The sequence below is a fragment of the Triturus cristatus genome, chromosome 4_1 (assembly GCF_964204655.1).
Source record: "Triturus cristatus chromosome 4_1, aTriCri1.1, whole genome shotgun sequence".
NCBI classification, from domain to species: Eukaryota; Metazoa; Chordata; class Amphibia; order Caudata; family Salamandridae; genus Triturus; species Triturus cristatus.
The window spans coordinates 89,947,749-90,236,106 of NC_140585.1; the positions used below are offsets into that span (position 1 = coordinate 89,947,749).

General features: G+C 45.8%; 1 protein-coding gene across 3 annotated transcripts; it reads right to left on the reverse strand.

The window, feature by feature from the left end:
• Window positions 1-56,254: 56,254 nt before the first annotated feature.
• LOC146839628 (membrane-spanning 4-domains subfamily A member 15-like) lies at window positions 56,255-167,888 on the reverse strand. Of its 3 annotated transcripts, none has more exons than XM_085651713.1 (7): window positions 167,677-167,887; window positions 148,066-148,243; window positions 108,595-108,714; window positions 104,136-104,192; window positions 91,867-92,028; window positions 82,377-82,505; window positions 56,255-56,702 (listed from the first exon to the last, which is right to left on the reverse strand). In XM_085651713.1, exons 2-7 carry the CDS (start codon window positions 148,225-148,227, stop codon window positions 56,550-56,552), a joined length of 783 nt encoding a protein of 260 aa, XP_085507839.1. In that variant the 5' UTR covers window positions 148,228-148,243; window positions 167,677-167,887; the 3' UTR covers window positions 56,255-56,549. The 3 variants fall into 3 exon arrangements, with proteins under 3 accessions (XP_085507839.1, XP_085507841.1, XP_085507842.1); XM_085651715.1 differs by having other exon boundaries at window positions 167,785-167,873; XM_085651716.1 differs by lacking the exon at window positions 104,136-104,192 and having other exon boundaries at window positions 167,677-167,888.
• Between the last annotated feature and the right edge of the window lie 120,470 nt (window positions 167,889-288,358).

Below are 288,358 nucleotides of genomic sequence, written 5' to 3' on the forward strand. Positions count from 1 at the left end.
GATCACAATGGAAGTGTGCCAGTTCCTGTCACCCACAACTGAAATGTGCGAGTTTCTGCCTGCGTGTCCTGTTGCTTCCCTATACTTCGAATGGCCTGCCTTGATGCTTTGCTGCCTTCCTTTATCCTTCCGAAAACCAGTACCGGGACAAGAAATGTTAACTGGGTCACTGAGCTCTGCTCTGCATCCAAGAGTTCAGAACCACTGAAGGGGAGCTGAAAGCGAAGAAAGGGATATAGAACCGGAGAATGGGGGCAAGATCCGGTCGGTATCTCGCATGCTTCTACAGGTCAGGGGGCTAATTGTGAGGCTAAGAGCTGAGCTGAAGTGGATGGGGGTCTGATTTTATTCATTTTACCTGTGGAAGCAAGTGGTTAGTGCTGCCATTTACTGGAGGTCAGTTGGACTTTCATTTTAATTGGATAAAATGTTTCTCCGAGCACCATTTCAGCCATCAGTTACCGTTGCATTTTGGAAGAACTTTGCCAATTTTGCCACTGTTCTTGTTTGTGCACCTCTCCTATTTTTGGCGGAAGAATCACCGTGGTGAGGTAATTTCTGTTGTTTTTATTTATTTTTTTTAACGTAAAAACCGTCACCTACCTGCAGCGTTCGTTGGTGCTAGCGCGAGCTGTGTCTTCGCCTAGCGCATTGGCCTGCTGTTTCTGCTCTGCTCTGCACAGATGTGCCTGCAGCCACCCGGCACAGCGTGAAGTACGTGTCGCCATCTTGTGCTTGATAGTATCACCGTAGTTCACTGCGTATTCTCCCGTCGAGTTATTCTTTGCCAACCACGCTTTTCTTCGTGTCAATTTCAATAAAGTTATTGAGAAAGGTGTCACTCCGTCCTGTCATCGGGCACCTCAGCATAATCTTCACACTTCTTGGTGATTTGTGCTAACACCGTGTGACTCTTTGGGTTACGAGGTCCTTCGAGGTCTGTTGGTATTTCAGAGAGTCGGACTTTCTTGTGCTAATATTGCTCCGTACAATGTCTTCATGCACATTTTCTTCCTGATTGTTTTCACCTAGACTTGCAAAAGTACATAGTAATGTGGGGATAACATCAGACATTTTAAATTGCTGCAGCTTTCAGTTACAATTTCAACAGTGCAACCCAGTTAGGAATGTGAAATATGTAAAAGTTATATTTATAGCGGTTTTCCATTCTATGTCGTGAGAGCCACCTATGTTATTTATACTGTGCTTAGAGCACCATCTACTGGGCATGTTATTCATCAACAAAGTTCTTCTATTTCTAGCATGCATTTCTCCGTTTAGGGAATTAATTTGAACACAGGTTTCAGGATGGGAATTTTTATTAATGTATCTCCTGTCACTATGGAAATTCTAGTTTAACGTGTGCATAATGAAATTCATGCCTTTTTCAATGTATCCTATTGACGCAGTTAAAGTACCTGTCTTTCATTTTCTTACTTTCTTTTGATTATGCACTTCTTGTTTATTCTCAATAGCGGGATTTTTCGCTGTGTCTGAAACAGATTCTCTTTAGTATCTCCACCTGTGCATATTTACTGTGCTTGGTTTAGTTAAACGTTTATGTGGTAATAGCCTCCTGGCTATGTGGCTTTCCACCGGTACGTGGATGTGTCACCTAGGAATTTTCATTAATTTAGATATGCATTGTAATAGCCTACTGGATATGTGACCTCCCTTATGCGTGGATACGTCACCTTATTTAGGTTATGCATAGTAATAGCCTACTGGCAATGTGACATTCATTTGTGTGGGTACATCACCTACATTTTAAAACCCCTTGTTCTTTGGATCTACTGTTTTGACAGAGTGCGTTTTCACATATCACATGGTACCTGTGCGTGATTACTCACATACTTACTGTCACGTTGGATTTATTTTAAAATTCAACCAGGGGAATTTTCTCCCCGCTTTTTCTCCTCTCTAGTTTTCTTCATTCAAGAATTGAATGTTGGAGCGTACCCAACCTTTTTCTTGCGGGTGTGAGTGAGAGACTCTTGCGTTATGTCTCTTTTTCTTGTCTTTGTCTTGTGCTAATTTTTCATTGGTTGACGTTCTCTGTTTATCACTTCCCTACTAGTCTGGCCAACTGGTGTGTCCTGATGGTGACTTAGATGTCAAGTTCCTGTTTTCTTCTGTTGTTTGTTTTAGTTTTCCTGGGCATACGGTGGGAGATCTATTTTTCTCACATTCTCTTCTTTTTGTATTCGTTGTTCTATTTCGTTTCTTTCACTTTCTTATTTCAAGATTTATTGTCTTACCTTTTGCTTTTCTTACGTCCATTATTTTTTTGATTGTAAAGGGGGAAGAGATTTGGTGTGTCCTTAATTAATTCAATGATTTCCTTTTTTGATTGATTGCATATTTATATTTTTGCTATTACTATGCTTACCTTTGTTTTATCCTTTCTGCTGTTCATAAAAGGGGGAAGGTCTGTAGTATACTGATCTTTAATACAATACACCTTCCATGCCTCTCTGCCTTGCTGCTCAGCCAGTGTGGGTTTTCTGTGGAATGTTATGTGTGGTGAGGTAACGGAATGCTGGAATGCCTGTGAGTGGAGAGTGTCAGTTGGGAGTATTGGCTGAGCAGCAAGGAGGCTGGTCCTGGTGGGGCTCTGTAGAGAAGACCTACTCTACATCTAGTTCTGTACTACTCCATGTTGTGATTACTGATCTACAATACCTACAATAAATCTACATGGAAATCCAACTGGTCTCGGTTCAATTCACTTATAACATTTGGCGACGATCTGGAAAGAAACTACGTATACCTTTTCATGGATTACAAATTTCAAATTAAGAAGAAACTACAAGGTAACTACAAGAACCTAATACTGGAACTTTAAACTACGAATTTTAAAGAACCGTGGCACCCAGAGCCCCACCAGTGACCTCCCACCAGTGGCCCAAAACGGATGTGCCAGTTTCTACCTGCTGTTTCTACTTGCTGATCTGCTACCTGCCTGCACACGACTGAAGTGTGCCAATTCCTGCCTGCACACAATTGAAGTGTGCCAGTTCCTGCTTGATCACAACGGAAGTGTGCCAGTTCCTGTCACCCACAACTGAAATGTGCGAGTTTCTGCCTACGTGTCCTGTTGCTTCCCTATACTGCGAATGGCCTGCCTTGATGCTTTGCTGCCTTCCTTTAACCCTCCGAAAACCAGTACCGGGACAAGAAATGTCAACTGGGTCACTGAGCTCTGACCTGCATCCAAGAGTTCAGAACCACTGAAGGGGAGCTGAAAGCGAAGAAAGGGATATAGAACCGGAGAATGGGGGCAAGATCCGGTCGGTATCTCGCATGCTTCTACAGGTCAGGGGGCTAATTGTGAGGCTAAGAGCTGAGCTGAAGTGGATGGGGGTCTGATTTTATTCATTTTACCTGTGGAAGCAAGTGGTTAGTGCTGCCATCTACTGGAGGTCTGTTGGACTTTCATTTTAATTGGGTAAAATGTTTCTCCGAGCACCATTTCAGCCATCAGTTACCGTTGCATTTTGGAAGAACTTTGCCAATTTTGCCACTATTCTTGTTTGTGCACCTCTCCTATTTTTGGCAGAAGAATCACCGTGGTGAGGTAATTTCTGTTGTTTTTATTTATTTTTTTAAACGTAAAAACCGTCACCTTCCTGCAGCGTTCGTCGGTGCTAGCGCGAGCTGTGTCTTCGCCTCGCGCATTGGCCTGCTGTTTCTGCTCTGCTCTGCACAGATGTGCCTGCAGCCACCCGGCACAGCGTGAAGTACGTGTCGCCATCTTGTGCTTGATAGTATCACCGTAGTTCACTGCGTATTCTCCGGTCGAGTTATTCTTTGCCAACCACACTTTTCTTCGTGTCAATTTCAATAAAGTTATTGAGAAAGGCGTCACTCCGTCCTGTCATCGGGCACCTCAGCATAATCTTCACACTTCTTGGTGATTTGTGCTAACACCGTGTGACTCTTTGGGTTACGAGGTCCTTCGAGGTCTGTTGGTATTTCAGTGAGTCGGACTTTCTTGAGCTAATATTGCTCCGTACAATGTCTTCATGCACATTTTCTTCCTGATTGTTTTCACCTAGACTTGCAAAAGTACATAGTAATGTGGGGATAACATCAGACATTTTAAATTGCTGCAGCTTTCAGTTACAATTTCAACAGTGCAACCCAGTTAGGAATGTGAAATATGTAAAAGTTATATTTATAGCGGTTTTCCATTCTATGTCGTGAGAGCCACCTATGTTATTTATACTGTGCTTAGAGCACCATCTACTGGGCATGTTATTCATCAACAAAGTTCTTCTATTTCTAGCATGCATTTCTCCGTTTAGGGAATTAATTTGAACACAGGTTTCAGGATGGGAATTTTTATTAATGTATCTCCTGTCACTATGGAAATTCTAGTTTAACGTGTGCATAATGAAATTCATGCCTTTTTCAATGTATCCTATTGACGCAGTTAAAGTACCTGTCTTTCATTTTCTTACTTTCTTTTGATAATGCACTTCTTGTTTATTCTCAATAGCGGGATTTTTCGCTGTGTCTGAAACAGATTCTCTTTAGTATCTCCACCTGTGCATATTTACTGTGCTTGGTTTAGTTAAACGTTTATGTGGTAATAGCCTCCTGGCTATGTGGCTTTCCACCGGTACGTGGATGTGTCACCTAGGAATTTTCATTAATTTAGATATGCATTGTAATAGCCTACTGGATATGTGACCTCCCTTATGCGTGGATACGTCACCTTATTTAGGTTATGCATAGTAATAGCCTACTGGCAATGTGACATTCATTTGTGTGGGTACATCACCTACATTTTAAAACCCCTTGTTCTTTGGATCTACTGTTTTGACAGAGTGCGTTTTCACATATCACATGGTACCTGTGCGTGATTACTCACATACTTACTGTCACGTTGGATTTATTTTAAAATTCAACCAGGGGAATTTTCTCCCCGCTTTTTCTCCTCTCTAGTTTTCTTCATTCAAGAATTGAATGTTGGAGCGTACCCAACCTTTTTCTTGCGGGTGTGAGTGAGAGACTCTTGCGTTATGTCTCTTTTTCTTGTCTTTGTCTTGTGCTAATTTTTCATTGGTTGACGTTCTCTGTTTATCACTTCCCTACTAGTCTGGCCAACTGGTGTGTCCTGCTGGTGACTTATAGATGTCAAGTTCCTGTTTTCTTCTGTTGTTTGTTTTAGTTTTCCTGGGCATACGGTGGGAGATCTATTTTTCTCACATTCTCTTCTTTTTGTATTCGTTGTTCTATTTCGTTTCTTTCACTTTCTTATTTCAAGATTTATTGTCTTACCTTTTGCTTTTCTTACGTCCATTCTTTTTTTGATTGTAAAGGGGGAAGAGATTTGGTGTGTCCTTAATTAATTCAATGATTTCCTTTTTTGATTGATTGCATATTTATATTTTTGCTATTACTATGCTTACCTTTGTTTTATCCTTTCTGCTGTTCATAAAAGGGGGAAGGTCGGTAGTATACTGATCTTTAATACAATACACCTTCCATGCCTCTCTGCCTTGCTGCTCAGCCAGTGTGGGTTTTCTGTGGAATGTTATGTGTGGTGAGGTAACGGAATGCTGGAATGCCTGTGAGTGGAGAGTGTCAGTTGGGAGTATTGGCTGAGCAGCAAGGAGGCTGGTCCTGGTGGGGCTCTGTAGAGAAGACCTACTCTACATCTAGTTCTGTACTACTCCATGTTGTGATTACTGATCTACAATACCTACAATAAATCTACATGGAAATCCAACTGGTCTCGGTTCAATTCACTTATAACATTTGGCGACGATCTGGAAAGAAACTACGTATACCTTTTCATGGATTACAAATTTCAAATTAAGAAAAAAATACAAGGTAACTACAAGAACCTAATACTGGAACTTTAAACTACGAATTTTAAAGAACCGTGGCACCCAGAGCCCCACCAGTGACCTCCCACCAGTGGCCCACAACGGATGTGCCAGTTTCTACCTGCTGTTTCTACTTGCTGATCTGCTACCTGCCTGCACACAACTGAAGTGTGCCAATTCCTGCCTGCACACAATTGAAGTGTGCCAGTTCCTGCTTGATCACAACGGAAGTGTGCCAGTTCCTGTCACCCACAACTGAAATGTGCGAGTTTCTGCCTACGTGTCCTGTTGCTTCCCTATACTGCGAATGGCCTGCCTTGATGCTTTGCTGCCTTCCTTTAACCCTCCGAAAACCAGTACCGGGACAAGAAATGTCAACTGGGTCACTGAGCTCTGACCTGCATCCAAGAGTTCAGAACCACTGAAGGGGAGCTGAAAGCGAAGAAAGGGATATAGAACCGTAGAATGGGGGCAAGATCCGGTCGGTATCTCGCATGCTTCTACAGGTCAGGGGGCTAATTGTGAGGCTAAGAGCTGAGCTGAAGTGGATGGGGGTCTGATTTTATTCATTTTACCTGTGGAAGCAAGTGGTTAGTGCTGCCATCTACTGGAGGTCAGTTGGACTTTCATTTTAATTGGGTAAAATGTTTCTCCGAGCACCATTTCAGCCATCAGTTACCGTTGCATTTTGGAAGAACTTTGCCAATTTTGCCACTGTTCTTGTTTGTGCACCTCTCCTATTTTTGGCAGAAGAATCACCGTGGTGAGGTAATTTCTGTTGTTTTTATTTATTTTTTTAAACGTAAAAACCGTCACCTACCTGCAGCATTCGTCGGTGCTAGCGCGAGCTGTGTCTTCGCCTCGCGCATTGGCCTGCTGTTTCTGCTCTGCTCTGCACAGATGTGCCTGCAGCCACCCGGCACAGCGTGAAGTACGTGTCGCCATCTTGTGCTTGATAGTATCACCGTAGTTCACTGCGTATTCTCCGGTCGAGTTATTCTTTGCCAACCACACTTTTCTTCGTGTCAATTTCAATAAAGTTATTGAGAAAGGCGTCACTCCGTCCTGTCATCGGGCACCTCAGCATAATCTTCACACTTCTTGGTGATTTGTGCTAACACCGTGTGACTCTTTGGGTTACGAGGTCCTTCGAGGTCTGTTGGTATTTCAGTGAGTCGGACTTTCTTGAGCTAATATTGCTCCGTACAATGTCTTCATGCACATTTTCTTCCTGATTGTTTTCACCTAGACTTGCAACAGTACATAGTAATGTGGGGATAACATCAGACATTTTAAATTGCTGCAGCTTTCAGTTACAATTTCAACAGTGCAACCCAGTTAGGATTGTGAAATATGTAAAAGTTATATTTATAGCGGTTTTCCATTCTATGTCGTGAGAGCCACCTATGTTATTTATACTGTGCTTAGAGCACCATCTACTGGGCATGTTATTCATCAACAAAGTTCTTCTATTTCTAGCATGCATTTCTTCGTTTAGGGAATTAATTTGAACACAGGTTTCAGGATGGGAATTTTTATTAATGTATCTCCTGTCACTATGGAAATTCTAGTTTAACGTGTGCATAATGAAATTCATGCCTTTTTCAATGTATTCTATTGACGCACTTAAAGTACCTGTCTTTCATTTTCTTACTTTCTTTTAATTATGCACTTCTTGTTTATTCTCAATAGCGGGATTTTTCGCTGTGTCTGAAACAGATTCTCTTTAGTATCTCCACCTGTGCATATTTACTGTGCTTGGTTTAGTTAAACGTTTATGTGGTAATAGCCTCCTGGCTATGTGGCTTTCCACCGGTACATGGATTTGTCACCTAGGAATTTTCATTAATTTAGATATGCATTGTAATAGCCTACTGGCTATGTGACCTCCCTTATGCGTGGATACGTCACCCTATTTAGGTTATGCATAGTAATAGCCTACTGGCAATGTGACATTCATTTGTGTGGGTACATCACCTACATTTTAAAACCCCTTGTTCTTTGTATCTATTGTTTTGACAGAGTGCATTTTCACTTATCACATGGTACCTGTGCGTAATTTCTCACATACTTACTGTCACGTTGGATTTATTTTAAAATTCAACAGGGTGGAATTTTCTCCCCTCTTTTTCTCATCTCTAGTTTTCTTCAATCAAGAATTGTATGTTGGAGAGTACCCAACCTTTTTCTTGCGGGTGTGAGTGAGAGAGTCTTGCTTTATGTCTCTTTGTCTTGTGCAAATTTTTCATTGGTTGACGTTCTCTGTTTATCACTTCCCTACTAGTCTGGCCAACTTGTGTGTCCTGCTGGTGACTTAGATGTCAAGTTCCTGTTTTCTTCTGTTGTTTGTTTTAGATTTCCTGAGCATACGGTGGGAGATCTATTTTTCTCACATTCTCTTCTTTTTGTATTTGTTGCTCTATTTCGTTTCTTTCACTTTCTTATTTCAAGATTTATTGTTTTACCTTTTGCTTTTCTTACGTACCTTCTTCTTTTGATTGTAAAGGGGGAGGAGATTTGGTGTGTCGTTAATTAGTTCAATGATTTCCTTTTTGGATTGATTGCATATTTTAATTTTTGCTATTACTATGCTTACCTTTGTTTTATCCTTTTTGCTCTTCATTAAAGGGGGAAGGTCTGTAGTATACTGATCTTTAGTACAATACACCTTTCATGCCGCTCAGCCAGTGTGGATGTTCTGTGGAATGTTGGATGTGTGGTGAGGTAACGGAATGCTAGAATGCCTGTGAGTGGAGTAGAGTGTCAGTTGGGGGAATGGGCTGAGCAGCAAGGAGGCTGCTCCTGGTGGGGCTCTGTAGAGAAGACCTACTCTACATCTAATTCTGTACTACTCCACGTTGTGATTCCTGATCTACAATATCTACAATAAATCTACATGGAAATCCAACTGGTCTCGGTTCAATTCACTTATTACATTTGGCGACGATCTGGAAAGAATCTACGTATACTTTTTCATGGATTACAAATTTCAAATTAAGAAGAAACTACAAGGTAACTACAAGAACCTAATACTGGAACTTTAAACTACGAATTTTAAAGAAACTTGGCACCCAGAGCCCCACCAGTGACCTCCCACCGGTCGCCCATAATGGTAATGTGCCAGTTTCTACCTGCTGTATCTACTTGCTGACCTGCTACCTGCCTGCACACATCTGAAGTGTGCCAATTTCTGCCTGCACACAATTGAAGTGTGCCAGTTCCTGCTTGATCACAACAGAAGTGTGCCAGTTCCTGTCACTCCCAACTGAAATGTGAGAGTTTCTGCCTGCGTGTCCTGCAGCTTCCCTATACTGCGAATGGCCTGCCTTGATGCTTTGCTGCCTTCCTTTATCCTTCAGAAAACCAGTACCGGGACAAGAAATGTCAACTGGGTCACTGAACTCTGATCTGCATCCACGAGTTCAGAACCACTGAAGGGGAGCTGAAAGCGAAGAAAGGGATACAGAACCGGAGAATGGGGGCGAGATCCGGTCGGTGTGTCGCATTCTTCTACAAGTCAGGGGGCTAATTGTGAGGCTAAGAGCTGAGCTGAAGTGGATGGGTGTCTGATTTTATTGATTTTACCTGCGGAAGCAAGTGGTTACGTGCTGCCATCTACTGGAGCTCAGTTGGACTTTCATTTTAATTTGGGAAAATGTTTCCCCGAGCACCATTTAAGCCGTCAGTTACCGTTGCATTTTGGAAGAACTTTGCCGATTTTGCCACTGTTCTTGTTTGTGCACCTCTCCTATTTTTGGCAGAAGAATCACCGTGGTGAGGTAATTTCTGTTGTTTTAATTTGTTTTTTTAAATGTAAAAACCGTCATCTACCTTCAGCGTTCGTTGGTGCCAGCGCGAGCTGTGTCTTCGCCTCGCGCATTGTCCTGCTGTTTCTGCTCTGCTCTGCATAGACGTGCCTGCAGCCACCCGGCACAGCGTAAAGTACGTGCCGCCATCTTGTGCTTGATAGTATCACCGTAGTTCACTGTGTATTCTCTGGTCGAGTTATTCTTTGCCAACCATGCTTTTCTTCGTGTCAATTTCAATAAAGTTATTAAGAAAGGAGTCACTCCGTCCTGTCATCGGCACCTCAGCAAAATCTTCACACTTCTTGGTGATTTGTGCTGACACCGTGTGAGTCTTTGGGTTACGCTGTCCTTCGAGGTCTTTTGGTATTTCAGTGAGTCGGACTTTCTTGAGCTAATATTGCTACGTACAATGTCTTCATGCACATTTTCTTCCTGACTGTTTTCACCTAGACTTGCAACAGTACACAGTAATGTGGGGATAACATCAGACATTTTAAATTGCTGCAGCTTTCAGTTACAATTTCAACAGAGCAACCCAGTTAGGAATGTGAAATATGTAAAAGTTATATTTATAGTGGTTTGTCATTCTATGTCGTGAGAGACACCTATGTTATTTATACTGTGCTTAGAGCACCATCTACTGGGCATGTTATTCATCAACAAAGTTGTTCTATTTCTAGCATGCATTTCTCAGTTTAGGGAATTAATTTGAATACAGGTTTCAGGATGGGAATGTTTATTAATTTATCTCCTGTCACTGTGGAAATTCTAGTTTAACGTGTGCATAATTAAATTCATGCCTTTTTCAATGTATCCTATTGGCTCAGTTAAAGTACCTGTCTTTCATTTTCTTACTTACCTTTTTGATTATGCACTACTTGTTTATTCTCAATAGTGGGAATTTTCGCTGTTTCTGAAACAGATTCTCTTTAGTATCTCTACCTGTGCATATTTACTTTGCTTGGTTTAGTTAAACGTTTATGTGGTAATAGCCTTCAGGCTATGTGACTATTCACCGGTACGTGGATTTGTCACCTAGGAATTTTCATTAATTTAGATATGCATTGTAATAGCCTACTGACTATGTGACCTCCACTTAGGCGCGGATACGTCACCTTATTTAAGTTATGCATAGTAATAGCCTACTGGCAATGTGACATTCATTTGTGTGGGTACGTCACCTACATTTCAAAACCCCCTGTTCTTTGGATCTACTGTTTTGACAGAGTGCGTTTTCACATATCACATGGTACCTGTGCGTGATTACTCACATACTTACTGTCACGTTGGATTTATTTTAAAATTCAACCAGGGGAATTTTCTCCCCGCTTTTTCTCCTCTCTAGTTTTCTTCATTCAAGAATTGAATGTTGGAGCGTACCCAACCTTTTTCTTGCGGGTGTGAGCGAGAGACTCTTGCGTTATGTCTCTTTTTCTTGTCTTTGTCTTGTGCTAATTTTTCATTGGTTGACGTTCTCTGTTTATCACTTCCCTACTAGTCTGGCCAACTGGTGTGTCCTGCTGGTGACTTAGATGTCAAGTTCCTGTTTTCTTCTGTTGTTTGTTTTAGTTTTCCCGGGCATACGGTGGGAGATCTATTTTTCTCACAGTCTCTTCTTTTTCTATTCGTTGTTCTATTTCGTTTCTTTCACTTTCTTATTTCAAGATTTATTGTTTTACCTTTTGCTTTTCTTACGTCCATTCTTTTGTTGATTGTAAAGGGGGAAGAGATTTGGTGTGTCCTTAATTAATTCAATGATTTCCTTTTTGGATTGATTGCATATTTATATTTTTGCTATTACTATGCTTACCTTTGTTTTATCCTTTCTGCTGTTCATTAAAGGGGGAAGGTCTGTAGTATACTGATCTTTAATACAATACACCTTCCATGCCTCTCTGCCTTGCTGCTCAGCCAGTGTGGATTTTCTGTGGAATGTTGGATGTGTGGTGAGGTAACAGAATGCTGGAATGCCTGTGAGTGGAGAGTGTCAGTTGGGAGTATTGGCTGAGCAGCAAGGAGGCTGGTCCTGGCGGGGCTCTGTAGAGAAGACCTACTCTACATCTAATTCTGTACTACTCCATGTTGTGATTCCTGATCTACAATACCTACAATAAATCTACATGGAAATCCAACTGGTCTCGGTTCAATTCACTTATAACATTTGGCGACGATCTGGAAAGAATCTACGTATACCTTTTCATGGATTACAAATTTCAAATTAAGAAGAAACTACAAGGTAACTACAAGAACCTAATACTTGTACTTTAAACTACGAAGTTTAAAGAACCGTGGCACCCAGAGCCCCACCAGTGACCTCCCACCAGTGGCCCACAATGGTAATGTGGCAGTTTCTACCTGCTGTTTCTACTTGCTGACCTGCTACCTGCCTGCACACAACTGAAGTGTGCCAATTCCTGCCTGCACACAATTGAAGTGTGCCAGTTCCTGCTTGATCACAATGGAAGTGTGCCAGTTCCTGTCACCCACAACTGAAATGTGCGAGTTTCTGCCTGCGTGTCCTGTTGCTTCCCTATACTTCGAATGGCCTGCCTTGATGCTTTGCTGCCTTCCTTTATCCTTCCGAAAACCAGTACCGGGACAAGAAATGTCAACTGGGTCACTGAGCTCTGCTCTGCATCCAAGAGTTCAGAACCACTGAAGGGGAGCTGAAAGCGAAGAAAGGGATATAGAACCGGAGAATGGGGGCAAGATCTGGTCGGTATGTCGCATGCTTCTACAGGTCAGGGGGCTAATTGTGAGGCTAAGAGCTGAGCTGAAGTGGATGGGGGTCTGATTTTATTCATTTTACCTGTGGAAGCAAGTGGTTAGTGCTGCCATCTACTGGAGGTCAGTTGGACTTTCATTTTAATTGGATAAAATGTTTCTCCGAGCACCATTTCAGCCATCAGTTACCGTTGCATTTTGGAAGAACTTTGCCAATTTTGCCACTGTTCTTGTTTGTGCACCTCTCCTATTCTTGGCGGAAGAATCACCGTGGTGAGGTAATTTCTGTTGTTTTTATTTATTTTTTTTAACGTAAAAACCGTCACCTACCTGCAGCGTTCGTTGGTGCTAGCGCGAGCTGTGTCTTCGCCTAGCGCATTGGCCTGCTGTTTCTGCTCTGCTCTGCACAGATGTGCCTGCAGCCACCCGGCACAGCGTGAAGTACGTGTCGCCATCTTGTGCTTGATAGTATCACCGTAGTTCACTGTGTATTCTCCGGTCGAGTTATTCTTTGCCAACCACGCTTTTCTTAGTGTCAATTTCAATATAGTTATTGAGAAAGGAGTCACTCCGTCCTGTCATCGGCACCTCAGCAAAATCTTCACACTTCTTGGTGATTTGTGCTGACACCGTGTGACTCTTTGGGTTACGATGTCCTTCGAGGTCTTTTGGTATTTTAGTGAGTCGGACTTTCTTGAGCTAATATTGCTCCGTACAATGTCTTCATGCACATTTTCTTCCTGACTGTTTTCACCTAGACTTGCAACAGTACACAGTAATGTGGGGATAACATCAGACATTTTAAATTGCTGCAGCTTTCAGTTACAATTTCAACAGAGCAACCCAGTTAGGAATGTGAAATATGTAAAAGTTATATTTATAGTGGTTTGTCATTCTATGTCGAGAGAGCCACCTATGTTATTTATACTGTGCTTAGAGCACCATCTACTGGGCATGTTATTCATCAACAAAGTTCTTCTATTTCTAGCATGCATTTCTCAGTTTAGGGAATAATTTGAATACAGGTTTCAGGATGGGAATGTTTATTAATTTATCTCCTGTCACTGTGGAAATTCTAGTTTAACGTGTGCATAATGAAATTCATGTCTTTTTCAATGTATCCTATTGGCGCAGTTAAAGTACCTGTCTTTCATTTTCTTACTTTATTTTTGATTATGCACTTCTTGTTTATTCTCAATAGTGGGAATTTTCGTTGTTTCTGAAACAGATTCTCTTTAGTATCTCTACCTGTGCATATTTACTGTGCTGGGTTTAGTTAAACGTTTATGTGGTAATAGCCTTCTGTCTATGTGGCTTTTCACCGGTACGTGGATTTGTCACCTAGGAATTTTCATTAATTTAGATATGCATTGTAATAGCCTACTGGCTATGTGACCTCCACTTAGGCGTGGATACATCACCTTATTTAAGTTATGCATAGTAATAGCGTACTGGCAATGTGACATTCATTTGTGTGGGTACGTCACCTACATTTTTAAACCCCCTGTTCTTTGGATCTACTGTTTTGACAGAGTGCATTTTCACTTATCACATGGTACCTGTGCGTAATTTCTCACATACTTACTGTCACGTTGGATTTATTTTAAAAATCAACAGGGTGGAATTTTCTGCCCGCTTTTTCTCCTCTCTAGTTTTCTTCATTCAAGAATTGTATGTGGGAGCGTACCCAACCTTTTTCTTGCGAGTGTGAGTGAGAGAGTCTTGTGTTATGTCTCTTTTTCTTGTCTTTGTCTTGTGCTAATTTTTCATTGGTTGACGTTCTCTGTTTATCACTTCCCTACTAGTCTGGCCAACTGGTGTGTCCTGCTGGTGACTTAGATGTCAAGTTCCTGTTTTCTTCTGTTGTTTGTTTTAGATTTCCTGAGCATACGGTGGGAGATCTATTTTTCTCACATTCTCTTCTTTTTGTATTTGTTGCTCTATTTCGTTTCTTTCACTTTCTTATTTCAAGATTTATTGTTTTACCTTTTGCTTTTCTTACGTACCTTCTTCTTTTGATTGTAAAGGGGGAAGAGATTTGGTGTGTCGTTAATTAATTCAATGATTTCCTTTTTGGATTGATTGCATATTTTAATTTTTGCTATTACTATGCTTACCTTTGTTTTATCCTTTTTGCTGTTCATTAAAGGGGGAAGGTCTGTAGTATACTGATCTTTAGTACAATACACCTTTCATGCCTCTCAGCCTTGCTGCTCAGCCAGTGTGGATGTTCTGTGGAATGTTGGATGTGTGGTGAGGTAACGGAATGCTGGAATGCCTGTGAGTGGAGAGTGTCAGTTGGGAGTATGGGCTGAGCAGCAAGGAGGCTGCTCCTGGTGGGGCTCTGTAGAGAAGACCTACTCTACATCTAATTCTGCACTACTCCATGTTGTGATTCCTGATCTACAATACCTACAATAAATCTACATGGAAATCCAACTGGTCTCGGTTCAATTCACTTATTACATTTGGCGACGATCTGGAAAGAATCTACGTATACCTTTTCATGGATCACAAATTTCAAATTAAGAAGAAACTACAAGGTAACTACAAGAACCTAATACTGGAACTTTAAACTACGAATTTTAAAGAAACTTGGCACCCAGAGCCCCACCACTGACCTCCCACCAGTGGCCCACAATGGTAATGTGCCAGTTTCTACCTGCTGTTTCTACTTGCTTACCTGCTACCTGCCTGCACACAACTGAAGTGTGCCAATTCCTGCCTGCACACAATTGAAGTGTGCCAGTTCCTGCTTGATCACAACGGAAGTGTGCCAGTTCCTGTCACCCACAACTGAAATGTGCGAGTTTCTGCCTGCGTGTCCTGTTGCTTCCCTATACTGCGAATGGCCTGCCTTGATGCTTTGCTGCCTTCCTTTATCCTTCCGAAAACCAGTACCGGGACAAGAAATGTCAACTGGGTCACTGAGCTCTGATCTGCATCCAAGAGTTCAGAACCACTGAAGGGGAGCTGAAAGCGAAGAAAGGGATACAGAACCGGAGAATGGGGGCGAGATCCGGTCGGTGTGTCGCATGCTTCTACAGGTCAGGGGGCTAATTGTGAGGCTAAGAGCTGAGCTGAAGTGGATGGGTGTCTGATTTTATTGATTTTACCTGCGGAAGCAAGTGGTTACGTGCTGCCATCTACTGGAGGTCTGTTGGACTTTCATTTTAATTTGGGAAAATGTTTCCCGGAGCACCATTTCAGCCGTCAGTTACCATTGCATTTTGGAAGAACTTTGCTGATTTTGCCACTGTTCTTGTTTGTGCACCTCTCCTATTTTGGGCGGAAGAATCACCGTGGTGAGGTAATTTCTGTTGTTTTAATTTGTTTTTTTAAACGTAAAAACCGTCATCTACCTGCAGCGTTCGTTGGTGCCAGCGCGAGCTTTGTCTTCATCTCGCGCATTGTCCTGCTGTTTCTGCTCTGCTCTGCATAAACGTGCCTGCAGCCACCCGGCACAGCGTAAAGTACGTGCCGCCATCTTGTGCTTGCTAGTATCACAGTAGTTCACTGTGTATTCTCTTGTCGAGTTATTCTTTGCCAACCATGCTTTTCTTCGTGTCAATTTCAATAAAGTTATTGAGAAAGGAGTCACTCCGTCCTGTCATCGGCACCTCAGCAAAATCTTCACACTTCTTGGTGATTTGTGCTGACACCGTGTGAGTCCTTGGGTTACGCTGTCCTTCGAGGTCTTTTGGTATTTCAGTGAGTCGGACTTTCTTGAGCTAATATTGCTATGTACAATGTCTTCATGCACATTTTCTTCCTGACTGTTTTCACCTAGACTTGCAACAGTACACAGTAATGTGGGGATAACATCAGACATTTTAAATTGCTGCAGCTTTCAGTTACAATTTCAACAGAGCAACCCAGTTAGGAATGTGAAATATGTAAAAGTTATATTTATAGTGGTTTGTCATTCTATGTCGTGAGAGACACCTATGTTATTTATACTGTGCTTAGAGCACCATCTACTGGGCATGTTATTCATCAACAAAGTTGTTCTATTTCTAGCATGCATTTCTCAGTTTAGGGAATTAATTTGAATACAGGTTTCAGGATGGGAATGTTTATTAATTTATCTCCTGTCACTGTGGAAATTCTAGTTTAACGTGTGCATAATTAAATTCATGCCTTTTTCAATGTATCCTATTGGCTCAGTTAAAGTACCTGTCTTTCATTTTCTTACTTACCTTTTTGATTATGCACTACTTGTTTATTCTCAATAGTGGGAATTTTCGCTGTTTCTGAAACAGATTCTCTTTAGTATCTCTACCTGTGCATATTTACTTTGCTTGGTTTAGTTAAACGTTTATGTGGTAATAGCCTTCAGGCTATGTGACTATTCACCGGTACGTGGATTTGTCACCTAGGAATTTTCATTAATTTAGATATGCATTGTAATAGCCTACTGACTATGTGACCTCCACTTAGGCGCGGATACGTCACCTTATTTAAGTTATGCATAGTAATTGCCTACTGGCAATGTGACATTCATTTGTGTGGGTACGTCACCTACATTTCAAAACCCCCTGTTCTTTGGATCTACTGTTTTGACAGAGTGCGTTTTCACATATCACATGGTACCTGTGCGTGATTACTCACATACTTACTGTCACGTTGGATTTATTTTAAAATTCAACCAGGGGAATTTTCTCCCCGCTTTTTCTCCTCTCTAGTTTTCTTCATTCACGAATTGAATGTTGGAGCGTACCCAACCTTTTTCTTGCGGGTGTGAGCGAGAGACTCTTGCGTTATGTTTTTTTTTCTTGTCTTTGTCTTGTGCTAATTTTTCATTGGTTGACGTTCTCTGTTTATCACTTCCCTACTAGTCTGGCCAACTGGTGTGTCCTGCTGGTGACTTAGATGTCAAGTTCCTGTTTTCTTCTGTTGTTTGTTTTAGTTTTCCCGGGCATACGGTGGGAGATCTATTTTTCTCACATTCTCTTCTTTTTCTATTCGTTGTTCTATTTCGTTTCTTTCACTTTCTTATTTCAAGATTTATTGTTTTACCTTTTGCTTTTCTTACGTCCATTCTTTTTTTGATTGTAAAGGGGGAAGAGATTTGGTGTGTCCTTAATTAATTCAATGATTTCCTTTTTGGATTGATTGCATATTTATATTTTTGCTATTACTATGCTTACCTTTGTTTTATCCTTTCTGCTGTTCATTAAAGGGGGAAGGTCTGTAGTATACTGATCTTTAATACAATACACCTTCCATGCCTCTCTGCCTTGCTGCTCAGCCAGTGTGGATTTTCTGTGGAATGTTGGATGTGTGGTGAGGTAACAGAATGCTGGAATGCCTGTGAGTGGAGAGTGTCAGTTGGGAGTATTGGCTGAGCAGCAAGGAGGCTGGTCCTGGCGGGGCTCTGTAGAGAAGACCTACTCTACATCTAATTCTGTACTACTCCATGTTGTGATTCCTGATCTACAATACCTACAATAAATCTACATGGAAATCCAACTGGTCTCGGTTCAATTCACTTATAACATTTGGCGACGATCTGGAAAGAATCTACGTATACCTTTTCATGGATTACAAATTTCAAATTAAGAAGAAACTACAAGGTAACTACAAGAACCTAATACTTGTACTTTAAACTACGAAGTTTAAAGAACCGTGGCACCCAGAGCCCCACCAGTGACCTCCCACCAGTGGCCCACAATGGTAATGTGGCAGTTTCTACCTGCTGTTTCTACTTGCTGACCTGCTACCTGCCTGCACACAACTGAAGTGTGCCAATTCCTGCCTGCACACAATTGAAGTGTGCCAGTTCCTGCTTGATCACAATGGAAGTGTGCCAGTTCCTGTCACCCACAACTGAAATGTGCGAGTTTCTGCCTGCGTGTCCTGTTGCTTCCCTATACTTCGAATGGCCTGCCTTGATGCTTTGCTGCCTTCCTTTATCCTTCCGAAAACCAGTACCGGGACAAGAAATGTCAACTGGGTCACTGAGCTCTGCTCTGCATCCAAGAGTTCAGAACCACTGAAGGGGAGCTGAAAGCGAAGAAAGGGATATAGAACCGGAGAATGGGGGCAAGATCCGGTCGGTATGTCGCATGCTTCTACAGGTCAGGGGGCTAATTGTGAGGCTAAGAGCTGAGCTGAAGTGGATGGGGGTCTGATTTTATTCATTTTACCTGTGGAAGCAAGTGGTTAGTGCTGCCATCTACTGGAGGTCAGTTGGACTTTCATTTTAATTGGATAAAATGTTTCTCCGAGCACCATTTCAGCCATCAGTTACCGTTGCATTTTGGAAGAACTTTGCCAATTTTGCCACTGTTCTTGTTTGTGCACCTCTCCTATTCTTGGCGGAAGAATCACCGTGGTGAGGTAATTTCTGTTGTTTTTATTTATTTTTTTTAACGTAAAAACCGTCACCTACCTGCAGCGTTCGTTGGTGCTAGCGCGAGCTGTGTCTTCGCCTAGCGCATTGGCCTGCTGTTTCTGCTCTGCTCTGCACAGATGTGCCTGCAGCCACCCGGCACAGCGTGAAGTACGTGTCGCCATCTTGTGCTTGATAGTATCACCGTAGTTCACTGTGTATTCTCCGGTCGAGTTATTCTTTGCCAACCACGCTTTTCTTAGTGTCAATTTCAATATAGTTATTGAGAAAGGAGTCACTCCGTCCTGTCATCGGCACCTCAGCAAAATCTTCACACTTCTTGGTGATTTGTGCTGACACCGTGTGACTCTTTGGGTTACGCTGTCCTTCGAGGTCTTTTGGTATTTTAGTGAGTCGGACTTTCTTGAGCTAATATTGCTCCGTACAATGTCTTCATGCACATTTTCTTCCTGACTGTTTTCACCTAGACTTGCAACAGTACACAGTAATGTGGGGATAACATCAGACATTTTAAATTGCTGCAGCTTTCAGTTACAATTTCAACAGAGCAACCCAGTTAGGAATGTGAAATATGTAAAAGTTATATTTATAGTGGTTTGTCATTCTATGTCGAGAGAGCCACCTATGTTATTTATACTGTGCTTAGAGCACCATCTACTGGGCATGTTATTCATCAACAAAGTTCTTCTATTTCTAGCATGCATTTCTCAGTTTAGGGAATTAATTTGAATACAGGTTTCAGGATGGGAATGTTTATTAATTTATCTCCTGTTACTGTGGAAATTCTAGTTTAACGTGTGCATAATGAAATTCATGCCTTTTTCAATGTATCCTATTGGCGCAGTTAAAGTACCTGTCTTTCATTTTCTTACTTTATTTTTGATTATGCACTTCTTGTTTATTCTCAATAGTGGGAATTTTCGTTGTTTCTGAAACAGATTCTCTTTAGTATCTCTACCTGTGCATATTTACTGTGCTGGGTTTAGTTAAACGTTTATGTGGTAATAGCCTTCTGTCTATGTGGCTTTTCACCGGTACGTGGATTTGTCACCTAGGAATTTTCATTAATTTAGATATGCATTGTAATAGCCTACTGGCTATGTGACCTCCACTTAGGCGTGGATACATCACCTTATTTAAGTTATGCATAGTAATAGCGTACTGGCAATGTGACATTCATTTGTGTGGGTACGTCACCTACATTTTTAAACCCCCTGTTCTTTGGATCTACTGTTTTGACAGAGTGCATTTTCACTTATCACATGGTACCTGTGCGTAATTTCTCACATACTTACTGTCACGTTGGATTTATTTTAAAATTCAACAGGGTGGAATTTTCTGCCCGCTTTTTCTCCTCTCTAGTTTTCTTCATTCAAGAATTGTATGTGGGAGCGTACCCAACCTTTTTCTTGCGAGTGTGAGTGAGAGAGTCTTGTGTTATGTCTCTTTTTCTTGTCTTTGTCTTGTGCTAATTTTTCATTGGTTGACGTTCTCTGTTTATCACTTCCCTACTAGTCTGGCCAACTGGTGTGTCCTGCTGGTGACTTAGATGTCAAGTTCCTGTTTTCTTCTGTTGTTTGTTTTAGATTTCCTGAGCATACGGTGGGAGATCTATTTTTCTCACATTCTCTTCTTTTTGTATTTGTTGCTCTATTTCGTTTCTTTCACTTTCTTATTTCAAGATTTATTGTTTTACCTTTTGCTTTTCTTACGTACCTTCTTCTTTTGATTGTAAAGGGGGAAGAGATTTGGTGTGTCGTTAATTAATTCAATGATTTCCTTTTTGGATTGATTGCATATTTTAATTTTTGCTATTACTATGCTTACCTTTGTTTTATCCTTTTTGCTGTTCATTAAAGGGGAAGGTCTGTAGTATACTGATCTTTAGTACAATACACCTTTCATGCCGCTCAGCCAGTGTGGATGTTCTGTGGAATGTTGGATGTGTGGTGAGGTAACGGAATGCTAGAATGCCTGTGAGTGGAGTAGAGTGTCAGTTGGGGGAATGGGCTGAGCAGCAAGGAGGCTGCTCCTGGTGGGGCTCTGTAGAGAAGACCTACTCTACATCTAATTCTGCACTACTCCATGTTGTGATTCCTGATCTACAATACCTACAATAAATCTACATGGAAATCCAACTGGTCTCGGTTCAATTCACTTATTACATTTGGCGACGATCTGGAAAGAATCTACGTATACCTTTTCATGGATCACAAATTTCAAATTAAGAAGAAACTACAAGGTAACTACAAGAACCTAATACTGGAACTTTAAACTACGAATTTTAAAGAAACTTGGCACCCAGAGCCCCACCACTGACCTCCCACCAGTGGCCCACAATGGTAATGTGCCAGTTTCTACCTGCTGTTTCTACTTGCTTACCTGCTACCTGCCTGCACACAACTGAAGTGTGCCAATTCCTGCCTGCACACAATTGAAGTGTGCCAGTTCCTGCTTGATCACAACGGAAGTGTGCCAGTTCCTGTCACCCACAACTGAAATGTGCGAGTTTCTGCCTGCGTGTCCTGTTGCTTCCCTATACTGCGAATGGCCTGCCTTGATGCTTTGCTGCCTTCCTTTATCCTTCCGAAAACCAGTACCGGGACAAGAAATGTCAACTGGGGCACTGAGCTCTGATCTGCATCCAAGAGTTCAGAACCACTGAAGGGGAGCTGAAAGCGAAGAAAGGGATACAGAACCGGAGAATGGGGGCGAGATCCGGTCGGTGTGTCGCATGCTTCTACAGGTCAGGGGGCTAATTGTGAGGCTAAGAGCTGAGCTGAAGTGGATGGGTGTCTGATTTTATTGATTTTACCTGCGGAAGCAAGTGGTTACGTGCTGCCATCTACTGGAGGTCTGTTGGACTTTCATTTTAATTTGGGAAAATGTTTCCCGGAGCACCATTTCAGCCGTCAGTTACCATTGCATTTTGGAAGAACTTTGCTGATTTTGCCACTGTTCTTGTTTGTGCACCTCTCCTATTTTGGGCGGAAGAATCACCGTGGTGAGGTAATTTCTGTTGTTTTAATTTGTTTTTTTAAACGTAAAAACCGTCATCTACCTGCAGCGTTCGTTGGTGCCAGCGCGAGCTTTGTCTTCATCTCGCGCATTGTCCTGCTGTTTCTGCTCTGCTCTGCATAGACGTGCCTGCAGCCACCCGGCACAGCGTAAAGTACGTGCCGCCATCTTGTGCTTGCTAGTATCACAGTAGTTCACTGTGTATTCTCCGGTCGAGTTATTCTTTGCCAACCACGCTTTTCTTTGTGTCAATTTCAATAAAGTTATTGAGAAAGGCGTCACTCCATCCTGTCATGGGCACCTCAGCAAAATCTTCACACTTCTTGGTGATTTGTGCTGACACCGTGTGACTCTTTGGGTTACGCTGTCCTTCAAGGTCTTTTGGTATTTCAGTGAGTCGGACTTTCTTGAGCTAATATTGCTCCGTACAATGTCTTCATGCACATTTTCTTCCTGACTGTTTTCACCTAGACTTGCAACAGTACACAGTAATGTGGGGATAACATCAGACATTTTAAATTGCTGCAGCTTTCAGTTACAATTTCAACAGAGTAACCCAGTTAGGAATGTGAAATATGTAAAAGTTATATTTATAGTGGTTTGTCATTCTATGTCGTGAGAGACACCTAGGTTATTTATACTGTGCTTAGAGCACCATCTACTGGGCATGTTATTCATCAACAAAGTTCTTCTATTTCTAGCATGCATTTCTCAGTTTAGGGAATTAATTTGAATACAGGTTTCAGGATGGGAATGTTTATTAATTTATCTCCTGTCACTGTGGAAATTCTAGTTTAACGTGTGCATAATGAAATTCATGCCTTTTTCAATGTATCCTATTGGCGCAGTTAAAGTACCTGTCTTTCATTTTCTTACTTTCTTTTTGATTATGCACTACTTGTTTATTCTCAATAGTGGGAATTTTGGTTGTTTCTGAAACAGATTCTCTTTAGTATCTCTACCTGTGCATATTTACTGTGCTTGGTTTAGTTAAACGTTTATGTGGTAATAGCCTCCTGGCTATGTGGCTTTCCACCGGTACGTGGATTTGTCACCTAGGAATTTTCATTAATTTAGATATGCATTGTAATAGCCTACTGGCTATGTGACCTCCACTTAGGCGCGGATACGTCACCTTATTTAAGATATGCATAGTAATAGCCTACTGGCAATGTGACATTCATTTGTGTGGGTACGTCACCTACATTTTAAAACCCCCTGTTCTTTGGATCTACCGTTTTGACAGAGTGCGTTTTCACATATCACATGGTACCTGTGCGTGATTACTCACATACTTACTGTCACGTTGGATTTATTTTAAAATTCAACCAGGGGAATTTTCTCCCCGCTTTTTCTCCTCTCTAGTTTTCTTCATTCAAGAATTGAATGTTAGAGCGTACCCAACCTTTTTCTTGCGGGTGTGAGTGAGAGACTCTTGCGTTATGTCTCTTTTTCTTGTCTTTGTCTTGTGCTAATTTTTCATTGGATGACGTTCACTGTTTATCACTTCCCTCATAGTCTGGCCAACTGGTGTGTCCTGCTGGTGACTTAGATGTCAAGTTCCTGTTTTCTTCTGTTGTTTGTTTTAGATTTCCTGAGCATACGGTGGGAGATCTATTTTTCTCACATTCTCTTCTTTTTGTATTCGTTGTTCTATTTCGTTTCTTTCATTTTCTTATTTCAAGATTTATTGTTTTACCTTTTGCTTTTCTTACGTACCTTCTTCTTTTGATTGTAAAGGGGGAAGAGATTTGGTGTGTCGTTAATTAATTCATTGATTTCCTTTTTGGATTGATTGCATATTTTAATTTTTGCTATAACTATGCTTACCTTTGTTTTATCCTTTTTGCTGTTCATTAAAGGGGGAAGGTCTGTAGTATACTGATCTTTAGTACAATACACCTTTCATGCCGCTCAGCCTTGCTGCTCAGCCAGTGTGGATGTTCTGTGGAATTTTGGATGTGTGGTGAGGTAACGGAATGCTGGAATGCCTGTGAGTGGAGAGTGTCAGTTGGGAGTATGGGCTGAGCAGGCTGGTCCTGGTGGGGCTCTGTAGAGAAGACCTACTCTACATCTTATTCTGTACTACTCCATGTTGTGATTCCTGATCTACAATACCTACAATAAATCTACATGGAAATCCAACTGGTCTCGGTTCTATTCACTTCTTACAAGGGCGTGCCATGCACCGACTGCTCAAGGATGGCAGGTTGAGTTGGTCTCAGAATTAAGTGCCGTAACCATACCATCACACCTGATGTCAGCAGCGAGCCCGATATTCGCTGATCATTTTTGGCAGTGATATATCCGATGGCACACATTTTGGAGGTGGTCCCTAAGGGGTAGGTTGTACACACTAAAAAGGAACACACCCCTAATTGTGGTAGCGGGACAGTAATACGTTTCTTGCTTGTTGAGAATGGACCATGGGTTGGAGGGATCAGTGGGCCTTTCAGCCTATGCTTCTAAACGATGACCTGGCTCAGGTAAATACAAACCAAAGCTTGAGCAAACATATTTAGTTTACTGGAAGAGCCCTCTTTTGGTACGTTAATGTGACTTTAAAATACACAAAACAAAAATGCGGTTGAGGAAGCACCCAAAGAATGTAGACCAGTGTCTGGGATTTGTGAGGGAAGTGTGACAGCATATGGAGAAAAAGCAAGCAATGTTTATATTGGGGCTCCTGCTCCCAGATTAACAAAAGATGGTGACACAGATAGTGATCAAAGACCTTCCTGCCAGACTGCCAACAGGATTGCTTGAGGGGATGTTTCGCACAAGAAAACAAATCACAGCATCTGCCTGCTGTTTCCCACTTTTGCCATCCAGAAGGACCATCAAGCATTACATCATTCCATTTTAAAACCAGTGTTGCTCTAGTGTACAGCATTTAATAAAACATATACCAGCTGAGACAGCGAGAGAGCGCTTCTTCCTTACTGAGCTTACAAACTGAACGACTTGTAATATGAATAATAGACACTGTGCGTTATGATGGTGCGGTTCGACCCAGGGCGAGGGAGAAGATACAGCAAGCATTGTAAAAAATAAGATAAAAACATAACACTTGGGGAGAGCAGTTGATTATGCAAATTAACTGCACAAAATTCCATCTATTGTGAGTAATAAGGTGTAATGACGTGTGAAAATGAAGTTAATCCCCCTACGTTTATCGTGGTGCAATTACATCCCGGTACTGATGAACATCCACCGCAGGCAGTCTGGGAAGTCCGTAGCTTACAAACAAAATAATAATTCCATTATGGTGGGGGTTATACATTCGGTAGAGTCCATAGCTGTCGTGCCTGCAACACTAAATAGAAATTAGACCACTGTTTCTTTAAAAAAGAATGTTACATTTGAGTCAACAGTGACAACAATAAAGAGCGGATTCACACCTTAAGTTATTTAAACAATGTTAGATATTGTGCGCGTATCACAGTGAATGTACACCCCAGCAGTAATTACAATTCAGCGCAACTAGACTGGAAAGTCCTTCGCTGCGCACAGAACAAAAAAAGAACCAGAAAAATATAATAATTATATTATGGTCGGGATATGCAGTCGGTGCAACAATGCGGTCAGGGAACGACTTGGGTATCGCGCCAGCAACACCAGCTATTATAAAATGCTGTCGGAGAAGTCTGTACATATCATGCCTGCAACACCAGCTATCAAGAAATATGGTTGGGGAAGTCCCTAGATATCATGCTGCAACAGCAGCCACTGAAAAACACATTGACAAGATGGTGCTTGCAAATTGTAAATGAAACTTACTGAGGAACATCACAGAAACAGGGGCAGTCCTTAGAGGGGTTACAACTAGAGAAAAGGCGGGACTAAGGAGGGACTACCAAACAAATTAAACAATGGAAAAAAGGTATTTCCAAAAGACAGTGAAAGGAGCAAATTGAAAACAAGGACTGAAAATAGGTGGAGCTTCAAGTCCATACAGCAGTGGTTCCCAAACTTTTTCGACCTGCAGGTCCCTTGACCCATTGGCCATTGCCCGTGGCTCCCCACTGTTACTTTTTTTTGGGAGGGTGGGGTAAATGCAAGCCCTCGGGAGTACTTGCATTTTTCTCACTGAAAATAAGTCGGATGAAGCTGATGACTGCATTATAACCCTATACGCAGGGTGTTTCATGTTACTAAGGCAGTGCCTCTAATAAAATATTCCTAGTTGCACTTCTTTGCCCGTGCCTTTTTTAGAATACCCTCTCAAACTTTTTTATCCCTCTTATAGTGCTAGATAGCTCTCCTATGAATGTAGGCCCCATTGCCAAAGTGTTTCTGTGCTTGAAGAATATTTGCATGCACTTCCATTCCTACCCTTGTCATATGCGCCAACACACCTGTCAGTAGGGTGACTCGTGATTTTTAAACGTCCCTATTTTTTGCTTCCAAATGTTGACATTATGCCGTATATGGTGTTTTACTTCCCTGTGCTCAATCAGAGAACAGAGCGATACCAAAGGGGATGATGAACGGAGCGTTTGAGCAACTCAAACACTCACCCTAAGTCAACTGATCTGGGTATAATCCATCATCATGCTTTAGCTTACTCCACCATCCACCACCCAAGTTCAGACATGGCCATATGCAAATCAGTCTGACCCTATGCCTCATGGAAACAGTCCAGCCCGAACTGCCAAGCCATGTCTTCCCTGGACCGGAAACAAGCATTCTGGGACCGGTTTGGCAGTTCGGGCTGGACTGTTCCCATGAGGCACAGGGTCACACTGATATACATATGGCCATGTCTGAACTGGGGTGGTGGAGTGAGCTAAAGAATGATGATGGATTAAACCCAGATCAGTTGACTGGGGGTGAGTGTTTGATTTGCTCAAACGCTCCGTCCATCATCCCCTTTGGTATCACAATGAGAGAACAGGCCTGTCTGAAATGTGAGTGCACTGAAAGAAATGTGTACTGGAGGTACCTATGATTCAAGTACAAATGTCAATACTTAATAATACTTAGTGTGTTTAATAGAAAGAACTACTATACTTTCCTAATAACTTGCATTGGTGCAAAATGCGTTTGAAGAAAAACAAAACAATAAACGAGTCTAACAAAATAAATCAGGCATCTTCCAGTTACTTTTGGAGTGTTGGAATGTGGGGATGCAGTGAAATATGGAGGTAATCTCCCTCGACATGCCATCAATTAAGCACTAGGTTTACAGCTTTAGGCATGTCACTTACAAATCATCGACATTATGCATTTAAGTCTAATTCGTTTAACTTAAGCCAACAGACCCTTCAACATCAAGGGCCATATGTAGGTACCTCAATACCGGTCGGTAACGGCCGAAAATCGGTAAATATCCCGTTACCGACCGGTATTGAGGCACTTGAGATGTAGGTGGCTGATTTCTGGATTCGGTATTTACCGAATCGGAATTTTAAGAAATCGGTAAAATACCGATTCGGTAAATTACCGAATCCAGAAATGCTATGTAGGGGGCACTCAAGTGAGTGCATTATTGGTGTCTGGATTCGTTATTTACCACCAACTACAAGTTGATGGTAAATGACAAATACCTTACAAAAAGCATTTTTGTGCTATTTGTAAAGTGCCATGTGGCAGACATACATGCCCTTAGGGCATGTATGTGCGCCACATGTGCACACATGCACGAATCAGGGGTGCAACAGGGTGTCAATGTGACACCCTGCCACCCATGATAATGCCTCCCCTATTACCGATTCGGTATTTACCGAATCGGTAATAGTAACTGGCTTCCCATTCATTCCTATGGGCCTGGAGGCCCATAGGAATGAATGGGAAGGGATGCATTATTACCGATTCGGTAAATACCGATTCATAAATACCGATATTTACTGAATCAGTAACAATTACCGATTATTTACCTACATACTATTTACTGAATCATAAATACCGAATCGGTAAAATTCGGTATTTATGAATCGGTAAATAGTATGTTACCTACATATGGCCCTTAATGCATTAAAGTGCTTGGTGCATGGGTCCCCTGGCTAGGTTTGACGGCTCCCCAGGGAGCCACGGCACACAGTTTAAGATACACTGCCATACAGCATGCCTTAGGACTCTGAACACTTTAACACTGCTAACGTGCATGTGCTCTCCACTCTAAACATGATGATATTGGCTCATGCCCAATTGTCATATTCATTTCAATTTACTTATAAGTCCCTAGTAAAGTGAACTGCCTGTGCCCAGTGTCTGTAAAGTAAATACTACTCGTGACCCTGAGGCACTGATTGTACCACCCACTTAAGTAGTCCTATACATATATCCCAGGCCTGCCATTGCAGAGCCTGTGTGTGAAGTTTAAACTGCCATTTCAAACGGGCATAATAAACCTTTTGGCATTCCCAACCTTTTTTTTTTATACATATAAGTAACCCCTACGAAAGCTCAGAGGTAGGGTGCAGGGTGCAATGTATTTAAAACTTAGGACATCTTCTTCTACGTTTTACATGTCATGGTAGTGAAAAACTAAAATTCATTTTTCACTACAGCAAGGCCTATATCTTCCATAGGATAACATTAGGATTCCTGTATTACATTTTATAAGTCTAATTTCCAAATGGGAAGCTATAATTGGTTCAAGTTTGGTGTCTCTGCAATCATATTTAAAAATCCTAACTTATGGTGAAGTCTGATTTTACATAACAATTCTGAAAGTGCCACTTTTAGAAAAGGACATTTTCTTGAATTAGCCATTTGGTGCCTGCATACTGTCTCTGGTCACATGACTGGGTGTAGTTGGTAGTTGGGCTGTGTGTATTTCTCCTAGACAGCCACAAACAATGGGAGCGTAGGTGTGACTGAGTGGGCTATCACTGTCAGGATGGGAGGGAGGAGCTGGGCTCAGCCTCACTTACACCTGAATAAGCTGTGTCCTGTCCCCACACAAAGGGCTGCATACCCCCTGTTGTTAGTTTTGGGCCAGGGCAGGGTATCTGCACACTTCAAACGCATGCCTCTAGAAGAATCTCCCTACTTTAAAGGCCAAACTGTTTATAAAAGAAGGACCTCAGACACCACCACTTCAGTACACATCTGGAGCTGAGGACACTCTGCAAGGAAGGAGGACTGCTGTGCTGCTGAAGGACTGCCACTCTACTGGACAGCACTCTGCTGGACTACTGCTTTGCTGTGCTGATCTGCTGTCTGCTGCTCTCTTGCCTGGGTGAGAAGCACTGGACCTGTATCTCTTGACCCCAGAACCGAGAGTGGCTCCAAGGGCAAGTTGGCTGGCCTCCTGATCTGAAGCTTCAGGGAGATGTCTGTTAGATCAGGGGTTCAAATCGATAGCATATTTTAAAAAGTTGGCAAATATTTATGTTAAGTATTTTGTGCATTATGTTTTCAAAGTGTATAGTGTCCGAATATTTGGGCATTCATTGACATTCCTTTGGAACTCCTACATAAATTAGCCATGTTGTAACATGTTTGCACAAGCGTATGGTAGTCTTACATACTGCACCTCTTTTTCTAGCCGTATCTATACATGCTGTATGCATTAACTAGTTAAGGCACGTTTAGGGATTAAAAGTTCTCTTTTTTTGGACTTCTTTCCTTGATTGAAAATACTTTTTTAGGTCTGAACAAGAGACAGCTTTATTTGTCTGGCCAGACTCATGTAATCACAAAAAATCAAAAATAAGAATATAAACATATATACAGGGGTCAGTGTTGCCAGATTTTGTGGCCCGACCCAAGACAAAAGCTGTCTAAGTTCAAGCCCAAATTCAGGCCAACGCAGACTAGTATCGGCCCAAAAATCAGTCCAAAGTTGCAACCCACAAAGTATGCAAAAACAGCCTTCAGGAAACAATCTGAGCATAATTCTAATTTCCGTTAAATATCCATATAAAGGGAGGAATTTCACTGGGCACCCATGTACTTCTGCAATCATGTCCAAATTCTATTAATAATTCCTGATTTTGAAGATTGGTCACACCTATGACCTTCTAATTGGCACTTCTGTCACCATAAATCTAAATCTGGCACTTATGAATGAACTTTACAAGAGCAGACTATAGCCCATTTTAATTAAGCCCAACCCCGGAAATGTTAAAACTCTTTAAGTAATATTGGTCCTAAAACAGTATATTTAATGGCTCTCGCAGGATAAACACCACACAACGATATACATGTAAAAAAAAAAACACACTGGGGCTAAAGCAATTCCACCACAACTTGGCAAGCTAGAAGGGTCATAGTACAACAAGAGGCCTACTCCTTCTAGTTAAATGTAAGACGGGCATAAAGGAGATAGTCACATAGTCTGGTGAGCCCCCTTCCTTTTACTCCAAACACCATTACCACCTACTCTTGCACTAAATGTTATACAGGACCTATGCTGTTGCCTTTGTGTGGCAGCACCGACTAGACTAAAGCTCCCAGTGTTGGAAGGAAGCAGGTGGGTTTGTTTGTGGACCAAATGAACGCAAGGGTTTTGGTGCAGAATGGAAAAAGACCCCTTTCCCAAAATCTTTAGTGATAGCCTCCTCCAACATCTCAACTCTAAAGCTCCTTTAATTCTGCTAACACGGGTATCACTTCACTTGTCTCATCCCATTCCATTCCCCTTTATCTTTTGGACTGTCCCACCCACCTTTCTACCGCTGGCCTGTGCAATCTCATTCGGCTCTGCAGCTCCTTTACACCTATCACCCACCCTGGGCGTAAGAATGGTAGATCCTAAACCTACTTTGAAATGGGTCCCTAAGGGGGCTCAATTACATATACCTAAGTTTTAAGGCAAACACATGAGTCCCTGTTTATATTTTACCTACTGTTTCATTCCATCCTTAATCTCCTAGAAGTATTTGCTTGTTTTAGGTGTGAACCTGTAGGTTTATTTTCATGCGATATATGACTCTTGTATAGTGCACATTGTGAACTGAGTCGCCTGCAGGTGTCTAGGTGAGTTCAGATTGCAGGTGTTTATGATGGGATACGACTGAGTCATGCGGCAGAAAGCAGTATGTGCCTGCAAAATGTAAATTGCACCCATGCAGGAGGATGGGTTACAGCAAGTTTCATATGCCCACCTTTCTGGGCATAGTGAGGCTAAGGGGCCTGTTTTCCTCTCCAGTCTTTCTGAAATCCTCAATCTGCATATCTCATGCCATTGTTGTCCTTTTCAGGACCAGCTTTTCACTCGGTCCTTCATGTATACCCTTCCATTAGTGCGGGGTATTATAGGGACCCAACCAACCTCCTACTGGAAATACAGGTCACACAGATGACAACATGTTAATGACACAAATGAAGAGTCTGTTTTGCAAAGTCACACTATTCCCAACATGTTGACCATGTTTGTTAATGCCCACGGGGCTGGAGGAAGAACGGGAGGAGAATTACTGGTGTAGAATAGCAAGCGAAGGACCTAGGCCATTTATGTGTGTGTGGGTGAGTGTGAATGACATCGATAAACAAAAGGGCCTCTGTGCTTCTTCTAAGTGTAAAGGCTTGATCTGTGCAGTGAATATGATGGGATGAGATTTTTTTTTTTTGTGCAGTTTTATATAGCATGAACTTGACCTGAAGGTATCAGGTATCGGAGCGCTTTACATAGCACCAGTTACGTTACATGAGGACAAACATTCATTCTTTCTGAGGCACGGGGAGATTCAGTGATTTTGCCCAGAATCACAGGATGTTCAGCGTCATTGCCGAGATTCGAACCCAGTTCCCCAGGTCCGAGGTCGAGCGCCCGAGCCCTTAGGCCAACTCCTCTCCCCAGGTTTGGTTTACCAGGAACCTCATGCCAATGGGTGAATAACAAGTCCCAACAATTCACACTGACAGCAATGGGGTTCGTTTCTGCCCTTCATACAGCACCCAGGGCGTCAGTTTTCATCACATAGCGTGTGGTCAGAAGGCATACAATGTGAGGTGTACTGGGGACCGCAATGCAAGTGAAAATACAGATGAGAATTATGAATGGCTGCTAAATCTGCCCCATGTCATGTGTCCTCACATCAGTTGTGACTTTTTAATCATTATAAATGGAACTCTGGGAGCATTAGTTACACAGACACAAAGGTGTGCAAGTCAATGTCCAGCAGCCATGGTTGTATACAATCGTGAGAGGTATGAAAGTAAATCGCAAGCAAGTTAACCGTGCCCAAGATTTGTAAGTAAAACAAATCAAGTAAAAGATGTGCCACCTAGGTGGTATACAAATGAGTTATTTGCCAACCATGGGCATGCAAAGGAAATGAATGAACGTGAGGGTTATACAGCTAAGCAGAACGACAAATAAATATATGCAAAGAACAGATATTATTGAAATGAGAAGGATAGTGCTAGTGATAGGTAAAGAAGTGCATGCAGCAAAAGGTATGAATGTGGGATGTCACATTTAAAGATATATAATAGGCATGAAATTGAGATGCACATGCGAAATGTACGTTGTAGTGGATGTTGCGATGTAAAAAATGCGTTGTAAGTGCATGCGATGTAAAAGTATGCGTTGTAACGTCATACATCCTACTCAAACTGGATTTCCATCTGAAGGATACATTTCAGCACAAACGACAGCCTACCGTTGAAAAAGATATAGAGCTTCGTAGGATGGGCCGTCACCAGTCGTCTACAAGGATTTAATACTGCTGGATATCCACTTGTTTGTAAAATAGCAAAAATGCATGTTTTTTCTGCAGTTGTAATGCTAGAGCAGAATTTTCAGTTTGAAAATTAACTGGGTTTTGAAGCTCTGGCATGTCTATGTGTTATATTAATTTATTAATTATTAATTATTAATTATTTGTCTTGTGTAAGTGTTATACTAATCAATCCGTTTGTTTTAACAAGAGAGAATTACACGTGGGAACGCACAAGTGTGCTGTTTAATAATAACGTGCGTGTTTACATGTTTAAAGTTGCTATGTGCTGTTTATTTTTGAGCACAAAACGCTTTTCGAATTAATGCTTTTTTATGTTGCAAGAGCTAGATAATTACATACACATAAGGGTATTAGTGGGGTTAACACTGTTTAATCACTATGCTGTGGTAACGTTGTTTTTGTCTCTTTTAATTAAGATGGTCTATTGTGGCCTATTGTGGCCTAAATAAAGATGGCCGACATGTAGAGCCTGGCCTCGAGTAGAAAACTGTGACGAGAGAGAGCCTTGCTGAATATGGTCCTGAAGTCAGCTGACCACAGTCCTTGCTTGCCTGGTTAAAACTTTCCGTGAGGACAGCAGCAGTTTTGGGCGATCTCCAAATGAAATGAAATGTCCTTGGTAGCTTTGGGAAACAAAGGAGCTTTAAAGAAAGACTCTGAACTATGATCTCATTGCCGAGGAAATGCGGAAACTACAAGATACAGTTGTGTTTCTTGGTTCCTGTTCCGTTTTGTTTATTTTGTGATTTTTCCTGAGCGGAGATTTTCAAATGTAGCGATGCTACATCCTTTCCTTCTCGCTCTGCTCAGCGGTTCAACGGACGTAATGAACTTTTATGTATCTTTCCTTTGTTTAATTTACTATAAGAATTGTTAGCCTAGAGAGGATTTTTGCCACTTGCCATTTGCCTTTGCCGCGTTCCGAATCTGCGTTACTGAGAGGACTTCGTCTTGTGAGACTTTACCGAGAGACTTGTCCTGACCCGTTCTGACATTTAGCTAGAATAGGTAACTATGAGAAAAATGATTTATTCTGTTTGATTTTCTTTGACTAATTTTAGATAAAGCAATATAATTTTGAATATGATGTTGGTTATTATTTCTTGTCAATTATTGAGTTCTATATTTTGATTATTATTGTACAGATTGTTTAGATTATGTTTAAGGGCAGTCACAATAACCAGGTCTTATCGACCTCGATATAGATGCAGGGTGTTTAGGAGTTTTCTTTCCACAGGTTTATTGCTGGTAGAGTATTTGAGCGTATGTTAGTGAAATGGGCCCTAGTGTATGATGAATGTATGTGCGTGTAACTGTGAGATTACTCTATCCGTGGAAGTAGGGATATTATATACACCCTGATCTCTATCAATTTCCTGGTAGCAGAGTAGGATGGTTATTGATGATTGTCTTGATCTGATTAGATTACATATTGATTATTGATTATTGATGTTGGTATATGTACTAATACTATATGTTGGAATCGTTATGTTGAGTTATATGTAGTGCTTCTGGAACTTGGAAGCTGGTAGCAGTTCCGTAGTAGGGCAGAGGGAAGTATATGCTGTTCTCGGGAAAGACGGAATTGTAAGGAAAACGTGTGACAATTGAAGTTGCGCGTCACATTGTCTGGGTTCGGAATCAGTGACATTATTGTATGTTACTATTAGAATATATTTCTGGTATATAAGGAGTGTGTATGGTAGTGAAGGTTATCTGTGAAACTCTGGTCTTAAGTCCCAGGGATCCGTAAGGTTCACCGTTAAAGCTTATTGCGGGTGGAGTAATAGGTATTCTCTGAGCTTGTTTGAGGAACTGGGCAGAGGTAAGCTGCTTAGTTGATGTATGTTATAATTCTGTAGTAGGACAGATTGTTCGCTGTTCTCGGGAAGCAGGATTTCTGTGTGTATGTACTATATATTCTTGTATGAATGTGCGTGAATGCATATACATTTAATTGATTGTAAGACTCTTTGGATAAGTCCTGGAGGAAACAGTTAAGAGGTGTATGAAAGTTTGTTGATTCTTGTGAAATAGATTTTCTTTTACTATTCTGTGGTTAGCGAAGCAGACAATGGAGATGTTTATATGTTGTAACTAATAGATTTTGTAGAAATTTTGACACGAAGTCTACTGAGAAGATTTTGTAAAGGAGGGGTAGACGAGTGACAGGAGACAGGAGACAAGCGACTGCAGCGACTGCTGACGTCAGAAAGACCGTGCTCTGATTGGATAGTGGATCAGAATAGTGTTCGCGCTGGGATTGGTGCGTTGGTGTGAGCCGCGCAAGGATTGGAAGAGCTAATCTAGTGACGTAGACGCTCCAGGATTGGTGCGTTAATGTGAGTCGCGCTGTTATTGGTTGAAAATTCGTATTGTATATTTATAATACGGAAAAGAGTAGAGAGCTTTGGTAAACGCTAAAGTGTATTACCAAGAAGAGAAAAAGAAGAAAACATTCTTTGGAAAAATTAAAAAGTGGTTTAACAAGGATAAAGATGTTAAGACGAGAGAGGGTGAATTGTTACCTCCAACGAAAACACCTGCATCCTTCATGGCTGCGAAATATGGGTATCATACCTGTATATGGTTGGAGAATTGGGTTAGGTATACTAAAGAAGATGGTGTTCTAGCATTTCCAGAACATGGTTCATTTAATCTGGCCGTGTTGAGAAATTTACGGGAAAAGATGTTATGTCTAGACCCGAAACCAAGACCTACACAGTTTGAGGCTTTAGTGGAATGGGAAGAGGAAGTACATGAGCGAGAAAAACAGAGATCTGGAGGACAGTACAGGTACATGTTTGGGAGGAGACATGATCGTGAGACTCATCATGATCGAATGAAAAGATGGCGAGATGCTAGTATGTCAGAGGGATTATATCCGATGAGAACAGTTGAAGGGGGAGCAGAAAGGGTTCCTGAGTCAGAAATGAGAAGATATGGAGTTAATGAGTATGAGGATGAGGTCTTGAATGACATGATTTACAAAAGACCACCTCCATATAGACCAGAACCAGATGAGAGTACACCAGTTGTTTCTCCGATAAGAGATACAGTTTGTATCATTGAGACAGAAAATGTGACACCTGAATCAAGAAGTGGTAACTCTTTCAGGGAGAGAGGGAATCGAAATGGTGACGAAAATGCAAGACAACTAGCCAGAACTACAACAGAGCTGACTGAGAAGATTAGGGAGTTAACGAAGAATCTGGAAGCTGTTACGGTGCCTGTAACAATAGGTCCGGTTATGCCTGTGTTTGACAAGCAGAGGACGGGTGAGAATGGATTGGTGATTCCATATGTTGGGAATAATTTGATAAGTTCAGTTGGTCCTTCAGGAGATTCAGGAAAAAGAGCAGAAAGTAGAGACTTGAGACAATCCAGACATGACACATGTAGTGAAATACTGGATGCTAGTGAAGCTAGTTGTTCAGGGATGCCAGTTTTAGAACCGCAAAAGAGAGTGGTTCCAGTGAGAAAAACTACTGAAATAACAGCTGAAGATTTGAATGATTGGATGAAAGTTCTTCAGAAAAAGGATAAAGATTCACAAGCAATTGATGTGGCTAGGTTACGTGTAGAATTAGAGGAGCTTGTTACAGGGACAGTTCCAACAGAAATTCTGAAGAGTCATCATGATGGTGAGCTAATGTTCATGTGCAAGAATATTACCTGGAGAGCGAGAAATACACATGATAGGTTAAGAGCAATAGCAAATGAGCAGGGAGTTGACATTGATAAAGTGAAAGCTTTGCAAAAAACCTACAGGATGGATTTTACAGAAAAAGATATTGAAAATTTGAATGCTACTGGTAGAACAGGACAGATTAAGGAAATGGTCGCATTATTGCGAAGATGGGGAGATGTAGAAAAGTGGAAGGATAGGTGGTATAAGAAAAGAGAGGAATCCGAGGATAGAACAACTTATTCAGCATTTCCAGTGAGAGAAAAAGAGAAACCAGTGGATAATTATCCTATGAGAGAAATACCTGGAGGAGGATATGTACATGTTCCATGGACCAGACAGGATATTTTATCATTTACGAATGATTTCCCTAGATTGAGAGAAAAGCCCGTCGAGTGGTATAGGCAGGTAGATAGGTTTGTGAAATTGTCAAAAGTGCTGTGGATTGACCTGAATAGTCTGTTTGATATAATTGTTCCAGCAGACTTGTGGACTGAGTGTAAAATAGTTGTGAGTTGGCCTACTGAGGAATATCCAAGAGATCCAAGAACAGGGGCACCAGATCCAGAGGTAATGAGAAAGTATGACCAGGTGATGGTATACCTGAAGAGTAAAGTACCTGCAAAAGAGACAGACTGGGTAAAAATAGATAGAACACAACAAGAAGCAAAAGAATCAGTTCATGCTTTTTACGAGAGGCTGATACTGGCATTTAAACAATTCAGTGGAGATGAACACCTGGGTGACAAAGATTTGAGTCATTTTGTATACAGATTTGTATATGGCCTGAGACCTGAAATTGGTGAGAGAATTCGTGAGCACACAGTGGATTGGCAGAGTAAGAAAATAGATGAGATTCTGAGACATGCGAAATACTTCAGTGATGAAATTGAAGCAAAACAAAGAAAGCTGAAAGAGAAAGCAATGTGGGCACAAGTGAAAGTTGCGGAAAGACAGGAAGCACAGTTGATGGAACAGGCAAATAATCCAGGAAATAATGCAGGGAATAGACCTAGATATGCAGGGAAAGGAAAGGGGAATCTTGAGGAAGCAAAGAAGAAGTTTCCTTGTCACAACTGTGGCCAATTGGGGCATTGGAGATCAGAATGTACCAATCCACCATTAGCAAGTAATGAGAATAAACCCTTAAATCAACAGGTGCAGAGTGAAGGAAATAATCAACAGCAACAACAGCAGAAAGTTGTGAGACAGCAGAGTCAAGAGCCAAAACCGCCCTTGCCGCAGAATAGAGGGTCACAAAAGTATAATCAGGATTCAGGATTCTACAATGATGAACAGGTAAACAAACCAAGGCGTTCTAATCAGGTACAACAGTACTTGTTAAAGAGTGAAGGGAGTGAATCTGAGGGTGATTATTGACGGTGCCGAAGAGAGGAGGAAGAGTGCATACTTGGTGCAACTCTAGAAATAGACCAGGCAGGACCATTTGTAGATGGGAAAATAAATGAAGAGAGTGTTACTTTTTTGGTAGACACAGGTGCGACGAGATCAACTGTCAGGTCAACAGATGTTAGAAATCTTCCTCTCTCGGATGAAGCAATCCAAGTCGTTGGTGTAGCCAATACACAAATAAGGACACGTCTTACTGAACTAGTAAGAGTACAGATAGGGAAATTTTCAGACATGCACAGATTTATTGTCTGTGACACGAGTCCAGTGAATCTGTTAGGTAGGGACTTGTTGTGCAAGATGAACTGCACAATTTTCTGTACACCGGATGGAATAGCTTTTGAAACACCAGATGAGGATGTTTTGTACCGAGTGACTCTAGAGAATAGAGAAAGTGAGTTAATTGGTGCATTTGCTGTGTTTGATCCAGAGGATTTGCCTCAAGGGCTGAGGGACACAGTGAAAAGGACAGTTTGGGATTTTACTGGAGAGGATGTGGGATTGATGAATAATGTAGATCCAGTGAAAATTGCAGTGAAAGAGGGAATTACATATCCTAACATTCCTCAGTACAAAATGACACCAGAAATAATTGAAGGGATAACTCCTATAATTGAGAAAATGATTCAGCAGGGAGTCCTGAGAGAACTACTGAGTAGTCCGTGTAATTCACCGATAATGGGGCTAAAGAAGCCTAATGGGAAATTTAGGATCGTACAGGATTTGAGAAAAGTTAATCAAATTGTGGTGGCATGTTGTCCTATCGTGCCAAATCCATCAGTGATTTTGTATCAGATTCCACATGATGCTGAGTGGTATACAGTGATTGATTTGTGTCATGCATTCTTTTCAATTCCATTGCATCATGATAGCCAGCCGATTTTTGCATTTAGGTTTGGCCAGCGTATTTTAGCATGGTGTCGTATCCCACAGGGGTATACAGAGAGTCCTTCGATATTCAATCAGTTATTGAAAAAATCGTTGGAGAGTTTGATCATGCCCGAAAACTCAGTACTAGTACAATATATTGATGACCTACTTGTGGCATCAAAGACGCGTGAAGCTTGTGAAGTAGATACCATAGCTTTACTGAATCATCTGGCAGATGGAGGGTTAAAGGTATCTCCAGCCAAATTGCAATTTTGCAAGAAAGAGGTGCATTATCTTGGACACAATATTGAAAAAGGTCTGAGAAAAGTGACTGATGACAGGATCAGAATAATCAGAGAAATGAAACCCCCAAAGACTCAGAGGGAAGTGAGAATGTTCCTGGGTATGGTGGGTTATTGTCGTCAGTGGATAATTAATTTTTCGCTGATAGCAAAGCCACTGATTAAACTGACAAAAAGTGAGATGACAGACCCATTAGAACTAGATGGAGAACAAATGGCAGCATTTGAAGAGCTGAAAAATAGAATGTGTGAGGCTCCAGCTTTGGGTATGCCTGACTATGAGAAGGAGTTTGAATTGTACTGCAGTGAGAGAAATGGATGTGCACTTTCAGTGTTAATTCAGAAGCATGGATTACTGAGAAGGCCTATTGCGTACTTCTCATCGACACTTGACCCTGTAGCTGTGGGTTTACCAGGTTGTCTGAAATCTGTGGCTGCAACATGCAGGAGTCTGGAACAAAGTGAGGGAATCATAATGGGATATCCTGTAAGGGTATTCGTACCTCACAATGTGGCGATTCTTTTGACAAGAAGCAGAACTCAGTACATGTCACATAGTCGGCTGACTAAATATGAGAAAGTGATTCTGTGAGCATCGAATGTGACTCTTGAGAGATGTGTAAATGTGAATCCAGCGACACTCTTGCCGGATATTGGAAATGTGGGTGTGAAAACAGAAGATGATCATGATTGTTTGGATGTGCTTGATTACTGTACAAAACCGAGACCAGACATAAGGGATCTTCCCTTACATGAGAGTGATCATGTGTTGTTTGTGGATGGATCATGCCTGAGAAATGATGATGGTGTGCTGTGTGCAGCATATGCGGTGTGTAAAGTTTCAGAGGTTATGGAAGCATCACCATTGAAAGGAGTGAAATCTGCGCAAGTTGCTGAATTGGTGGCATTGACAAAAGCTTGCGAAATTGGGAAAGATTTGAGGACAACTGTGATGACTGATAGTCAGTATGGATTTGGAGTTGTGCATGATTTTGGCCAACTTTGGCTACAAAGAGGTTTCTTGACATCGAGTGGAACTCCAATAAAGAATGCTGAAGTGATTGGTAAATTACTTGAGGCGATACAGCTGCCTAAGGAGTTAGCAGTTGTAAAGTGTGCTGCCCATGGACAAGGAGAAGATTTTGTAACGGTTGGAAACCGTTATGCCAATGACATTGCTCAATACTGTGCGAAATACAACCAGTCTATTAATCGGGAACGAGAGGGTGAAATGTCTTTTTGCTCTGTGATGTTTACTAATGTCTTAGAGACATGGGATGAAGTGAAGCAGTTGCAAGATGAGGCAGGAGAGGAAGAGAAAAAGGATTGGATTAAGGCAGGATGTGCTCCAAGAGAAACAGACCATGTTTGGGTCTATAGAGATGGCAGACCAGTAATGCCGAACTCCATTTTGTCGTCAATGGCAAGAATGTATCATGGCCAGGGACATTTGGGGAGGGATGCGATGATCAGGTCGTTCAAGCAAACCTGGTACAATGCAAAGTTCAGGACAATTGCAGAGAGCATCTGTCAAAGGTGTTTGATTTGTCAGCAATTTAACACTGGGAAAAAGACAGTGGTGAGTCTGGGAACAATAGGCAGAGAAGGAGGTCCTTTTACAAGAATGCAGATTGATTTCATTGAAATGCCCCAAGTGAACAGACTCAGGTATGTTCTAGTGGTAGTCTGTTTGTTTTCAAGATGGGTGGACGCCTATCCGACTAGGAGAAATTATGGAATAACAGTGGCAAAGTTACTGTTAAGAGAGTTGATTCCTAGGTACGGGTTTCCAGTAACGATTGAGTCTGATAGAGGTGGACACTTCTATAATGAACTCATGAGTTTGATTTTTGAAGCATTAAGCATACAGCAGAAGCTACATTGTGCATACAGACCAGAGGCTTCTGGTGTGGTTGAGCAGATTAATGGCACAATCAAGAATAGAATTGGTAAAATGTGTTTAGCCACTGGCATGAAATGGCCAGATGTTTTGCCTCTAGTGCTGATGACTATTAGATCTACTCCAGATAGAACTACTGGTTTGAGTCCGCACGAAATAATCATGGGACGTGCAATGCGCCATGCATTTGTACCTGTCAATAAGTTGATGACAATAACTGATGACATGATTTTGGATTACTGTAAAGGCCTGGCTGACGCAGTTCATTCTGTGTTTCACCAGGTTGGAGAAGAAGCTACCACACTTGAGAAGAAGCAAGCCCATGATCTGAGTCCAGGAGACTGGGTGAGGATTAAGGTGCACAGAAGAAGAAATTGCTTGGTTCCAAGGTGGGGAAGGCCGAGACAAGTCATTCTGACTACAACAACTGCAGTAAAGTGTGCTGGAGTGAAAAACTGGGTACATGCAAGTCATACTCTGAGAGTTCCAAACCCAAAAGAGGGGACTGGTAAAGAGTACTTTGAAGAGTCAGATTCCAGTGATGATGAAGATACAGAACCAGTGAGAAAAGAAGCAGAAAAGGCTTCAAGAGAACCATTGAGAGACTCAGAAAGGAGATCAGATTCTGTAAGAGAGCCTGAAGTTTCAAAAAGCAGTGAAGGAAAAAGAAAAGAAAAGAGAAATTCTACAGAGACTACTCCTGAATCAGAAGAGGAGGAGATTGAAGAACCACTTGAGATTATACCTGAAGAAGCAGGGTCAGAAGAAGATAGAGAGGGACAGATTGCGGAAGACCCCCGAGGAGGTGTAGGGAACATTCTTGACAAGCTAGGTGAAGGGACAAGTAGACAGCAAGAAGATTGCGTGTTGGAGACCCGAGGAGGGACAGAAGTAGGGAAGTCTCAAACAGTGGTGAAAGAAACTGTGGAGAAAAAGAAAACTGCTAGAAAACGAAAACAGAAGGCACTTGAAGCAGAATTGGATGAGAGTGAGAATGAACAAAGAGAGGGTCGAGTTCTGAGAAAGAGAACTTGGATTGGAGAAAGAAATAATAAAGAAATAAGGCCGAAAAAGGTGATAAAAGGAGATCGTTGGCCTAACAACAGAGTTAAGAGGCTGAGATACAGAGTAATAAGAGCGAATACATCGAAAGCTGAACAAGTAAATGAAATATCGAGTCAAAATTCGATAAAAGGAGAAGAATCAAAAGAACCAGAAAAGATTAAAAGAATAAGAAAACCTGACCAGAAGTATAGGTCGCCGGAATGGATGTACATGACATTGTCTGAAGGTGAAGAGACAGAAAGTCAAGGAAATCCAGAGGAGACCGTACGAGAAGTGGTTGAGGAAGATACTGGTGAAATCCTGAAAGTACTCTTGACTGACATTGGAGAAGAGTCAAATACTGAGGATTTTGATGTTGGAGATCTAATACAATTTGATGTTGAAGAAATTGAAGTGAAGAATGACAAGTATCCAAATTGAATAAAAGAAGGATTCACTTGGATTAAGTGAACAGAAGGAATCATTTGGAAGAACTGAAGAGAAAAGTCTGAAAAGAATTGTTGAAGAATTTTAAAGTTTCATATTTCAGTAGTGGAGTAGTAGAGGCTAAGTCAAAAGACAAGGTCAAAGTAGTAAAATGGCTAACATAGAGGATAATCAAAGTAGATGTGCCTTCTTAAAAAGGTGGTGTAGAATGTGCTGCTGCTGTACTGGATTATTAATGCTTCTATGGGGTGTTTTAGTTTTATTAGTTACTTTTAAAGTTACATTTGAGATGCATACAGAGAATATGACAGATATAGAGAAAAATTCGCAAAAAGTAGTTCCGACTAGAATTAGTAATACTTACATACATAAAGATAGGTCAATTAATAATTTTTCTAGTAATGTTTTTTCAAAATTGTTATACGAATATGTGAAAACAATGGAAGTTAGGGATTGCTACGTTTGTATGCAATTACCTGCATCCGTTTCAGAGGGTGTTACTTATCATCATTTGCCAGCTACATATGGTATTTCATGTAGTATATTAAGTAGTGTTTTCTATTTGTTAGGGAGAATAGATTATAAGATGTCTAACAGAGATAGTATTTTTGGGCATTTGCCAATGAATAAAGAGCTGAATCCAGCTAAAGAAGCTAACACTTTTGGTGAAATTTTTATTGAAGAAAATGGATTAACATTAGATTACATTTTTAAGAATAATTTAACTTGCAGTCTGAAAGAAGAGGAGAAAGCTTTTCTGGATATGGTGGAGGAAAGGAGATTGAACATGCATGAGAAAGCAGGGAAATATAAAGTGAGTGAGACAATTTGGGACATTGAGATGGGAAAAGAATTGAGAAATGGGGCTAGTCCAACTTTAGCTCTAGATGCACCACAGAAGGGTAAGCTGTGCATTACAAGGAGGAAATCCCAATATGATACATATTTTGTTGGGACTAGTGAGTGCCATGATACATACTTCATTGCAACAGGTTGGGGTTTCAGAGGTGGAGAAGATACAATTTTTCCAGGAGTATACTATGTTTGTGGGAACAAGGCTTATTACAAGTTGCCTGACCATTGGTATGGCACGTGTTATGTGGGCCTGGTCTTTCCGAAGATTTTTCATATAGATAAAATAAGAGATGTAGAACATATTAATTTACTAATGCGTTTCAAGAGAGAAACTTGGTCTGAAATAGTGGGTGATATTTTTGGGGTTTTGATTCCAGCAGTGGGAATTTCTTTGAATGCTTATGGAATTCGGAAACTGTCAACAGTGGTTGATCGCTTATCGACAAATACCGCTGGAGGATTTCTTTTGGTGAATACGGAATTAAGTGCCGTACGTGCCATGTCTATGCAAAATCGACTTGCCCTTGATATTCTATTGGCCAAGGAGGGTGGAGTTTGTGGAATGCTGAAAGTTCAACATTGTTGCACTTACATTCCAGACGAAAGCAAAGACCTGAAGGTCTATATCAAAAATATTACTGATTTACATGAAGAATTAGTACCACTTGAAGCTGAGAGTTTATGGACTAAAATAGCTAATAAGATGATAGCTGTTAAGGATTTTATTGCAAAAATAGGTAGTACTATTATAGGTAGAATATTGTTTCCTTTAACTTGTATAATTGTTGCTTTATTGATACTGAGATTAGTGTGTGTGTGTTGTAAAAACAGGGGAGGGAAAAAGAAATTAAATAAAGAGAAGAAAAACAAAAGGTTGAAAAGAGAACCGCAAGAAATTGAATTAGAAGAATTGAGGGAGAGTGTTTACTTAGAAACAAAGAGGGATGATGAAAGAGTGACTGGTGTGTAGTGTTGTGTAAGGAGAAAAAAGACATTTCCGATTTCTCCTAAAATGGGACTAAATTTTTATTATTTTTTTTTTTTGGGTTATTTGGTGATAAAATCACCAAAGGGGGGATTGCTAGAGCAGAATTTTCAGTTTGAAAATTAACTGGGTTTTGAAGCTCTGGCATGTCTATGTGTTATATTAATTTATTAATTATTAATTATTTGTCTTGTGTAAGTGTTATACTAATCAATCCGTTTGTTTTAACAAGAGAGAATTACACGTGGGAACGCACAAGTGTGCTGTTTAATAATAAAGTGCGTGTTTACATGTTTAAAGTTGCTATGTGCTGTTTATTTTTGAGCACAAAACGCTTTTCGAATTAATGCTTTTTTATGTTGCAAGAGCTAGATAATTACATACACATAAGGGTATTAGTGGGGTTAACACTGTTTAATCACTATGCTGTGGTAACGTTGTTTTTGTCTCTTTTAATTAAGATGGTCTATTGTGGCCTATTGTGGCCTAAATAAAGATGGCCGACATGTAGAGCCTGGCCTCGAGTAGAAAACTGTGACGAGAGAGAGCCTTGCTGAATATGGTCCTGAAGTCAGCTGACCACAGTCCTTGCTTGCCTGGTTAAAACTTTCCGTGAGGACAGCAGCAGTTTTGGGCGATCTCCAAATGAAATGAAACGTCCTTGGTAGCTTTGGGAAACAAAGGAGCTTTAAAGAAAGACTCTGAACTATGATCTCATTGCCGAGGAAATGCGGAAACTACAAGATACAGTTGTGTTTCTTGGTTCCTGTTCCGTTTTGTTTATTTTGTGATTTTTCCTGAGCGGAGATTTTCAAATGTAGCTATGCTACATCCTTTCCTTCTCGCTCTGCTCAGCGGTTCAACGGATGTAATGAACTTTTATGTATCTTTCCTTTGTTTAATTTACTATAAGAATTGTTAGCCTAGAGAGGATTTTTGCCACTTGCCATTTGCCTTTGCCGCGTTCGGAATCTGCGTTGGTGAGGATCGTTACTGAGAGGACTTCGTCTTGAGAGACTTTACCGAGAGACTTGTCCTGACCCGTTCTGACATTTAGCTAGAATAGGTAACTATGAGAAAAATGATTTATTCTGTTTGATTTTCTTTGACTAATTTTAGATAAAGCAATATAATTTTGAATATGGTGTTGGTTATTATTTCTTGTCAATTATTGAGTTCTATATTTTGATTATTATTGTACAGATTGTTTAGATTATGTTTAAGGGCAGTCACAATAACCAGGTCTTATCGACCTCGATATAGATGCAGGGTGTTTAGGAGTTTTCTTTCCACAGGTTTATTGCTGGTAGAGTATTTGAGCGTATGCTAGTGAAATGGGCCCTAGTGTATGATGAATGTATGTGCGTGTAACTGTGAGATTACTCTATCCGTGGAAGTAGGGATATTATATACACCCTGATCTCTATCAGTAACACTGCCTTCCTTTTCAGCACTCTGTTCAAAACAAGCATGTTATATGCAGGTATGCAAGGGGGAGGTGGAGTTGCAAAGGGGGCTTTAAAGATTCATTAAAAAGACAAACGCAGGAGCTGCAGCAGCAATAGGGAGTTAGGGGAACAACATATGAGCTGGGTGGGATGTGGACTGTCTCTGCCTAAAACCAAACACTGGCGTTGCAAATGACAATGTCTTTTACCCAAGTGTTATGGAGTGGAGTGCATGTATGTGGTGTGAAGTGTTATCATGTGGATTGGATTGGAATCGTTAGTTGTGGAATTGTGTGGTGTGGAATGGTGTGGTGTGAAGTGGATTTGTGTACTGGAATTATGAGGCATGGTGTGCAGCAGAATTATGTGGATATTAATTCTGTGGTGTTGAGTGTAAATATGTGGATTGGTATTTTGTGCTGTGGAGTGGTATATGGTGGATGTGGTGTACTGATGAATTTTGTGATTTTTTTAAAAACATTTTTTTTAATTTTACAGAGTTTTATATAGCGCGAACTTGACCCGAAATATCGGGTATCAGAGCGCTTTACATAGCACCAGTTGCCTTACATGAGGACACATTCATTTTTTTTATATAGATTTCTGTGATGTGGTTTGTGTGTATGTGGTGTGTTGTGTAATTGTGCTGTTGAGTTGAATTATGAGGTTTGTTGTCGAATTATATGATGTGGAATGGAAATGTGTGGAGTAGAATTGTGTGGCGTGGAACTGTGTGGTGTTGAGTGAAATTATGCTGATTGGAATTATGTGGTATGGTATAGAATGTATTTATGTGGATTGTTGGTATGTGGCATAGATTGGTTTTGTGTGTTTACGAGGGCTGTAATTATCTGGTATTGAGTATAGTGTAATCATGTGGAGTTGAACCATTGTGCATTGAGTGGTATTATGTGGAGTGTTATTATGTTGTGTGATGTTGCATTGTGTGTCGGAGAACTGTTTGTTGTTGTATGTCACACTAAACATCCAGGTATGCAACAAGGTACGCAAGCTACTGGAGCAATTCTGTTTATTTTGCATCTTCTTCAGGTAATTCTGATAGGATTCACAGTAATGAAGATAACCGGTTTTGCCCAAGATTACACAATGTAGTCAAGTGAGAGAGTGAAGATTAAAACCTAAGTCTACTGGTTTCCACAGTCAACAATTTATGCTTCACATCAATTCTAAGAAATCCCATGTAGTTATGTCTGATGGTGTGTGCCTTTGTGTGCACCTACATTGTTATGTAGTGGCGGCCGTTTTGGCATTTTTTCTAAAAACGTTTTTTATATTTCCAAGATGGCTTATTGGTACTTATGAACAGGAGAAACATTGCACCACGCTGCATAAATGTGCTTGTGAGGGAAGTCCCTGAAAAGCTTGTGGGGCTGGGGCAGAGTGTGTAGCGAGCAATCTGCAGCTGTAAGAACTTTTAAGTCACCACAGAGGATCCAGAGATAAAGCAAAACAAGCATTTGCAATGCAACAGGTCTCGCATTAGTGAAAGTTTGAGCTATAGACTTTGTTAATAATAATGTAACTGCAATAGCTTAAACTTTCAGTAATTCAAGAGCTATTGCATTGCAAGTGTTTTTTTCTATTTATTTTTTAAGCAATTGTGGAACCCACACTTATTGCTTAAAAAAGACTTTAGGGCGTGTTAAGAGAACCCTGGCAAAGAAGAGCAAATCAAACCGGAAAACAGTGCTGTGCAAAACAGATGTTAGGATACCAATCATCCTAAACGTGGGGCTGGCTATTGGCTATTATTACACTTAACGCCACTGTAGACATCGTACAATTACGTCTGCAACTTACTGCCACGCCCCCCCGCCGCCAACCTACAAATAGACGCTGATTACAAGCGCCTGACCACTAAGCACTGAGCTCCTGAGGCGGAAGCCGGGAGCGAGACTCTGATTTGAAAACTTTTATCATTGACTGTCACTTGTATATCTTGTTAAAAATTACTCACTTCGCTCCTTGCCCAGTTCTGCTCGCGCAGCGGATCCAGCGCTGCCGCGGCATCTTACCCAAAACTTGTTTTGCCGCCATTCCCGCGAGCCCGGAGGCCACGCCCCTTTCAGAGGCCCCGCCCCCCCGCCGCCAACCTACAAATAGACGCTGATTACAAGCGCCTGACCACTCAGCACTGAGCTCCTGAGGCGGAAGCCGGGAGCGAGACTCTGATTTTAAAACTTTTATCATTGACTGTCACTTGTATATCTTGTTAAAAATTACTCACTTCGCTCCTTGCCCAGTTCTGCTCGCGCAGCGGATCCAGCGCTGCCGCGGCATCTTACCCAAAACTTGTTTTGCCGCCATTCCCGCGAGCCCGTAGGCCACGCCCCTTTCAGAGGCCACGCCCCCCCGCCGCCAACCTACAAATAGACGCTGATTACAAGCGCCTGACCACTAAGCACTGAGCTCCAGAGGCGGAAGCCGGGAGCGAGACTCTGATTTTAAAACTTTTATCATTGACTGTCACTTGTATATCTTGTTAAAAATGACTCACTTCGCTCCTTGCCCAGTTCTGCTCGCGCAGCGGATCCAGCGCTGCCGCGGCATCTTACCCAAAACTTGTTTTGCCGCCATTCCCGCGAGCCCGGAGGCCACGCCCCTTTCAGAGGCCACGCCCCCCCGCCGCCAACCAACAAATAGACGCTGATTACAAGCGCCTGACCACTAAGCACGGAGCTCCTGAGGCGGAAGCCGGGAGCGAGACTCTGATTTTAAAACTTTTATCATTGACTGTCACTTGTATATCTTGTTAAAAATTACTCACTTCGCTCCTTGCCCAGTTCTGCTCGCGCAGCGGATCCAGCGCTGCCGCGGCATCTTACCCAAAACTTGTTTTGCCGCCATTCCCGCGAGCCCCGAGGCCACGCCCCTTTCAGAGGCCACGCCCCCCGCCACCAACCTACAAATAGACACTGATTACAAGCGCCTAACCACTAAGCACTGAGCTCCTGAGGCGGAAGCCGGGAGCGAGACTCTGATTTTAAAACTTTTATCATTGACTGTCACTTGTATATCTTGTTAAAAATTACTCACTTCGCTCCTTGCCCAGTTCTGCTCGCGCAGCGGATCCAGCGCTGCTGCGGCATCTTACCCAAAACTTGTTTTGCCGCCATTCCCGCGAGCCCCGAGGCCACGCCCCTTTCAGAGGCCACGCCCCCCGCCGCCAACCTACAAATAGACACTGATTACAAGCGCCTAACCACTAAGCACTGAGCTCCTGAGGCGGAAGCCGGGAGCGAGACTCTGATTTTAAAACTTTTATCATTGACTGTCACTTGTATATCTTGTTAAAAATTACTCACTTCGCTCCTTGCCCAGTTTTGCTCGCGCAGCGGATCCAGCGCTGCCGCGGCATCTTACCCAAAACTTGTTTTGCCGCCATTCCCGTGAGCCTGGAGGCCACGCCCCTTTCAGAGGCCACGCCCCCCCGCCGCCAACCTACAAATAGACGCTGATTACAAGCGCCTGACCACTAAGCACTGAGCTCCTGAGGCGGAAGCCGGGAGCGAGACTCTGATTTTAAAACTTTTATCATTGACTGTCACTTGTATATCTTGTTAAAAATTACTCACTTCGCTCCTTGCCCAGTTCTGCTCGCGCAGCGGATCCAGCGCTGCCGCGGCATCTTACCCAAAACTTGTTTTGCCGCCATTCCCGCGAGCCCCGAGGCCACGCCCCTTTCAGAGGCCACGCCCCCCGCCGCCAACCTACAAATAGACACTGATTACAAGCGCCTAACCACTAAGCACTGAGCTCCTGAGGCGGAAGCCGGGAGCGAGACTCTGATTTTAAAACTTTTATCATTGACTGTCACTTGTATATCTTGTTAAAAATTACTCACTTCGCTCCTTGCCCAGTTTTGCTCGCGCAGCGGATCCAGCGCTGCCGCGGCATCTTACCCAAAACTTGTTTTGCCGCCATTCCCGTGAGCCTGGAGGCCACGCCCCTTTCAGAGGCCACGCCCACCTGCCGCCAACCTACAAATAGACGCTGATTACAAGCGCCTGACCACTAAGCACTGAGCTCCTGAGGCGGAAGCCGGGAGCGAGACTCTGATTTTAAAACTTTTATCATTGACTGTCACTTGTATATCTTGTTAAAAATTACTCACTTCGCTCCTTGCCCAGTTCTGCTCGCGCAGCGGATCCAGCGCTGCCGCGGCATCTTACCCAAAACTTGTTTTGCCGCCATTCCCGCGAGCCCGGAGGCCACGCCCCTTTCAGAGGCCACGTCCCCCCGCCGCCGCCTATCCATAAATCATGTGCATCTTCCGGACGCGCAGCGGACGAGCGCAGTGGGCGCGCCGTCTGCGTGCCAAAGGTAAGCCCGTCTGCGCCCGTCCGCGGCCGACCGGGCCCAGGGGCCATCCATCACGCCCAGATTGTTCAATACTCTTCTACTCAGCTCCACACCCTCCAAGGCCCGTGGCCTTTGGAGGACTCCGTGATGTCGCACATCGACAGACTGGAACTGACGGCCTTGCGCCCCCCCCCCTTTTCAGCGCCCACTACTTTGTCCGTCTATTATCTTAACACCAGGTCAGCAGTTAAGCATTGTCACAAACTCTTCATCTTGTTGGACTCGCACAAACCGGATCTCGTATTCCTTACAGAGACCTGGTTTTGTGACAACTCCCTTCCTTCTCTGTTAGCTGCCCTCCCCGCTGCTTACTATGCTCTGCGCGCCGACCGACCCTCCGGCAAATCGGGAGGCGGCGTCGCCCAGATCGCCCGCAAAGAATTCTCTTTTCAGCCGTTATCCTTTCCTTTCATCGGATCATCAGACTTTTTAGTCGTCCGCTCACCCTCCTTTAGAGTCCCACTTACCTGCCTGCTCATGTACCGACCCCCCCAACCTTCTCCATCCTTTCTCCCCGGCTTCCAAGATCTAGTGGCCACCCTAGCGGTCAACAACGCCTCTATCTTGATACTAGGAGATTTTAACTATTGGCCGTCCGACCCCGCCGAATGCTCGATTTCGAAAGACTTTTCAGACACCCTCCGCTCCCTCAACTTTGACTCTCACGTTCACTCCCCCACCCACATTCAGGGCCACATCCTGGATCAAATCTGGTCCCTAAATTTCCCTCTAGCCTCCCTGCTCATCTCCCCCTGCACCTGGTCTGATCACTTCTTGTTGTCCTTCTCCCTACACCTTAGCCTAGTCTCCAAGCCCTCTCTCCCCAAAAACACCTGGGCGCGCTCATGGAGCAAGGTGGACGTGCCCGCTCTCTCCGCCACTCTCCTTGCATCTAGTCTGGACCTACACGGCCTGTCATCCTCCGCACAGGCCGACTCCATCAACTCCTGGCTCCTGTCAGGCTGCGACTCTGTCGCTCCCCTCAGGCGGGTGTCCTCCAGACGTGCGAACGACGCCAACCGCTGGTTCAACGAGGAACTCAAGGCACTAAAACTCACAGTGCGCCATGCCGAGCGGGCCTGGCGACGTGACTACTGCCCTAACCTCAAAACCCAGTATACCATCCTCCTGTCTCAATATAAAAAAAACTATTTTGGCTATGAAGACGGCCTATTTCTCCTCTAAAATCATGGCTGCTGAAAACCAGCCCAGAGAAATTTTCTCTATTGTTCACGACCTTGCTTACTCCGACAGAGCCACCCTCAAACCCAACCCCTCCCAGGACCTATGTGATTCTCTTAACTCTTACTTTCTGGACAAAATCTCTAACATCAAAGCTAATATCCCTTCTCCCCCCCCTTCCTTCGTCAACCCCCAGTGTCCATTAGTCGCGGCATGCCTTGATTCTTTCCCTCTCTTGACTGAGGAAGCCTTTCTCTCCCTTCTCCCTTTGATTAAATCAGGCTCTCCTCTTGACCCCTGCCCTGCCCACATCCTGAGGCACATTTACTCGGTCTGTGCGCAGCCTCCTCTTGAATTTCTCAATAGCTCACTGTCCCAGGGCACTGTCATTCAACCTCTAAAATCGGCCATCATTGTCCCTATCCTCAAAAAACCAGGCGCCGACCCCTCCGCTCTCGCTAACTATCGCCCCATCTCATTGCTGCCCTTCCTAGGGAAGGTGTTGGAGCGCCATGTCACCAGAGCTCTCAGTACCTTTGTGGAGGAAAATGGAGTGCTAGCCCCCCGTCAGGCCGGGTTTCGCCCCGCACACTCCACGGAGTCCGTAGAGCTATCGGTCCTTGACAACCTCAGAGCAAGCATGGACACTAACCACCCCCAGGCCCTGGTACTCCTCGACCTCTCCGCCGCTTTTGACACGGTTGATCACTCCATCTTACTCTCTCGTGTCGGAGCGGCGGGGGTCGGTGGCTCAGCTTTGGTCTGGCTGTCCTTCTTCCTGATGGACCGCACCCAGGCTGTCCGCTTGGGCGATTACTCGGCGGACTTCCGGAAGGTGCAATGTGGGGTCCCCCAGGGTTCTTCCCTCTCTCCTCTTTTATTTAATTTGTACATTGCCCCTCTCATCTTTGCTCTTCAGCAAATGGAGGTCTCCGTCTACAATTACGCAGACAACCTCCAGCTTATTTTTACTTTGTCCCCCTCCCCTGAGTCCATGGCGAATTTCCAGTCTATTATGATCTTTATCCGGGACTGGATGAATTACAACCACCTGAAGTTAAACCCAGACAAAACTGAGTTGGTTCTGACAGGTGGTTGCACCAGTCCCTGGACCCCGCTCTTCTGGCCCCCCTCCCTAGGTCCCCCCCCTCCTCCCTCTTCTTCCGTGAAAACTCTAGGGATCAAACCGAACGATCAACTCACTCTGCACTCCCAGGTCAGCTCCGTGGTTTCCTCCTCCTTTCTTTCACTCCGCACCATCCGCAAAGTCTCCTGTTTCTTTTCTTTTTCCGCCCTGAAACTCATTGTCCTGGCAATGGTAATCTCCCGCCTAGACTATGGCAACGCTCTATACTGCGGCATGCCCGCCTACAGCATGCGCCGATTACAACTGGTCCAAAACCAGGCTGCCCGCCTGGTTCACAATCTGGCCAAATTCCACCATGTCACTCCGCTCTTGAAGTTCTTGCACTGGCTCCCTATTCGAGAACGAGTTCAGTTCAAGATAGGATGTATCACCTTTCAAGCTCGGGCTGGCGTAACCCCTGCGTTCATCTCCTCGGAAATCAAAGCCTACGCCCCCGTCAGGGAATTACGCTCATCCTCTCAACAATTGCTGACAGTTTCCCACTTTAGGCGTAAAAAGTGGGGGGGGGGCACGAAATTTTCCGCACTTGCCCCTGCCTTCTGGAACTCTCTCCCCGCCCACCTTAGATCTTCCACTCAATACCCGCACTTCCACAAGGCGCTCAAAACCTTGCTTTTCTCACAGGCCTTCCCATCATAATCGTCCTACTCTTCCCCTCCTCCCCGACCCTCTTGCCCTCTTGGGCTCAGTACTTCATAGCGCCATGAAACCGCCAGGTGTACGTGCGCTCTACAAATATTTTAAACTCAAACTCAAACTCACTCTTTCACTTTTCTAACCTTTTGCCTGTTGTTTTGGGACATCAACTGACACATTTATGTATATTACTTTTAGTTTTTTGCAATGCACTAAAGGTCTTTTTCAAGTCCCTCAAAGTGGTAGTTCATTGATGCCGCGTTCGCTGGTAGCAGTGAGAATGTTAAAAGTGTTTAGCAGTTTACCTCTGAATTTTGCGATTGTGTTCCCTTTTTTAGCACAATCACAATATTAACCAGCACACTTTTTTCTAATGATTAGAAGCACACTTAAGCATTAGTCACCTTTGTTTAATGCCTAGGGTTTGCACTGCTGTTCTCATTATTCCCACGTGAACAACTCAGGACCCTCTTAGATGCACATTTCATAGTGCGGTGGTTTCAGTGTGAGTGTCATGATTTATTAATTGCATCGCTTGCAAGAGGGTGATGCTGTTAGTCAGAATAAATGAAATAATATATGTATAACTCCATGAGCTGATGTAAAAGAGTGAACAGTCTGAAAAAAAAGAGAGGGAGAAACAGATAGAGTGAGAGAGTGATTGATTAATTACAATATAAAGGAGGATAAGAGAAAGTATTTACTTACTCGCCTTTGTTTTTGCCCAAATCCGCGTGTGCCAAACAAACTCTTGCCTCTGAGCCTCCCACTGCCTTGCTGTCTCACATAAATCAAAGCGCAGAAGCTATGCGCTTAAGAAGGACCTTGATTGCGGCAGCTTTGGAGGTGTCGGTACTTAAAACACTGTGACCGAATCCAGTGACAGCGGAATCACTGGCCTACGCACACCCAGGTGAGTGACTGACCTGTCGCATGGCAAGACTGGCAGCCGCAGACCTGAGGACATTAGAGGGTGTCTGCTGGGCAGGCCCCTGGTGAGGGTAGATGGTCCTGTTGTGCACGTACTCCGTCTGAGTATGAGGGCGAGGGAAAACCATGCCCTGATCTGATCGTTGGTTGACAGTACACACAGTGTGAGGGTTGGCTCACTTGAGTTCAGTTCTGTCCGGTCACCTGAGGCTGCTGATAACGACAAAGTGCTGCTGGACGGCCTGGGCCATCCTCGCTGTCTGTGGCGTGTGTGGCCCAGAGTTGTCAGCCGGATGATCGAAGGAGGGCTCTGCATGGGAGACCCCCAGCCCAATGCCCATGTCTGTAGCAGTATGCTGTTGGAGGAGCTCCAACAACTTCTTTATACAGCGGGGAAGCCGAGGAATAAATGTAGTCCATATCGTCCAAACTTACTGCTTAATATAGAAACACAAATTCCAGCCAAAATGTATGCTAAACAACCGATGGGAGTCACGGGGGAGCTAATCTGTGGGGATTTATGCCATACAGAGCTACACGATTGAATCTCAGGCGGCTACATAATTTTCTGGATATGGCCTAATGAGTGACTCAACCAACGGCAATTCTTTTGTTAGATGCTGAAAAGACGTCCTCTGTCAAAAGGTTGTTTGTGGTACTGGAGAGAATAGGATTAGACCCAAAAACAAAGCAGGGATTTCGTTGCTGAACAAGTGGCACTGAAAGCGATCGCTATTTAAAAAAACAAAAAACACACCCGCTGGTGGTGCACACGCGCGCGCCACAGCGAGCCATATGATTTCAATTATCGCGCCTGTGTCTGGGCACAATAATTGAAACCACATGGGCTTTGGTGCACGTAACAGACACCAACAGGCCATGGGCGGAGCAATGCGCCCGCCTTCGGCCTATTGCGTGCTCTGTTTAAAAAAAACATGCACTCAAAGCCCAATAGCGGAACCCAAAAAGAAAAGCACACGCACGAGCGTGTGTGATTCCAGGGTCCGTTTTCAAACCCCGGACAAAAAGGCTCTCGCCTGCGCGAGCAGTGCTGCGCGCTACAACGCAGGGCGCGACCCCTAAAAAGGGCAGGGGATCAGCAGCGCCGCCACTGCCCCTCAAGCACTACAGTGTGTCTTGAATATGTAGCCTCAAGTCATTCGGTACAAATACCCCAACTCCTTCTATCATGCAAGCTCATGAGATAATAGTGCAGTTACAAACAGGCAGGTGTAACAACAGGAATACGACTACCTCCTCACTGCTCAACATGAGCTCTAACTTACTAACTACATCATAAACAACAGTAGCAACCAGGGCCGGCTTTAGTGCGGGTGGCGCCCGGTGCGACAATCTTTATTGGCGCCCCCCAATTACCTCCTCCTCTGATTTTCTCACTACCACCTGGCTAGTGCCCCTCACCTCTCCATAGCCCCTCTCCCACATACATTTCATTTATTTTAAAGCAATGGTAAAGCCTAGCTTAACTAATCCACTCGACTATCCACATAAAATACAGATCTGGTCTTTGCAGCAGGCATAACGCTCCGTGCTATTTAATGTCAAAACTGCTACTAGACAAAACTTTGCTCTCTCCCTCTAGCAAGAACATTAATCTAAGAGTTATCTTGAATTTTGTTTTTTGCTGCTTCCTGAAAGCTGAACGCACACAGAAGCTTTTAAACGTAAGTAATGCTAAACACAGCGGCCCCCTCCAGGTCAGCGCCCAGTGCTGCCGCACCAGTCGCACTGCCCTAAAGCCGGCCCTGGTAGCAACTGTACACGCTGACACTCCAAACATACCTTTGTATATGTATGCATGAGTGAAGTAGCATAGCTCTCAATCAAAAACACCTCTGCGGATAAGGTACGCTCAACAGAAAAATAAACAATAAACCTCAAGCAATATAAAGTGTTTGATCTGGACATGTTTACAGAATGTTTAATGCAACTTATTTTCAGTCATTGGTAAATATTTTTCCAGGTAACTATATTAATTTTGTGATTGCCTCCCCACAGTTGACTTCATAAACATGAAGATTAAGGGGACATATATCCTCCAGGGCAAACCCTGTTCCTTGAATTGGAAAAGGTTTAGGTTGGACAAAGAGCAGATGGAGTAGTCCTGAAGCAAGCCCTGGGATAGGTGACCTTCATATGTCTCACTTCGGCTAACTCTACCAAGGCCACAATGCCAATCTAAGACTTTCTTTCAAGGCTCGGCATTTTCAGCCCCCGTTTCTAATTCATCTGTGTCCTATGACTAATGTCTGCACTGAAACTCTAACACCACCCCTTTAAGACTCTGTAATCAAAGGATCAAAAGAGGGTCAGGTACTTCCAGGGGCTTTGGTTTGTGCACTCCTCCTAGGCTTCCTTGGTACCCAGGCAGGTGGATGTGCACCCTTTTGTAAGCCCTACAACTCTCCATAGAGTGTAAGCACAGGTGAAATGAACATCAATAAATGCTCAGGTTTAATCAGAATCCACATGTTAAAACACAGATTAGATAAAGCAGACAGCTGCAATCCAAACCACAGAGAGATGCTGGTAAGAAACACTGAAAAGTTAAAGAGTCAACAAGTGGATAACAACCCCTAATAGTAGATTAATGCAAATATATAAGACAAACGTCACAAAAATAATATACAAATAGAAAAATAAATTTTATTATTTAGATAATAAAAAAATGATTTAACGTTTGCTTAAATGAAGAAGATATTAATTGGAGAGTTATTTCTCCCACGATTAGTCAACCCCTCTCTAAATCCCTGGATAATCTTCAAACCTTAACCTTTACTGCTGTTTAAATCCCACACTTCAACTGAAGGTATTGCTTAAAAATTATTTTTAAATGATTGTCTATGAAAAATAGAAACCATAATTAATAAATGAGTGAATATGTGTGATCGTTTTGTCACAGGTATGTAAGTCAGCACATCTCAGTTGTTCTTTGGTGGCAAGCCAGTTGCGCCATAGGAGGGCCACTTCCCGTCTTCAGAGAGGTTGGCATAGTAATCTGGCGGTGGTCCAGTAGCGTGCCCGGAGGGGGCGTCTGAACCTTGAGCATAAGCGTTGTATTCCATCCGCTGAGGCTGCAAAAAGGGACTGTGTTACTTAAGGCACATGTGATCACTGCCTATAACATCAGTATCAATATCATTAACACCGCACTACTTAGAGAGCTTTGAGGATATGTTTTGATGCCACCTCTTACCATTACTGCACCAACAGCAACACTAACAGCTAAGGTGAAATCAACTATGTCCACCCCCTCTTCTTAGATTTGATGAAGTGGTACTTATGCCATTACTGCCAAACTACTACAAAATAACACACAAAAGGGACCGGGAGTTTGCAGAATTGTTGGTGTGTGATTGGTTTCGTGAGGGACGGAGGGATGCAATTGTAAGACTTTAGGAATTAAGTTCAGCTTTCTCACAGGCTAATGGATGATTGATTTCATAGGTGAACTACTTTTTGTTGACAGAAACTATGTGACGTTTGCACAGATTGCAGGCTGTTACAACAGGTCTGCAATCTACGGAATGGATGCAGTTCTTGGCCAAGTAATCAAATACTGTTGGCCAACTTAGAAAAACAAATAAAGAATGTATGTAGGAGATGAACATTGTTTAAAAGTAGGAATACAACACAACATTCACAGAAAAGGTATTAAAGCAGGAATATAAAAATGTCAACATGCTTCAAGTTTGACCCAAGTATGCAGGTCACCCATCACCATTTTTTTATGCTTTACTTTCATTACAAAATCCTGTGCATTCTGGGAATTGTACTCTTTCTTTGCTTCAACAGAACCAATGCACCAGATAATGATTTGTAAATACAAGACACCTTGCCTAGATGCAGTTTTGTTGTACATAGAGTGATCTGGTAAACCCATATATCACATGTTGTTAAGTAGATGTAAAGGTATTGGGGAACAAGTTACTTACCTTTGGTAAAGCAAATGTTGTGGTAGAGATTCATTCTAACCGCAGATTCCTCACCTTGAGATTTTCCCAGGTGTCTGACTGGATCTGGAAAGTTTAAAGCAATGACTGCCAGGGACAGTTACAAAACTGCTTAAAACCTGTCGTTTTAGGGTCCATTTCTGCACACGTTAATAGAAACTTGAGAAATTGATTATGCTACTTACCAGTATGCATCTGTTCTTGGCATGTAGGGCTGCTGACATTCATATCTGTGCATAGATCGCCGCCTAGTGTTGGGTCTAGATGATTGCACATTGTTGTCCTGGAAGAGTCTTCGAAGTATCACAAGATAGGTGGCTCCTCCCCTGGACTACAGTGTGCATGGGCATCCTCTCCATCCTTAGATTGTTTTTCGCCATTGTGGCAGTGATGGAGTAGATACAGGAAATGATGACCATGCTATACAGAAATTCTGAGTGCTGCAGCCGCGACAGGCGCCGGGGAGGAGGGTGGGCGATATGAATGTCAGCAGCCCTACATGCCAAGAACAGATGCATACTGGTAAGTAGCATAATCAGTTCGAGGCATGTGGGCTGCTGAATTCATATCTGTGCATAGAATATATAGCAGTACCTCCCTTAGCGGCAGCCACCCGTGCCAGCTGCAGCAGTTTGGAAAAGAGTTTTGAGAACAGCCTGTCCTACAGCTGCCTGCTGTCTTGAGTGTACATCTACGCAGTAGTGTTTGGTAAATGTATGTATAGTGGACCATGTGGCTGCTCTACAAATTTCGTGTAAAGGGATGTTTCCTAGGAAAGCAATGGATGCCCCTAACTTTCGTGTTGAGTGGGCTCGTGGGGGAACCGTTAATGTGCGTTTAGCTTTGTGATAGCAAATCTGAATGCATTTAACGATCCATCTGGCTATTCCTGCTTTGGAAATGGCGTTGCCCTTGTGTTGTGGAGAGAAGGCAACGAAGAGTTGTTTAGTTTTTCTAAAATCCTTTGTCCTGTCAATATAGTACATGAGAGCCCGCTTTACATCTAGTGTATGGAGCATTCTTTCTGCGACATTTTGCGGATTTTGAAAGAAAACGGGCAGTTCGATAGTTTGGTTAATGTGGAACTGTGATATGACTTTGGGCATGAACTTGGGGTTGGTGCGTAGTACAACTCTGTTTGCGTGGACCTGAATGAATGGCTCTTGAATGGTTAGTGCCTGGAGTTCACTAACTCTCCTTAAGGAAGTGATGGCCACTAGGAAAGCCACTTTCCAGGTGAGGAATTGAATCTCACATGAATGGAGAGGTTCAAAGGGCGGACCCATCAGTCTGGTGAGGACCAAGTTGAGGTTCCACACTGGTGCTGGTGGGTGTCTTGGGGGAATCACTCGTTTGAGTCCCTCTAAGAACGCTTTAACGGCAGGTACTTTGAATAAGGAGAGGTGCTGCCTGTTTTGGAGGTAGGCTGCTATCGCGGTTAAATGGATGCGTATTGAGTTGTATGCCAGATTACAGCGGTATAGGTGTAAGAGGTAGCATATGATGTTTTGAATAGACGCGTCCAGTGGGTTAATGTCATTGTTGTTGCAGTAAATGACAAACCTTTTCCATTTGGCCGCATAGCAGGCTCTAGTAGTGGGTCTCCTGGCTTCTTTGATGATAGTCATACAGTCAGGTGGTAAGTTTAGGTAGCCAAACTCTAAGACCTCAGGAGCCAGATCGCCAGGTTCAGCTGTTGGGGATCTGGGTGCTGAATTTCGCCAAGGTTCTGAGTTAAAAGCGCTGGTTTTATCCGCAGTCTTTGATGAGGCACCACGGAGAGTTCCAGAAAGGTGGTGTACCACGGCTGGCGTGCCCACGTTGGAGCAACTAGGATAAGGGTCAGTGAGTGTTGCCTCAGTTTGCGCGCCACCAGCGGTATTAATGGTGCTGGGGGAAAAGCGTACGCAAATTTGCCAGACCAGTTCATCCATATCGCATTGCCCTGCGACTGTGGGTGTGGGAACCTGGCGGCAAAGCTTTGGCATTTTGTGTTTTCTTTTGTGGCGAATAGGTCTATCTCTGGATGACCCCACTGCTGGAAGTATGGTTGGATAACTGATGGGTGTAGCTCCCACTCGTGCATCTGGTGGCTGTGTCTGCTGAGCAGATCCGCCATCTGGTTGTCCTTGCCCGGGAGGTGTTCCGCCATGAGGAACATGTTCCTCTGAATGGCCCACTTCCACATGCTCTGAGCCAGATGAGACAACTGTGGAGAGTGTGTTCCTCCCTGCTTTTGTATGTAGTACATGGCAGTCATGTTGTCCGTCCGGATCAACACAACTTTGTTGCACAAGTGTACTTTGAATGCCTTCATGGCTAGGAAGATTGCCATCAGTTCCAGAAGGTTGATGTGCATCTTCTTTTGTTGTGTCGTCCATAGTCCCTGCACTGTGTAATTGAGCACATGCGCTCCCCATCCCTGGAGAGACGCGTCCGCTGTCAGTATGATTTGTGGAACAGGCTCTTGGAACGGTCGGCCCTTGCAAAGGTTTTGTGTATTCCACCAATGCAGAGAGTTGTATGCCCGACCGCTCACCAACACTAGGTCTTTTAGTTGCCCGTGAGCCTGATTCCATTGACGTGCCAAGCACTCCTGAAGCGGGCGCATATGTAGTCTCGCGTGCGGGACTATGAAAATGCAGGAGGCCATCATGCCTATCACCTGCATGAACACTCGCGCAGGAAGGGAGTGTTGAGGTTTGAATTTTGAGATCAGCAGGTGCATGCTGTTGATTCTCACTAAAGTAGGCTGAGCTGTGGCAGCCAGAGTGTTGATTGTGGCGCCTAAGTATTGTTGCACGTGGGCAGGTTGGAGATGTGATTTTGAGTAATTTAGTGAGAATCCCAGATAGTGAAGAAGGTGAATGGTGTGGGACATGTGGGCGGCACATTGTTGTGCTGACTTGGCCTGAACTAGCCAGTCGTCCAGATAAGGGAAGACGTGAATGTTTTGTCTTCGCAGATGCGCGGCCACTGTCGCCAGGCACCTGGTAAAGACCCTGGGTGCTGTTGTTACTCCGAAGGGGAGAACTTTGAACTGATAGTGATTCCCTTGAATAATGAACCTGAGGTATTTCCTGTGTGAAGGGTGTATGGGTATGTGGAAGTATGCATCCTTCAGGTCTAGCGTGGCTAGGAAATCCCCTTGACTGAGTAGTGGGAGAACCTGCTGGAGGGTGAGCATATGGAAATGCTCTGACAGAATATATAGGTTTAGGGGTCGTAGGTCTAGAATAGGTCTGAGCGACCCGTCCTTTTTTGGGACTAAGAAGTACAGAGAGTACACCCCTGTTCCCTGCTGGTCAATGGGCACCACTTCTATTGCCCCTTTTGCGAGCATAGCTAGCACTTCTTGCTGGAATAAAGGCAAGTGCTCGGCTGACATAGGACGGTGCTTTGGTGGTATGTTGGGTGGAGTGGAAGTTAGTTCTAGACAGTACCCGTGCTGGATGATGTCCCTGACCCACCTGTCTGTGGTGATGTTCTTCCACGCGGACAGGAACAGCTGGAGTCGTCCCCCGACAGGTGTTATGTGGTCGGGGGGTAAGGAGAGGGCGTCACTGTTTGTTTTTTGGAGAGGACCTGGTGTTGCCATAGCCACGTCCCCTGCCTTTGGTGCTGGATCCACGATATCCACCCCTGTTGTTTTTGTCATAAGTGCTTTGTGTGCCACTTATAGCATACTGCTGTTGTGACCCCTGACCCCTTGTTGCTCCCCTATTTCCGGTGCGACGAAAGGAGCCACTACGAAATTGCTGCGTCTGCAGAGCCCCCATTGATTTCGCAGTGTCTTTCTTTATTTTTTCTAGGGTAGTGTCAACGTCTGAGCCAAATAAGTATTCTGTGTTAACTGGTAAGTTCAGGATATTGTTTTGGATCTCGGGTTTGAAGCCTGAGATTCGCAACCAGGCATGGCGTCGTAGCATGACACTCGTGTTTATTGCCCTAGCTGGTGTGTCAGCTGCGTCAAGTGCGCATTTTATGGATGCATTAGTGAGGAGTTGTCCTTCTCTGATGAGTAGCTCCGCTGACTCTTTATACTCATCTGGTAGATGTTGGAGCAGTGACTCCAGCGTGTCGTAATGTGACCTGTCATAACGTGCCAGGAGTGCCTGTGTATTGGCAATGCGCAGGATGTTCGCTGCTTGCGCTGCAATGCGTTTGCCCGATGTTTCTAGTACTTTTGACTCCTTGTCTGGGGGAGGAGCATCACCAGTCGTTTGTGAGTGGGCTCTCTTGCGAGCATTGGCAACCACCATGGAGTCTAATGGCAACTGACCCCTAATGTATTTAGGGTCACCGGGTGCAGGCTTGTACTTTTTTTAAATCCTGGGATTTAACACCCGTGCTCTTGTGGTGTCCTTGAAAATGTCTTTGGCAGGTTTGAGAACCCCTTTCAACATGGGCAGAGTTTTGACAGTTCTTTCTGAAGATGCGAAAGTGTCAAGCAAGAAGTCTTCCTCAATGGCATCAGAATGGAGTTCCACCCCATGATGAGCAGCAGCCCGTTCGATGAGGGCATTAAAGGCAGCTGTGTCCCCTGTGGGAGACGTTTTTACGTTATAGAGCTGCGCATCTTGGGTATGTGGCGCGACACCTTGGTCTGTGGGGTCATCCCATGCCTGATCCGGGTCTTGTAGGTGCTCATCAGGATCTACGTCCCCAGGGTAGATGGTATCCTCCCCGCCATAGTCCTGTATTGCGTCCGATTCGGAAGGGGTAGGAGAAAAGGACTGCGGATCTGGATGGAAGGGTTGGAAGTGTTCCTGGAGCACTGGTTCCGGCCCCGCTGGCAGTTTGCGTTTAAGAGGAATTTTGTAGGGCTCCTCTTCCCTAACTGGCGTTATTTTGCGCTTGTGGAGCATTAACCTGCCAGTGTCGGCGTCGATAAATTGTGGCCCGAAGAGTCTTGCTCTGTAAGGCCAGAGGTGGTGGACTGTGTGTGGAGGACACGTGTCCGAATTTCGAATAGTTTCGGTGCCGAGGCCGGTGGCAACCCAAACGTAATGTTGGTTGGCTCCGAGTGCGCTTTACAGGGTTTGGGCGTGTCGGGACCCGAAATAGAGTGGAGGGTTGCCCGGTCACGGATGCGTTGCAAAGATGCGGAGACCTGCTGCACAGTGAACGCAGTTGGTGGTTTGACGGGCACCGTAGTAGTAGTAGGTGTCGAGGCCAGCCCCGACTTTTTTGCAGGAAGGGGGTCACCGGTCTGAAGGGAGGTATCGACCCTTGACGTAGTCGAGGACTTAGTCGGCGCCGTTGCGCTAGATGTTGACGTAGCTGGGGTGGCCATTTTAACTGCGGAGGTTATGGCCTTCGATGTCGGCGCCGAAGGTCTCGGTGCCTTGCGGTGCCCGAGGGCTTGCCTTTTCGGGGTGGCAACCGCATCCGCTGCGGTGAGCTCGGTGAGGAAATATTAATTTTATGATCAGTTATGTCCCCTATCTTAGACCCCAACGGCTCCATGTATATGCTACAAGTACATGTATGTTCCCTCCAGTTCCAGTTATGAAGACGCAAATACATGTGCGTCCACCGTCAACATGTCCTCTTTCAGATCCGCCATGAATGGGTCGGATATTCCGTTCCTAAGTATGAAAGGCCACCGACTTTATGTGGTTCACTTTCCCCATTTTACAGTTCAGGCGAGTAGGCCCTGATTTCGGCCACCAAGCTTTTCCTGCCTTCTACCTCTGACAGCTCCAGTCTGAGCTCACATCTGTATCCATGAACTTTGTCCTACTCCTTGCGCGGCTAACGGTGCCTGACTCGGCCTGTTGCCTGCCAAAAACTGTATTTCACCTTCAAGATTATCTGCTCCGCTCCTCATCCAATGCATTCCTGTCTAGTAGTTTAGGTAAACATTCTTCCAGCTACCGAGCAAAGGGCCCGGCCTCACTGTCCTCATGCAAGTAATTCATAGCCCCTGTTACCATGGAAGATTCCTGCTCCCTCGCATCTCATGTAGACATTTAGACGTTTGTACACGCACTAACAGTCAGTATAGAATAGATTTCGTTCGAGAGACCTTTCCTTTTGGATAACACAGTTCTTTAAACATAAGATATTAGATATTAGATATGATTTGGGACTTAGGTTGACTTGACCCCCCAGACTTCTGTCTCCACATGTAGAGCTAAATGTCAAGTCCCCATCACCCTCTAGTTGCACGTCAATCACATGTCATGCGGCTGCGCGCGCATCTTTGCCAAGTATTTCTGCTGACATTGCAGGATTCTCTTATGGATCCACCCACTTGTGACATCATGTATAATGACGTTCCTAGTTTACGCCTATATGTACGCCTTTTTCCATTACGTATGTATATTTTTATCTGTCTTATCAGCTGTTACGCCTCCTGCATCCGTCTTACTGTAATACATTTCATATATATATGATTACCTGTCAATAATGTATTGCCTTCCCTTCCTGAACCTTCGTGGTGATGGAATTTGATGCCTATGGTTCGAACCATAATTCCTTTATAGAGGAATAAAGCCTTTCAGAACCTCTCATACCACGGATTCTGCCTCTTATTTTACTGAGTTATTCTTACTAGATTTTACCGCATCAAAAATAGTACAGGTAATTAAATATTTACCACATAAAATGGCGCCCGAACAGGGACACTTTCTCATCTCACGCGCCGGAGGTGCGTTGCAGGCCCGGTCTCCTGCCACAGCTGGACGGATAACAACGCGTACCCGCAGGATTTCCTGTATCTCCCTCCGGCCAAGCGGGGGTGACTGAGGCTGCGATCAACACCCAGACGAGGCGGTGAGAAGTGCGAAGTATCCCGACCAGAGCCTAGCTGAGAGAGCAAGATCCGAGGTATACAGAGGCCCACCAGGTTCCGAAGTTCCGCGTCGAGTCGAGTCCAGTCCGGTCCAGTCCAGTTCAGTTCCGAGGCCTTCCGTTCCGTGCTACCCGGTGAGTACCGTTGCCAGGGAGGCATTTAGACGTGCACATAGTTTGTGCCGGTCAAGACGGGTTTGGGTACACAAATCCGGTCTGCACTGTTTCAGCAGTGTATCTGTACTGTTTAGCAGTATATCTAGTATGTCTTGTATATAATTCAGTATCATCCAGTGTTAGTATTATGCCAGTAACTAGTTTCCTATTAGTTATCATTGTTCGTTAAATGTTAAATGTTAAATGTTTTAATACGTTCTACATATTGTGGTGTGAATGATTGTTCATTATTGTGTTTATTGTATTAAGTGTGTTCAAGATTAAGTAACCAGGTCTAAAAATGCCGCTCTTTTCAAAATTAAGACAGATCAAAACTAGAAAAGGGGTACTCGAAGAAGCTGTTCCCATTCCACCTAGGGACACTCCAGGGTACTTTATGTATCATAAGCATGGCCTAGATGCCGTATTATTTCTTGATTTATGGGTGGACTACACCAAGGATTTACCAGAAAGTCAGAGGTGGCCCGCAGCTGGGACCTGGGATTCAGATTGCATCATGAGAGTAGAAGAAGAATTATGGAAAAAGAAAGCCAGACAGTCACAGAAAGATGCCATTGAATTATGGCGTAAAGAATCATATAGACGTACAGAAAAGGCGCTCAGACAGGAAGAGAAAAGTAGGGAAAATTCAAATAAAGCCCGAGAAAATATATTAATTGAGGAAGGTACCCGAGTAAAAGCAGAACAAATAGACAGACAAAGAAACACCCTTATGAATGGTATGTATCCTCTTCTGGCCGAAGGGTTACCTAAGGCTACCCCGGAAATACCAAAAGACTTGCCACCTCCATTGCTCCCGATAAAAGCACATCCCAAAACAGCAAAAGATGTTTTCCTTTCTTCCTATCTAGACGATGTAGCTCCCGAATATGTTAATACCACACCACACACACCGCTTGCCGATGGTGTTCAACGCCAAGATCATCCGTCTGTATCCCCGCAACAACAAACTCCTACACACATTCCAACAGGCCCATCTGTTTCTACCGCCTTTCCCGCATCTATAGTTTCTATCTTACATCCAACAAATCCTTTCGTGCCCAGTACCTCAGACGGTGCTACAGGAGGTACGACAGACATTTTTGCCACGCCGCCGCGAGGAAATAAATTATCTCTTAGAGATTTAGCACTCCAACGTACACCCCAACTAGCAACTTCCGACATGTTTAAAGACCATCTTGTGGATTGTAGATATGATCCAGTGCCAGGTAAACAGGACAGACTGCTACTGTCATCACTACGTATACGACGAGCTACAATGTATTTAACGACGATACCAGGAATGGTTGAGCATCTAGACAATATATATCACTTTGTCCAATCAGGGCGAGGCCCTGAAAGTATTAACGAAGCCATGGAATACCAGAAAGTGGATGTACAGAGGCAACTGTTACGCTTCTTCATAAACTGCGTGATCAGGAACCAAGACAGGCCTGAGGTAGATCATGATACCATGCAAAAACTTGCCAAATGGGGCCAGAATATATTAGAGGGGAGACATGATAAACAGACGTGTATAGTAGCTATGTGCCGAAAGATCCGCAAAGAAGTAGAACGAATACATAAAGAAAGATTAGAAGCAGACAGAACTGAATCAGAGGGAGAGGAGGAGCAAGAATCAGAAATGGCCGCAGGACAATTAGAAACGATGGCTTATGTAGGTAGAGGAAGATCTCATAATAATACCAGATGCTTTAATGATCCAATACGTCCGATACGCCCAGAATGTAACAGAAATTTCCAAACCCCTATGTTAAATATAAGGTCTCCTGAACACTTATTCCAAGCCGCTGATAAATTACTCCGAGACCGAAGGGGGTATCATATGCTTGATTCTATGGATGAACAAGAATTAGCCAGGTCAGCAGTACTATGGGCTGACAGTCCCGGAAAATACAGTGATGATGCACTAGCACACACGTTTTTGAACCTTACCCCAGACGAACAGCGTTTAGCTGGTATATACATGATTCAACAACTCCTTATATTATATAAAAGCCAACACTCCGATCCTGGTCCCCTACCTGACATATTGACAGAATTACTCACGAATAGATGGAGAGGTTCAGGTACTGATTTAATTAAAGAAATTCTAGAACTTCGAAACCAGTATATTGTTTTCGTATGCCCAGAACATGTCTCGGTTCCCATCAAAGAAAGAACAACGTATTACATGGACAGACAGAATCCCTTACGCGAAGTACACCCTATTAAAATTGATGATGATAATTTCAAACGCGTGTTTGTGTACACGCCCATAACTAAAATTGAATTATTAGAAATGAAGAAAGTAGTACCTAGCCATGACAAAGACCCAGCGGGTTTCCACCGTGAGATAAAAGACATGTTACTCATGGGAGAGTATACCTACCCTGACATTATGAAAATATTAAAAGTATTAATGCCTGCTGGTATTTACGAAAAACTCAAAGAAAAGGATTGGGAGGTGGGAGACCAAAAGATAGATTGGACAGCATTAGAAACCGAAGAAAAGGCCCGAGCTCCAGGTTCAGGGCTTGGGGAAAAGACTACAGCACTACCAGGATTACTAGTGCAGGTACTGCCACGTTTATTAACTACGAAAAAGGAAGACTGGGGTGCAATCTCAGCCTGTAAACAAAAGCAAGATGAAGACACTAGTGATTTCTATTCCCGATTTGAAAAATGTTTTGGTATAAATAGTGGCATAAAAGCAAGTAGCGAGTCATATCCACATCTGTTTGTGACAAAATTAGTTGAAAATTCCCTGCCCCAAGTTAAGAATAGAGTATTGAAATTCGAGAGTACCTGGCAAGGTAACACCCCGTCACAGATGTTACAAATGTTACAATATCACCACAATAGAATTAGAGAGGAACAAGAACATGAACACAGACGTATGAAAGACACGAAAATGAAAATGCTTGTGGCTCAGTCAGTTCCAGCTGATGGTCATAAAAAGGGTGATTCCGCAGGTCCTGTGAAAGGGACATGCAACTATTGTAAACAGTCAGGTCATTATATACACGATTGTGCAGTTCTGAAACATAATATTGCCACGGGTAAAACCCAGGAGAGACCACGTCCACCTAGACAGGATCAGAACCAAACACAAATCCCTCAGCATGCACAATCTAGGCCAGCTCCACAACAGGCAGCTCCACAACAGACCGTAGCCACATCACAGCAGCAGCCTATTGCTGCCGCACAAGCAACAACGCAACAGATGTATCAGTATGCACAAGCAGATTATCCCGATTATCAGCGATACACATGAAATAGCCTAGAGAGGGAAGTTGGCTTACCCCTTATCGAGGTTCCTGTAGACCAAGAGGGACCTTATGTACATAGTGAACTATTAAGGGAAGACAGAAAGTTTTTACTTGATACAGGGGCCAGCAGAACAACTATACGACGCAGTGAAGTTCCAGGGGCACCCCTCTCAGGCTCACAGAATATTTCCCTTGGATTCTCAGGAAAGCCTATCATTAATGAAGTATCGCAACCCCTTCCACTTACGGTTGGTCCATTGACACGAACTACAGATTTATTGCTTACCAAATCATGTCCAGAAAACCTGTTAGGTATAAAAACTTTGAAAGCTCTAGGAGCTATAATATGTTGTTCTCCGGAAGGAGTACGATTATTTTTACGTGACTTCAAAGGTCACTACGTGTCCAGAGACATGGATCACCGGCTGCAGAATTTACCTACACATTTATGGGCACAAGGCCCCACTGATGTTGGTTGCATGAACATTACACCATATCGAGTCACACTAAAAACAGGAGTGGTACTACCACGAATGCGACAATACAAGTTACCACCAGATGCTGTAGTGGCTTTACTGCAAATCATTGACGAGCTCATTGCACAAGGAGTGGTTGTGGAAACCGACTCAAATGTATGTAATTCCCCGATAATTCCGATTCTTAAAAGAACGGATCCAAAAGCTCCGCCAGTATATCGATTAGTTATTGATCTGCGCGAATTAAATAAATGCATTGTACCACAATACCCCGTGGTCCCAGATATCTCTTCATTACTAACAGCTATTGATTCAGGAGCAACGTTCTTTACTGTAATTGACCTCAAGAATGCCTTCTTTAGCGTCCCAATCGATCCGGAAAGTCAATACTTGTTCGGATTCAGTTTAAATGGACGAAGTTTTAAATTCACACGCGCACCTCAAGGATTCACAGAAAGCCCCAGCATCTATAGTCAAGCACTAAAACGAGAACTTGACAGTATCCACATGCCAGTTAACACTGCCCTGCTTCAATATGTCGATGATCTGCTGATCACCGCTCGAAGCGAACCTGAATGTGAAAAAGCATCACTGACGGTTTTACGATTTCTAGCCGACAAGGGGCACAAGGTGTCCCCTTCTAAGCTGCAATTCTGTGTCCAGCAAGTTGTTTACCTTGGGCACTTGCTGTCCAAGGAGGGAAGACAGCTTACACCCGACCGCATCCAGTTAATTGCTAACATGCCACCACTCAAGACACAAAAGGAGGTGCGGGCTTTTATAGGCCTCACTTCATACTGTAGGCAGTGGATCCCTCAAAACGCATTTCTAGCAAAACCACTCATTCAGTTGACAACACAGGAGGCAGCCACATCGACTGTCCTCCCTTGGACTCAAGAACATACACATGCCTTTGAAAGCTTAAAGAAAGCTTTATGTCAAGCACCTGTTTTAGCAACACCAAGTTATAGTAAACATTTTACACTCTTTGTTACAGAACGCGAAGGTACTGCCTTGTCGGTACTCACTCAGGAACAAGCAGGATCACACAAGCCTTGTGCTTATTTTTCTAGTACATTAGATCCCGTAGCTCAGGCTCTTCCTGCGTGCCTGAAATCAGTGGCAGCAACAGCTTTAGCAATCAGACAAAGCGACGCCATAGTATTAGGACACCAATTGACAGTACAAGTACCACATGCAGTGGAGGTTCTTCTGAACCGAACGCAAACACAACACTTGACTATAGCAAGACTTACTGGTTACGAATTGACATTGTTCCAGCCACACATAGAAATCAGACGTTGTAATACATTAAATCCTGCTACACTTTTGCCAGTAAACGGAACAGACCCATTAGCACATGATTGTATTGAAGTCATTACTATCACGACGAAACCCAGACAAGACTTGACAGATATCCCATTGTCCGATCCAGACCTGACGTTGTATGTAGATGGTTCATGCATGAGAACAAATACAGGAGAGATAGTGGCCGCGTATGCAGTCACAACAGACACTGAAGTCATCGAAACAAATTGTATTAACACTTTGTCAGCTCAAGCAGCAGAGCTCATCGCTCTGACACAAGCCTGTATTCAAGCCACAAATAAGAAAGTCAACATATACACAGATTCACGTTATGCATTCGGAGTCGTCCATGACTTCGGCGTGCTGTGGCGAGAGAGAGGTTATTTAACTTCTCACGGTGCCCACATCCAACACGGACCCCTCATTCAAGCTTTATTAGATGCAATTCATCTACCTAATGCAATATCGATTATGAAATGCAAAGCCCATACGAAAGTTACCGATATCATTTCTCAGGGTAACGACCTAGCTGACAGAACAGCTAGACAGACTGCTCAAACTCACACAACTGACACGACAAAGACAATAGTTCCGACACCAACACATTGCATGACAGTTAAGGATCCCGCCCTTGATGTAATTGACATACAGACACATGCTACACCAGAAGAAATAAAGAAATGGACTGAATTAGGAGGGACCCAAACGGATCAAGGATGGATGACTAAGGGAAAATCTATATGGTTTCTTCCCGACTCCATGGTTCAAGTCATCATTAACACAATACATAGTCCAGCGCACCTAGGAGAGAAAGCTATGCTAGACAGCATCCAAAACATCTGGTTTAACAAACATTTGCGAGCAGCAGCTAAACAAAAAGTTCGTACCTGTATGATATGTAGTCAGTTCAACCCAGGTAAAAGCATTCCCGTAGAACAGGGTGGATTTCAACCTCCTGATCACCCTTTTGAAGTCCTCCAGATGGATTATATCCAGATGGAACGATGTCGAGGATTCAAATATGTTCTTGTAGTTGTTTGTGCTCTTTCCCGTTGGACAGAAGCCTACCCGGTTTCAGATTACACTGCCCCGACTACTGCCAAACAGTTAGTTCGAGAATTCTTCCCACGGTACGGTTTACCACGTGTTGTATACTCAGATAACGGCCAGCCATTCTCATCCGAACTAATGAAACACGTTTCACTTTTGTTAGGTTACCAATGGAAATTCCACTGTGTCCGACATCCCGAGGCAGCAGGTCTCGTGGAACGCCATAATCAAACTCTGAAAATTAGATTGTCCAAAATATGTAGAGAAAAAGGCGTTGATTGGATAGTAGCCTTACCAGTTGCACTCTTTTACATGAGAATGGTAGCACATTCTCGAACAGGGCTATCCCCGTATGAGGTGATCTTCGGTAGACCACCAAATATGTGGGGGACGCCTATACCTCGTAAAATAACTGATGTTGACTGTAATATGCTGACAGGTTACCTGGCTTCCTTGATGTCTGCACTACAATCTTGTCGTTCACAGGTAGCTGCAGCTTTTCCCGATAACACTGAGGTGAAGCCCCATGACGTGGTTCCAGGTGACCTGGTTCTTGTGAGGAATTTCGACCGGAAGACCCAGCTGGAGCCTAGGTGGCAGTCGCCCAAGCTCGTCTTGCTAACTACAAGGACAGCCGTGAAGATTGAGGGACGTAAAGGGTGGTTGCACTCGAGCCACATCAAAAAATTTTATGGACTACCGTCGGATGTGAATACTCAGCCCTGCATTCCCTCACAGACAGACTCAAAGCTCCCCTTGGTTGAACAGACGAAGAACGAACTCTATAAACTGAAACTAAGGTCTAGCAAGTCAGACAATTTGATTGTTTAAGTCCTCTCCAAGGTGAATCGGTTGAATTTGTCTCTGACATGTATCCTCTAGACCGAAATAGAGAGAGAAATAGACAGATACAGCTTAAAAAACATGCGTACTGTAAATCACTTCGTAGTCACTGCATAGTGACATTATTAGTTTTGTTTTCTCTAAGTCTTCTGATCATCATCATCAGTGTATTGCTACATATGTATTACCCTATTTCTAAGCGTGCTTACAATGTTACTGCTGAACATTCTTTTAGCGAATTACCCCCGCATGAGTTGTCTTATAGATTTGCGCTGCGCAATAACACTTTCATTAGTATGTTACATCATTCCCATCAGACCAGCAATGCTACAAATTGTTGGATATGTGGCCGACTCCCTCCCTATCAGAACTATAAGGGAGTTCTGCCTCTCTTTCCGTATCCGTTCACACACAATGGCTCCTGTGGAGCATGGTTTAGTTTGATTAATTCCTTAGATTCAAATTCAGTAGTTTATCAAGACAATTGGGTATGGGGAAACCTGAACCTAGTTTTGCTTAAAGTCTGCTACCCTAACAAGGAGGGACTTCCCAAAAGAACAGGAACTGATCTAGAAAATGAAGTATATGGATTAGGTAACTTTACACTTAACCTCATGATTCTGAATGTTGAATCCGAAGCTACATCAATCTTGCCCGCTATGTCAGTATTTCCAGTTAAAGGTGAATTATGTGTAAGAAAGAATGGTTCAATACACATGGGCCATAGTAAATGTACCACTGTAATAGAATTCAATGATCAAGGCAAGTCTACATTTAGAGCTTCTCGTCATTCCTACTTCATATGTGGCCAGACTGCATATATACGTTTACCTCTAGATTGGGATGGTACCTGTTACATCGCATTCCTTCTGCCACCTGTTTTCCTAGCCCCCCCTGATTATCACAGAAATACCCATTTAGTACACAATAGACAACAGAGAGATCTCCCGATTGTCGATTACACTGAAACGGCATGGGAACAATATACAGATTTCAATAAAGGTTTCTTTCCCTATATAGGTACAGTCACTAATAGTAAGCTGATACGTAGATTAACTAGAACCCTTGAAGCAGTAGTAAATGAAACTACTTCCGCCTTAGGCAACTTAACAGAGGAGCAGTCTGCGATGCGGATTGTTGTTCTTCAAAATCGTCTTGTCCTTGACGTCATCCTGGCCGATAGGGGCGGAGCTTGTAGGGTCATCGGATCAAGTTGCTGTGTTTTCATACCAGAAAACTCGCCGTACGTATATAAAGCCATAACTCGCCTTCATAAGATTATAAGCCAGATACACCAGAGTCCAGGCACCTGGGCTTGGTCCGGTTGGTTCTGGAGCGTGTTGTCAGCCTGGGGATGGAGGATCCTATCCTTCCTAGGTATTGGCTTTCTCATACTATTCAGTTGCTGCTTATGTCTACAATGTGGGCCAGCGATTTGTGGTCTGTGTGCCACATCGTGTATTCCACATCAAAGTTTTCGCTCAAGATCCCGGAAGAAGAAAGACGAACAAATGATGCTATATGAACAGATCGATGGATTGATGAAGATCGATATCTCCTGAGGGTCCGTAGGGGACAAGGAGGGAATGAGGAAATATGAATTTTATGATCAGTTATGTCCCCTATCTTAGACCCCAACGGCTCCATGTATATGCTACAAGTACATGTATGTTCCCTCCAGTTCCAGTTATGAAGACGCAAATACATGTGCGTCCACCGTCAACATGTCCTCTTTCAGATCCGCCATGAATGGGTCGGATATTCCGTTCCTAAGTATGAAAGGCCACCAACTTTATGTGGTTCACTTTCCCCATTTTACAGTTCAGGCGAGTAGGCCCTGATTTCGGCCACCAAGCTTTTCCTGCCTTCTACCTCTGACAGCTCCAGTCTGAGCTCACATCTGTATCCATGAACTTTGTCCTACTCCTTGCGCGGCTAACGGTGCCTGACTCGGCCTGTTGCCTGCCAAAAACTGTATTTCACCTTCAAGATTATCTGCTCCGCTCCTCATCCAATGCATTCCTGTCTAGTAGTTTAGGTAAACATTCTTCCAGCTACCGAGCAAAGGGCCCGGCCTCACTGTCCTCATGCAAGTAATTCATAGCCCCTGTTACCATGGAAGATTCCTGCTCCCTCGCATCTCATGTAGACATTTAGACGTTTGTACACGCACTAACAGTCAGTATAGAATAGATTTCGTTCGAGAGACCTTTCCTTTTGGATAACACAGTTCTTTAAACATAAGATATTAGATATTAGATATGATTTGGGACTTAGGTTGACTTGACCCCCCAGACTTCTGTCTCCACATGTAGAGCTAAATGTCAAGTCCCCATCACCCTCTAGTTGCACGTCAATCACATGTCATGCGGCTGCGCGCGCATCTTTGCCAAGTATTTCTGCTGACATTGCAGGATTCTCTTATGGATCCACCCACTTGTGACATCATGTATAATGACGTTCCTAGTTTACGCCTATATGTACGCCTTTTTCCATTACGTATGTATATTTTTATCTGTCTTATCAGCTGTTACGCCTCCTGCATCCGTCTTACTGTAATACATTTCATATATGTATGATTACCTGTCAATAATGTATTGCCTTCCCTTCCTGAACCTTCGTGGTGATGGAATTTGATGCCTATGGTTCGAACCATAATTCCTTTATAGAGGAATAAAGCCTTTCAGAACCTCTCATACCACGGATTCTGCCTCTTATTTTACTGAGTTATTCTTACTAGATTTTACCGCATCAAAAATAGTACAGGTAATTAAATATTTACCACCAAGTCTCTTTGTACGCGGTCGGAGCCGACAACTTTTTTCGGCGTCGGAGTAGTGGATGGTTTTGACGCCTTTGATCCCACCACCACCAGTTTCACTTTCGTTTTCGAAGGGACTGGAGCGATGGATGGTTTTGGGTTTAAGAACCCGGTCGTCTTCGGTAATATTGGCTCTTGCAAAGTGTTCGAGGCCGGGCCGGAAGGCGGGGCCGATGAACCATGTGTTTGATCTCGGGTAAGGCCCGAAGGCGATCCCTCGACCGGAGCCTGATGACGACGTACTGTTTCGGCCTCCGTTTCGACGGATTGGCCTAGCTCCTCAGGAGAGCTGTCTTCTTCGGCCCCGTAGGCCTCGTCGAAGTCTCCTACCTCATCGACGGTTTCTTCACGGTGAAAGATCACTTCATCGTCGTCGTCCGATCGGGAATCATGTTCTGAAGCGGGGCTAGAGACTACTTCTTCCACGCTCTCGGCATCCTCGTCCTCGGAGCTGAATATGTTGGCGGGAGCAGGCGCTGCTTGCTGCGCCTCCAGCCTCGCCTGCCCGTCGATTCCTCAGAGTCTTCTTAGAGCGGAATCGGGCACAGGCCATGCATTTCGATTCGTCGTGATCCGGCGAGAGACATTTATTGCAGACTGGGTGGACGTCGATATGAGGGTACTTTGCGTGGCATAACGGACACCTCTTGAATGGAGTCCTCGATTCCATCGTCGATCGAACTTCGATGCTCGGACCAAACCGATACGAAAGTTGGAAGAAGGTGCGGAACGCTAAAGTTAGTAGTCGAAACTGAACGGTAACTGTACCGACGAAAACTAAAGGCCTTTTGGCCTAAAACTGAATATTCCTAAGTTGAGCTAAGATAGCACATCCGAACCCAATGGCGGAAAAAAACAATCTAAGGATGGAGAGGATGCCCATGCGCACTGTAGTCCAGGGGAGGAGCCACCTATCTCGTGATACTTCGAAGACTCTTCCAGGACAACAATGTGCAATCATCCGTACCCAACACTAGGCGGCGATCTATGCACAGATATGAATTCAGCAGCCCACATGCCTCGAACATTAGGGAACAAAAATGTTTTGTCAAAAGACAACACTGCTAACTCTGGATCTGTGCCAGAAGGCGCCGAAAGAAAGGAGGTGACGTCCGCTTGCAACGGTGGTGCACATATAGGAGCCCAATGAAGGACGAAGCCAACACAGAGCCGCATAACGCCCCCTACTGATGCACAAGGGGATTGTTTGATACTTTCTGGACCCAGTTTGGCATCTGGGGAAATTCACAAGGTGAGGAATGTGTGGTTAAAAGTCTCTATGAGGACTTCACTGCTACATAGTATAAATATACTATAGATGTCAAGAATGGAATGAGCATAAAGCTGTTATTGACTAGGATGGACATTGTGACTGAAGTCTTCATTCAACCAGTAGAAATGATTTCTCTGAGAGACCAATGATTCAATAGGCACTGACATCTCTTTGGGACGAGTAGCCAGTTGGCTCTTGTCTTTTGAGTACATTTTACAAATTCCTCACCGGAGGACTGAAAATTCTTGTCTTTTGAATACATTTTACAAATTCCTCACCGGAGGACTGAAAATTCCAGATGAGACTGCATTTTACTTTAGGAAGAGATGGCAGTATTACACACACATTTTAAATTGTTTTTCTATTGAAGGTGGGCAAATTGTCCTTTTTCCCATTAGGTTGCTCCTATTCTAATCTTTCACTGAGTCCTGATGAAGACCCGCTGCTGAGGCTTTAACTGGCCCCTTTCACTGGGTCAAAACGTCGACATTTTACAAAGCCTGAAAAGGATTATTCATCCATACAAGGGGCAATTATGATTGAGACTATTACCCTTGTCCAATAAGATCACATTTATGATGTGTAATAAATGTAATGGACAGGCTTCCCTGCCATAGCTATGTTATACGTATGAGGTCTATTTCCTCTTCTCATTCTCTTACCGAAATAGCAGACACGGGCACTCTTCTTTCTCTGATCTTTCTATCTGGAGTGACCATATGTAAATAATGTAAATTACACGGTGAAGTTGCACATTTAAAAAACTCATCCATTTACTTCTTTGAGTGTGATAAGTATTGATATTGCTGTATATTCTATTAAAAGTAAAACGTTACACCCTTAATTAGTTTAATCTTGTCTTTCCTGTTGGTCTCTCAGATTGGACCACAGTTGTTGTGTATCACACTTTACCCAGGTCCTTCTGGTTACAGTTAGGTTACCAAACTGATATGCGATGGTCATACAAAAGACAGGAATACCAGGAAAATTGACGCTCAACACCCTAATCATTGCTACATATGAGGTTGAGTTGGTGCAACCCCTAAGGAGGGTCACAGAGTTTCCAACAAACTGCGGAAAATATCAACAACTCCAATATATTTAGGCCTGCAAAACCTTGCTTCCAAACTATTCACTAGTGTGCGTTTCTTAAAAGACTCAGAAAATGATATGAGTGTCACTGGCATTAGATAATACATTTTGACTTTACTAAAATTATATGTATAATACACTTACTTAAAGGCCCTTTTAGTCGCCTCTCTTCATCCATTGGTATGTCGTTGTGTCACTCACATTTTTCTTCCGCCCACTACAGCATACAGTATGGGTCACCACTTAAGCCACGGGCTAACGTCACCTTGAGTGCAAGGTATTTCCCTTCAGTGCCAGTGTTTTTACTTTATAACTAATTAGGGTTGTCTTTGTGTATAGAGCCTGATGTGACAGAAGGACACTTTTGATGTGAGCACAGTGCACATTTCAGCTTTATGAGATCCCATCTCCTGCTAATGCTGTTGTAAATTCCTTTAGGAGTGGCCTTGTTTATCTGACTGCTGCTATTTCACATCAGCTCACATGAACTCTGAATACAACCTAATCAGTGTTCTCTATCAGTCTTGGCAACCTTAACTTGCTTTCTTTCTTTCTTACCTTCCTGCTTGCTTTCTTTTGTTTTTGCTGGTATTCTTTCTTTCTTTACTCTCTCCCTTCATTCTTTCTTGTCTTGCTTTCCTTCTTTTTTTTCCTTCCTTTTTTACTTCCGTATTTCCTTAGTTCTTGGTTTCTTTCCCTGGTCTGTTCTTCCTTTCATTCTTGCCTTCTTTCCTTGACATTGTTGCTTTCTTTCTCTTTTTTCTTTACTGCCTTCTTTCCGTCATCTTGACTTCTTTCTTTCCTTCATTCTTGTTTTCTTTCTATCTTTGGTTTTTCTTCTTCTTTCCTTCCTGTCTTCTTTCTTTCTTGATGTCTTTCGTTCTTTTCCTCTTACTTTCTTTCTATCTTCCCTTTTTTCTTTCTTGCTTTCTTTCTTCAAGGCAAAGGGCTGACAGCCAATGCCAGCCCAACTGGCTTAATTAGGTCAAAACCTGAAAAGTTATTCCTGTCAGCGGACCTACATTCCCACTTCTGCAATATAGTTCTCAAACTGAAAATCCTGTAAACACAGATGCTCTCAATGCAAGGTCTTTGAATGTTACAGATCATCTCCCCCAGCCTGGCTTACAGTGCTCTGAAGTTTTGACAACGTGCAGTTGAGTGGCCAAACTTTTCTTGGTACGTGTTGAGCCCCTCCCTTGAAATCAATGAAAGTCTTGAATTTTATATCCTCCCACATTACTTTCATGGTAAGAGTTTTTCCTTCTAGGTCATGGAATTAGGGACGTTCCTCGGTCACAAGCCCTATTAATGTCCCCTGCCATGCATTGTCATTTTTAACTTGGGGCCTACTGTTCACCCTAAAGTCTATGTGGACTTTCACCCTAAAAAGTAAAATCTCTTTCCACCCTTTTTTCATGGCCCTCACCAGGTGTAGAGTTCAGGTCACAGGCATTGGATTTGGTTTGGAGTTTATTGGATACATTTTTTACCTATCTTTAAATTTAAAATGTCCTCCTTTCCAGCTGCTATAACTTAACCTTTTGAAAACCTGTAAAACACTTATCAATCCCATGGTGAGAGGATCAGAAAACTCAAAGACAGACTACAAAGACTTCAAACTTAGGCTGGCAGAATATGCTTGAGCCTTCGGAGGCCAGCCCTGAATGCACTACACTCGTTTCCAGTGGAGCACATCATCAGATTCAAGACGCCCTTTATTGCTCTTCTTGACCTACTGCAACACAGGTCTTCGATAGCCACAACAATTGGCTCACCATTCTATCCCTGCCAGGAACATTTGTTCAACTGGATTCGCCAACGCCTCTTCAAATAGTCAATCACTGGGATTGCCAGGGTATCACAAAACAGTGAAAGGATACACCAGGGACCCTTGCCTGGAGAATAGACTTAAACTGCCTTCGAGTCGGGAAACTCCTCAAAACTGAGCTGCTGGAACGGAAATGTACTCTGCATGGATAAAGACATGTACCCCTGCCATAAGTGTCCAACTGTCCTGCTGTCCGGATCCATGATGCTGACATTTTGCCATAAGCAAACACGGATTATGTCAGTGTGACATGACATAGGCCTATCTCACAGATTATGGTCTTGTTGAACCAGGAGTGGCGCCCATGGGATACCATCATAGTAGTGGACGGCTACCACCTTCACCAAGAGTTAAGTAGCACAAGCACAGTGGTGGCAGCAAATCGCGTAGTGAGAAATAGTAGTGAACAGGACCTTTTGACCTTGTGTCCCTAGAGCGAGGCCTATAGGTTCACTTATCTTTATAAAAGGTTCAGCTACTGTGTGCTTAACTCACCCTTGGCCTACATCAGGTAGATGTGGAGTGCTGTGCAGCGCAGGAGTAGTGACTTTGTGCTGGATGTATGTGTGCCTAGGAAGGGTGCAGTACAGGGATAGAGCAGTATTGTGCAGTACAGGTGAGGTTAGAGCACGTGCTGAGTGTACGTATGCCTGCGATGAATACATGACATGAAAGATGTAGTGCTGTTAAGTGTGGGTGCAATGAAAGCATGGGCTGTGTATATGTGTGCTTGCGTGAAGTACAATACATGAGTGAAGTTTTGTGCAGAGTGCACATGGTGAATGTGTGTGCTGGTACAGTGTGCTTATACATATTATACCCTGGTACAATACAAAAAGGCTACAGTATTGAGCAGTGCAGTTAGACTGAATGTGTGTGCTGAATGTGTATGTGTTTGTAGAGGCACAATGCATGGAGGTAACAGTATTGGAATGCAAGTGTGCTGTGCATGTACACTGAGTGCAAGTGTGACTCCATCGGTACATTACATGGAGGACCCTGGGTTCCATTTCGGAAAGCCCAGGCCTTCGGGGTGAAAACATGAGGAGTAAAGGAATCCCCACAGACAAATTTGTGCATTGCTGTCTTCCTTTGAGCTGAGTGGGACACACACTGGAGAAAGGGAGGAAGTGACTCTCCCATTACACTTAAAAAGGTTGCTCTTTGATTCAGTGATAGATCACAATGAAAGGGCCAGCAGCATTTCAGGAAAGGTGAATGGGCGTAAAAGAGTAGGGCTGGGAGACTGGTATTAACCCTTTGGTGCACATTTCACAGTGGCTGAAATCCAGGTGTGAACTCTGGTAACTCACGTGAATTGTTTTGTGGGCCAATCAGCTTCGGAATCTTGTCTGGTATGACAGACAGGGGTAAGAAGAACACTACAGAATGTGTCATTTGCCAAGCAGCCAGACGGGCTGTGAGAGAAGGGGAAGCTCTGCATGGCTTCTGCCTATGACCAGGACTGGGAGCAAAGGCCTGCTAGTGTTCCTGCAAGGTGAGAGGACATCATCCAGAAGAACCAAGACCACCTGGCCTGGAGCACCGGTTCCTGCCTGCTTGCCAAGACCAGTGTGCCCTGTGAGGAAGAGGAGAACTTTGGAGGGAGCAAGGCTCAGTGGGAAGCCCTACAGCGAGAACTCCCTGTGCGAGATGTGAGGTTTCGGCTGTGCACTGATCAAGTTGTAGCCTTTGAGCAGGAGTATTGGCTCGGCGACCCCGTACGTCAGGTGAGCACCATCGTGGACTGAACTGCAAGATAGCGCTGTGCGGGGCTTGCCAAATCCATACCACGGCACTGCGGTACCCCAATATGCCAGGAGGGGCCTCCGGTAAAGTTGCTAGTGTGAGAGCGTGGGACTTTAAATCACTGTGGTGGAGGCGTTTGCACAAGAGGAGTCTGCACCTTTGCTGTAAAGTACCACAGCAACCCCGTAAGCCAGGAGGGGCTACTGGTACCAATTATGTTTTGGCATGCAACCCGGGGAAAAGACTGAGAATGTGCTCTGCAGACCGAGCCCACACAGAGAGAGAACTGGCCCTGATGGACCCCCGAAGACTGCAGAGGACACTGTGGACGACGTCGCAACCTTGCTAGGTTCCAGTCCAGAGCTGAAAAAAGGAACCCCACCCTCTTACCTTAGCTGGGGTAGATTGACATACTGCATGCTGGTAACTACTCAGAGAACTGGGGAACTCTGGCAGCAGCGCTCAGGAGAGAGAGTCTGTGCCGCTGGGTGCTGGAGCATTGGGCCATGAGCAGCCCGACTTCTCCAAGCAGAATCAGAACTCATGGGTGCTCACTCTGAGGACGCCCTCTAGAAAGCTGAACCCTCTGCAGCAGCACCATACACACTTTTGTCTAATTCCTGAAGAGTCAAAGGGGAACTCTCAAGTTTGGCCTTTCAGTGAACATTCCCCAGATGCGACCACCAGTGAAAGGGGAATAACAACAAACAAGTTGGAAGGAGGGACAGGGATTTGCCTGACAACTACAGGAGCCCCGACCTCAAGGGGATTGTGTTGTTGCTTCTGAATGACGTTATTCCCTTTGCATGTGTAGAGTTAGAAAAAATACTTATTTTCCTTATAATAGCAAGTATTTCACTTGACATTGATTTATTGTTAGTACTGTTTGCATTCTGAGTTATGAGTCGTGTTCACATACCGGTATCTACGGTTCCCCTTCCAGGGTACCTTTGACTGCTTGTCCACAGCTACCATTGAGAGTCAAGTGCAGATGGAGTACTTGGTACAGATGCTCAGGATCTATAGTAGGTCGGGCCATCAGGAGAAAATGCATCAACCATCACAGTTAGGCTCTGCAGCTCCTGTGTGCGTTGTGGCCCTCTGAAAAGGGTTCTGACATGAACTATTCAAACATTCCTTCAAATAAAGGATTTAATTTGAAGGAGGAATCGATGTTGAATAGGGGGTTTGTCCGCACTCGGCTGGACTCACTGTAGTAGTTTATTTCTCTTTTGGCTCTCTGTATATTTTAGTATTCAAAGTTACTATAAAAAGACACTTTTCACTTTACAAACACTTTTCCATTAATGCAGGAGCACTAGTGATATGGATGGGAAGGTGGAAACGGATCCAAGTACAGAAAGGATGAAGCTGCAAAGTCACAGGCACGTCTCTAAATACGCATATGAAAGACAGTCATGACTGCTGTTTTTTTTCTTTTAATTCGAGCAACTTTGTTTTGGTGCAGGAGGAAAGTGAGTGTAAAAAGGGATACATTCGCCATTGATCGAGAGTACATGTGGAGGAAACACCACTTGAAGAGGTAATAGGGAAAGGAAGTCCCAGCTCTAGGTTTACACTGAACAGGATGCGAGGGTGGTCTGGCAGCGACCTCTCCTACCTCAATGATTGCTGGGGTTGAACTGCAGATCTGGCTAGCTAGTCTGGTGTCCCCTTCCTCCATCATCACCTCACTTGCGTCCCTCCCAAAGATTTGCGCTCTGTCACAGAGGATGCCTCCTCCCCGATAGAATAACCGCTCTCCAGTCTGTCTCCTGAGTATAAGAGTAGCTGTGCTTCACTGCTAGAACCTCCAGACAAGTATCTAGGTTTACACTGAACAACCCACACGTGATGTGGATGCCTAGGTGTACATGATGATGTACAAGAGAACCCCAACCCTTGGGCTTATTACCCCCAAGACAAGGTGCCAATGACTCCAACCCAACCCTAGGGTCAACATTCAAAAACGCATACATGGTAACATTCAAGGAAACCCAAAACTAGGGTTCATGCTCAACCATCTCAATGTGGCAGGATAAAGAGAAAAATAACACCAGCTAACATACGTCAGAATGTGACGTTCATATCACACAGTGGGATGTCAGACCCTAGCAGATTATTACCTGAACGTCATGCGAGGATGTCTGATCCCCACACAGCCACATGCCAGTGAAGACTGAGGTGGCAATCGAGATGCAAAACTCCAACAGCGCAAGCGTAAGAAGAAAGGACAGACTCCCATTCTCTAAAATCTGAAGGAGAAGATCAGAAACAGAAAAAGTAAACAAAATTTCACAGCCACAGAGACCCGCCAAGACCTTCTTGGCCATCTCCTACCTTTTTACTCTGGATACCTCAGGTGCTCTATGAAGTACAGATTAACCACCACTTTCTCTATTCTATTGCTTCCCCTGACACTACTGATATTTAACATAATCTAATGCATTTCCTAGTATGAATTCTGGTATTAGCACATTCCATGGATTCCTCTTTTGATGAACATAGACTGCCAATGATACACCTCCTCTTCCCACGGTTGTGGTATACGACAAAAGTAGACAATCAACTCAGCAGTGTTTGTGGTTATTTAATTTAGGACTCGTTTGGTTGCCTATGGCAAATTACTGCTCCACAATTCTGCACAAAAATAAATCTTTGTCACGCTGCACAAAATGGAATTTCAACAAATGTAAACAAAAGTAAACTACAACAATGTTGTTGTGTTTTTTACAGAAACTACGGGAAGCATTATTTCTTTTGGTATGCCTGTCTTCTATACACCATACATTTTCCAGGCTTCTAGGTAAGATCAACTTACCGTATGTCGGCAGAACATACATTTGCCTAATCTCAGCATGCGAGTTTCTAACACTGGAACATCATGAATTGGTAGGACAGAAGCACCCAGACAACACAAAAACTGGGGGGGGGGCGGGGAGGGGGAGTACACAAGGGTGACCACAACATGGCGAGGGTGAGAAGAACAGATGGGAGACAACTGGAAAACATATCCTATGGAGTGCTTAACCCAAAAGGAAAAAATCGAGGGCTTGAAAAGCTGGCAGTGGAAGCATAGCCAATCAAAACTGATCATAAAGAGGGTGTGCTCCATGGGAGGGACAAACACAAGATTGACAAACTAAGACACAAACAGGAAGCAGACGTGGGTCCCGTGCTCTCCATGCCACTGGAGTCAAGCTATCCTGGCTGATGAGGTGTGAAACCCCGAAACCGGTCCTAGGATGCTTGTTTCCAGTCCAGGGAGGACCTGGCCTGGCAGTTTGGGCTGGACTGTTCCCAATGGGTGCAGGGTCAAGACTGATTTGCATATGGCTGGGTTCAAACTTAAATGGCATGGAAAGGAAATAAACTATGGATTTAGGCCCAGATCTCTGTACTGGGGTGAATGTATGACATTGTTCTGGATTCTGTCCATAAATTGTTCTTTTTGCACAAACAGGAAGCAGGCAAAGCAAGAGAGGGATCTGGGGGAGATTCAGCAGCCCGGAACAGGAGAATGGAGGAGTTGAGCATCCAGGAGTGGGAGAGTGGGGAGGTTTAGAAACCGGGAGCTTTCAGCAAACGGGAGCAGGAGAGTAGGGGGTTTACAGCAATTGGGAATGGGAGGGTGGGAGTTTCAGCAACCCGGAGTGGGAGAAGCACCAACCAGAGCAGGTGGGTAGGGGGATGAGCAGCAGCAGGGAGTGGGAGGGTGAGGTGGGCAACACACTGAAGTGGGAAGGCTGAGGCTTAACAAGCGAGAGGGTGGGAGGCATCATGAGGGAGGGGCGCAACAACCGGGAGCTGCTGGGAGGGTGGGTGGATGCAGCAACCAGGAGGGTGGGTGAGGACAGCATCCGTGAGCAGGAGGGTGGGGGTTTAGCATCCAGGGCAGGAGGGAGGTAAAGGTAAAAGCAGCACTTGAGGGAGAAGCACATAAGAAATAAATCAATGCAGGGGGAGAAGTACTCAACGGAAAGCACAACACAGAGGGGAGCGAAGGATAAGCACACCAGCAAGAGAGCAACATGGAGCAAAAAAGGGAGAAGAGAAGTTCATAAGGGAGACTGTTAAAAACCACATCTAGTCTCATTGAGGGCTTAATCAAAAAGAAAAATAAGCATAACTAAAAAGAAAAGTAAGCAGTGGAAGTACACAAGCATTCTCTAGGGAAGTAAAGAGGCTATAGGCAGGTTCAAACTTCCCATAAGGCAACCAGGCACTGCCGAACGAGCTGGCCTGACAGGTCAGTGTGGGGGCCGCTTTTTTGGAGGCTGCTTGAGGACCTCTTTTATGCTCAGCTGGGACAGTTTTTACTGTTGGTTTCCCTGATAATAAAACAAACTTTACCTTCAGTCTTCTATACCTTTCAAAACATTTACATAGAGAGTCTTTACAACTTCAAACCGGTCCCAATTTTCAATCATGTGCCACAGTTTTAGCTAATATTTTACTAATGGGGACCACTTTTATTTTGTTGCCTGGGCCTACTTTCTGTCCCAGTCCGACCTGCACTATGGGACAAACACAGGAGGGGAAGGCAATGAACAGAGAGCAAACGAATGAGAGTGACAACAAAGCCAGCAAGTGGTAAGCAATGGGCATGCTCTAAGCATACTGTAAACTGACAATAGATCTTTCGCAACATAACTCAATAATCCTGCAACAAAATTTATGACAGTTCAGGGTAGCAAAAAGTGGAAACAAAAGACGTTCCTCCTAATCTGGCCTTTTCCTAAACAAGGTGATATCGAGTGATTTAGTAAAGTTGAGGGTTAGGTGAGGGTGGATATTTTTAGATGCAGAATAGCTGAGATATGGCAGTGGTTTTGACAGTGGAGACAGAAGAAGGAGCTTCCGGTCACTAGTGGATACTATTCTCAGGGCTCTACACAATTTGGCAAGGTGAAAGTGTGTTTGAAAACTTCTTAATGATTTACACTTGCTCCTTTGATGAAGTCTGAGCCACACCTACCCAGAGCTCAGCTAAGGTTTTTTAAACGAATCAGACTGGACCCAGTATAGGTAGTGAGTTTAGTACTCAGTGAAGTTTCACAACCATACTATATGATAAACCGCTTTCCTCATATGAACCAAGATGGGCACCAGACAATGGACAAGGGGTTACAGGAGGCTTTAAGGGTGAAGGATAAAGCTCAGAATGATTGGGCCAATAGTTTGATACACTGAGGCCTTAAGTGGTTAACACTATGCAGGATTTGTCCACTGAAGAAAGAGAAGAACTTGCTCTGCAACAGCGTCCAGTGGGCTAAAGAATGTCTGCAGAAAATTGGAAACCCTTAGTGGGTTGCTTTCCATTAATATTGAGTCTAAGATACACACAAACCGGCTTGGTTAATATTATGGAATGCCTAATCACAGTGGATTTGAAAATAAGAGAAGTGAAAAGCACTTATCTTTGGTTAATTTTGCATGCATTTTTTAGTGCATCTCTACAACGGCTGTGGCTTTGCAATATAAGTGCATTAGTATAGAGAAAACATTTGACTATGGAAAGAACACAGCATTGAGAGCCAGGGACAGACCCTATACATTTGGAGGTAAACACACTTGCTGTGCTTGAGAACAAGGTAGACTGTCAATAAATGCAGAAAAAGGGTTTATAATCAGCACCCTTTACCTAGAGGTCCTGATGCCATGTATCTGCCCTGGTGATTGATATGCTGACAGCTTGTAGTAGGACTAAATGACAAGACAAGAGTGAATCCGCAGAACTTGACTTACGAAGTGGTAGAAATGCTGTCTCCAACTCTCCCTTTCCACAAATTGATAGATCCACTTTCTTAATGTACCTTCTGCAGACCAACCCACCAAGGGATGAGCTCAGGAAACATCCAAGGTGAGTCAGTACTTTCACTCTGTGATGGTCATCACATGGATTCATCTGGCTACATCACCAAAGGGACCCCAAGCTCTCACCATTCATGTCGCCCCTGTGAAGTCCCTTTGTGAAAGGTTGTATGACAACTATCATATCCAGGAGGCTGCACCCATTTGCCACAGGCGAATTTCCTCCACACCAAACTAAAGCTGTCCCTTCAAGCTACAGTGGTCTGGAATACGCAGTTTTTCAGCTGTGTACTTGACATGGCATCCAGCGTGCTAACCTGTGTTGGCCAGACATGGAACAATGCCACCTAAGAAAAGTCCTGACCACTCATGATGGCAAATGGCCTATGTCTGGCAGCTGAGGGTTACCAGTGTACACGTTCTTCACACAATGCTCATTACCGTTCAAACGAGAGCCCGCAGCTCTTGCCGTAATCGTATTTGGCTGCAGAACACTAGCAGCCTCTGACTAAGGTCCACGGACCGTCATCAGCCAGGCTAGCTTAAATCCAGTAGCAAAGTGAGCTAGCCTGGCTGATGATGGCTGATTAGCCAGAAACCACTCCCAGGATGCTTGTTTCCGGTCCAGGGAAGACATGGCTTGGCAGTTCGGGCTGGACTGTTCCCATGAGGCACAGGGTCAGACTGATTTGCATATGGCCATGTCTGAACTGGGGTGGGGGAGTGAGCTAAAGAATGATCATGGATTAAACCCACATCAGTTGACTGGGGGTGAGTGCTTGCAATGTTCAACACTCCGTCCATCATCCTCTTTGGTTTTTCTTTTGGCCTTTACCTTTGTTAGATTGGGACTCCCCCGCAGATGCAGGATTTTGGGGACCTTGAGAAGACTTCTGTTCTTTCCCCTTTCCCCCACCCTTGTCAGAGTTCTTTGAATCTTGCTTCTTTGGGTCAACACCTTGGTTCTGAACCTTCTGCTTCACCCTGGTTCTGACCCATTTATTTGCCTTCTTTCCCAATTCTTGGGGAGAGGTCAGATCAGAGTCCACCACGTACTGATGCAACAGCTGATTTTGACAATTATTAAGGATTTGCTCCCTCATAATTAAGTTGTACAATCCTTTGAAATCACACACCTTGCTGCCAAGTAACCAGCCCTCCAGAGCCTTAGTAGCACAATCTACTAAGTCCACCCAATCTTGATTATGTGCCTTCTGGTTATCCCTGAACTTTAACCTACATTGTTCAGTGGTTAGGCCAAACCCATCAATCAGTGCACTCTTCAAGCTTTGGTAATCATCAGCATCCTCTTCTCTTACAGTGAGGAGCTTATCTCTGCCTTTGTCTGCAAAGGAGAGCCACAAGATTGGCTGCCCACTGCTCCTAGGGGACCCTCTGTACTTTACAGGCCCTTTCCAGTGCAGTAATCCATTTGTGGCTATCATCCCCACTCTGGTAGGGAGGGAGAATCTTGTTTAGGTTTCTATCGTCATGAGACCTCTCCCTAACAATAGGGAGGTTGCTGCTACCAAGGGATTCTAGTCCAAACTTTTTCAAGCTCTATGAAGCTCTAGGGCTATCTACTCTCTTCTGATCCTAAGCTAAGCTTCCTCCTACTTGAGCAGTCTCTCTTTCCTCTCATGAGAGGATTCCCCCCTATGAGAGGAAACAGAGGTCCCTGTGGAAGTGTCAGAATGGTTAGACTCCTGAGAAGGAGATCTGGACCTTCTAGGCACACTCCCAGCTCTTCCTGGTGGAGTAAAGAGAAGGCCATCTTCCTCATCTTCAGGAGGAGTTGCATTGACCAGGTTAGGATCATTTTCATCTTCCTGGCCAGCTCTAGAGGTCAAGTCAGGGGTGTCTGAACCCCTGGGCCCTTCCTCATCTGCTGTCCCACCCACTCTGCCTACCCCTTCAGACCCTGAGGGCTTTCTGAGATCATCCAACAGCAGTACCTCTATGAGGCGTTGGGTGTTTGCACTTTTTCCTGTCTTCAACTTCCTAGTACGACACAATGCTCTCAATTCCAAGAATGGGAGTTTGTCATACTTGGATGGTAGAAGCCCACTGGCTTCTGGCAGGGACCCACTGGTTCCTGGCCTTGAAGACATCACTAGTGAGGTGTGGTGTATGCACTACCTACTCTAGTGTGGCCTACTAAACTCTCTTGCGTTGTAGAAAGGGTGTGCTAAGCCCTTGACACACAACTCTAAGTTCAGTATAACTTCCTGTAGTTTAAGCTTGTATTATATGCACCTCGGGTACCTTTAGTGGTTTTCAGTTAGTCACTCATTTGAGATTCTCTGGTAAAACAATGGCAAAATTAAATCCCACTGCTGCCACCAATGTGAGAAGTTGGCCTGGTATATGCTGTCCACTAGTTATAGTGGGCACCTTGCACCAGTCCAAACAACCCCTTATTGATGATAGGTTAAAGACAACCTTATTTGGAAGCTATCCTAGTAGTAGCTATGGAGAGCAGTCTTCAGGCAATAGTCTTGAAGGAATGTAAAGCAGCTTGTTATACCAGTCTATAATCTCTTGAGTGGCTAAATGAAAGGAGACCACACCAGCTATATATATAAAATACATGTATTTATTCCTAAACACACGCTTATAGTCTCTTTATGAGGCTAGAGGTAAAAGCACATATGTTACACTTCAAATATTACAGTAAAGTAGTACAATACAAGTTAGGCCCTAGGGGAGGACCAAACCGTATACTAAGAAAGTGGTATAAGAACCACGACTTGACTAGACACAAGGCCTAGAGCCTGTAGAATCGCTGGGACCCCAAGGAACCACCCAAGGTGGTGACACAGGGGACGCATGGGGGACGTGTGCAGTGTGAGAACATAGCCGCAAACTCCCATTAGCTTCTATGGGAAAAGTCGCGGTTAGAATTTAAAGTTTAAGGACACTTAGAGGTGGACTAGGAACAAACCCCTTTGGACTTAGATGGGTCTAGGACCAACACCCACAGGGTCACCGGAGTACTCGTGTTACCTCACCCAGGGAAGCCGGGTGCATTGGTGTCAAATGGTGTAGGTCGCGTCGTCGTTTTCAATGGCTGGAGACTGAAAATTGCTGATGCCGGGAAAAGGAGAAGTGTCCGAAGAGATCCAAGCCTGGATCAAAGATGTGAAGAATCTGAAAGCAGAGGGGACAGAGTCTGGGTCACTTGCCAGTGACCAGGGGCATGATAGATGAATGGCCACCGATGTCGGGTGCTTCAGGTGTGAAGAGGGGAAGCTTGACTCTTCAGCCACGAGGACCAGGAGGCATTGAGGACGATCAGGAGCTGGATTCGAGCTGTCCCACAAAGGATGTCAAGTGTTGCAGTGTGAGTGCCCGGATTGGACACAACAAGTCTTGGCAACAGCAACCCACACAGGAAGAGAAAAGATGCTTCGGCGCAGACCAGCAAGGTCCTGGGGACTCCCCAAGTGATGGAGAGGCAGGGCATGTCTGGAGCGACCAGGGACGCCCAATTTAAGTAAGAGTTGCCTTCACAGGGACCCACCAGTCGACAGACCAGGGATCGCGAAGGAGCCTCGAGCGAACACACAAAGGGCAGGCTCACGGAACACTCGTGGAGTGTAGGCCAGCAGACTTTGGTGGAAAGGGTGCTCGGCGTCAGGCCTAAAAGTAACCCAATGCCCAGCCTCAAGGGACGTCGAGAAGCTGATGCACTTGCAAATGTGCACGGTGTACAGGGGTTCCGGTTCCACGGCACCCACGAGGGCTACGTGTCTCAGCTTTGCTGGGGACTCGGGTCAGCCTCTGGGAAGTCTGGAAACCCACCTTCTGTGTTGCAAATTCTTCGGCGTCCGGCGGGAGCTTCGGAGATGCAGACCGGACAGATGCATCTTTGGTGCCTGCCAAGCAGGGAAGTAACTCCTTTACTCCAAGGGAGATTCTTCAGTCATCTAGTCGTGTAGATTGTCGAAGTTCGGGGATTTCTGTAGCAGAGTTTCGCCCAGGTGTAATCTAAAGTCCTGTAGCCAGGAGTTCCTTTCTTATACCCACTGAAGGGGTTGGACATACTCTGGGGACCCACCTATGGGAGGGTCAGGAAAGAGGGGTGGCTACACCCATTTCCTTTGTCCAGTTTTGCACCAGAGCAGGGGCTGGTAGCCCCTGCAACTGGTTTGAGCTGGACTATGCACGGGGACACCAAATGAGCCCCCAGTGCAGACTTCAAAGCACTCCTGGAGTGCTCCCACCCGGCCCTAATCCACTAAGGCCTGTCTGGGAGGTGGTTACACCTCCCTGTGACAGGAAATCTATTGTTCAGGCCTCCCCTGCTAGAGTTTTGGTCAGCAGCAGGAGGCCAGACCCGTGTCTGTGTCTGGCAGCATCCATTTTGTGATGCCAGGGCTCTGTTAGCTGGTACCGGGTATACCGGTGCTGTCATGTCTCTCCCTATAGAAGGGTGGGGTCATACTCCCACACCAGTTACTGGTGTGGGGGTATGATTCCAAGGTGTTTGACACCAAACATGAGATGTTTCTGTGCAGCCAGTCCAAAGTTAACATTTACCGTTTGGTTATAATGCACTTAAGAGTATATGGTCAGGCTGCATCACAACCAACCCCGGAGAAGAGATTCCTAAGGCTGCAGAGGGGCTCTGCTCATGCATGGGCACCCTCTCACACAAAACCAAGCACCCTGCCTTCAGGATTGATACGGCCTGCCATAGGGGTGACTGATAGGTGTATATGTGCAGTGATAGGGTGAGATATAGTGAACCTATCTCTCAGTAAGGGGTGCATGCACCACCTTACGCAGGCTGCAGTAGCAGACCTGTGATGTCATTTTGGAGGGCTTCCCAGGGGTGGCACAATATAGGCTGCAGCCCCTTTTAGGCCTCTGGGGTACCTATGCTCTGGGTACATAGTATACTATATACTAGGGGCTTATAAGGGCACCCCAGAATCCAATCTGTGGTGTACCTAGAGTACTAGGAATCAATTTAGAGAGGAAGCAGCTAGGCTGGGGTCCTGAATAGCAGGGCCCCAGCCAGACTAAAGTCGAAAAACAGTGAAACATCAGCAAAAAGTGGGGGTAACCATAAGAAGCAGATCCTACTCTCCTACACCTTGCCTTGCTGATTGTGGAGGTTTTAGTCTCCAGGTGACTTTGGGCAGCTGACATGGACGTGCCTGCAGCTTCCTCTGTGTGGTCTCCTGTGGGACAGGCCCTCTGACCCTAGTGTTCTGGGCAACATGTGCATTCAATTGGAAGATGTAATCCATTCAGCCCTCGCTTCTTAGACACATTGCTAATGCACAAGAAAGTAGACAACCCTAGCATCGGACAAAATACCGACACAGAATGGACCAGACACCATTCCAACACAACTCATCAAGCAACTGAAATGCCAAAGCATTTTGAGCGATATGACACTCCCTGGGAAGTAGACAGAAGAGAGTCAGCAGCTACTACAGATGGTGAAAATGTAGCATGGATTAGGGATATCACAAAGAGTGAGAAGAGCCCTATTCATGTTCTTGAAAACAAACACTGATAGACGTCACTAAGGTTCCTCCGACATGCTCTGGCATTATGGCTATAAAACACTAAGGTATGGACAGAAATATTAAGGAGAAGGGGGTGCAAGATCTAGAAAAGCAAGGGTCAATACAATGAAACTTTTAACCAAAAACCAAAGTGCTCAAAACACTGAGCAGGCCAAATGGAGACAAGGTGCTGCGTGAATCTCTTGGAACGAATGCCTGAGCTGAGAACATGTGTAAGAGTTTAGAACTACATTCATAAAGGTCACCAGGGAGTACTCACAAGGAAGGCACCTCTGTACATCTTGCACTGGTTGAAGGCGACACCAACTCCGTCATTCATGCAGATGTCATAGGAATGACTAGCCAGGTCGATGGAGAAGATGACAACGGCGGCCACAGCCTCAAGAGCAGCGATGATGTTCAAGATCAAAGTTCCAATCAGCTGGAGAAAAAGGAGACTTAGAATGTAAATTGATACTTGTATAGCGCACTACTCACCCGCAAGGGTCTCAAGGCGCTTGTACGAATACCGCTGTGGAACCCATCCTGGCTTTCCCTGTGAGGCATCCACTCCTGGGCACCCCCAAGGTGGAGGCCAGGCATCCTTAGCGTTGTGGGGGCCGTTGTGGAGATTAAGCAAGCTATTGCCCAGAGTTGCAGAGTGGGACTCCATGATTGGAATGGCACCGAGGCGAGAATTATCAGGTCCATGGAATTTTTGAGCCCAAGACCCGCCGAGGCGGGGAATTGAACCCTGGTCCCGGGCTAGACCTCTGCATCAGGGTCTGCCGCTCTAATCATTGAGCCACACTTCTCCACTCCACTCCAGAATGAGAAGCTGAGCAGTGTGTGAGTGTCTGTCAGCTACAGACAAGGGCGATTTCAAAGAAGCAGCATGCAGTGTGTGAGTGTCTGTCAGTTGCAAAAAAGGGAGATTTAAAAGAAGCAGCATGCAGTGTCTGAGTGTCTCTCAGCTGCAAACAAGGGAGATTTAAAGTGGGGCAGCATGCAGTTTGTGAGTGTCTGTCAGCTGCAGACAAGGGACATTTAAAGTAAGGCAGCATGCGAGTGTCTGTCAGCTGCAAAAAAGGGAGATTTAAAAGAAGCAGCATGCAGTGTGTGAGTGTCTGTCAGCTGCAAAAAAGGGAGATTTAAAAGAAGCAGCATGCAGTGTGTGAGTGTCTGTCAGTTGCAAAAAAGGGAGATTTAAAAGAAGCAGCATGCAGTGTGCGAGTGTCTCTCAGCTGCAAACAAGGGAGATTTAAAGTGGGGCAGCATGCAGTTTGTGAGTGTCTGTCAGCTGCAGACAAGGGACATTTAAAGTAAGGCAGTATGCGAGTGTCTGTCAGCTGCAAAACAAGGAGATTTAAAAGAAGCAGCATGCAGTGTGTGAGTGTCTGTCAGCTGCAAAAAAGGGAGATTTAAAAGAAGCAGCATGCAGTGTGCGAGTGTCTGTCAGCTGCAGAAAAGAAAGATGTAAGGTAAGGCAGCATACAGTATCTGTCAGCTGCTGAACGGGGAAATTTAAATGAAGCAGCATGCAGTGTGTGAATGTTTGTTAGCTGAAAAAACGAAAGATGTAAGGTAAGGCAGCATACAGTATCTGTCAGCTGCAGAAAAGAGATTTAATGTAAGGCAGTATCGGTGTCTGTCAGTTGCAGATAAGGGAGAATTAAAAAAGGCAGCACTGCAGTCTGTCAACTAAAGAAAAGGAGATTTAAAGAGAGGTACATGATCTGGCTGGTGGATTCAAATGAAGCAGCATAAAGTGTTTGTCAGCAGCAGAATGTGGAGGTTTAGGTAAGGCAGCATGAGGTGCCTGTCAGCTGCAGAAAAGGGGAGATTTAATGAAAGGCACATACAATGTCTGGGAGCTGCTTAAAAGGGAGATTCAAAGCGCGGCAGCAACCATTGTCTGTCAGCTGCAGAAAAGGAGGATTCAAAGAAAGGCAGCAAGCAGTGTCTGTCAGCTGCAGAAAAGGAAGATTCGAAGAAAGGCAGCAAGCAGTGTCTGTCAGCTGCAGAAAAGGAAGATTCGAAGAAAGGCAGCAAGCAGTGTCTGTCAGCTGCAGAAAAGGAAGATTCAAAGAAAGGCAGCAAGCAGCGTCTGTCAGCTGCAGAAAAGGAAGATTCGAAGAAAGGCAGCAAGCAGTGTCTGTCAGCTGCAGAAAACGAAGATTCGAAGAAAGGCAGCAAGCAGCGTCTGTCAGCTGCAGAAAAGGAAGATTCGAAGAAAGGCAGCAATCAGTGTCTGTCAGCTGCAGAAAAGGAAGATTCGAAGAAAGGCAGCAAGCAGTGTCTGTCAGCTGCAGAAAAGGAAGATTCGAAGAAAGGCAGCAAGCAGCGTCTGTCAGCTGCAGAAAAGGAAGATTCAAAGAAAGGCAGCAAGCAGTGTCTGTCAGCTGCAGAAAAGGAAGATTCGAAGAAAGGCAGCAAGCAGTGTCTGTCAGCTGCAGAAAAGGAAGATTCGAAGAAAGGCAGCAAGCAGCGTCTGTCAGCTGCAGAAAGATTCGAAGAAAGGCAGCAAGCAGTGTCTGTCAGCTGCAGAAAAGGAAGATTCAAAGAAAGGCAGCAAGCAGTGTCTGTCAGCTGCAGAAAAGGAAGATTCGAAGAAAGGCAGCAAGCAGTGTCTGTCAGCTGCAGAAAAGGAAGATTCAAAGACAGGCAGCAAGCAGTGTCTGTCAGCTGCAGAAAAGGAAGATTCGAAGAAAGGCAGCAAGCAGTGTCTGTCAGCTGCAGAAAAGGAAGATTCGAAGAAAGGCAGCAAGCAGTGTCTGTCAGCTGCAGAAAAGGAAGATTCGAAGAAAGGCAGCAAGCAGTGTCTGTCAGCTGCAGAAAAGGAAGATTCGAAGAAAGGCAGCAAGCAGTGTCTGTCAGCTGCAGAAAAGGAAGATTCGAAGAAAGGCAGCAAGCAGTGTCTGTCAGCTGCAGAAAAGGAAGATTCGAAGAAAGGCAGCAAGCAGTGTCTGTCAGCTGCAGAAAAGGAAGATTCAAAGAAAGGCAGCAAGCAGTGTCTGTCAGCTGCAGAAAGATTCAAAGAAAGGCAGCAAGCAGTGTCTGTCAGCTGCAGAAAAGGAAGATTCGAAGAAAGGCAGCAAGCAGTGTCTGTCAGCTGCAGAAAGAGTCGAAGAAAGTCAGCAAGCAGTGTCTGTCAGCTGCAGAAAAGGAAGATTCGAAGAAAGGCAGCAAGCAGTGTCTGTCAGCTGCAGAAAAGGAAGATTCGAAGAAAGGCAGCAAGCAGCGTCTGTCAGCTTCAGAAAAGGAAGATTTAAGGTAAGGCAGCAAGCAGTGTCTGTCAGCTGCAGAAAAGGAAGATTCGAAGAAAGGCAGCAAGCAGTGTCTGTCAGCTGCAGAAAAGGAAGATTCGAAGAAAGGCAGCAAGCAGTGTCTGTCAGCTGCAGAAAGATTCGAAGAAAGGCAGCAAGCAGTGTCTGTCAGCTGCAGAAAAGGAAGATTCGAAGAAAGGCAGCAAGCAGCGTCTGTCAGCTTCAGAAAAGGAAGATTTAAGGTAAGGCAGCAAGCAGCGTCTGTCAGCTGCAGAAAAGGAAGATTCAAAGCGCGGCAGCAAGCAGCGTCTGTCAGCTTCAGAAAAGGAAGATTCAAAGAAAGGCAGCAAGCAGTGTCTGTCAGCTGCAGAAAAGGAAGATTCGAAGAAAGGCAGCAAGCAGTGTCTGTCAGCTGCAGAAAAGGAAGATTCGAAGAAAGGCAGCAAGCAGTGTCTGTCAGCTGCAGAAAAGGAAGATTCGAAGAAAGGCAGCAAGCAGTGTCTGTCAGCTGCAGAAAAGGAAGATTCAAAGAAAGGCAGCAAGCAGTGTCTGTCAGCTGCAGAAAGATTCAAAGAAAGGCAGCAAGCAGTGTCTGTCAGCTGCAGAAAGATTCGAAGAAAGGCAGCAAGCAGTGTCTGTCAGCTGCAGAAAAGGAAGATTCGAAGAAAGGCAGCAAGCAGCGTCTGTCAGCTTCAGAAAAGGAAGATTTAAGGTAAGGCAGCAAGCAGCGTCTGTCAGCTGCAGAAAAGGAAGATTCAAAGCGCGGCAGCAAGCAGCGTCTGTCAGCTTCAGAAAAGGAAGATTCAAAGAAAGGCAGCAAGCAGTGTCTGTCAGCTTCAGAAAAGGAAGATTCAAAGACAGGCAGCAAGCAGTGTCTGTCAGCTGCAGAAAAGGAAGATTCAAAGAAAGGCAGCAAGCAGTGTCTGTCAGCTGCAGAAAGATTCGAAGAAAGGCAGCAAGCAGTGTCTGTCAGCTGCAGAAAAGGAAGATTCGAAGAAAGGCAGCAAGCAGTGTCTGTCAGCTGGAGAAAAGGAAGATTCAAAGAAAGGCAGCAAGCAGTGTCTGTCAGCTGCAGAAAAGGAAGATTCAAAGACAGGCAGCAAGCAGTGTCTGTCAGCTGCAGAAAAGGAAGATTCGAAGAAAGGGAGCAAGCAGCGTCTGTCAGCTTCAGAAAAGGAAGATTCGAAGAAAGGCAGCAAGCAGCGTCTGTCAGCTTCAGAAAAGGAAGATTTAAGGTAAGGCAGCAAGCAGTGTCTGTCAGCTGCAGAAAAGGAAGATTCAAAGAAAGGCAGCAAGCAGCGTCTGTCAGCTGCAGAAAAGGAAGATTCAAAGCGCGGCAGCAAGCAGCGTCTGTCAGCTTCAGAAAAGGAAGATTCGAAGAAAGGCAGCAAGCAGCGTCTGTCAGCTGCAGAAAGAGTCGAAGAAAGGCAGCAAGCAGTGTCTGTCAGCTGCAGAAAAGGAAGATTCGAAGAAAGGCAGCAAGCAGTGTCTGTCAGCTGCAGAAAAAAAAGATTCGAAGAAAGGCAGCAAGCAGCGTCTGTCAGCTTCAGAAAAGGAAGATTCGAAGAAAGGCAGCAAGCAGCGTCTGTCAGCTGCAGAAAAGGAAGATTCGAAGAAAGGCAGCAAGCAGTGTCTGTCAGCTGCAGAAAAGGAAGATTCGAAGAAAGGCAGCAAGCAGTGTCTGTCAGCTGCAGAAAAGGAAGATTCGAAGAAAGGCAGCAAGCAGCGTATGTCAGCTGCAGAAAAGGGAGATTTAAGGTAAGGCAGTAAGCAGTGCCCGTCAGCTGCAGTATGTGGAGACTTAAGGTAAGGCAGTATCAGTGTCTGTCAGTTGCAGATAAGGGAGATTTAAAAAGTCTGTCAACTGCAGAAAGGGGGATTTAAAGAGAGGTACATGCAATGTCTGGCAGCTGCAGACAATTGAGATTTCAAATAAAGCAGCATAAAGTGTTTGTCAGCAGCAGAATGTGGAGATGTTAGGTAAGGCAGCATGAGGTGCCTGTCAGCTGCAGAAAAGGGAGATTCAAAGTGCGACAGCAGCCATTGTCTGTCAGCTGCAGAAAAGGAAGATTCAAAGAAGCTTCAGAAAAGGAAGATTTTAAATAATATAGCATGCAGTGCCTGCCACCTGCAAAAAGAGGAGATTTAAAGCTAAGCAGCATGCAATGTCTGTCAGCTGCAAAAAAAGAGAGATTTAAAATTAGGCAACTGCTAGCATCTGTCAGGTGCGTAAAGGAAAGATTTTTTTTAAATCAGGCCGCATGCAGTGTGGCAGCTGCAGCAAAATTGGAAAATGTAGATGAAATGTATATAATGCAGAGATCGTGAGATTTATAATTAGGTATGGAGGTGTGCCAGATAGAAAGGGGAGGTATACAATGTGAGCTGGTTAGTGTATGTAGCTGTTCTGAATGTGGAGGGAAGCAGCATGTGCCATGTTACGAAAGAGGAGATTGAAGAGGCGTGGTATGTGGAGTCTCTCTGGGAGAGTATTGTTACAGGTTTTATGAAAGGGACATAGCAGCGCGCGGCCGCAGGAACCCGGAGCTTCGAAGGGGGCACGAGGTGTGGAGATGCACAAAAAGGAGAATTAAACATAGGGAGCAGCAGACCCCATCAGTTGTTGAAAAAGAGAGATTTCCTGTGGAATGCAGAGCTAGGGTGGGCTGCTGGTATCAGAGATGGGGGCGGGGAGGGTCAACGCCTGTGAGTTTCACTGCAGACAAAAGGGTATTTACAAATAAGGCTCCGGGTTATTTGGTATTTCATTGTGGTCCTTATACAGCCAGAATTACGTGCTTATCATCAGCAGGATTCATTTCCAATCATTCAAATTTCAATCTGGGAATATATAAATGAATAAATATAATGTTTTTTGTTTATTTATATGCGCGCGAGGATCCCTGAGGGGTTTCTGGTCTGCGCTACCAATTCATAAACAACTATGTTTTTTTCATAGCACTCGTGTTAAACACACCGTATAATAACTGTTACAGTAACTAAACCTACAGGTGTCCAAGCACTGCAAACGTTAGGATTGAGGGGGATGGCTAAGAGCTCCTGCACAGGAGTGTGAGCTGCCTCCTGCTGCGGAGACCCGGCTTCTGGTCTGAGATAAAAACGGGTCTGAGAAGGCAACCAAGTCATTCGTTGCAAACTGCTGATCCGCCCCACCCGTGAAGGCAAACGGGAAAAAAAACTCATTAACCTGACGCTCATTTACAAATGTCAAACCGGAGCAGCATTCATATCCAATGGAGCTGAAGGGTGCTGTAAGGGCTCCTCGTTCGGTGGAACTAGAGGGTGCTGTAGGGGTCCTTGTCTGCAGTAGCTAAAGGGTGCTGTATGGGCTCCTTGTCTGGTGGAACTAAATGGTGCCGTAGAGCTCCTTGTCCAGTGGAGCTGAAGGGTGCTGTATGGGCTCCTTGTCTGGTGGAGCTGAAGGGTGCTGTATGGGCTCCTTGTCTGGTGGAGCTGAAGGGTACTGTACGGACTCCTTGTCTGGTGGAGCTGAAGGGTACTGTACGGACTCCTTGTCTGGTGGAGCTGAAGGGTGCTGTATGGCCTCCTTGTCCGATGGAGCTGAAGGGTGCTGTATGGCCTCCTTGTCCGATGGAGCTGAAGGGTGCTGTACGGGCTCCTTGTCCAGTGCAGCTGAAGGGTGCTGTGAGGGCTGCTAGTCCAGTACAGCTGAAGCATGCTGTATGGACCCCTCGTCCGGTGGAGCTGAGGGGTGCTGTATGGGCTCCTTGTCTGGTGACGCTAAAGGGTGCTGTATGGGCTCCTTGTCCAGTGGAGCTGAAGGGTGCTGTATGGGCTCCTCGTCCAGAGGAGCTGAAGGCTGCTGTATGGGCTCCTTGTCTGGTGGAGCTGAAGGGTGCTGAAGGGTGCTGTATGGGCTCCTTGTCTGGTGGAGCTGAAGGGTGCTGTATGGGCTCCTTGTCTGGTAACGCTAAAGGGTGCTGTATGGGCTCCTTGTTCGATGGAGCTGAAGAGTGCTGTATGGGCTCCTTGTTCAGTGGAGCTGAAGGGTGCTGTACGGGCTCCTTGTCCAGTACAGCTGAAGCGTGCTGTATGGACACCTCGTCCTGTGGAGCTGAGGGGTGCTGTATGGGCTCCATATTCAGTGGAGCTGAAGGGTGCCATATGAGCTCCTTGTTCAGTGGAGCTGAAGGGTGCTGTGTGGGCTGCTTTTCCAGTAGAGCTGAAGGGTGCTATGTGGGCTCCTCGTCCAGTGGAGCTGAAGGGTGCTCTGTGGGTTCCTCGTGCGGTGGAGCTGAAGAGTGCTGTGTTGGCTCCTCGTCCTGTGGAGCTGAAGAGTGCCTTATGGGTTCCTTGTGAGGTGGAGCTGAAGGGTGCTGTATGGGCTCCTCGTTCAGTGGAGCTGAAGGGTGCCATATGGTCCCTCCTTGTTCAGTGGAGCTGAAGGCTGTCGTATGGGCTCCTTGTCCACTGGAGCTGAAGGGTGCTGTATGGGCTCCTTGTCCAGTGGCGCTGAAGGGTGCTGTACCGGCTCCTCGTCCAGTGGAGCTGAAGGGTGCTGTATGGGTTACTTGTCCAGTGGTGCTGAAGTGTGCTGTGTGGGCTCCTCGTCCGGTGGAGCTGAAGAGTGCTGTGTGGGCTCCTCGTCCGGTGGAGCTGAAGGGTGCTGTGTGGGCTCCTTGTCCGGTGGAGCTAAAGGGTGCCTATGGGCTCCTTGTCTGGTGTAGCTAAAGGGTGCTGTAAGGACTCATTCTTCAGTGGAGCTGAAGGGTGCTGTATGGGCTCCTTGTCTGTCGGAGCTGAAGGGCGCTGTATGGGCTCCTTGTCCAGTGGAGCAGAAGGGTGCTGCGTGGGCACCTGGTATGGTGTAGCTAAAGGGTGCCTTATGGGCTCCCCATCCAGTGGAGCTGAAGGGTGCTGCATGGGCTCCTTGTCTGGTGGAAGTGAAGGGTGCTATATGGGCTCCTTGTCTGGGGGAGCTTAAGGGTGCTGTATGGGCTCCTAGTCCAGTGGAACTGAAGGATGGTGTATGGGCTCCTCGTCCAGTGGAGCTGAAGGATGCTGTATGGGCTTCTTCTCTGGTGGAGCTGAAGGGTGCTGCATAGGCTACTTGTTTGGTGCAGCTAAAGTGTGCTGTATGTGCACCTTGTCCGGTGGAGCTAAAGGGTGCTGTATGGGCTCCTTGTTCAGGGGTACTGAGGGGTGCTGTATGGGCTCCTTGCTCAGTGGAGCTGAAGAGTGCTGTACGGGCTCCTTGTTCAGAGGAGCTGAAGTGTGCTTTATAGGATCCTTGTCCAGTGAAGCTGAAGGGTGCTGTATGGGCTCCTTTTTCAGTGGAGCTGAAAGGTGTCATATGGTCCCTCCTTGTTCAGTGGAGCTGAAGGCTGCCATATGGACTCCTTGTCCACTGGAGCTGAACGGTGCTGTATGGGCTGCTTGTCCAGTAGAGCTGAAGGGTGCTGTGTGGGCTCCTCATCCAGTAGAGCTGAAGGATGCTGTGTGAGATCCTCGTCCGGTGGAGCTGAAGGGGGCTGTGTTGGCTTCCCGTCCTGTGGAGCTGAAGGGCGCCCTATGGGTTCCTTGTGAGGTGGAGCTGAAGGGTGCTGTATGGGCTCCTCGTTCAATGGAGCTGAAGGGTGCCATATGGTCCCTCCTTGTTCAGTGGAGCTGACGGGTGCTGTATGAGCTCCTTGTCCAGTGGCGCTAAAGGGTGCTGTATGGGCTCCTCGTCCAGTGGAGCTGAAGGGTGCTGTATAGGCTACTTGTCCAGTGGTGCTGAAGGGTGCTGTGTGGGCTCCTCGTCCGGTGGAGCTGAAGAGCGCAGTGTGGGCTCCTCGTCCGGTGGAGCTGAAGGGTGCTGTGTGGGCTCCTTGTCCGGTGGAACTAAAGGGTGCCATATGGGCTTCTTGTCCGGTGGAGCTAAAGGGTGCTGTATGGGCTCCTTTTTCAAGGGTACTGAAGGGTGCTGTATGGGCTCCTTGCTCAGTGGAGCTGAAGAGTGCTGTACGGGCTCCTTGTTCAGAGGAGCTGAAGTGTGCTGTATGGGCTCCTTGTCCAGTGGAGCCGAAGGGTGCTGTGTGCGCTGCTTGTCCAGTAGAGCTGAAGGATGATGTATGGGCGCCTCGTTCAGTGGAGATAAAGGGTGCAGCGTGGGCTCCTTATCCAGTAAAGCTGAAGGATGCCATATGGGTTCCTCGTCCAGTGGAGCTGAAGGGTGCCGTATGGGCTCCTCATCCAGTGGTGCTGAAGGGTGCTGTTTGGGCTCCTCGTCCAGTGGAGCTGAAGGGTGCTGTGTGGGCTCCTCGTCCGGTGAAGTTGAAGGGTGCCGTGTGGGCACCTTGTCTGGTGTTGCTAAAGGGTGCTGTAAGGGCTCATTCTTCAGTGGAGCTGAAGAGTGCTATATGATCTCCTTGTCTGGTGGAGCTGAAGGGTGCTGTATGGGCTCCTCGTCCACTGTAGCTGAAGGGTGCTGCATGGGCTTCTTGGCCGGTGGAGCTGAAGGGTGCCGTATAGCTCCTTCTCTGGTGCAGCTAAAGGGTGATGTAAGGGCTCCTTGTTTGGTGGAGCTGAAGGGTGTTCTATGGGCTATACTTGTCCAGTGGTGCTGAAGGGTGCTGTGTGGGCTCCTCGTACGGTGGAGCTGAAGGGTGCTATGTGAGCTCCTCGTCCAGTGGAGCTGTAGGGTGCGCGTGGCTTCTCGTCCGGTGGAGCTTAAGGGTGGTGTGTGGTCTCCTTGCCCAGTGGAGCTGGAGGGTGCTGCGTGGGCTCCTCATCCGGTGGAGCTTAAGGGTGTTGTGTGGGCTCCTTGTTCGGTGGATTTGAAGGGAGCTGTATGGGCTCCTCTTCTGGTGGCACTGATGGGTGATGTATGGGCTCTTTGTCCGGTGGAGCTGAAGGGTGCTGTTTGTGCTCCTTGTTCGGTAGAGCTGAAGGGTGCTGTGTAGGCTCCTTGTTCAGTGGAGCTCATGTGTGCTGTGTGGGCTTCTTGTTCAGTGGAGCTCATGTGTGCTGTATGGGCTCCTTTTCCAGTAGAGCTGAAGGGTGCTGTGTGGGCAGGACATCGGAACAGTTAGAGACCATGACACGTCCATTTTCTTTTACTCTTCTGATGTTGACAGTCTACACACCCGTTGGCGTAGAAGCTTAGTGGAACAAAGCCTAGCCTGCGTACTGCTTATTTGTGTAAGTAAATACAGACTAGAAAAGTGATTTTCTGCCCTGATTTATGTGTAAAGATCAGTAAAAAAGGAAAAGTGAGAGCCTTCATTACAAAGAAAAGTGATGCAGGGTCATTTGGATGGAGGCACAGCAGCAGTGTGAACTGTTGCCCACTTGGAAGGAGTATAAGAGTGTGAGTGATGAGTGTCTCTCAGCCAGAGAGGGGGCTAGAATCAGAAGGTATTTAGCATCTCTGATGGAGGTGCAGTCAGAATTGAAAGTGCTATGTATACTTTCCCCTGGTGGAGGAGTTAAAATAAAGGTGGGGTCAAAATGGGAAGTGATGTGTAGCCCCTCAAATGGAATTGAAGACAGCAGAAGAAAGTAATGTACAGTTCTCCAATGGAGGTGGACTCAGAATGGGACGGGATTTACAGTTTCTCCAATAGAGCTGGTGTCAGAATGGAATGGGATCTATAGGTTCTCCGATGGAGGTGAAGTCACAATGGGACGGGATCTCTAGTCTCTCCAAAGGGGGTGGATTCAGAATTGAACAGGATCAATAGTCTCTATAATGGAAGAGGAGTCAAAATGGGAAGTGATCTATAGTCTATCCAATGGAGGTGGAGTCAGAATGGGAAGTGATCTATAGTCTCTCCAATGGAGGTGGAGTCAGAATGAGGAGTGATCTATAGTCTATCCAATGGAGGTGGTCAGAATGGGAAGTGATCTATAGTCTCTCCAATGGAGGTGGAGTCAGAATGGGGAGTGATCTATATAGTTTCTCCAATGGAGGTGGAGTCAGAATGGGGCGGGATATCTAGTCTCTCCAATGGCGATGGAGTCAGAATGGGAAGTGATGCCTTTTCCTTACCATGGAGGTGGTGGTAGAATGAAGAAGTAATGTACAGCTCTACAACGGAGATAGCGTTATAATAGAAAGAGATGTGCACGTCTCTCCACTGGAAGCAAAAATAGAATAGGAAGTGATGCATTGTCCCTCCAATACAGGATTAGTCAGAATGGGAAGTGATCTATAGTCTGTCCAATGGAGGAGGAGTCAGGATAGGAAGAGATGCCTAGTTCCCACCATGGGGGAGGAGTTAGAATGAGGAAGTAAGGTGCAGTCTCTCCAATGGAGATGGAGTTAGACTGAGGAAGTAGGGTACAGTCTCTCCAATGGAGGTGGAGTTAGAATGAGGAAGTGATATATAGTCAGTCCCCTAGAGGAGTAGTCAGAATGAGAGGTGATCAAGCTTTATGTATGAAAAAAAGGGAGGTATTTCAAAAATTACCAATGTGTGATAAAGAATAATAAATGTTTTTTTACCTTTTTCTGCTCTGCCTCCCAAGAGAAACTTATCCTAATCATCCTGCAGGGCCTTGTCATTGGTTTCCTTATAGTTTAACAATCCTTTAGAATTACAATACCCTCTTTGTGTCAGCTCAGTTAAGTTGGGTAGATATTTGTTTTATGATGCACAGGAACATGAAGTGTTCTTTGTCCTATATTGTTCAGTTGCCATTCAGGGAGCAGTATTCCTCTCTTTGTTAACCTCTGCCAGCCTTGACAAAGTGTCTGTGGCTGCGAAACATGTGTTCACTGCTTTTTCATCACAGTATGATTGTTATTTAATATAGACTCATGAAGCCTGTATAAAGTGACATTTCAAAGTGGTTCTGTCCTCATGATATGCCTTCAAATGAAGAGAACATTATACACATTTTTAGGGGGATTTTATTTATGAAAACATTGACAGAATACAAGTAAAAAGACAATTTATATATTAAAGACCCCTATTATAAATGTCTGAGGTGCCTCCAAACCCCTTTCTTCTTTCATAATCACTGGAGACAGCAATATGCAAATGGTGTTATGTGAGTCCACTTTATTGCCGGACATTTGCTGGACACCCCTATCCCACTTTTCAATTCATATTATATTGAGGTTTAGTGTATATCTGCTAAATGAATGCCCCCTCTGAAAAGCATTTGTGTGTGTGCGTAAAGGTGCGTTCAAGAAAGTATAAGGGTGTATGCGCGTGTAAGGGAGGAAATGTGCATATGTGTCAATCAGTTAAAAAGATGGAAAGCTGGTATATACTTTCTTATGCCCTCGCTTTCGGGTCTCAACAATACTTACATGGTTATGTGAACTGCCCTTATGGGCAAAAACTGAAAAAACTCCACTGACTATGAACTGTTCAAGGGAAGAAAAGGACAGTTAGTAATCAGTCATAATGAACAAGTACTGATGACTGTGGCATTTCTGCCCACCCCACTCCATGCCGCTTAGCTAACTTTGAGCCGCATGTACAAAGCACCCATCCGCCTCTCATAGCACAAGGATATATTTTAAAAGAACATAACACCTTACATGACAGCCTGGGAGTTTCCAGACTGAGGTGAGACAAATACCACATTTCTGGACAAGGGAGATAACTTTTTCACCACTGACAGTATGCGCAGCACGCAATGCAGTCGACTTTTCTGAAATGGTAGCAACAGAGACATGCAGAATAGCGTGCCCCCATCCTTTCGATGAAATTCAACTTAAATATTTGGATCATCATATAAGTATTCTACCAAATAATACACAAAATACATTGAAACAGTCATTGAAACATTCATAGTCGCTAGCTAAATAAAAAAACAACAATAAACGAATCTGCACCATAACCTCGCGAGTATAATAAACAAATACCATCTTAAGGTCAGGTCATAATGAAATCCTACCTAGAAAACAGACCAAGCTAGACCAAGCTAGAAGAACAAGTTACTTACCTTCGGTAACAATGAATCTGTAAGAGACATAGGTTAGTTTTAGATTTCTTCCCTTTGGAATTTCCCCCAGGCATCAGACTGGATCCGCAGAATTTTCTCTTAGCAGTAGCCCTGCGCGTCGATGGGTGGCGTTGGTCAACTCCACGTCCGTCTTTGGCGCCGGGGTCGTTGGTATGATGTTGCGGTGTCTACTTAGATGCTGCCCCTGCGCACTGACGTCAGTTCTAACATGACTTTCCACACCAGAAGCGCAGAGCCATGAAAGACACTGACCACTGGTGCACAACAACTAGGGCCCTGCAAGGGAGTCGCTATCCCTAGAAGTCAGTTCTCAGAGCGGGGAGGTTTGGCGGGTCGGTAAGGAATATATAACTAACCTATGTCTCTTACAGATACATCATTACCAAAGGTAAGTAACTTGTTCATCTGAAAGAGACAGTCAGTTATAGAATCCATACCTTTAGAATAGATACCCCAGCAATACCAACCCGGGAGGAGGGTCTGCACACAAAGTTCACACCAGAAAGTCCTGGAGGGCAGAACGGGCAAAACAGCCATCCCTCCGGACTTGGATGTCCAGGCAGTAATGTCTGGTGAACGTGTGCAAGGATGCCCACGTGGCCGCTTGGCAGATGTCAAGAAGTGGGGCTCCACATGTCAAAGCAGTGGTTGCTACAGTAGCCGTAGCGGAGTGAGCAAGCAGCCCCACTCGAGGTTCCTTTTTCGCTAAGGCGTAACAAATTTTAATACAAAGGACAACCCATTGACAGATGGTACGCTTTTGAACGGCTTGGCCTTTCTTGGCACCGACATAGTCTATGAAGAGGTGATCATCCACCCGAAAATCTTTTGTGCGGTCAAGATAGAAGGACAGAGCACATTTTGGGTCCAGACGGAGAGTCTCTCCTTCTCTTTGGAAGGGTGCGGAGTAGAGAAGAAGGTAGGCAAATTGATGGTTTGTCCTATGTGAAAAGGTGTAACCACTTTAGGAAGGAATGAGGGCCTCGTCCGAAGCGCCACGTTGTCTGTATGCGCAGAGGTGATGGCAACAAGGAAGGCAGTTTTCAGGGTTAGGAGCCTGAGAGGACAGCTGTGAAGAGGCTCAAAGGGAGCACACATAAGAAAAGTTAAAACAAGGTTCAAGTCCCACTGGGGCATTATGAAAGGAGATGGTGGAAAGAGATGAATAATGCCCTTAAAGAATCTTTGTACCATACGGCACTTGAATAAAGAAGGCTGATCTGGTAGCCGAACGGAAAGCAGGAATAGCAGCAAGATAGCCTTTAAGAGTGTCCATGGCAGAGACCTGCTGGGCCAAAGAAAGTATATACAAGAGAACTCCCGAAAGAGGGGCAGAAAGGGGATCCACAGCCTTTGCTGGGCACCATGCCACAAACTTGTTCCATCTACAGGTGTATACTGTTTTCGTCAAGGGATGCCTGGCTGCCAAGATGACATTATATGTCTGTGGGCTGGCAAGATGGGGATGTGGAAATAGGCGCCCCGCATTTCCAATTCCACCATCCAGTCTCTGAGATCGAGGGCAGAGAGGACCTGAGCCATTGTGAGCATTTTAAACTTCAGGAGGAAGCAGTTAAGGGCCCATAGGTCTAAAATAGGATGCAGGTCTTTGTACTTCTTGGGCACCAGAAAGTAGCGGGAGTAGCAACCACTACCTACTTCTGGCGCAGATACCCTCTCGAGATCTCCTTTGGGCCAGAGAGCTGAAACTTCCTGGCGGAGAAGCGCCAAATGATCCTCCGACATGACAGTCAGTGGCATGGTGGAAGGGGTAGTCTATAAGGGGAGGGTGTAGCCTATTTGGACTATTTGCAAAACCCACAGGTCTGATGTGATGGAGTGCTAGTCGGGGAGGTGTGGCGAATCCTGCCGCCCACTGGCTGTTGATGGGCCTGAAATGTCAGACTAGGAGGGTTTGGAGGCTACGGTGGGAGAGACATGGTGGACTGGCCCGCCCGCTGGTTCCCAGACAACGAGGGGTCACTGGGTCCCATGTCGACGGCCACGCAGAGGATGGGCAGCTTGCATCTCTCCCATCTGCCTGGGATAGAATGGCCAGGGCCTCCTACGGGCACTGAGGCAGCACCGGCGCGACTGTATCCTAGATGGTATGGGAGTATTGGCCCAAGAGGCAAGCGGTATTCACACAACAGTGCCAAGCTAGAGGAAGAGAACATACGCTTCCCAAGGTGATCCAGCTTCTTGGATTCCCTATCTGGGGGAGCAAAAGGGAATGCACCTTTTGAAGAAGAGGCTTGGACTAACAAGCTCTCAGGGGAAGGATGTTGGGAGAGGAAAACTGGGTCGCCAGGGGCCGAACGGTGGCATCAGGTAGTCGCCCTTTAAAGAGCAGCCCCTGTGCTGGGCCTGCACTAGATGCCCAGAAGGACGTCAATGAGGGCTTCATTGAAGGGCAGGAGGGGTTCCAAAGAGAGAGCCGCAGGTTGAAGCACCTCTGTCAGGCCCAAAATGTTGGCTGCCCTTCGCACCACCACCGCCTAAGACGCTCCTTCTTCTGTAGCTACGGTAGGGGTTGAAAGCATGCCAAGGTCAGAAGAAGTGTCAAGCTCAATGGCGTCACCCAGGTCTTCTCTCCAGTCCGGCAAGCTAGTCTGCTAAAGGGTCCAGCGACCCCTACCAGTCCTCAACACCACATTCTGAGAAAACACCAGGGATGAACAGGGGAACAAAAGTAACATCCGGCGTTGAATTCGACATTGGTCCAACTCCGACTCCATCTCAGGGGTGAGGATGGAGACGGTGTCGACCGGGGCCACAGTCGGCGCCGGGGGCATCATCAATGGGATCGGTCGGGTAAGATCAACTGGCACCGATACGGATCCAAGCCTGGATCTGCGGGTGCCCTTCGGCGCAGGGGCATCGATGATTTGGTAATAGCTTACCGAATCGCAAGTAGGTCTTTGTACATTTAAAATGCTTTTTTCAGGTCACAAATGCTCCTATTCTCAAATCGGGCCGTTTTGTGAGCTGAAAAAAGCTTCGCATCTGGTCCTTGATTCTGTGGCCCAAAGGAAGGTAGCCTCTTGCACAGGTAGCGCTGGGAAGGCTTCGGGTGGTAGCCATGCACTTCAGAAATCCGCACAGCATAGCTGTCGCTTACTGATTCAGAGTGGAATCTTGCATCATTTTCTAAAAAATGAAAAAGTGAAGCAGTCATGACTGCTCTAATCTTTTGCTTCTTCTACAAACTATTTATCATGAATGCCCCTGCATGCCGGTGCATCACATTATATGGCACAGACATTACATCGGAGAAGCTTCTAACAGGGTCCCACTTCCCATGCCTCTCAGCAGCATCACTGGGTCCTAATGGTCATGGGGGTGAAGTTCAAAGAGATGAGAGTGAACGATGAGAAGGCTAAGGGAGTCCACCATCTCCACCCACTCACCACTGGGCATTCGATGCAGGGGGATTGGTCCTGTACTCACACTATCCTAGTAGGACTAGTTAATGCTTCTAATCCCAAGTATTAATGCCATTTTGACATGGAGAACATTCTACAGGTCAGTCCTACAACAGGTGAATTCTCACATTCCTTAATCCTTCTTCCCAACCTCTTTACATCCACAGACAGGCTGTCCAGGCATTCCCGTTTATTGTGCATTATAGTCTCAATGTTATATTCCAGCACCTAGAGGTCAAGTGTTGGTGCTAGAGCACTTGCAAAAACCTGAAATAACATACATGAAACAAACCAGCAAAATCCATAACTAGCAAATAATTCAGCTGTAACAGGAACCCAACCAGGTGATAAGTATGTGAAATGCCTACTCACCAGGACTCCGGCCCAGGTGGTCACTTTTGACAGCAGCGTGATGCTGGTTTGACCAACAAAAGCAGCGCGTAGGAGGCCTCCAAAGATGATGTGTATAGCACCAACTGTCATCTGTACCACCTGAAGCATAAATAATGCACACAGTAAGGGTGAGGCATCCTACATGGGCATTCCTTTACCCTTCATCCTCCTTACACTTCATTTTTCCCTTACTCACCTTTCCATCAACCTCACTGTTTACGATATGGCCCCGCCCATGCTCCTACTTCTTTCTTAGGTCACAGTAAACACGGAAAGAAAAAAAAGACTACAACAACCATCTGTCCTTTTTAAGTCTGGCTCAACCGAAACCATTTATTATGAGCAATGCACCAAGAGGAGCTTGGGATAAGAGCACCTTACTAATGGCTTTTTTTGGGCCAGCTCTCTTCACCTACTACTTGAAACAAGCATTGGCAAAGCCAATAAGTAGCTTTCACATTAGGCATCAGGCCAATATATTTTGTGGATCTTAACATTTTAGAGTGGTGAATGGTAAAGACGTGCACGTGATATGATGGCCTTAATATCTCAGCTTCCATGATTGCTTTTGAGTATTGCTATGGCTTGAGACTGATGACTACTATGAACATGCTGGCTTGTGCCAAGTAGTGTATTTCAGCACACACTAGTGTCCTTCAAACAGCATATCATACTGCAAAACCAGCTCAAGTCTCTCTCTCTCTTGCATGGTCACATAGGTGGACAACTGCCTGCCTACCAATCGAGGCGCAAGAAGCTGGCATGGCAGTGGAACCCAGAATCCCCGTCTTCACTTGCAGCCTGAAACAAGGGGTCCCCGAGCTACCTGCAGGAGTTCTGTGCTACGTTTCAGTTCTACATATACCACCTGATGGTGAGCTAAGAGTGACAAAGCTGCCAGGGACCTTAGAGGTGGTTGGTATGTACCAATGGATCTCCCTTCTGGTGAAGTGTTCCTTCTTTATGGTTTAAACAAGGCACTGACCGTCAGCTATACAGAGCAGCAAATCACTGCGCTCAGAGGGGACAGCTGCATGAGTCAGACATGCTTTACTAATGGTTCCTGCAAATGCTCACCAGTATCTCCACAAGAGAGATGTGTGAGACAGCCTGAATGGAATGATCGTGTTGTAGAAGCTCTACTTCGATTATAAACTTATCTGGGTCTCATTTTAGGACTTTACTCTGGGTGTACATGAGACATAGCATTGATCAGGAGTTCTACTTGGATTTAAACAAATTATGGTCTCATAGGAGGAGCTGTCCTCTATTCTTCATGCAAGAGCATTACTCTTGTTTTAAGCCAGATGAGGGTTTTTGTCAATGGCCCTTTCTCAATGTTATAGTTGTTATTTTTTTTCTTCTGAGACATTGTCTCAGACCTTACCTTATGTGATGAAAGAGAGTGGGTTATATCAGGGCTCAGGTGCTGTGCTCTGTGGTTGGCCGAGGCACGTGCTGGGCCCACCTGCTCTGGGAGCACTGTTGCTACAAGAAGACTGCACCAGGGATCATTTGTCTGGGCAGAACTATACGAACTAAACATCTTAACTCAAACCATCCAAATCACTGTTTGCAAAAGCAACTAAGCATTTGCAATGAATGCATGACGTTACAACGCATACATTTACAATGCATGCCTTTACAACGCAGTTTTTACATTGCAACATCCTTTACAACGCATTCTATTACATCGGAAGCCATTACATCGCATTTTCAGAAACTACCTTTACAATGCATTCCATTACATCGCATTATACCTTTACAACGCATACCATTACAATGCATACCATTACATCGCATTTAAGGTAAGTTTTGGATAGTATACGGGTAATAATTACTATTCTAACTCCAGTGAGTGCAACAGTAGGGTAAGCGTTGGATAGTGCAGGAGTAGAAATTACTATTCTAACTCCAGTGAGTGTAACAGTAGGGTAATTGTTGGATAGTGTAAGAGTACTATGCATTGTAATGGTATGCATTGTAATGACTTGCGATGTAATGCCTGCTTTGTAGTGACATGCATTGTAATTGCGTTGCAGTGACATGCAATGTAATGGCTGCGTTGTAATGACATTCAATGCAAAGGAAGTTGTGATGTAATGACCGCTATGTAAAGGTAGTGCGATGTAATGACGGCGTTGTAAAGGTTGTTTCCCATTTGCAATGCAATAGGTCTTGCATTTGCTAGAGTTAGAGCTATTGGCGTTGTAAATTACAATATTTTTTTTACCCATGTGTTTGGTTTTGAGTGGAGTGGATGTATGTGTTTCAGAGTGTAGTTATGTGGGTTGAATTGGAATTGTTAGTTGTGGAATTATGTGGGTTGCAATTGTGTGGTGTGTAGTGTAATTATGTAACATGGTGAATAGCTAGGGGATAAAGCTGCACAGAATAGATAGAAGGGAAGATAAAGAGGGATAGGTAGTTTGTGCACAAAGAGATGAAAGAACTCCAGTCAGAGGAGCAGTAAGAGTGTGCGAAAAAGAGCGAAACAAGGGAAGAGCAGGCCACAGATGCATAAAGAGGGTGCTCCTTTAGGAAATAGGACAACAGCCCTTCGTTTTTTTTTAATAAAGGCACAGCGACCATCATCAATTTGCTGCTTGGAGTTCCCCACCCTCAAAAAAAGAAAAAGAACTAAAAAAACCTTTTAAAAAAAAAAGATTATGTGTTAGGGGGAAATAAAGGAGAAAGCAGGTCAGAAAGTGTGTGCTGGGAGAATCTGAAATCAGCACTCAAGCAAGAGCAACATGAGACCAAGGTAGAAACACAGCGAGAAAGAAACTTGGAGCACGCTGAGTCAGCAACTTTGGTAGTGGAGAAGCACATCAGAGAGACAGGAATACTGAGCCTGAGTGAAGTGAGTGTTGGTAATGAGGGCATACGAGAGAGGGTCCAGACTGATTTGCATATGGCTGGGTCCATCCTGAGGTGATATAATGGGCAAAGGACGATGGGTTGGAATACTACCCAGAGCGATGGCCATTAGTTAAACGTATTGCAAGCATATGCACCTTTTGTGCTTGGGATTGTTGAACAGGTGGAGAATTTGCAGGTAGGAATATCCATCTGAAACACAATTCACATTATTGTTAATTTTAAAGAAGCTTACAAACTCACTCATTGGTGACTCAGATTTAGGTTATTTTATCACCTTAGACCAGAGCTGGTTGAGGTACTTAAAAGGGATACCCAACATAGTAATAGTCTTCCATCTAAGCGTTCCTTTTTCCCTGTGCCAGAAAGAGGAGGAGGCTGAGGTCCTTCACAACCTACTGGCATCACTTATGCCTAACCATGACAGCAAGTTAATAGCCAAACGACATCAGAAATTCACTCACTATCTTTCCGACCAACCACGAATAAAAGAAACAGGCAACACTGAGAAGCAAACAAGGGATGAAGTATTCCATTCGTACACATACATTGGTAAAGTGCCAGGAGAGGATGGTATTATCAAGTGGTGAAGTGCCAGGAAATGATGGAATATCCAAGTGGTGAAGTGCCAGGAGATAATGGAATATCCAAGTGGTGAAGGGCCAGGACAGGATGGTAGAGCTAAGTGGTGAAGTGCCAGGACATGATGGAATATCCAAGTGGTGAAGTGCCAGGAGAGGATGGTATAATCAAGTGGTGAAGTGCCAAGACATGATGGAATATCCAAGTGGTGAAGTGTCAGGAAATGATGGAATATCCAACTGGTGAAGTGCCAGGGGAGGATGGTATATCCAAGTGGTGAAGTGCCAGGACATGATGGAATATCCAAGTGAAGTGCCAGGAGAGGATGGTATATCCAAGTGGTGAAGTGCCAGGGCATGATGGAATATCCAAGTGGTGAAGTGCCAGGAGAGGATGGTATAATCAAGTGGTGAAGTGCCAGGACATGATGGAATATCCAAGTGGTGAAGTGCCAGGAGATTATGGTATATCCAAGTGGTGAAGTGCCAGGAGAGGATGGTATAATCAAGTGGTGAAGTGCCAAGACATGATGGAATATCCAAGTGGTGAAGTGTCAGGAAATGATGGAATATCCAAGCGGTGAAGTGCCAGGGGAGGATGGTATATCCAAGTGGTGAAGTGCCAGGACATGATGGAATATCCAAGTGGTGAAGTGCCAGGAGAGGATGGTATATTCAAGTGGTGAAGTGCCAGGACATGATGGAATATCCAAGTGGTGAAGTGCCAGGAGATTATGGTATATCCAAGCTTGCAGTTTTGCTACTGTGACTCAAAGTAGGGATATGCCTTGTCAAACTCTTCAGTTCTGCCTCTGATAGAAAAATATTTAAGAAATCCGGAAAAGCTCACAAAAAGCAACAACTAAGTGTTAAGAATGGGGAGAAAATAAGCCAGGCCTTTTGATATTACTGAATCCAGTGGAGTTAAGTACCTGACAGAAAGCACCTTTTGATGAACAGCTGTATGAAAAGAATTCTCAATACCCCATTCCAAGTTTGCAGGCATGCAACAGCGATCCAACCTCAGACCCTTCCTGTTCAATCTCCACAGACAACACTCCCAAAACAATTCAGAAGACACCACATGCAAGAGGCTTCAAACATTCCATGACATCCCTCTTGACTGTTACAGTGACTGGCAGACAATGTTCAACAGGAGAAACATTAGAGAACAACCTCAATGGGAAAAATGGGAATTGGAAAACATTAGCCACTATCCAGATATGAAATATAGACATTAAACCTAGCTAGAGAAACCATCTTGAAAGTAGATGAGAAAAGATCAGTCAAATGTGTAGACGCAGGCACTCCCGAAGACAATTCAAACAGAGAGCAGAATCAATGATCTGAAGGATGAGATCTACAATGATATACAGTGCCACGCCATTCCGAGTGGCTGCAGGTCAAACATGGACATTGCTTCAAATGGAAAGCACATTGTTCCTTGTCGCACAAGGAAAGCCATCTCGGTGGAGACCTGGGCATCAAGTGCTGCAGAAACATGTCCTTAAACTCAACAGCAACCTCCTCAAAGAAGAGCATCAGAATGGAACCCCAATAATCAGGACATTGCCTTACTTCAGAATAAACCCGTTTGGCCGCTCCCCACAGGCTCTCATGGCGATGCTGCTGTGAAGCAAGAGTGGGCTGGGGTGGGAGGGAGGCTGGGATGGATGGATGGTTCAAGAAGTATTTAAAACTCAATCAATTCAATTTCAATTCAATTTATTGCATAATTAATAAAAATGATTACAATCCACATTTAATATAAAAACAATTATAAAACTTGCGTTCATAAATTACTTATTTCGTCTTGTCTTTTGTTTTGTTTTTAGTATTTTTTTAAAAAAAAATTTTTAAAACCATGTCACAAAGTCCCCGGAAGAATATACTTTTAGTTTTTGAGTTCTTAGTCTAACACGTTTTAAGATGTAGTCACGTGGTAGAACGTCCGGCCTTAATCACTGTGTTCCTCTTTAATTGTAGTGTAGGTCTGCTCATTTGCCCGGGAGTCGTTTTTTAGCTTCTGTCATAAATTTGAGTCCCCGGCAAGCAAAAACTCATTCTGTGAAACTGAAAACTCGGGTTCTCAGATCAATAGTAGCAGAGGAAACATGACAGCCAGACTTGGGCTCCATGTGACACCACCACTCCAGCGGCTGCGGGACAGCAGGGTAACTCGAAACTCCTGTAAAGCTGATCTCTTTTAGCTCGGTTTTAGCGAAATCAGAGTAAAACAAGCATTTGCAATGCAACAGGTCTCGTATTTGTGAGAGTTTGAGCCATTGGCATTGTAAATGACAATGGCTTTTATTTATGTGTTTTGAAAACCTGCAAGCAGTGCTTAGACACGCACTTTGTACTTATAGTCCTTGTTTAAAAAGCAAGGCTGGCAGTAAAAGAGGCACAGTTACTGCCAGCCTTGCTTCTCAAGCAAGGTTCATAAGTACAAAGTAAGTGTTTACGCACAGCTTGCAGGTTTTCGAAACACATAAGTACAATGCCAATAGCTCAAACTCTCGCAAATGCGCGATCTCATGCACTGCAAATGCTTGTTTCTTTTTCACTGCACATAGTAGGCAGGTCCTGCCCTCTGAGAGCAGAAGCTGCTATTCAGGGTCACAAAGATCTCGAGGCCCGATAGGCACATGTGTGATATTTGTGGGCTGTGGATCTAAGGCTAATGTGTGAAGAGAAAGCTCCATATCTCAAAGTCACAGTGATCACAACAGACCACTGAGACTGCCCTGGAATAAGACTGCGCCCTTGGGCGCGAGATGTGCATTTCATGTGGCTGGTTAGGTTTGTGATACTTTCAATAGAATTGGCTGAAGTCCATCATGAATGAATGAATGAATGGCTCCTGTCAATGTCTTTATGCTGTGTTTGCCGACACCGTGTGTCCTTAAGCTGCGGTCTTCCAACGAGACTGCGCAGTATCACAAGGAGCTCCGCGCCTGTCACTCAGCTGTCTTAAGATAACAAGCATTTGCAATGCAATAGGTCTCGAATTATAAAAGTTTGAGCTATTGGCATTGCTAATAATAATGCAACACCAGTAGCGCAAACATTCAGTAATGCGAGACCTATTGCATTGCAAAAGTTTTTTTTTGTTGCTTTTTTATATAGCGCGACTTGACCCAAAGGCGTGCATTTATGTTGTATTGAGTTCAGTGCAATTATGTTATTATGTGGCACAAAGTGGTATTATGCGGAGTGTATTTATGTTGCATTAAGTAGAGAGTAATTATGTGACGTTGAATTATGTAGTATTGAGTGGTATGTGGAGTGCATGTATGTTGCATTGAATACAGTAATTATGTGACGTGTAATTATGTGGTTCTGAGTGGTATTATGTTGAGTGTATTTATGTTGCATTGAGTAGAGTGTAATTATGTGGTGTGTAATTTTGTGGTACTGAGTGGTATTTTGTGGAGTGTATTTATATTGCATTTGAGTAGAGTGTAATTATGTGGCTTGTAATTGTGTGGCACTGAGTGATTTCGGGGTGTATTTATGTTGCATTGAGTAGAGTGTAAATATGTGGTATGTAATTATGTGGCACTGAGTGGTATTATGTGGAGTGTATGTTGGAGAGCGAGAGGGTTAGAAAGAGTGAAAGAGAGAGAAAGAGAGAGGGGGAGAGAGAGAGAGAGAAAGAGAGAGGGAGAGAGATAGAAACAGGGGGGAGAGAGAGAGAGGAGAGATAAAGAGAGAGCGGGAGGGGAGAGAGAGACAGAGAAAGAGAAATAGAGAGGAGAGAGTGAAAGAGTGAAAGAGAGAGAGAGCAAGAGAGGGTGGGAAAGACTGAGAAAGAGAAAGAGAGAGAGAGAGAGAGAATGAGGAGAGAGAGGGGGAGGAGAGAAAGAGAAAGAAAGAGGGAGGGAGAGAGAGAGAAAGAGAGAGGAGGGAGAAAGGGAAAGAGTGAGAAAGAGAGAGAGGGAGAGAAGAGAGAGATAGAGAGAGGGGGAGGGGTATTGGGGTGATTCCCACTTCCGAAATGAATAAAGTAAGGCCCTGAGAAATGTGGGGCAGAGGGGTCATTATGTCACAATCCTCACCTCACACTGTGTTTCAGGTCTCTTGTGCTGTGACATTTAGAGGCAGAGGATGTGGCGCTGCGGTCAGAGCTGCAGTTAAAAATGTTATGCTACAACTCCTGCTTTGTAAAATTAGGATAAGAGCAAACTTGGCACCTCGCTGCTGTCCGAAGTATCATCGTTTTGAGTTTAACAAGGGTCAGAAAGTACTTGAGACAAGAGCAGCTGTTTAAATGCAGACAAACATCGATGAGCTACAGCTCCTAACAGCCTTCCAGCAGCGTTTGAGCGCTATGTACCTGGGATCAGACTGGTCGCTCTCGTCTGGCCCAAAGTAACCGACTGCAAACGGAGTGAAATGTTGACATTAATATGATGCCATCCTTCTGATAGATACGTATCCACCTTTAGAGGCGCAAAGGGCTTGTGACCTGCTGAGTGGTGCTCAGACCACACGCTGCACCTTAAACAAAGACTGCTGCAGCAGGGACGCCCCCTTCTAAGGCGGTGCCAGTGATTGCACAGGACATCCTTGGATCACAATATTTGGTAGCCCTTTTGTGGTTAGGGTAGATATGCATTGTATTGTTTGTCTGTCCGTTAATCCAGCGGATGGCACATGGTTCTGTGCTCCGAATAAATGTCGTCTGTGCTGGTGCCATCTCATGCCGCCTCTTATCAAAGGAACCTGCTGCTGGGACCTTCTGGCCTGGAATAAAGAGCGCAACTGCGTGTATTAATACCAGAGCTTTACCAATGGCCACCGAGAGTCAGTAAGGAAAGAACTTCAGCCAGTGACAACCATTCTCTGGAAGCCCATAGAAAATGATATTTGATACAAGTGCAAGGAGAAAGCCTCAGACCCAATGTGAGCAGGCTGGTACATGAAGGACAGACGCGTTATACGATGATGCAGAGTTCTGAATGAATGTTATTTAGTGGCCAATGCCACACATCGGCTGGTATCTACAACAAGCAGAGAGCAAACAGTGGCACCCCGAAAAACACTCCTGTCCTGCAGATCCAGCAGAATGCTTGAGAAGCATGCAACACCAACATCAAAACCGGGTGACTGCTCACAAGCAAAGCTTTCCAGTGGGAAGGGCACACAAAATAAGCACTGAACGCTCTGCAGTTACTGCCCATGTCACTGACATCAGTTTGTGTCAGAAGTTTTTCACTACACGTGCACCCCAAAAATAATACTTATTACCGAACATTCTTAGTTTGTCCAGGACATTAAGAACACCCAGAACTGGATGCCTGGAAGAGAGGGAAATAAATGGGGGGGAGAGAGAGAGGTAGATAGAAAGAAAATCAGGGACAGAAATTAGGAAATCCAGATAAGGGGGGGGGGGAGATAACGATAGAGACAGACAGAGAGAGCAAGAGAAAAATGAAAGATAGGAAGAAAAAAAAGTCACAGGACAAAAATAGACAGAGATACAGAGAGAGGGAGAGAGAAGACAGACAGGAAGTGGCAGAGAAAGAAAGGTGGAGAGACAAGAAGAGAGCGAGAGAGTGACAGATGGCTAGAGAAAGATGAGAGAAAGTTAGGGAGAGAACGGGAGGCAGACAAAGAGAGAAAGCAAAACAAAGACAGAGCCAGGCAGGGAGAAAGAGACAGGGAGAGGGAGAGGCAGACTAAGAGCTAAGAAGAGAGCGCTACAGAGAGAACCAAAGAAAATACTGAGAAAGAAAAAAAACATTGTGAAACAAGCAGGAAGTGGGATGAGGGAGGGGGTGGCAAATGTGTGCACTTTCGCGGGCGCTTTGATGTTCTCATTGCCCGCGCGGCTCACTGAGAACATCAAAGCGCCCGCGAAATGTACACGCAGGCTACCAAATGGTGCGCACGCCCGGCGCACATGCACTGTAGTTGGGGGCCTGGAAAGCACTCGTTTGCACTTCCAAATCCCCGTTTTCTATAGCTCTCGCCAGAGCAGCGCTAAAGCGCTGGCTCAGGCGAGACCTAAAAAGGGATTGTTGTCATGATGCGAGGGCGTTCCATCGGAATGCAACATCCCCCCCACCCCAAACAACTCCAATAATGAACCGCTAATTTCACTGCTGGTCAGCTACATGGACGCCTCCATCAGATTAAGTCTGAAAATTACACGGGATAGGAGGAAACATACAGGGTTTGCAGAGATTAGTAAATAATTCAAATGATACACAACCAGATTTACCAAGAAATACAAAGATCTATTCATTAAACACCGGAATTAGCTCAGGTGATAAGACAGGCCATTTAGAGCAGCTCCGTATGGCCCTCCCTTACCTTAATAGAGAAACTGCTTCTTAAAAGAGGACGAAGCCTATTTATTTACTTGTAGGTTTGCCAAGCAATGGCTGAGTCTGCTCAATTTATGGCTCTAAAAGTGGAGGATGAGAAAAAAGGGTAAGTTGTGGCAAAACTGTCTGGAAGTCTTGAAGTTTTAAAACAGCCTAGCTTGTCCATTCAGAGACTAAAGTAAAGCCTTCTTCTAGTCTAAATCTAGATGGGCGCATGTAGAGGTTTGGTCAGAGCGCTGGAGGATCCAGCTCTGGTAAGAGTGGAGTTTACACATCTCTCCCAATTTGTAGGTAGCCTACTTCGAGTTTAAGGAGCTACAAGGAGGGACTTTGAAGGTTGTCCCACGGGTTTGACATGTTCTTCTTCCAAAGTGCTTGTATCTGGTCAGGAATAGGAAATTGAGAGAGGTTCACTGTAAATTATGAGCCATTTTATAGAGAAGACATTCTTAGAGCGATGGCTGTGGGGAAGGGTTGACATACCATTCCAATTATCTAGAAATGTGATTTTACTTTCACGTGTAGCCAGCTGAGGGGCATTAGAGTGGGCACAATGTGCTTTTGGCACCATATGTCAAAAATAAGTCAGCCATGTTATTCGAATTTTCCTAAGCTTCGACAGCTATTTGACTGAAATCAAGAATAATTCTGAATTATATATAACGTGTATTTGTGAAGCGCACGTTCACCGCAAAGGGTATCTTGGTGCTGAATAAATGGTGTTTGTGTATATATGTGAATATATATATATATTTTAACCCTAAGGGTAGTGAATTCACGGACCAGCAAAGCGTGTGAAATGAAGAACAGAGATCCAATCAATATTGTCTGTGCAAGACACGAGGAAGAATAAATGCAGGGCAAAGCTAGAGGCTGCCTGTCCAGCACCACACTGTAGGTTTCAATTTCCTACTATGAAAGTCCAGGGTGATTTGAAGGTTGTGGATGGCAGTTTCAGGTCGGCTTTCTTGAAGTTAGAGATATATCAGAGTTCTGCTTCGGCTATTTGTGAAAAAAGAAACCATTCAAAAAGCAAGCAGAGAGGCGCAAATACCTAAAGGATGACCCCTCCCCCACCTAATCCCTTGAGCCCCAGAACAATCCCGGCGGCTCGCATACGGTCCGGATTGTGTTTGATGTATAGATGCTGCGCTCGGTGGCGTTTGGGGCGCAGTCAAAAGCGATTCTATGCTTGTTCGCGGCCCAAAGCAGGGGAACAAAAACCGCAAACGTTTGCAATATTCCCAATATGAAAGGCCTTAGGTCAGTCAGAAAGAAGGAACAAGGATGTATGCAATTTCGTAACAGCTTTGAGAGGTGTCTGGAAGATAGCTGACAAAGTTATCTTTTAAAATAGCGCCGTCTGCGCACCCTCTGGTATGGGGCGCATGGGTGATGTACGGATGGACTTGGGGGGCTAGCTGCGGGGCTCCTTATATGAGCCCGATGGATTATGTGTGCCCATGATGTCTACTGTGATTGGCTATAAGTATATGGATATGTAATGCTAATGCCATCTTGTGTGTCTTTTGTTCCCACACCCAAAATAAAGCTGTGGGAAAAATAGCGCCGTCTTTAGATAGTGAAATTCCAGCCGCTTCCTTTCATACATTCAAGGTATGTATCTGCTTGTGCCTCTAATGGGGAGATCCATCGGTAAAGCTGCACAGTGGTTAATACTTACTTTAAGCAGCACATCACATTATTATTATCGCCATTTTCTCTCTTTAACGTCGTTGTAGGGGACTCTAGTTTTAAGAGCCCCGTTTTGACTCAGACTTCACGAATCCTGGCAAGTCATCCAGTCCTCAGAGTAACACTGCCTAACCGGTGTAATCTCCAGAATAACAAACATCCAGCGTCGAGCTGGGTATGAAAACGCAGACTCTGGTGCCCAAAGAGGTTATCGCCAGGGCACAAGACCTAAATAAACAAGTAGGTGCGAACGTTAAAGTGAAAGTAATTCATTTCGCGGGCGCTTTGATGTTCACAGTGGCCGGGCGGCTCACTGAGGACATCAAAGCGGCCGCGAAAGTGATCAGGCAGTGCTTTTCAGGCTGACAAATGGTGCGCGCGACCGGCGCACATGCACTGTAGTTGGGGGCCTGAAAAGCACTGTTTGCACTTCCAGATCCCCGTTTTCTATAGCTCTCGCCAGAGCAGCGCTAAAGCGCTGACTCAGGCGAGACCTAAAAATGAGGCTACAGTTCTTCACTTCTAAGTTTCCTTCTAAGGGGAATCGGTTCTAAACGTGTGATTCTTCGGACATGACTCACGCTGGCAGCATCAGCTGAAACTTACCAGGCCCATTTTTGTGCAGAAGATTTGTGCCCTAAAGCATCCCTCCTGGACGAAAGCTAACAAAAGAAGCAGGTTTGGATTCTACATTAAAAAGCATGAGACATGCCTGGATATAGTGCGAGGGAAATGTCCCCACTGCAGACGGTATGTCCCGGCGGCGCACAATGCAAACACACATCGAGGGAGGACACAGGGACGGTAGTTGGGATTCATAAACGTGTGTGAAGCGCCACGAAATGAGAAGAGTCAGTCCATGGGGCATCAAAATAAAAATACCCTGTGGACTGCAGGGGCCGAACACAAACATGTATACATGTATGCATTCACGCCAAATGTCCCCGATAACAGATGTTACTGCTATTAAAACAAAGGCTGAAGGTTAGAAAGGTCCCACGGGAGCAGCGAAGGCGCTTGTTATTAGTTCAAAAATGGGTGTTTATAAATATCACGTTTTCGGAACCTTGAAAGAAACACGCCTAGGATTTAAACATATACTAAGGCCTGCATGCTTCGCGGGTTTTCCTAATAACTGAAACTATAACATCTTATTTAAAATGTATGTTTCCAAAACAGCAGTTTATATAGCTGAAGGAACAATTTGTACAACATGGTAAAAACAAACACTGCATTTTCTAATTATCCTGTGGGGGCAGCAATTGCTTTTACTGCTAAAAACAAACGTTGCATACTATAAGTGTTCCGCGCAAGCAACGATAACAAATACTAGATAGTGGAACTCAATACTATAAATACGTTCTTCAAGTCTAAATAATATTTAAAGTTAGCAGGTGCTGCGTACATTTTTCTTTCAGACGCATTTTTATTATTTTCTTCCTTCTTTCTAAGGAGCAGGTCAGCGTATGTTTGTTTTTATCCTAACAAAGGCTGGAATAACTCAATTGCAGGCGACGGAGCGTCATGCAGAACGGTGCGGAAAGGCGGTTATCAGTTGATCCGCGCCAGTGCTCAGGGAAAGCAAGTCACTAAATCCCACAAATGAATGCGTCCGTCTGTAATGCAACCAGTGCTTATGGAACGCGCTCTGATAACTTCGGGTCGGGTTCGTGCTATATCCAACTGCAAAAACTAGAACCAAGCAAGGCATGTACTATATTATTACAAACGCATTCAGACGTGTGTACTCCTCTGCATTGCGACGTTTTGTGATCAAAGGTGCCCAGGGCAGCAATAAAGAAGCAACTGTGTCTCCCGAGAAAGCCAGGGCAGCCTGAGTAAACAAATGGGGAATTACCCTCACAGATGGTAACAAGCATTGGCATAGCCAATAGGTCTCGCCTTTGGGACCGTATAAGAGTTTAGCCATGCAACAGTTGATGTTGTTGCACCAAGGATATTGTGCTGCATAACTAAATACTTATAAGGTACCAAAGGCTATTGGCTATGCCAATGCTTGTTTTTGTATGCAGTGGCGAGATGATATTTGCATAGTGTTATTGCCATTTGTATGACCTTGCGGCGCTGGCGAACCTGAAAATAGTAAATAGGTTATGAGGGAGGGAGACAAACGTAATAGATTGGCTGGAAAGAAAAAAAATGCTCAGGAAAGGGCTGCAGATGAGAGCATGTGAATGTATAAATGCCGTGTAGGAATGGGAGTTAGGAATGCTGCCGCAAAAAGGTGTTGACAAAATAAAAGCTGCGCATGCTGATTGAAAAGTAATGCCATGTGTTTGCTAGGGCGTGGGCAAGCTACTTAAAGAATTTAGAATGGGAAGGAATGTTCCAAGCTCGACGCCAAGACGAGACCTAAAAAGCCAGAACAGTACTTTGCAATGTTTATCATATAAAACTACTTTTCCCATAACCAAAAGTATGGTTGGCAAAAAAGCCAGCATTGGCTAGTGTCAACTGAAACCACTTGCAAAGCAGCACTAATTGTTTTACGTGCGCCAGCCACCCCACAACTCGTAACACCCTTAGTAAAACGCAAAACAACCTCCAAATACCAAAACTGCTTTTTACACAAATCTTGCTGTATATATTGTGTGAAGTTGAAAGTGTTTGTTAACACGCTTCGGCTAACAAAGTTGGATCAAAACCAAACAAAATAAACTCTGAGCTGAAGAAACGTTATTGGCAGTCTCGTACTTGTACCATGTAGACTTCTACTCCCAGTCGCCATGAGTATACGACTTCTAGTCTTTCCTTCCAGCTGCTTTTTCCGCCTATGTCATGAGCAGTGGGAGGGCGGCTGGGTTTCGAGGTGTCCTAGAGGAGGTGGTGCCCTTGTCACCAGTGTGGGTACTTCCTACTGACCCCACCCCAAACCTGAGTCACAGGAGCCGCTTGCAAGTCAACCTCGACCACCCATAGAGAGGGAAGCGGCGAGGGCAAGAAAACAGAAATAAAACCAGTCCGCCAGCATTCCCCTGGCCCATGACCGAATGAGATCGGGCGAGTTACTCTGCCGCTCCCTTCCCAGCTCCGAAGATCAGCCGCGGCCGTCATTGTTAAAGATCAAGTGCAGCATGCCGCGCTGCAAACAAAGCCACAAGCGTTGAGTTAGGTGAGCCATGTGCAACAAAAGAAAATGCGCGTTGCCGCCATTGATAAAGATCAAGCTGCAAATGGAAACAGGCGCTGAAGGACAAGGACGGCCCCGCTTGTAGACGCTGAGGGCTTGTACAGCGTTTACCTTGCGGGAGCGAGCAGCGGCAGGCGCGATAATTGCTAAGAGATGGCGCTGCTGCTCGCTCCCGCAAGGTAAACGCCGTACATGCATGAGTACTAATAGAAAACAGTGCAAAACATGCACGAGTTTCAACAAAAGCCTGGAGCGATTCCAAGAGGTCACTCTAAAGCAGCGATTGCGTGCTGCGTAGGCGAGACCTAAAAATGGAGCCGAGGCCAGTGGCTCAAAGGCTGCCCACACGCACCGCCCGGGTTATAAACTTAACTAAGTCACAAAGAGCAGGGCAGTGAATTAAGGCGGACATGGAGAGGCAGGTCAAACTGCTGAGAGGTGCGTGTGATTTACGCGCTTCCTCCGGTAGGCGAACTGTCAGGGAGGAGATGGTGCTAAGTCACATACCACATTTAGGGATTAGCTGCGAGGGTTGCTGCGTGACTGCCCTTTTCACTTTTGCGGCTCTGCCCGCATCTGAAATCGGACGTTACTTCGAGGACGCAGGTCTTGTCTGTAGGGCATGAGCTTTCCCTAAAAAAGAAAAATAGATATGAAAATAAACATGCAGTGAAGGACGAGCTTGTGGACACTGTGACCACTGAGCATCGGAGTGCGCCGTTCTGCCTCTGCATGGCCGCCGCTTCAAGTGACGGACCAACCTATGTCAAAGGCAGAACGGCGCACTCCAAATGTTCAGTAGTCACAGTGATAAACATTAAAGAGGTCTGGTCATTTTTTAAAATACATTATCTACAAATGCAAAGTGCGGCGCACGTAAAGCATGGGTGGCGCTGAGGCAGGGAAACACAAGAAGATGGAAAGTAGTCCCCAAAGGAAGACATAAGCACATGAAGCGTAACAATATAGGGGCATATTTACAAGCAGGTGATCTCTAATGAGATGCAAAGTGGGCGTTCCTGACCTAACATGACAGGAGAAATGTCGCTAAGCGACATTTCTCCTATCATCAAGCCCCACGCTATGACGCATAGCGTCAGGAAAAGTAGCGATAACCCCTGTTATCGCTACTTTCCTTACGCCTGCTTCAGGACTGACTTAGCCATGATATCCTATGAATGGTGGATATCATGGCTAAGTATGTGAGTCCCTATCAGCAAGCTAACGCCACATTCCGTGAGATTATCGCTGGGTTTCCAGCGATAATCTCACGTTAGGCAGTTAGCGTGAGGATTTTTATCGCTGAGGAGATAAGCGTTGCTAATAGCACGCTATCTCAGCGATAAAAATCCACGTTACCCGGCTATAATTATACTCATGTTAAGAGCGCTGAGCGATAATTATCGTCGGGTGTTGCTGATATGCCCCATAGTACTTGAACGGTGCTGCATTGAGAAAACCGGAAATGAGAAGGAGGGACAAAGACTGCGGATTGTCCATTGGCAAGCACGTATTTGTAATGGACACTAACTTAGACCAATAAAAAGCTGCCGGCAAGCCAAGGCTGGAGTTCAACTCCTAAAGCATTCACAATAGGTCGCTTAGCGACAGCGCAAGCCCTGTACGCTCGACCTAAAATATGGTTCATTTGTCCACGTGCTTGCCAAGTTGTCGTAGGGAGATATAGTCTCCAATACTCCAACTACTGATTTTTTATATATATATATATAAATGCCACTTTTGACTTCCTTTAAAGAACGTGGCTTTTAGACAATTTATATGCGGACAGTGGTGTTAAATAAATGTTTCGGTCCACTTTGAAGAGCGACCCCAACCTCCCGACCCACCTCTAGGAAAAGTAAGATTCAGCTGAACATGTGGGAAAAGCAAACTCAGTACGATGTGCTTGATTTTGGGGGATTATTTCATGAGGTGCCTTGAAAACCTGCAGCCTTTTCACTATACACTTTGACATTAAGTATGTGTGCTGTAAAAAGCCCCACAGGTCCTATTTCGCGTCAAAGACTCATTGATAGGTGTGGGAGGCTAACTCCCCGAAACTTCCACGCCACTGACCTACTCACTGCGACCCTTTGCTCACCTGGGTGGTTCCAGGCAGGATTTGTGTTAAAGTTTTCACGAGTACTTCACTTTTTCGAGCAACTCCCTATGGGAAACTGGAACGCAGAGAGCCTCGGGTGCAGCAGCGATTGCGTGGATACTTCTGGCTTGATTGCCTGCCTCACTAAACAAACACTGAAAAGACAAGGAGCAATGCGGAAACAGTAGATACTGATGGGCAAAGAATCCTCTCTTGGCCGCCGCTTAGTTCTGAGAAGTTGCTAACGCATCTAAACAATAAAGGGTTGTGGACATAGCCAGGGCTTCACCCTTCTGACCAAAAATACATATCCTAAAGAATCTCCCACTTGATTAAAGAGCAACAGAAATATAAGCACTCAGTTCTCACACACACCTTGGTTGCCATGCAGTCGCTACCTTGAGATCTTACCATTTCTATACCTTAACAAAGGACGTATATGGAAGAAGTAGGGAGCTTGCCATTGGCTCCTCGTCCCACTTCCTTACTGAACAAGTGCTACTCCCCCCCCCACCAGAAAAGTCAGCAAGCCTTAAACAATATGCTTCCCACCCCTCCAACATGGCTACCCTTCCCTTTCCTGCTATGCGACATACAAGTGTAGGATCACTGACCTCATATCCTGTCATTCCAAGTCACGTGAAGGATACCAACCACCGCACGGGACAGGAAGGATGGGAAACTGGACAGTGACAGGTAAGAATAGAACTCAGAGTAACGAAGATTACCTAACGTAACCGGCCAGTATCTCCTCCTCACAGTCCTTGCCGGATGAGCGGACGCACAAGCATGCAATGCACTTTACAGAGAAAGGTTCCACCATCTTAAAGTATATATTTATTGAGATGCCAGCAAGTAGCCGCCCCTCACTCTTTAAAACAGGGAGCTCGAGCCTCGAGTGTGATATCATGCGTGATAAACTTTGCTAGGGGAATTAGAGGCACGTCATTGTAATGCTGGGACTAACAGTCCTCCGATCTAAAGGTCAAAAACAAAAAAACTGGAAATCACATACCACAAAATGTTCTTATCTAAAAAACTGGAACTGCCCATAAATACCAATAGCCTTGGAATTTATGCTCAAGATTTTCTAATGCCTTTTTTCATCCACTCTGAAAAGGTTATTGCATGGGCACAAAGCTTCAATAACAACTATTTACATGCTCGAGCATGCAACTTGTAACTATAGGTCAGTCGGGGAAAAAGAAAAGCCTTATATTTAATACACAACACAAATTTTATGACGTAGGATTGCCTTTTTTTAACTCACTTAAAGTTCACATGCAATGAAAAACCTTAACCGAATTAAAAAGCACACCATGTGTCCAAGGTTCGTCCTCGTATTTTGGAATAAAGTCTTATCAAAACTATTTATGGCAAATCCTCCATTTACTAATCGGGCCTCAGACACCTTTCGTGAACTGACCTCTGGCCCCTTTTTTTCTTCCAGGGATATTGTGATTCGTCATTTCTACAGTTAATCATCATAAAAGTCTGGGCCCACTTTCACTAAGACCGTACATCAACACTTAAGTTCATGCAAGTACCTAAACCTAGTAGTTTCACTAAAAAACTGCTAAAGGCCTGCATAATTACCTTTCTTTTTCGCTTGGGGTGCACCTGTGTGGCAAAATAGGATTTTGCTTATGGCAGAGAAAATTCCGTTATGGCAATTTACTTGTATTTGCCTTATACAAGGCGTCCAGCCATCCAACATGCCACCATTAGGAGTAAAAAAACGAGATTGAATTCCTAAAATGCCCCCGGCAGCCGTGGAGAGAGTTGATGTTCGGCTATGAGGGACAGGGTAAACAAGTTGGGTTGTATCACGCTTCATTCTCTAAACTGTTCAACCTACAAAAGTTGAGCAATTAACCTCCTGCATACAGACACCGTTCTGAATCCCTGTTACTTAAAATGACTTATCACCAATTAGAACATTGGAATGTTGGGAGCTCCATTGAAAACAATGGAGTGCTCCGGGCTTATAATGGCTGGTATAAGCCCGGAGTTCCAACATTCCAATGTTTCTTTGTTCACAGCTCTGGCTGTGAACAAAGGCTTCAGGGAGCCTGAGGGTTTTTCAATCCCCTTGCGCTCCCTGAAGACTTTGTTTTATTTGTTAGAACATTCTGCCCTCTAGTGGCAGAATGTTCTAATAGCCTTATAGTCCTACGTAGCAGGGCTTTACCGGCTATTAAAGTCCCGCTGTTTTGTTAAAGTCCCTCGCATTCTGCTCGGGCCTTTAACGATGCAGCAGGCCTTTAATAGCCGGTATAGCCCGCTACGGCGGGCTATAAGGCTATAGTAAAAGTCAGGCAGAACATAATCTTCCCTGGAAGATTTCTTTCATTAATTGTGTGATGATAAACCCCAAAATTCTGCCCCATCTTTATCGCGCAACCTTGTGAGAGAGACACTATAGAGGAGACTCGTGTAAAAGACAACAAATAAGTGTGGCGCAAGCCTCGCTTGAGATAATATTCCGGGAAACACCAAGACGTGTACTATTAAAACATCCATACATTTTGAGTTAGCTCTTTGATTATAAAGCAAGCTAGAAAATGAGGCTCGAAGAGCTCCTTATCATTATATTTGTTTTTAATTAATGGTGTTGTTGCCTGTGCCCTCCTTTGCTGTTCTGGTCCGTGAAACTTCGCTGTGGGAGGATGGCCGCAAGCGTTGGCTGGTCTGCTCTTCTTTGGTTCTTGTTGGAGTATGATCTAAAGCCTTGCCTGCTTCAGGCTGTTGTATCTGATGCCGTGATGTAAATTTACAGTGGAACAGAGGAGACGAGGGGTAGGGGGTTATTGTAGTTATTTTGAATAACTTATTATTGGGAAGCTTTATTTAACAGCAGGTCATCGCCCCAACAGAGGAGATAAGCATTCGAGGCACACGCAAGGCAGCAGTTCCAGCCTAGCATCCCGCGCCCTAGTGTCAGCGACATGCGGCGTCCCTTGGCTCCAGCAGCACCTCCCCGGCTCCATCTGTGCTGAAATGCCACAAATACAAAAGGCTGTATTTTACTTTACTAAAAGCACTTAAGGAGCTGCAGTACCCCTCCCTTCCCCAATGCATGTAAGCTGATATGGCCACAACAAAGTTTTAGAACTCTGCTTTGACACAGCACTGTTCCATTCTATTTGAAAAAACACAGCCAGTATGCACTTTGGCCACGCGTGCCGTGGGTTTCATTAATTTTCTTAAGTAAAAGACACATATTTGTGCTTTTGTTTAATTCAATTTGAAATTAAAAAAAACAGCTAGGGTGCTGAAGCTGGACACAGACAAACAGTAACAGAGCAGGAAACCAAGGAAAAAAAAGAGTCCCCCTAGAGAACAGATAAAGAACCATAGCGGAATGAGACAGTACTAAGTCCCTGCTCTGTGGGAGGAACAGAAGAGAGAAAGGAGGGACAAAGAGGCCAGACTGGCCACTAGCAAGCAAGGATTTTTAAAAGGACACTGACATATGAAAAGCAACGGCAAGAAGGGGGATGGACTTGATGCCGACAGACTGATTACAGCTGTCTACCTCGACCTAACAACGTTTCTAGCTGTGCACTTTAACCATTTTAGGAGACTGTAAAATTGTACCAATTCTTCAAATTGATTTGCAACTCTATACCGCATTGGTATTTGGAAGAAGGGAGTTGTTGGCGTCTCTTCGAAATGCCCAAAAAGTATTTGCTGTAGCAATGTTTTGAGACTGAAATCCGCAAAACATAGAAAAATTACAGACTCCGGAGTTGAGGTGGAAACCTATTTGCAAAAGGAAAGGGGCAACATGAGGACCATTTCCCATTAGTGAATCTAAAAGAAACGTTTGCTGGGGAGTAAGGAGTGGTCCAGGGGACCACTGCCAACTCTCAAACTTTAAAAAAAAGGAAACTTTCTGTTTCATGCAGCCCTGTTTCCGCTATAGAATTCAGAAATAATTCATTTTATTTAAAGGCGATCCGAGACACGGTGGTCTGTGGACCACCATCCCTGGGATGGCTTCCAATCGTAGTGAGTGGCAATTTATAGCATACCTCAATAATATTCATGAGGTAGGTCAGATTATGGCCCACCCTGAATCGGAATTGTATGAGGCAACCTATTAGTACATAAGGCAGTGCATAAAATTCGATACTGGTCACAAATTGTGACAATTTTTTGCACCCAGTAATGAGTACATCTGGCCCTGCCCTCCATCCCCACATGAAGGTGTGTTTAGCCAAGCACTTAGCCTGGTGTGTGAGGCAGAAATAAATTACAGATGAGCAAAGTGCAAAATGTTACCACTTTCTGCGGATCGGCATATATGGCTTATGCCACGTGTACCGTTATGAATATAAAGAAATTTATTTCACTAGAACCCAGACAAAAGGACTTAAACGCATGCATTGATTTAAACTGCATCAAATACAGCCAGAACTGTCTTCCTTTGTGAAGTAACTGCACTATGGAACCTGTGAGGTAGGGACAGCCTTATTCACATGAGATTGGCTGTACGATAGTAATAACATGATTGGCTGTACTATGGTAATAACATGATTGGCTGTTCTATGGTAATAACATGATTGGCTGTACGATGGTAATAACATGATTGGCTGTGCTATGGTAATAACATGATTGGCTGTACGATGGTAATAACATGATTGGCTGTACTATGGTAATTACATGATTGGCTGTTCTATGGTAATAACATGATTGGCTGTACGATGGTAATTACATGATTGGCTGTTCTATGGTAATAACATGATTGGTGATAACATGATTGGCTGTTCTATGGTAATAACATGATTGGCTGTACGATGGTAATAACATGATTGGCTGTGCTATGGTAATAACATGATTGGCTGTCCTATGGTAATAACATGATTGGCTGTACGATGGTAATAACATGATTGGCTATACTATGGTAATTACATGATTGGCTGTTCTATGGTAATAACATGATTGGCTGTACTATGGTAATAACATGATTGGCTGTGCTATGGTAATAACATGATTGGCTGTCCTATGGTAATAACATGATTGGCTGTACGATGGTAATAACATGATTGGCTGTGCTATGGTAATAACATGATTGGCTGTCCTATGGTAATAACATGATTGGCTGTACGATGGTAATAACATGATTGGCTATACTATGGTAATTACATGATTGGCTGTTCTATGGTAATAACATGATTGGCTGTACTATGGTAATAACATGATTGGCTGTACGATGGTAATTACATGATTGGCTGTTCTATGGTAATAACATGATTGGTGATAACAGGATTGGCTGTTCTATGGTAATAACATGATTGGCTGTACGATGGTAATAACATGATTGGCTGTACTATGGTAATAACATGATTGGCTGTACTAACTATGGTAATAACATGATTGGCTGTACTAACTATGGTAATAACATGATTGGCTGTACGATTGTAATAACATGATTGGCTGTACTAACTATGGTAATAACATGATTGGCTGTACTAACTATGGTAATAACATGATTGGCTGTACGATGGTAATAACATGATTGGCTGTCCTATGGTAATAACATGATTGGCTGTACGATGATAATTACATGATTGGCTGTACGATGGTAATAACATGATTGGCTGTACGATGGTAATAACATGATTGGCTGTACTATGGTAGTAACATTAAAGTTGTCCTCTGCATTGTAGCAATACTTTTAGGAATGCGCCTTTCTTTTAACACTCGTTCCAAATTACAAATTGTATTTGGCCACATTCATTTTCACTTTACTGACTCCATACCAGTGATGGGAGGGATGATTAAATGTAGTTCAGTCACTGGTCATTACTCAGGCTGCACTCTACTCCGCCGTGTTTCTGCCCACCCTGGCACCGCAGATTAAACCCGGGCATGGTGGGAGAAACAACGATGGCACAGGCTGGGCCCAGAGCAAGCATCAGTGGTGAGATCAGTTCATGTAATCTACCCATTTCTTTTTTGTTTTCCACGTCTATTCTCACTAGCTTGGCCTAGTCTTTTTTGTAAAGATGGTATGAAAGGAGCTGGGAAAGCGTAGCAGCCGGTAAGGTGCTAAACCCTGACTAGCCTGGGCTCTCCATAGAAAGCTCCAGCTGCTCGGAGCATGCTGAGGGCAGGAGTGCCGAGGAGTTGCCAAGCAACCAGCACAGACTCTTTGTTATTGTATATGGAGCTCCGTGCATTCCCTGGTGAGGGGGGCGGCTCTCTGCGGCCTCAAAGAGCATCGGACGTGCTCACTGTGCAGTGAGACGAGCACACGCACACCGGCGGTGCTTGCGAAATCAGTGCATGTGAAACGGTTAACGCACTGGGACAAGGCAGGGCTGCTTACGAGTTCATTTTGTATTGTATTGTAATTGCATTTATATAGCGCCTTCTACCCATGACGAGGCGTCAAAGCACTTTTTCGGCGAATAGCATGCTACTCCGGAACCCACAAAGGATTAGTGGTAAAATGTGGATATGTTAGTCTGTTATTTGAATGGAGAGGGATAGTGGAGGGATAAAAAAGGAAAAGGTTTGCATTTATATAGCGCTTACTACCACGGATGAGGTGTGGAAGCGCTTTTCAGCGAGTGCACGCTACTCTAGAATCAGAAAACGATTAGTGGTGAATTAGTCTAGCGAAATGTGAAATTACGTTGAGCAGTGGATATTTCAGTCCGTTATTTGGATTGAGAAGGATGGTGGAGGGATAGAAGAGGGAAGGGTTTGCATTGATATAGCGCTTGTTCCCCAAATGAGGTGTTCACCCCCACCAACAAAGTCTGTGTGCAGGGGTCTAGCTTGGTCAATAAGATTGGCAGGTGAGCTTCAGATTTTACAAGAATCCCGCTGGCATATAATAGTAAAATACATTCAACGAGCAGAGTACAGGAGAGGGGGTCTAAGGGGCAGTGGAAAGGGAGACAAATGCAGATAGATGGGCACTGAGCGAGAGAAAACACAAAACTTTGTAAAACAACCAACATTTTCAAAGACTTTCAAAACAGAGGGACAGAGTTGGGGGGTGTTTTTGTCTGTGTGTAGGTAAAACTTCCTTGTGAAATCCGACAGACACCTCGCCACACCCAACTGAAAGCACCCGTGCCCAGGTAATTACCAGAAAATGCATGTATTGGGGTGGTGGAACACCCCAAAGACCCCTCTGCAGCTACGCCCTGTCTTTGTGCGTTGTGAACAACTGTTGAAACAAAACTGGCACTGGCCAAGCGAATAGGTTTGAATTTAGTAGTAGGCGCACACCAAAACACACAAACTCTGCTTAGACGTTGAAACCTCTCAGACATACATGTGCACACCAGACAGAACAAAGCAGTATGCAGACAACCATGCACACGCATCACACACACAAATACACCCCTGGGACACAGACCAACACAAAGCGCAGACACACACTACTAGCCATAATGGTACTGATACTTGCAGACGACCGGAGAAGACTGCAGGTGAGTACTCGAGCGATCCTGATGCGATGGTTTCTTGCATAAATAAGGGTCAAAACAACGAAAAGCAACCAGACGTATCAAAAACAAAAACAAGCTAGCTTCGACGGATATGGCGGAGGACGGACAGGTTCATGCTGACTTCTTGGACACTTGAGTCCATTATAAGTGCCCATTGCAAGGGCCAGGAACCCGCACCCCCAATTTACCGACCTCTAGTTACTGGGGATTTCAAAGTGGACCAGGAGGGTCCCTTCATTAAAGAGAAATAAACGGCGGATTAAGACATTCCGCGCCATTTCCCTGGGCTTTCACCAGTTGCAGTCTTCAGGGAAACACGAAGGATCCGCGGACTTTGTAATTCGAACAGGGCCAGTAACTCCTGCTAAAACCCCTTTGGATTTGAAGTGCATCTCGCGATGAAGCCCGAGACCTTTCAGCACTTTACTGACGAAATACATTCTGAGGTGGATAAAAAAAGGGTCATGACAATGCCCATTCGATACCTGGCCTCTTCCAAGGTGGCGATGGATGGGATAATTAAATCTCCATACCAATCTACCGTTGCAAGCGTAGAAAAAACGTATGGGTCTGTGAGCGAAAAAGGTCATGGAACACGTGACGTGGCACTGGGGGAGGGGTCTAATTCAACATTACTTTCTCCTGGCCATAGTCAGTCCTTATCCAGTAGACAATCTTTCTCACCCCCACCCCCCATCGAAGGATTACTAAATCATGGGTGGCAAATGTAAGCATAGATTGGGATTACTACTAGTAGCAAATCCTCCAAGTGGGAAGCCAGTCAGATAGTTCAGTGAGTTCTGTGCTAGCTGCTGAGATCCACGTGTAACCCGCAGATTTGAACACCATCAGGGCTGGATTTGTCGTTCATCCCTGTTAGGTCGATACCATGAGAACCATTGACTGACAACAGCAGCACCTGTGATGTACAGTAGGACATTGTAAATCTGCAGACGTATTATTATAGGCAGATGTTCCACCAGGTCCTTAAACTTTTATGTTCCGTGATGTTTCGGTCAGTTTCGGGACAGTTGAATCCTTATCATTAAATGATAAGCTGGCATATTGTCGGTTGCGACCCATCACTGTTGTTATCACGTGTCAATTACACGTACGTGCAGATACTGCTATCAGTACATGCTATGTTATGTTAGATGGACTAGAATGCCGCAACTTATCACCCGTGAGGGTATCCAGGCGCTGGAGCAGGAGGCCGGACGGAGCTCCTAGTCGAACAGCCAGGTCTTTAGTTTCTTGTGGAAGTTGAGTAGTGAAGGGGCTGTCCTGATGTTTTGGGAAGTTCATTCCAGTTCTTGATGGCTATGAAGAAGGAGAGCCCTCCTGATGTTCTTCGGGGGAAGCGGGAGACCCGTGCGAGGGTGAGGGGGGTGGAGCATAGCTGTGAGGATAGGTGGTAGAGTCAAAGTCGGTTGCTGAGGTATGGTGGTCTGATGTTGTGGAGGGCTTTGCGGGCGTGGATGAGCAGTTTGAATAGGCAGCGTTTCTGGATGGGGAGCCAGTGTAGTTCGGAGAGGTAGGGGGTGATGTGAGCTTTCCTGAGAACATCCAGGGTGATTCTATGGCAGTGTTTTGGACGCTCCCGAGTCTTTGCGTGAGCTGGGTGGAAATGCCAAAGTAGATCGCGTTGCCGTAGCCAAGTCTGGGTGACTGTTCTTCTTGTGTGTGTGGGGAGCCATTTGAAAATCTTGCAAAGCATTCTGGGAACGAGGTAGCAGGATGCAGTCACAGCTTGAACCTGTTTATTCATCGTGAGTTTGTCGTCTTGGATCATGCTGCGGTTTCTGGTGTGGTCAATGGGGGGTGAAACCTAGGACGGATGGCCACCAGGAGGAGTCCCATGGGGAGCACTTCGACTACAGGTAAACGGGTCTAGTCATCACATCCGATGGTGGAAGCGCTATATTGATGATGTGCTTGTGGTTTGGTCTGGCTCGGACTCTTCCATCAATGAGTTCAAGATTTGGCTTAACCATCAGAATGCATACCTTCGCTTTAAATGCGAATTTAGCAAATCGTGCTTACCATTTCTTGATATTCTAATTTCTCCGACAGATGGTGGTCTTAGCATTGAATTGTTTAGGAAACCCATGTCTAAGAATTCTCTGTTATTATTTGACAGTTTCCATCCAAAAGCCTTACGCCAAAATCTACCCTTTGGACAGTTCTTGCGTATCAAAAGGAATTGTACCACAATGGCGAAGTATAAAGACCATGCTCAAGATTTAGCAAATCAACTTTTGGTAAGACATTACCCTAAGAAACTGATAAAACAATCACTGAAACGTGCAGGCAATAACAACAGGGCTGCCTTACTGGAACCTTGACACGTAAAAGAAACTACCAAGAGACTTACGTGTGTGAACACTTTCTGCACCCTTTCCAATAAGATTAAAAAATGTATCTTATCTAATTGGAAGATTCTGAATATTGATACAACACCACTCCAACGTCCATCTTTTTGCGTTTAAACGCAGTTCTAACATTAGGGATCGATTGGTGCATACCCGCCCAAGCGAAGTTATTGACAAACAGCAGAACACACTTTGGAATCTCCCTGCAATACGTGGTCACTTTCCTTGTGGTAGCTGTGCTGCCTGTGCGAACACCAAACACACCACTGAGATTGACATAGGGACTCCCAGACCATGGACTCTAATGAGCCATACAAATTGCAACAGCAGCAATGTTATTTACCTGATCACCTGTCCTTTTTCCCTTCGGTACGTCGGGATGACCACCAGACGAGTGAAGACGAGGATATTGGAGCATAAGAGCACCATTAGATGTAGAAAAACATCTACAAGACTTACTCAACATTTTGTCACAGCACAACACTCACCTCAGGAATTACAATGGACGATAATTGAACAACCCTTCGTCCCTTCACATATTGTCGATATTTCGGCTTTCCTTTTCAAGAAAGAACAGCGTTGGGTATATAAGCTCAACAGTTCTGTGTCAGGGTTTCAACGATGATATCCCTTGGGCTTCCCTATAATACCCACTTGAGTCATTAGCACACAGTCATGATTAACATTCGATGGTGGTTGAACTCTTGAGCTGCTTGGAGCACAAGCTATCTGGCCTTGATTGCACCACGTTATACAGGGTATTGCGGACTGTTTTTTATGATGATGCTTCATAGAGAGAGATCCTTATCCAGACTCATTGTCTTCTATGTCTGTCTGGTTGGTTCTATCATATATCATGCACTTGGGCAGATGTGTGAGTCCTTGGTTCCATCTGTTTTGTCTGTTTTTTGATGCTTTAGCGCACACTTGGTGATGTGTGACACGCTTTATACTTGCCAAATGTTTCTTTATCTTCTGTACATTATTATGTTGTGCTTTCGTTGTATATGAAGGACGCGGTCTGAACTGTGCATTATATTTGTCTGCACGGTTCGCGATCCCCGCTCGACAGTGTTCCGTCGAACGGGACGTTGTACACTCTCGGCCACATTTGACTGCTATACGCATGCGCACAGGTTCAGTTCATCTCACTGGACCTGCGCAGTACGTTTGATGCCCAGGCTTCATTAGATATTATACGCATGCGCGCATACTAAGTGTCCGATTTCGGACATGTGCAGTATTCTCTTTTTTAGTGTCTCATACTTTAGAGCATGCGCGCTGCTTTCGCGCCGGCTCCATCTGTGGCTACGACATCAGGTGCAATTTGTTAACACAGTGGGACACTGGGTATTTAAGGGCATTGTTTAGCACCGGTTGGTTACCTCCGGCAGCAGGCTCATTCTGCCTAGAAGTACCGACGGACAGGTAAGACCGCAATGATGGTCTTCTTTCTCTCTACTCACTTGCTTTTGGACCATACGTTTCAGCTCTTTACTCCTTATCTTATGAGGACAATTTGAATGAGAATGATTACCACACATTTCTCTTACTATACCTTTGGGTTCTAGATCATTGCGTATGGATGCAAAGATAATGGTGTTACTCTGAAGGGCTCTGTAGAACACCTATCTTGGTCTAGTTACGCTTCCAGACCACACTTTAGTGTTGGTGTTACATTTATGTCTCCTGTAACTATCTTTTAAGTCATTTCTCCTTGAGTTTATACGGGTTGTCAGGTCTCATGAATGCAACATAGCGATGATAGACAATTGTGCATGCTAAATAGTTGGTACATTCAGGGACATTCAACCCAGTTTGCTTTCCTTTTTTCCTCCATTGTAGAGCGGTGCTCCCTTCCTGAGCGGTTGCCAGGTATAGGTGAGGTCTCAAACCCAGCAATAGCGGGTAAGAGTTTCTATATCTTGTGGGCTCACTTTTTGTCAGTTGCCGTGGTCTTTTCAAGTGCTTCATAACATATACTGTGTTGGAATTCATTGTGTATGTTTTTTCACCCTTATAGGTATGGGGAAATCTGTTTACTGAAAGACCAGAGATTGGTTTCAAATATCCTTTCAAGTTATAATAATTTAGTTGTTTTTTCACGTTTTTTGAGAGCAGCAGCATTTTTTGCGTAGGTCCTGACGAAAGCCTGATCCGACTTTGGATCATTACGGCTGAAACAGGTCGACCATTTGTCATCACACCCTAACAGTTTAAATCTATACCGTTGGTGCACTGCTATTTTAATCCTGACACTAGGCATACCTTGATTAAAATTGTTGTTTGTTGCCTAGTAGTCAGTTTTAACATTCACTCACATTGTTCTAGTTTATTATTTGCGCTGCGTTCTCACTCACACGTTAGACTCGTCATAGGTGGGTTTAGGATAGCCAATATAATACATCAAAACATCCCTGAGCTCCTCCCTCACAGTGAGGGGGTTGTAGCCCTCAAAGGAACTAGGTGTTTCCTTTGGGAGGAGAGTCCCTATGATGAAGCATGTCACCTATGGTGAGTGAGGGTTTACGTCCTTAAAGGGATCTGCCCTTAGATGACCATGAGCTTACCTCCATTGCTGTTTATAGATACATTCTTAATTTAGGAGTATTTTTGTTTCACATTTACTATTGATTTGTGATTAGACCCTAGGATTTCTTGGTTTATAACATGTTTTGATAGGGGATATAATTCGTAGTGATCTGTAAACCTGTCCCTTGAACCCTCCTCCCTTGAACTGCTTTGTTGTTTGAATACCTAACCCACTCCCTTCCGCCGGGAGTACATAAGCGGTACCAGCCCAGCATGCAGCCTGTTCTTTTTTTCGGTCTTCTGACAGAATGGGACGTGTTGCTGACTTACCTGTGTGTTTCTTCGATGGATGTCTCGTAGGGCTGCTGGGCTGTCCTCGACGTCCTGTTCCGCGTCTCCTGGCCTGCCGGGCTTGCTGGGAGTCGCGTTGATTGGCGCCCGGCCCTTTGCGGCTGGGGCGCCGGATCTCCGGATTTCTTCCGGGTTACAGCGTGCGTCTTCCTACGGCTTGGCCAGGCTGGAAGACGCGCTGATGTGGCTGTTATGTGGGTCCAGAGGCTGCGCCAGGCGGTGCTCCTGGTCTCCCTGCCTGGATTGTTGGTGTGCTGCTCGCCTTCTTTCCTCCCTGTTGCCCCTGCTGTTCCTGATGTTGGTGCAGGGGCGGACCTTGATGGGGGTCGGTGTCTGGCCGGTTGCTGCAGCACTCTTCCTCGCCCGGCGCTGGTGTCTTGGAGGGCGCCTGGGCTGGATCTTGGGGGCAGGGCGCTTTTGGTGTGCTCTTCCTGCCCCTGTGGTGAGTACCGCATAGCGGTTCCGCTTTCCTTCGCTACATGTTCCTCTGGCTCTGTGGTCTGTGCTTTGCCTGCTGGGTCTGGCTGTGCACGGTGGGCTGCTTCAGCGGTCTTGGCTGGGGGACCTGCTTGGCTGCTTCGGTGGTATTCTCACCTTGCTTGCTGCTGGCGCTTTCTACTCTGGGACCTGGCATCCTCTGGTCTCTCCGTCTGCTGGTTGATTCCTGTTGGGGATTGTCTGTGCTGGCTTGTGGCGCTCCCTGTTCCTGCATGCTGGGTTGGGGGCATTGCGTGGCTTTCTGCGCTGTGTCTCTGCCTTGCTTCCCGGTGCTGCGGGGGGGGCTTCCTCCTCCGGTTGTAGGTTCCCTGTCCTCCTTGTTTTCCGCTTGCTCGGCGCTTGTTGCTGGATGGCGTCTGGGCGGGGGGTTGGGGGACGGTCTCTGTTTGGTGGTGTTGGCCTGTCCCCCTGGTGGGTGCCACATTTCTTTCTTCCCTGTGCTGCGCTCTTCTGCTGTACTGGACTGCGGCCTTGGCTCCCTGTTTTCCGCTGCTTTGGGTGTGCCGGGGCTGGCGGGTGCTGTGGCCGTCCGCCTGTTCCCCGGTGCACGCTTCTGCTCTCCTGGGCTTTTTCGTTTTTGGGTGGGGTTCGGCCTGGTTCGTTCCTCTGGCCTGTGGGCTTCCGGCCTTCCTGCCCTGCGTGCTTCTGTTCCCCCTGGTTGGTGCCTGGTTGGATGTCCGCCTTGGTTGCCTGTTGCCCGGCTTCTTCCGCCTACTGCCTGTCCACCCTGTTGGTTCCTGCCTGTTCTTGTGGATTCGAGCCTGGTGCGTGCCTATCTGGGTGCCTGCCTGCGGCTCCTGTTGCGGGGCGCTTCTTGCGTCCTTCCGGGGGTGTTGGTGTTGCCCGTGCTCGGGGTGCCTTGTTTCTTTCTGCCCCCCTGTGCCTGGCCGGTGCTCTGGGCTTCGCTGTGTGGGGTTTCCTGGACTGTGGCCTTTCCTCCCTGCTGGCGCCTGGTCTTGTCTTGGTGTTGCGGCTGGGCGCGCCGGTGCCCTTGTGTTCGCTCCTCTCCTGCCCTCCGGCGTGCCCTCCTGCCTGGGTTGGTGGGCTCCTTCTCCGGCGGGTTCCCTGTGGGTGAGGTTCGTGCTGGTTGTGGGTCGGGGAGGTGGGCCTGAGGCCCCCCGGTATTCCCCTGTCTGCGGCCCCTCTGCTCTTGCGCTTGGCCCCTGCTTGTGTTTGGCTGGGTTGCTTCTTGCGTCCTGCGTCGGGGTCCTTGGTGCTTCCGGCCTCCCTGTTTCTTGGGTTCCCGGGGGGGGGGGGGGGGGCTGTTGTGCCCTCCCTATGTCCCGGTAGGTCTTGGCCTTGGTGGGCTGTTGGCTCCGGGGCCGGCCTGGTGGGGCCCCTGGTGGGCTTTCTGGCTGGTGTTGCTGCTTGCCTCTTACCTCTTGCCTGGTGCTGTGTTGTGTTACGCTGGGTTGGCTGGTGGGGTTTGGTTTCCTGTTGTGGTTTCCTATTCCCCTCGTGTCTCTTCTTTGTGGCTTGGGGTCGTTTGCCTCTCGCTGCCGCTCCTTTTGCCTCCTGTGGTGGCTGGGTGTGGTGGGTCTTCCTTGGCTTCTGCCTGGGTGGATCCTTGGTTTCTTGGGTGCGCTGCTTCTGTGCCCCTCCCTGTTTGTGGGTTCGGGCTGCCCTGTGCCCTTCTTTTCCTGCTTATGGATGCCGCTTCCAGTGTCCTCCTCACCGTGCCTTCTCTTGGGTCTGGCCGGTGGTTTTGTTGGTGGGGCTGCCGGTTGTGGTCTGGTGTCGGCCTCCCCTGGTGTGTGGGCCGCGTTGCTGCGCCCCCGCTCCCCTTTTTCGGCCTTGTGCTGGTGGTTGGCTTTGCCTGGGCCCTGGGGCTGTGGTTTTCCCCCTGTGGGCCTGTGCGTTTCCCGCTCCCGTGCGGCCTGCTTTCGGCCTGTGGTGTCTCTGGCCGTTGCTCTTGCTGGCTCTGGGTGGTTTGTTCTTCCCTTTTTGGGTATGTTCCCGCTCCCCCCGGGGGTCGTGCGCCTTTGGTTTCTTTGGGCTCCTCTCCTTTGGTTTGGGGGTGCCTGGGGTGTTCTGGGGTGCTGCTGGGGCCTCCGCTCTTCCTCTGTGGCGTTTGCTCCCTTACGGTCCTTGTTTTTGGCCTTCCTTTGCGGGGTCCCTGCCTGGGTCCCTGCCTGGGTTCTTCCCTGGCCGCTCGTTCTCTGGTGCTTTTGGGCCTCTTTTTGGCCTCTTGCTGGCCGGTGGTTCTGGCCCTGTTGGTCTGGGTGCCGGGTTGGTCCTGTGTACTTTCCTGTGCTGCTCCTTTGCGCCTGGCTGGTGAGCTGTGACCTTTGTGTTGGTTGCCGGTTGTGGCTTGTCAGTCTCCCTCTCTGTTCCCCGGCTGCTTCTCCTCTCTTGGTGGCTTGGCTTGATTTGGTGCCGGTCCCTGGAAATCCAGCGATAATCGCACTGCGACCAGCGATACCTTGCTGATAGGGCAGGGTGGTTTTAGCCATGTAATCCACCTCCCATTGGATTACATGGCTAAGTCAGATTACAAGCAGGCATAAGGAAAGTAGCAATAACTGTGGTTAGCGCTACTTTTCTTATCGCTCTGCTTGTTTGCGTGCAGCTTGATAATTGGAGAAATGTCGCTACGCGACATTTCTCCAGTTATTCTGGCATGGAACGCCCACTTTGCATCGCATTAGAGATGCAAAGCTGGGCGTTGTTGTAAGGGGCTCTAAATCAGCAAAACACGCCATAGCATGTCTTTGCTGATAAGGCGATTAAATTATCGCCGCTTTTCGCCCGAAAACGGACGCAAAAGCGGCGATAATTTCATAGCGCCGCCTTGCTGATATGTCCCTCTATCTTTATCTTGCTACACCAGCGCAACTTTTGTTTCTTTAGGTAGATGAGTGGGGAAAGAGGTGAACTAACTAGAAGCTATGAGATGGAGACTGGCTGGAGGTCATTGTATCGCCTCCTAAAAGTCAGGTTAACTTTAACAAGCATTTGCAATGCAAATAGGTCTCGCATTTGTGAGTTAGAGCTATTGACGTTGTAAATGGCAGTTTCTTTTTTACCTACACGTTTTATTTTTGGAGTGAATGTATGTAGTGTGCAAAATCCCTTGGAAAGGTCCTGCACTTCGTAATAAATATATTGAAAAAGACGAAGTGTGGATTGTGTCAACACTTGCTTGGCACGTACCTCATGGGTAAAGTGTCGCCACACATGCACACCGTGGTGCTTTCATAATGCGAAACTCATTAATAAAAGTAGTGCTTACAGACTAAACAACGCGATTGGGATCGGAGCATGTGAATCTGAATCCCGGCTTCTCTTTCATTTTCTGGACTATTTGACTCACTATCCTGCGTCTTGGTTATCGCCAAAACACTGGGAGGCAATGAAGTTTGCCAAAGGGGAGGGGGCAGGGGGGTTTCGGGGGTAAATGAAAATGTATTCATTGCCTAGTTGTCAAAGGTCGGCCAGTGCTATTAGTTAAAAGAGTGCAGATTTCATTAAGGTATTAAGAGTACTTTACTCGCATCTATGATGAAATCGACAATAACTAAACAAAATGCCAGAATGCGTGTCAGTTTTCACAGTGTTTTAGACAGTACTGGTTGCTTAGTTTCATTGCATTAATTTTTGTATTTACTCTTTTACACAGCATCCAAAGTAGGTTACCTAACCCCAAAGCCCCGAGTTGTTAAATGACCCATAGAAGGGAGTCTTTTACAGTTGAGCAAATGTGTCCAAATGTAGTTTTGGTAGTGCCATGGAATGATCCGCCAATAAGGTACTCGATGAGCAGGTATTTAACTACACGTTCAAATTGTACGGTATTGTGGCTGTTGTTTGTTTGTACCCAACCACCTCTTTGAATGTGTTTATTAACACAGAGTTTCATCTAACAGACAGTGCTCACAGAGGGGCGACTAAAGCACAGGACAAAATGTATTCATTTATCCCGAGTGTGAAGGCACCCGGAAGCCTTAGGTGCCCGCCCGGAGAGGCTAGGGATCCTAGCGTTTCTACAGACTCTGCCGTGCTTTTCTGCACCAGCAGGGCACAGCTCAGAATCTGCCGCTTCTGCTAAGAATAGGTGAGGGGGATGAGGATGGGGCATGCAGTAGTTACTGGCAGATTTCCAGGTTATTGAAAGTGATGATTCTGACGTGAGGCAATGGAGACTGACTTTGTCTGTTTGTCTGCACCAGTCTATTTTTCTACCATCTACCGGGCTCACTGTCATGTATCCATTCATCTCTCTTTGTTAGAGGTGCGCAAGCCAATATATTAATTAGCAGGTAGAGCCAGCCGGAGACGAGTCAAGCGTATACGAGCCAGTGGGTGAGTCGTGAAAATGATCGGCATGTTAATCATACAGTAAACATGATGTAAATGTGCGATAATGTCTCTTCAGAATTCAAAAAAGTGCATTTCTTTAGCTCGTCACCTCAGTACACAAGATTATAGAACTGAATTGAGAGGAAGTTATAAAAAGTGCTTGTTTTAGGCATGAGTTAAAACACTGCCGCTCCTCCCGCCCGACAACAATGCCATTTGTGAACTAAGAGGCGTCAGTTGCCATGCATACCCCGAATGTTGCCTAGAGTCTTATTATATTTAGAGTAACAATAAAATCTAGTTAATTAAACAAGACAAGTTTTTGTACAGCACGCATCTTGAACGCGCATATTTCAAGCTGGCAATAATAAAGATGAAAACGGAAGTGCCGGCAGGCAGGAAAACATGTACGAGAGTTGGGGGGGGGAGGGGCAGGGGAGGTTGAAAAGTCACAGACTGAGGGAGGGGGTGATGGGGTGGGGAGACAGGGAAGAAAATAGTATTAGGAGTAAAGGGGCCAATAGCCATGGAGGGATACAAATGAAGAATAAGGAGGGACTAACAAGCCTCAAACCAATCGGAAGGCAGCATTTAAGACAAAAGCCAATGGGCAGAGAGTGGGAGGAGCTTCCACAAAGCTTCCACACCACAGTATATACTGCATGCCTTGCAAAGCGATGGCAGCACATTCGCGCTGCAAAGCTAGGGAGACCTAAAAATTCGTACCGTTTTGTTTTAGTTCATTAACTATTTCCTGTCAGTGGCAATCTTGGTAGAAAGCTGAACACGAGTGGGAGGAGATTGTTCGGACGCCAAGTGGGATGTTAGCGTAGCAGTGTTTCCATGGCTAGTTAACTCGTGGTGCGCCAGTGCTCAGTTAACTTGCGCTCTAGCCCCATTTTAGAACGTGCAAGATAACGTCAGATTATAAACCAAATGAAGAACAAGCTACTTTTTTTATATCCAGGTGTGCACTTTTTCCGTTATTTGAAGAAAGGCTTTTTGTACATCTATACTTAATTTTCGTAACCTTAAGGACATTTTTTTAAAGCTTAATATTACAAAAAACCTTGATAAGCTTCTTGTTTTGGTTTGTTCAGCCCACCAACTTTAAGCTAAATTCTCTTTAGTTACTGTACTTTTATCATCGAAGTTGGTTGGGTTTTTAGAGAAAGCCCAAACAGGAGCCCTTTTGCAGTTAAGCATTGCATTTTGAAATGTTCTCCATATATGTACCCTGACACGAAGTTATTTGTGGACATTATCTAATTTACTTTTTTCCCTGTAGCAGCAAAGGGGAATGTAGGCGTTTTCTAAAACGCAAATGTGCGCATTTATTTGGCATTGTTCGCATTTAAATTTGGTCCATGCAATAAGGTGCTCAACATACCAATTAAACCATATAAGTTTTGGAGTATTGCCTCCAATGTTGTTGTTTTTAGGTGATTGTGTTCATTGCTGGGACTTTCCACAATGCATACTTGCCCAAAGATATGGTCGGTGGTCCTGCTTTTATATACTGTAAAATCAAATTACTGTCGCATATTAGCCGTAAAAAATGAGATCCAAGCAATTGTGTGCTGCTGTGGCAACGGAGACCAGTGTGCCTATGTCACCTCCAGACCATCGACAGAACACCTCTCAATGCCGAATAGCCTGTTTCCCTTTTCCATCACATTTGCTTCCTGTTCGATTTTTTTTTTATGCACAATTGCTGACGCTGCCAAGGCTTCATGGGTCCTCAGTCACCTGGACACCGAGTTAATAAAAATAGACCACTACTGTGTATTTACACTGCTAAACAACAACACAAATGCCTGCCTGCGATTCAGCTTCAAGGGTCTGCAGCGATTCTTTGTTGTGGGGTGCTTGTCTGCATTAAATTTCACTTAATTCCAGCCACACACCGCTTCGGAGCCCCAGCATCCTACATTGGTTTAAAGAGTTCTAATGCCATTAGCTGTTGGGTAAATCCTTATTTCATTGCTGGGTGGGGCTACAAATACCCCAGTATTTGGTTATGGTATCTACTACCAGTGGTTCTGTAAATCTCCCATGAGGACTGGCCCTTTTACTTGTGGTGTTACACGGTGTGCTTTATCTAGTCTCTGAGCACTATTTTCTTTAATAACCCAGGACGTGCTTTCCTTTTATATTTTTATTAATAGTAATGGCTGCGGGTCCACTTGAACTATTGTGGCCGCGCTTATTTATGTATTTAATTTGCAGCGCGGTCGGCTTTAACATTAGCGACTGCACTACAGATCCTTTATATATGTGTCATTTTTAGATGAAAGCGCCTCATACCGCGCTTTCACTTCAATGTTGTCCGCGCCCCTTTCATTTCACACTACTCTCTGTATCCTAAATACGGCGAGCAGCATCTAAATAAAAGGGCACGGCCACCATTAAAGTGGACTTGCATTTGCGAGAGTTCGAGCTATTGGCATTATAAATAACAATGCCTTTTATATGTGGGTTTTAAAAAACACAGAAATAAAATACATTGTCATTTACAATGCCAACAGCTTCAACTCTCGCAAATGCGAGACCTATTGCATTAAAAATGCTTGTTTAATTTAGGTTTCGCCTGCACAGCTCTTGCACGGAGCATGAGAAAGCTCTTGAAGTAAAAAAATAAATCTCCTCCCCAACTTGTCAACACCCCCACCGGCCATCCCAGTCATCCAATTGTGTGAGCTGTGGCCGCACCGTATGCTCTTGCACAATTAGGGGTTGGCTGCTGTTTTCTGCAGCTTTTTATCTGAAATGCATATAAACTAGCCCTGGTGTGATTTAATACTTAGTGCACGGCTGTGACAAGCGGTAGCTTGATACCCCAAAGGCCAAATTACTATATATCGTATTTTTAACATGTTTTAAAGCTAATATGGCTTAAAGTTAAAAAACAAAACGCTATGGCGCAGCCAGCATTTACCACGTAATAGCACTTTTTAAAATGGGTTTACTTAAGGTCATGTTGCACAGCCGCTCATGCTGCTGTGTAACATGTTGAAACGCAATGACGAAGCAAATAAATCTCGCATGGGCAAAATCTATTGGCTTTGCCAATGCTTGTTTAAAAATATTGTATTTAGCTGTTTTCAACTGAAGTGAACAAAGGCTACAACCCCCAGAATGCACTTTGGTAAATGACAGATATGATCAACGCAGGGATAATGTACACCATTATTCTTATTGTAAAGCTCTGTTTACAGACGCAAAAGTACGAACATTGATGTAAAAAAGTTTTAAACCTAAACAGGATGCACAGAATACAAGAGACGTACTTCTTATTACAAAAAGAGTATTGTTTCCTACTGGGTGCCACAGTGGTATGTTTTACAGCAACTATTTTGGCTTAAGGTAGAGAGGACAGTGCTACCAATCTAGTGCTGCCTGTCCCAAAACGCCTTATCATTGGGGATTTACCTTTGATTAGCATCTGCTGAATGTGTAGTTTTCCTCCTTGATCTGTATTCCAATCCCATTGGTAACATTTGTACCCTTTGTACATAACTTTGTGTTAAAATTCCCAAAGAGAAATTTAATAAGGCCTCAGAATTTGCCATAAAAGTTGCCTTTAATTGCACAATATGGGGGGGCTGATTTGCCTTTGCTTGTCCAATAATTTCTTTTGCCAATAAACATAGTCAACCTTGTGGCGTAAGTTGCTACACAATGGGCATGTCTACGCTAGCACTTCCTTACAATCTCTCCACCCTTTCCATGGCAGTCTTTCAACAAAGTAACCCATCCAAACACGGTCTATGTTTGGCAATTCATTCACCACCAATTTAGGTCTCAGATACCGACAGTCCCAAGTATCTGTTGGCCAGATTTACCGGCTCCAGTGCACATTGAGTGTGCTTTGGGTAAGCTTCCTGCTCACGATTTGATGGTTTTGTGTCTAGCTCAGTTGTAGCCTCTTGATTCAAGCCCTTTTCTACCTGTCCCTGTTTGTCCCACCTAGGACCAATTCAACTCACAGTATTCTGATTGGCTGTCTTGTATCCTTCCACTGCTGATACTGCTTGGATTCAGAACTATTTTTTTATTTTATTTTACGTACTCCACAGCACGGCATGTGTTTTCTTGCTCTCTTCATTGTACTCTACGTTTCTGCCTCGGTCCCTCCCCATCTAGCTCATATTTTTTCTAAATATGCCCTTCCCCAGCTCTACTACTTCACTGCTCACCCTACCCTCTATCGCTTTACTGTTATGTATGTATTTTATTTTTTTGCCTCCCACTTCGTTGGCAGGCATCCATTTTAAAATGGCTTTTTACCCATTCCTAGATGGCTACCCACGAGTGTGCATGCCGTTGGTGCCTCGTGCATCTATAGCAGCCATCTTTAAATACATTTGTAATGTTCAAAAACAAATATAAATAAATAAAATAAGCAGGCAGTTCAGCCCACCTGGCCCATAACGCCCAAAAGTGTCAAGCATATGTCAAACAGTTTAATGGATATAAACACACAGTCCATAGTCAGGCCTTATTCATATTGTCCCTCTTTCTCAATGAGCAACTTATTTCAGCAGGGACACTACCTTTAAGGTCAGAACTCACCTGAGAGCTAATTGTTCCCTCTGAAGGAAGCTCTACATGTAAAGTTTGAGGAGTCAGAACCTACCCTCTTAGACTGTAGGTCCATCCATAAGGAGCCTTCCCAATCCATGCACATGTGAGTCAGGACCTCTACCCAGAGACACTTGCTCCTCTCAGTTCTAGAATATACAGATGCTTTTCTGAAGCCCTTACTCAGAGCACATGGATTCTCAGTTCCAGGCTATATTGAAGCCTCGGAGACATGACCCATACCCAGAGTCCATGCCTTCCCCAGATCCAGGGTATATCAATGCATAGGAGATAGGGCCCATACCCAGAGTCCATGCCTTCCCCAGATCCAGTGTATATCAATGCATAGGAGATAGGGCCCATACCCAGAGTACATGCCTTCCCCAGATCCAGGGTATATCAATGCATCGGAGATAGGACCCATACCCAGAGCTCATGGCTCCCTCTTTATAGGGCATATCAAAACCCCGGAGATAGGATCCATACCTAGAGTCCACGCCTCCACTGGTTTCAGGGTATATCAATTCTTTAGAGTTTGCACCCTTAGCCATAGCTTCCCAGGTTCCATGGAACACAAACAGAGCGGAGGCAGTACTTACCCCCATGGCGAATACGGCTCTCTGCTGTGAATTGTGCTGCATGTCAGACCTTGGGCTCTGCGGCTGCGAGTGCTGCTGTTGGTGGAACGCGTTAGGCTTTTCAGGAATCAAGTTCAGCGTAGACTCCGTCCCACTCTTCGGCGTGGTTCCCAGTGAGGCCATGCCCTCCAATCTACAGCTGTACAAGATGTCCAAGTTAGGTTCTGTGTCTCAAAGTTAGCAATATCAGGCGTTTAAAAAAATGTGATGTTCAAGTAATATCAGAGACCTCATGGGTCACCGAGCATTTATAAAATGTTCCTAATATGAAACCTAACTATGCACTGTGCTCAGTTGGTACTCCCCTGCTGGAGCTAGCAGATACAGAGGGTCTGTGTTCATTGGTCCCTTTAGATTTATATCTGAAGGTCCATTGTGCTCTCCTAGTAAGGCCATCCATCCTCTATTCAGGCTACCCAAAGCCTCATAGTGTGGGCTCAGTTAATAATCATTATTTACTTAAACATTAAATCCATATATTTGATGTGCTGCTTCTTAACTCTTACAGGGTGACAGAGAACCATCAATGAGGTGGAAAGCAGGCATGGAGCAAACAGCAATTTTGAAACTGCAACTTACAACAAGACCTTCTATAATATAGAAAGCGAACAGTAATAAAATGTGCTATATGTATGGAAGAGGAAAATAAGTTTGGAAAAAGATAGTTTGTGTTAAGCAGTTCATACAAGGCACATATTACATACCAAGACAGCAGTGTAAACACTGTTTAAGAAGCATTAGCAGGTCCTACAATTGTCATTCAGCAGGTATCACATTCCATCCCACATTGTGTAGTCCAAGTGGCAAAATAGCACAAAGACCCATTCCTTTCTGCTCCATAAACCTCCTTGCTTGGGACAAATCGTCTACCCTTAAAGGAACGTTCTCTAACATTGCTTCTAAAGTATGGAACACCTTCCTTTATGGTAGCAGGCTTGCTCCACCCTTCCATGCTTTCAAAACTAGCTTAAAACACACCTCATATGAATAAATTACTTTATCAAACCATTAACATCTATTGAACGAGTATCAGCAATTGCAAGACATCCATTCCAGTTTACTCAATATCCAATAAGACGAGTTGTTTTGCAAGAGAAGCTAAATTCAAGAAGTAGCTAGTGTAGTGATTAAAGTTCCAGGAATTTCCTGATATGTGACAATAGCTTTGAGCGGAGTCATATAGTATGTTTTTGTGTGTTTTTTTTAAACATTTCCGTCTGTATTTATTCATATTTATTTCATGGCCGTCTTATTGGTATTTATCCATATTTAGTTTGTGTTTTCACAATAAATGTAATCATAATATTGTATATTTCCACATTTATTTAACTCTTAGACGTGCACTCTTACATGGATGCCTATTGCATTTTAGCAAATTAAGCAGCCACATAACACTATACAACAAACCACTACACCCACAGGTACATATTAGTGTTATTCTACAAATATATGTATTTAAAGGAAACCTGGTCCTATTTTGTAACTCCCAATGCATAGCTTTTGCCTGGAATACATGAAATACAGCATGGAGATTCTTTCATGAAAAGCACAATTTTCAGTATTCTTCCGCTTTTAAAAATAAATACAAACAGGAAACACATTGTTTTCAGTCTCTATCTGTAACAAGCATTTACAATGCAATGGTCTCGGCATTGGTAAAGTTAGAGCTATTGGCATTGCTCATGACATTATTTTTGTTTATGTTTTTGTTATTAAAACATTTAAAGAAACGGCATTGTTATTTACAATGTCGATAGCTTAATCACCCTCAAATGCGAGACCTATTGCATTTGCACCCACACACAGAGCCACCTACACAGACACTGATTAAGCTATTGACATTGTAAATAACAATGCCGTTTCTTTACATGTTTTAAAAAAACAAACAAAAATAATGTCATGAGCAATGCCAATAGCACTAACTTTAACAATGCCGAGACCGTTGCATTGTAAATGCTTGTTTGCTTCAAGTTTGCATGATCGGTAAGTGAAGGGTCATTGACAGACAATGAGACCCATATTTGAGAAGCAAGATGGCGGTCATGTAGCGGCCGTTAGCAGTAGCAGCATACTGACCGTTGGGTTGTGATTATGAACTGAGCAAAAATAAGTAAAACTGATTAAAACAGACCTCTGGGATGCCGGTGGATGGTGGAACGAGGGAACCGGGACTTGCCCACGAACATTGATACTTTTGAAGGGGCTCTCAGCTGTCCGGTTTTGGGTGACGGCAGTCCTGCTCCACTCGTGCTGTGCTCCGTGCCTGGGGTTTGTGGCAGAGATGGGGCCAAAGGTCGCGGCTGGTGGCGGTAATGAGGAGGTGAAATCAGCCCGTACATGAACCTTGACAGGAGCGGTGTTGCTGGGTGAGGAAACTGCGGCTCAGAATCTGTGGTTGGGGTGGCGTGCTCTCCAGGAGTCAGAGGCAGGACGAAAAGGGAAAGGCGGGGCTGCCGGCAATGCGCGCCCGGCCGACCCTGCGGTGATTGAGCTGCTGCGAGGATCGGGTCAGAGGCAAGAGCTGGAAGAGGCAGCTCACAAGCAACAACAGCCGCAGGCAGTGGAGGCAGCTGCTACAACGCCGAGCTATGCAGACGAGTCCAACACATGCCTACAGTTATCTCAAACCCCCGCAGCGGAACAGGCACAAGGTATGCAGGATATTTCCCCTACCAACCCCACCCATTCCAAGTGTAAATATTAATGACACAAGCAGTAATACTGTAATAATGGCTGGGGGGATGGATATGGATAATACGGATAACATTGACCTCGCACAGCGGGAGATGGGAAATGGTGTCAGTTGGGGCTTGTGCAGCAAGGGACACTCACTTAACTGTACAGGGTACTCGATCACTGGAAGGTGCACAAGAGCACGGCCTAGTTAATTCTAAGAATCTTGATTCAGTCTCTAATGCATCTATAGACCGGAATAAAGATCTGTCTGAGAGTGTCGTGACAATGCTTGGGATGCAACGGGGGGATGTGAGGCTGCCAAATGAAATTAGTGACTGCTTCTTTTCAGTGTCTCCTGCAGCCGAGTGGTCTATGGAAGAATCAGAAATGTCCAACTACCCCAGTGATAGCGAGAGTGAGCTTGAAGAGGGTGGAAAGAATAGTATTGCGACCGCACGCAAGACGGCTAACAAGCCCCCGGATTCGGAGGCGTGTTTTTCTTTTCTCTCCTCTTGCCATTGGCTGGAGGAGATAATTCGAAAAGTAGCAAAAAACACGCCCCCGAATCCGAAGAGGACGGGGCTTGTTCGGAGAGACAAACCTCTTCTCCAATGGCTGGCCAGCATTCAAGAGGCCAGCCAATGGAGAAGAGGTAAAAAAAAGGGGCGGGTTAAAGCCCCACTCCAAAACGTTAAATCTCGGAGCAAGACTGCGCAAGCGCAGCCTTCGAGCCGAGACCTAAAAACCAGTAAAAAACGGAAAACTGGGAGCCTTAGTCACAATATAACATTTATATCATGACATATGGAAGAGTATAGTCTCCCTATAAACGTCTGGCATTGATTTTTTTAGAACAGGCACTTTCTGATGCCAGAGTTCATCACTTGGACTGTATGTATAGGCGACTGGCGTCCCGAAACAAGACACCACCCCCAAGCACAGAGACCCTCACCGCCATCACATACTATGCCTGACCTCACGCGACCACACTAGGGTGACCTCCTAATGTCACTAGGGACATAGTTTACTGTTCTGGGCATTTGCGTGCCTCCTTAACGGTTTGTAAGTAAAAGGCCCAGGCCTGGAAACAGTGCCTGTGATCACATGGAGTGAGGTAGTCACCCTCATCTCCACTCATATAACATTCCTATGCAGCATTTTATCATCTGGCGGCCAATCTGTGTCTTTCTGCTGAGGGGTCCAACCTGTGCTGCAGTAGTTTCCTGCCTCCACCATAGGGGGAGCTCAGTAAGACCTGCAACGCATCCAACATCAATCATCATGGAAGCGGGCATCTTAGCGCACCTCTGATCTGCCTTGGCAAAAACAACTGTAAAAATCCGCCGCTCTTCTCCACCTAGAATCCTGGTCCTCCACACCAGTGACGCAACAGGAAAAGCCCCTCCCTTGGTGCGCGTATCACCACTTCTTGGAACCACAGACCGCAACATCCCATGCAGCACACACACAAGCTATGGGTGGATTCAAGTTGATTGTATGTCAAAGGTGCGGGGATGAAACGAAAGATGCATGTGAATGAAATTATTTCCAAGGATGTTCAAGGAAAAGTACCACACGATAAAAGAAGTCTGATTTCCAACAAAGCAGCATTGACTCCTACAGGACTAATCTTGGATAAAAGCTTCAAACACAGAGTTTGGGAAATTTATTGGGCATCTGCCTTTATTGGTTTATAGATGAACGGACTCGCTTCACCCTAAATGAAGCAGTTTTTGTAACAATTCCAGTGTCCTGAAGTTAGAGGATATGCGTCCATAGCACGCGCTACATACGATTACCATGTTTAAAGCTTGATCAAAGAATAGGAGAGCAGGAGGATATCTGCGTTAGATTAATAAAAATGTATTACCGATCACTATCAATTTATTGAGTTTGATTATACGGTTTCTTTAATAAATATAATATATTACACTATTTACAACCACTAGCTGTCATCTACATTAACTACAAAAAATATCTTTCTTCCCCTTCGAGATCATTTTAAGTTCGATGTCCTGCTAAAACAGGCAACATCAGGGATATAACCACAAATTCACTTTGTTGAATTATTCAAATATAAGAAGAGGCCCTGCAATCTTTCTATCATATTCAAAGTGATTATTTTCCGAAAGGTTTAAGAGAGCCGACCCTTCCTTTTGTTATATATTGGGAAGATTTGGCCTCCACCTTGGAAGTATACATTGGTTCAATTCCATTTCAATGTGTCTCTAAAACCAAGGCCATGTTTTCCAAATTAAACAGTAGTAACTTTCAATTAAAGAAAATGGACCTAAACATTGTATTTTCTACTGAAATGAGTTAACATGAATTACATTTTGCTTGTACTCTTTTAAATTAAAAGGTAACAAAATCAGAATATTGTGACACAAACTTGCAGGCATCTCTTACTGTGCATTTGTTTAAGGGATCTTCATTGTGTACCCCAATTTCATGTTGGAGTTATTACACAACCCTACACAGCTTTTCCACCCCCCTGAGGAGAACATGGCAGCCGCTGCATGAGTTGGCCGCTTACACGCCGAAGGCACCCGCTCCTTTATCACCATGAGATTAGCCCCTCTCTCTTAATTTTGACAAAATGAACAGAACGTAGACTAGAGGTGCCACCTCCCCCCGCAACTAACTAATTCATACCTTTTTTCGGGATATGTGCCCTGTTGTTTTTGCCCCAGCAGTCTCGCCTGTTTCCTGTGTGGGCTCTCGCTGGGAGACGGCCGCCCTGGAGCTGAGGAGGAGCCGCAGAGCAGCAGCGCACTGTCTCCTCCGGGACAGCACGGGCAGCAGCAGCACACCTTCCGTCTGCTCTGCCTGGGAAGTAAGGGGTCAGAGCGGTCAGGACGGAAAGACTAAGGTGCCACAGGAGGCACAGAGTCAGCTCTTGAAAACATCCCAACAGGTTCTTGAGGACTTTTCAAGCTCAGTCTTGGTGGAGCAAGGTAAAGGGTGTGAGGGGGGTTTCTTGAAGCCGCCTAAATCCCCTGTGGAGGGGAGAAAGCTTTGGATAAAAATTGTGAAAAAAAGTGCAAAGCGCCAACTGCGGGCAACTAGTCGCACTAGACAGGGACAAGGGTAAGGTTTATGGCCAACTAGGATGGAGAATGTGTCAGATACAGAGATAAGGTTCGTCCTCGTCTGACTTAGTCTCTGAAATAGAAGTAAAAAATCCTCAGCAGGTCATGGCAGCAGGTTGTGGCTGAAATGGGTTTCATGAGACCGGATAGCCATCAGACGAAGTCTTGGTGAAGCCGTTGACTTTTGGCAGGAAAACTCAAAGCGCAAGAAATTCTAAATTTCTGCCCAAGAAGGGTCTTTGCTGGCTTAATACGTTTGCTGCCTTCAGCGTGTGAGGATTTCTACCCTCGGACGTAACCACTTTTTTGAAGCTCAGATTCCTCCAGCAGGGCAGGCTGAAAGCTGTAGCTAAACTGGGCTACACAAGGTCGGATACCTTCTCCGCCACGTCCTGCTAAAATGGATTTGAAGCTGCAGAAAAGCTAAGAGCAGGAGCCACCTGAATCTTTGGCCCAGCAGCAATGCACCTTCATCGGATTGACTTAGCAGGTGTGTGCCGGTCTTCTGTCGGTTCTCCAGGAAAAAAAAAAATTGAAAACATTATAAGTCCAGAATTTTAGAGCTAGGCAGGGAACTTACACTCTGATACTTATCTACGGTTCCAGAGCCTTAGGAACATCACTTAGAGGCAACTTAGAGGTTAGGGCACACCCCAGCAGAAGCCAACAGTAAGGTCCAGATAAGGTCCAGTTGGAACTGGTCAGCTGGGCTCTTCAGGAAAGTAGGTTTCAGGCAGCTTTCATGTCCCTAAATTCTAACAGGAGGTCAGCCAACTGAACCTTGGGGTCCACCGCTCAGTACTGGATACAAGTGGGAGCAGGTCTAATCCATACGGTTCTTCTCACAGGTAACAACAGCAGGTGCAGTCCTTCTTCTGTGTTCCATAGGCCCACCAGTGTTCTGAAGAGGGCACTGCAAGTGTTTCATTTACGTCCAGTGCCAGCCTAAGGTGAGGAAACTCCTGGCAACTTCCTACAGATGGGGTAAAAGTTCCCAGGGGTGATCCTGCCCACTTCTGCAGCCTTTCCATTGTGTTTTACAGTAAACCATCCCACCCTACCCTCCTTTACCTAAAGCCATGATGGCAGAATCTTTCTTCCCCTGTGCAGAGCCCACTTGTGCCTACCTAGAGGTGTGACTATGATAACGAGCAAACCCTCCCTTGTGGCCAGTCAAAACCGACAAAGACATAAACGGTTCAGGGAAGGTCTTCTCCCACAGGGATTGGTGCCTGGCTGGCTAGTAGAACAACAGAGGGAGCAGGCCCAGGTGTGAACTACATCTGTCTGTGAAAAGACAGGCATTCTTTGAAGTTAATGAAGCTCCTGGGCATAGCACAGATGGCAAGCCTGTCAGGGAAAGGTAAAACCCTCTCTCTGTTTTTTCACCTCTAGGAGCCAATTCACACCTTCAAGGAGCCATTTAGCTACTGGATGACAATAAACACTGGCAGAAAGGAACATTTGGCTTGGGCAGGAAAATTACAACTTTTGAAAGTGTAATTTTCAAAACAGCAATCACAAGCCTGTTCACTCCCAACACACTCAAAAGGGGCCACTCTAGACTAGATCCTCTCTAAGGAATCAACAGTCAAGCTTATCTCTATCTGACCACCACGCCATTGCCTCCCTGCTACCTGGCATCCACAAGACTAGGGCACCTCAACCGGTTATTCCTAAACGCTGGGTCAGAGACACCAAGAACCTGTACCATAGGGAGCTGGACTCTCGCTGCAAATCTGACCACCCCCTCGCATATCACAACGGTCAGTGATATTAACGATCACTACTATGCAACCATATTGAACATTCTACATGACCTAGCTCCACTAAAACTGAAAAGAACCCAACTCAAACACAGAAACCCCTGGTTCACGGGATCCCTTAACAATGAGAGGAGATCCCTACGGCAATCTGAAAGAATCTGGAGACAGCACCCCTCTGCCACACATCTAAAACTTCTACGCCAGGCCAGAAATACCAACAACAGAAACATCCTCAACTCAAAAAAGGAATTCTTCAGAGCTGAACTGGGGAACGCCAAGAACAGACCCCACAAGCTCTTTGAACTGGTCAAGCACCAATCTAATAAACTGGCCAAAACACCAAAAGAAACCCCAAAGTCTCTAATATGCTCAGAGGAATTCTCCTCTTTCTTTGCAGACAGAATCACAGCCTTAGGAAACGATCTCAGTTCAGCCATATACTGTCAACCCCTGCTCAACCTGCCTCCTCCTTCCGCGCCGCCCTCCCTGGATTCACCTAAAAATCATGCTCACTGGACCGACTTTAAATTCTATGACGAAGCCTCTGTCGCTAAAATACTATCCACCCTAAACCCGAATAACCATTTTAATGACCCGCTCCCCTCAAACTGCCTTACTGCTGTCGACCACTCCATTACTCCTAGCTGGACTGCAATAATTAACGCCTCTCTCCGGCAGGGAGCGGTTCCCGACTCTCTGAAAGCCGGTCAAGTCCTCCCAATTCTGAAAAAGCAGTTGCTTGATCAAGCTTCCTCAGATAACTTCAGATCTATCTCCAACATCCCTCTCTTAGCCAAAGTGCTGGAGAAGTGTGTGCATCAACAGCTAAGTCAACACATCAACAACTTCCACCTACTCGATGACTTCCAATCCGGATTCAGACCTGGGCACAGCACTGAAACCACCATGCTCCAAATCGTCGACAATGCCCTCCAAGCCCTTGACCAAGGCAAAACCTGTCTTCTAATCCTCCTAGACCTATCCTCGGCCTTCGACGCGGTCAACCATGAAAAATTACTCGAACGCCTCAAACTCAGGATGGGATTGGATGGTCCAGTTCTTGAATGGTTCAGGTCCTTCCTCCAAAACCGTTCACAGAGATTCCGAATTAATGGCAATCTATCTGCTCAATCTCCGGTTGGAGTCCCTCAACGATCAACCCTGTCCCCCACCCTCTTCAACCTTTACCTAGAACCGCTGGCCGAAGTACTACGCACTGAGAATATCTCCTACCATATGTATGCTGACGACACTCAGATCTACATAAAAACTTCATCTCTTGAGGAGATTCTCTCACTGAACGAGGCCTTGAAAGTGACTGTCCAATGGCTCGCCTCCAATCAACTCAAAGTCAACACAAAGAAAACTGAATTTCTCCTAATTTCCCCTCCAAAAACCAACTCTGAGATTCAAATATGGATTAAGGCTATCACAGCCTTAAATTGCCCAATGACTATCATGGACTCGGCCAAATCCCTGGGAATTACCCTTCACAATAACTTGAACATGCGTGACCACATCAACTCGATGGCCAAATCAGCTAGATTCCATCTCAGCTACCTAAGGAAACTGAAACCCTTCCTCGAGGCTCCTGACCTAAAAATGGCAGTCCAAGCTCTAGTCATCTCCAGACTGGAATATGGCTGTTCCACCCTCTCGGGTTTACCCAAGATCTCCCTGGCTCCTTTAAAAGCCTGCCACAACGTGGCAGCCAGACTGCTTACCGGCACAAGCAAATTCGACCACATTTCTCCACACCTGTAAGCTTTGAACTGGCTTCCCCTTGAGGCAAGAATATAGCTTAAACTAGCATGCATCACACATAAGGCTCTATACTCGAATTCGCCTGCATATCTTGCTGAGAAACTTGTGATTTCCGGAGGAACCAAAAACTCCCGGTCCACCAAAGACCTCTTGCTCCAACCTGCACGCTTTCTCTGGGGCTGCACCAAGAATATGGAACTCTCTCCCGCCACCCATCAGAAGAATCCCTTCTCTGGCACGCTTCAAAAAGGATGCCAAAACCTTCCTTATGGGTAAAATCCTCGTTTAAACTCTGCCTTCAACCACCACTGATACCTTAATCTACCTCTGACCATTGCCGCCCCTCAAAGTAACTACTCACCCCACCAAGAAACCTGGGGTCTTGTCTGGAGTATTTGTAAATGCAAATCGTACTTACTGTAGGAGAGTAAGATCTGCTTCTTATAGTTCCCCCACTTTTTGCTGATGTTACATTGTTTTTCGACTTTAGTCTGGCTGGGGCCCTGCTATCCAGGACCCCAACCTAGCTGCTTCCTCTCTAAATGGATTCCATGAACCTTAGTTACACCACAGATTGTATTCTGGGGTTCCCTTATATGGTATACTATGTACCCAGGGAATAGGTACCCCAGAGGCCTACCAGGGGCTGCAGCATGTATTATGCCACCCCTGGGAAGCCCTCCAAAATGACACCACAGGTCGCTACTGCCGCCTGAGTAAGGTGGTGCAGGCACCCCTTACTGAGATATATGTTCACTATATCTCACCCTATCACTGCACTTATAAACCTATCAGTCACCCCTATGGCAGGCCTTATTAATACTAAAGGCAGGGTGCTTGGTTTTATGTGAGAGGGTTCCCATGCATGAGCAGAGACCCTCTGCAGCCTTCGGAATCTAATCTCTGGGGTTGTCTGTGATACAGCCTGACCATATACTCTTAAGTGCATTATAACCTCGCGGAAAATGCTAACTTTGGGATGGCTGCATGGAAACATGTCGTGTTTGGTGTCAAACACCTTGAAATCATACCTCAACACCAGTAACTGGTGTGGAGTATGAACCCACCCTTCTCGAGGGAGAGGCATGACAGCACCGGTATACCCGGTACCAGCTAACAGAGCCCTTGCATCACAAAATGGATGCTGCCAGCCACAGACACAAGTCTGGCCTCCTGCTGCTGACCGAACCTATGACAGGGGAGTCCTGGACAATAGGTTTCCTGTCACAGGGAGGTGTTATCAATCAATCAATCAATCAAAGACATTTATAGAGCGCACTACTCACCCGTAGGGTCTCAAGGCGCTAAGGGGGGGGGGGGTGCCGTTACTGCTCGAACAGCCAGGTCTTCAGCTTCTTCCTGAAGGAGAGGTGGTCTTGGGTCAGGCGCAGGTCGGCCGGGAGGGAGTTCCAGGTCTTGGCGGCCAGGTAGGAGAAGGACCTTCCTCGTGTTGTCGCTCTACGGATGCGTGGGACGGCGGCGAGGGCGTGGCTGGCTGATCGGAGGTGGCGTTTGGGAGCGTAGAAGTTGATTCGGTTGTTGAGGTAGCTCGGGCCTTGATCGTGTAGGGCTTTGTGTGCGTGGGTGAGGAGCCGGAAGGTGATTCTTTTGTTGACGGGGAGCCAGTGTAGGTCTCTCAGGTGTCCGGAGATGTGGCTGTTTTGTGGGATGTCGAGGATGAGTCTGGCTGAGGTGTTCTGGATCCGCTGGAGTCTCTTCTGGAGCTTGGCGGTGGTTCCGGCGTAGAGGGCGTTGCCGTAGTCCAGTCGGCTGGTGACGAGGGCCTGGGTGACGGTTTTCCTGGTCTCCGTGGGAATCCACCAGAAGATCTTCCGAAGCATGCGCAGGATGTTGAAGCAAGACGAGGAGACGGCGTTGACTTGCCTGGTCATGGAGAGGGAGGAGTCCAGGATGAAGCCCAGGTTGCGTGCGTGGCTCGTCGGTTTGGGTGCGGTGCCCAGGGCGGGGGGCCACCAGGAGTCGTCCCAGGCGGAGGGCGAGGAGCCCAGGATGAGGACCTCCGTCTTGTCTGAATTCAGCTTCAGGCGGCTGGTCGTCATCCACTCGGCTACCTCTTTCATCCCTTCGTGCAGGTTGGCTCTGGCGGTGGTGGGGTCGTTGGTCAGGGAGAGGATCAGCTGGGTGTCGTCGGCGTAGGAGATAATGTTGAGGTTGTGTTGGCGTGCGATGGCCGCGAGGGGGCTCATGTAGACGTTAAATGTTGAATGTTGTTAAATGTTGTAGACTTGTAAAGTGCACAGCTACCCCAGCAACGGGTCATCCCGTCGCTGTAGACCGCTGGGGAACCCGTCCTGGCTATCCCTGTGAGATGGTCCCTTTCTGGGTATCTCCAAGGTGAAACCAGGCATCCCCGGCGTCTGTGGGGGGCCGTTGTAGAGATGAGGCAAGCTTAATGCCCAGAGTTGCCGAGTGTGTTCCTGGTTAGAGTAGGTACCGAGGTGAGAATTATCGAGTCCGGTTTGACCCTGGTCCACGACCCTGCCGCGTCGGGAATTGAACCCTGGTCCCTGGCCGATTCTCAGCTTACGGGTCTGCCGCCTCTAACTAGTGAGCCACACCTCTCTCGTTGAAGAGGGTAGGGCTCAGCGAGGATCCTTGAGGGACGCCGCAGATGACTTCGGTGGCCTCTGACTTGTACGGAGGTAGGCGGACTCTCTGCGTTCTTCCGTCGAGGAAGGAGACGATCCATTCCAATGCCTTCTCCTGGATTCCGACGTTGCTGAGGCGCTGCACTAGGGTGTGGTGGCAGACCGTGTCGAAAGCCGCGGAGAGGTCTAGGAGGATGAGGGCCGCTGTTTCTCCGTTGTCCATCAGGGCTCGGATGTCGTCGGTGGCGGCGATGAGGGCGGTCTCGGTGCTGTGGTTGGCTCGGAAGCCGGACTGTGAGGGGTCGAGGGATCCGTTCGTCTCGAGGAAGGCGGCCAGCTGTTTGTTGACGGTCTTCTCGATGACTTTGGCTGGAAACGGGAGTAGCGAGATGGGGCGGTAATTCTTGAGTTCGGTGGGGTCTGCTGTAGGTTTCTTGAGTAGAGCGCTGAGTTCGGCGTGCTTCCAGCTCTCGGGGAAGGTGGCGGTGTCGAAGGAGGTGTTGATAATGTCCCGCAGGTGGGGTGCTATGACAGCGTCGGCTTTGTTGAAGACGTGGTGAGGGCAGGGGTCGGTCGGAGATCCGGAGTGGACGGAGTTCATCATGCGTACGGTGTCTTCGGTGCTGATCGGAGTCCAGGCTCCGAGGGTGGTGGTGGGCGGTGTTGTTGTGGTTGTGGCGTGCGTCGGTTGGATGCTGAAGCTGTTGTGTATGTCCGCGATCTTGTTGTGGAAGTAGGAGGCGAGGGAGTTGCAGAGGTCTTGCGATGGGGTGATGTCGTTGTTTCCGGCGTTGGGGTTGGAGAGCTCTTTCACGATGTTGAAGAGTTCCTTGCAGTTGTGTGCGTTGTTGTCCAGTCGGTTTTTGAAGGCCGTTTTCTTGGCTGCGCGGATCAGTTGGTGGTGCTTCCGGGTGGCGAGCTTGAGGGTGGTCATGTTGTCCGGTGTGGGTTCCTTTCTCCAGACTTTCTCGAGGGCTCGGCAGTTCTTCTTGGAGCTCTTGAGTTCGTCGGTAAACCATGGGGCTTTCTTGCTGCCGGGTCTGCTGGGCGGGGTCCTCAGAGGGGCGAGTTCGTCTGCGCAGTTGCTGATCCACTTCGTGAGGTTGTCGGCGGCCTGGCTGGGGTTCGCTGAGCTGGCAGGAGGGTGCTGGCTCAGGGAGGCGGCGAGCTGGTCGGCGGTGATCTTGTTCCAACTTCTACGGGCAACCTGTTGCTGGTGGTGGTGGATCGTCGTTCTTTCAAAGGTGAAGTGGATACAGCTGTGGTCCGTCCAGTGGAGTTCTGTGGCGTGGCTGAAGGCGATGTCTTTGCTGGATGAGAAGACGGCGTCGAGTGTGTGTCCGGCGAGGTGTGTGGGGGTGCTCACCAGTTGCTGGAGTCCAAGGTTGGCGAGGTTGTCCAGCAGGGTGCTGGTGTTGCGGTCGTTGTTATTCTCCAGGTGGAAGTTGAGGTCCCCCAGGAGGATGTAGTCAGCGGAGGGGAGGGCGTGCGGGCTGATGAGCTCGGCGATGTCCTCGCTGAATTGAGTGCGTGGTCCCGGGGGTCGGTAGATCAGGGTGCCTCTGAGGGTGGTCTTCGGGTCGGTGTGGATCTGGAAATGCAGGTGTTCGGCGGTGGTTAGGGTGTTGTCGGTGCTGGTCGTGATACGGATGGTGTTCCTGTGGACGATGGCGATGCCTCCTCCAGTCTGGTTGTCGCGGTCCCTCCGGGTGATCTTGTAGCCCTCTGGGATGGCGATGGCGATGTCGGGCGCTGAAGAGGCGTTCATCCAGGTCTCCAGTGTTGAGCAGGATGCACTTGAGGTGGTTGCTGCTGGTGTTCGGTTTGGCGGGCTCTGGTGTGGGGCAGGTCCGGATGCAGGTGAACTTGCAGGCGTGACAACTGAAGGGTCCGTAGGTGCGTCTCGGGGTGGCTTGGTGGCATCCTGGGAATCGGCCGGTGTTGAGTGCGATGAGGGTGGCGGCGGTGTACGTCAGGCCGGTTGGCCGGGGTCCTCGTAGGCCAGGGGTCCTGGCACTGGGCGCGGTCCAGGCGCGGACGGGCGTAGACGGGCTTACCTTTGGCGCACCTTCGGCGCTCAATCGGCGCACCCGCTGCGCGTGACCGCTGCGCGTTCGCACGGTCGCCATATATGGCGAAGTGCGCGGGGGGGCGGAGCAGCTGGGAGGCGGGAGCGGGGAGGGTACAGAAGAAAAAAGGGGCGGGGTCAGCGGTGGTGGCGGGAAGCGGGGAGCGGGGAGGGATAAGACGGGGGCGGCTGAAAAGTAAGGCAAAACAGGCAAAATGGGGGAGAAAATAACAGAAACACAGCAAAATTACCAATCAAGCACAAATACAGAGGAGACAGTGACACCAGGCAAGAAGCGAGCACAGACCACGCCGCTCGATGGCAGGGGGCGTGGTCACGCGGCGGAGCCGGGGCAGCGAGTCAGACGGCGGGGAGGTACACGCAGCAGCTGGTGGCCGTGCGGCGCGGGGGTGTCCTAGAACTAGGTCACCTCCCAGAAAGGCCTTAGTGGATTAGGGCTGGGTGGGAGCACTCCAGGAGTGCTTTGAAGTCTGCACTGGGGGCACATTTGGTGTCCCTGGGCATAGTCCAGCTCAAACCGGTTGCAGGGGATACCAGCCCCTGCTCTGGCACGAAACTGGACAAAGAAAATGGGTGTAGCCACCCCTTTTTTGTGACCCTCCCATAGGTGGGTCCCCAGAGTATGTCCAACCCCTTCCTTGGGTATAAGAAAGGAACCCCTGGCTACAGGACTTTAGATAACACCTGGACAAACCTCTGATACAGAAATCCCGGAACTTCGACGAGCTACACGACTAAATGACTGAAAAATCTCCCTTGGAGTAAAAGAGTTACTCTCCTGCTTGGCAGGCACCAAAGACGCATCTGACCGATTTGCATCGCCAAAGCTCCCGCCGGACTCCGAAGTATTTGCAACACAGGAGGTGGGTTTCCAGACTTCCCAGAGGCTGACCCGAGTCCCCAGCAAAGCTGAGACCCGTAGCCCTCGTGGGTACCGTGGAACCGGAACCCCTGGACACTGTGCACATTTGCAAGTGCATCAGCTTCTCGACGTCCCTTGAGACTGTGCATTGGGTTACTTGTAGCCCAGACCCCGAGCACCTTTTCCACCGAAGATTGCTGGCCTACACTCCACGAGTGATCCGAGAGCCGCCCCTTTGTGTTTTCGCTCCAGGCACCTTCGCAATCCCTGGTTCGTTGACTGGTGGGTCCCTGTGAAGGCAACTTGAACTTTAATTGGGCTTCTCTGGTTGCTCCAGACGTGCCCTGACTCTCCATCGCTTGGGGAGTCCTCAGGACCTTGCTGGTCCGCACCGAAGCATCTTTCCTCTTCCTGCGTGGGTTGCTGTTGCCAAGGCTTGTTGTGTCCAATCTGGGCACCGACACTGCAGCACTCGACATCCTTCGTGGGACAGCTCGAATCCAGCTCCTGGTCATCCTCGGCGCCTCCTGGTCCTCGTGGCTGAAGAGTCAAACTTCCCCTCCTCGCACCTGAAGCACCCGACATCGGTGGGCATTCGTCTATCGTGCCCCTGGTCACTGGCAAGTGACCCAGACTCTGTCCCCTCTGCTTTCAGGTTCTTCACATCTTCGATCCAGGCTTGGATCTCTTCGGACACTTCTCCTCTTCCCGGCAGCAGCACGTTTCAGCATCCTGCCATTGAAAACGACGATGCAACCCGACACCATTTGACACCTATGGACCCGGCTTCCCTGGGTGAGGTAACACGAGTACTCCGGTGCTCCCGTGGGTCTTGGCCCAAGAACCATTTAAGTCCAAAAGATTTTGCTCCTAGTCCACTCCTAAGTGTCCTTAAACGTTAAAATTCTAACCGCGACGTTCCCCATAGAAGCTAACGGAGCTCGCGGGCTGTGTTCACACACTGCACACATCCCCCGTGGGTTCCCTGTGTCACTACCTTGGGTGGTTCTCTGGGGTCCCAGCGATTCTACAGGCTCTAGGCCTTGTGTCTAGTCAAGTCGTGGTTCTTATACCACTTTCTTAATATATGGTTTGGTTCGCCCCTAGGGCCTATCGTATATTGTGCTAATTTACTGTGCTATTTAAAGTGTAACATATGTGCTTTGACCTCTAGCCTCATAAAGAGACTAGTAGGGTCTGTTTAGTAATAAATACATAGATTTTATATATATACCTGGTATGGTTCTCCTTTCATTTAGCCATTCAAGAGATTATAGACTGGTAAAACAAGCTGCTTTACATTCCTTCAAGACTTAGCCTGAAGGCTGCTCTCCATAGCTACCACTAGGATAGATTTCAAATAAGGTTGTCTTTAACCTATCATCAATAAGGGGCTGTATGGACTGGTGCAGGGTGCCCACTATAACTAGTGGACAGCATATCCCAGGCCAACTTCTAACACTTACTATCCCTTATGTACCCCGCACGGGGGTCCTATTGTGAGTATTTGTAAATGTAAACTGCACATACATGTTCCTTCCATTCCCCATGTATCCAGCACCCCGCCCTCTCCTATTCAACTGTATAGTCCTTTGTTTCCAAGCCTTTTCTACATTTCATTGATTCCTGTAAAGCGCTCTGATACCCTAATGGGTCATGTTTGCGCTCTACAAAACACTAAATAAATAAATAAATAAGCAATATAAAATCTAACTTGACCATTACGTTGTATTATAAATGACTATAAAAATGAGTCCTTGAATCATTTTTTCTAGCTACTCTCAAATGGATGTTAAACATTCTAAGGTGTTATAGTGTAACTCAGTGCTTTTGTATTGGAGAGCCATTCCACGGTGAAAAAGTATTTGGAGACTTTTCACACAAAATACACAAGACTTACTTTTTAAATAGCATGCACCCTACCCTATATATTTAGGTCCATCTTAGAGGTGACATATAAGTATTAAAAAGAAAGGCTTGGGCTTGGCAAAAGGTTTATTATGGCACGTCTCTTGGCAGTTTTATACCTGCCTGTCCAGGCTGAAGCGGTAGGTCTGGAGACATAATTTGCTTTGTCACTCTAGTGGTGGAACAATATGTGCTGCAGTCCTCCAGTGCAAAAAGAACAGATGATAGACAGAATACTGAATCAATCAAACATTCAACCCCAGTCCCAGATCTTGGTTAAATCCATTGGTTATTTTCACGCCATGCCTTACCAGTTTACACCCAGTCATATGCAAATCAGTCTTGACCCTGTTCCCCATGTGAACAGTCCAGCCCAAACTGCCAGGCCAGGTCTTCCCTTGACCAGAAACAAGTATCCTGGGATCGGTTTCAGGGTAACACCCCTCATCAGCCAGGCTAGCTTGAATCTGGTAGTGTAGCGAGCACGGGACCCACGTCTAGGCATCCCCTTCTCACTTAGGTCAACAAATGCAAAAAGAAGAGATGATGGACGGAATGCTGAATCAATCAAACATTCACCTCCAATCACAGATCTGGGTTAAATCCATTAGTTATTTTCACGCCATGCCTTACCAGTTTAGACCCAGACATATGCAAAACAGTCTTGACCCTCCAGTGAAATTTAATTTACGCCCTGGTAAATGTTTGTGCCATACACTACAGACTTATATGTAAATTAGATATGCCCATTGAGAGTGTAGCCAATTTTGACATGCATTAGGGGTCAGAACATATACACTGGGCCTTGATTAGCAGTACCCCAGTGTGCAGAGTTAAACAAGCATTTGCAATGCAATAGGTCTTGCATTTACGAGAGTTTGAGCTATTGGCATTGTAAAGGACAATGCCTTTTATGTATGTGTTGATTTTAAAACAGATAAATAAAAGGCTTTGTCATTTACAATGCCAATAGCTTAAACTGTTGCACATGCGAGACCTATTGCATTGTAAATGCGTTCGGCGCCCGTGCTATAAAACATTTTTTTAAAGCGTTAGGAGAGAGAATCTCCAAAGCTATTTGAGAAAATAGTGATCGGAAGCTGTAATTAGAGCCTACCGAATAATAACACATGTAGCAGGGAGTGTCGCCATGGGTTGTTACAAAATGAGACAAGGCGGTACTACGGAGAGACTACTAAGCCTATTGACCAATGAACAGCCACAGTTTACAGTGAACAATGACAAGTCAATGAAAAATGTGGGCGGAGCTTCAAGTCCTTACTTGAATACAGCATGCCTTGCAGAGCAGCGCATGCGCTGCCCAGGCTCGACCCAAACAACCAGCAGCATCAGTCCAGAAGAAACAGGGGTGACATACAATAAAAGGCATTTTCCTACAGGCGGCCTCTGCAGTGCATCAGCACAGCCCACTGCTTAATTAGAAACCTGTTCCTGAATTGTAAAATAAAACCTAAACATTCAAACTGCACACAGGGCCCATTGTTAGCAGACTATAACAGGTAAAGCTTGAAACAACGCTGAGCTTAGCCATTGCTCCTTGTGCAGTAGTCTTTGTGTAAAAGCAAACCCTGAACATTCTAAATAGATTCAGGGCCAGGCGTTCATTCCACATTGCACAAGGAGTTTCAAAAATGTCTGAGCATAACCACTGTGCGTTGTGCGCGCTGCTATATTCACAAAAGCTAAACTTTCTAACTGCAATCAGGGCACACTGTTAGCTCTGCCTTGCTGGCAGCTTCAACAATCTCTGATTTCTGTAGCCAGAATGTGCTTTTTAAGTAAATCATTGTGTAACTATTACTTTTCTCTTATTATTATCACAACTAAATAATGTAAGCCTGTATTTACTGCTTTAAATAAACATTTAAATGTTTGAAAATTCTGCAATGTTGTTATGCTCATTGCACAGTAAGCATTCAATACAAAAAAATACATGATTAGTAACGTGTGCAATATGTTTCTATACTGCCATTTGGAGGAGGGGGGGGGGTGGGGCTGGTGACGTTTAAGGAGCCACTGCGACCGATAGATGGTGATACACACGACCTTATCACATTGATGCCTGTTTAGTGAGATAGATAGATAGACAGACAGACAGACAGACAGACAGACAGACAGACAGATCACAGGGAATGAGACAGAGGAGAGAAAAGCACATACAGATAGGAAGAGAGGCTCACAGAGAGGAAGCGAAAGATGAAGAGAATAAGAGGACCCAAGATAAGCAGGGAAGATGAGGAGAAGGCATACTTACAAAAGAAACAAGGGAATCTCTGAAGCAAAGCACCTAAATCTGACAAAAAGAACCAACATGTACCCCGCTGAAACAGAAATCTCGCCCTACAAAATTTAACAGTAGCGAAGAGACAACTAGTGGCCACAAACAGCACCAGCAATCACAAGCCTGAGGCTGAAAGAGAGACACTGGCAGACTCTGGAACTGACATAAGGCAGCAAACTAATATCACGGGGCGTTCTCCCAGGCAATCACCAACCCCACCAGGCCGAAGGATGGACGGCAAGCCTGCATGCTACACTGAGACGCGGAAGAGGTGCCAGCAGAACACCTGGACATACCTGCGCGTGCCACCCTCAGAGACCCGTATGTGACGTCACACAGCATTCAATACCTGGGAACCTGCAACGCTTTGGCAAAACGTGCAAATCAATAGGTCAGTAACAAATCACGCCAATGAAGCTAAACTGAGAGAGGGCGGATGAGCAGAAAAAGACTGCGCGCTGAGCAAGGGGACAGGCACAGAAATGAGACAAGACTGAAACGAACCGGACTCCGGAGGCAGGTGGCAGCTCCTGGGAAGAGCTCCCTGGATTTCACTCCTCAGTGCCCAGCAGCCGGCCTGATGCCTCCTCTGTGGCGATGCCTCGCTCCTACCCCGGACTCAGCCTCCCCGGACCTGCTGCAGCTTCACAGGCAAAGGAACGTCACCGCGCCGCCGAAGATCACACAAGCACACACAACCTGCTTTTCCAGACAGAAAGAGAACTAACCGGCCTGCTTTTAACCACAGTCCCCGTGAGGTGTCAGGTCGGCATACTTTCAATTCTTTCTCGAGCGGAGGGGCCCGCCTGCACAAACACCCAATGGAATATTTCCGCCTTTAAGAGACTTCAATTTGTTTAAAAAAGGTTTAGGAAACAAGAAAGCATTCAGCCTCAGGTCTAAAGTAAACCAATAGTATTTAGTTCTCGAGCAAAAGCCAGGGAGATGAGACGCAAATGCAAAATTCTTAGACAGATGCATAACATTCTCTCTGGAATTCAAATAAGAAAGAAGATGCTGCAAAGGGGACAATTAACTGCACTCAAAGAACCCCTGACATAAAAGAAATCCCAGGGAAACACTAACGTGCAATCTTAAAAGCCACTAAAATTTCAACAAACTGCTCAAAAACTACAAGGAAGCCAGGTGAGATTCATGTCCTTACACAGGGGATGAGTGAAGGGAGCTTTGCGCGCAGTGCTAGTAGCGGGAAGGAATGCTGCCCAGCGAGGCGCAGAGGCAGCACAGCACGGATGTCCTTTCTGCTTGGTCACCGCGAACCGCACTTTACAGACACCAATGCCACATGTACCTGTGGTGATTGGGCCCTCAGGCCCTCATGCATACAAATGAGGGACGCAGGACACTGGATTACTGGTTCTGTGAACTGGCCACGAGCACGTGCGCTCGGCCCCTTTTATTGACAGGGTCACCTGACTCGTGACGCCTGTGGTGGGTGGGTGTTCAGTGTGGGTTACAGTGAAATGGAACACTAGAATGTATCCAGCCGGATACTACATCCCTCCCAAACTTTAATGAAAGTTCAACCAAAATGAAGTCCGAACCTGTGGGAGTAAACACAAATTACAAATAAACCAGAAGTTGGTGATCAAGACTTCCACGTAGTCTTTTTGCTGATGGTCAACTGCCGGCGAGGGTGTTCTGACAGCCGGGACCACTCCGTCTCCTTGGCACGATGTCCGAGTGCTCTACGGATGTGTTCTTTTGGACTTACACCGTGGAAGTGCGCCTCACAGTCTCTTTCTTGTACCGCCAACGGTGGAAGTGTGGGTGAAATGAGGGTGGACCATTGTTATTCAACTTTCTGCTGTATGCCCTGGAAGAGGTGTTTCCTCCAACTAGTAGTTGTCTTCTTATAGGACTCACCGTTGCAGGATATCCCTCTCACGGATACCCCTCTCTCGTGGGTGTCCCCTCTCACTGGACGACCCGGAGGCCCTTTTGTTGCCAGGCTTCCACTGGAACGGTTGACCACGCCTGGTCGCTCCAATCGCGTTGGAGGAGTCGCTACGGGTCCTTTTCCGTGTCCGAAGTTCCACCTAAAAGGGTGCTGTTGGCACTTGGTCCTTCGCGCTCTGCCTCTGTTCTCCTAGGATCTCCAGAGCCAGCTTCAACAGTCCATCTCTCGTCTTGAGATCCGCTGCCACCGGTGTCCCTGAGGCCTCTGCCCCTTGGATGTCCACGGTCCTGTTTCCGTGACGTCCCAGAGGTGGTTGTTACCAACGGACCGGCCTGCTCGTCTCTGTCATCCCCTGGTGACCTTCGGGTTAGCGCATCGACATATACTCCCAGTGAGGCTGATGTTGTTTTCCAGGTACTGGGTCGGGGTGTCCACGCACCTTCTCACTCCCCTCTTCGGGTACTCCTTCCGGTGTGTGTGTTGATCTGTCACGCACACCTCTGTGCTCTTCTCCTTTCTTCTTTGGGTGTTCTCCTTCTGGTGTGTGCGTGTTGATCTGTTCCGCACACCTCTGTGCTCTTCTCCTTTCCTCTTCGGGTGTTCTCCTTCTCCTTCCACTGCGACGTGATCCAGTCTCCCTGCCTTTTGCTCGTCCTTACCAGGCTTCCTCGTGTAGCGTGCACTCTACGCGTTTCCCTCTGGTCTTGTCCCGCCACTAGGACACTGTCTTCTTTTCGCTCTGTGACTGGACCGGTCGTCGCGACCTTCTGTCTCGTAGTTGCTTTTGATGTTGCTTCTGATGTAGAGTGATGTTACCGGACCCCTCTTCCTGCTCCTCCTGGTCCTCTTAGTGAACCTCTCATGGGGTCCTCTTCACTTTCTTCTCTCCGGCTCTGACCCTTGGCAGGTCAGTGTGCTCTCCGACCTCTTGTAGGTCTGCATCCTCCTTGCGACCAACTGGTGGTCAGCGTCGTCCTCCTTGCGACCATCTTGCTGGTCGGCTTCTTCCTCCTTGCGACCATCTTGCTGGTCGGCTTCTTCCTCCTTGCGACCATCTTGATGGTTGGCTTCGTCCTCCGCGCGACCATCGTGGTGGTCGGCAACCTTCGCGCGACCATCTGGGTGGTCGGCAACCTTCGCGCGACCATCTGGGTGGTCGGCAACCTTCGCGCGACCATCTGGGTGGTCGGCAACCTTCGCGCGACCATCTGGGTGGTCGGCAACCTTCGCGCGACCATCTGGGTGGTCGGCAACCTTCGCGCGACCATCTGGGTGGTCGGCTTCACAAGGTGCGTCACGTCGTGCGACTACCTGTGTTTGCTGAATTGCCGAGTGCTGGTGCATGCTTCTCTTCGTACCGTCGCGGTACATCTTCAGAGTCGCGTTGCTCCTTGCGCCGTGTGATCTCTGGTTGTCGTGCACCCACTCTTTTCCTTCAGTCACTGTGGCCGTGCTTCAGACTGCACCCTTTGGTTGCTTGCGTGGGGGCACTTGCTGCGCACTTCCTTCTGATCCTCTTTTGAGACTTGCTGCCTGATCGAGTCTCTTCAAACCGTGCCACCCGAGGCTGGTGCACTCTGGTGTCTTCACTCCTGCAGCGACTACCCCTGGCCAGTAGGCGTCACCGCACTTCACGCAACCTTGGCAGCAGGTTCTTTCCTGGAGGATTCCTCGTGTGCTCACTTGTCGGCGTTTGCCACCCCAGTGTGGGCAGTTGTGCTCAACCCCGCTCTGCTTGACAGTGTAGCAGCTTTCCTGCGCCGATGCGCTTGTGCGCGGTGCTGCGCTTTCCTTAGCCCATCTACCTGTGGAATTGCCTCTCCCCTTGCAGTCTCTGCGTGTCTGGGCAGCTTCCTTAAAGAAAACCACATGGAGAAACTTCTTCCCTGGCAATATTCATGGGTTGCAGCAAATCTTTCCTTTTGCTTCTCAATGAGGGTTGCCGTGCATTGTACCAGGTGCTCTGTCATGCCGTTTTGCTGTGTACACTGGCTTTGTGCCTCAGCACCTTTGCCCTTATCGCAGCCGCTATACACCTTTCACCGTCATTTGTATTGTGGGTGCGCTGTTGTACTTCGGCCACTAGATGGCAGTGCAGTACTTATTTCAACGATCCCGCAATTATGCACCATGCTGGGGACCTCGCAGCAACGTAGGTGCATCTCCTGTTTACTTTCACCCTTTTCTTTTAAATCTGTTTTCCCGATGCAGAGCGTGTCACTTCGGGCTCTCTCTCACCTCGTGGGAGGGGTGTGGGGGGGGGGGAACCATTTCCCAGCTCGTGTGAAACGTGGCCGCTGCTGCTGGCACCTTGCAGCATCAGGAACACCCGGTGTCTCGCTCTCCGGAGGAATGTATTTCCCGGCTGATGGCAGTGCCCGTTCAGGATTGCCGGCTACGCGCTCTCCGGCCTCGTGGAAGGACTCTTTTCCATATGGCTGTTGCTTGGGACACATGCAGGCTGCAGGACGAGTACTCCTTCCCGCGGTAGGTGTCCTTTCTTTATTTGGGGACCATGCTCTGACCCTCGCTATGCGCCCGCTGACACGGCCGCCTAAAACCCACAGCTCTCCTCCTTGCTTCAGCCCCCCCAGCAGCAGCGTCTCCGAGCTCACACGCTGCGCGGGGGGTGGATTGAGTAGGGGCTGCCGCCAGAGGCTACGAGCTTCCTTCGCTCCAGGCAGTTTCCCCTGGGACGGTCGTCTTCTCACCTCCTCCCCGCCGCCTCGCTCAGCACACGCCGCGTGGGGTGGGGGAGGTTGCCGCTGCACCCGGGGACTGCTTGCTTAACTTCTTTACGCTATGGGCACAGGTCACTTTGTTTGTCCCTTCAGTGCCTCACCTTCGGCCAGCGGGTGGGCTCCGCATGGTCCACGCCACTCCGGGGTTCGCGGCCGATGCGGGTGAGCTCCGCTCGGACCGCTCCTCCTCTGCTACTGCCCCTCAGGGGGGGGGGGGCTCACCGCGCCAGGCTCGGGGTGGACACCCGTCGTCGTGTTGCGGGGTCACGGTGCCGCGGCCAGATACGGGTGGGCTCCGCTCGGCTCGCTCTCCTCCCCCAGGGCTCTTCCACGCAGGGGGCAGATTAAATCAGGCACATGAGGTGTGAGGTGGGCTCACAGACACCTCGCTTCACGCCGGGGCTCTTCACACGCCCGCAGGCGACCAGGTGCTGTTCTCGCCTGCTGGGGGGGGGGGGTCCTTCACGCGGCCAGCTCTCTCCCCCTTTTCCCAATCGGCTGGGCTGCTGCAGGCAAAGCCGGATACTACAGTACCCCCCTTTCAGCAGTGCTCGCGCTGGTCACATCGCCAACATACGGGAGAAAGGACAGGGTGCTGCAAAGCTTCTCAAATTGTCACCAAGCGCTTTAGTTAGTCCTTTTGCGAGGCCCTGCCTCCACCCAGGCCAGTGCTTTAAATGGGCCGGTACTAAGTTCCGGCACTTTCTTTCTATTGTGAGAGGGAGAGTACCTGCACTTCTTAAGAGAGACGCAATACTTTTAATTGTAGAGTAGGCACTTCAAGCAGTGCCCAGGCCTAGTCGGCAGCACCGCCCTCCTGCACCAGGCTCCAGGCGCTACCACCGGGGGAGGAATCCCTGTCAGACGATGGATAATGGGAAGGAAGAAAGAGGAAGGGAGGGAACCAGTGACAAAGGCAGTAAACAGTGAAGAAAGTGAGCTAGCAAGAGTGAGGCGAAGCGCATCCCGGGGCGGTGCAAGGCTGATGTCAGCCAGGTACAGTCTGCAGCCTCCGTGTGCCTGTGCATTGGGTTCTCCACTTTGGAGACGGCATAGACAGTGTCGACTCCGCAGGGCGAGAAGGCACTTTACAAAGAGAACCGCTCCGAACTGGCTCCAGGTAACCAACAGTGGAGTCTGCCTGGAATATGATTACAAGGGTGGGCCCAGCTACTCACAGGGTTACAATCCCAGTTTTATCAGGACCAAGGGAGGCAGAACTGTCCCTGACAGCCAGATTTGTGAGGACGTCACCTGAAGTCTGCACTATCTTGTTGGAACAGCCAAGTCAAGTCATGTATATTTCGGTCAATCAAAACCATTAATTACAAATCACAAATGATTTGAAAGGTTCACAAACAATTAAGCGTATTGGGGGTTGGAGGAGCACTCCTATGTTACAAATTAAACCTATACTAGAGAATGGTGCTACAGCACTACACTTGCTGTCGATCCAAGTGTGACCAAATCAAGAGACTGTTACAAGTACATTAACTTGATGGTGCCGTGCACAGTTCACTGGGTGCTAATACCCAAGTCTCATAGGAGACGGATAATCAAACCATGGAATACATTAAACCATTGATACGTCTAAATATCCAATTTATATGTCAATAGTTAAATCATAATGAAAACACATGATTAAACATACACTATATATACAATTTTCAACACATGTGTGTAAATATATCCACGATGGTAGCTTCAGTCTGATGACTATACATAATTCAGTCCATTAACATAAAGTAGACTTTTGTTCATGAATGCCCGATGCATTTCTGGACGAAAAAGTCCCTTCGTCAGAGGCCAACCTATCACAAGGATGATGTCATCAGTGATGTCATTTGAGATGTCATCAGTGATGTCATGAGTGATGTCACTGACCATGTCATGAGTGATGTAATATGTGACGTCATCAGCAGTGGATTGCGGGTGCGCGAGTTATAGTTAGCTGAACTAACTATAACGGGGGAATTTCAATGGTTTTGTACGAGAGAAATGTCCAACTAACTATAACGCACCTGAAACCTATGGTTTTTTCAGTGAATTTCTAAGGCTTTTTAAATGCTAATTCCTAACTATAACGTGCCTGAAACCTTTGTTTTTTGTAGTGAATATATATATATATATATGTTCACTCAAATTGCCCAAGCATTTCAAGGACGCACTCACAGTGTATGCCACCATCCGGTTTATTTATGGAAAACAGCCAGCGTCTTCAATCCATCTTTTAAAATTTTTAAGCCTGACGCGTTTCGAAGCCAAAAGCCTCTTCCTCATAGGCAGCTTGATAGCGAGTGAACAGAAAGGCTTCAATTTGCTATTTACAAGCATGTACTCAATTTATGCGCCCCCAGTGGGCTGATGCTGAGTGCAAAATGGGATTGCGTGCCTGCTGGGATTTGTAGTCCAGTTGCATTGAAGCTAATCAGTTTTATCTCCCTCAGTGGGTTCCGTTCTTCCCCGCATACATTTCAGCAACATTTCATACCGTCAGTAGGTCTTTGGATTGTGCGCCGGTATTGTATTACTCCGCATATACTGTGCTGGAAAACAGGCGTGGATTTAGTTCCCGCCACACAGCCCCTCTTAGAATTCCGAGGCGGTGCAGTCCTTCATGGCAGGGCTGCCGTGTTTAAATGTTCACTCAAATTGCCCAAGCATTTCAATGCTGAAATGTATGCGGGGAAGAACGGAACCCACTGAGGGAGATAAAACTGATTAGCTTCAATGCAACTGGACTACAAATCCCAGCAAGCACGCAATCCCATTTTGCACTCAGCATCAGCCCACTGGGGGCGCATAAATTGAGTACATGCTTGTAAATAGCAAATTGAAGCCTTTCTGTTCACTCGCTATCAAGCTGCCTATGAGGAAGAGGCTTTTGGCTTCGAAACGCGTCAGGCTTAAAAATTTTAAAAGATGGATTGAAGACGCTGGCTGTTTTCCATAAATAAACCGGATGGTGGCATACACTGTGAGTGCGTCCTTGAAATGCTTGGGCAATTTGAGTGAACATATATATATATATATATATATATGTAATTCTTATGACCTCACATATTACATCACTCATGACATGTTCTATGACATCATTTATGACATCGCTCGGAAACCATTCCGCAGGTCCTGTTTAGGTCTCGCCTAGGCAGCGCATGCGCTGCCTATCCGAGACTTCAAGTAATCTGTATATCTAGGCAAACTCCACCTACTCTACCTCCTTGCTCCTAATTGGTTTATGTTCTTTTCTGTTGGCATTTTTTCATTGTGACAGGCTAATGTGCTTTGTAGATCAGCCTCTATTTTGTTGGGAACGCCTATGCAGCACCGACTAAGTACAGTAAACATGCTTCACGTGGAATGAAGTGTTTCCCTTGGAACTTCTTTTTATTTCCGCGGCTTGCATACTCTGTATTGCAGTGTTTGATGCATCCAGTTTTGCTGTATTTTTTGTTCTTTGCTCTTGTTACCAGCTATTTTATTACAGTGTTAATTGGATGTGTTTTTGTGCTCACACTGTTATTATGTTTAACCAAATTTTTGTTGCATTTAGCCTGGCATTTATTATCCCAATGTCCCACCTACCCCGTCGCTACAAGCGGCACATCGGCGCCCGCTTTTAAAAACTACACAGGCGGCCGGCATTCATGATGAAAAATACACCACCCACCCCGTCCCTACAGGCAGCACGTGCGCCCTCTTTCAAAAAGTACACGGAAGCCCAGCAGTCATTATCAAAAATACACTTTCCCCCACTCGCTACAGGCAGCACATGGGCGCCCGCTTTCAAAATCTACACGGGCGCCCGGCATTCATTATTAAATATACACCACCCACCCCGTCGCTAATTAATGTCGCGCTCGTGTCTGACCCGCCTTCTTGTTTGCTTCGGGACTGAGTTCTTTGCCGTATTTACGTTACGTGGGATTTTCTTTGCACGCCGCTAGTTTGGATAGAATCTCAGTTCAGAGAGGTTCTATAGGAGGTGGAGTTTCTCATCCCTCAAGGACATAGTCACGTTTCTTTGAACTACACCGCCAATCCTGCTCAGTGCGCACGCCTGCACAGGTACAAGTCGGGAATGCTTTTATATTACGGAAAATCTCTATAGTTAGAGTCAATCACAGTTCGTTTGGCAGCACTTAAGGCACAAATCGGTAAGAAAACCACCTTTATAAAATGTCCGACAGATTGTTTTTAGCCGTTTGGTCGACTTTCTGTTTTTATAAAGCTGACGTTTCTAAGCACTGCCCTTACTGCCTATATCAAATGGCAGTGGTGCGTTTGCGAGTATCATTACAGGAACTTGAACGGCAGAGCTGGGATGGTGACATCCTGGATTGCGGACATGTTTGAGGTGTTATGCTCTAGGTATTTCCCCGAAAAACAAAAAGGGGTGTAGGATAATGTAAATGTAAATGTGTATGTACTTGTATAGCGCACTGCCACCCCCAACGGGGGTATCCTGGCGCTTTTACTCATACCACTGTGGAACCCTTCCTGGCCTTTCCCTGTGAAATGTCCACTCCTGGGCACCCCCATGGTGAAGCCAGGCATCCCAGCGCTGCTATGGCCGTTGTGGAGATTAAGCAAGCTATTGCCCAAAGTTGCAGCGTGGGACCCATGATTAGAATAGGCACCGAGGCGAGAATTAACAGGTCCGAGGAAATTGAATCCAAGACCCGCCGAGGCGGGGGATTGAACTCTGGTCCCGGGCCAGAACTCTGCATCAGGGTCTGCCGCTCTAACCATTGAGCCACACTTCTCCAAAAGCCCATTAGCTGGCTCTTAGCGGTCGGCAATTTATATTTCAATAAGGTTTCCTGAATTCTTTTTCGTGATGTGCTAATTTAACAAAGCTCCGGATCCAAACTGTTTGAGTGCATAGTGTGTGATTGCCTCTCTGTACGGCCACCGCGTATCCAGGTAATTTCTTGTAGGTTTCTTTAAATGTCTTTAAATAGGTTAGAAGGATTAATGTTATGAAAATGGGGATAGCCTGACAAGCTAAGCCTAAAATACGGGTTGTGACCTCTCCGATTTTATTTTATTGCCGCGCACAACAGACTTGTGCAAAAAGGCTGGAAAGAACGTCTCAATGCTCCCTTGTGAATGACTATTTGGTAAAATTTCTCATTCAGTATACCGGAGGTGCGCAAGCACATTCCCGATAATGCATGTTGTTAGCTTATGCAACATACTGAACGGTTGATATAAGCAGTTCAGTCCCAATAAGGAGAACGTAATTTTGATCCTTCTGAAGAGATAAGGCTGCAGTACTTAATTCGAGCCGGTGGGGTCCATCAGACGGCTCGCAAGATAAGGAAAACGCACAAAGGAGAAAAAAAACGGAAAAAACAAGCTTCCTGCTCTCTGATAAGCCGTGCATGCACTTTTCAGGGATATTTGGTTGGTTTGTATTTATCACTCAATTAACCCTTACCCGTCACAAACGATCACAAAGCACTGCCCCACTTGGCTGTCACCTTTAAAATACTCCCTTGAATTCATAATGGCTCAGTAAAAACTAGCACAGCGCCTTATTGTACAAATCCTATAAACTTTGAGGATTCCAATTCTTTTTTGGCTGCGTGTCAAGGGGGGGGAACAGCATGAACTCTACTGTGTGACAACAGCAGTGATTCCTACACAGCACTTTGTTTTTCTTTTAAAATGAACGGGTTGCTCAGCTGTGGCAGCAGGAAGCACGCTACTTAGTTGTAAACATGGGCAGGCAACTTTCAGGTTACTGCCGGACAGGAACTCAATCAAGTATTTGCAATGCAATAGGCATTGTGTTACGAAAGTCTGAACTACTGCCATTGTAAATGACAATGCCTTTTATTTATGTGTTGGTTTTTAAAAGACATAAATAAAAGGCATTGTCATTTACAATGCCAATAGCTCAAACTCTCGTAAATGCGAGACCTATTGCATTGCATTGCAAATGCTTGTTTTGTTTATTGTTTTAAGGGAGTGGGCCAACTGCCCCCACTCCACGAGCCTTATTAGACCGTGGGGTCCTATTTTTTTAAAGAGGAGAGGGACCCCATCCCCCAAGGCCTATGTTTTTTGAAGGAGATCCTTATCTTTAAACGTGACTCCCCTTGCCCCCCCAAGACTTATTAGGCCCTGGGGTACCAATCCCCCAGGGCTGTGCTTTCATTTAGGGGTGTGGGTCGCACTACCCACCCCTTCCCCGAGCCTTTAAAAGGCCTTGGTGACCCCATTCCCCCGGGGCCATATCTCTTTTAAAATGGAAGAGGTCCACATGACCCACCTCCCTGAGCCTCATTAGACCCCGGGGACCTAATTCCACAGGGCCCCATTGTAATTTCAAGGGGAGGGGACCTGCATGGCCCCCTCCCAGAGCCTCATTAGGCCCTGCAAACCCCATCCACAGGGCTTGTTTGCTTTTAAAGGGGAGGGGGACCTAGTGCCCCCCATCCAAATCTTATTTGGCCCTGGGAACCCCATACCCCAGGGCTTTTTTTGTTTATTGGGAGGGGTTGTGCAGCCCCTCTACCCGGGCGTTTAGAAGGCACTGGGGGCCCCATCTCTCAGAGCCATATCTATTTTGAAGGTGGGGCACGTTCTCCGCCTCCCCCACGAGCCTCATTTCGTCCTGGAAACTCCATCCTCCAGGGCCCTGTGTATTTTCAAAGATAGAGGGGCAAAGTGCCCCCCAAACCTCCTTAGGCCCTAGGAACCCCATCCCCCAGGGGAGGGGGGGCGCGTGGCCCTCCCCAAGCCTTGTTAGGTCCAGGGACCTCATCCACCGGGGCCTGCTTTATTAAAGGTGGGTGCCTTGGTGGACATCCAGAGCACCCAACATATGCTTGCTGGGGAGCCCCAGACCAAGCGGTCCCTGCCTGCTCACTGCATGCATCAGGAGCCGTCTTTGCTCCTGCATGCAAGGAGCAGCTACTTATGCTGCTCCCTGCGGACAGGAGCAATATTTTTACTTATTTCCATGACAGTGGGAAACGTCTGCTCCCACCTGCCAGGAGCCTTTTCAAAGTTCCAGCCCATTAGGTGCGACTTATTTGCTCCCGCATGGTGGGATATTAAAAAATGCTCCTGCCAAGCAAGAGCAAACACAGGTTTTCCTGCCCACGCTGGTGCGGGCAGGGAAACAACTATGTCCCGTGGGTGGGCTCCACAGGACATAGCTAGTAAGCCTTCCCCGGGGGATGGGGTTCCCAGGGCCATTAATGGTTCAGAGGGGGGCCATGCAGACCGCTCTCCTTTTTAATTAGTCTAGCGGCCCCAGGGGATAGCGTCCTCGGGCCTCTAGAGGCTTGAGGAGGAAGGCCTTTTTGACCCCCAGGGATGGGCTCACCAAGCACTGCTAATTACCCTGCATATTACATCACTCATAACATTTTCTATGACATAATTGGTAATGTCACTATAACATTTGCAATTAAATTATTGATGAGAAAACTTTGCGTGGCAAGGACACAAGTTGATGTTACCCTAGGGCCCTTATAGTTAGGAAATAGTATTTAAAAAACATGTTTAACACTGTTTAACACTCAAACGTTTAGAAAACACTCACAATTACTGGATTATGTCATCAGTAATGTATTTTGAGATGTCATCAGTAATGTCACTGACCATGTCATGAGTTATGTAATATGGGAGGTCACAAGCAGTGCTTTGCTGGGTCGTAAGTTATAGTTAGCTCAGGTAACTATAACTGCTGAATTTCGATGGTTTTGTGCGTGTGAAATCTGAGCCTAACTATAACATACCTGTAACCTTTGTTTTTTTTAGTGAATTTCTAAGGTTTTTAAAATTCTATTTCCTAATTTCCCAACTATGACTTCCTTGTAACCTTTGTTTTTCACAGTGAATTTTGCTTTTTTTTTTAATTTGATATTTCCAAAATATAACGTCCCTGTAACCTTTGGCTTTTTTTTGTAGAGAGAATTTAGAAGATTTTCTTTAATTTAATTTCCTAACTGTTCCCTGTAACCTTTTAGAATGGGTGTGTGAGTGGCTGTATAGTCAGTGAGCGGCTGCATAGGTCTGCGAGTGGGTGTGTGAGTGGTTTTGTGGGTGTGTGAGTGGTCATAGGAGAGGCTATATAGGCCGAGGAGTGGGTGTGTGAGTGGCTGTATGGGTCTGCTCCCAACCCCCTTTCTGGGTCTGTGAGTTGTTGTATGGGTCTGTCAGTGGGTGTGACTGGGTGTGTGAGTGGCTGAGGGGGTCTGTGAGTGGCTGTTTGAATGCCTACATGGGTATATGGGTGGATGTGTGAGTGTCTGTGAGAGTATCTGAGTGGGTATGCGAGTGGGTGAGAGAGTGCCTGACTGGGTGTGTGAGTGGCTACGTGTGTTTGTGAGTGGGTGTGTGGGTGTCTGTGTGAGTGGCTGTGCGAGTGCCTGTGTGGTCCTGAGTGGGTGTGTGGAAGTCTCTGTGAGGCTGTGAGTGGACCTGTGAGTGTATTAGTGGGTGTGTGAGTGCCTACACGTTTATATGAGTGAGTGTGTGAGTGTCTGAGAGGATCTGTGGATGGGTGTGGGAGTGTCTGAGTGGGTCTGTGAGTGGGTGTATGAGTGGGTCTGTTAATGGGTGTGAGAGTCTCTGAGTGGGTCTGTGAGTGGATGTGTGAGTGTCTGAGTGGGTCTGTGAGTGTTTGTGTGGGTCTTTGAGTGCATGCATCAATTCCTGCATATATCTGTGAGTGGCTGTGTGAGTGCCAATCTGGGTCTGTGAGTGGGTCTGAGAGTGCCTGCATGTCTCTGTGAGTGGGTGTGTGAATGCCTGCATAGGTGTGTAAGTGTGTGTGTGTGACTACCTGGGCAGCTCTGTAAATTGGTGTGAGAGTACCTGTGTGGGTCTGAAAGTCTTTTTGTTTTTTTTCCAAAGTGTGTCAAGATTTGTGAATCCATTGCGGATTTACACGGGAGGCGTGCTGAGTCTTGCAGGGGATCCACAGATTCCCGAAGTGTAAAAAACCCCCACTATAATTCAATTTTGTACCCAACAAAGGTCACTCTGACACTCCTCTAACACATCCAGGCAGTCAGGGTACCTCCACCCTGACTCCCTTTAATCAATTTGCAGAAATATTTGAGGCCCCCCAGACTCTTGCCCAATACTTTGAATGGTAGCTGCATCCTCTCTGTTGGGTTGCGGTCAGTCAATCATGGCATTTTTAATGGAGCGTGACCGTGGATCAACCGCAAGCGGTCCGTGAAGAGTCTGCGTTCCTAAATATCTATATTTCTTTAATAACTCCACAACTACTAAACGGATTTACACCAAATCTCAAAAAGGGCTCTTTCTGGACCAACAGCTACCTCTCTGTCAAATTTGGTGTAATTCCATCGAGCAGTTCGGTCTGCAGTCGTGTTCAAAATCCCTATGAGATATTGCATGGGAAATACACTTTTTTTGAGCCAGCCGTTTTTTCGGGCCCCGCTTGACGGATCACCCCAAAACTTTCCATGCACAAATGAACACAGAAGGGTACTTTTTTGGGAAAATTTTGTGAAGATTCTTCAAATGGCATCAAAGTTATATGCAAACCAAAAAAACACTTTTCCTATGGAAACTAGGTGCTAACTATAACTACCTACTGGCGACCGCCAATAGAATATATAAAGCATCTTTGAATGTACATCACGATATGTAGACTTTTATTTACAGGACTTTATTATCGGCCTACCAACCTACATACGTGACAGTAAAGACTTTTTATTCAAATTAAGTACTCAAGTTTGGTCTGAAGAATACAGGTTCATTACATTAGATATTGCTGCACTATATACCAGCATCGGGCACAGAGATGGGATGAAAGCAGTAGAATTTTATCTAAACAAAAGACCTGTTGAATTTTATTCCCATTATAAGATGTTACTCTCTATGATAAGATGGTGCCTGTATAATAATTCTCTTCCAACAACTACAGGGAGTCGCCATGGGGGCATGCTTCTCCCCCAGCTACGTGTGTCTTAACGTTGGCTGGTGGGAGGAGCATGTCCTACAAAAGGAATATAGAGACATATGGTGCAAACACACAGTGCGATGGTGGCGCTATATTGACGATATTTTTGTAATATGGCACGGTACACAAGAGGAGGCAGAAGAATTTGTGAGTAAAATCAATGACAATACAATTAACTTACAATTCACTGCACACATTGATGACGTTAGTGCCAATTTCCTTGATATTAAGGTTTACATCACCAAAAATTAAATTGAGACCTGTTTGTATCGTAAGCCCACCGCTGGCAACAGCATTCTGCACGCCAACAGTTTCCATCCTACACATACCATCACTAGCCTCCCTTATGGCGAATATTTACGCATTCGAAGAGCATGTAGTACAGAAATAAATCTTACATTCCAACAGAGTGCAGCCACACAGAAGTTCATCGAGAGGGGATATAGTCCCAGAAAATTGATGGCAGCAATGTACAAAGCCAACAAAAAAGACAGACAAATATTGTTGAGAGGTGCTCACCATACTTTGAGTACTTCATCTGAACAAGAGACCGCTATTAATGAACCAAACAGGGCTTCTTGTAGGCTTATCACTACTTACAGTAAGCAGGCACAAGAGATCAAATCGATCATAACCAAACTATAATCTTGACAGACGCAACTTTGAAATAAGTACTTCCTGAAAGACCCACCTTTACTTTCCATAGAGTTTACACTATGTATAACGACTTAGTCAAAACCAGTCCTGAGTTAGATCACAAAAGCAGTTGGTTATCTCCTAAAAAAGGATTTTATAGGTGCAGCTTTTGCCGCGCATGTAAATTTGGCATTAACACCACTATCTATACAACAGCTTTTTCAACTGAGAGTATTCAGATTAAGGGTAATTTTACCTGCTGAACTGAAAACGCGGTCTACATGTTAAAATGTACATGTGGACTACGGTATATAGGCAGCACCAAGTTGCAAGTGTACGCCCGTATATTACAACACCTACGGGCTATCGGTAATTCCGACCCCACGTACCCTGTAGCCAGACATTTTAAGTTGGAGCATGCGAGTTGTCTCCAATACTGTGTTCTTGATTCAGTACCCATCAGCAAAAGATGAGGTAATCGAGAAAAACGATTATGACAGTTGGAATCTCGTTACATAATTGAACGTGATACCAAGTACCCCCAGGGTCTCAATACAGGGGAGGATATGCATAATTTCCTATAAAGAAACTTCAGGAAAATCCATAGATATCTTAGTTGCATACTCCTTTTTGGACATACTTTATGTAGGTCGCATAACGACATTACTTTTATAGGCCGAATTCGTAATTAACAGTTATGGATATGACACGAAACAAATAATTTTTAGAAACCTGCTCTGAATCTTGTTTGGTTCTTTTTCATTGTATAAATACTATCACGTTTTTTAAGGGGGCTCCCTATTATTAGTACCAGCACGGCAGGTCATGACTATACCTACAACAGACAGCAATAGGTTTTATGTATCTGCCGTTAACAGTATCGATTTTTATACGTATTTTTACACCTTTTTATATTTTATGCACTTCAGCACATATTCAATTTGGCTTGGCACTTTAGGAGTTTATCGACATTTTTCAAAACTGAGCAATTTGACTATCAATGGTCCTAATTTTTGAAATAGCTATAGTTTGCACATGCGGAATTTGCACCTTCATCAGACTTTTTGAAACCATATCTATTTATTTATTTTATTTATATGGTTTTAATATAGATCAACTCTAAGCTAGGTTTCAGGTATTGTACAAATATTTTCCAATGTAAGTTGCTCACTGACGTACAATACAAACACAGTATTGACTTTTGATATACCAGCAGTATTTGCAAAATCTATATTTTGCACCGTAAAACCCAGATTTTTAAGAAAAATTATATTTATATATATTGTATTTATATGGGTATTTATGGTGTATATTTAGTCATGAACATAATTCGGAATGATGATGAAAAAGTAAAAATTTAACCTCATTGATGTGTTCATACAAGCATTTGTGCCCTTTTTTGGTTCTTGTTAATCTTAAAATGCAACACATGATGAAATTATATACAGCAAAGATCCTAATATTTTTGTGTTGATCATATGCCACTGTATGTTTTAAGTACTATTAAGTTGATGTCGTACAACAGAAGAACTACTCAATTCAGTATGTTGCCTATCTCCATTGTAGTGCTGCCAATTATATCAGGTGATAGGTGGTGTTCACCCAATAAAATCACGACTCAAGCGTAACGCGATCATGTGATCAAGGGCCTGGAGGCCCGAAGCGCGTCATGAGCTGTGCACTTATCTGTTTAAATAAATAAATCTTATATTTTGGCACTAGCAAAGAAGTTGTCCGTTACCGTTCTGTGCGCGACTGCACATTGGAGTGTAACCGGATATATATATATATATTACCTACTGGCGGTCGCCAGTAGGTAGTTATAGTTAGGACCCCTTTTCCATAGGAAATCCGCAACATTCTATTTTGAATAACTTTGGCGCCGGTCGATGAATCCTCGCGAATTTCTCAAAATAGGTGGGGCGCTACGCTCCGCTCCTACCCTGAAAGTCTCGGGGGGATTCGTCAAGCGGGGGCTGAGATAAAAGGGGGGTCCCAAAACGCGTTTTTCCCATGCATTTTTCCATAGGACCTTTAGACAGAGCTACAGCCCGAACGGCTGAACAGAATTACTAGAAATTTGGCAGAGATGTAGTCCCTATGTCAAGGAAGTGCCTTTTGTAGGTTTGGTGTAAATCTGTTCAGTAGATTCTGAGAAAATAGCCTTTAAATCAATATATATATCTGAGCCCGCTTACGGTACGCTTACCGTACGCTTACCGTACGCGTACGGTGGCGTGCGCGAGCGCGATTCTGATTGGCTCTTAGATCTTAGTAAACATTCGAATCGGCCGAAACCAGGAAGCGGCGTCCGCCATTTTGTCTCTCTCACTGAGTGTTATTTATCAAACATGATGCCCAAAAACATGTTACGGGGCTGTTTTGACAACTCCCTCCCACATAGTCATGTTGAGGGAGTCCCCAAACATCCCCCAAGAGCAAAAACGGTTTTATTTTTTTTTCGGCAATTTCGCCGAGTACGCTTACCGTACGCTTACCGTAAGCGTACGGTAAAAAATAGAAATAAAAAAAACACTATCCACACTTACCCCACCCCCTGTGCTTTTGGTGGCCGTAGGCCACCAAATGTACAGGGCTTATTACATCAGTAAAAAAACTATATTTTGGCAATATGAAATTATAAAATCGAAATAAAAAAAACACTATCCACATTGACCCCACCCCCTGTGCTTTTGGTGGCCGAAGGCCACCAAATGTACAGGGCTTATTAAAGTTGATAAAAACCGTGCACGGAACGCACTGCGTTAAGTGGGCGCGCACGCCTCGAATGGCGTAAAGTAACTTAGCATTTAAAAAACCGTACAAATTCACTGAAAAAACCATAGGTTTCACACACGTTATGGTTAGGAATTAGCATTTAAAAAACCTTGCAAATTCACTGAAAAAACCATAGGTTTCACACATGTTATAGTTAGCGGAAATTTTACTGATAAAAAACCAATGAAATTGCCCCGTTATAGTTAGTGCTGGCAACTATAACTCACGCGACCGCAATCTTCTGCTGATGACATATGTGTCTTTATAAAAAAAAATATTTGTAATATATGTATAGCTAAAAATGTATGGAAGAAGACATGGGCAAATAAGTGTCTAAATACAGTATTAGCATCAGCAGAGGATTGCGGTCGGGTGAGTTATAGTTGCCAGCACTAACTATAACGGGGCAATTTCATTGGTTTTTTATCAGTAAAATTTCCGCTAACTATAACATGTGTGAAACCTATGGTTTTTTCAGTGAATATTATATATATATATATATATCCGTCAACTGGCGCCAAAGTTATTCAAAATAGAATTTTCAGATTTCCTATGGAAACACGGTCCTAACTATAACTATCTACTGGCGACCGCCAGTATATTATATATATATATATATATATATATATATATATACACCAACTCCAGTTTTCCGTTTTTCTGGAAACCAATACAAGGACTCTGGTCGTGTTTTCATAAAAGGTTCTTTTTTATTTTAGACTACGATGTCTTGGTAATGGGTTTCGCCTGTGTCCACAGGCTTGCTCATATATATATATATATTCACTGAAAAAACAATAGGTTTCAGGGATGTTATAGTTAGTTGGACATTTGACTCATAAAACCAGAGAAATTCCCCTGTTATAGTTAGTTGAGGTAACTATAACTCGCGCCCCCGCAATGCACTGCTGATGACGTCACATATTACACCATTCATGACATGGTCAGTGACATCACTGATGACATCACTGATGACATCTCAAATGACATCACTGATGACATCATCCAGTGAATGTGTGTTTCTATAAAATGTAAATATGTTTTATATATATATGCCAAGGTGTAGTGAAGAATGAATGGGTGTATAAGAGTCAGGATGGATGATTAAGTAGGTGTGTTATTGACTGTATAAGTGAGTGATTAATTGTGTCTTGCTTAATTCATGTGTTAGCGACTGATACAGACATTCACACAGTTTAGGTTGTCAGTAGGTGTGTAAGCAGTTCCATGGTTTGGTTAGCAACTAAATGAGGATCTATAAGAGCTACGGATTGCTTGTCTGAGTACCTGTATGGGTGCCTGAGTGTCTGTGTAGGTGGGTGTGACTTTGTGCATAGATATGTGAGTGGATAATTCACTGGGTATATGTGTTCAAGTCTGTATCTGTGAAGGGCTGTATGGCTTGGTGAGTAAATGGATGCCTCAGTGGTACATGTGTGAGTAACTCCACATGTGAAAGGCAGTATATATGAGTGTTGGACTGTAAAACTGACTATATGTGAGAGTGAGTGATTGTGAGAGTGCCTGTATGGATCAGTGTGTGCTTGTATTAGTTATTGTATTAGAGTGTAAGTATGTGTTAGTATTTGTTTAAATAAGTGACGTGGTATAACTGTACAGGTGAGTAAATGAAAGTGTGATTGATTATTTCCATTACTGACTAGGTGTGTGAATAACTCTATGAATGAGAGGCGGTGTGTGAGTGTCTGTATAGATATGTGACTGGATATGATAATGCTGTATTGATGGCTGACTGTATGTATGAGTGACTGTATGGGTGAATGAATGGATGTGTGTGTAGACCTTGGAATTAGAGAGTGGATATGTACTAACTGGTATTGGTGTAGAATATTATAGCCTGTATTTTAGAGTGGGTGTATCAAGTGTTATATTAGGGTCTGATAAGGTCCATCAGATTTTGACTTGGATGATGTCATCAGTGATGTAATTTGAGATGTCATCAGTGATGTCATCAGTGATGTTACTGACCATGTCATGAATGATGTAATATGTGATGTCATCAGCAGTGCATTGCGGGGGCGCGAGTTATAGTTAGCTTAGCTAACTATAACAGGGGAATTTCTCAGGTTTTATATGAGTCAAATGTCCAACTAACTATAACATCCCTGAAACCTATGGTTTTTTCAGTGAATTTCAAAGGTTTTTTAAATGCTAATTTCTAACTCTAACGTGCCTGAAACCTATAGTTTTTTCAATGAATTTCTAAGGTTTTTTAAATGCTAATTTCTAACTATAACATGCCTGAAACCTATGTTTTTTTTTTCTGTGAATTTCTAAGGTTTTTTAAATGCTAATTTCTAACTATAACGAGCCTGAAACCTATGGTTTTTTCTGTGAATTTCAAAGGTTTTTTAAATGCTAATTTCTAATTATAATGTTCATTAAACCTCTCTTTTTTCTGTGTTTTTTAATTATCAACCCATTCTCAACTTGGTGAAAACTGCAAATACTCTTCCATCGATACCTTACGCCAACAAAATCGCCACAAACGAGAGCCACAACTAACGCTAATGAAATGCAAAGTAGGCGTTCCCGTGCAAAAAAAACACGAAAACACCACTTCCCCATATTTTCAACGACCAGCCAAATCTGCAATGCGATCCAAAAAGCAGGCAATAAGCAGAGTTAGCAGTAACAAATTAACATCAACCTTTAACTGGTGTAAGAAGGTCGACTATCTACTCCGTGAATTGGACCCAACTCACAGCCACATCTAAAGACCAACACGTGATACAGCTACTGATCATACAGGTCCGACACGCATCAAGACCACAACACCCAGCGCCACCACCACCAGAACCTTCTCCCCCGCACCTACTACCACCAAGGCAGCGCAAAACAGGACAACGGACCTTCCCAAAACACCATGCCCCTCAGCCACACTATAGCTGAATGTTGGGCGATGTGGCAACCAACTATATATGAAGGAGGCAAGTCACCCTTCAACAATAAAGCACACAATGCCAAGTGTAACGCTGATTTGCTGCACAGACCTCACAATGCAAAGCACAAACCTCTCCATGTGGAGATATACTGTTGATACTTGTAGTGTAGTGCACAGTGGACGCAACCATGTTACCTCAGGCAGTGGGGAAGATCTCGGTCATGTAGCTGTCTTGTACCCCCCCTGGAAGCGGAGTGGGCTGCTCCAATGTACGCCACTCCAGCGTAGCAGTATGAATAAATAGGCCAGGCCCTAGGCGTGGTTCACTTGAGGGAAGACCAACGAGTCTGTCACAGCGGCAGCCTCACCCTGGCACGTGGCAGCCGCCATAACCGCGGGCCTCCTCGACACAGCCCCCTGTGAACCCAGCGGCACAGCACCGCAGACTTATGTCTGTACCGACTACTGCCTTCGATCTACACTGCGGACAGCAGCACTCACAATTCAGATGCAGTGGCGATTGCAGATGTCGCAGTCCAGTTCGCAAGACACTTTGCTTCCAGTGCGGCCCGCCCAGACCACACATAATCGCACGGTGCACACACGCTGTGTGCTTCAGGTGCTACTAACTCACTGCACCATAAATCATCGCCACGTAGCTGTGCGCCCATGCTGACCGCTGCCTCCGCCCTACACTGGGGTTACACGGTTCACAATTCAAGATTAAACCTGTTCAACACAAGCCGATCCCACATGTGTAACTGTGTCCTGAGTCCTGAATTGCAGCGACCACAGCACCAGACTCCCTTCGATCAGTGAGGGGTATTTCCATATGGAAGGCCGGCGACACGTGGTGCCACTGAACCTGCACTACGCAGGCCGGTGGGGCCACCAACGTATGCACGTGGCTGTGGGCCCTTGTTCACCGCTACCTCTGGCCTACACTGTGGAAGACCGGCGACAAATGGTGCCACCAACCGTCTTCAACACAAGCCGATCCCACATGTGGAACTGTGTCCTAAGTCCTGAATGGTAGTGACCCTAACTCAGTGAGACAACCACAGCACCAGACTCCCTTCGATCAGTGAGGCATATTTCCATATGCAACGGTGGCGACACGTGGTGCCAATAACTCTGTTCAACACAAGCCGAACAATCCCACATGTGGAACTGTGTCCTGAGTCCTGAATGGCAGTGACCCCAAGTCCATGGCAGCGACCACAGCAGCATACTCCCTCTGATTAGTTAGGCATATTTCCATATGCAACGGCGGCAACACGTGGTGCCAATAACTCTGTTCAACACAAGCCAATCCCACATGTGTAACTGTGTCCTGAGTCCTGAATAGCAGTCACCCCAAGTCTGTGGCAGCGACCACAGCACCACACTCCCTTTGATCAATGAGGGGTATTTCCATATGCAACTACAGACTCCAGTAGGCAACTAACTATCACAGTCCTACACCCTACATTTTATCCTTTTAGTATCCTCGCTTCAAGATTTTTTTTTTTATATCAGTTATAGCTTTACTACAATGACCAAATTAATCTTCCAATGCAAACTGAAATGGAATAGCAGTCTACACTACAGGTAGTACAGCTCGCAATTCCAATTTTAAATGCTAATTTCTAACAAGATTGTACTTAGAACATACAACACTTCGTCAATGGATTCTATACTTATTTCATCTTTTCATCATACACCTACACTGCACTCAGTAGGGCTCACAATGAAAATTATTTCTTCATTCATTAACTACAGAGTCCACTAGGCAAGTAACTATACAGACCTCAAATCTACATAATATCCTTTTAGTATCCTTTCCTCTTGAACATTTTTTATATCAGTTATAGCTTTAGTATAGTGACAAAATTCATTTTCAAGTACAAATGAACACTCAGCAGTCTACACTGCGAGCAGCAGACCTCACAATTTGAATTTTGGACACGTGCCAACTATCACTGTCCAACACAAGCCGATCCCACATGTGTAACTGTGTCCTGAGTCCTGTATGGATGTGATCCCAAGTCGATGGCAGCAACCACAGCACCAGACTCCCTTCGATCAGTGAGGCATATTTCAATATGCAAGGCCGGCGACACGTAGTCCCACTAACCTTCTTTAACACAAACCGATCCCACATGTGTAACTGTGTCCTGAGTCCTGAATGGCAGTGACCCCAAGTCCGTGGCAGCGACCACAGCAGCATACTCTTTGATCAGTTAGACATATTTCCATATGCAAGGCCGGCGACACGTAGTCCCACTAACCCTCTGTAACACAAGCCGATCCCACATGTGTAACTGTGTCCTGAGTCCTGAATGGCAGTGACTCCAAGTCCGTGGCAGTGACCACAGCACCAGGCTCCCTCTCATCAGTGAGGCATACTTCCATATGCAAGGACAACAGCACGTGGTGCCACTAACCCTGTTCAACACAAACCGATCCCACATGTGTAACTGGGTCCTGAGTCCTGAATATCAGTGACCCGAACTTCATAACAGTGACCACAGCACCACACTCCCTTCAATTAGTGAGGGGTATTTGCATATGGAAGGCCAGCGACACGTGGAGCCACTGAACCTCCACTACGCAGGCCGGTGGGGCCACCAACGTATGCATGTGGCTGTGGGCCCTTGCTCACCACTACCTCTGGCCTACCCTACGGTCAGCACACCTCACAATTCAGATAGAGTCCTGATTCCATATGACACAGTCCAGTAACCAAGACACATTGCTCCCAGTGCGACCTGTCCACACCAAGCATCATCACAGGCTCATACAGTCTCAATACTTCTGCTGCCACTAACCCTCTTTAACACAAGCCGATCCCACATGTGTAACTGTGTCCTGAGTCCTGAATGGCAGTGATCCCAACTTCGTGGCAGCGACCACAGCACCACACTCCCTTCAGTCTTATTTGTTGTTCTTTTCTTCAAATACATTTTTTTATATGTAAATCTATACATAACTAAGATTCTTCTTTGTCCAACCACACAGGGACACTTCCAGGCCCAAGAAGGTTGTTGGGGGTATGATGGTAATGTGGGAAGAGGGTTCGTTACCTGCTGATGTGGGGAGAGGCTGCGTCAAAGGGGTATCTATCACAGAAAGAACTCCGATATGTTTTCACAAATGCCTCGGACAAATGCCAGCTGACGGACTGAATCACAAAATGGTTTTTCAATGCTTATGTAGTGTGAGTTATAAACAGTTTGCACCCAGGCTTGCAGAGGGCCAGCTGCGGCCCGTCCACTCAACTCACAGACGCAGTACTATGAGCCGTCCGCATTATTGTAGCTATCCCTTCCCTGTTCCGTCGTACACCACGCCACGCCACTGCGATTACGTTCCCACGTTGGCCCCACATAGCTACCTGTCGCAGGCGTACTCGCTGTTGGTGTGCAGTTCAGTGGTCTAGTTCTCAACATCTCACGGCCACTCCCTTAGGACAGGTTTGCACACACATCACACCCATCCGGCACATGCGTCACAGGCCATGTGACCACGCAAATATAATAGATTGATAACGTCACATCCTTTATTGCCTGTGCTGACTAGATGGCGGACCCTCCACGTGTCTCAACAATAAACAGTCTTTGAAAAGTTGCGCAGAAGGTTAGTCGCACCCTGATCTGTCCAGCCATCAGGGACCTACCACCCCCTTGGCACGGACTTCAGATGCACAGTTAGTGCCACCCGAAGCTCATATGGGAATCAGGGGCCTACCACCACGTGTCATGAACTTAACTCCCACAGGCTTAGCGGCCCCAAAAGCTGATGTGGCCTCCGCCATTGATGACTCAGGACTCAGCGACATGTGTGAGATCTGCTGGGCCATGGAGAAGATGATGTGGTCTCCACCATTTATGACTCAGGACTCAGCGACATCTGTGCGATCCGCCAAGCACCTGATGTGGTCTCCGCCATTCATTACTCAGGACTCAAGAGACATAGCTGGGATGACTTTTGAAGGGCACGTGGAGTGCCCACTGCTGCTTACTCCGGTGTCACCAGGTAATTATTTGCTCATGGATGCGCAGAGGCGGCAATGTCTGTCTCTCTCTCTCTCTCTCTCTCTCTCTCTCTTCCTTCTTTTCCTTCTTGCTCTCTAACTCTCTCTCTTCCTTCTCCCTTTCTCACTGCCTTTCTTTCTTTCCCTCTCTTTTTCTCTCTGGCTTTTTTTTCCTTCTCTGTTTCTCTCTGCCTCTCTCCTTTGATATGCCCATTACACACGTCCTTATTTTGTGCTTTATTTTCCAGGCTCTGTCGTCGACATCCATGGTCCCCACAGGAGTGTTCCGCCTTCTTGTTTTCTATTATTTTTGTTACATTTTGTTTATTAGTTTATCATTTACATATATATTAATAAAAAAATTAATTTGCATATAGTTTTTCGTTTATCGTTTACATATATATTTATAAAAAAATCAAGTTAAAAAAATAAATTAATAACGTTTTTGGTTGTTCTCTTCACTGTTGTGTGACTCTTTCTTGTTCTTATTACTGTTATTTGATGGAGTTATCGTGGGAATACTGGTGATGTCTGCAGTTTACACCAACTTCTGAATAGTGTGTTAGATTTATCTCAACTTTACTTCCATTAAAGTGCTGATAATGAAATGCAGACTAGCCGTTCCCGTACAAAAAGACACAAGGTGCACCTTTGCGATTTATTCTAAATACTAAAATCATGCATTGAATTGCACTGAGGTAGTGGCTGCACTTACAGTGTACACACAAAATCAATTAAGAACTCTCATTGTATTTATATTGATTGGGAATAGTGCGTCAAGTGCTGGATCTTGACGAGATACCCTGCTCAGTTTGTATATTGTTCTGCACACGAAAAAAATCACATCACAACTTTCACACCAACTGCAATGCGAAACAAATTCCGGCGATAAGCCACGTTAGCACCAGGTATTTTACACTTGCTTTCTGCTGGTGTTAAGCAGGATGACTACCTGCACCATGAAACGGAACACAGCCGAGAGCCACACCAGAACACCCACAGGTGCCATAGAATCAATGAGCATGATGCAGGGATACCCATGAGGGCCACAACTCCAGGACCGGCAACGCCCCCCAAACCCGCATCTGAGAAAGTGTGTCCCTGTGGTCATTGTCTTAGCATGATAGGCAAAAGCCCTTCAACATCACAGTGTACTGTCACCTCAGCGTTGGCAGTGAGCCTGGACATGTAGCTACGCACGCATCCTCCAGTATGCACAACCGACATGTGCCGGTCTGGAGTACACAGGTCAGCGCAGGGGTGTGCCTATCCGCAAGGGGAACAGGATGTCCCGGACATGTCCATGTACAGGAAGTGCTGTAAGTGTGGCTGTGTTCTGGTGTGGCCTGCCACAAAGGCCGCAGCACTCGCTGTTGTATAATGCCATGCACCACCTCCAAACGGCACTGTGATGGTGTAGTTTGAATGTAGCAGGACATGCGCGAATAGGCATTGGTGTGCCGTACGAGTGCACGAGATAGAACAGCGCACCGTAGAAAAGTGTGGGGGCTCGTGGGAGGGAGAAGCAGCTGTTTGGCAATGTACACACAGTGAACTCACCCGTGTGCCACGTGCTGGGCATCTCATCCATGATAACCACGGTCGCAGACATCCCACAACACAAGCGACCGGCCTTTGAACACATCCTGTATGAATGCAGCGTGGTTTTCACTTCTATGCTCGTTCAGTGGTGTGATGTTGGCGGGTTGTGTGACTTGTGCTCCTTGTTGGTGTGTTTCATTTTGGCCATTGTTTGTCTTTACTTGTGCTGTACTTAATAGTGCATGTGTGCCATTCTGACTATCTCCCCCCGTCCCCCCACTCCCTGCTTCTTCCTCTTCCTGGTGCTGTTGTGTCTATAATTTTGTTGCTCCACACATAAACACATGTAAAGAACAAATTAGAATAGTTCCTTGATTCTTTTAGGTTTCAAAACTTCTCTCTATTGGTTTCTTTTAAATTTTCCATATAAACCTTTTTTTTTTAATATTCAACAACACATAGAAGTCAGAAGTGCAGCGTATTCTATCAACACATTTTCTAGAACATTCTACAACACGTGCAGGTTAAAAGTTCATCAATTTTTTTAAACTTAACAATATTTTTTTGCATTTAACGGCACGTGCAGGTTAAAAGTTCACGATTGTTTTAAGTTCAAACAGTGCCTTCCAAATGCAAGTAGCAACTGTGGTTCTGTTGAGCAAATTTTATCCTATGATATGAACTCCACGTTGAAACTGCTTTTTCTTAACCAATCACAAAGATGCTTTTCCACAAAACGAATGTGTACCCTAATTTTAAAAAAGAATGCTTTTCAACTCCCAATCACGTATCATTTTGTATGGCAAAAAAAAGTACTTCCCCATCTTTAAACATATCTCTTATTCTACCAAGGAACTGCATGAGCTACAGACATCTTTCCATACCTTCCAACCATACCTTCAAAATGCTAGTGTGGATCGTAGGACATAGCTATATTTTCAGGTGCAAGAGGTATGCAGAACACAGACATATTGACTTAGACCTAGGTTTACAAAATGTGGGCATTAAATGGTTTACACAGAGAAGATTGAAGTTGCACCATTTGCTACCTTTGGTTAAAACCTCTTTGCATCTTCCACACCGACATCATAATTGTGCATTGTGGTGGAAATGACCTAGGCACATTGATTGGGGTAGGTTTGGAAATGCTTATGAAGGACACCTTTGGACACCTCAGCTCAGCACCATGTGACTCTGGGCAATAGCTCACTTAATAGCTCACATAATTTCCATGCCGGCCTCGAGGGCCTTCAGACCCATAGGGGTGAGTAGTTTGCACTTTACAAATACCGTATTGATTTGATACGCGCAAATTTACCTTCGCACTCCCTGTATAACACCTCCTAAGCACCATACACAAGTTACAATGTTCAAAACAAAAGTTCCTCCGAGTAGGTATAACTACATGCTGACAGTACTTGATAGATGTGGCACAGCGGCCAGAGCACATGACTTCACAGCATATGACACACAGTTTGGACTCACGCTTTCATCCCCGACTCCGGCAGCACCTCAGCTTAGCACCATGAGACTCAAGACAATACCTCACATATTTTCCGTACCCCAGGACTTTCAAACCAGTAGGAGTCAGTAGTTCGTCCTAGTAGGTATAAACACATGCTGACACTACTTCCACAGGTGTGCTGCAGCGGCCAGGGCACATGACTTCACACCATAAGACACACAGTTTAGGCTCACGCTTTCATCCCTTCAACGGAATCACAAAATGGCGGCCAACACTTCCTAGTTGCAAACGCTCGCAGCGCTCGCAGCCAATCAGCAGCAAGCTTGTGCTCGTAACGCCTCAGCCAATCAGATGGCAGAATTCCCAAATATCGATATCTGTAAATTTGTATATTTCTCAAAAACTACTGAACGGATTTACACTAAATAAACAAAAGTGTGTTTCTAGACCAAGACCCTTCTCCATGCCAAATTTGGGGTAATTCCGTTCACCCGTTCGACCTGTAGCCTTGTCTAAAGTTTCCTATGGAAATTAACATTGAAAAAACACGTTTTGGGACCCCCCTTTTTTCTCGGCCCACCCTTGACGAATCACCCCCAAACTTTCAACATAGGAGCTGATCTCAACAAAGAATTCGTTTTGAAATTTCACGAAGATTCATCAATCGGTGCCAAAGTTATTGCAAATAGAATGTTGCCATTTTCCTATAGTAACTAGGTCCTAACTATAACAGAGAGAGAGAGATATACATACATATATATACATATATATATATATGTATATATATATATATATATATATATATATATATTAGTAATTTGATTAGTGGTGGATTTGGTGTACACCACAGTACACAACATATACTCCCCAGGGATTTATCACATTAGCTAAGGTGTCGGCTCTACTGAGCTATATCTGCAACGTTAAATGAATGTTTCAGTTGTTTTAGAAAGTGTTAATGGACTTTGCAGGAGTACGGTTTAGGACTGTTTTACACATGGGAGGACTCTCTGGTCCAGCAGAAGGCTGGTGCTGAAACATGATGACCACATTGTGCACTAAGGATTAAATAAGAAAACAAGTAAATAAACTTGCATGAACAATGCCTGGTGTTGCTTTTCAGTTTGTGTCTCCAAGCAGTTTGCACCTGGACTTCACGGGAGAGTGAGAGACAGACACAAGGAGGCAGCTCCTCTAGATGTACTGGGGCCAATGGGTGACCACGGGGCCACATAAAGTTTCAGTGTATGAGTCTTTGGAATTAGGTGCCACTCAGACTGTCACCATAAGCAAAAGAAGGACAGGGATGTAAGAAGCACAACGTCTTTAGACATTTGTCTTAAAGATGGTCCCACATTATGTCTCAGCATTTTCAAACAAACAGAAACTGGATCCAGCTGCATGTTGAAGCAAGCTAGAATCCCAGGACACAAACAGCTCAGATATAATGCCTACCAGAAAAAAAACAATAACGTTGCTAAGACTATTAGATTTTTATGAAGCAGCAGGAATATGAGAAGTTGGTGAACAAAATCAAACAGAAAAATATTGACTTGAAACACACCATAAGTCATTAAAATAAAAAGGACACTAAATTAAATTATTTCTCAGGCAAAATAAAATAATGAAAGGAAACATATAATGTCATGGTTTCAGACAGCCAAAATAAATTTTAGTTTATATGCCATAAATTCAATCAACCCTGGACAAGGCAGCTGGGGGGATTTCATGTGTAGGGTCACAGTGCTGCAATACTACAGAATAAAGGTAAAGTGAAAGTGGTGGCCCCAGGACAGCACAGCTCACAAGTATACCCTAAAACAACAATATTGATTTAACATTTTTGTATGGCACTGACAACTGGTGAATCAAATTGTGGGATGGGAAAGGTTTAACCCCGAGAATAAAAACTAACAAGGGATTAAAACACAGGTGCATTTCAGCACCTCTTATCTTTTCCTTACACATTACAGAGCTGCATGCACTAGTGGAACAAAATGTTGGGAAGGCACCAACGCTTGGCCACACTTTAGTCACTGTAATGGTTTACAGCATCAATTAACCAGAGTTAAAAACTACAATAATGGCAACAAGTTACAGTCAATTTTGATAAAACCAAAGTAATATGTTTTGGCAGGTCTGCAAGTAAATATAATTGGTGATTATAACAGAAAGCGCTTGAGGTTGTAGCAAATTATCCCTTTCTTGGTGTAGAAATAAACCAAAAGCTCAATTGGTCAAAACACATCAGTCATCTCTCAAACAAATGTCCCAATAAGCGGGAGCTATCAGATGTTTCTCAAAAAAATATGGAGGAGGAGCCATCAGCACTAAGCGAACTCCTTCGATAACATACGGGGCAATAGGTGCTTGGTACATTAAATCCCACACTGGCATCCCTTGAGGCTCCACCACTAGAACGTGGGGGTCTATGGATGTCTGCAACAAACACCATTGATATTCTGAATTCTTTCTGTGACTGATCTCCGAAGGGAGTACACAGAAAATTGTAATCTGAAGAAATGCATACATTGATGATCGATATTTAAGATCGATTTCGACCAAACACTGAAAACATAAAAATCTAAACCACCTGTTACTTCATATAACATGAAACATCAATCATACTTGGACCTCAGGGTACATCCATAAATCAAAATCCCTCTCTTAGGTTTCACCTCCTTTGCTCTTGGGCAAATTGAAGGATCATGGAATAACAACAAAGGAAAAGAATCCTTATGTTGACTGTGCCTCTCTTACACGGAAACTATTATACATATTTTATGTATTTGTCCCAAACTACAGGATGCCCATAAGATATACTTGAAACCAATTTCTAAATTGAGCGGCATAAGGACAACCGCCGCTTTGTGTTTCAAGGGGTGGACAGGAAAAATAATTGGTTACACCATGACATTTTTGGCCAACACATAGATAATACTAAAATCCCCGACGTGTCCAAGAACAGTTTGATATTTAGGAAAAACTCCATCTGAGTAAAAACAAGCAATGAATTTACCCACGAAGACTCCTTTGATCTCTATATGGCAACTATGATTTGAGAACCCACTTGTAATGTATTGAAAGTGGCATTGTTTTTATGCTACATTAGATATGAAAATTTTAAAGAAATGTTACTGTTTCCATTATTATGCGAGTTTTTTAAAAGTTTTTTTACTAATGAAAAACATTTTTAATTCAAACTAGTTTTATATAGCACTCACCACTAAGAGGTATAGGAGCGCTTTACAGAATAATATAAACATTGGGTCTTACGTCATCACAAGGTCTTACGTTGAGGAGGGAGCAAAAAGAATGAGAAAAACCATGAAGAGTGGAAGAGAATCGGGGGGCAATTGGGGTTAAGAAGGGTATAGGGGATGACGTTGAATAGAAAGAGGGAAGATGGGAGGAGGAGCAAAGTAAGAAGCATATAACACAAGCATAGGTAAATGCATTAGGTTTTGCCTATGTGATTAATATTAAGTTACTGAAAGTGTTATGACTTGTTTATTGTTTACAAATGACTTGTTTATTGAGAAAGCCAATATATTGTGCAGAGGCCAAGTGTGAGCTCCGCAGACCCTTTACTGCGAAGCGCATAAAGTGACTGCTGTATTTAAAATCAGAACGGTCAGTCACTGTCACCCTCGGACCTGCAACCCCTGCCTGCTCCTCCTGGGAAAGTTTGAAATCACCAGCCTCAGCAGCCCGAGCCAGCAGGGTTTGCATGAAAGGCAGTGGTGGAATCAATTGCTGAGGAACCTTTTGACGGAAAAAAACGTTACAAGAATTGAAAGGGTGTGCAGGAATATAGTTATGCTAGAATCTGCACTGATTCAAGTTTCAATCTGAAAAAAGTATTTTGGACGACTAGCAAGTAGATTAAATAATTATTTGTATTATGGATAATGAATGAAAAATGACGCGTTTTATGAAGCTCTTCACATCGCGTCTCAGTGCTGTTAATAGCAGGTATTAGTATTACTTAACACACGGTAGATACCATCATTGAGCTATCTTTCTGATTTATTCAGAATTTCTTTGAAATTTAATGATGTAAATGATGAGAGAAAATGCTAACGTGATGGATGTATGCATGGTTGAATGCATGAATGGTTAGAAGGTGGGTGGATGAATGTATGAGAGTGCGAGGAGAGATGGATCAAACGTGAATCAATGGGTCTCAAGGCGCTGGCGGGGGGGGTCTGCTACTGATCGTACAGCCAGGTCTTGGGTCTGTCGTAGGTTCAGTGGGAGGGTGTTCCAGGTCTTGGCGGCGAGGTGGGAGAAGGACCTCCCGCCGGTGGTTGTTCTTCGGATGCGCGGGATGGTGGCGAGTGCGAGGTCGGCGGAGCGGAGCTGGCGGTTGGGGTTGTAGAAGGAAAGTCGTTTGTTGAGGTAGGCTAGGCCGGTCTTGTGGAGTGCCTTGTGTGTGTGGGTGAGGAGCTGTAATATGTAAGGCCGGGTTGTGGAGAAGAGAGGGAAGGGGGGCCACGGAAAGGGAGGAGAGGAGCCACACCAACTCTGCACCTATCTATAAAAAATAAGTATTCCATTCTGAATGGGGTACAGGTAGATAGGGAGTTCGTTTTTACGCAGTGATGACATTTAAAAGGTGATCTAAGCATTTCCCATGGCAAATCGTGTTATCTGGGACCAAATCTGTTATCAGTAAATTTCAGAAATACTGATCTTCAGGCAGAGCCAGATTTTAAAGAGAATCTCTCACTGACGGCCACAGCGCACCTTCTATTGAAAACCTAAGCTTCTTTTAATTTGCGGATCACAAGGGTTTGTTCCTTGCCCATTCCATTGCTAAAAGTCTGTATAAAGGGTCTGGCCACCCTAGCACTTCATTAGCCTTGATATTCATGTGACAGCCCTCAAGGGACCTCTCTTTTTTATTTCTTGAACACTGCACAGTAATCAGTAATTAATTGCACCCCGTGGGGTGCCTGGGCTGTGTGGTACGAACCCGTTCCTAAAACAGGCACGCACATTACTTTAGCAACCTAGAGTGTCGCGGACTGGTGTGCGCGGTCAGTTAACACTTTAACAGATTATAAAGCCTACAATGAATTAAACGACAGAAAGTGCTAAGAAACTGGCATCAAGTAGCACTCGCAGTCAAAGTTTAAAATGTAAGCAATCTCGGCAGTTAAATATTTAAATGTGAGCATTCAGTATTGTGTTCTTACCAGATGAGGTCCATATCAATCCACACAGAAGGCAGAAGTGGAGGAACTCCGCGAGCATTACTGAGCCGGAAAGTGCCTGCCGGGTGACCTGCAGCAGCGACAAGGCAGCACATTGGCCAACAAGATGGGCTCTCTCATTCCCATGAGGTACCAGGGCCTCCCAGCAGGGAACTAGAGAAGCTAACTGCGGCCGGAGAGGAGGCGACGAGCTCAGGCGGGGTACAAGCTACAAGCATGAGGGGAAGCATAAGCAGCAGCGGCGGGTGAGGAGGAAGGGAGGTAGCAAGCCCAAATTTGCCGCACGTAGGGAGTGAAGCTTCGCCGAGTAATGTGATCGGAGTAGGGAACGTAAGGGTGGGGGAGTGGGTTTGAAGTTGCTTCAAACCCACCAGGAGGGAACCTCTGCACTAGCAAGAACAAGGCAACGTCCTGAGAGGTGGCCATATTAAAGGCAGGTTGTCTGTGTAGCGCAAAGCTAATAATAATAATGACCCAAGAGATAGAAGCGAGGCAACAGATAACACATTAACAGAGCCATGCACTCGGCAGAAAGTAAACAAGCGTTGGGCATGGAAAACCTTCAAAATATAGTTCCACAACAGCGGATGGAAACTGTAGTTCGAAGAACTGAAAAGAGAAGCACACAAAGAACAACATAGTACTGAGCATTGGAAAATGCAGGAATCTGTATGCTACAGCCAACCGAAATGGAGGAAAAGTAAGTGGCAAGTACATCAACCAATGAAATGCAAGGAAAGCAAGAGGGCGGCATATAAGATCCTTTTAAGATACATTTAATACAATAGATGTCACACGAAACTGAAAGGAAAAAGAAAGTCGAGACAAAAGAGCTTATGGAGAAATGAGGGTGAAAAGGGGCGAGAAGGGAAAACATGGGTGGGTAGAAGGAGGGAAGATCGGAGGAGGGGCAAAGGAAGAGGCATGTAACAGTGAGGCCAAGGACGAGGTAGGACTCAGGTAAAGGGAGAAAGAAAATGGAAGGGCAGAGTAGGATGAGGAACGGGCTAGGGGGCACATGCCAAATTTAGGATAGGGGACAGAGGGAGCTGACGGGGACAAAAAGATTTGCAAGAGGGGGGAGGGCACGGTAGGTTTTAATTAGGCAGGGAAAGGAGTAGGTGGCGGTGGGACAGCAAAATAACTTGGGGGTAGGGATGAAGGACGGGAAAGGGTAAACGGGCAAAAGAGGTTGGGATCAAGGGATGGATGGGTGTGCCTGCGAACAGTTAAAGAGACACAGAAACACAAATGGTTAAAGATAGCGGGGTAAAGAGATAAAGCAAATGAACATCTCTTTGACAGGCACATTTTAGGTTTGTATTTCTCCTTCTCACCTCTTTTCCCTCTAGACTTATCAGACTCATGACCAGGCTATAGGGGAAGATTTACAAGCCCTTTGCGACACTTTTGCGCAGCTGTTGCGTAACTTTTGTGACACAGCGGCGGCGTTACAAATGCGGCCAATTTACAATGTGATGCATCTAGGGAGAGGCGTCACATTGTAAAGCCCTGCGTCACATTATACCTGAGTCATGTATAATGTATGCAGGGTGGGCATTCCCACACAGGAAAGACAAGCAGAAGTGACGCAGTGAAATCTAAGAGATTTCACTGCGCCACTTCTAGGACGCCAATGTGTCAAAACCTTATACCTGTTTGAAGCAGCCGTAAGGAGTGACGCAGTGGAATGAGAATAGGCCTCAACATACATTGCTGGAGTTGCGTCATGCTTGCGACACGACTCCAGCAATGTGTGACTTTTGCGCCAACAGATGCGTCAGAATTTCCGACGCATCTGTCAATCCTTGCGCCATTGTGCGCCGTATTGTAAATAAGGTGTATCCATGGTGGCGCAAGGGTTTGGCAGACTGGCGCAGGGAAACTGACGCATCTCAACAAATGCGTCAGTTTCTTGTAAATCTGCCCCATAGTCGCTCCAGCTTTGCAGTATATGTAGAGGTGGGCGAGCCAACAAATGAACGGGGAGAGCCGAGCCAAGGGCCTGGCTCAGATCTTACAGCCAGCGCTCGAGCTGAGCCCTGAAAATGTTAAATCATTCAGCAAACATCACGTAAAATATGGTAAAGTCTCATCAAAATGTTAACAAGAAAGTGTGTTTCTCTAACACAAGGAAGCGCTTCACATTAATAAGGCACATTATAGTAGTGCACTGAGGAGTACTTATCAAAAGTGTGAGCTTTGTACAACTGGAAGTCTGAACTCACATATTTTAAACTTATTTAGTGCCAGATCATGAAGAAAAAGGAGTTTTGGTGAAATAAAGTTTTTCAGACAATTTATGCAGAGATGCTTCGATTTATTCAGGTTCTTGGTTAGACTTTGTACAAATCAGCCAGGGAATGGGTGTCTATTTGTCTTTTCATATATTAAGGATTTGTTTTACCTCACAGTTCATTTTCTGCAGTTTTTAAATACAAAGCGATCTAGAACAGAAGGCGGAGCACTTTATTCGAGCACAAATTACATAACCCAACATCACATGAATTAGTTATAGGCACAGGGTCATTAAGTCATGTGCCCAGAATCACAGGATGTGAAGCCGGCGCTAAGACTCTAATGTGGTTCCACATTCGGCAGCTCTGACAGTACTGACATTTCCTGGGTAGAGGGAGGTACAGGCAGGCTGAAGTCACATGAAAGCTCGCTTGAGATTCCAACAGGACCTCGAACATACCAAGAGCCAGGCTTCAGGTTTGAGCTTTCAGTGGGTCACAAACCTCTAAGTATAAGACTACAAATCACAGAATGCAAAGCGTGGTTAACTGGCACAGCAGGACTAGCTGTCATATAGGTCTCCTGAACAGCTCTGCACCTGAGAGGAGAAATAATACAACAGACAAACCGAGAGGCTGGGCTGGGGCAGAGACAGCAGCATTTTTTGAAGAGAGGATAGCAGCAGTAGGGAGCAGAATTAAAAATTTGCGAACATACGTGACAAGAATTTTCAATTCTATTAAGGACACGGAGGCGAGGATTATGCTTCTCATTTCTTTACTAGAAATTCGCTCAGCAGCCAATCATATTACAATATAACAAAAAACTACAATACCCATGAAACCAATGGGTATGACGAAGTAACCATAGAGTATGCACATATAAATAGTCAGCCAGAGAATGTCACATCCTCTTTCTTTGGAAAATAGCAACAGTCAGAAGAAGAAAAAGTGCAACAACTGGAAAAAAGGCGTGGAAGATAAAATCGTAGCTCGAACACTTCAACTGAAGACCAACAGGATAGAACAGCTGATTTGATGCGTGAAACAACATCCCCCAAAACAGGAACCAGCAGACGTCCAAAAAATAATCCAAGGTAAAGAAAGAAGCGCAGCTCACTTCGGATCAGACCCTGAAAAAGATATAAAGTGGTAATGTACCATTCCGAAATGAAAAGAAAGCATAAAATACTTAGGGAGGGAAGAGAAAAAACAAGGACTGTATCCAAATACATCATAACAGTATACCAGAAATATATAATTGAAAAATTATCACATGCAAAATACATAACAGAAAAAATGGGTGGGATAATCCTCGCCTCCGTGTCCTTAATAGAATTGAACATTCTTGTCACGTATGTTCGCAAATTTTTAATTCTATGGCAGGACCGGAGGCTCCGATTATGCTTGTTCAAAGCTGAGCCACCACAACAGAAGCAATATCCAGAATAGGTTTACAATAAAAAGTCTTAAACATAGAATCAGTTGACCAATCAGCTGCTTTCATAATATCTATTAAGGTCACACCCATAGAAAAGGCCTTGGAAGCCATAGCTCCACGAGTTGAATGTGCACCAAAAGTAGTAACATCAATACCAGCTTCACCCATGAGCCATCTGACCCATCTGGCTAAAGTAGCCGGGGTCACAGGGCGAAAGGGTTTTTGCAACGCAATCAACAATTGACCATGTAAATCTTGACGAAAAGGAGTAGTACTTACCTCATAATCCTTAAGACATTGCACCACACAGAGTTTTGGATTATTGGGAAAACTTGGGTAAGTGATGGAGGTAGTATTAGACTTAGTACGTCTGGAAATGGAAAAAGTAACCCCTTCAGGAGAAAAAGTACGACCTGCAAGATCCAGCGCGCGAACATCAGACACACGTTTGCAAGGGACTAGACACAACAGCATAGTTAACTTTGCTGAAAGCTGTTTGCGGGACAAAGTGTCGTTGGAAGGCCAAGCCTCCAAGAAACGTAAGACAATAGACACATCCCATAACGCAACATACTTTGGAGAAGGAAGTTTTACCAATCTGATGCCTCTGAGTAATTTGGAAATCAAAGGGTGTTCACCCGCAGGTTTACCATTAATAGGAATATGCCCCGCCGAGATAGCCGAACGGAAATTGTTGACAGTCCGATATGCAAGGCCGGAGGATGCCAGAGAAGCAAAAAAATTTACAATCAAAGCGACATCCGCAGAAGAGGGATCCACTTGCCGTTGAGTGCACCAATCACACCAACGTCTCCATGCTGCGGCAGAACGTTTGTGTGTGTTGGGAGACCAAGCTTCGACGATAAATCTGGAAGCGTCTCGCGAAAGGCCTGGGATCTGCCAGCGATCCCCGAAACCCGCCATGCCACTAGAAAGAGTTGACCCGACTCTATGAGAGGATGAGGATTGTTGAGTGGGTCCAATAACAGATTCCACAATTGGGGAAGAAGAACTGGAATTGCACAAGACAACTGCAGAAGAACAGGGAACCAAGCTTGAGCCCTCCAGAGAGGGGTGATCAGAATCAACTCCGTCTGATATAGTTTCATGCGTGCCAGAACCCTGGATATCATGACAAACGGGGGAAAGGCATAACACAGAAGAGACGGCCAGGTCTGAAGAAATGCATCCGTGGCAAGAGCCTCCGGATCCGGACGCCAACTGAAAAACCGAGGAAGTTGAGTGTTGAGGCGAGAGGCAAAAAGATCGATCTGGCAGGGGCCCCACATTCGAGACAGAGATCTGAACACTCGAGGGTGAAGTCTCCAGTCGTTGAAGTCGCGAAGATGTCGAGAATTCCAGTCTGCTATCAAATTGCTGTGACCCGGCAGGTACTCCGCAATCACCGTGATGTTTCTCTGGAGGCAAAAGTGCCAAAAATCCTTGGCAATTTCTGCCAGAATCTTGGAACGTGTCCCCCCCAATTTGTTGACATATCGCACCGCTGAGACATTGTCCATGCGTAGGAGAATGCAACAATTCGTCATGCGTGGAGACAGACAACGGATCGCAAACGACCCCGCCAGAAGCTCCAGACAATTGATATGGAGAGATAGTTCCTCCGAGGACCACCGGCCGCCCGTGGACATTGGACCGCAACGGGCTCCCCATCCCCACCGACTGGCGTCGGATTCGATCACCACCTCCGGAGACACTCCGAACAGGGCTCTGCCATTCCAGGACTCCATGTGTTCCAACCACCACAACATCTCCCACCTCGCCTCCTCTGAAAGAGGAATCTGATCTGAGTATCGGAGGCCTTTCTGGAGATGCCGGATTTTGAGACGCTGAAGTGCCCGATAATGGAGGGGACCCGGGAAGATGGCCTGAATTGAAGAAGCTAACAGACCGACAATCCGAGCTAGAGACCTCAATGAAACAAGCTGTTTGTGTAAAATCAATCGCAACTCCCGTTTGATCATCCTGATCTTCTGAAGAGGCAGGAACAGTTGGCAAGAGAGGGAATTGATCAGAAAACCCAGAAATTCTATCGACTGGGAAGGGCGGAACATAGATTTCTGAGGATTGACTAGAAACCCGAGTGACTGTAAAAGATCTATTGCCCAGTCCAAATGGAGCATTAACAGACGCAGACAGTGCGCCATGATAAGAATGTCGTCCAGATAAATTATCAGACGAACTCCCCGAGATCGTAGAGACTCTACCACAGGCCTCAGAAGTTTCGTGAAGCACCAGGGTGCTGACGAGAGGCCGAACGGGAGAACCTGGAACTCGTACCAGACACCCTGCCATTGGAATTGGAGAAACCGGCGATGAGGACCGTAAATGGGAATTGACAAATACGCATCCTTTAGATCCAGACGAACCATCCAGTCCCCTTCCTGAAGAAGATCCCTCAAAAGATGGATGCCCTCCATCTTGAAGTGGCGATAAACAATCCAGCCGTTGAACTCTTTCAGGTTGAGAACCAACCTGGAACCGCCTCCTTTTTTCTGAACGAGAAAAATGTGGCTGGAAAAACCCTGCGGGTGAGGAGAAGTCCGGACAACCGCCCCTTTTGTCAGAAGGGAGCCTATTTCTGCGGAAATAATCGCCTGATCCTGAAGGGAAAAAACCAAGGGTAAAGGAGGGACGGGTTGACTTGGGCAACTGAAAAACTCTATCCTGAAACCCTGGACCGTCTCCAACACCCATGCATCGTTGGAGATCAAACGCCAATTGGGAAGAAAAAACTGAATTCTGCCCCCCAACATGACCTCTGAAGCAGAGATCAGACTCACCTGAAGCGGAGGAATCGTGGTGACCTCCTTGATTGCCGCCGGTACGCCCCTTCCGGAATTGGTGTCGACCTCGACGGGAAGGGTAGAAGGAAGGCTTGTTGGTGGAGTAGTTGGGGTCCTGACCTGCTCCACGGTGGGACTGGAAACCACGTTGGTTAGATTGGTTATAACCTCGGCCGGACGATCGTCCCCTATATCGACCGGCCCTTCCAAAAACCGGGCTTGCGCCTTATCAAGACCACTAAAAGTGGCCACAAATTTAGTGAGTTCTTTGAGGAAAGACTGTCCAAACAACAAACCCTGTGCCAAAGGACCAGACTCAGAAGAAGAAAGTTCGGCCAATTTTGGGTCCAATTTCAGTAAAATAGAACGCCTACGTTCCGAAGACATAGCACAATTGGCGTTACCCAATTGACAAACTGCCCTTTGAGCCCAACCAATAAGGTCATCCGGGTCAATGGCAGATGAAGACTCCTTGGCCCGATAACCTAAATCCAAAATTTTGGTGAGGGGTCCCAATAAATCCAAAAGTTTATCTTGACAAGAGCGCCATGCTCTGTCAATGCCCCTTTTAGGGTCCTTGGCATATTTTTTTAGATAGGTCACCATAGTGGGATCCACCTCAGGGGTGTCCGCTAACTTATCAGCCAAGTCAGGACGGGGACATTCAGAGCGAAGACGGGAATGTACCTCCTTGTCAAAAGGTTGACGAATATGCGTCTGGACGTACTCCGCCACCTCAGGAGACGGGAGCCAAGAAGAGGAATTGGGATGAATGATATCTGAAGGTTCAAACGTGAGAACCTGGGGATGCGACGGCGCATCAACAAAATGCTCCTTGCGAGCCTTTTTACGAGGAGGAGAAGAAGAAACCCCATGGTCAGAAGAAGATGGAGAGGTACCGTCATCGTCTGTTGGATGAACTGAAGGGGAGGAAGGCTCCTTAGGAGGTTGACCATAAGAATGTTCCGAGGAAAGGGCCTTAGCCAGCTTTACAAAATCTGACCTGTGAGGATTAGTCAATTTAGCAGATTTAGAGGACTTGGAGGACTGAGAAGATTTCGAAGACTTAGAGGACGAGGGCAACCAACCCTGTTGCACAGCATAGTGCGATAAATGACGTTTTAGAGGTGTAATAGCGCGGACCAGCGCTTTATTCACAGATGACTGAACCCCCAAATCCAGAGCCTCTACCAAGTCCTGTTCCATAGAGCCAGAGGCGTCTTCATCTTCATAATCATAATAGTAGTCGTCTTCCTCATAATAATCAGCCATGGCAGAACCTGGCGCAAATAATGCCCACAAGAGGAAGGAAAAACAACAGTAAATCTGGTATGCCAAGCACAATAAAGGGGGAGCGGCACAAACCCCGAAGGCAAGTTTAAACAAACAGGTCAAAAAATGAACCTGAAATATGAATTATTTAAATGTGGAGGGAAGACTTGCCAAATGAAAGCCACTCTAGGCAAAGCCTATGCAAAATTTTACAGCCCCAACTGCTTCAAACCTGCAGCAGGACGTCAACAGGGGCAAGAGAAATCAGGCAGTGGGCATGAGCAAATGAAGCGCTGCTCTCGCGCTGAACTCCTGAGGAAACAGTACGTTTTTCCCAGGAAAAATGTCCGCCGCGCATGCGCGGTAACGGCCGCCTGAAATGAAACGAGGAAAGACCTACGCGACACGCGCGTAGCCTTTCAGCCCCTTAATTCACTCCCGCTCCACTTGAAAAGAGACGCGGGCGCAGAGCGCCCGAACCGGGGAGGCAGACACGCGCTCCCTGCAACGACGGGACCGATACCAAGCCAAGAAGAAAAACCAACAGCGTAACAAGGTCCGCAAGCGGCGCACAGCGCTGAGAAGATAAATCAATGCAGAATGCAACTAACAGAGCAATACCAAAAAAGCGGTATAAATAAATAAACAAATAACTGTAAAGAGAAAGAGAAATGCACTTAACTGGCTGCGGAGCAGCAAAGAAAGAGGATGTGACATTCTCTGGCTGACTATTTATATGTGCATACTCTATGGTTACTTCGTCATACCCATTGGTTTCATGGGTATTGTAGTTTTTTGTTATATTGTAATATGATTGGCTGCTGAGCGAATTTCTAGTAAAGAAATGAGAAGCATAATCGGAGCCTCCGGTCCTGCCATAGAATTCAGGTCATGAGGTTAAGATTTGCAAGCAAGACTACAAATCCCAGAATGCAACCTGCATTCCTGTTGTTGTCATACATGAGGTGTGAAGAATATGTGTTTGCAGAGAAGTGTGGCAACGGAGGCTGGCAATCACAAATGTATTTACTATAGCCGCAGTTCAGCATGTTGATAAATATTTGACTACTTAAATAAATAAATAATACGCTTCCTGCAAACGTGTTATTGTTCCATTTGTAATTAACACCGATTCAGAGCAGCTGAAAGACAAATAATAAATTGAAAACATCGCGTGTCTGTTACCTGTAATTTCGCGCTTGTCAATAGCTTCCTGTTCTTTCTATGAGCAAGCACATAAACCTCGCTGAAAGAAGCCCGAACACAAACCTGCCCACATAACGGTTTAATTGGGTTGCTAAAGTAGATATTGAAATTAAATAAAAATAGTGGGGCAGATTTACAAGCCTCTTGCGCCACTTTTGCGCCACTTTTCCCATGTTAAAAGTGACGCAAAAGTGGCGCAAGGGGCTTGTAAATCTGCCCCAGTATATTTAGGAAGGTTGTGTACTAAAATAATATGAACATATCTGTGGACTTGCCTACACGAGAGCACGTCGGACTTAAGCGGAAGCCTCTCGAATTTTTAGGTAAAATGTCAATGGTTTTATTTTAGTATTATCACACGTTAAACTTCCTCCATATAAATGGGGAAATTAAATTGCCAACATTGCATTTTCTTAATGTCTCTCTTGTGCATTCCCAAATGTCGACGAGTATGAAGTTTTCAAGAGGAAAACAAGGGTAATATTTGTGCAGATGCGGCATAGTTGCCACAATTTCCCAGCTCCGTGCTGATGTGTTGCTCTAGTCCAGACTTTTTTTCTTTAAGTTCTGGGATTTGTAGTCCTGTTTATTAATGGACTAAACAAGACTACAGTCGCAGAATTCAAAGAAAAAACCTGGAATGAAGAAGCCCTTCTCCAGTGGACATGGGAAACCTGACAGAGCTGCCAGGGAGTTGGTCTAATATTAGTGCACGTGCAACCCAAAAAAAAGAAGTGGGGACAAGCATAGACATCAAAAAAAGAATATGTAGTCATGATGTAAGTAAGTTTATTATTGCTTGGTTAATTAAAACCATTGCAAGCAATTAAAAGACGTATAAAACATCAATCAAGAAATGCAATATCAATTAAAAGAGCAGGATGTCACAATTACACAATGTTACAGTGCCAACAATAAGAATGGATCCTCATGTTTATGTGCCATTAAAATACATAGCTAAACATTAATGGCACACTATATCGTACAGAGAAGTCTTAGCCAGAGATAAAGCCCACAATGTTTGATTGAACTCTGGTGGTTAGTTCTACCCTCATCCAGGCAGCATATCGAATGTTGAAGCAGTTTGCTCATGGAGCCTGCCCCCTAGCAAAGTAAGATATTTGGTCGGAGTGAGCAGAGTCGCAGGGACTTTCAGGTGAGGAGGGGGCGTAAAAAAGCATAAACAGGAAAGTGCATTTGTATAACTAGACCACAGTATTTGCCTAACCCCTGGTAAAGTAAGATCCTTGGCCATGATGTAGTTCAAAATCCATTTTCCATTGTAGGGGTGCATTATAATCACACGTGTAAGCTGCATCCGCATATAATCTTTTGTCGTGTTAACCTTAGTGATAGGATCTTGTAATGTATTAACATAACTGGGATGTGATTAGGCCAATATGTAGGATACGTGAAGAAGTAATGTGGAAGATCAAATGTAACCAGCAGAAAACATTAACTGAAATGATTGTGTTTTTCAACTGGCAATCATTTATTATTGAATGTGCTTATTAATCATGTTCTTTTATATGTTCAATTTCCATATAACTTCATAAAGCTCATGTTCCATTTCTCTTATGTTAGCTGAGTTTGTAGGCCTGAAATGCATTTTCCCTGGAAGCTCTTGCATTAGAATTGATAGTCAAATTTCATGTGCATGTTGTTATATCATACATGTTAACTGACAGCATCGGATTTGTAAATGGAAAGGTGGTACTCCATAGCACCAGTTCTGTCTCTTTTTGATTTTCTTTTCTTGTTTGTTGTTTTATTGTCACATCACTGTTATAACATATGGTATGCATCCGTAATGTTATGGCACCTATCATAAAATATAATGCAAAATGTATCGCTGTAATATGCCTGAGAATTACGGTTAATAAAACTCAATAAAAAAAATTACAAATAGAATTTCATGTGCATGTTGGATTCTGTTCTTTGTCACGTTTGTGTTGCAGGTGAAAGAAGTGCCCTTGTTAGTTAGAATAGTGTCTTTGTTTTCGGAGTTAGGCAAGGAGAGAAGAGGATACATTGGGAGCTAATGCCGAGAAGGAGAACTGTTGTATTTTCTCACCGGAGAAGGCCTGGGAATCAAGGTCATCGTGTTCTTGTTTGGGAACGATTGCCGGCCTGTGGAAACTACCTATGAGAATGTGGCCTGATCGTATAGCGTGACCTGAAAGGAATCATGGGAAGACACCTGTGATATTGGAGTATCGTAAGTAGGAAAAGAGCCCCACTTCTTCTCTGCCTTTGGAGAGAGAGCATCTTAGAACAAGCTCAGTCTCTATAGCTTCATGCTGCTCGACCCAACTGAAGTGGAGAGACTGCTAAGGAAGACTCCACACGCTGAAACCTTAACCTATCCTGCCTCGAAGAATGCTTAAATAGGGATGTCACTTTATCGTTAGTGTAGGGATAGGTTAATGCTATATTGCCACATACCCTCAATTCAGGGGAGCTTGGACTCGTGTTTCTTGATCTTTTATATCCTGACTCTCAAATTAATTGTCTTGTGCATGCTGCAGTCTCAAACGTTTCTTAGATTTTGCTTTATGTTGGTTCCTATGTACTTCTACACCCTTATCTTGAGGTGTCTGTATGTGCTGTTGTTTTTGGCTTTGTAATAAATAACTAACCTTAAATAGTTGTCTGTGATTATTATGGACCTAGAGAACTGCAATTGAACTAATTGACATTGTTAATGATTTCTCTCTCCTCCACGCTCTCATGCTGAGAAAAAGTACCATTGACTTGAGGTTCTAGAGCAGATGTAGAATGTATCATTTCAGCTCCGTCATCCAGAATGTGCAACGTCGCAGAGGTAGCCAGATAGAGGGATGTGCCAAGTCACAAGATAGAAGGTAGCAGTAGTTATAACCAAGTAAAGTGCATACATAGTATGGATGTGCAAAAGTTACTAGGATAGAGGCAAGAGTAACAACAATTGCTCTTGCAAACCCTGGGGATTAGCCAAAATTCACCATTTTCTTTCCATCTTTTCAGATACTTGGCCCCTGGGACAGACAGTTAGTAGCATATACAAGGCCAGTAAAAGCGGGGGGTCATCCTTGTGGGTAAGACGTGGCACCGCTGAAGAGCATGGATAGAAGACGACATAATGAGGTAATGCAAAACAGGTGGACCCCGGCAGTTTGTGAAATGCCGCCATCTTCCAATTGAAGAACCGGGCTTCTTAAGCCTGGCGGCGCAGGGTACGCCTGAAATCTTCTGAGTTCGCCTTCCAAATTACAGAGACACAGAACACTCTGTCTGGCATAGGAACTTCAATTTATTAGCTGCAGCTAGGTACAGTTGTCCTAGAAGTACATCAGTGATAGGTTCTCAGGAGACTGCCACTTCAATTTGTGGCTCACAGTCTTTTGTAGCGCTTGAATCCTCTAAAGCAACAACCCCAACAAGGTGCAATAAAAATACAAATCATCCACAAGAAAACATTCTTTGTACAAGATACAGGATAATGGGTAATAGAAATTCCTTCCCTAAGGTCGTGTTCTCTCCCCGACCCTATAGGTCAGGTGGCATAGCCATTCCTAGGTTGAATTAATTTACGACAGGACGTGTTTGCGTGTTGAAGATGGTGATTCGTAAAACAACTGGCGAGGCCGAGAACGGTCACCAAGGGTCAATAGATGGTTATCTGGGGGATTAGTTGCTTCGAGCCAGGTCTCAGAATGGACTTAGCTTGGGGAAACAGGAAAGGTTGTGTAATATGTGCAATAGTATAGAACGTGAAAGAAACGCTATGAAGGTTGAAGGGGCCTGAGTGAGGGCAAAAGCGTAGTGGTGTTATAAGTAAAGATGGGGCCGTATTTTGAATTTTCCGAGACCCTCCTTTTGCCATTACTCAGGCAAAGAAACCAGAGGCTGGTGTTAATCTGAATCGACTTCAATAGCCATGAACTCTACAAGCTGTTGTTGCAGCATTACCTTTGTGTTTGCTGCTTTCTGTGATACCGGATTTGGAACACACAGGGTGGCGCAGAGTCCGCATATAGCTGGACCACATTGTAGACAAAGGCAACATGAGAAGAGAAAAGCCAAAGTCGCTCCGACAAAGGTAAGAATCCTCCATCCCCATGTAAACAGTAGTCCCCCAAACCATCCCATTAGAGACCAATTCCCTTCATCCTGGTGAACGGACTCAGCGATCTTATGTAGCTTAGAGATGGCTTGGTATACTGTAGGGGCGTTGTCTGGAATAAAAAGGCAGCAGCTAGATCCGATCAATCTGCATACTGAAGGACTGGGTTATTCTAAGACCCAGCGGTGCCAGGGGACAACACCTGAAACCTTCGTGGGTTACCTGTTCTGGCGTACAAAACACAGAGACACGGGACACTTCCAGCGACGTCAAAGATCAGCGTTTATTTACTGCAGGGATACAGAAATCGCAAGAAGTACACAACGTGTAGGTTCTCGGAGACTGCTTCAAATTGCAAAAGTGGATCGCTCCTTTTATACACGTTTTTGCCATTGCACAACATGGCAAACAAAGGTTACAACTCAGTTCCCACAATAAACTTCAAAAGAGTCGCGTTCATGTTTCAGGAGGCCGGAACATAATTACAGCAGCATTGCCGGTTCCCAACTGTAAAAACATATCATCCCCACAGTTAAACACATTCCATTCTGACTGTAAACACATTAGGAGAAGGGACAGAAACAGATGCAAAGAAAGAACAAGGATGAACGACAGATTGGAAAAGAGTGTTGGGAGTAATAACGGGAACTTGATTACAGGATCAAAGACCTCGTGCCCAATGCATGCACGACTGAAACAATAGACTAGCACGGTAAGATGAGCCTCGAGCGGGGCCATCTGCCTTTGCCGTGTCATTTCCCCTATCATAAAAGTCACCCTCAAAGAAACACGTGTCCTTCGTGTAAGCTTGGGAGTCCCAGGGTCACAGAGCGGACAAAGTCCGTTCGCTGGCTACTTGAGGGCAAGAGACAAAATGGATGCCGCATCTAAAATGGAACCCGAGGGTTCGGACGGACAAACCCAAAAATGAGACGAACCATGCGTGGTTGCGTAGCGAAACCGCGTACACCCACTAAACTCGTCATTTGCGGTTCGTAGATACCAAACTCATCCATATTCGACAACACCAAAAAAGTGTCGTTCCGTCTTGCACGGAACCTCAGACGCTCCTTTTGCCCTCATGTAGGCAAGCACTAGTCAATATCAGAATCGATTTCGATATTCATCGGATCGTTCAGCTGTTGCTGGAACATCATTCTATCCATCAATGTCTCCTTGGTAACAGATGGCCGTCTTATACACGTTGTAGCACATAGGCCACATAAGGCAGGACCACACTGTACACAAAGACAACACGTGAATAGAAACGTCACAACAACCTCTACGATCATCAGAATTTTCCAACCCCAAGTGGATATCAAGCCCCAAAACCATCCTAGAAGTGTCCAATTACCTTCGTCCACGTGTATGGACTCGGAAATCTTGTGCAACTTCGAGATGGCTTGGTAGACAGTTGGAGCGTTGTCAGGAATGAAAATGCAACAGCTCGAATGGATAACTTTACACACACCACCTCTATCTGCGAGAACAACGTCTAGAACCATACGGTTCAGCAACGTCATGAGTCTATCCGCCTGAAGTTCAGCTGTTAAATTACCAAGGGCACTCGCAGTTATGTTAGCAGTCGACTCGACTACACGGGTCAACTGTCTTAGGTTCCTACTATTAACCATAGGTCCCCAAAATGGCAAGAAACCCTTAAAGAAGTCTCCTGCTTCTTGACCGGCCGTGTCCTCTTTGCTAATAACGCCTCTCACAATTCTAGTCTTGTGATAGTCTGAGGCAACTGTAAAAGTCGGTGGTAAAAGATTCGCAATATAACAGGTACCCGAGAAATCACGGGGTAACCATGTATATGCACGTTCATAACATACGAAATAAGTGCCCTTAGCAGTCAGAAAAACAGGGGAAGAGAGCATTGGTAGGACATACGTGTCAGTACAAGCACTGTTCCCAAGTTGTGCTCTCGGATTTCGACCCAAACCCTTCAAGCAGAAATTACCGAGGTGGGGTACGATCCATATTGGGGACGAACTCTTGAGCTGTCTATCACCCACTGACGTACTATACTCAGCCTCACTCAGATCCTTATAGGCTTGCACCTCTTCATCTGGAATAAGCGATGCATCAAAAACATCTCTATCTAGATCAGCAATCGCTATCGCCAAAGGCTTGTGGTACGGACCAGGACCAAAGTTTGTAGAGCGTGGCTCTCGACTGGGGTAGGAATCTAGTGCACCACGGAACATAGTTTGGAATGCTCGAGCTGAACCCTGGGAGCTGTACGGAAGAACCAGATACGGAATACCCCTATCCATGGTATGTGGCATTAACCCACACACCCAACAGTTGGTAGTATTCATCACCAACTGATGCTGATGTAGGAGTTGAACGAAGGAGTTATTCATGAATTCCGCACGTCTAACCTGTTCGTGTTGAGGCAAGGGATGAAAAGAATGTGGAGAAACAGTGGTAATGGAGCTTAGTTTAGGAGAAAGAGTAGGTGAAACAGAAGGTAATAACGACTGTATTCCAAAATACACTCCGCCCACCAATAACATAGATACAGTCAGAAACAATAGGAATACCTGAAACAGAAAACATTTTGTTCGTACAATCTTATGCAATTTTGATCTTTGCGCCGACATCCTTTCTACTTCCAACAGCTTAGAGAATGCCATCCTCTAAAACCGTCTGTGACGTACTTGACGCACTTCGTTCTGAGTAGCGATTATCAATTCCCAGGAGTTCCCAGGAGTCGACAAAAGTAACCGACCTAGTGTCAGAAACCTGCTAAACAGAAAGGAGTACCCGCACGGCCCTACGGTTAACCCGGATGATAGGTTTTCTCAAAACGTTCAGTTTTAATACAAATCTCTTAGCAATGAAAAGCACATAAAAACTCAAAAAGAAAGGATGTAATCGTTCATAATGTCTGTAGCACCAGTAAAGGAAAATATAAAACAAAATTGTATTAGTCCTTGCTACGTGGACGAAGAAAGTATCGATTTCTTCCAGGTCGAGTCTGCTCTACAAACAATTGTTCAGCTGGTGAAACAGTGTTCGGTGGAGTGGACGACGATTCAGACCTTGAGTTCTCTACGACTGATGACTCCACAAATGTGTCTGGCAACGACAAACTGTCTCCTACAGGTTGAGCATCACTAAACGGCACAAAGCATAAAGGGGTCTCAGTTTCCGTTGCCGCAATCCCAGTTCTCACCCAACCATCTGTTGGTGAGGGGATCGGTACTTTTTTCGTGTGGCCAGCGTGTACCCAGTTCTTTCTGCCTTCCAACCGAACTGCAGTCCTCGTTGTTAATAAGACTTGAAAGGGTCCCACGAATCTTGGCTCCAAGTTACGTTTTCGGCCAAAATTTCGGGTAACGACCCAATCGCCTGGCCGGAGCTGATGTCCAGGACCCTCTGTCTGCGCCGGTAGAGCTTCAAAGACCTGTTGGTGAATTAACCTTAGTTTAGTGGTCAAATCATGAAGATAATCAATTAGCATTGGATACTCGAGACTATCAAAGGCCTTAGGTCTCGGGACTCCCCAAATGTTCGCAGGGCGGCCGAACACAATCTCATATGGGCTAAGCCCTACTCGAGAGTGTACAGTCGCTCTGGTTGATAGGAGAGCCAGAGGCAAGGCATCAGGCCATGATAGACCAGTCGTAGCTTGTATCTTTGCAAGTTTCAGCTTCAGGGTACCATTGTACCCTTCAACTAAACCCGCTGCCTGAGGATGATTAGCGCTATGGAATTTCTGCCGAATTCCAAGGCCCTTACATACACTCTGCATCACAGTTCCCACGAACTCACTTCCATTATCTGACCACACAATCCGTGGCATTCCATACCGAGGAAAGTATTCCTTCAGTAGGACTTTCGCTGTGGACAGGGCAGTGTTATCCTTAAGGGGATAGGCCTCAATCCATCTGGAGAACGCACAAACCACAACTAAAACATATTTTAGATTATTGCATCTCTCCATATGGATGAAGTCCAGCTGGATAACTTCAAAGGGACAAACGGGGGGAGCAAAATGACCAGGTGGAGTGGGGGTGCCCTTGCCAGGATAATGCATCAAACACACCATGCAATTCTTAACCACTCTCTCAGCACATTTAGTAATACCATCATTCTTCCATACAGGGGACAAAAACTTGCATATACCTTTCGCACTAATATGTGACAACCCATGAGCCATCGTCACGACAGCTAATACATACGCATCCGGTAACATCCACCTCTGACGTTCCGACAAGTCAACCCAACATCCATGCATATCCAACTTTCCCGTGCTTTCTTTCCACTTGGTCTTTTCAGCTTCAGTGGCCTCGTTCTGAATTGCCTTTACACTCTCAACAGTGTCTTCACACATACCAGTTTCCGTCGACCATCTCGCTGAACCTGTCACATACATACGGGTAGCAAGATTCTTAGCCGTTTTCTTAGCAATCTCATCCGCAAATGCATTACCACGACCAACATCATCCGTCACTTTCCGATGTGCACTACATTTAACGATCGCCACCTGTTTAGGCAGTGTAAGTGCATCCAAAAGATCATTCACGAGCTGCCCGTGCTGGATCTTCGTACCATGTGATGTCATAAATCCTCTTTCTCTCCACAATCGTCCAAAACTGTGCGAAACGCCGAATGCATACTGACTGTCGGTAAACACATTCACTCGCTTTCCCTTAGACAAAACACATGCTCTTGTCAATGCAATCAACTCTGCCGCTTGCGCTGAATTCTGACTCAATCTCGCAGTTTCCACAACCGTGCTCAACGTCACTACAGCATACGCGGTCGTCACATCGCCATTCGGCAATTTAAAGCAGGAACCATCAACATACAAAATACCATCAGGATCTGTCAATGGAGTGTTTTTCAGGTCCACACGACCCTTTGTTTCTTCCTCAGTTCGTAAATAACAATCATGTGGTGGTACATCATCTGATTCCATATTAGTCGGCAACAATGTCGCCGGATTCAGTACATTACAACGCTTGATCTGTATATGACTTGCCAAAAGGGTCAGCTCATACCCAGACAACCTTGCACTCGTCAGATGTTGAGTTTTTGCCCGATTCAAGAGAGTGTCAACTGCATGCGGAACGATCACAATGAGCATATTATCCATAACCAAACCTGCGGATTGTCGAATAGACGCCGCAGCTGCTGCCGTCGCCCTCAAGCAACTCGGCAACGCTCTAGCTACCGGGTCTAAGGTCGAGGAAAAATATGCACACGGACGCTGCTTGCCACCAAATTGTTGCGTTAAAACGCTCAACGCACAACCTTCCCTCTCGTGGACATATAGTGTAAATGGCTTACTGTAATCAGGAGTACCTAACACAGGAGCCGAACACAACCCATCACGCAGTTCAGAAAAACTTTTCTGACATTCTTCCGTCCATGGCAAAGGAGTCGAAACATCCTTGCACGTGAGCGCTATCAATGGCTTCACTAACAGTGAAAAATTTGGAATCCACTGTCTGCAGTATGACGTGATACCTAGAAAGGCACGCACATCTCTCTGAGTTGTTGGCACAGTCATTCGAGCAATTGCTGCAATTCTTTCGGGGGTCAACCTTCTTCCCGCCTTTGACAATAAGTGACCTAAATAGGTTACTTCTTGACAACAATATTGCTGTTTAGAAGGTGACACTTTGTGATGTAAGTCACAAAGATGCTGTAACAGTGACACTGTAGCAGTCTTGCAAATCTGTTCAGTGTCTGCAGCTACCAACAGATCGTCAACGTACTGAATCAAGGCCGCACCAGTTGGCAGCACGAACGCATCAAGTTGACTCTTAAGAGCTTGGCTGTAGATCGATGGACTCTCACAGTAGCCTTGAGGTGCACGTTTGAACCTGAAGCTACGACCACCTAATGAGAAACCGAATAAATCTCAGCTGTCCTCAGCAATCGGAATGCTAAAGAACGCATTCTTCAGATCGATTACCGAGAACCATGATGCAGAGGCTGGAATCAGAGTCAGCAAAGCTGTAATGTCAGGTACCACGGGAAACTGTGGAACAACAATTTTATTTACCTCCCTTAAATCAATAACTAGACGGTACACAGGAGGCTTGGAGGGATCAGTTCGCTTCAAAATAGGCAACACAGGACTATTACACACGTTACCTCGTGTTTCCTCAATGACATCTTTATTGATCAAATCGTAAATGATCGCTAATAGTGCTCGTTCACCATCAAGGGAGATACGATACTGGGGTATGCGCGGCAGTCGCGCGTTGAATTTCAATTGAACAACATAAGGGGGTATATCCAGCAGGCCCACATCATTGGGACCTGTCACCCACAAAGAAGCCGGAAGAGAACTCAATTCCGGTGGGAGCTTATCAATCGACAAATACATAGGGGAGATCACTCTCTGACCCAATGTAAGCTCCACTCCCGCGGGAGAGCAATACAAAGTCGCATGTAACCGTTTCAACAAATCCAAGCCCAAAAGATTCTCACCACAACCAGTAGTCAAAATCAACTGAGCTTCTAACTCAGAAGACCCAATTGTAAGGGGCAAAGGGCTAGAAACTGGATTGCTAACGGGGGCGCCAGAGAATCCAACGGAAACATTTGTTAAGCCAGACAAAGGCGCGCCAGGGAGTTTCGAATGCATGATGGAACTTTTCGCTGCACCAGTGTCCAACAGAAAAGGCTCAACTACGCCCAATGTGGCAACTGCGACATAAGGCCCTCTCTGATCAACCGGAACTGATACTTCTCCCTTCCTCTGTCTACGGCTGTCCTAGTAGATACCATCCGCATCAACATCATGCTCAACATAATAGTCATCCACATGATACTGTGCAGATCTACCAGACGAGAGATCGCGTCGATCAAAACAATTTTGCGAGTCTGAGGAAGTGGCAAGACGCTCGGTCTGATTCTGAGTAACACCGCGACCTCTACCACGTGAAGCTTGTTGAGGACCACTACGACCTCCTCGAGCCGAAACACCATTGTTCCTGTCACGTAAGACTGGGCAATTAAACTTCAAATGGCCCTCACCCCGACAATACGCGCATTGATTATACCCCAACACAAAGCGAGGTGCAGAAGAGTCATTACGCAACTGTGATCTAGAAAACTGCGATTGTGATCGATTAGACTGTTGCGAGTCATTGTAATTCGAGCGCGGAGGATACGCTTGCTGCAATAAGACCTTAGTTTTAAGATCCTTCGTTTTCTTGTCTGCGCGTTCGCTTTCTTCCTTCTCTCTGTTTTCGTAGTACTGGGCCGTGGCTAATATCTGAGCAGTGGTAGAAACAGCCCACGAACTTTCAGAATTCTTCAGCTTGTTGCTAAGTTCAGGCAACAAATTCGATACGAATTTATCAACGAACAACCGCTGACCACCCTCAGAGCTCATGTCCTGACCACTATGATCAATAAATGCCTCCTCAAATCTCGTAAAGAAATCGGAGACACTCTCATCCCTCTTTTGTTTGCACGCAGACAACCTGTCCCAATTAACGCGTATTGCTGGCATAAGTGTCTTCATAAGGGTAATTATCCTCTGGGGCAAATCCGCAATAAGCTGTTCAGGTTTAGCCCCACCAACTTGCTGGGCGTCTGCCGCCGCAAGAGCAGCCCAGTCGCCGCCTAATTCGGCCGCGTGATTCTCATGACGGATTTTCGCCCAAATCGGCTGAGGCACTATATTGCCAAACAACATGTGAATATCGGCAAGGTTCATAACGGTAGCATCCACTAGTTGGGACAACTCCTTATAATAACCGGCAGGATTTTTACGGGGGTCGGGCAAGGTTTGCTTTACCTGCAAAACTTCCGATCGCTTCCAAGGGAGGTGTATCCAAACTCTCTGAAAACGTGCTGGAATAGCAGGATTAGCATTAGGATCACCTGGCATCCATACTGGGGGAACTTCCCGCATAGGATACTGACCAGGTTTTGCCATCCACTCTTCAGTCTCGTCCTTAAACAATGCTCGAGGTTGCACTGTACATCGAAAAGATAACAGACGCTCTAGAGCACATCGAACATTATCACCTACAATCACACCAGTCGTAAATTGATTCTGGAGCTCAGAGACCTCGGGCGGTACATTATCAACCGCATCATTATCCCACTCTTCTCTCAGAGATTTACACATTTCCTCGAACACGAATCGCTGTGTGGGCGCATTAAACTGGGAAAATGTCTCGAACACTATACGCGAGGTGTACTTCACAGGATGGCGAATCCATCTACGCGCCATTTTTACCAACGACTCACGTTCCCTACCATCAGGAATCTGACTGCGCCTCTGAGCAACATCAGAAAGAGTCGATCCGAGTATTGGCCCAAAAAGCGGAGAATAGAGAGTAGCAACAGCATTAAAGAGACGGCTACGAACAGAAGGAGAAGAAGAAGGAGGTACAGGAGCAACAACAGTGGGAGTAGAGACGGTAGCAGTAGACGGGATAACAGGAGTAGTGGTAACAATAGGCCGACAAGGGACTGGCAAAGGAGCAGTAGGAAGAAGAACTGGTAAAGGAGGATGAACAATCTGCGGCACAAGAGGATTCGGGAGAGCAGGAGGAACAACGGGCTGACCAGCAGCTGCCAGAACAGCAGGTTGAGGAATAGGAAGAATCATAGGACCCACGGTATCTGGAGCATAGGGAGGTGGTGATTTCAATAGATAAGACAATAACGAATCTTCTATCACTTCCTCTCCTGTCTTGTCAGAATTAGACGGTAACGCCGGATAACACTTATCCACCGCCATGTGATGAAGTCGAGCACTGACTTCCTGCTCCTTCTCATCTTTGTCTCGCTGATACTGTTCTGCATTTCGCATCACCGTAATAACACCTTCTCTCTTATTTTTCTTAATCTGTTTGATTTCTTTCTGCTTGGCCTCCTTGCGCCATAACCGGAAGGAATCAAACATGGCCGGCCTAGCCTTCCTTTTAAACAATTTAGCTTCAAGATTATCTAAGACAGCAGTTTCGAAACTACCATGTGATGGCCAACTAAGAACACCATCATTTTTAGTGTAACGGACCCAATATTCATTATATACGATAGGACCTACGCCATGGCGACTATAGAGCTCATAAATTGGAGTTCCAACCGGAGGTATCGGACATGAATCCTCCAGCCGGGAATCCGTGCTGCAACATTTAAGGAAACCAAACAAAGTACTACGGCCAGGCATCGTGCACACTAACCGAGTTTACAAACTTCGAGGGCTATCGATTTATGATGTCCTTGCACAAAAAATGCAAGACCCTCGGTTTTTGGCAATTGCAATTGTCAAATAAAACCCAACAACTAAGAACCAACGACTAAGAACCACAAATGCAATGGAACCATGCAAGCAACAAGATAACTCTGGGAGCGACCCACAAATACTTAACTGAAAGAGCAATGGCGTCACCAGGAAGGCCCGTCTATCGTCTCGCCGTACAAAGGACTACGCCAGGCGCCAAAACAGGTCGACAGTCAGGGCATCAGTCCGTCGCAGCCGTCTGGAAGCGGGAATCTTCGCGGGAAAAGACTTCGGGCCACTTATTTCGACAACTGGATCGATGAAGCGGGGTGCACCTTCCCTCGGAGATTTCATACGAAGTTCCTCACGATCGTCGGGCTTTGGACCGGTACCGCTGATGTCGCCCGACGTTGGGCGCCAACTGAAGGACTGGGTTATTCTAAGACCCAGCGGTGCCAGGGGACAACACCTGAAACCTTCGTGGGTTACCTGTTCTGGCGTACAAAACACAGAGACACGGGACACTTCCAGCGACGTCAAAGATCAGCGTTTATTTACTGCAGGGATACAGAAATCGCAAGAAGTACACAACGTGTAGGTTCTCGGAGACTGCTTCAAATTGCAAAAGTGGATCGCTCCTTTTATACACGTTTTTGCCATTGCACAACATGGCAAACAAAGGTTACAACTCAGTTCCCACAATAAACTTCAAAAGAGTCGCGTTCATGTTTCAGGAGGCCGGAACATAATTACAGCAGCATTGCCGGTTCCCAACTGTAAAAACATATCATCCCCACAGTTAAACACATTCCATTCTGACTGTAAACACATTAGGAGAAGGGACAGAAACAGATGCAAAGAAAGAACAAGGATGAACGACAGATTGGAAAAGAGTGTTGGGAGTAATAACGGGAACTTGATTACAGGATCAAAGACCTCGTGCCCAATGCATGCACGACTGAAACAATAGACTAGCACGGTAAGATGAGCCTCGAGCGGGGCCATCTGCCTTTGCCGTGTCATTTCCCCTATCATAAAAGTCACCCTCAAAGAAACACGTGTCCTTCGTGTAAGCTTGGGAGTCCCAGGGTCACAGAGCGGACAAAGTCCGTTCGCTGGCTACTTGAGGGCAAGAGACAAAATGGATGCCGCATCTAAAATGGAACCCGAGGGTTCGGACGGACAAACCCAAAAATGAGACGAACTATGCGTGGTTGCGTAGCGAAACCGCGTACACCCACTAAACTCGTCATTTGCGGTTCGTAGATACCAAACTCATCCATATTTGACAACACCAAAAAAGTGTCGTTCCGTCTCGCACGGAACCTCAATATGCCCCCACGGTCAGCAAGGATGATATCTAATACCATCCTGTTCTGAAGCGTGACAAGGCGGTCAGCAGCGAGTTCTGCAGTGATGTTACTCAAAGCTCCAGCTGTTTCATTGACAGTGGCTTCTACAACTCGAATTAGTTGTCTTATGTCTCTACTGTTGGCTATTGAGCCCCAGAATGGAATGAGTCCTTTAAAGACATCCCCGACTTCTTGTCCTGACGTATCCTGGCCAGACACCACCCCTCTTTTCTGTAAATGATGCTTGGCATCTGCTATATATGTAGGGGGGCAACAACCAAGCGATGTAACAAGTGCCTCTCCAATTACCTGGTAGAGAAGTGTAAGCCTTATTTCCACACACGAAGTATGTATTATGTGAGGGAACCATGCGAGGCCAATCTGTCCCATTCAAGGTCACAATATGTTGGCAATTGCTTGTACCTTTATATTCTAACCCTCCTTTCCTAATACAGAATGGTGCTTGTCCAGGTACCACTAGAAAAGTTTGTCCTTTTCGAGAGGTTCTATTAGAGGGCAGAAAATACAAATCCGTAGATTTGGTTTGGCGATCAGCATATTCTGACTTCTCACTATCCGTCCCATATATCCTTTTCCTGTCTCGCCAACACAAATGGTATAGATGTACTCCCAAGCTCCTTACTTCTCGTGTATCCCCATCTCCAGAAAAGACCCAACTGGCGCTCAATTCCCACCATGCACTACAAGAGCCATTAAATGAAAAAGGAAGGGTAATGTATGGCATTCCAGTATTCACCGAACTTGGCAGAAGACCACAAACCCAACAGTTTGTCGCATTAGTGGCCAATTGATGTTGGTGTAGCATGGAAACAAATGTGTTGATGCGGAACTCACTCCTTCTTGACTCAACATGAGGTGGTAGAGTGCCATGTGTATGCATTTCACCTGTAACTTTGGGAGTAGGCTGTGTAAAAATTAAGTGTAGTCCCCATCCTATACAAGACAATATAATACATATCAAAATCAATATTATTAAAACCACTATAAAACGATTATGCAATAATTTACAATGCTTTGTGCTCCTTGTTTGCATTTTGTCCATTCCCTTGTTAAAAGTCATTTCCAGCTCTAAATATTGCCCGTGACGGGAGGTTGCTTCACTCAGCTGTGATTGTCTGTAGTTCTTTATACTTTCCTACAAGTCCCACAGGCCTAGAGCCACATTTGGGTCACAATTCTGAGACTTACGATCACGGCCCTGCAATCATGTGGAAATCGGGATAAAGACAAAAGACAAAAAAAAAAAAAATCAATGAAGCACTATTGAGGTATTTTGTTTAGTCTGGGCCTCAAATCGTACCTCTGGTAACCAGGTACAGTTTGTTCTTGGAAGAGGAGATGTGGTTTAGTAGTGTCCAATTTCACTGCCGGTGGACCTCGTCGTCGTCTTGTCCTGCTCCGGCAAAGTCTAGGCGTGCATCGCTGAATAGTCCAAATGTTGGTGTTCTTCCAGTTTCAGAGTCACTAATTTGTTGATGAACCCATTGATCATAAGGCAATGGTAGGGGCACTTTCTTGCAATGTACCCCATGTACCCAGTTCTTTTTGCCAACCACCTTTACTGCAGTACGCGTCGTCAGGAGCACCTGACGAGGTTCTCTCCAGCGAGGTTCCAAGTTCTTTGACCTCTGGAAGTTTTTGACACAGACCCAGTCTCCCGGCCGTATGGTGTGACCAGGATCCGTTGAAGCCTGGGGCAAAGTATCTTGTACCTGTTGATGAAGGACACGTAACTTAGTGGTTAGATCATGTAAGTAGTCAATCAACAATGGATGCTCTATCTCGGAGTATTTCTTTGGCCTTGGGACTCCCCAAACGTTTGCAGAGCGTCCAAAGACAACCTCATAAGGACTAAGTCCCATACAGGAATGGTTGGTTGTTCTGGTGGATAAGAGAGCCAAGGGCAAGGCATCAAGCCAGGCAAGACCCGTGCTGGCTTGTATTTTCGCCAGCTTAAGCTTAAGGGTGCCATTATAGCATTCCACCAAATCTGCTGACTGAGGATGGTTTGCTGCGTGGAATTTTTGCTGAATGCCAAGGCCTGTACATACTTTCTGCATGATCTGACCCACAAACTCACTTCCATTGTCACTCCAAATAATTCTTGGTAACCCAAATCTTGGCAGAAACTCCTTCAAAAGGACTTTTGCCGTGGATAGAGCAGTATTATCTTTCAGGGGATAGGCCTCTACCCATCGGGAGAAGGCACATACCACAACAAGAACGTACTTCAGATTGTTACATCGTTCCATGTGGATGTAATCTATTTGTAAAACCTCAAAAGGGTAAGTTGGGGGAGCAAAGTGTCCTGCTGGTGTTGGTGTTCCCTTCCCCGGGTTATGCATTAAGCATACAATACAATGCTTAACCAGATTGTCTGCACATTTAGGGATCCCCACATTCTTCCATACCGGAGCCAGAAGCTTGCATATACCTTTAGCGCTAATATGGGCTGGACCATGTGCCATGGTAACTACTGGGAGTACATAAGCATCTGGTAACAACCAGCGTTGATGTTCTGACAAGTCTGTCCAGCACCCTGTCACATCCAATCTTCCTATACTTTCTTTTCACGTACTCAATTCCTTCTCTGTGGCCTCTGCCTGGATCATTTTCACACTGTCCACAGCATTCTCACACATCACCCCTTGTGCAACCCATCTAGCAGAGCCCACAACATACATGCGGCTTGTAGTGTCTCTAGCTGTCTCTTTCGCTATGTGGTCTGCGAACGCATTTCCTTGACCTACATCATCAATGATCTTCTTATGTGCACTACACTTCACAATCGCTATCTGAGTGGGCAAGGTGAGCGATTCAAGGAGGTCATTTACCAATTGGCCATGCTGTATCTTAGTGCCATGGGATGTGAGAAACCCTCTTTCCTTCCACAGGTGGCCAAAACTATGGGCCACTCCAAACGCATACCTACTATCAGTATACACATTCACCCTTTTTCCTTCAGCCAACACACAAGCTCTGCTATCAGTTCAGCTGCCTGGGCTGAGTTATGTATAATACACGCTGTTTCTACAATAGTGTATAAGGTAGTGACTGCATAGGCTGAGGTCGTTTCACCATTGGGAAGCTTAAAACAAGAACCATCCACCCATAAGGTCCCATCCGGGTCCGGGAGTGGAGTATCCTTTAAATCAACTCTGCCTTTTGTCTCTTCCTCCGTGCGGAGGAAGCAGTCGTGTTGCTCCTGAGTGTCATTTTCTACTGGAATTGGCAGTAATGTTGCCGGGTTCAAGGTATTACATTGCTTAATGTGTATGTGGCTAGCCAAGAGCGTCAATACATACCCCGAAAGGCGTGCACTCGTGAGGTGTTGAGTCTTTGTTCTGTTTAGGAGGGTGTCTACAGCATGCGGTACCATGACCATAAGGGTATTGTCTAATACCAATCCAGCAGACTGGCGAATGGAAGCTGCCGCTGCTGCTGTTGCCCTCAAACAGCTAGGTAATGCCTTGGCCACTGGATCTAACGTGGCCGAAAAATAGGCACAGGGGCGTTGCTTGTCCCCAAATCGTTGCGTTAAAACTGATAACGTGCAACCTTCATTCTCATGAACATAGAGTGTGAAAGGCTTACTGTAATCAGGAGTACCTAACACAGGGGCAGAGCACTGTGGTTCCGTGAATTCTGAACCTGTGTTTTAAATGTCATGATTCTGTTATGATTTTGGTAACAGCAAACCGTAAACAGTGAAGTTCAGCAAATACGAGTGTTTGCATCATGTTACACCAATGGATTCATTTGAAGGTTTTGTTCTGAACCCTTGGGTTCCATTTTGTGCATGGCAGCCATTTTGTGGTTGCCCTTTACATAGGCCCTGACTGTGGCTGAACAAGTATTTAGGACACATTCACCTTAGCTTGGGTTTGTGCTGACTCCTGCATGACCTGGCGAAAGCTGACTCTATTGCCTGAGGCCGACCTTGCCAAGCCAGTTCCTGCCCTTTAGCTGATCAAGATTAAGGATCAGAGCACAGGACATTGTAGATATTTATTACACACAAACATGCCTTATCCTATTCCTATCTGTTTCTGTTCCTGCTTTTATGGTCTATTTACGATGGGGAGGTGACCATTTTATTATGGGTTTGTCCAGCTTGTCTAATGAAGAATGTTGGTTTTGTCCGGTCTTTTTACCTTTGTCAACTGTAACCTTTATGAAACCCTGTAATTATAATGTTTTGCTCATATCCTGCTAAAACCCCAAAGGCTAGTCACCTGTTGCCTCTCTAGCTTTTTCATTTGTTTAGGAATGTGACTGGTACAACTCCCTTGCATACCTAGGGCATAATAAATGGTATAAAAGGTCTGAGCTAAGACCATTCTGGAGACTGCCTCATTCAGTTGCTAAGGCTTCTGTGTGACGTAGTCTCACTCATTTGAGTTTTAATAAAGATGTCTTTTCATATTTCAGCTTCTTTGCCAAGTTCTTTGTTATATTACCCTGAGAATAAAAATTTCAAGTACTACAGATGGCGCCCAACAACGGAGGCATCATCAGAAGTGGCTACCTGGAGGAGCGATATTGTCAGGGGACAGAAATCTACTGGGGAGAACAGGACAGAAATCCACTAAGCAGGTACTCTGTGCACAGAGGTTCTGGGGGATTCTTTGTCTCTGCGGCCCAGTATATCTCTGATCTTTCTGACTTTGACTCTCCAAAAGATGTCACTCCTGACTGAGAACCTTTTTGGCGTAAGTATTTTTTTTAAAAAAGGACTGTTAGGTCATTTAGAACTTGGCAGTTAGAACTTGGCAGTTAGAATTTGGACAACTATTTGTTTGGTATAGCTTTGATAGGTTTGTATAGGTTTGTATACGCGAATTGCAATTTGTGTAGGCACGTAATGAAGAGACTTTTTCTCCATCTGCTTTAGTTGAAGTATAAGTGGGTCGCTCCCAGTTCTTTGGTCCTTTGGTTCTTAGTTTTTGGTTCTTGGTTCTTAGTATTGGTCCTTAGTTTTATTTGAAGATTGCAATTTTCAAAAACCGAGGGTCTCGTACATTTGCGAGTGTATCGATAGAGATAGCCCCTTGAAGTTTGAAGCTCGGTTAGTGAGCGAAGATGCCTAATCGTAGCAAATTTGGTACTTGGTTTGGTTTTTGTTCCAACAGGGATTCCCGATTGGAGGATTCATGTCTGATACCTCCGATGGGAACTCCAACTTATGAGCTCTATTTTAAACACGGCGTGGGCCCCATCACGTTAAATAAAGTATGGGTCCGCTATTCTTGGAAATAAAGGTCTGTGAGGCTGTTTTTGCAGTTTTTGGAACACTATTGAGAAAAGTTTTCTTTTCTCTTGTAAATATGACTTACAACTAGTATCTGCAAACGGTTCTGTAAGTAAATTGCGACGGCGCTATTTATGACAAATGGCTAAAGCGCGCTGTATTATGTGTCCTGAGTGTTTGACCCCTTTCTGTTTATGTCTGAAATGAGCTTAATGTGTGTTTGTGGGTCTTCTTGATGTTTTCAGTCTGTTAAGTAACATGTTGGTTAATTAATATTAAGTAGAAACTTAGAAAAAAATCCAGAAATGAACCATGTGATGTGCTAAAATAGCTATATGTTGCTCTTTAATTTATAGAATGAGCAGTTGTGCACATATACAAAATTGCCGTTAAATGCTTAAAGGATAAAATTAGAAAACACATTCAATAGATCAGCTGCAGTATATTTGATAGGAATGTTCATTCAGCCAGCACTTTCCCAGTTAAACACGGGTGGAATTTTGCATAACCGTCCTTTTAAATGAAAGTGGCGCAAAAATGTGACGCGTTTCAAGTTAGGCTTATGCGCTTAGGCTTGTGAGTCAATGTGTCCAAAAATGATAGGCAAGGGATGCAGCTTGCTTTTATATGTGGATTTATCACAAAAACGATTAATTGTTTTTTTTAAAGAAAATTATTAATCATGGAAAAATTATTTAAAAAAATAAGTGCTTTTCAAAATCGTTTTTTAATATTTATAAAGCTTAATACTCATACTATGACCTCCTAGCATTAACATTTGATTTAAGTTATGTTGCACCACTAAAATGACATTTGTATGTGCAATTTTCCCTTGGCGCAGGAGCAAACAAGCTCATTTCTATAAAGTATAAGTTAATATTTTCAATGGCTGACTCATGGGTTGTGTAATAGACATTCTGGTAATGCATATTATGCAAGAAAATTGTAGGATATTCATTTTTTAATGCCTAAAATATCAAAGTCGATTTTGGGCAAAAGCACTGTTTAAACTGCATTTTCTTTCATTCAGAGTAGCTTTTAAAGTGTCTCAGGCTTTAGTAAATGCATACATTTAGGTATAATACAAATTTGCAGGATTGTTCCCATTTGGGGTTTGTTTTTTGTTTTTTTAATGGCCCAGTGAGATCCATTTAAGGTTGATGAAATAAGTACCATTGCAACAAGCATTTATTCTAAAGACTGGTAAGTGTGTTATTAGGTTTTGTGAATTATTCACAGTAAATGTAGTTTAATAATCTGGGAATAGAGATAATTTTTTTTAGCGCCTAAAAAGGAGAAATTATTTTTCAAAATAGAGTGAATTATTGCAGGTTAGGAGGAATTAGGAAGGCCTATTGTCTTTGACAGATTCAGAGTGGCAGAAGCTGGGGGCTAGGAGAGCTGCAGAGGCTGGCTCAAGCCGCGCTGAGATGCCATCTTTTGTTTCCCTGTAAACAATGGAGAAGGCTGTCATGTTGACATTTGTGACCTTTTAAATTAGGGCCTTGTCTCTGTGGAATGCAGAATGACCTTGCTAAACGGGCCTCTCAAGGTGGGGTTTCTGGTTTCTCCATAAGAACATCAATACAATTAAAGAACTTAATTCCAAAGAGAAAATATAAAAAAAGGGTTGCTTTGAAAGTCCCAACATCATGTTAAATGCTCTGCAGAACTGATACATTTGTGTCTCCGCTCTAAAAAAAAAAAAAATAATGTCTGCTAGTTGCTTTTATTTGACAGAAAACGAAGTGTTGCATTAAGTCTTAGACAGAAAATAAGATGCAGCCCTTTTCTAAAATTTTGAAGGCTACAAAGTGAGAACGATTTGCCAATTAAGAATTATTTTTCACAGTGGAAATTGTAGGTGCCAAATTAATATGGAGTGTCAGTGTAACAATTTTTACTTTTAGAAAGGTAAACCTAAGGTGGCTTGATGTTGCAAGGTGACTGACAGGAGGGTAACAGTTAAGTAATGGAAATTTATTTTTGTGTATTTGGTCCTATCATGAATTGTTCTTGCTGGTCCTGTATGTTAGAAGGGAGACAGTAAAGTTATATTTGACAGCGGATTTCCATTGCCTGGTGATCTACTGTCAAAAGGAGGGTAAGGATTTTAAACCTGACAAATTAAACAGGCCCAAATATTGGGTTTTGGGCTGCAGGTTTACAGTGCATAAAGTACATGACATGGTGTTGTGTGTCACCGCTTATTCACATATGCTATTGTTTTGTCTATGCTTCTTGTGCTTGATATACAGCGAGTATATCTGATGGCTTGACATGTGCATTTTTTTATTTGTGTATTTTTTTTATTTTTTTGTATGTTTTGTTTTATGTTGTTGCTTTTATACTATTACAAGTTCCCCTGTGTTGTGAAGGGATGCGTATGACGATATGTATCGTTACATAACAGTTGGGTGGATTTGGTATAATAATAAATTTCACAGATATGGTTTTCATACTGTGAGGAAGACAGGCAGCACTTTACCAGTGCATGTCTAAATTGGTAATAATGGTATTACAGAAAACAAAAGAGATCTATCAGAATCAAAGCGTGTCACCTGCAGTTAGTCACGTTACTGCCCCTTCACTTAAAGGAACAGGCAGCCTTACATTTATGTATCCTTGATTGGACCTAAGGATGAAATTATAGATCTGTGACTCAAGGTGGCCTACTTTCTATATTACATTAGTTAATGATGTTCTGTTTCCTAAGTAGCATATGGCTTTTTGTTCCTTAAAAGAAAACCAGGTTTTCATTTTTCCCTGAAGAAGGAACTGGAACATTAGCTAGGATTACCGTATATGGTGTAGTCGCCTAGGGTAGAGTTAAAATTTGTGTAACTTTGGCCTTTGTGTATCACCCGTACTCTTGGTGTTGTGCCACATGCCTGACTATCACCCAAATAATCTTTTTGTTCTTCCTATAGATTTTTTTTCTTTTGTTACTTCTCCCCTGACCAATGCCGCATCATGCTTAGTTGTTGGGGATTTTAGTTGTGTCCTAGTTCCATTTCCCTTTTCCGTATTCCTTTCACCAGTCAGCCCATTTATCATTGTAGGTGTATTGTTCAGGTTCACACTTCCAGACTGCAGTGATGTACCAGGGACCCCCATGTTATGTATAACTCCCTTTTGTATGACCAGACTGGTTTGCAAGAATTTTCCTTAGGCCTACTCCAATGTTTTCCAGCCTGACTGTCAGGGTAGTGATAGACTGGTTAACTGACTCAATATTATAGTAAGACAAGTTTTCCATCTCAATAGGAGATATCTTATGTTTACCTTTTTGAACATGACGAATTATCAATGTCTATTTTAATTTGGTTTTCAGTTCCCTTCTGTTCCTGCTGCTTTAATTTTTGGTGGGATCAGGTGTGTTCTAATCATGCAAATATCAGGACCTTCTAGTTCTTGTCTTTTGTTTGCACATTTGACTATTAGCCTGTGTATTGCATAGTGCCGGATGCACAGTTTTTTTTTAAGGAAGGTTTCTACATGTCCCTGATAATCTGTATAATGTGATGTCTCTATTGAGATGTTCTAAGATAAGGAGGAACACCTAGACTTAATCATTGAGGAAAATATGTGTTTACCCCATTAGACAATGCCACTGTGTGAGGAAATCCATTCAGATAGAATTCTCATGCAGCTATAGATGGCAGAGAATAATGGAGAGAACCCAATTGAAGATGCTAGAGACCCTGTTTTGCCCTTCTGCCTTTGTCTTTGTATTCTATGCCCATGGTGTATGGCTACTCCTTTGAAGATTGCAGACCACCTGCTTGCAGTCCCCTTGTTAAAAACCATGAACTGTTTTTGTACTAAATTGAAGGAAACTAACAACTGTGTCACATTTCCTACGTCACTATATTCTGAGGGTATCAAGTCATAATAACCTGCAGAACATTGATTTAAGCCTAATTCCCATCAGTGACAACTACAGATGAAAGACGGACGTCTTGGCCCTACAGTCTCAACACCCAGAAAGTAGCAAAGCTGGACAGCGATCGCCAGCGCATGGTATCGTACTTGCTCCATCAGACGGCGTTGGACATCAAAAAACCAAAAAGTTTCAGTGTAAAAGAGCTAAAGAGAAGGATTCCTGTTGTTGATGGCAGAGCTGGTTTGAGGTTTCATTTCTCTACCTGTCATGTGCTGGTAACCTCTGACAGTGTGCAATCCCTTGAGCCCCTTGGCCTGAGTTTTGGCCACACACCTCTTTTCCTTTGCTCCAGCGAAAGGCAGTACACCTGAGGATCCAAGTTTGGAAAAAGGCACTATATTGTGGTGCCCATGAAAGAGCAGCTTGAGCATCCTCTGACACTAAATAATGAGTGTTGGAGTCTGAAAGTGCTGCTGAGCTTGAGCTATTTCCCAATTAATAGTGCTTGGGTCTGCACGAGATGATTTGTGCCCTTGATCAATAAAGAGCACATTGTTTGTAGTGTCTGCCACAGAGGAGAGACACTGGTGTATTGCCTTAAGACATTGAGACTTTCGAGTGAGCTGTGGGTGTTTGCCAGGAGGGCACTCCAACTAAGCAGTACTTTTCTCACGAAGAGGCCTGAATTGAGAGGCCCAGCGCGGAAGAAGACAACGGAAGCAGATTTGATGGACAATAGAAGCCTTCCAAAGAGGCTTATAACGGACTTTGGGCACAGTTGCAAATATAGACTGATTGCCTATGTAAGGGCAAAAGTAGGGTCTGTGGTTCCGTGAATTCTGAACCTGTGTTTTAAATGTCATGATTCTGTGATGATTTTGGTAACAGCAAACCGTAAACAGTGAAGTTCAGCAAATACGAGTGTTTGCGCCATGTTACACCAATGGATTCATTTGAAGGTTTTGTTCTGAACCCTTGGGTTCCATTTTGTGCATGGCAGCCATTTTGTGGTTGCCCTTTACATAGGCCCTGACTGTGGCTGAACAAGTATTTAGGTTTGAAAAGTAACAACCTAGGCAATTCTTATAGATAACTACTAGAAATATTTTATATCCAACAGTCAGAACAATTTAAGCAGTGAAACGAAAAATGAAGATTGATATTCTTTTTTAATTATAATCATTTAGTACATTCACAGATAAAAACAGATTTATTATACACATAATAAAAATCATGACAAACAATCAAATGAGTTGTAGGCTACATAGGGATAAAAAGTAAACAAATGTGGTGGCACAACTGTATACTATTCGACGCGCGTTTCGGCGTAGTTAACGCCTTCGTCAGGAAAAGAGCCACAATTCCTGTACTCCAAGATGTAAATGTTGAGGTTCCAGGAGATTAAAAAGGAGATTTCCTCATAAATGGACACCTTGATGGATGTATATTCATTCAATTACAATGAATTGATTTAAGAGTGAATGCCAATTCTTTTATATTTTTTTCGTTACGAGAAATCCATGCAGGTAACAAAACCTGATTTGATGGTAATTTAAGAATAAATGACAATTCTTTTATACTTTTCGTTACGGGGAGCCCATGTAGATAGTAAAACCTGATTTAATGATGAGTTCTTGTGAATGCCGAGTCTTGATAAAATGATGAATGCTTAAAATATTGACAATAGAAGCGTAGTAGGTACGATGTAACCTTCGTGTTAGAGACGCTTGCGATGTCGACCGGGCTCTTTCAGTGATGGGTGAAAAACAAGTATTTAGGACACATTCACCTTAGCTTGGGTTTGTGCTGACTCCTGCATGACCTGGCGAAAGCTGACTCTATTGCCTGAGGCCGACCTTGCCAAGCCAGTTGCTGCCCTTTAGCTGATCAAGATTAAGGATCAGAGCACAGGACATTGTAGATATTTATTACACACAAACATGCCTTATCCTATTCCTAACTGTTTCTGTTCCTGCTTTTATGGTCTATTTACGATGGGGAGGTGACCATTTTATTATGGGTTTGTCCAGCTTGTCTAAAGAAGAATGTTGGTTTTGTCCGGTCGTTTTACCTTTGTCAACTGTAACCTTTATGAAACCCTGTAATTATAATGTTTTGCTCATATCCTGCTAAAACCCCAAAGGCTACTCACCTGTTGCCTCTCTAGCTTTTTCATTTGTTTAGGAATGTGACTGGTACAACTCCCTTGCATGCCTAGGGCATAATAAATGGTATAAAAGGTCTGAGCTAAGACCATTCTGGAGACTGCCTCATTCAGTTGCTAAGGCTTCTGTGTGACGTAGTCTCACTCATTTGAGTTTTAATAAAGATGTCTTTTCATATTTCAGCTTCTTTGCCAAGTTCTTTGTTATATTACCCTGAGAATGAAAATTTCAAGTACTACAGCACAAGGCAGTGCGCAAATCAGTGAAACTTTTCTGACATTCCGCAGTCCATGGAAGCGGGTGTGGTGTATCTTTAAGAGTGAGTGCCAACAAGGGTTTTGCCAGGAGGGATAAATTGGGGATCCATTGTCTACAATAAGAGGTAATACCTAAAAAGGCACACACCTCTTTTTGCGTACATGGAATAGGCATTTGGGCAATTGCTTGGATACGTTCTGGGGTCAATCGCCGTCCCTCCTTTGACAAGAGATGACCTAGGTAGGTAACCTCTTGGCAGCAATATTGCAATTTTGATGGTGAAACCTTGTGGTTGTGGTCAGATAAGTGGCGTAGCAGTGAAATGGTAGCCTTTTTACAAGTGTCTTCAGAATCTGCTGCAACCAACAGGTCATCCACATATTGAATGAGAGTGGCCCCTTGTGGTAAACACAAAGTATCGAGCTGTGATTTCAATGCTTGACTATAAATGGAGGGGCTCTCGCAATAGCCTTGAGGAGCTCGCTTGAACCGGAAGCTTCGGCCTGCTAAGGAGAAGCCAAAAATATCCCTACTTTCCTCAGGAATGGGAATGCTGAAGAAAGCATTTTTGAGGTCAATGACGGAAAACCAGGAAGCTGAGGCTGGTATCATCGTCAGCAGGGTATTGATATCCGGGAGAACGGGGAATTGAGGTATCACAATCTTGTTGACCTCTCTGAGATCAATCACAAAATGATAGACAGGTGGCTGAGAAGGGTTGGTTTGTTTAAAAACAGGCAGAACAGGGCTATTACATACATTTCCCCAGTCTGTTCAACCACATCGTTTTGTACCAAATCATGAACTATAGTCAAAAGAGCTTTCTCGCCGTCACTGGAAATTTTATACTGTGGAATGCGAGGAAATTTAGTATTAGGCTTGCGTGTTACAATGTAGGGAGGAATCCGCAGGAGGCCCACATCATTGGGGCCTGTGGCCCAGAGGGTGGCTGGAAGAGATTGTAATTCAGGGGGAAGCTGATCTTTAGACAAATACATCGGTGAGGTCAATTTCTTACCTAAGGTAAGACGTACACCAGAAGGGGAACAGTGTAATGTTGCATACAATCTCTTCAAAAAATCAAAGCCCAACAAATTTTCACCACAACCAGTTGTTAAAAGGAGTGGGGCCTCCAATTTGTAAGGACCTATTGAAATGGGCAAAGGGCATGAAACTGGTTTTTGAACTGGGGCGCCAGAAAAACCTACAGAAACATTTGTACAGCCAGACAAAGGTGCCCCAGGGAGTTTAGAGTGAATCATAGAACTCTTTGTTGCACCAGTGTCTAATAGGAATGGCTCTGTAACACCTAGTGCTTCCACATCAACATAAGGCCCACTTTGGTCCACTGGAACTGATACTACTCCCTCACTTTGTCCATGGCTGTCCTAGCTAGGTTGGGAATTCTGACTCTCATCCTCAGTATAGTAATCACTGTTGTAATAGTTGGTAGGCTGAACATTTTGCTGATCAAAATAATTTGTGGAGTTTCCAGGGGGCATGGAACGTTGGTTATTAGGTGGCGTACCTCGTCCTCTACCTCTTGGTGCTGACTGATAACCACTCTGGCCTCGTGACGCGGGAATACCGCTCGTGCGCTGTAACAAAACCGGGCAATTATACTTTAAATGGCCTTCTTCTTTACAATAAGCGCATTGATTTTGGCCCAGTGGGGGTCGGGGAACGAAAGGCCCAGACCTCTGAAACTGTCTCTGGAATTGTGGAGACGGTATATATTCACGTTGTGCAGGGCTAGGAGGATAAGCTAGCTGCAAAAGAACTTTTGTTTTCAACTCTTTGGTCTTTTTATCAAGTTTCTCTCTTTCCTCTTTATCCCTATTTTCATAATACTGGGCAGTAGCCAATATCTGGGCCGAAGAGGAGACCGCCCACGCGCTTTCGGAATTCTTCAACTTATTAGATATTTCCGGAACCAAATTAGACACAAATTTATCTACAAACAGTCGTTGGCCACCTTCCGTGCTCATATCCTGACCACTATGATCGATGAACGTCTCCTCGAAACGAGTGAAGAAATCAGAGACGTTTTCATCCGCTTTCTGCTTACAAGCTGCTAACTTATCCCAATTAACTCGCAGAGGGGGCATCATAGTCTTCAGTAAGGTAATGATCCTAGCTGGGAGTTCTGTAATTAGAGGCTCAGGTTTGGCACCACCCACTTGGAGTCTGTCCGCGGCGAGTATGGCAGCCCAGTCACCCCCCAGTTCCCCTACATGGTCCTCCTTCCGAATCCTAGCCCATAACGGTTGTGGGACCACATTACCCATTAGCATGTCTATATCGGCCAAATTCATAATACATGCATCAACAGTTTGGGACAACCCTTTATAGTACCCAGCAGGATTTTTACGGGGGTCCGGTAACGACTGTTTAAGGGATAATACCTCAGATCGCTTCCACGGAACGTGTACCCACACGCGTTGAAAGTGAGCGGGTATAAGAGGATTAGCACCCTGAGCTGCAACCTCCTCTCTCCACACCGGGGGAACCTCTCTCATGGGATAATGCTTTAATTTTCGCCTGACGGAGGAATCGCGTTTCGGCAAGGACCGGCAGGCAAGCATCGTTCTAAAAGTGACAAGCGTTCCTACCGCGTCCTCGACCTCTGTGCCCACAATCAGCCCTCTATCAAACTCGGCCTGTACATCGAGCATGCCCTGAGGGGCTCGTCCCAAACCCATATCCTCCCACTCTTCACTTAAAATGTTACACATAGTATCAAAAACATATCTCTGCGTTGGTGCCTCCCACTGCTGAAAGGTGACCATAATATCTTGCACACTATACTGGGGGCCATTCGTGATCCACATTCGGGCTTGAAGGTCTAGCACTTCCTGTTCCTCCGGACCTGGTAGCTGACTACGAGTTTGTCTACGAGGAGGAACCGGGGTCATTTGAAATGTCCCAAAGAGAGGGGACAAAAGGCCAGAAACGGTATCGATCATTCGCCTCCGAGCGGAGGGAGAATTCGTCATTAGAACAGGAGACAGAATATTAGGCGGGGCAGAAGAGGAAGTAACATTTACGGAGGGAGCCGAAGGTAAGGGAGAGCTCGGCAATGCCGGGGAAAGCTGTGGTGGGGGTGCAGGAACCGGTTGGGGAGCGACAGGTGGGACAACAGGCGGAACAGGCGGGGCAGGTGCTAATAATAAAGGTGCATTCGCTCCGGGGGCAGGCGGTAATCCAAAAGGTACATTAGCTCCCTGCGCATAGGGCGGGGGTAATCTCAACAAATGGGACATTAAAGGATCCTTCTCGGGGTCCACATTTTTCTCCGTAGGGGAAGTTGGCAACACTGGATAACATTTATCTACCGCCATACGATGTTGCCTATCTGAGACCTCAATCGCATGATCGGTTTCATTATTTTTAAACTGTTGCGCAGCTTGTAAAATAGACATATCCCTCCTATCTCTTTTAGCTTGTTTTATTTCTTTCTGTTTGGCCTCCTTACGCCATAGGCGAAAAGAGTCAATCATAGCTGGCCGGGCTTTTCGCTTAAACAAAGTGTTCTCCAAATTATCTAAAATATTCAGCTCAAAACTGCCGTTCTGTGGCCATCGTAAAACACCATCTTTCCTAGTATAGCGAACCCATGCCTCATTAAAAGCTATGGGGCCAATACCATGTTTAGAATATACTTCATAAGTGGGAGTACCGGCCGGAGGAATTGGACAAGAGTCCTCCAGTCGGGAAGCCCTATCGCGATTACAACCAAACCAATTTCCAAATTTACTGAAACCAGGCATCGCTGCAGCACTAGTTTCTGTACAAACTTCAAGGGGTTTAAATAGTCACTTTATCGTACACAAACTGCACTCACCCCTCGGTTTCGGCTTTTGCAAAAGTCAAACAAAGACAAAGCAAAGACAAAGGAGTGGCCACTATACTTAACTTATCCAGATGTGTCCGTACGCCAACAGAGGTCCGTCTGATGTCTCGCGATACAAATTACCAAAGGGAGCCAAAGTGTGGCCGCAGTCAGGGCAGCAGGTCTTTTCAGCCGTCGGGAGGGAGAAGCCACACGGTAAAAACCTTCAGTCCACTTACGACATGCCTCAACCAGAGCTCTTGAACCCTTTAGCCCATTCTTGGGATGTGTGCATACATAATTGATAGAGACCTGAACTTTGACCTTCTGCTAGTGAATTGTGGTCAGAACTGCATTCGTTACTGGCGAGTGTGAGTACAGTGCCCTGGATGAGCCTGTACTAGTCACAGACGTGTAAGTTCCCAGGCCGCCCTTTGGGGCCGTGTTTCTCTCCTTTGCAGGCCGGCACAGAATAGTTTATGAACCCCTGTATGGGGACGGAATATTCAAGCCAGGTCGCCTGAAGGGTAATGATGTTGCAAGTTTGCAGGTAGTTTAGGGGTTCTCGGTCAGTTACTTTTCCTGCTAGGCCATTGATGTTCCATGAGCACAGTCACAGGAGTCTATGGTTCTCATCATTCAGAGCACAACTTTCCTGATGCTGTCATGAGTTGTGTGGAGCACACTTTAGTCATCGTGAAAGCCATCTCCAGTCTGTTTCTGATGCCAAGGACGTACACTTATGTGTCCCTGTCTGATTTGTAGATGAGGATTTGGTTGCTGGTGATTTGGCCGGTGCGCCTGAGGACTAAAAATGTAGCTACAGGTGGGCGGAACATGATGCTGGGTAAGCCGGGAGCTATAAATGTGTGTGGATACTCTGGTACCTCATGGGGCACCAGCCTTATGTCCCATATCCTAAAGCTCTGCCTCTCATTACAGCAATACGTGCATTCTCAAATAACGCGCTTTGCAATATCATGTATATTAGAAACATATAGATTGCAGCCGTGAAACGTCACATTTTACGAACAGTCTCATTCCACCTCGCAGTCCATGCCAACTCCCCCCATGGGTACCCATAGTCATACACGAACACGAGTAGAAAATAGCTACATTGAACATCACTCAGGGAATGCTTCCTTGTCTTTTGTAGGGGCCGGTGCTGTTAGACGGGAGGCAGGTCAATTCCCTGAATTCCTGGGATAGGAGGGCTATATACAGGGGCCACAAGTTCCTGCATGAATTATCCTGGGCAGACAAGGTGAGGGTCAACTTTTTCATGCCTAGAACATGCCAGAGGCGATGAAGCCATCACAGGTGGGTCAGTACGGTATCTGTGCCCCAGAGTGCCACAATGGTTTGATGGGCCACCCCCAGTGCTATACTTATATGGTGACCCCTGAGCGATGCATGTGGGTTTGTAAGGGCATTAGGAAGTCCTAATATTGTGTATGCCGGGAATCGAGGAATTTGAGTTTGAAAATGGGTGTCAGTGTCATTTAACACAGATTCCCAAAATGAGGTCAGCTTAAGACATTCGCATAAAAACTGAATTAGTGTGCTTTTCCCCCCACAATGTCGCCAACATTCGTCAATATGGGCGGGGCTGCCCCTATGAAGTCTAACGGGTCAGGTACCAGCAAGTGGCAATTTTCGTGGCTCTTTCTCTGCGTGATGAGCGTTGCATTCCATGGTGTATATTGCGCCACTCTTTATTGGTTAGCTGTCTCCTAGTTCAGCTTCCAACTAGAGTTGGGCGGGTGATTTGCGCTCAGCCATGGAAGGAAGAGGCAGTGCATATAGCTCTGTGATTAAGTTTTTGTCCGTACGTTTAGTGATGAGCCATTTTTCAAACTTCGTTAGCGGTCTTTCAGCCCCCTTTCTAACCGATGAATGCAAAATCCAGTGTCTAATCTGTAGGTAATGGAGTCGTTCGGCTTCGGGAATTGAAAAGTCCTTCTGCAGGTTATCAAAAGAAATGGGACCTTCCTCAGATGCCTACTTGCACGACAGCCAGTCTCCTGCTAGACTCTAAATGCAGACCCCAGACCCAGAGTGAACATCGGGTTACCCAAAAATGGGGTCAAAGGGGAGAGGAAAGTGGATAGATTACCTTTAATAGTCTGATTGTCCCAAACTCTCAACAGTGAGCTTATAACCAGGAATATGGCTCGTTACTACGCAAGTCATTACATCGCGTGCCTTCACAATGCGGTCGTTACAACGACTGCGTTACCACGCAATGCCATTACTACGCAAGTCATTACATCGACTTGCAGTAGATGGCTCCGTAACATTAGGAATGTATAATTTACTATTCCAACTCCAGCTACGCAACAGTAGGGTAGGTGTTGGAATAGTAAACTATACTATTCCTTGTAATGCCTTGCGTAGTAATCGCATTGCGTGGTAACAACGCGGTCATTGTAACAACCGCATTGTATTGGCATCGCGGTCTAATGACCGTGATGAAAAGGTTGTTTCCCATAACCAGGGATATATATAGATAGGCTCTGGGCTCTATGAGGACGGGGAAGAAATGGAACCTTCCCTAGTGGGGTAGCGGCAATGACCCTGTCCATGAACAGTCACGTTTCACTGACTCTGCCATGGACCATTCAACCAAGTAGCGAAGCTGGGACACCTGATAGTAATGGAGTAAGCTAATCCCACCCAGACCCCCTCTGCCGGTGGGTGCCAACTCAATTCCTTCCATATGTGGGGACATTTACCTGCCCAGATTAAGTGTTGTAGCAGGCCCCGTAGGGGGCGATCATGCCAGGTGGGGGCGTCAAAGGAAGAGCCTGGAAGAGGAAGAGAATCTTTGGCAGAATCGTCATCTTCAGATACTGCAATTCGGCCCAGCAGAGATAAGGGATAGGGTCGCCAGCTGGCCATAACAGTCCTGACCCATTTGAACAGATCTTGAAAATTCAGAGTTTTGTATTTTCTCCGGTGTCGAAGCTTACTGAACTCCTAGGTAAGAGATGGATTCGACTGCCAAATGCACCGAGTAATTCTGAGTTAAATAAGCCATTGTGTTCAGTGAGCCAGATAGGTTAAGAGCCTGTGACTTATGGAGGTTCATACGAAATCCCAATGCCTCTCCAAACTCCCTCATCTCCCTCAGGAAGTGCGGCAGTGTCTCCTGAGGGTCATCTAGCGTAACCATGACATCATCGGCAAAAAAACTTATAAGGTGTTTCTCACTTCCGAAGAGTACCCCTTTGATTTGAGGGTGATCCCTCACTCTCTGCGTGAATGGCTGTATATAAAACACAAATAAGAGGGACGACAGTGGGAAACACTGCCACGTGCCCCTTCCTATCGGGAAAGATGAGGAGCTCCATCCGTTGACTCACACCATAGCTTTCGGCAACCCTTAGTTACTCAGGATCCAGGAGCGGAACCATTCCCCAAAGCCAAAGTGGGCCAGTTTCCCTTCTAAACAGGGCCAGAGTATGCGGTCAAAATTTTATCGGCATCAACCAAAAGTAACATTGTTTCACGTTTGACGCTGTTGGCCTTATCTATGATGTGAATGAGTAATTTTGTATTATCAATGCACTGTTTCTGGGGGAATTAAACCCGCTTGATCCGGGGCCACCAACCCCTGCATGAATGGATTGAGTTGGGCCACTAGGATTCCAGTGAACAGTTTAGCATCTACATTTAGTAGAGAGATGGGCCCGTAATTCGTAGAGTATTGACCATCCTTTCCAGGCTAAGGGATGACGACAATTGTTGCCTCGGGCATCGAGGGTGGAATCGAAGCCATGCCCAAGATAGAATTAAAAAGCCTTGTGAGGACAGGAGCCAGTTCAGGGCAGAAGGTCTTGTAGAAGCATGCTGGGAAACCATTGGGTCTGGATAATTGAGAGGTTTCTGTCTGGAGATGACAGCTATGACCTCTTCAATGCTTCTTTGGCAATCGAGGAATGCCCCTTGTTCTTCAGTTAGTCAGGTAGTATTCGCGGGTTGTAAGTAAAGGGATGGGCATTCAGAGTGAAGAAGTTGTTCTGAATATAGGTCTTTATAGAACTCTCTGAACTCTGCTGAGATCGGGCCCTCCCCTTCAATGGGTATCCCCTCATCCGTCATTATAGAGTCAACCCTCGCTGACTCTTTGGGCCCTGAGCTTATTTGCCAGCAACCTCCTGGACTTATTCACCCCTACGTAGAAGGAGTGCTTCAATCGGAGAAGGGAATATTCATCCCTACCTAGGTCTTAGCCGGACAGTTGTTTCCTGGCAGTTTCCAGCTGTCGCCATATCCGCGCAGCCCCCGTGCAGTGGTGGATGTGTTCTAATTCATGCACTTGTCTTTGTAATTTCACTTGTTTGTTCTTTCTTAGTCTATTCTCTGCTGCTGATATCACCATAAACGTACCCCTGATGACTGCCTTCAGGGCATCCCACACTATAAAGGCGGCCACGTTAGGGTTATCGTTGGTGATGAGATAGTCAGTGATAGCTTTCCTGATCTTTCCTACCACCCTCGGTTGCTAGAGGAGCGTCTCCCTCTATCACCACTGTCTAGGGGTGCCCTCCATCTGTGGGGTACGCACCCAGACAGCAAGCGCCAAGTGGTCAGAAAGGGATCTCGGCTCAATTTCGAGCGAGCTAACCAACTGCTGGAGTTCGCTGGAGCCCAGGAAGTGATTTAGATTGGCATAAGACCTATGTGCATGTGAGTAAAAGGTGTAGTCCCAGGTGTCGGAGTGATGCTCTCTCCATAAGTCATTCAAGTCGACTTCATGAAGCCACTCGATACACTCTCCCAAGAATGCTCTCACTCCCTCGTCCCTTGGGACTGAGCGATTAAGATCATTATGAAATACTAAATTGAAGTCGCCCCGATTTACACTATGCAGTCCTGTGAGGTGAGGGAGTCTGCTATGGCTATCCATATAAACAGTTCTTGTCCCTCATTAGGGGATTACAGAGAGCCCAGGATGAGTGTCTGAGTGCCTATCTGTATGTGATAAACAAGAAGACGACTCCTAATCTCTGCCATTTTAGGTCCAATTTTCCTGCAGAAGTTTCACAAGAACAGGATTGCCACCCTGCTGTTTTATGGCCTGCAGAGAAGTAGAATTCTTGTGGGAAAGCTCTGGATTTTAACTGATGCGAATCTCTTGCGGTCAAGTGTTTCTCCTGGAGAAGGCAGATATCCGCCCGAGCATGTTGCTGGTACGAGAGAATACCACGCCTCTTGACAGGGTTAGGGTGACCACTTTCAGGGGATTGCCTCGCATTGAGGGGTTGTGTGTGCATCTGCACCGTATTCCATTACCCAGACCTGTTTCGGCAGGAGGTGTGAGTCTGTATGGAAGGGACTATCTATGTGTAAGAATATCTTTTTGTGTAGCTTGAGAGCCATGTATGTGGCTACCCTTAAAACAACCCCAACAGTAAATATAACTGAAGGAGAGAATAAGAAGTAAAAAAAAAAACATAAATACATTCCCAGCGCCTCAACTGGTGATCTGTGAAGCTCGGTCTTCAGCCAATCGCTCCAGAACTGCTCTCCTGGTCTATAGTGACTCCGGTACCAGAAAGCTTCCTCTTCCACCTGGAGCGTATGCTAGTTTTAGGGGCTGTTGCGGCCATGCAGTTGATGGGCCCCATTGATCTGCAACAATTATAGGCTGCCTTAAATTAGCAAAACTGTTAGAGTTTCCCTCCCCATGAGAAGACCAGGTGAAAGGGATGATCCCAGGAACGCATTATGTTTTTGTCTCGGAGGAAGGTTGTCACAGGACAGAACTCCCACCTTTTCTGCAGTGTGACTGCTGAGAGATCCTGAAACAGTTGCAGTGGATGGCCAAGGAACTGCATGGAGTTCATATTTCGTGCCTTGGTAAAACCCGCTTTCAGGAGAAATTTATCAACACACGTCAGAATGACCAGTAGTTGTGCATTCATAGATCTTGGAGGGCCCACCCTATGCACCCTGTCTAGGCGGATATCTGTGGCCCCTAGGATCTGGGCGAAGAGAGCCATTAAATACTCTCCGAGATCTTCTGTCTCCTCAACTCTGGGTGCCCCCCTTATCCTTATATTATTGCATCATGACCTGTTTTCAAGGTCTTCAGCATGGGCTTGGAGATCGAGTTGTTAATTCATGAGACGTATAACTTTTTTGTTGGAACTGTTTGATTTCTTCGTCTCTAGATATTTCATTGCTTTCTAGGGCATCTACTCTGTCTCCAATCTCAGACACCTCTCTTCAGACCACTTGCAACTCCTGCATCAGATCCCTCTTGACTGTCTGTAGATCTATTTTGAGGAGGGAGAACAACACTTCTAAGTAGGGGCGGGTGACCAGCGCCTCTCCCTCCGCATCCCCAGGAGACAGAGGCATGCTTAGAGTGTTGGGGAGCTCCATATTCAGAGAGGTGGAGGGCTTAGAGAGCATGTCTTTAGGGAGCCATCTTTTTTAGCGCATTGTACTGCCATTTCAGGGCTCAGGCCCACTGGCCTGCACTGCGTAGAAGTCAGAAGGGTCCTAAGGGGGTCAAATAAATCACAGTGTCAGGACCGCAGCGGTCTTAGGTCAAGTCTGAGATGATAGTGGCTCATATGTGACTGCCACAGGATCTGAGAGTACTCGGGGGTGCACCCTGCCACCCCTTCACTAGAGGACTGGCAGAGTCATGCACTCTATCCAGGACAGACTGCTCCTATTTGGCCCCCTCGGCGTGCCCTCCAGCCATTTCAGGCCCTCTCCATGCTCACCATCCAGTCTCACAGTGCCCTGTGTCTTCCACTCCCCTCCCAGGGGCTCACAGATGGCAGCCTGGTCAGTCCTCCTGCCCGTGCAGTGAAGGTGGGGTGTCAGCTCCGGTATCGCCTAGCCAAGCCCTCCCAACACTCTTGATTGGTTCAGGGTGCCGCAGGCCTCCACCACGCACAACCAGGGCCAAGCTTGGACCTCCTTGACACCTGAAATCCAGTATGTCTTCCCATGAGATTACAGGAGGGTCGGGTTCTCAGCACTGGTTCCCAGGACTCAGGTTCTTGTTCTGCATTGTCTGGATCCTCTCAGATCTGCGCTGGAGCGCAAGGATGGCAGGAGAGGGCCCCTCTGTGGGCAAGACTGTCTTTGCGGCCCTTGCTCCATGGGTCGCCCTGTTTGGGCCGCGGTCTGCCACTGAATCAAGACCACCTCTCGTGCAGTCCACTGCTTACCGGCAGTCCGGGCCTCTGCTTCAGCCAAAGCAATTGAGGACCCTGTCTTCAGCTGTGCTGTCTCTCAGGGGTAGAGGGCCTCTCTCGATTTTGTCGGTGGGACGACAGCGGCCCTCACCACCTCAACTGCCTCGATGTGTCGAGGAGTGGAAGGGGCAGCCCCCGAGTTTGGTCACCTCCTGGAGACCTCCACCTGCTGCGCCAGGCCCCCGATGTCCAGGCCAACGCTCTTACCCGCCTTCAACTGCCGCGGTCCCCCAAACGGTCATAGCCCACCAAAGGCCGCTCTACCGTGGCAGCCCCAGCCAGGTCTCACAGGCTCGTCTAAGGGGCCCAACAGATCCGGGACACTCCCCAATGCCCCCGGGACCGTCCTTGACATTCATCTGGCACCAGGGCAGCTAGGTGGCTCACCAAAGCCAGCTGAGGGAGCCAAAGGCATGTCTTCTCAGTCCGCTATCTTGGCCACGCCCTCTGCCCTCATTGATTACTTTTCAGGCTGTGTCGACTGAGCTCCAGGTGGCTTTTATTCTTCTTTTTATGAAAGATTCCCTTGCAATGTGAATACAATTGAAATTAAATCTGTTGTAGGTTTGCAGATTGAGGATCAGGGCCAGTAGCTTTAAGATGTTACCCCTGAATAAAGAATCTCAGGCGCCCTTGGACTTATATTCAGGAAGAAACATTATAGCTTTTGTGTCTGGCAAGTCAGTGAGACTTGTATATGGGTTGTGTTGACTTGTGGGCTCTTCTGTGCTAGGGGAAGAAGTATCCGGCCAGTTAGGCCATCTGGGTTTCGGAGCATGGAGAGCTTCAGTCAGAGCCTTAAGCTGGAGTGCACCCATCTGAATTGTTTCCTGATCTGTAATATGCCTTTCTTGTCTTTTGTATGCCCTTAGTATGGGGGCAGGGGAGAGGGAAGTTAAACTATCAGTAGGGTACTTGGAGAACTGTTGGTTGTCGGTTCTACCCTTGCTGTGGTGAATCGGCTGGAGCCTGGGTGCTGTGTAGCGGCTCTTGGCGGTAAGCTACTGTTTCCTATGTTTCCTCAGTACTCAAGGAGTCTATTTGGGCCATTAGGGCTTCTTACGTGCATTCCCTCTGCATTGCTGCACCTCTTATTGTTAGAAATATCCCCGCTATGTGCCTTCGAACATTCAGGAATGTCGTCTTAAGTCCCCTTTCCCAGCAGCTTTCCCCCAGCTGATGTGGTATGCAGTTGGGGTGTTAATTCAGGATCTGATTTACGGTTCTTTGCCACTGTGCTGAAGTTGGGGTAATCGGCAAGCTGTGCATAGTCGTGTATTTTATTTCGGCCATCCCTTCTTTGCTTTCACCGAGCGTGGGCTTTATTCCATTTCCCTGGGGTGTTAAGGCTACTTGGCAAGTTAAGTTCATTATTGACCTCACTCAGAGCTAGATTTGCCTTTCAGTCTGGAACTACTAGATGGGCAGCTTTTTATTTTTCAGTTTTTATATGGCATAAACTTGGCACAAGGGCAGCACCAGATTACATCACATTTTGGTTGTTTTTATCAGGGGAAGATTAATTGATTTGCCCAATATCACAGGCTGTTAAGCCAAGGCCAGACCTCGAATGGTGTTCCCCAGTTCCAAAGTCAGCAGCTCTGGCCATTAGGCCACTACTCCTCATCTAGTGTGTGCGCTGTTTTCTTGGTTGTATGGCTCTTGACGGGACCAAAAAAAACAGCCCATACACTTTCCATTTTATGCTGACCACCTGGCAGTGCCACACGGTCGGACTGCCTGAAGGGCCAGTCCTACACAGATGTAGAGTGTCCTCAGGTTCAAGGAAGTAGTTGTACGAGGTTAGTACAGCCATGCCAAGTACCACCCATTGGTGGTTAGTCTAACGCATTTTAGTGTGGTGTTAATAAAATGCATCAGTTACGCATCTTTTAACCCCACCGCACCAGCCCACAGCGCACTCTATTCTGAGGAGCTGCAGAGCTGGGAGTACACCAACAGTAAGTGCCCTGAGCACCAGTGGGCAGCGCAGTGTGCAGGATGTAGTGTCCTGCTGGACACGTTCATGTTTCGCTCTGTATTACACCTACAATAACACCCACCCATCACAGGCGCCATCAGTCAGGTGACCCTGCAAATAAAAGGGGCTGGGCGCACATGCCCTCGGCCAGTTACAGTATCATACTACCGCGTGTCTGTGTGGTCCTTTACCAAGCATGGGGGCCTCTGGCCCAAAACACCAGAATGGTGACAAGCGGGTCTGACCCCGCGTGTTTGAAACCAGAAGCTATGCAGTTCCTCGGGAGCGTGAATAGACACACCATGAGGCAACCCCCCGCACCTACTACCCTCACAACAGTCTGGTGGCACCAGGTCTTCGCCGTGAAAAAGGGAGAAGAAACTGCTCGTGTACGACAGCCCGATGCCCCTGCTGTCACCCGCCCTCAGAGACACTTCATGAATCAGCAGACAGTGTCATGAGGAGAAGTCAGTGGCAACAAGAGAAGCTGCTCCAGACCGCCTCAAGGTAGGGCAGGGCAAGAGAATGATTTGAGAAGCGCGGCCCGCATCGCCATAAAGTCGGGAGTGGCCTGTATTTAAAGTGCCAGCACCACTTACGCACTAAGCGAATTGGCCGGCCAAGGCTGACATTGTGAGGAGACAGCCATTTTGCCGCACCCACAGCGCGATCCTCACTGCGTGTCAGTTGCCCACTGTCGCAAAGAGGGAGGCTGCCTCTGGAAAAACTTACCGCCCCCGTAAAGACCCACAACATCAGAGGAGCTGCCGCAGCCCTCAACCCTCGAATCGACAACCCTGCATAGGTGCAAGGACCCGCACATTGAGGACACGCCCTGAGAGGCGGTGCAGGGCCTGTGCTGCCACCGCTGTGAAGATGACCGGACGGCACCTCGGGCCGTTTCACTAAGGCTTGTGCAACACACAGCAGACATAGAATGCCTCCGTGCTTAAAATCCCAGTGCAGCAAGCAGCTGGAGACTGCCAATCACCACCGCGGCCCTGTTTTGAAGTGGCAACACCGAGCGGCAGAAGGACTGTCAGAGCAGTGACTCCTGACACCAGATCAGCCAAGTAAGTGACTCGAGGCCATCTATTAGGTTAAAGTAAAGCCGACCTGCTGCCCAGCGTGATGACCACAATCCCCGCTTACTTAATGAACAGCGTTATGCCCACAATGCCCCCGCTTACTTCATGAAGATGCCCGCAGCGGCGGTGGCGGCTTCCCTTCTGCAGAGCCCGCGTGATCGGCGCGGCCCTGCACCATTGGTAAATCCACTGCGGCCTAGGCAGGAAAGGCAGGCGCCACCAGGTGGTTGCTCGAGGCTCCGCTTCCCAGCCCTACAGAGGGAACAAGCAATACTAAACAAATAAATGCTACAGCAAAGGAAGAGACAGCTCCATGCCCTCCCATGAGGACAAAACATGAGCAATATGATGCTATGCTGATCATCGGGCACTGCCTGCAGCAGCAGAACATCACAAGCACCAGAGCTTGCTGCTACTGTGCCCTGTGTCATTGTTCCATCAGGCAAGGGGGGGAGAAGTGCATTGTCTCTCAGTGGTACTCGGACACCACCCCAAGTGAGAAGAGTCGAGGCACCCTTACTGACACTAAGCAAGTGTCACAAAGAGCATAGCTTTATGCCAGTCACTCCAGCAGAACCGGCGCCTCCAACAAGAGAGCAGGCTGCACCCTGTGCCCCATGGAAGAAGGCCAACCCCAGCAGGAATCAGATCCTCAACGAGTGCGGCGAGTACCTGGACGGTACTGGCAAAGCCCAATGCCACTAGCCCTAAGACAGAAGAAGCCAAGACTGTTGCTCAGTGTCCCAAATGCCCCCAGTGGCCACCTGCTGGCAGGGGAACAAGAGGATTAGTTGCACCCAGGTAACCTGCGAGAGAAAGGCACACTAGAAACCTGCAGAGTTCCTACCCAGAGGCAGCAACAACATATAGAAGAAAGCGCTACACCCCCCCTTGTGGACTGCCTAAGGAGATGAGGGGAGAGACTGTAAACCCTTGCTAAGTGAATGCCAAGAAGTCCAAAGCTGCCCCTGCCCAGAAGAGCGTTAAGAAGCCAAGAGCAACACAGCCCATGAAAGCAGCAAGCTCTACATGAAGCGCAAGAAGACGGGGTGCAGCGTGTGCAACCCCAGTGGCGGTCCGACGCCACCGCAAATGATGAAACTGTGCCTCTCGGCCCTAGTGATGGATGGGACACCACTGCAAACCACAACAGGAGCACTTCAAGTGCCAGAAGAGGGGAGAGTTCACAAGGTGCACAGAACGCCGCGCTGGCGAATGTGACAGCGCGGACAGGCGCTCGAGAGATAGAGACATCTCCACAGAGAAGCACTGCTGCAGATAGCAGGGAGATCCTCTACATCTCCACCATGCCAGCGAAGCCCAGCAGTGGGCCGAAGACAGCACAGAGTGTCCTCCCTCACACTGCCTCAAGACGGAGTCGCCAGAAGTCCAAGACAGGCAAGATGAGAGTCGCACACTCCTCGTGGCAAGCTGCCACCACAACGTGTGCTCCGACGGCAGGTGACACGTGGCCGGACGCCACATTCGCACCGCAAGCATGGAGCACGTCACAAGAAGGGACTGACCCCACCGAGCATGCCTGCATGGAGGCATGAGCAGGTGCCATGACGAAGCAAGCTCGAGGGGCAAGCACGACACCCTCAAGAGAAGAGGTAACCTGCCATCCTGTCACAGGACCACCAAGGAAATTCCTGAGGAGGGGATGGTGCCCGCAAAAGGTTCTCAAGAGGAAGAAGCAAGTCCTACCAACAGGACAGACCTGCGACAGGTCCGCAGAAGAGGAAAGACCGCCCCAAGAACCGGACACGACCAGCGAAATGTCCATGTGGCGCAAACATGAGACATGTGACAGGCCGCCACATCCGACAACTTCGCAGGAGGACCAACCGTGAGCTGCTAGCAAGAACGATCTGCATCTAGGCCCCACGCTTCACAGACCGTCCTCTTACCTGTCACCGGCTGCTTGGCATTGATAGCACCACACCTAGCTAGTCCACATGCTGGAAGACAACTGCAAGTGGCCACAAAGTCCCTCCAGTCCTCCTCAATCCATGAGGTCACTGAAAGCAAGAGCTCGACGCCTGTTTGCCCAACTGAAGGAAAGTTACCATGTTCATCATCCAAGTGCATCATCACCAAGAACATCAAAGGAGCATCGTACCACCAGAGTGGATCCAACCACTCAAGAGAGCCGGAGTTCAGCGAGGCACTCCTGGCGCTGTGGGACGCTTGCCACCAAGGAATGTTCTGTGTGTCCCCATAAACCTGAAACCTGCCGAAGAAGAGCGTTCCCGACCGTTGGACCATCCACCCTTGGGGTTACATGAGGCTTGGCTGTGGCCCTGTTCGGAGTTCTGCAGCGATTCCTCGGCGCGGCCTACGAAAGGCCCGCACAGCCCACGCGGTCACGTCCAAGCCTCATGTAACCCCAGGGGCAAGTGCCTCAACAGAATTCCTGTGAGAGGGGAATCCGGATAGGAGAGATGTGTCGGCAGCAACTCCGCGACAGGCACCGGGAAGCACGGAGGTCACAGATGAAGACTGGTCACCCAAAGACCACCTGAGGAAGGCTTAGAACCTGAGTCCTGATGGCGAGAACACCCAGACTGAGACACCACCCTCTGCGGCTACATGAGCGACTTGGCTGGTGTCCTGTTGGCAGTTCCTCAGCGACGCCTTTGCGCGGCCTACACAAAGCCTGCACAATCTAAACGGTCCCATGGCAGCCCGGCAGGAAGGACCTCCAGGAAACTCATGTGAGATGGGAGTCCAGGCAGGAGAGGCAAGTTTGAATCTGCTCAGCTATCAGGAACTGGAGCGATCAAGTACGTCGCCTCCAAGGAAGGGCCTCATCCACCAAGGTCATCCTCAATCGCTGTAGGTTTGTCGTCCACCAGAACCTGAGCGCCTGCAAGATCTCCAAAGTGGACTCCACCACCGCTCCAGATGCGCTGCTATTAGAACTATGTAAATAGACTGCCACACCGCGAGATCAGGCCGGTCTGAACTACAGATGGACTAAAGCATCCTGACCATGCGGTCCAGAGCTCCAGCACCGCCTGGCAGATGGCCTGAAGATACTCCTTGGTGCTGTGTATTGTTTATTTGTTTTCCTTATAGGTTGGACTTTTGTTTGTTTCTTTCCATTAAAGTTTGGGAGGGATGTAGTGTCCTGCTGGACACGTTCTAGTGATTCGCTCTGTATTACACCCACACTATACACCCACCCATCACAGGCAACACCAGTCAGGTGACCCCGCAAATAAAAGGGGCCGGGCGCACGTGCCCTGGGCCAGTTACAGTATCATACTACCGTGTCTGTGTGGTCCTTTACCAGGCATGGGGGCCTGGGGCCCAAAACACCACACAGGGGTATCTTGTTACTTGTGATCTACAGATCCGTCAGTGGTGTGGTGGGCACGCACCAAGCGGAGTGAATGTATATATTCGCCCACTACAATGAAGCTGAGCCAGTGCCCAGGGCTCTTTGAGCATACCAGGTGGTATTCTGAGTGTCAGGGGCACGCGGGCACATGAATGAATAGTTTAATTTGACCTGGCAGTGTGACCTCATGTGGCCTTCCGTGCCTGTTGTTTTCCCGCAAGGCGCCTTCCTTCCCCCTGACACCGCGGCCTGCACTGCGCCTGACTGGCTGCGACGCTCGGGCGGGGACGACGCCGCTGATTTGTTATCTCTGCAGGGACTGCCATGGCTTCGCTACAGGGCACGGCACCTGGCGCAGGCAGGGGGAAGCAGCGTGGCACGGAGTCCGCAGGCACCCTGTTTTCAAGGCCTGCAGCCCCAGCCCCGGCCCCGGACCCGGTCTCCACGCAGCCCCCGGCACTGGCAGGCCCTCGTCGGACTGAAAACATCTGCTCTGCGGCGCCGCACGTGTTTGAGGATGGGTGGACTACCCGCCCTGTACCCCTGCCGAGTTGAGCTCCCTGTCACTGCAGCTCCTTGGCGGCCTCCCAGCGACACCCTCTCTCGGCAGCGAGCACTGCTGCCCCAGAGACGAAGCTTGGCCACGGCCCTAGAACATGAATGCAAGATCAAGGGCGGTACCAAATGACTGCAAGTAACAGTGCCTAGAAACGAAAGCGCTATAATTCTGAGAAGGGGCTCTGTGCCCTGGCGGAGCAGGAGAGGCACATGGTGCACAGGTGAGAGTGTGAAAGGGAGGGGAAAGGGGGAGGGGCTGCCTGTCCACTTCCAGCGTGTGCACAGCACAAGGCACCTCGTTGCAGTCATTGTGTGATTCAGCTTTGAAAGGATGCTGTCCTGCTGGGTGCGATACTCTTTACATTGTGTTTTCCATGGATCTGCTAGATGCTTGTATTGGGTTGTAATGTTCGGGACTGCGTTGTTACATGCTTTAAGTGTTACATACATTGGATAGGTCATGTATGATATGAACAGCTGCAGACATGTTATTATCATACTCAAAAACAGCACGTGAGCTCTAGGCACGTCATATGACATTTCTAGGCTTGGGGGTTGGTACAAATTGTATATACATATATATACATTTTAGTTGCTTTTCAAAGCTGAGACCATAAAGTTACATTTGATATTGTATTCTCCAAATTGCTCAAACTAGGAAGGTGTTTAAACCCACTTTTTTATTTATTACAACAGGCACAGGGAGCACTTTGGATTCAGGCCTCAAATCATTCTCTAAACAGTGCATCACTGTTAACACAATAATTCCAACACAAGATAAAAACAAAGCCATAACACTTCCAACCACACCACCTACACAGCATGCCATGCTACCCATGTAGGCAAGTGTGTCAGTGACCCACATAGCAGTAGAAAGCGCTATATAAATGTCACAATACAATCAGGGGCTAAGGCGGCGGAGCGTCGCCCCACTGCCTTTCAGCACTGCAAAAAGGAAAAATACAATTATATAATAACGCACTGTTATTATCATTTTATTTTTACTGACTGAGGCAGTTTTGTGGGGCTGGGCAGTGCAGGGGGTAAGAGTGGTGGGCACCCTCCTAAGTGTGCATGAATGTTTGGCCAGCCATCTCAAGCCGCCAAAACAGTCATGCGCACTTTGCATGTTCTCCACTCAGGCTGCATTACAGGCTGCAGGGAGACCATGCCCAGGCTCCCATTCCCTGAGAGCGCCGAACCACGGCCCTCAGACCAATCACAACGCTGCACTGCAGCGTTGTGATTGGCTTATGGGAGCCTAGGTGCTGCCTGCTTGGTGTTCGCATAGAAGCCAGGAAGAGGAAAGAGAGGACATAAGAAAGGTGGCGGCCAGCCAGCTGGCAGGTAAGTGATCTTCTTTTGTTATTTTTTTTTTACAACCTCCCTCCCTCTCCGCCCCACTACTGTTTTCTTGGAGCAGCCGCCACTGAATACAATACAACTTCCAGTGGCACAGGTGAGTCAGCAGCACAGCAGTCCAATGAAGATGAGTGCAATGGTGGCGATGTCTGACAGAGTGTGGGTACCAGCTCCAAAACATGGTTCGCTTAAAGCCCAAGATATCCCATAACTGTTTTGTTGGCATTTTATCTTCAGGTAACTAGATATAAAATAACCTGAAAGATAAATCGTGTAAGTTAAAATAATTGGAAAATGCACCCTTTTTTGGGTTTGCATTTACTTTATGAAAAGTCAATTGGTTAATGCAGTTACTGCTGATATTGTCTGTGTGTGTAACCAGAGAAAAAATTACTTGAACCCTGGTTCACACAGTGGGGAACTTCTGTATTCTACAAGGCCCTGAATTGTGACCAAAAGCGCTGAGAATATGCCACAAACAACTTAGAATGAGCCTGTAGGGTAGCGAGCTTCCATTTCAGAGGATTTACAGCACTTTCAAGATCTGTTTAGAGCTTCTCATTGCTCAAAAGGGTGTACTTTCAAATGTTTATATCTTTCTGTGCACTTCTTTGCTTGGTTTTGCTCGCGAGAAAGTGTCACTCTAAGTATCTATAGGAAAGTGCCCTTTTTGACATGCCCCCCACACACTTTTTGCTCTAGTACTGATGCTTTTTGACTGAAAGTGCCCTGGGGAACTGCTAACCAGACCCCCAGTGCACTACCGACATTCTTTGGAGTTCTACCCTACTGGAGCATCCAGGGAGACGTTAATATCAAGGAGATAAGCAGCCCATTGACCAGCATACTTCTCTTTCGGCAGGGATGTGAATGTTTGCTTTAAGGAGCCCTCTTCTGCTCTATGGAGACTAAACCAATAATTAAGGAGCCGCTGCTTGTATTTTAATTAGTACGCTAGTAAGGCCCAATTCTAACCTCGGGACACTATTTACGGATCCTCTCGGCAGGCCAAGCCATTTTTCCAGACATTCATTTCTATAGTCTGCACCCTCCTCAGATATTCTACAGGCAACACCTCACATCCATACAATAGCAGGTTAACAGGTTTGGCATTATAAGTCTCTCTTAGCACTTCGATGGACGTATGACCCAGTGCTAAGTCCATCATAGTCTATTCTATCTAAAGCACCTAAAGTAGGCTTAGCGCATGGATCCTGGAGATCAATATGAGGTGTGAAGTTGATGTTATATCTAAAAACAAGAACAAGGTAGCGATGTTCCTTTACCACCTTTACTGAGACACCACTTAGCCACCACTTAAACCTTTTATTCTGGACCCTCCCTTTTGAGAAGACCATAACTTTGGTTTTAGCCATATTTATTTGCAGGTCATGGGACTTACAGTATTCCGCAGAAACATCTACTTGCCTCTGAAGGCTGATCAGCATAACATACAACAAAACCGTATCATCGGCATAGAATATTACATAAGGATTGAGCACGGTTTAATCCTACTATTGCGTCTGCAATATATATAGAGGACAAGAGCGGGGCCATGATTCACCTCTGCCTCAATCCATTAGAGCTGTTAATTTTTCTAGAAATGCTCTGTTACCCCCTAGTTCCTCCTTGGTCCATGAGCCTTCGTGTAGTTGAATAATCACCTTTAATAAACCTGGAGGACACTCATTTCCTCATCTTCTCCCAAAGTAAAGCCCTATTTATAGTGTCAAACGCTGTTGACAAATCGATGTATGACATTACAAATACTCTCCCTGACTCCCCAAGCTGTTTTTCTGAGCTATTTCCTATAGTTTATCCTATGACATTTGATTATATATTCTTTAATTAGCCCACCTCTTTTATAGGCCTCATTTATGTTCTTATTGAGTGCTGCCTTGGCCTGTGTTTTAGCAACGCCAGATGAGACCTTCCTGCCCTGACCACACTTTAAGCCAGCTGACGCTATATTACTTATGGAGATTACACCAAACTGGGGCAGCCATATTCCCCAGAACCTGGTGCCAATAAACAATGTTTATTGGCAGCAGATCGTACCTTACACAGAACTCTTCAGATTGCGTAGGTCAAGCAGCTCTGACATTGCCAGAATATTTAAAATTTTATGTGTGTTTTAAAATATCATTGCTTGTATTGTCTCCTGCCGCCTACCTATATCGCTGGTGTCCCCCTGGTCCATCGCGGCTTGTGCCGATTGTGCGGAGGGGCAAAACACCCAGTTTCCAAACACTCACTTCCTGTGAGAAAGTAAGGTCAGCGCTCCACGCACGGCTGACGCGGTCCCGCCCACTCCCCGCTTAAGAGCGAGTGCGCAGAGCGGACGCGCGCAGCAGATCGTACCATACACAGAACTCTTCAGATTGCGTAGGTCAAGCAGCTCTGACATTGCCAGAATATTTTAAATTTTATGTGTGTTTTAAAATATCATTGCTTGTATTGTCTCCTGCCGCCTACCTATATCGCTGGTGTCCCCCTGGTCCGTCGCGGCTTGTGCCGATTGTGCGGAGGGGCAAAACACCCAGCTTCCAAACACTCACTTCCTGTGAGAAAGTAAGGTCAGCGCTCCACGCACGGCTGACGCGGTCCCGCCCACTCCCCACTTAAGAGCAAGTGCGCAGAGCGGACGCGCGCAGCAGATCGTACCGTACACAGAATTCTTCATATTGCCAAAGGCAAGCCCGTCTGCGCCCGTCCGCGCCTGACCACCGCGAGCCGCCAGGCACGCTGTCTACCTACACCCAAAACCCTCCCACATCCCATACCTCTATGGCTACTCTCAAATATTCAAGCCAAGAGCTCCATGCCTTTAACATCGGTTGCTTGGCCCTCAGCCCACCTGATAACACTCCTCTCCCCCTCAGCAACAACCTCCCAGCTCAGTCCCCCTTTCTAAGCCGATATCAAGCGAAAGCGTGTACCAGCATCAGACAAAACCCCAACGCACTCCCTGTATCCAAGCTCTTAACATGCTTGTACTGCAACGCTCGGTCCATCCCTAAACACTCACTAGAAATCTGGTCGCTTTTAGACTCAGATAAACCAGATTTATTTTTTATCACAGAAACCTGGCTTTTAGAATCATCACTACCTGACATTGCAGTAGCCCTCCCCCGGGACTATAAAATTACGAGATTGGACAGGACGGATAGAAGAGGTGGAGGAATTGCCATTGCTCACAGGCCAAACACTAAACTACATCTTGTCGACTCACATCTTGCAGACTGGGGTGAAATCTGCACCTTTACAGTAACACTGGGGAGTAAAGAGTCTTGGAAAGGCGCCCTTCCGTATAGGCCCCCCGGAATCAAAACAAGCTTTGTTAATAAGCTCACCGAAACTATTGCTTCACATGCTCTGTCCTCGGACAATTTCTTCTTATTAGGGGACTTCAACTATCATGCCTAATTTTTACAGGACCCACACACCAGTGAACTCATCACGAGCATGAATGTGCTAGGCCTAAACCAACTGGTGATCGGCCCCACTCATACTGCCGGTCACACCCTTGATTTCCTATTTACAAATTCCAATAAAATAAAAATTGATCAGCTTTTACCTGTCCTCTGGTCCGAACATTATACAATTAAGTTCCACATCCACCTCAACTCAATCCTACCCCAACCAAGGAAGGATCTCAGTCTGAGCAGACCCTGGAATAAGATCAGCCCAGAATCCTTTTCCACACATTTTTCCCCCTCCCCCATCAATTCGCTCACTGACCCTAACCAGGCAGCGATCGATTTAGACCAAGCTATTACCGCAACCTTAGACATCATTGTCCCTAGCAAACTCAGCAGATGTCCAAACAAACTTTCCCCATGGTTCACCCCAGAACTTAAAACAATGAAACTGGCCGTCAGGGCAGATGAACGTAAATGGCGACATACAAAAAATCCAAACGATAGACTACAATACAAAAAGTCCCACCGTCAATATATGAATGATATAGCCTTAGCTAAAAAAGTCTATCTGGGACACAGGATAGACCAGGGCGCGAACTCTCATAGAGAACTTTATAAAATAGTTAAGGAGTTCTCTAACCCCCGTCCTGTCAGCCTGCCACAGTTACGTCCCACGAATGGGTCAACACCCTTTCTTCTTTTTTCTATAATAAAATCAATGACATCTACAAATTATTCTCTAACCCTACTGTCACCGACCAACCATCCAAGCAGACAATTAATATAACCCTTCCCGCTCCTACTACCATTCTGAAGGATTTCCACACATTCACTGAAGACGAAGTAACCCTCACAATGTATAGAATTAAATTCAGGCTCTCCAGCCGACCCGGCTTCGTCCCAAATCCTATCCAAAGTTGCCTCTATTTTTATTCCTTACCTGACCAGAACCCTTAATCTTTCCCTTTCCCACTCAACGGTACCCACACACTGGAAAGAAGCCATCATCAGACCTATTCTGAAAAAACCCTCTGCTGACCCAACACAACCTTTAAATTATCGCCCAATCTCCCTCCTTCCGATGTCTGGTAAGGTCTTGGAATCCTTGATAAACACCCAACTTACTAAACACCTAGAAGTTAATAAACTGCTAGATCCTTCTCAATCAGGATTTAGAGCGTTTCACAGCACCGAAACAGCTCTACTCGAAATGGTGGACAATATAAGACTCGCTCTTGATGCAAAACAGTCCGCCATCTTGATTCTACTTGATCTGTCTACTGCCTTCGACACCATCTCACACAGCATTCTCCTAAAGCGTCTGGTGGAGGTTGGTGTCGAAGGCTCAGCTCTATTATGGATCAAAAGTTACCTGACTGGACGTAGCTCTAAAGTCCAAATTGGCAAATTTTCTTCCATAGATCAGGAAATAGGTAAAGGTGTGGCACAAGGTTCCATATTAAGCCCCACGCTTTTTAATCTTTACGTGTCTCCTCTAGCAAAATTAATCAAAGCACACGGCTTCGAAACCGTATCCTATGCTGATGACACACAAATTCTCATCACCCTGGGAACTGATCCTACCAATGTCAAATCTAGATTCCAACAATGCATGCTCGCGGTAAAAGACTGGATGACAAACAATTATCTGTTACTCAATGCAGGCAAAACGGAGATATTGCTCTTTGGAAATGCACACAAATATTGGACAGACGAATGGTGGCCGTCAACTTTAGGACCCTGTTCCCCACCTAAAGCGACAGCCCGGAACTTAGGGATAATGCTAGATAACAAACTCTCCATGGCCGACCATATTAACAACATTGCGCGCACCAGCTTTGGGCTTATGCGTAACCTTAAGAAAATTTTCAAGTGGATCCCCCTCCCGTCTGCCCTTAGTCCAGGGACTAATTATTAGCCGCCTGGACTATGGCAATGCTCTTTTTGCCTCCATAAACGAAACTCTCCGGAACAAACTCCAGGTCCTGCAAAATACTGCGGCCAGGATGGCTCTAGATCTCCCTCCCGTACTTCTTCCGCCCCCTGTCTGATGTCGCTACACTGGCTTCCCATAAAAAAGCGCATTAAGTTTAAACTTTGCTGCTTGGTTCATAAAACTCTAAACGGCAAAGGTCCTATATACTTAGCCAAAAAGCTGACAAGAACACTCAGATCTACTAGTAGGCACCTCCTCACCGTTCCCAAAGTACGAACCGTCAGAAACGGAGACAGATCCTTCTCTAAAATAGCCCCTGAGACTTGGAACACTCTTCCTTTATCTATTAGGCTAGAACTTAACCATCAGAAGTTCCGTAAATGCCTGAAAACCTGGCTATTTTAATGTTGATTGACCGCACGTCCACCATCTGAGTATCTATGAAACCTATGGGTGATTTATGCGCCTTACAAATGTCAATACATACATAAAATGTTAAAGCAACAATGGTTAAGAGAAGCATTTTAAACAAAACATGTTTTTTAGCAGACAAGATACAATTAATAAACGGCAATTACTCAAGATAAAGTTGCAGAAGATGAAATAAGGTTCCCACAGCAATTATCGAAAAGATGTTTGTTATTGAAAAATAGCGCAAACACAAGTAGATGATGGACGGAGCACTGAAACTTTTCAGACACTCACCCCCAGTCACAGATCTGGGTTGAATCCATCATCATTCTTTAGCTCACTTCGCCACCCCAGTTCAGACCCAGCAAATTAGTCTTCACCCTGTGCCTCATTGGAAAAGTGCAGCTCAAACTGCCAAGCCAGGTCTTCCCTGACCAAAAACAAGCAATCTGGGACCGGTTTCGGGTAACACCCCACATCAGCCAGGCTAGCTTGAAGCCAGTGGCAAAGTGAGCAAGGGACCCACGTCTGGGCATGCCCTACGAACTTACAGCGAACAAAGCAAACACAATGAGATGATGGATGGAGCACTGATACTTTTCAGACACCCACCCCCAGTCACAGATCTGGATTAAATCCATCATCATTCTTTAGCTCACTTCGCCACCCCAGTTCAGACCCAGCTATATGTAAATCAATCTTTACCCTCTGCTTCATGGGAACAGTCCAGCCCGAACTGCCAAGCCAGGTCTTCCCTGGACCAGAAACAAGCATCCTGGGACCGGTTTCGGGGTAACACCCCTCATCAGCAAGGCTAGCTTGAATCCAGTGGCAAAGTGAGCAAGGGACCCACGTCTGGGCATACCCTGCCAACTTAGGGCGAACAAAGCAAACACAAGGAGATGATGGACAGAGCATTGAAACTTATCAGACACTCACCCCCAGTCACAGATCTGGGTTGAATCCATCATCGTTCTTTAGCTCACTTCGCAACCCCAGTTCAGACCCAGCTATATGCAAATCAGCCTTGACCCTGTGCCTCATGGGAACAGTCCAGCCTGAACTGCCAAGCCAGGTCTTCCCTTGAAGCAGACGCTAGCAAAAACAAGCAAAAACGATGGATTTAGGCCCAGTACTGGGGTGAATGAATGACATTGTTCTGCATTCTGTCCATCAATTGTTCTTTTTGCACTTGTCATTCCAAGTGGGATGGGTTTGCCCAGACATGGGTCACATGCTCTCCATGCCACTGGAGTCAAGCTTTCCTGGTTCATGAGGGGGTAAAACCCCGAAATCAGTCCTAGGATGCTTGTTTCCAGTATAGGGAGGACCTGGCTTGGCAGTTCGGGCTTGACTGTTCCCATTGGATGACAGGGTCAAGACTGATTTGCATATGGCTGGGTTCAAACCGGAATGGCATGGGGAGAAATAAAACTATGATTTAGGCCCAGCTCTGTGTACTGGGGTGAATGTATGACATTCTTCTGCATTCTGTCCATCAATTGTTCTTTTCGCATTTGTCACCCTGAGTGGGACGGGTATGCCCAGACGTGAGTCCCGTGCTCTCCATGCCACTGGAGTCAAGCTATTCTGGCTGATGAGGGGTGAAGCCCCAAAACTGGTCCTAGGATGCTTGTTTCCAGTCCAGGGAGGACCTGGCCTGGCAGTTATGGCTGGACTGTTGCCATTGGGTGACAGGGTCAAGACTGATTTGCATATGGCAGGTTCAAACTGGAATGGCATGGGAAGCAAAAAACGATGGGTTTAGGCCCGGATCTCTGTGCTGGGGTGAATGTATGACATTGTTCTGCCTTCTGTCCATTAATTGATCTTTTTGCATTTGTCGCCCCGAGTGGGATGGGTATGCCCAGACATGGGTCCCGTGCTCTCTGTGCCACTGAAGTCAAGCTATTCTGGCTGATGAGGGGTTAAACCCCATAACTGGTCCTAGGATGCTTGTTTCCAGTCCAGGGAGGACCTGGCCTGGCAGTTCTGGCTGGACTGTTCCCATTGGGTGACAGGGTCAAGACTGATTTCCATATGGCTGGGTTCAAACTGGAATGGCGTGGGGAGCAAAAAAACAATGGATTTAGGCCCGATCTCTATACTGGGGTGAATGTATCACATTGTTCTGCATTCTGTGCATCAATTGTTCTTTTTGCATTTATTGAATAAATACTCATAAAACACAAAAAGTACAACAATGAACTGGTGCTCACGGGGTTACACAAGATGTACACACTTGCAAATACAAATTATAGTGTAAACAAAGGACAATGGCAGAGGAAACAGTATAAAAATAAGTTCGTCAAGTGACAAAAACAGTTTATTAGGTCATCATCAGGACAAAAACCTCTCCTGATTATGACGTAATGAACTACAAGGTCGAAACGCCATAGACGCCTTCCTTTGGCAAGTTAGGAGGAAGCATATATTGTGTTTTGCTTTTGTCCCTCGACAAACTTATTTTTATATTTATATTTCCTCTGCCAAAAGAAAGAGCTTTTCACAACTTGATTTCTCTCTTGCAAATATGAGACTCTTGAGAGCTTTACCACATATTCCAATTCCAGTCAGACGAATCGGAAGAACATCATGGGATGTGATATTGAAGCCTATTTTGCTCTCTCTCACAACCTAACCTCTCAATTTACCTCATCATTTGATCGCTACCTCACGTCTCTACTTTCCTTCTTTCTCTTTCAACCTCTGTTCCTTAAACATTGCTTGTGTCACAACCTTACTCTTTTCTTGTTGCAAGTCTTTCTCTACCTCTTTTTCTTAATCATTATTCATTACATCATCTCTCTCTCATATCTCTACGCACTTTCTTCTCAATTTCACATCACCCTTCCTGTCATACTATGCATCCCTCTCTACATTTGACCTGTCGCCATGCTTATGATATATTTCAGGTATCTTGCTTAATACTTCTTTAGATAAATTGCTTAAAACCTTGAACCTGTGTCTGTCATTCTTACTGATAATGTCACCACTTCTATTATTGATTTGAGATCATCAGAAACCGTGACGGGTTTACTCGGGGCACTCCAAAGTCTGATAGGGACTACGCCACTCCTGGTCCAAACCATTGGCGTGCTATTGTTAAGGTTATGAGAAACTGGTTTGCATGCTGAAAAAGTTAACTCTCTTAGGTTTGTGATCAAATGTTGTTGTCTGATGCTGTTGAAATGTTGGAATGTTACTGTGAGAAGAATGAATCCTGTGAGACTAAGCCAGAGACTTTCTTTCCATTGGGCGTGCACATGATCCCTCTAGAACACCGGTATTCATAGTACGGCCCGCGGGCCGCCAGCGGCCCGGCAAGCCTTTCTTGGCAGCCCGCGGACCTTGCAGACATCGTACCGGTGTTTTTTTTTTCTTTACAGTGTCAGCAAACACAGATTCTGTTCTGTGGGGGCCGGGCTATTCAAGTGATAGTCCGAGAGGAGCTGCAGGGGCGCTAAGAAGAGGTGAAGTACAACAAAGCCTCGTTATCATGCAAAACGTCTCTTAAAGACCTGTGAAGTACTCAGGTGGGGCTGTGTGTGTGCCCGGGAAGGGAAGCTGCCGCAGCTGCCACACAAGCGGGGGTGAGGTGACAATGAATGACAGAGGACAGCAGGGTGTGAGAGTTGGGTTAGGTGACCGAGGGTGACAGAGGGCAGTAGGGAGAGACAGAGACAGACAGAGACAGCAGCAGTGCTTTAAATGGGCCGGTACTCACCGGTACTGAGTACCGGCACTTCCAAATTTTTTTGCAGTCAGTACCGGCACTTCTCTGTAGCCAGGGAGAGTACCGGTACCCTGATCCACAGCACGGCAGGCGCAGGTTAGGTTTCTACTCCAGGACACATTCCGCTCTGCTTCTGAGGAGCATGTAATTATGTGTAATGGGTTAATCTGTTTTATTGCCATAAACGCATTTCTTGTGTGTTTTGACATGTGCTGCAACTGGTACATAAGTCATTAGGTACGATCGTTTATTGCTCTTCGCCCCGCCCCTAGCCCCACCCACTTGCCATGCCTCTATTCTAATGAGTACCTGCACTTATTTTTTCCCATTTAAAGCACTGGCGACAGGGGCAGACTGACAGATAGAGACATAAACAGATAGAGGTAGATATAGATAGAGACAGAGACAGATAGAGGCAGAGACATGTAGAGATAGGGGCAGACAGAGCTAGATAGAGGCAGAGACAGGGACAGACTGACAGAGACAGACAGATAGAGGCAGAGACGGATAAAGGTAGAGACAGACAGAGACAGACAGTGATAGAGAGAGAGAGAGACAGAGAGAGAGACAAAGATAGAGGCAGGGACATATAGAGGCAGAGACAGACAGAGGGAGAAACAGGCAGAGATAGAGACAGACAGAGACAGATAGAGACAGAGACAGGGACGGGGCAGACAGATAGAGGCAGAGCAGACAGAGACGTAAAGGGAGACAGAGGGAGGGACACAGATAGAGACAGGGGCAGACAGAGCTAGATAGAGGCAGAGACAGGGACAAACAGAGACAGAGGCAGAAACAGACAGAGATAGAGACAGACAGAGATAGAGACAGAGACAGACAGGGACAGACAGAGACAGATAGAGGCAGGGACGGGGCAGACAGATAGAGACAGACAGATAAGGAAAGGGAGACAGAAGGAGGGAGACAGAGACAGGGACAAACAGAGACAGGGACAGACAGAGACAGGGACAGACAGAGACAGATAGAGGCAGAGACAGGGACAGACAGATAGAGGCAGAGACAGACAGAGACAGAGAGGCAGAGAGACAGAGAGATGGAGATGGAGACAGAGAGGGAGATGGAGGGAGACAGAGAGTGGGAGGGAGAGGGAGGGAGGGAGACAGAGGGTTACAGAGGGAGGGAGCGGGAGGGAGACAGAGAGGGAGGGACACAGAGAGAGAGGGAGACAGAGGGAGGGAGGCAGAGGGAGGAAGGGAGGCAGAGGGAGACAGACGGAGGGAGTCAGGGTTGACAGAGGGAGGGAGAGGGAGACAGACAGAGGGAGGGAGGCAGAGGGAGGGAGGCAGAGGGAGGGAGACAGAGAGGGAGACAGAGAGAGAGGGGGATAGATAGAGAGGGAGACGGAGAGAGGGGGAGATGGAGAGAGAGGGAGACAGAGGAAGGGGTACAGGGGGAGAGAGACAGAGAGGGAGGGAGACAGAGGGAGGGAGACAGAGGGAGGGAGAGGGAGGGAGAGAGACAGAGAGAGGAAGACAGAGGGAGACAGAGAGAGGGAGACAAAGGGAGACAGAGAGAGGGAGACAGAAGGAGGGAGGCAGAGAGAGACAATGAGGGAGGGAGACAGAGGGAGACAGAGAGAGACAGAGGGAGACAGAGGGAGACAGAGGAAGAGACAGAGGGAGGGAGACAGGGAGGGAGACAGAGGGCGACAGACAAAGGGAGGGAGACAGACAGAGAGAGACAGAGGGAGAGAGACAGAGGGAGAGAGACAGAGGGAGGAGGGTGACAGGCAGAGAGAGGAGGGCGACAGACAGAGGGAAACAGAGGGCGGCATTGGTGGAGGCTTTTGGGGCCCAGATTGTATCCTACGCAGATGACACTCAACTGCTCTTCACATGCGGGAAAGATCAGGCATTCGATGGAGAGTGTATTCGGGGCTGTCTGGGGATGGTCTTCGACTGGTTCCAGCGGAACAGCCTTAAGGCCAACTCCAGCAAGTCAGAGATCCTGTTCTTCGGATGCACCGCCGACCCTGAATGGCAGGTCTGGTGGCCTATGGATATGTGTCCCCCTGCTCAGTCTTCTTTGGTCGCCAAAAACCTGGGAGTTAAGCTGGACAACAAGCTTACGTTAAGATCACATATCCTTGGTTTGGTTGGCACCTGTTTTGGCATTTTGAAGATGCTCCGCAAATTTCTACCATTGCTCTATGAGGAGCACAGGCAGATCACTGTTCAGGCTCTAATAGGCTCTAGACTGGACTACGCCAATGCCCTCTTTTTGGGGCTCCCGGACTACTTTGTCCAGCGCCTGCAGGTGGCGCAGAACGCTGCGGCTCGCGCTATTTTTGGACTCCATAGGCGAGCAGGAGCTTCGGGGCTGGTGCAGGCGCTGCATTGGTTGCCTATCCGGAAACGGATCATGTTTAAAACCTTGACCCTGATGCATAAAGCTCTGTTTGGCACAGGGGCAAAGTACTTGCAGCGGAGGTTGACTTTTTATCGCCCAGCCCACTCTCTACGATCAGAAGCTCTATACCTGGCCTTGGTGCCACGTGTAAGGAAAGCCCGTACTGGGGGGCGTTCTTTTAGTTTGAAAGCCCCCCAGCTTTGGAACTCGCTGCCTCTGGTTCTACGGAGCACGTCTAATTTGCTTCTGTTTAGGAAGAGCCTTAAGACCTGGCTTTTTAATCTTTAGGTTTTTTTTTCTGACTTTTTCCGTTTTGTTTCCATGTTGTTATGTTATTCTCGCTGAGCTGCAAGTGAAAAGCGCCGGGACACTCTGTCGGAGTAGCCGTGCGCTATAGAAATTCTATATAACATAACATAACATAACATAACAGGGAGGGAGTCAGGGGGAGACAGAGGGGAGGGAGAGGGAGACAGACAGAGGGAAACAGACAGAGGGAGGGAGGCAGAGGGAGGGAGACAGACAGAAGGAGGGAGACAGAGAGGGAGACAGAGAGAGAGGGAGACGGAGAGAGAGGGAGACGGAGAGAGAGACGGAGAGAGAGGGAGACGGAGACGGAGAGAGAGGGAGACAGAGAGAGACAGATAGAAGGAGACAAATAGAAGGAGACAGATAGAAGGAGACAGAGGGAGGGAGACAGAGGGAGGGAGACAGAGGGAGAGAGAGGGAGGGAGACAGAGAGAGGGAGAGAGAGAGGGACGGAGACAGACAGAGGGAGGGAGATAGAGAGAGGGAGAGAGAGAGAGATAGAGGGAGGGAGAGAGAGAGAGAGATATGTGTATGCCGGGTCCGGTGGCTCAGTGGACGAAGGCGTCCGCTGCAGGGGCCTGTGTTCCACCTCATGGTCACAGTTTTTTTTTTGTTGCTCTAGCCCCACCCCCTCTCCAATGATCCCGCCCCCACGGTGCGGCCATCGGCCACAAACCACACTGTAAATTTGGCCCCTGAGAGAAAGTTTGTGAGTACCCATGCTCTAGAAAGACTTTGTCACCAACTCAAAGACGCATTGTTCTGAGAACGGTAAGAGGCAGAGTCAGGAGCAGCTCCTCCGCTAAGATGGAGGAGCGTCGCCCCACTGCTCTCAGAGCAGATAAAATAAAATAATAATAGCGTTGTCATCATAATTGTTTTTCCCGTAGGTTCAGGGCTGGCTTAGGGCATGGTGGGCTGGTGGCACGGGGGAGGAGTGGTTTGCGCACTCCAACTACGCATGACAGCTTGGCCGGCTGTCTTGGGCCGGCCAAACACTCATGAACACTTTGCATGTTCCTCACCAGGCTGTAATACACAGCTTGGTGAGGAACATTCACAGGCTGCCATTCCCTGTCTGAGCGCCGAACCACATTGCTCAGACCAGTCACAACATTGCAGTGTTGTGATTGGTTTTAAGGAGCCTGGGTGCTTCCTGCTTCTGGGACTCGCTGGAGAAGGAGACATGACGTTGGAGAGACGGTCATGTTGGCTGTAGGGGGATAAGTGGTTTTTAGGTCGAGACTGTAGCAGCGCGCATGCTCTGCTCTGGCGAGACTTTTAGTAAGGGGCTTTCAAAAGCTCCAAACAACAAATTTATAAGAGGGTCAAAAACAGAAGGGACTTGGTTTAAGGACTGAAACACCTCCAATCCCAAATAGACACAATGAAACCAGCAGAAGGTGCACAGTCCGTTCAGAACAAAATAGCAGAACAGTAGTTATTATAGAGAAGTGCATGAGATCCTACAAATAGTTGGGACAACCCCTCACAGGAGGTAGGAGTCCATCAGCCCACCCTTATTGGCGGAGCATCGTCATCTGGTACTCCTGGGAATCACTGTCTGAGCCCGGGGTCGCAGATCTCCAAGGACTCTGCCTGGTGCGCAGGCCAGTGATACCCAGAACGAAAATAAACTCCTGCCAGGGTGTGTACCCAAATAGTCGAGGGCTCCAATGATGTGCAGTGCAAGAAAGTGATGTGAGGTTAAAAATGAATACTTGATCAAAAAATGTGTTTAATGTGGATCAACCAAGTTTCATGTCTAAAAGAACCTATAGTCTGATATAAATTTTACAGGCTAATTTTTGGTTCGTGTAAAAGTGTGGTCAACATGTTTCAGCCGTTGCGGTCACTTAACCCGGCTTTCATCAGGACCGAAAGAACAACAAAAACAGCTACTGCCAAACTAATTATAAAGTGAAAGAGCTAGACCCATGCAAACCAAATGTGAGTGTGGGGTACGATCGTGGCAATTGCCACCCTACCAGAAAAGGCTCATATTTGAGCGTAAGAACAATGTCTTCATTCCTGAAAAAGAATACAAACATGAACCTCATGCATATCAAAACAAAACTACTAATCGCCAATGGGCAGAGCTGAATCAGCATCGCCTAGATTAACAAATAAACTCAAAATGATGTTCAAATACACAGTTGTATGTAAAAGATGAAAAGACTCACCCAGCTTTGTGTGGGAGAAAAGCCTCACCTCACCCGGCTGACTGCTCGGAGAAGGAGGCACCGCTCTGTTTAAATGTGGAGAAAGAAGCCAGACAGATTGCCAATTGATACCCATCTGCTCAAAGCTCAACACACATATTTTTAAACATATCAAGAAGGGACCAAAATGAATTAAAAACGTCCAAAACCTCGTGACTGCCAAGATAGGTCTTGTATTGTTTAGATGATATCTCTTTATAGCAACCTATCAGTCATCTAGTGTAAACCAGTGACAGATATAATTATGAATGATTATTGCCTAAATGAATAGGGAATGATTTAAGTTGATGAAGACTAACTCTAGTCATTAAATCTGTCCACAATGCTCCACCAACCAACTCAGGGTTGAGAAATATATCCAAAAAAGAACTTAGCAAGAGCAAGCAGCCTCCCACCTTACCTGTCCGTCGATACCTCTGACTGACTCGCAAGCTGTCTGGGAGGTATCGACAGGAAGGGGAGGATGCTATTAATAGCGCTGGTGTATGACGTGAGCGTCTTTAATTGAAGTCAGCTGTATGTCCGCTTTAGAAAACAAGCGTGTACACAGTAGAGCGCATGCGCCTGGAAAAGACGCTGGTCCGGTATCAAATGTAAAACGCGCATGCGTTAGTGCTAAACACTCTGTGGGAGTATCGTGTATGCAGAAATTTAGGTACCTTAAAAAGTAATAGATAAAGGTGCAGGTCGCCACATGATGAAACCGCCAGCGTTAGAGGTGCGGTGCATAATCTTAATTGCTCAGCAAGTGGGAGCCTCATGTGTCTAACACGCATGCGCCTGTGAGTCATGGAAGCTACCCACGCATGCGCGAGACGCCGCAACAAAGTGATGGAAAATGAACACCCAGATCAAAAGTGCAGGTTAATCGGAGCACTCTAATGTTATAAATCAGTGGAGTCGGGAAAGGACAAGGTGGTACTGCCATCTGACAACCAAATCTAAATTGGGTTAAACAGTTTGGTATTACTCGTAATTCGGACTTAAAGAAGGGGTTGAGTCCTGAAAAACGGGACAAGAAGTACTTGACATACCATGAACGTGGGACAATTAAAAATGTATATAGTCCCAGCTGGATCCCCTGTAGTGTCCTTATACCCGAGGCTGCAGAAACAGGTATCATATTAAAGCAATACCACAGCCTCATCAATATAGATGGTGGCCTGAAGGGTCCATTAATCGGTCCTATAAGGAAGAATATCAAAGAATGATCACCCAAGCCCCTGTGCTGCCAGTTAAGTACAGAACTAACACCCCGGTTGTGACAACGAGGGTTAGACAGGTGGTTACTCCCATCAGGCGGTCCAACACCCAGATAGTATACCGGTCAATTATTTTCTCCCTCTAAGACGGTCAAACTATCTCCACGAAGTTGACTGAGGACAACAATAAGCACAGGATCGAAACGGGTGTAACTGAAACTTAACATATCAGCACGCCGTAGGGTGCTATAATAGCACCTGTTCAGTTGACATATGAAGATGTCTTATTAGGAGAAATATGACAACTGAACCCTGGAATACCCACAAGGGGTGAAGGAACTTATTCCTCACAAAGGGAAAAGCATCTCGTAGTGATCAAGTGACTGGAATAGATCAACTGTCAGTGTTCATTTGAATGATTTACAGTAAGACAGTATGGCTGATTTAGGTGTAGACAGAAGCCCACGGTATGTTGTCGTTCAGTCCTTTAGTGTCAGTCTTCAACTTAAAAATCCATTTTTGTTCTTTGGAAAATAAGAACTGGGAGACGTCCGTTATGTGTTGGGGAATGAACGGGCGTTCAAGTACAAGCCACCTTAGGTCCTCAGCCTTGTGTTTTTTGGCTAGGAAATGCTCCGTCATACAAGTGGATTGTCTCATGCAGCGGATGGTACTTTTGTGCTCGCTTATGCGGAGCTTCACTTTACGTGTGGTGTACCCTATGTAGTGTAGGGTACATGGACACGTGATTCTGTAAATTACGCATTCTGAATTACAATTCGTATGGTTGCGTAATATCCAGGGGCGTTCTGTGCCTATGTCCACTGATGTGGTCTTAATGGTTTGTGGACAGACACTACACGTGCCACACGGAAAATGGCCTCGAACTGGAGGTAGTGACCACAAAGTATTGGTCTCACAAGTAGGAGGTGACAGCGGTCTTGTGTGGACCAAACTGTCGCGCAAACTAGGACCCCTCTTAAAGGCAAATAAGGGAGGCGAAATCTTGCCATCCGCTATGTTCAGTATCTGCCAATGTTTCCGTACTGTTTTCTGTATTTGATTGGACACAGTACAGAAAGTGGTGACAAATGTGAGTCTCTCGTTGGTAGTCCTAGACACGTCAGTGTCCAGTAAGGCATCACGGTTGTTGTTTGATGCCCGTTTCCAGGCTTTTCGTACCAGACGTTTGGGATATTGTCGTGATTGTAATTGTGTGGCTAGTGCCTCAGCATGTTTATCGAACAACTGTCTGGTCGAACAGTTCCTGCGAATTCGGCGACGAAATTCATGCTTTTCATTCATGGTTAAACCAACAGAATGCGTATTTGCGCTTCACCATTGAATACAACAAACACCGGTTGGCCTTCCTAGATATCTCTATCTTTGTTCACGAGAACTCATTAAGTTCCGAACTGTACAAAAAACCCATGTCCAAAAACTCGCTGCTGTCCTTCAACAGCCATCATCCGAGGGCACTCCGGGAGAACCTTCCAGTTGGCCAGTTCCTGCAGATTCGCAGGAACTGTTCGACCAGACAGTTGTTCGATAAACATGCTGAGGCACTAGCCACACAATTACAATCACGACAATATCCCAAACGTCTGGTACGAAAAGCCTGGAAACGGGCATCAAACAACAACCGTGATGCCCTACTGGACACTGACGTGTCTAGGACTACCAACGAGAGACTCACATTTGTCACCACTTTCTGTACTGTGTCCAATCAAATACAGAAAACAGTACGGAAACATTGGCAGATACTGAACATAGCGGATGGCAAGATTTCGCCTCCCTTATTTGCCTTTAAGAGGGGTCCTAGTTTGCGCGACAGTTTGGTCCACACAAGACCGCTGTCACCTCCTACTTGTGAGACCAATACTTTGTGGTCACTACCTCCAGTTCGAGGCCATTTTCCGTGTGGCACGTGTAGTGTCTGTCCACAAACCATTAAGACCACATCAGTGGACATAGGCACAGAACGCCCCTGGATATTACGCAACCATACGAATTGTAATTCAGAATGCGTAATTTACAGAATCACGTGTCCATGTACCCTACACTACATAGGGTACACCACACGTAAAGTGAAGCTCCGCATAAGCGAGCACAAAAGTACCATCCGCTGCATGAGACAATCCACTTGTATGACGGAGCATTTCCTAGCCAAAAAACACAAGGCTGAGGACCTAAGGTGGCTTGTACTTGAACGCCCGTTCATTCCCCAACACATAATGGACGTCTCCCAGTTCTTATTTTCCAAAGAACAAAAATGGATTTTTAAGTTGAAGACTGACACTAAAGGACTGAACGACAACATACCGTGGGCTTCTGTCTACACCTAAATCAGCCATACTGTCTTACTGTAAATCATTCAAATGAACACTGACAGTTGATCTATTCCAGTCACTTGATCACTACGAGATGCTTTTCCCTTTGTGAGGAATAAGTTCCTTCACCCCTTGTGGGTATTCCAGGGTTCAGTTGTCATATTTCTCCTAATAAGACATCTTCATATGTCAACTGAACAGGTGCTATTATAGCACCCTACGGCGTGCTGATATGTTAAGTTTCAGTTACACCCGTTTCGATCCTGTGCTTATTGTTGTCCTCAGTCAACTTCGTGGAGATAGTTTGACCGTCTTAGAGGGAGAAAATAATTGACCGGTATACTATCTGGGTGTTGGACCGCCTGATGGGAGTAACCACCTGTCTAACCCTCGTTGTCACAACCGGGGTGTTAGTTCTGTACTTAACTGGCAGCACAGGGGCTTGGGTGATCATTCTTTGATATTCTTCCTTATAGGACCGATTAATGGACCCTTCAGGCCACCATCTATATTGATGAGGCTGTGGTATTGCTTTAATATGATACCTGTTTCTGCAGCCTCGGGTATAAGGACACTACAGGGGATCCAGCTGGGACTATATACATTTTTAATTGTCCCACGTTCATGGTATGTCAAGTACTTCTTGTCCCGTTTTTCAGGACTCAACCCCTTCTTTAAGTCCGAATTACGAGTAATACCAAACTGTTTAACCCAATTTAGATTTGGTTGTCAGATGGCAGTACCACCTTGTCCTTTCCCGACTCCACTGATTTATAACATTAGAGTGCTCCGATTAACCTGCACTTTTGATCTGGGTGTTCATTTTCCATCACTTTGTTGCGGCGTCTCGCGCATGCGTGGGTAGCTTCCATGACTCACAGGCGCATGCGTGTTAGACACATGAGGCTCCCACTTGCTGAGCAATTAAGATTATGCACCGCACCTCTAACGCTGGCGGTTTCATCATGTGGCGACCTGCACCTTTATCTATTACTTTTTAAGGTACCTAAATTTCTGCATACACGATACTCCCACAGAGTGTTTAGCACTAACGCATGCGCGTTTTACATTTGATACCGGACCAGCGTCTTTTCCAGGCGCATGCGCTCTACTGTGTACACGCTTGTTTTCTAAAGCGGACATACAGCTGACTTCAATTAAAGACGCTCACGTCATACACCAGCGCTATTAATAGCATCCTCCCCTCCCTGTCGATACCTCCCAGACAGCTTGCGAGTCAGTCAGAGGTATCGACGGACAGGTAAGGTGGGAGGCTGCTTTCTCTTGCTAACTTCTTTTTTGGATATATTTCTCAACCTTGAGTTGGTTGGTGGAGCATTGTGGACAGATTTAATGACTAGAGTTAGTCTTCATCAACTTAAATCATTCCCTATTCATTTAGGCAATAATCATTCATAATTATATCTGTCACTGGTTTACACTAGATGACTGATAGGTTGCTATAAAGAGATATCATCTAAACAATACAAGACCTATCTTGGCAGTCACGAGGTTTTGGACGTTTTTAATTCATTTTGGTCCCTTCTTGATATGTTTAAAAATATGTGTGTTGAGCTTTGAGCAGATGGGTATCAATTGGCAATCTGTCTGGCTTCTTTCTCCACATTTAAACAGAGCGGTGCCTCCTTCTCCGAGCAGTCAGCCGGGTGAGGTGAGGCTTTTCTCCCACACAAAGCTGGGTGAGTCTTTTCATCTTTTACATACAACTGTGTATTTGAACATCATTTTGAGTTTATTTGTTAATCTAGGCGATGCTGATTCAGCTCTGCCCATTGGCGATTAGTAGTTTTGTTTTGATATGCATGAGGTTCATGTTTGTATTCTTTTTCAGGAATGAAGACATTGTTCTTACGCTCAAATATGAGCCTTTTCTGGTAGGGTGGCAATTGCCACGATCGTACCCCACACTCACATTTGGTTTGCATGGGTCTAGCTCTTTCACTTTATAATTAGTTTGGCAGTAGCTGTTTTTGTTGTTCTTTCGGTCCTGATGAAAGCCGGGTTAAGTGACCGCAACGGCTGAAACATGTTGACCACACTTTTACACGAACCAAAAATTAGCCTGTAAAATTTATATCAGACTATAGGTTCTTTTAGACATGAAACTTGGTTGATCCACATTAAACACATTTTTTGATCAAGTATTCATTTTTAACCTCACATCACTTTCTTGCACTGCACATCATTAGAGCCCTCGACTATTTGGGTACACACCCTGGCAGGAGTTTATTTTCGTTCTGGGTATCACTGGCCTGCGCACCAGGCAGAGTCCTTGGAGATCTGCGACCCCGGGCTCAGACAGTGATTCCCAGGAGTACCAGATGACGATGCTCCGCCAATAAGGGTGGGCTGATGGACTCCTACCTCCTGTGAGGGGTTGTCCCAACTATTTGTAGGATCTCATGCACTTCTCTATAATAACTACTGTTCTGCTATTTTGTTCTGAACGGACTGTGCACCTTCTGCTGGTTTCATTGCTTTCAAAAGCTCACCACACACACGCTCGTGCGTGTGTGGCCTATTGCTTGCGGTTTTCCCATATGGCACCATATGTTTTGAATTATCGTGCCCAGACACGGGCGCAATATTTCAAAACATATCGCCTGGTGCTCGCTCTCACACACAGGGGCTTGTTTTAATTACCAGCGGGGTGCACGCAGGCTGCCATCTATTCCGGATCAGGTTTCAGCTTTCACTTTCGCGTCTTACAGTGTGCGCACCACTCGTTTAGTTACAACGACAAAAGCGCCATCCCACGGTCGGCCTAATTTTAGCACTTAAAGCTGTGTGTTTTTGTGCTTCCTAAATATTTCCTCCCCTAAATGAGTTCTGCAGACGTAGTTGCTGTGGTGCCCTTGTCTTTCGGAGCCCTTGTACTTCCAATTGTTCCTGACTGCCTCTTCATACATTAATTTTTGTTGTTACACGTTGTGCCGGAGCTGCCGGCGCCAACTATCTGCCCCTCTGCTCTGCACTTTTGGTCTGCTCATGCACTGCCCCCCGCTATGGCACGCAACTGTCCCTCACACTCCCCTTCCACGGGTCTGTAACCGTACTTTGGGGCAGGAATCTTTAATGAGGTGCAGCCGGTCTACGCTGCGTAGGGTCTTTGGGAGCCAGACTCGTGCTGTTAGCCTGCCCCTCATGTTCTCTTGCCTCATTGGCAGGGTGCCTACGTCAGGCGCAGTGTGATGCTGCTCTCTACTGCCCTTCCATATCAACAGACCCTTGATGTACTGCTTGTTGGTTAACTGGGCTCTGGGCTCCTTTCATTGTCCTTGGAGACAGCTGGTGCAGCCTGTGCCAGGTACAAGGCACTTCGGCCTTGCGTTGCTATTTATGTGAAGCATATTACATGCCATGCGATCAGAAAGCCTTATGTGCTTAAAATGTTCGCCACCGCTACAGTGGAGCCCCCGTGTCCCTATGTGACAGACAAAATATTATGTGCATTGGTCCTGAAAATTTATTTGAGTGGTGTTTATTTGAAACTCTAGGCTACAGCATGCTCATCAACAGCAATTGTTCGCAGGGAAATGCACAACCAGATGTCTTTAACCAGCCACGCGTGCTCATTTGCCTATCAGAAGGGCACTCCCAACCAGTTGCCCCGAATAAGAAATGTCAACCTCCCACAACACCAGCCACGCACAACCATACAAGCCGCTTAAAGTTGCTCACACCCAGACGTCCACAGTTGCCACGCAGAATAATCTATCCAAAATAGGCACACAGACCTGCAGAATCTGACTGTATGCTCCCCACAATCCCCCAGGTCCCCTGTGTGCAGAGAAATGCTTTCTGTGTACGTTTCAAGAAAGCGATTGGCCTTGCCTGCAGGTGCTTCCTCACCTCACCCTGCCATGCCTCGTGAGGGAGATCTTTTACTTTACTCTCTTTTTCCCTTCTGATGACCTTTGCTTCTAGGCTGACCTGGGGGTCATTGGTGTGCATTACTGCGACACGTGTCTGACCTCACTTAGCATGTTTGACCTCTGACCCGCCAGCTGGGTAGGTAGATGTGCCTTGTTGTATTGAGCGGTTTCTGAAGATGCTTGTGTGTAAATTTGTCATTTACGTCATTAAAAACAAGCATTGGCATAGCCAATAGGTCTCACCTTTGGGACTTTATACGTGTTTAGCCATGCAACACTTGATATTGTTGCACCAAGGATATTGTGTTGCATAGCTAAATACTTATAAGGTCCCAAAGGCGAGACCTATTGGCTATGCCAATGCTTGTTTTTTGTATCTTGTCGTCCCACCCATTCCCACCCCTACAACCCCATACCATGCCAGCTGCTGCAGGGCAGAGCCAGGGGGGAGTAGCCCCTCCAATGAATGTTAGTGGCCCGATAAGCTGCACCACATCCTCTCTTATTGGTTCACTGCAGCATTGAGACGCAAATATTTACCATGCTATAACGGTGCTGACAGTGCAGAGTGGACCAGGGCTGTACCGGCATTGTGATGAAGGGGCTTTGGGGGTCACAGACAATGCTGTGAAAGCAGCCTGGCACCTATCCTCTCTGCCCTGGCCCGTGAAGAATGAAGTTGTGGCTGGCAACGCGGGCCTGCCACTGTAATTTTTGGTAAACCTTGATTTTCGTTGGTGTTGTGCTGAAAGTTGATATTGTGATATGCTCATCACGTCACTGTACCTCCCTGGGATTAGTTGTTGTACAGTTTTAGAGAATTAACTTTTAGAAACAGCACAGGTCTCATATGCACTTGCGGCGTTAGTTTGAAAAGAGGGAAAAGCAGTACATGTGAGAAATTAATTCTTTCTTTCGGAAAATCTTGCAGCAATGACGGTAAATTTAGCTTAGAAACATCAGTTGCAAATCACATTTAGCAAACTGATCATGCCAAAAGCACGCCAATGGCTAGCACCGGGAGCCCCACCTGGAATTCCAGATACAAACTGTGAGAAGTTGGCCTGGTATAGGCTGTCCACTAGTTATAGTGGGCACCTTGCACCAGTCCAAACAACCCCTTAGAGATCATAGGTTAAAGACAACCATATTTGAAAGCTATCCTAGTGGTAGCTATGGAGAGCAGCCTTCAGGCTAAGTCTTGGAGGAATGTAAAGCAGCTTGTTTTACCAGTCTCTTGAATGACCAAATGAGAGGAGAACCACACCAGGTATATATATAAAATATATGTATTTATTACTAAACACACCCTGCTAGTCTCTTTATGAGGCTAGAGGTCAAAGCACATATGTTACAATTGAAATATCAAAGTAAATTAGCACAATATACGATAGACCCTAGGGCGAACCAAACTATATATTAAGAAAGTGGTATAAGAACCATGACTTGACTAGACACAAGGCCTAGAGCCTGTAGAACCACTGGGACCCCAAGGAACCACCCAAGGTAGTATTGCAGGGGACCCACGGGGGACGTGTGCAGTGTGTGAACACAGCCGTGAGCTCATTTAGCTTCTATGGGGAAAGTCGCTGTTGGAATTTTAAAGGTTAAGGACACTTAGAGGTGAACTAGATACAAACCCTTTTGGACTTAGATGGTTCTAGGGCCAACACCCATGGGAGCACCGGAGTACTTGAGTTACCTGACCCAGGAAAGCTGGGTGCATAGGTGACATATGGTGTCGGGGGTCTTCGTCGATTTCAATGGCAAGATGCAGAAAAGTGCTGCTGCCGGGAAGAGGAGAAGTGTCCGAAGAGATCCAAGCCTGGATCGAAGATGTAAAGAACCTGAAGGCAGAGGGGACACTAGCCAGTGACCAGGGGCACGATAGACGAATGCCCACCGATGACGGGTGCTTCAGGTGCGAAGAGAGGAAGCTTGACTCTTCAGCCACGTGGAACAGGAGGCGCCGATGACAACCAGGAGCTGGATTCGAGCTGGCCCACGAAGGATGTCGAGTGCTGCAGCATCGGTGCCCGGATTGGACACAACAAGCCTTGGCAACAGCAACCCACGCAGGAAGAGGAAAGATGCTTTGGTGCGGACCAGCAAGGTCCTGGGGACTCCCCAAGCGATGGAGAGTCTGGGCACGTCTGGAGCAACCAGGGAAGCCCAATTAAAGTTAAAGTTGCCTTCACAGGGACCCACCAGTCAACGGACCAGGGATCGCGAAGGGACCTCGAGAGGAATGACACAATACCAGCCCATGGGACACTCGGAGAGTGTAGGCCAGTAATCTTTGGTGGAGACGCTGCTCGGGGCTTTGACTACAAGTAGCCCAAAGTATAGCCTCAAGGATTGCCAAGAAGCATATGCACTTGCAAATGTGCACGGTGTCCAGGGGTTCCGGTTCCGCGGTCCCCACGAGGGCTACGGGTCTCAGCTTTGCTGGGAGCTTGGGTCGGCCTCTGGGGAGTCTGGAAACCCACCTCCTGTGTTGCAAATTCTTCGGAGTCCGGCGGGAGCTTCGGAGATGCAAACCGGTCAGATGCGTTTTAGGTGCCTGCCAAGCAGGGGAGTAACTCCTTTACTCCAAGGGAGATTCGTCAGTCATCTTGCGCTTTATAGATCGTCGAAGTTCCAGGATTCAGTTTCAGAGTTTCGTCCTGGGATATCTAAAATTTTGTAGTCAAGGGTTCCTTCTTTATATCCAAGGAAGGGGTTGGACTAACTCAGGGGATCCACCTATGGGAGGGTTTGGAAAGAGGGGTGGCCACACCCATTTCCTTTGTCCAGTTTCGTGCCAGAGCAGGGGCTGGTAGCCCCTGCAACCGGTTTGAGCAGGACGATGCACAGGGACACCAAATGTGCCCCTAGTGCAGACTTCAAAGCACTCTTGTAGTGCACCCACCCAGCCCCAATCCACTAAAGCCTGTCTGGGAGGTGATAACACCACCCTGTGACAGGAAACCTATTGTCCAGGCCTCCCCTGCCGGAGTTTCGGTCAGCAGCAGGAGGCCAGACTCGTGTCTGTGACTGCAGCATCCATTTTGTGATGCCGGGGCTCTTTTAAGTTGGTACCGGATATACCGGTGCTGTCATGTCTCTCCCTCTAGAAGTGTGGGCTCATACTTCCACACCAGTTACTGGTGTGGGGGTATGATTCCAAGGTGTTTGACACCAAACACAACATGTTTCCGTGCAGCCAGTCCAAAGTTAGCATTTACCATTTGGTTATAATTCACTTAAGAGTATATGGTCAGGCTGCATCACAGACAACCCTGGAGAATAGATTCCGAAGTCTGCAGAGGGGCTCAGCTCATGCATGGGCACCCTCTCACACAAAGCCAAGCACCCTGCCTTTAGGATTGAGAAGGCCTGCCAAAGGGGTGACTGATAGGTTTATAGGTGCAGTGATAGGCTGAGATATAGTGAACCTATATCAGTCGACATCCTTTGTGGGGCATCTCGAATCCAGTTCCTGGTTGTCCTCAATGCCTCCTGACCCTCGTGGCTTAAGAGTCAAGCTTCACCTTTTTCACCTGAAACACACATTTGTCTATCGTGAACAAATTCACCACACCCTAGCACCCACAATGCAATTGTTTAGTTGAAAGGTTCAACAAAACCTTAAAGGCCATGATCAAAGGACTCCCAGAAAAGATTAGGCGCAGATGGGACATCCTTTTGTCCTGCCTTTTATTTGCCTACAGGGAGGTGCCTCAAAAGGGGGTTGGTTACAGCCCTTTTGAACTTTTATTTGGCCATCCTGTTAGGGGTCCTTTGTGTCTGGTGAAGGAGGGATGGGAGTTACCTCTCAAACCCCCTAAACATTACATAGTGGATTATGTACTTGGTCTCCGCTCCAGGATGGCTGAGTATATGAAAAAGGCAACTAAAAACCTTGAGGCTAGACAGGAATTGCAAAAGGCCTGGCATGAACAAAAGGCTGTGCTGACTGTTTACCAGCCAGGGCAGAAGGTGTGGGCGTTGGAGCCTGTGGCCCCAGCAGCCCTCCAAGATAAATGTAGTGGCCCCCATACAACTGTTGAACAGAAAGGGGGTACTTCATGTCAACAGACTAAAACCATATGTTGACAGGGCAGACGTGGGCTTGCTCATGGGAAGAGAGTGACCCACTCCCTGACCTGCTCTCTCAGAACCCTGATGATGGATCAATAGATGATGTAGCCTTGGCAGGCAGCCTCACTGTCCAGCAGCAAACTGACTGCAGCAAAGTTCTCAGCCAGTTCAGACATATGTTTTCTCTGACTCCAAGTCAGACTACCTGGTGCGCTCATGAAGTGGACACTTGGGACAGTCTGCCTGTGAACAATAAGATCTACAGGCAACCTGATCATGTCAGGGACTGTATCAGGACAGAAGTCCAAAAGATGTTGGATTTGGGAGTCATTGAACCCTCAGATAGCCCTTGGGCTATTCCAGTAGTCCTTGTGCCTAAATCTCACACCAAAGATGGAAAGAGAGAGATGAGGTTTTATGTGGATTACAGGGGTCTTAATGCAGTCACTAAGACTGATGCCCATCCCATCCCATGGGCAGATGAGCTGATAGATACTTTGGCCTCAGCCAAGTTTCTAAGCACATTTGACTTGACTGCTGGCTACTGGCAGATCAGACTAGCTGATGATGCAAAGCCAAAGACAGCATTTTCTACCCCTAGTGGGCACTATCAATTTGTGGTAATGCCCTTTGGTTTGAAGAATGCACCTGCCACTTTCCAAAGGTTGGTGAATCAAGTCCTTACAGGCCTGGAAGACTATAGTACAGCATATCTAGATGTTATTGCTGTCTTTAGCTCCACCTGGGAGGATCACCTGGTCCAACTAAGGAATGTTTTGGAGGCCCTGCAAAAAGCAGGCCTAACTAACAAGGCTACTAAGTGCCAGATAGGGTAGAGTCAGGTTGTGTACCTGGGCCACCTTGTAGGTGGAGGCCAGGTTCAATCATTGCAGAGAAAAATCCAGACCATAACGGACTGGGTTGCTCCCACTACCCAGACTCAGGTGAGAGCCTTCTTAGGCCTGACTGGGTATTACAGAAGATTTATAAAAGGTTATGGACCATTGTGACCCCATTGAATGACCTTACTTCCAAGAAAATACCCCAAAAGGTTCAGTGGACAGCTAGCTGTCAAAAGGCATTCGATGACCTTAAGCAGGCCATGTGCACTGCTCCCATTCTGCAAAGTCCTGATTACTCCAAGCAGTTAATTGTGCAAACAGATGCATCTGAGTTGAGGGTAGGGGCTGTACTGTCACAGTTGAATGATGAAGGTCAGGATCAGCCAGTAGCTTTCATAAGCAGAAGCCTGACCCCCAGAGAGAAACGTTGGTCAGCCATTGAGAGGGAGGCCTTTACTGTGGTTTGGGCTCTGAAGAAGATGAGGCCATGCTTGTTTGGTACTCACTTCATTGTTCAGACAGACCATAAGCTCCTCTTATGGCTAAAACAGATGAAGGGTGAAAACCCTAAACTTTTAAGGTGGTCCATTTCCCTACAGGGGATGGACTATACAGTGGAACATAGACCTGGGAGTAACCATGCCAATGCAGATGGACTCTCCAGATATTTCTACTTAGAACATGAAGACTCAATTGGTCAAGGTTAGTTTAATATCCCTGCGTTTGGGAGGGGATTGTGTAGGAGAGTAGGATTTGCTTCTTATGGTTACCCCCACTTTTTGCAGCTGTAACACTGTTTTTCGACTTTAGTCTGGCTGGGGCCCTGCTATTCAGGACCCCAGCCTAGCCGCTTCCTCTCTAAATTGATTCCTAGTACCTTAGGTACACAACAGATTGGATTCTGAGGTGCCCTTAGAAGTCCCTAGTAATGGTATACTATGTACCCAGGGCATAGGTAACCCAGAGGCCTACCAGGGGCTGAAGCATGTATTATGCCACCCCTAGGAAGCCCTCCAAAATGACACCACAGGTCTGCTACTGCAGCCTGAGTAAGGTAGTGCATGCACCCCTTACTGAGATATAGGTTTACTATATCTTACCTATCACTGCACATATAAACCTATCAGTGACCCCTATGGCAGGCCTTATCAATCCTGAAGGCAGGGTGCTTGGTTTTATATGAGAGGGTGCCCATGCATGAGCAGAGCCCCTCTGCAGCCTTCGGAATCTCTTCTCCGGGGTTGTCTGAGACGCAGCCTGACCATATACACTTAAATGTATTATAATGAAACAATAAATGCTAACTTTGGACTGGCTGCACGGAAACATGTTGTGTTTGGTGTCAAACACCTTGGAATAATACCCCCACACCAGTAACTGGTTTGGCAGTATGATCTCACCCCTCTAGAGGGAGAGACAAGACAGCACTGGTATACCCGGTACCAGCTTAAAAGAGCCCTGGCATCACAAAATGGATGCTGCAGCCACAGACACGAGTCTGGCCTCCTGCTGCTGATTGAAACTCCGGCTACCAGCCCCTGCTCTGGCGCAAAACTGGACAAAGAAAATGGGTGTGGACACCCCTCTTTCCAAACCCTCCCATAGGTGGGTCCCCTGAGTTAGTCCAACCCCTTCATTAGGTATAAAGAAGGAACCTCTGTAACCAGAACTTTAGATATTCCTGGACGAAACTCTGAAACTGAATCCTGGACCTTCGACAATCTGTTCAACGCCAGATGACTGAAGAATCTCCCTTGGGGTAAAGGAGTTACTCCCCTGCTTGGCAGGCACAAAAGATGCATCTGTCGGGTCTGCATCTCCGAAGGTCCTGCCAGACGCCGAAGACTTTGCAACACCAGAGGTAGATTTCCAGACTTCCCAGAGGCCGAACCAAGTCCCCAGCAAAGCTGAGATCCATAGCCCTCGTGGGTACCGTGGAACCGGAACCCCTGGACACCGTGCACATTTGCTAGTGCATTATCTTCTCGATGTCTCTTGAGGCTGTGCATTGGGTTACTTGTAGCCCAGATCCCAAGCAGTGAATCCACCGAAGATTTCTGGCCTGCCCACTCCGAGTGACCCGTAGGCCGCGATTTTGTGATTCCTCTCAAGGTCCCTTCGCGAACCCTTGTCCGTCAACTTGTGGGTAGTTTTATTGAGCTTCTCTGGTTGCTCCAGACGTGCCCTGACTCTCCATCGCTTGGGGAGTCCCCAGGACCTTGCTGGTCCGCACCGAAGCATTTTTCTCCTTTCTGCGTGGGTTGCTGTTGCCAAGGCTTGTTGTGTCCAATCCAGGCACCGATGCTGCAGCACTCGATATTCATTGTGCGACAGCTCGAATCCAGCTCCTGGTGGTCCTCGACGCCTCCTGGTCCTCGTGGCTGAAGAGTCAAGCTTCACCTCTTTCACCTGAAACACCCGACATCGGTTGACATTCGTCTATCGTGCCCCTGGTCACTTGCAAGTGACCCAGACTCTGTCCCCTCTGCTCTCAGGTTCTTCACATCTCTGATCCAGGCTTGGATCTCTTCGGACACTTCGCATCTTCCCGGCAGCAGCACTTTTCAGCAAGCTGCCATTGAAAACGACGACGCCAACCGACGCCATTTGACACGTATGCACCCGACTTCCCTGGGTGAGGTAACTCGAGTACTCCAGTGCTCCCATGGGTGTTGACCCTAGAACTGTCTAAGTCCAAGAGGGTTTAGTCCTAGTCCATCTCTAAGCGTCATTAACTTTAAAAATCTAACCGCAACTTTCACCATCGAAGCTAACGGGAGCTCGCGGCTGTGTTCTCACACTGCACACGGCCCCCGTGGGTCCCCTGTGTCACTACCTTGGGTGGTTCCTTGGGGTCCCAGTGATTCTACAGGCACTAGGCCTTGTGTCTAGTCAAGTCGTGGTTGTTATACCACTTTCTTAGTATATGGTTTGGTCCGCCCCTAGGGCCTAACGTGTATTGTACTATTTTACTGTAATATTAGGACTGTAACTTATGTGTTTTTACCTCTAGCCTCAGAAAGAGACTAGTAGGGTGTGTTTAGGAATAAATACATATATTTTATATATATACCTGGTGTGGTCTCCTTTCATTTAGCCACTCAAGAGATTATAGACTGGTAAAACAAGCTGCTTTACATTCCTTCAAGAATTAGCCTGAAGGCTGCTCTCCATAGCTACCACTAGGATATATTTCAATAATGGTTGTCTTTAACCTATAACCAATAAGGGGTTGTTTGGACTGGTGCAAGGTGCCCACTATAACTATGGGACAGCATATACCAGGCCAACTTCTCACACTAGGGGCTTATAAGGGTACCTCAGAATCCAATCTGGAGTGTACCTAAAGCACTAGGAATCAATTTAAGCGAGAAAGCAGATAGGTTAGGGTCCTGAATAGCAGGATCCTAGCCAAACTAAGTCAAAAACCAGCAAAACTCCAGGAAAAAAGTGGGGGCAACCATGTAGTCAGATTCCACCTTCCTACACAAACTTTGGTGCCCCCCTGATTGGACCTGTCAACAGTACATTTGTGATCAAGTTCAATAATCAGTGCTGAGACATTCTAATAATAATGAGAGGCACCGGTTATAGGTTGGAATTTTATATACGGAGTTAAAAGGCAAACTACATGAAATATGCCAACAATACATTTAGCACAAAAGCGAAGAATTCATAAGTATAAAGAGTTAAATTAAGTTCTGTGCAAAATCTGGCAAAGATTCACCTTCCAGAGGTGGGAAATAGGGGGTTCCGGGGTACAGAGAGATGCACATCCTTCTATAGGACTTTAGGCAAAAACTTTCATACATCTCTTACACAAGTACATGGTTCTCAGGATATGCACCAATGAGAAACAAGCAAAATTAAACGTTTCACTACAGAATGCATTCGGGGAATCTCTCACAGTATTATGACATTGAAAATGGAGCCCTTCATGTGGGGAATGTAGTGGTTGTCCCTTCAAGACGTCGTGGTGACCTCCTACAGGCTATCACTGGAGTATGTGTTTCTTCTACAGAAATAAAAGTGGATCTTCTTCAGGACAGACTGTCACAGTGGCCAACACAAATGGGGCCTCAAGGTGGCAGAGGACAGGGAAGGGTGGATCTAAGCCGAGGTGCGCTCTTATTGGCATTTGACAACTACAGGAAACAAATCTCACAGGCAGCCACAATCATCCTTGAAATACAGTGAAAGGGATGCTGAACACAGCGCATGGGCGGACAGATGGCTCAATCTTTGCAAAGTTTTATATATTTAATATGCTGGGGCAGGTGCAAACACATGCTCAGCAGTATATAATATGTCATACAACAGGTTTACTGATAGTTACATAATTCTATGTTTTAACACTTGAAAGCAAGAGTTTATTTAATGTATCTTTAATCTACATATACTACCTTTCTTTATGCATCTGTATACCTTCCACGTACATATGGATCTAAATATCTGTTATTTTTCTTCTAATTCAGCATATCCGATGCACTACCCTATTTCTCACCCCACACCTCCCTCAATATGTCCTCTACCTCCACTCTCTCTCTCATACCAAACCCCATACCACTACTATGATCCCTGAAATAACCCCTAGAAAGGGGTTATTTTGACTCTCCCCCACTCTACCCCTCCTCGCATCATCTCATACCTCTTTTACTATACCGATGCCCCAAAGCAAGGCTTTCTAAGCCCTTCCCTCTGACTCTTCCCCCTTCACCTCCCTTTTACTCATCCCAAGCCTCCTCCTACTGCTATGAGCTCCAAAACATCCCTCCACTATCCTTTTGACTCCAAATATCATACTAACACATCCACCACTCAAATCTATTTCATATTTTATTATACTAATTCACTACTAATCCTTTATGGGTTCTGAAGTAGCGTGCTACTCGCCGAAAAAGATCTTTAACACCTCATCAGGGGTAGCAAGTGCTTTATAAATGCAAACCTTGTCCCCTCTTCTATCCCTCAGCTATACTTATCGGTCGAAATAACTAAATAACATTCACCACTCAAATTACTTTCGTTTTTCACTATACTAATTCACCACTAATCCTTTAAGGATTTCGGAGTAGCGTGCTATTCGCTGAAAAAGCGCTTCACATTCTCCTCAGGGATAGTAAGCGCTATATGAATGCAATTACAATACAATAAAATGTCGCCTTGTGTCCATATCAGGATGCGAGGGCGCGTGCCTCCAGGCTATGACAAAATAAATCAGTAGCAGTGCACTGATTCATGAAAAAACACATTATAAAGTGAGACTGACTGGGGAGGGTGGATGGAAAAATAAGTGCTACAGCACGTGGACGGGCAGTGTGTTTGAGGTGCGTCCCTTATCGCTCTCTCTGACGGCCGTCCCACCCGCACACGAGCTATATATGGAAACAGCACCTGTCACAGTTTCCCTCCGAGGGTCGAGGGTGAGGTCAAGGCGCGTCTATTTGTTAAGGAGCCCTGGGGATGAGTCACCGCGGAGGGGGCGGGGCTGCACGTTCCGCAGTGACGCTGCTCCTCTTGCGGAAATAGGGCTGTGCTCTCTTTGCAATGTAATGTTATATAGCGCTTACTAGTCCTATGAAGGCGCTAAAGCGCTTGCCGACAAGAGTAGCCCGTTGTGTGTAAAACGCTGGGGTGTAAGGTTATCTCTAAAAACATACCATATTTGCTGTTATATTATTAGAATCCATTTTTTGTTTGGAGCTGTGTTGTTATTAATGAAACAAGCGGTTTTCAAATGCGTTTATGTGTGTTTTTTAAAATGTTGTACGGGGAATCCCATGAAGCTGTTTCTAGTAAGTTGACCATGTTATTTATTTTCTCTAATTTATTTACTTTTTGATGGGTGCAGCTGTGGTACGCACCCGAAAGAAGAGCTCTGTGTGTTTGGGACTGGAAGTGGGCTGGAACGCACCTGATTGGCGTCCCAGGTGTGATTTTCACACCACAATGTTTGAATTCATATTGAAATTATTCGAACTCTTAATTTTAATTTTTATTTTATTTCTATGTTTTGAAAATTGAGAGTCCTTCATGCAGAAGCGCTAAACGCACACACAAGCAGTGTGTGGAAGGATGAGGTGGTGAACGTGATTGACTCTAAAATTAAATGGATTCGTGTGTGCTTTGATGAATGAATGAGCGCCTCAGTGCAGTGATCATTAATCTGCGAGTCAGTGCAGGAATGGATTGATCAATGGGTGAGCATTTGGATGAATAGTTGAATAAGTGTATGGATGAAACACTGGATGAATAGATGAGTGAATGCACAGAGTGATGTAGAATGGGTTCATCAGTCTTACTGCTCTGAGACTTCAGACACCAGAAGTGATGCTATAAAAACGCAAACATATCCCAATGTGATGCCATTTCAAACATTACCCAAGGGCTTCATGATCACAATGATGCCAGCGCCTGTATTACACCCACATAAGGGCCCAATCAGGCCAATGTCCACAGTGTATCAAGAACTGCTGCCAATATCCATCCTCAGATGTGCACCATCACTCATTAATCTGGAATCTTGAATGAATGTTCTGTTGATATTCTCTCTGACAACCTGAGTATAAGACGCGCCCTCACTCAGAAGTCTTTCCAGCACGGCCACAGTTGTACAATATTTTATTAATCTTTAGTACAGATCAG

Excerpts from the sequence above, each read along its gene's own strand:
- LOC146839628 (XM_085651713.1), bottom strand. The coding sequence starts at position 148,227 with ATGGCCTCACTGGGAACCACGCCGAAGAGTGGGACGGAGTCTACGCTG. Across the intron at positions 92,029-104,135 it reads AGGGCAGTTCACATAACCAT|CTGATTGGAACTTTGATCTT; the intron begins GTAAGTATTGTT and ends CTTTTTCTCCAG. Across the intron at positions 56,703-82,376 it reads CATCCTCGCATGACGTTCAG|CCTCAGCGGATGGAATACAA; the intron begins GTAATAATCTGC and ends CCCTTTTTGCAG.